General features: G+C 34.0%; 6 protein-coding genes across 11 annotated transcripts; 5 read left to right on the top strand and 1 right to left on the bottom strand.

Annotated features, from left to right (window-relative positions):
* Positions 1–5,180: 5,180 nt before the first annotated feature.
* On the top strand, positions 5,181–6,670 carry LOC129802369 (transmembrane protein 43 homolog). The gene is made up of 3 exons (XM_055848126.1): positions 5,181–5,386; positions 5,471–6,287; positions 6,370–6,670. Exons 1-3 carry the CDS (start codon positions 5,291–5,293, stop codon positions 6,579–6,581), a joined length of 1,125 nt encoding a protein of 374 aa, XP_055704101.1. The 5' UTR covers positions 5,181–5,290; the 3' UTR covers positions 6,582–6,670.
* A 3,533-nt stretch (positions 6,671–10,203) lies between these two features.
* Positions 10,204–95,310, top strand: LOC129802368 (protein ECT2). Of its 6 annotated transcripts, none has more exons than XM_055848120.1 (12): positions 10,204–10,663; positions 42,378–42,597; positions 46,603–46,738; positions 63,687–63,793; positions 63,884–64,133; positions 85,787–85,918; positions 85,998–86,354; positions 87,036–87,438; positions 87,524–87,684; positions 89,877–90,410; positions 90,499–90,630; positions 94,598–95,310. In XM_055848120.1, the coding sequence occupies exons 1-12, from the start codon at positions 10,588–10,590 to the stop codon at positions 94,706–94,708; spliced, it is 2,619 nt and encodes an 872-aa protein (XP_055704095.1). In that variant the 5' UTR covers positions 10,204–10,587; the 3' UTR covers positions 94,709–95,310. The 6 variants fall into 6 exon arrangements, with proteins under 6 accessions (XP_055704095.1, XP_055704097.1, XP_055704096.1 ...); XM_055848122.1 differs by having other exon boundaries at positions 94,549–95,310; XM_055848121.1 differs by having other exon boundaries at positions 94,546–95,310.
* Positions 95,311–100,342: 5,032 nt separating this feature from the next.
* On the top strand, positions 100,343–110,183 carry LOC129802367 (uncharacterized). The gene is made up of 2 exons (XM_055848117.1): positions 100,343–100,605; positions 110,131–110,183. The coding sequence occupies exons 1-2, from the start codon at positions 100,526–100,528 to the stop codon at positions 110,135–110,137; spliced, it is 87 nt and encodes a 28-aa protein (XP_055704092.1). The 5' UTR covers positions 100,343–100,525; the 3' UTR covers positions 110,138–110,183.
* Positions 110,131–142,745, top strand: LOC129802366 (putative sodium-dependent multivitamin transporter). Its single transcript, XM_055848116.1, has 9 exons — positions 110,131–110,723; positions 110,813–110,974; positions 114,536–114,651; positions 114,837–115,000; positions 122,413–122,608; positions 124,705–124,827; positions 131,161–131,308; positions 136,359–136,537; positions 141,750–142,745. Exons 1-9 carry the CDS (start codon positions 110,175–110,177, stop codon positions 142,063–142,065), a joined length of 1,953 nt encoding a protein of 650 aa, XP_055704091.1. The 5' UTR covers positions 110,131–110,174; the 3' UTR covers positions 142,066–142,745.
* Positions 142,746–180,081: 37,336 nt separating this feature from the next.
* Positions 180,082–188,097, top strand: LOC129802365 (uncharacterized). The gene is made up of 3 exons (XM_055848115.1): positions 180,082–180,119; positions 186,094–186,404; positions 187,604–188,097. Exons 1-3 carry the CDS (start codon positions 180,105–180,107, stop codon positions 187,743–187,745), a joined length of 468 nt encoding a protein of 155 aa, XP_055704090.1. The 5' UTR covers positions 180,082–180,104; the 3' UTR covers positions 187,746–188,097.
* A 43,830-nt stretch (positions 188,098–231,927) lies between these two features.
* Positions 231,928–234,774, bottom strand: LOC129802363 (uncharacterized). The gene is made up of 2 exons (XM_055848114.1): positions 234,406–234,774; positions 231,928–234,295 (listed from the first exon to the last, which is right to left on the bottom strand). The coding sequence occupies exon 2, from the start codon at positions 234,250–234,252 to the stop codon at positions 232,579–232,581; it is 1,674 nt and encodes a 557-aa protein (XP_055704089.1). The 5' UTR covers positions 234,253–234,295; positions 234,406–234,774; the 3' UTR covers positions 231,928–232,578.
* Positions 234,775–246,877: the final 12,103 nt, after the last annotated feature.

Below are 246,877 nucleotides of genomic sequence, written 5' to 3'. Positions count from 1 at the left end.
ATGAGACAACCGTCAGCGCTTTGTGGCGATTAGCGAAACTAAATTGGCATGGCTCAGCCTTAACGCTAAGTACTTAATTAAGGCCTTTGTCAAAGTCTTTAATTAAGCACATTGTTGAAAAACATGTTAAATACTTTCCTTTAAGTACTTAATTAAATAGACTTAATTAAGAGCCTTTTCCAAGCTACTTTCTCAGTTGATTTCCCAAAATTATATTTAAACCATTTACTTCTCAGAATGAATCAAATTTTATTTTAAATTTAAATAGAAAAAAATCACAAAAATTTCTGACATGACAATGACATTATTATAACTTATCTTAGAACCTGGGGTGGAATGATAACTATTCGATACTATCGAATCGATAGTATCGATGAATCAGTATTTCTTAAACTTAGTGAATGACAGAAAAATAAAAAAGAAAAATAAATATATCCTTGAGAGTCTCGGTAATTTCTTTGTATGTCTCTGATGTCACTAAGGCTGATTGAATAGCTGCCTTGATCTTTTCAATCAAACTGATCTTGCCAACACTGAGAAAAAACGGGGGTGCGATTAACTTTTTCCCTCATAACTTTAACACTTTTTATATGTAAAAATATTAAAAATATATCAATATTTTTTAATGTTAATTTTACACCTTTTTAAGGGTAAAATTAACATGAAAAAGGGTAACTTTAACCCATAATACACTTAAAAAGCATAATATTTACACCGATTTCGGATCAATACTGCAGGGTAAAATAAACATTTCCGGGATGTTATTTTAAGTTTTTCGGATTTCTCTCATGTCAGTGAAGGTGATAAAGGCAGATTTTTTCTCTTATCCTCCGTAATGTTGTTCAACTTTGTTGTGATTTTAAAAAGTGCCAGCCGTCAGCTGGCGCTGCAACATAACAATTAAAAGGTTTCTAACCACTCTCACCACCATGACACATCAGAATTAGCTTCATTAGACATTTGCCTTGGCTATCCCCATAGCAAAATTCCACTGAAATTCCAGTGGAAAACTTGCGTCCAAATCGCAAAATTCGCCGGAATTTGACGCTAAAATTCCACTAAGTTTTCCTATGGAATTTAAAGCCGGAAATTCCATGGAAATCATAGTGCTCCATGGAATTTATTAGTACGACATGCTGGAATTCCAGCGTTAAATTCCGCGGTATTCCGCGGAAGATTTATATGGAAACTCACACGTGAAACGTCCGCGGGATAAGCTGGAAAAAACATATGGAAATTTCCACTATCTTTCCATAGTGTTTTATATGGATTTTTCCACTAGTTTTCTCAAATGTCAAACAAATAAAATGGTGTTGCGACAACTTTTAGAATTTGTTTCCAAACCTTCCGCAAACATTTCTAGTGATTCATGTGGCAATTATAATATAATTAATTATGCGACACTGCGTTTCGTGTAGATAATAATGAAGTGATTACATTAAATAGGTCGCCAACCTAAAATAATACTGTTTTTATGTTAATTAATAAATATTTTCGAAAAAATTATTTTTTTTTACAAAATATTTTTTTATTGCTTAAAGTGTTAATTCGTTATTGCTGATTTAGTAAAACATATTATAATCCTCGTAATCTTTGCTATTTCTTTAATATTCGGAAGTAAAATCACGAGGTGCATGTGACAGCTTCATTTTTTCTCCATTTTATTTTGGTGGAAAAATCCACATAAATTCCACGAGCATTTCCATGGATGTATTCTATATGAAAAATCCAGCATAAATCCATTAAATTTTCCTTGGAACCTATTATGGAAAATTCCTATGGAATTTTTTAAGGCAAATAGTGGAAAATTCCGAGGATTTTTTCGCATGTTATTCCTATTCCGCTTTCTTTTGCTATGGGGATATGGACCTGATTGAGTCTGACAGCCAAAACATAAAAAGAAGAGAGAGAGAGACATTTGCCTAGAGTTCAATAAAGACGTGAATTACGAGAAAAGGAATTTTACTACAAACTTGAAGAAGGGTCCCATTCCCTCTAAATCTAAATAGTCCTCAAAAGCTTAATCCGATTGCGGGATAAATCTCTCTATGCTGCTAATAGCACCTTCACCTACTAATTCTATAGATTCTTGCTGAGTATCAGGCATTTTCACTAACTTTTCACACGTTCTAACTTAACAGTTAACATGTGTCGCTTACTCGTCGCCAATTTATGAGATCCTTGTTGAATAACTGTCATCGACTGACAATTCACAAATTCCTCATAGCAAAATTCCACGGAAATTCCAGTGGAAAACTAGCGTCCAAATTGCAATAACCAATTTGCAACGTCCGCGGATTCCATTGAAATTTTCCATTGAATATTTCAAAAGTTTTCATATGGATTTTCCATGGATTTTACCACAATACGCCCACGTTTTTGTAGGAAAATTCCTGCTTATTTCCTGGGGAAAATCCAAGAAATAATTCCACGGAAAATTCCACTACCTTTCCATACAGTTTTTTAAGAAAATATTCCACACGTTTGTTTTTTTCGTTTTACTGCTAGAAAATGTTTGTGGCGTTACAAAATTATAGTTGAATTATTTTGTTTGCAAATTTTAATGCAAAGATCTTAGTGATTTCTGTGTTACCTATAATATTAATTATGCGACGCTGCGTTTTGTGTAGATTGTAGATAATAGTGAAGTGATAACATTAACTCTTTCCGGACCACAACATATCCAGCGAACGAATTTCAATAAAACTCACTTTATTGTAAGCCTTAGTGGTCAAGTATGATACTTTTGTAGAGAAAGATTTTTTTCCGCCTCTGGGAAATTGGAAAACTCATGAGTACTCTCGTCCCCAAAAGAACGAAAAGGAGACAAACTTCAATTTTCCAAAAGTCAATAATATAAATTTTGTGAATTATTTTTGCGTGTCAAATGACTCCTTTACAATATTGATCACTAAAACAAGAAGAATTATTGACCAGTATCTTGTGGGATATCCAGGAAGTGGTCAAGAAGACAACAAATTCCTGCTTTCCAACAGATTCCTCAACATATTTCACACAATAACACTTTAAAACACATTTCTTTCAACACGATGTTATTGTAGACACATTAAGCTTTCTCAAAAGCATAAAAGACACTTCCTGGACAAACAGAATTCTCCAAAATCTGGAAGAATAGGAAAAACTTCCCTGAAAGCAATCTCCCTCGCTGCCAAATTATCGGCCATATTGGCAAAAATGTCGCTCCCGCTTGGAATTTTCTTACAAGGTTGGTGTCGAAAAGCAAATGGCGGACATTGGCGGGATAACCTTACATTTGACCTCTAGATTTTTGGGGACGAGAGTACCCATAAAGTTTGAACAAGTTTTTTGAAAATTTAAGAAAAAAATGTTTTTCGAATTTATGCAATCTGTAATTGTTAGTTATCATACTTATTGGCCCCGAGAGGTTTTTCCTTATTCTGGTCTAGAAATATGAAAAAAGTCACAATATATGCAAGGAAGCAGAAAATCGAAAATTCACGATATTTGATCAAAAATATCTAAGCTAAGGAGTTAATTAGAATCCTGCAAAAAATATCCTAGATTTGGACATCCTTATAGTTTGTAATTATCCAGAAGAATCGGATTTTTATCGATTCTAGATAGTCTAAAAAAATTGTTGTTTCCATGGGTACCCAGTGTCCCAAAGGAGACGAAAGAGTCAAAAACAGACCGCGGACCTAAATTATACGTGTTTTTATTTCATGGAATGTATTTTTTTAGGAAAATAATTTTTTTGTACGTTAGCTTTTTCTTATCTAAAGTATAAATTCGTTATCGCTGATTCAATAAAACGAATAAAACATATTAAAATCCTCGTGAAACTATTTTTTAAATAAAAATATGAGATTCATGTGACATTTGTTCTCCATTTTCTTTGGTGGAAAGACCCATATTCAATCCACGTAAATTTCGTGGGAAATATTTCACACAAAAAATCCACTATAAATGCATGGGAATTTCCTTGGAAATATACTATAGAGAACTTCCGTGGAATTTACCAAGGAAAAATACTAGAAAATTCTAAGGAATTTTTCCTTGTGATTCCTTATTCCGCTTTCTTTTGCTATGGGGAACTCACACGTGAAACGCCCACGGGATAAGCGGGAGAAATCGTATGGAAAATTCCACCATCTTTCCACAGGGTTTTCCAAGGTTTTTTCCACTATTTTTCTCAAATGTCAAGGAAATAAAATGGTGTTGCGACAACGTTTCCAAACCTTCCGCAAACATTTTTAGGGATTTATATATGTGGCAATTATAATATTAATTAATTATGCGACACTGTGTTTCGTGTAGATAATAGTGAAGTGATTACATTAAATAGGTCGCCAATCTAAAATAATACTGTTTTTATGTCATTTAATATATATTTTAGGAAAAATTATTATTTTTTTATAAAATATTTTTTTATTGCATTAAGTGTTAATTCGTTATTGCCGGTTTAGTAAGACAGATTATAATCCTCGTAATCTTTGCTATTTCTTTAATATTCGGAAGTAAAATCACGAGGTGCATGTGACAGCTTCATTTTTTCTCCATTTTATTTTGGTGGAAAAAGCCACATAAATTCCACGAGCATATTTCCATGGATTTATTCTATATAAAAAAAATCCAGCATAAATCCATTAAATTATCCTTTTAACGTATTATGGAAAATTCCTATGGAATTTTTTAAGGAAAAATAGTGGAAAATCCCATAGGAATTTTTCGCATGTTATTCCTATTCCGTTTTTTTCTATGGGGTATGCACCAGGATTCGTCAGAGAATCTGCAAAAATTTCTGACGAATTTTGTGCCAAGCCCAAATAAAATTCTTAGGAATATCTACAGATTTTCGGCAGAGGTGTAGATATTTTCTGCAGAAATCTGAAAGATATCTGACGAAATTATTTGACGGGAACCGTTAGTGCCCGTGAGGGAGCCGTTACTTGTTTAAAAAACGCCTGGTTAAATCAGCGCAGAAAAGTTTATTTGATGGGACGGAGAATGTCGCTCAGTTTTAGCAAAGACACATTGAGTGTCGCTCAGTTTTAGCAAAGACACTTCTGATGTCGCTCTGTTGAGTTTGTGACAAAGTTAGGGTTTTCAAAATTTAAAATTTCATTGAAAATTTCAGACATTTATCGTGCTTCTCAAGAAACATTACCGCATTTAAAAACCGGTGATAATTTTCATGAAATCTTCCATCAAGGCTTTGGGACACTCCTCTGAGAGTTTGACTGAAGTTTCTGGAAGACTCCCTGGGCAACAGACAAGTGTGTGAAAATATCCTAAATATGCGAGAACGATGACTCTAATTGAACAATTCCGAGCATGCTGGCTAATAGCCACTTTTGGGATCATCCTCTTCATTGCTGGAGCGAGTATTCTCTTCTGGAATGAGGTGAGATTGAATTTCTAACCTCCCTTCTCCTGACATACAGATAAACCCTGAAAATACTCTTCATCGTATTTTTTTTTACTCCAGGGCCGTGCTGTGCATAAGACCATGTCGCTGGATGAAGCTATGAATGACGCTGTTACTTTAAATCCTGAGAATCCTCTAGAAAGTACTTATGAGGGACGACTTGTTCACATTACCGGCTCTCTGGTGACAGAAGAACCCCTAACAGAGCCAGATTATGGTATCCAGGTGAACAGCGTGAAGCTAAAGAGACGTGTGCAGATGTATCAGTGGATTGAGGAAACAGTTGAGCATAGATATGGAGAGAGTATAGCTTCTGTAGAGACTGAAGATCGCACATATTACTACACAATGGACTGGCGAGACCAGCTGATAGATTCCCGGAATTTCTACATTCGCACTGGCCATCACAATCCTAAAGCATTTCCCATTGAGAGTCGCATTCAAGTTGCTGAACGTGTTCAAATCGGTTATTACGATCTCGGAGCAGCTGTCAAAGATAGAATCTCCACATTTGTGGAGCTTACATCTGACAGCCGGCCTGAAGATCCAGCTGTAAAGCTCCATTCTGGCCTCTACTACCACTGCAATGACGTTTGGAATCCCGAAATTGGGGACATCCGGATACAATTTGCATTTGCCGGGCTCGAAGGGGAAGTTTATACGATTGTCGGACGCTTGGAGAAGGGCTCAGTTGTTCCCTATGAGACCAGCCTCAAGAGTCACGTACTCCTGGTGTACAAGGGCCAACTGAGTCTAGCAGAATCCTTTAGGCAGGAACATCACTCACAGCGAATGACCACTTGGACTATTAGGTTCTTCGGATGGCTCCTGCTCTTCTTTGCAGCAACTGCTACAGCGTCAGTCGTTCATGTTGCTTGTAAGTTTTGTTTTTTTCAGGAAAAGAGCATCGAATTGGATCCCGATTTCCATTCTGATATGACATGTGCCTTTACTTTCAGTGGCCCAAAGTCGTTTTCTGTCTCGAATTGCCCCAGATCCTTCTCATCCAGTATCAGCTAATTTCATCCTCTCCTTCTCATTGGCACTTCTCATCACGTCACTGGCGTGGGCTTTTCACAGGCCCTGGATGGGAGCTGGACTGCTACTTGCAGCAGCCTCTCCCTTTCTTTATTGTGCCAGAGGTGTTGCCCAGTACAACCGAATGAACTGACTGTGCACCAAGAAGCCCCATTGTGTGACTCCCTGAGATTAAATCCTGTAGTTGTGTGATATTTGTCGTGATTAAATGGTTTTAGATGATTTTTTTTTCAAGACCTTCGAATTCAGAGGGAGTTTGTTCTGAACGTTTTCTCCGCAGAGATTTAGGAGAGACAAGAAATGAAAATTCAGCTTTGCTGGAGCCACTTTGTTCACATTGGATCATTCACTTTGATCGGCTGATCGGCATTGATCAATCACAGTGATCAGTTGATCGGTAGCGATATTGAACCGTGATGTAGTATACTGCTCAAGCTCACCTGGAATTTTATCTGGATTAATATTCCATTCACGTCGCTGCAGTAAAACCACGCGGCATCCCGTTCAAGTTCACACTTTATTCATCTTCTTCTTCTGATACAATTCACAATACGGGAAACCTTACAACTACTTGTGAGTAGCTGATCTGTTTTCGCGCTACGAAAAGGATACTGAACCAACAATATTTCAGTATTTTTAAACATTTTACAATTTGCAAGAACCCTACGAACTACGAACATAAGAAAATCAATTTTGGTCAGAAAAAGAATTAAAGAATCTTTTTGAGTGCCTTTGAGAATTGAGACGCTAAGAGCAGAAGTAGTCTCCTTTGTATACATTTCCATATTAAAATAGTTTACTTCTGCTATGAGCGTACTATTTGTACGCATTTGTTAAAGCAGTTCTACTAAATAGTTGAATCTTTTTGTTTTAACTATACTTTTACTCCGCGCGAAATTGTATGCAAATTTACACCATGCATAATGCCATTTTGTGCGTTTTTTTCGATCCCGAAAATGTGCTTAATCCCGAGACTGAGTGTATTCTTTGAGAGATGTTGTATAACGATGTATTTTCCTTATTTCCGCTATTAAATACTCATTGCAGCGATATCACAGAACACTTTTACCTTAAAACTAAGCTTTAATACAGGACATCAACTTTTGTTGAGCGAATATCCATGAAAAATACTTTGCAATCAGAAGCGCATGCTAAACGCAAAATGTCAACAACTTCCCCTAATTTCTCATTAAGTTTTTAATGGGATTTTCCCCTCATTTCCCCTTAAGTTTTGTATAATTTCGTAACATTCCCGTAACATCCTTAAGAATTTACAAATAAGCGTAAAATTCAGTCGAGACAAAATTGGGAAGCATTTCTTCATATACAGATGAGATATTTATATACGGGAAAGAGACGCGCTACAAAACAAAGAAACAATGGAATTACTTAAACGTGTCTAGTTAAAAAGTTAATTTTTTAAATTGTGGTTCTATATGCCGTACTTCGAAAATTCTTCAAGATCATTATAGAGAAGAAAATGCTAGTTGACTTTGCGTACTTTGCGACGGTATCAATACTTTACTTTGATTGTCCCTTTTTTTACGTATGGAGCTGAACTATTTGCACTATTTGTCACTGCAAACACTGAAGGTTTTTTCTATCATAAAGAACAATGGGCAAAACGGTCCAACCTTTCGCCATGAATGAGACCTATACCATCGAATAGGTTTTGGCAAAGGTAAAAACTTTTGTTCCGGGACCAACCCCAAAAGTATGTAGGAAAAGCATTAAAGCATAAAACATATGTATAAGAATTGTATGATTTTTTTTATAAAATTACTTTTGTACAATAATATAGTTTATTTCATCTTGATCGTTTCAAAGAGCAATTTGTAAGGAAGGACTCAAGGAAGATTTTCCTAGAACAAACCATATCTTTATCTCTTCATTTTCTCTGCAATTTTCCAGATCTTCCTTATAAATCTTTTGTCATTTATCATTATCATCTTTTCATTGTATCTAGGGAAATGTCTCTTATGCAGTAATATTCTTCTTGAAAAAAGAGGTCAGCAATCCTAGCTCCTTTTTGAAGGAAAATATTCCTTTAAAGACAACAAAAGGATCCAATCGAGGCAATACTTTTAACGAAATTAAAGAATATTCGAGGATATTTGAGGAAAATCTGGATATAAGAAAAATGGAGGGATAGGGATACAGTTTCCTTTAGGAAAACATTTTTTGAGTTCAATTCTCTTTTAGAAAACGTTCTTTGGCGCCAACAACTTACGATATGCCGTTATTTAAGAAAAGCAAATTTCATAAAAATAGTTTTACCCGTTTTACCCATTTTTTAAGAGCTCTAACTTCAAGATATCTGAAAAAGTTGACTTGATAGACTATAAGTTTCCTCGGGTCATATGTTCAAGATATACCAAGGACTCAAAAAATATACCTGTGATTTGCCATTAAACGAAAAGAGTTTTCGTTTTGTTGCCCTCTATACACTCAACTCTTCGTTATCCGCCACTTCGTTATCCGGGTGACAGCTGCCAAACACTATGGCGGTTGATATATTCAAAATTATTTTCACTAAACATGAAGTTTGTCCAGAGTGAATTAAAGTATTATTAACATTGTATCGAAGTTTTTAATACATAATTGTGATAAAAAATGAAACATAAGCACACCATGAAGAAAATTCTCTTTTTCTTTGTCAGACAGAAAATAAATTCACACTGCACAAAATAGAAAAACCGTTGATCATTCAAAAAACCTAAATGTCATTTGTCCCCCAGTCAGCCGGATAACGAAGAGTCTACTGTAATATGCGATGGTTTTAAAACATGAATAGTTTGTATGAGAGCTACCAGATGGAGTAGTCAGAGGGAAAATCTTAAAATAATTATTTAAAGCTTAAGTCATACATCGACCTTTACCCGAATTTCATTAAGATCGGTTAAACCGTTTTCGGGTAATAAATTGTCAAAGTTGCGAATTGTCAGAAGGATATCGTTAATTTCCCAAGGATTGACAGTCCTTTTTTACTTAGATCTCGGTAATTTTTAAGTCATACACCAATACCTACAAAATGGGCAGTTCCATATCTGGCGAAGGGTTGGACCAGCTCCCATACATTTCTGCCCATTGTACTTTACTTTAAAAAGTTATTTTTTTAAAGATTTTTTTTTAATGATAATAGTGTGTAGGCAGCTTAAGACTTCGGAAATTGCATGCAACTACAGTAGACTCTCTCAAATTCGGGCATATAGGACCGAAATGTCAGCCGAATTAGACAGAAATTCGGGCGACATGTGCATATAGATATTGAGTTTACACACTGATATATATCGTAAATTGCATGAAAATCCCTCAATAATGCAAAATCACATCAAAACTAAGACAAACCATGCCAAATTTGAGCATATTTGATTCATTTGATAATCATAATCAAACTTGAAAAATGTCAACAAACTTTTTTCAAATGTAACCGCTGCCCGAATTTAAAAGTAGCCCGATCTTAAAAGAGCCGAATTTGCGAGAGTCTACTGTACGAGAAAAATTGATACACTTACCCTCCTTATTACCCTATGTTATTTTTATATGAGAATTTTAATAATTTTTAATGCATTTAAGAAACTCAATTTATTCTGAATTATTTCCTTTCATAATAATAAATTGTGCAAATGAAAATTTCAAATGTCGCTGTGAAATTAATGAAATATTTAATTCGAATAACTCTTAACGAATTCGAGCGGCCAATCCGCGAACTTCAATCGCGGCTCATTTTTTCCGCTGAATTTGTCGCTCAAACGTCGCTCTCAACTGTCGCTATCGTTGGCAACTGTTTCAGTTCACTTTTGATCTTCAGTGAGGAAAATGCGTAAATTTTCAAGGATTTCCCCGTGAAAATTGGTGTAAATTCATTGCTAGAGAACTTCAATGCAAAATGGAAGAGGACATGAAAGTGAATAGTAGGCAGTGCTCAATCGCGAAGTGAGTTAAAATTGTGATTTTATTTGTGCGTCCTGTGGCTTGTTTTTTTTTGTTATTTGCAACGAGAGTGAAAGATCCCTTTTGGGACGCAATTTGTGGACATTCCACCGGACTTATCTGGTGTTATCCCATCTCTGGACATCACTTGGAACCTCAGTTATTATTTTAGCTGGCTAGAAGATTCTCAAGAGTGCAGAAAAACCATGGAAAGTGCTTCAGAAAGTGGCGTCACTGGTCCAAATGCCACCAGTTGCGATGAAGAACAGTCCAAATGCGAAGGTAATTGGCACTTTTTCTCACAAATTGGGCAATTGGGGCAGTAATTGGTGTGCTATTTAGCACTGAGAAACATTTTTATGCTCACTGTTGTGTTTAAAAACGATTTTAGAGCTATTTTTGTGTGATTTGCGATCGTTTTTTTTTATCCATTTATTCCAATTGGACTTTGTGTGAGAATGAAAGAGACAGCTATTTGTGCCTCAGCGAAAATCGCTATCTTCCCTCCTGCTTACTCCAATACCAACGGCTGGGCGGAATTTTTTCATTTGAATTTCAAGCAGCTGTTAATTTAACTGTCATTCTTCTACCTGTTTCACATTCGATGGAATTCTTATTCCCGCGTGTATTCTTATTTTTTTTCTGCAAGAAATCCCGCAATATTTGCTCTCAATATCAAAATTATTTCCTGTAGCTTCTCCCAAGCTCCCCATGCTTAAGAATCACTCGTCTCCTGATGCTAGAATTGGCGTCAGAGGATGTTCTTGTGAATCAGAGAGAGAACTTTAAGAAAAAATCTCACACTTCAGCACCTTCCGTAGCACTCTAGCAAAATTCATTGACGCAGATCGAGAATATGAAGCACAATTAAATGAGGTGACTTTATGATAATTTTCTCATTAATCACTTTGTCAGATTGGAAGCTACTCATCCACTTCAAAACTATTTTTACCCAATGAATGAACGAATTTGTGCAATCCTAAAAAAAATCATTATTGGGAAGTGAAACAATCAAAGTCCAATTAGAGAAAATTCCCACCACAAAAATACCTACTTCTATTTGCTAAATATTTACATTCAATGGCACAGAATTAGCTTCGTAGATTCACTGAAAATTTATTAATTATAAATTTTGCAATCTTTAAATAGTTTCACTGAGCGTCAAAATAAACTTTGCTACTTTCAGAAGATTCATCGTTAAAAAATTCTTTTATCGATAGATACTCTGCATTTTATTTAAATCGTTATATCCAACGATTTACAAAAATGCTTATTATTTTGGTACTTTGTAAAACCCAGAATCTAAGGAAAAATCCAATTTGTTGTTTTTGGAACTTAGGCGACCATAGCTCAGATTCCACCCAATCGATATACTTCTTCATTAGGAAATACTAAAGGCCTTTAGATTCGCTACATTTTTTAGGATCAATCAACTTTGTAAAACCATCGCCAGAGGCGCTGTAGTCTCAAATTACTATTAAACAAAAAAAGAGGTTAACGTGAATGCTTATGTGTCCGAAACACTTTTTATTTACCAAACCGGTGATACAATCAATTGCTGATATTGGTCTGACTAATTCAATTAATAATATTAATAATTTCTGAACTGTGAAAATGTCAAAGAAGAATGACAACTATTTGATCTTATACATCCCACTCGCACTTGCCACTTCCTGGTGAACGCTAGCGTACAAATAAGTTGGCAGACATGACAACTACTCGAAAACTGCTCGAAACGCAGTTTGGTACACATGAAAATTGCTTGAATTTCATTTTGAAATGGTTCCAGGGGGGAGTTCTGTAATTCTGTGAGATGATCACCTGTCAGAATTGGTGAACACTTCACTGAAGTGATAGCAAAAGAGATTCTGTAACTTGCGATAAGCTTCACGTGAGAAGATGACTTTGAGGTTATGTGTTTCACGTTTCACTTGTCAATTTTTCGGTGAAGATTATGTAATCACTCGGTGAAGCCAGTGAAAAATCTTTTTCAATTCTACTCAATTCTAGTGTTTTTCATATTTATTTAATTGAAATATTAGGGGACAGTGCGCTACCTTCGGACGATTCAATTTTTTCTCTATGTTCCTTATGGATTTCACCCATAGATATTTTCTCAAAATTGAGGAATTGGACTAGCTATTAAAATATAATATTATAATGGGCTAAATTTATTTCCCTTAATGAAAATCTTGAATTTACTGAAAATTTCAATACACCTTCCCATCTCTTTTCACGCAAAGTTACAGAATAACTTTTCTAGCCAATCATGAAGGGAAGCTCGGTAACCTTTCCCTAGTGAATCGTTCACTATAGTAAAGCGTTTTCAGAGTTAGAGAATTCTTACCCGAAAATGATTAATGCGAACAATAATATCTAACTGATCGTATTATTTCAAGAAGGTGCATCCTACCTAACACACGTAATTTTCATTTATATATTTATTTTCAACCTCTTATCCTTATCGGAGTCGTGGGCTCAGGACTTTCAGGGGGTGGATTTATGCAAGTAAGTGAACCCGGTGAATAATTCACTTGACAGATCAAAGTGAACTTTTCACTAGTGAACCGCTAAAATGCGATTATGAAGGTGGTGAACGATTTACTTCACTCAGTTTTTTTAGGTTAGTTTTTTGACCATCATTTGATGGGGTGAAACTGGAAGCGAATGCAGTTTTTAGGACGAAAAATACATTGCAGAACCGAAAGTAAGGCTTTTTCACAGAACTAGTTTATAATGTGACTCGAAATCATTGAGTTTATAAAGCATTCAACGCAAAAAAATTGCCAAAATATAATTTATCGAAACAGTGTTTTCGTGGCACGTATAAATATTCACTTCCGGACAAATCGAAAAGATTGACAAAATTTCTCACTCACGTTAACAGACGCTGCTCCCGGGTTTGTACACACTTTGTATTATTTCAACACCAATTTCACTCCAGTTTTGCTAAAATATCGCAGAAAACTTAGAAAATTTGTGAAATACTACATGACCACTGAACAAAAACAATGAATTTTTACGTCTTTGAATTCACTCTAGCAGTTTTTCACCGTAACTGATTCACTCATTCATTCATAATCACTTTTCTAGCAGTTGTGAACGTGAGCGGTGCATCGTTCACTTGTGAACGTTTCACCAGTGAACGTTCACGATTTTTACATAATCCACCCCCAGGGGGAGGACTTTTCTAAAAGTTTTCTAGTACTTTTCTAGTACTTTTCTAGTAGTTGTGAACGCGTGAGGTAAATCGTTCACTTGTGAACGTTTCACCGCTAGCGTTCACAACTACTAGAAAAGTGTTTATGAATGAGTGTATCTGCTGTGGACTGTGGTGAAAAACTGCGAGAATGAATTCTGCAACCTCAAAATTCCATTTGTTTACATCTGAAATTTCAAAAATAATGTCAATTTATGGATTATTGGTAATAAGGATCATCCGGGCAAGAGAGAGGCGTCGTGTTGCGAATTTGTGAGTTGTGCGAAGACAATTGCGGGAATCAATAAATTCGCTTGAAGATTACCCTGAAGGCCCTGAAGGGTGTTTCAAAGACGTATTCCGAATGTCGAAGGATATTTGCTGGGCTTTCTATGAAGCTCATAATTTCCTTATATGAGTAATAGGGACAGGTGTACTGGGCTCACGAAGGGGAGCATCCCAGTACCGCTGCAATTCTTTTGCCCTTCTAAATATTCACTGAGTTTTTAATGTGAACTAGTAAGGAGGGAACCCTTTTGTTTCTCTCCCGGATTTCTTGGTCTGCTGTTTTTACTTGCCATCACTTCATCGGTTCACTCACAGAAATGGAAGTGAAGATCATAACCTCAAATAAAGATGTGAAATGAATTGGTCACCCATTCCATAAAATTGCATTTGAAGGGTCCACTGGTGAAACGTTGACTTGAGCAGTCAAGTGAATCATTCACGGGCTTTACTTTACATCCGCCAATTCATAGAAAGGTCTTCGGAATCGGTCCTAAGACGACTCAAGGCAAGATCCTGAATTTGTTTCAAGCACAAAGTCCCGGGTCTGCTCTGAGTTCGCATCCTTTTTGGGATAGCTTGTTTGGGTTTTTTTTCATCCCATGTAGTCATTCTGAATGGCCTTTGTTGTCGTAATAGGTAACCTATGGTCACAGGCCTCCTTAACCAGGCTTCGCAATCGTCTCTCCTCACATACACTCAGTCCCGGCATTATGCACTTCGGGATTATGCACCTGACGGGATTATGCACATACAATTATGCAAGTTTGCCTACCATTTGGAGTCAATTTATGAAATCATTTTTGAAATACGCCTGAATGTATACTAAGTTGCGACCCGGGAAATTTGAGAACACTTTCCTTCTTTTTCAGAATAAAACTTTAATTTCTTTTATTAAGCTAAAATTTTTAAATATTCTAACTATTTATTGAATAACTCTGGCCAAAAAGTACTGATTGTTAATGCATTTCTATTAAAAAGTTGAATCTTTTTGTTTTGACTACTTTTACTCTACGCGAAATTTGTTCTGCGACCGATTTATTCAAAAGAAAGCCCCTGCGAGTATGCAAATTTTCTCAATGCATAATGCCATTTCGCACTTTTTTTTCGGTCCCGAAAATGTGCATAATCCCGGGACTGAGTGTACGGACTCTAAATTCTGTCGTATAATCTTGTGTAATCTTGTATAATCGTATAATTGAAACATACGAGGAAGTCAAAAAATCTCCCTTCTCACATGGGATTTTTATCTATCATTTTCGGTCACTAATGAACAGGCAGAAACGCATTTTTGGTTTTCAGAAACCGTTCGCGAAGTTCTGTTAATATGTTGTCGGATGTGATCGACGACCCAAGGTACACGAATGAACTTACAACCTCGAAACTGTAGTTTCCCATCGGAAACCTTGTTTGACCGATTTATGTAATTTATATAAAATATGCTTCCGGTTCAACTTTTAGATTAGAAAATTTCATGAAATCTAAATTCACATCCCTTTCTTTCTGTAATAAAAGAATAAAAGTTTAATATTATGCGCATATGAGATAAAATTTTTCATCTTTATTTTAAAATTCTTTTAGTGAAAATACTTTCAAATTATTGTCCATTAAACTGCCCAATTTATTCTTCAAACTGCACAAGATCATGGAAATTTGAGGAAGAAAAAAAGTGGCCGAAATTACAAGCTGGCCGAAATTTGGCACACTTACTCTAGCGTTGGTTGTAGGCAAGCGTCTGGCAAGTTGGCCTTTTTATATGGAGCTATTTTGAAGCCAATTCCTAATTTGATCTCGGACTCAGCTCACAGTGTTCCGAGGAAAAAATGTATTGAAACAAAAATTTAGTATATTTATCCCTCCATACGGAAAGATATCTTATAATACGGAAAAACTTCTCACCTTTTAGATATTTAGCGTAACGGTCGCGAGTGCAAAAAAATTCCTATATAAATTTAAATCGAAATATGAGAAAGTGGCTTCAAATTTCAGGCAACTTGCCAGGGGATTGGTTGTAGGTGTTGTATGTGCAATTTCTGTGTGAAACTCCTTCATTCTTCGATATGCTTAAAATTCTTGCAACTATTCTTTAGTTGTAACTTCTACTATTACTCATAAATTTGTCGTTTTATCTTAGTTTTACTTTCGGAAGTTTTCGGAAAGAATCGCATATCTTCGTGGGTCGTTATTGGGCGGTAAAATTCAAAATAATGACATTTACCTAATAGGTATTTTGAGTTCAATAATTGAATGCGGTATAATTGAAATAAGATCGCGTGCATTAGCCAAGATCAATTTTCTCACGAACTTGAACATTTAAATAAAATTGCACTTGCATTGTTGTGCTTGATGATTTAATGTCAGGAAGTAATTTGCACATCAAACGTCTTTCGTTTCTTAGTCATTAGACAATTTTAGGAACTATTTGATAGGAAAATTGCATGAGTTGCAGTTACAATATTGTCTAGTGCGTTTAATGTTTTTTTTTTTTGGAAGCTTTTGGTAAATGTCGCGCGTTTTTTGAAATTACGTCAAATTTAAAAATAACGTTCTCTTGACGTGTCATGTCATCTTGTAACAGTATAATGGCTTATACACCTCTCAATAATTTACGTACCTCGGGAATGTTTTAGCAATTAGCCGACAAAATAAACAGTTAAAATCAATATTTCATTAAATCTCATCTCACCCACAAAGAAGTGAACTAAATGGGGGCCTTCTGTTTCGGTGCTTCTCTGGAATTCTCCGTTAAATTAGCGATTGAAGAAATGAATGTGGGAGAAGTAAAATGCTAAGGCAACAGGTATAAATTTGCAACACTTGAACTCCCATTCACACATGCAGAAAATATCAATAATATATGACGTGGGAATTTCTTGGGAAGTTTAATTTGTATGGGATGCCATTTCCGGAAATGGAGCAAATTTCTGGGTAATTTTTCATTGGGAAATATTTTTAGTTTTTCAGGGAGTTTACTGTAATTACTAATGGATGTTGTTTGTCGTTTGATGAAAATTGAAGTGTTCTTCGGAAAAGGCATCAACTAACAAGGTTTTTTTTTGGTCTCTGATTCTTCAATTTCTTCCCTTGAGAAGCAAGAAGAATTTTTAGAAGCCAGTACACGATGTTTTTGAAAATTCCTTCTTTTATGTACTCTTTTATAAATTGCTGTTACCTGACACTTTTGGGTCTGTCTTGCCTTCGAACATATTGGTCAATTTGGTTTGGCTTTCTTTTGCACTGAAACGAAAGGAGAAGATTTGTAAAAGAGAGAGATGGAAGTCTCAGTAAGATACTTCAGTTTGGGAGGAAAAAAAAATATCTTAGCCATTTTAGTTCACTGCTAACAGTGAATGGTTTAAGATGGAAGTTATTTTGTGTGGTGGTTTGAATTTCCTCAAAAAATGATTCAGTGTGTAACAAGGCCAAGAATACATTGGCCGAGTGTTTAAAATTTTTCGTGAAATATATTCAAGCAAAGAGGATAAAATTGGATTTATCTAGTTATGATTTTCTTATGGTCAATTGAAGTGAAATTGTGCACTTGATATGTGAATACAGGAAAAAGATAAAGAATTATATTTACACGTGCTTGGAACATATTCAAGAATATTATCCCATTTGTGAAGAATGCCGATTGCGAGATATCATTGGGGGATCATTGGACCTCCTTATTCTGGTAAATTGATGATACAGTATATATTTTTTAAAAAAAGATGTGTTTATTCGAGGGCCTCTCAAGGTTCCAAAGTGATCTGAGTCTCTGCCCCAAGGATGTGGGTGCAATGATCTTACTTCGCTCAGCTGTGAAATTTAAACTTTTTCACTCTCTGATTGATTACACTGCCTCAGTGAAGATTGTAATCATATTTCTTGATCATTTATTTTTGTGGTTTCTGTGGTTATTCTTTGTGCCTAAAATTTTCTCTAGATTTTTTTTCTCTCTCTCTTTAAGACTTCAAATTGAGATGCAATTTGCCTGAACCGAAAGCCTTTCAAAGATGTCATTTAATTTTAGCTTATTTTTCCTTAATTATCCCCAGAGATTTTACCAGAGTCAATGATCCTAGGCAGGTTCAAAGTATTCTCTTTGGCTTAGAGTCGGAGAGAGTTGATATATAATGAAGAGACTTTCCTAAAACGTCTTTTCTATTTGGTTTTATCAAAATTATCGATTAAAATTCAGTTTTTTTCTAATGGCTTCTACATACTAGAGAAATTTATGTCCATATTGAAGCAAATTCCGTAGGCTTGTGTAGGAAAAATTTCAATATGGACATAAAATTCTCTAGTGTGTAGAGGCCATAAAGGACTTTAAAGGGCCACAATATGCCTTTGGTCAAAATCCTCAAGAGAATCAATTAAGAATATATTATAAGCTGTAGTTTAAAATCAGGATTAGGGTTCTCGTTAAGGTAAATAAGGGTATTATCTACTCGAAAGCAGGTCAGAATTCAGGGAACAATTTAAAAAACGTTAAAAACTAGTAGATTACCAAAAAGTTGCAATGCACAAATATATTTTAACAATCAATGGCTTGGTGATTTTCTTATTGGAATAAACTTTATATTTATTTTTATAAATCTTTAGAAACTTTTGCAAAATCATTTAAAATCTATGGATTGGGAGCACTTAAATGCTTCAGTAACATTTTATAGTTATCAAAATGTCGTTTTTAATACTAAATAATCCTATTTTTGCAACATTTTTGCAATATTGTAACGCTAAAAAAATTAAGTTTCTGGTGTCTGTTTAATTCGGTCTCAGCTGGTTGGGCAGTTCTTATTTGCATCAGACAATACTATTTCTAACTTCATTGTATAGGATTAAAATTTCAATTAAGCTTAAAAAGGCAGAATCACAGCGAAAAGACTAGGCTTTTCTACATGGTCATTGCTTTTTTACGCCTTCGTTGCTTTTTTACACGTGGAAAAGATATTCAAAATATTGCGGCACGAAACTAATTTTTGCACCAATTTGATGTTTTTTCCATTCTCTGAGACAATATTTAAAAAAAAGATTTATTAGTAAAATTTGTCAAATCTAAACACCTCGAAAAGAGAGCAAAGAGCAATTGTCCGCTCAATTGCTCTTTGAAAAAAAAGAACAGCATTTACGGGAAGTTTGGCTTTACTGTTTTAACTCGAAAAAATGATGCTTATCGTTTACGATAAATCGTTTAAATCGTTATCGTTTAAATGCTTCAGAAACGGATATTTGAACACTAAGGTTAAAAAAACGAAAAACAATAAAGAACACATGTCTTTAAGCGTTATGGACTAAAACCGGATAAAACTATCAATAGACATCGTTACAGATAGCAAAGCAATGAATCAATATGACTCATTAATTGCTCGAGAAATGGAATAGGACAAGATCTGTGAAGACGTCCCGGTCAAAATTCTGAAAACCAGAATCCCAAAAGTCAAAATTCCGAATAGCTAAAATCCCGAACACGAAGATACCGAAAGCTAAAATTTGGAAAGTCAAAGTCCCGAATTCTTAAGTGTCAAAGTTATTCCCACGATTGCATACTTGCTTGTTTGGAGGCAAGGGGAAATTGTCTTGGTTTTAGTAAATTATTCTATACATTATTCTCTGTATAATTTCGTCCCTTTCTGAATTTTCATCATTCGGAACTCTTCCTTTCGGGATTTTTGCTTTTTCGAATTTTGGCTCTTTGAAATCTTGGCTTTTCGAGATTTCGACTTATTCAAGATTTGGCCTCTTCGGCATTTTGGTTTTTGAAAGTTTCGCTTTTTAAGATTTGGCTTTCGGAATTTTTACTTTCGGTATTTTGCTTTTCGAAATCTTGGCTTTTCTGGATTTCGACTTATTCGAGATTTTGTCTCTTCGTGATTTTAATTTGTCGGAATTTTTGCGTTTTTTGATTTTAGCTATCGGCATTTTTGCTTTTAGGATTTTGGCTTTTCGGGATTTTGATTTATTCGCGATTTCAACCTGTTCGGGATTTTGCCTCTTCAGAATCTTGGCTTTTCGGAATTTCAGTGTTTCTGGATTTTTGCTTTTGGGATTTCGAACCATTCGGTATTCTGTTTCTTCGGGATTTTTGCTTTTTAGTATTCTGATCCGTTCCTTAATTAGACCTATTCGGGATTTAAGCACCTTCGGGATTTTGGTTTTCGAGATTTTGGCTTTTCCGGATTTTGTCGTTCAAGGTTTTGACATTCGGGATTTCAGCCTGAAGACTTGCATGCTTCTATTAAGTAGCTATGAACCTTTTGGACATCTCAGATATAGTTTAGATAGATAGTTTAGAAAATGATTTCAGGTTTCGCACATACCTACTCCTTCTTCGAACACTTCATACTTTTCCCATATTCTTTGAACACTAAACCTACCGACCGTTTTTACTCGTTTTTAGGTCAAATGACAAACCGTCGTAAGGTAGGATACTCAACAAATTTGTCTTGGAAAACAGCAAAAAATTAAAATTTAAACACTGAAAAATATATTACATGTATATTTTAAGAAATTCATAAAGTTTGATAGTGACAGTGTACCGTTTAAATATGGGTTAATTTTAAACCGGTCAATTTCACCGGGTCTTGGTAGGTTTAGTGTTCATGAATCTGACCTAATGGCAAACTAAGTTAGACTCATTAAAGGAATATGAGAAAAATATGAAATGTACGAAAGTAGAGAGGGTATGTACGAAGCCTGAAAGCCTTCTCCTATCTTTGATTTAAAATTACTTCAAGTTAACAAAATATTCAAGTCAAAATTTAACAAAATTCTTTGGTTTGCATTTTTTGCAAGATTGCCAATGAGATGTGCTTTAAAACTATGAAGCTTGACCTCGTGCTTTTTTACATTTTAAGTTTTGAATTTTAATAGTAAAACCCGTTAGGTAGATGAATTTTAAAATTTTATAACTTATGAGGGTTGTTTACAACTTTAAACGCAAAAGAGGTTTATGACCCTTTCTTTTAATTGACGATCGCAAACTTATTTATAGGGCTGTTGCAGAAGAATTTAATGTAATATGTAGTTTGTGGGAGACTCCAATGTGAGAATTCTTAACGGGAATAACATTTGTTTTATTGAGTACCAAGGCTGAAGATGTCATTTTGCAATCAGTCAGCCGAAGAAAATAATATCAGAAGGGGCCCAACAAGATAATTTTCTGTTTTATTTAAATCTTCTCACTTGATCTCTTTTTTTGATCTTACTGAAGAACCCATGAGACGTGATAAAATGTAAAGGAAGGAAGAATTTAAAAATAATAATATATAAAAGTTAATTAATTTATTTCACCAGCTGCCATCTTTTCCCATTGCGAGTGTCTTTTGCGCGCTGAACGATAGATCAAGGAAAGAAAATGATTGCGTTTCAATAATATTCAATTCATTACATTTCCCATCTAATATCAACTTTAAGTATCTGGGATTTTTAGTTTAAAATCTATCAGAGCTGAATATCTCATGGTTTCCGTGAAGAATTATAATGAATTTATACAATACTTTTAATTATGTTCATTTATGAGATACGTTAATTGTTCAGTAAGTGTGTAAATTGTTAATTTTTAACACTTCAACTTGTGATTTGCCTTTTGCACATGCTTCACAAACTGATGGCGCAGAAGTGTGATGTTTTGAGAAGAAAAACTTGAGTGACTGAAAATGTTGGAAAAATGAGCAGATGGAGTTAAGTAGAGATAGAGAGAAAAAAAAGAATCTTTTAATTTTCAAGTTGTGTGTCGTTGTATGACGTCATTGGGAAGCTTATGGTTCTTATGGCAAGTTGATTGACAATAAGCCACAAGGAGTAAGTATAGAAAGAGATATCTTTCGATTTTATTTGCTCGAATAGAAAATTTCCCATTTGCCTTGTGTCTTGACATTTCAATTAATTCTTCTCAATCTCTGCTTATCAATTAAATTTGGTGATGAAATGCAGATGTTACGAAGTGAAAAGAGACTTTGCTTTATTGTCTAGATTTAACCAGATTTTTTTGCTCAATGGTGGTCTCTCCATCTAGGAGATCAATTGAGACTTTTCATGCCGGTTCTATCTGCATTTTTCGTGTAAATATAAGATGGGGAGAGTATATATCATTCCTTTTGAGTTTCTAAAGTTGCAAAAAAAAAGGAATTTGAAATAAGAAAAACAGTTGAAGTAATCAAACTTCCGTTTGTACGAATTTGCGCACATTTTTTTTTATTTATTCACCTGCTTCACAGGAGGATTCTTTCCTGTGTTTATTTTTATGTGTTGAATAGGAGGAATTACCATCAAAGGAAAGCTTCGGGAAAAATTGAAAGAAAATGTCTGAGTAACTTCATGAGAAAAAATTCTAAAGTAGTGAGTATTTTTCTAGGGAAATTCAGCTGAAACATCCACTTGAGACAAGTCTCACAATGAAGTTTGTCGTCTGTTTACAATTTCTTCAATGGGTGAAATTTATAAATATTTTTATCGTATTTATTTACTCTAAATATCATTTTGGCGCCAAATTCTTTTTCTTACATTTTCCCAACCTTCTTATGTGAGAAAATCCCAATGAATTAATTGTTATTTCTGTTGTGGGATAAATGTTTCTTGAGGTGAAAGTGAGGTCAAGTTTTTTTTTTCTAAATCCTACAACTTGTACTTTTTATTGTGGTTATTCATAAATGATTTTCACATTTTATCTAAAATAAAATTGACTATAAAATGTTCAAATGTATTGCTCTATCTCATATTAGGACAAAGACATAACTTAAATATAAAATGCTATAAATTTGGATTTAACTGTTATAGTCGTTATAGTGGTATTGTTCTGGCGTGGGGCTTTTGTATTTAATTTCGTTTTTATTTTCCTTGTTACTTGACCATAGACAAAACGGTGAGAGATAACGATTTCCGCTGTTTCGCTTTCTGATACACTCCTCAGAACTATATAGTAACAGGTAAGGGAAGGGCACCAGCAGAATTTTAATGCAAAGTGTTCCATGCTTTGTGAAATGCTCGAACTCGCGCCTTAGAAGGTGCTTAAGATGCTTTAGGTGCTTTAGGATAAAACTTAGTTACCGGTTATGAACCGGTACATTACCGATTCACAACTGATTTGAACCGGTTTACACTTGTCAGGCAATCCAATACCTTTCCAGCGAGACAAAACATGGTACCATTCGGTTGAGGAATGCGTTCTTTAGAGCATTTTTAACCTTTGACTTTGAAAACCCGTTAGCCTGGGTAATCTCTCAAACATATCCAAAATTAAAAAAATCGCACGACGTTTTTTCAAGCAATCAAATTAGGGGCATGGTAATGTCTATAGGGTCAGAGTCGACGTTTGAGGGATCTCTTGAAGTTCTCAAGTCTCTATCTTTTATCGTTTGGTCTCTACAGCTGCCGACAGCCTCGAAGGATTATATACTGTTCTCTTTATAAAGTTCGAGCAGTAAAATTTGTAATTGAAATTTATAATTGGTGTAATTGAAAGGACGCATGCTTCCATGGATCAAAAGGTAGGGGAAAGTACTCTCCCTTCGAGCGTTCATACCTTTGAATAATGTGAATTTCTTTTATTTTTCCTAGAGATTTATACACAATTATCACGTAATTATCAAATTGATGATAAGCTAACTAATATTTAATAGAAATGTGTACGTGTCTTAGGAAAAATAAAGTAAAATTTACATTAGAGGGATGCCTTTTTAGTGATTTTCTCTGAGAAAAACTAACTTTTGTGGCGGTTGGTTCAAAAAAGTCCAAAAATAGTTGAGAAAAGTTCTCCAGAAGGAAAGCCGCCCCACACTAACATCTTTCTGGTGATGATCTGGAACCTCATGAACCACACGATCCCTACGAAAGATTCTGGAAACACAATTTAGTTGACCACTGAAGAAGATTCCCATCAGGATCGAAAGCTCTGGGCAAAATAAAAAAAGTGATTTCAGGGTGACTAGCATTTTAACTGGCAATCACCGGAGACATCCCTCTAAAATCAATTGCTCCAGTTCATCGTTGAGAGAAAATTCACATTATTCGAAGGCTTGAACGTTCGAAGGGAGAGTACTTTCCCCTACTTAATTAGGTAGCCACAGATTTGTAGACGTTTTTGATGAGGATTTCCTAGTCTTCATGGCATCCAACACAATGCACAAGGCTTCATTAACGCATTTTTCTGACATCCTCCAACATTTTATTATTCGAATGAAAACACTCCTTACAATATTAAAATTTAATGAGGTACAGTGCTTTCGTTCTTCTCCTGTCACAAAAGCTTAACCTATATTGGCTGCAAAAGTGACAGTTGAGGGCGCGGGAACGTGCTGAATATGAAATTCTCCACGAAAACAAATATTCCGATCCGAGGAACAGATAGAACAAGACATACTTGTTCACAATTAACAATTTGTTTTCATTATTACCTGCCGGCATAATTAAATAGAAATGTATTGATACTACCCAAAAGAAAAATATTTCGTAAAATTTTTCGTAAATGTTGTGAATTCCCACCGGGGACTTACGAAATGCTCGTAAAAGGTGTAACCCACAAAAAAAGTTTGTTAAAATTTATACTTTGTCTCAAACTTTGTTCGTAGTATGATCAATTGACGAGTAATTTTACTTCTTTTACAAACATTTGTTCGTACATTTTTGTTTTTATGACAAAAATTTACGAACAAATGACAAAGTTTTACTGTAATTTTTTGAGAGTTTGCGAACATTTACGTACAACTATTTGTAAAAGTGCAAAAAATGTTCGTCAAGTGATCATCCTACGTACAATGCTTGTGAGAAAAGTACAAAGTTTTACGAACTTTTTTGTCAGTTATACAATTTACAAGCATTTTGTAAGTCCCCATTAGGAAGTATTATACCGCATATTCTCTTCTTTAAAATTAATTATGCACACAGTGCATTAAGCAAAAACTGTAAGTGATAAGGAGTATAGAATAATTTTCAAAAAATCGATCTCTTATGCCCTGGACACACTTACGACTAAGGTCCAGAGACGACTAAGCTCGTTCATAGCCAAGTCAGTTCCTGACACACTACAAATGAGGCTTAACATTTTCTGGCACTCACAAAACATAACTTTCCTGGACTTTTATGCAGATATTTCAACTGAAATCCACTAGTACACCTTTAAAAATGAAACTACTCTGTAAATTTACTTCACAATTCACGTGTAACAGTAAGAATTATTCGCTAGAATCGCCTAAATTGGCTTAAGTCGCGAGTTAACTTCCACCTCACAAATAATTGTAATTAACAATAATTATTGCACGTGTATTGAGACATGAATTTGCAAATAGTTTCATTTTCAGAGGAGTATTAGTGCATTTCAGTAGAAATATCTGCATAAAAACCCACTAAAGTTATATTTTGTGGATACCAATGAATGCAAAGCCTCGTTTGTAGTGTGTCAGGAACTGACTTGGCTATGAACGAGCTTAGTCGTCTCTGGACTTTAGTCGTAAGTGTGTCCAGGGCATTAGGGTTCTGATACGTGATTCACTCTTTTAGATATGATCCTAGAAATTCGTTTAGTAGAAATGCAGTTCTTCTCACTGAAATTCTGATGACCATGTCACATATTGAGATTAATATTAGGATTAATACTTTCTGAACTGCGAGAATGGCAAAAAAAAAAGATAGCAATTGTTTTATCTTGCCTCTCTCTCTCTCTCTCTCGCATTTCCCTTCTGCGTGCACAGTTGGCGGGAATACAATCGCTCGAAAACTGACCGAATCACAGTTGGCACGCGTGGAAAAGTGCTCGAATTGCCTGTAATACGATTCAGAAAGTAATTAATACGATTCACCGTGGTGTCACATATAAGATTAATATTAATATTAAGAAAAGTCGGAGAGAGAGGTATATAATATGCAAAATTTCAAATGGACTATCACGTGTGTTAGAAAGAGTACACTCTAGTAGAGCAATACGATGAGTAAGGTATTACTGTTCGTATTAATTGCTTTCTGAATCGTATTACAGGCAATTCGACCAATTTTCCATGCGTGCCAACTGTGATTCGGTCAGTTTTCGAGTGAAACACGAGAGAGAGGCAAGATTAAACTCTTGCTATCTTTTTTTGGCATTCTCGCAGTTCAGAAATTATTAATCTTAATATTAATCTTATATGTGACATGGTCATCAGAAAACAATTAATACGAACAATATTATCTTACTCATCGTATTACTCCATTAGAGTATACTCTTTCTAACACAGAACACACGAACTTTTGCATACTATACAACCTCTCTTTCCGTCTTTTCTTACTATTAGTATTAATCTTATATGTGACACCACGGTGAAAAATAGGATAAAAGGTTTTGCCTAAATTACTAGCATAAAAACAATTTTAAATTAAAATAACATGTATTTTCTTAAATAATTGGACAATAAGAAAATCATAAGAACTCGAACACAAAATCACTGTTAATACTGGATGTTTAAAAAAAAAATAAAAATAAAAATTGTTGATTTCTGTGAGTGAATCTGATGACCATGTCACATATAAGATTAATATTAAGATTAATACTTTCTGAACTGCGGGAATGCCAAAAAAATACAGCAAGTGTTTTATATTGCCTCTCTCTCGCGTTTCGCTCGAAAACTGACCGAATCACAGTTGGCACGCATGGAAAATTGTTCGAATTGCCTGTAATAGGATTCAGAAAGCAATTAATACGAACAGTAATATCTTACTTATCGTATTGCTCTACTAGAGTGTACTCTTTCTAACACACAGGATTTTCCATTTGAAATTTTGCGTACTATATACCTCTCTTTCTGGCTTTTCTTAATATTAATATTAATCTTATATGTGACACTACGGTGAATACGAATCAGCTTTCAAAGGTCGATTGTTATGCCTAACGCACAATAACTTATGTTTTGTAAACGTGTTTTCTACATTTTAATTAGAGTGAATGAAATAGAGATCTAGTTATCTCGCTCACTCACATAGGCAATTTCTAAAACATGTTTACAAACAAAATTTATTATAGGGGAAATGCTTCTAATTTTGTCCAGTTTCTTATTTTGGACACTTTGAGGATAAAATTGGACACTAAAAATAAATTGATTAAAATGATGGATTTTTATTCCAATATTTGATGAATAATGAATTCTATCTAAATATTTGTTCTTTTTGGAAGATTTTAACACTAAATACGTTAAAATTTGAATATGATTTGAGTTGAAATTGCTTTGTTGAAAATTCAGTGTGAGCAATTGCTTACGAGAAATATGACAGAACTTCGTGGCTTACTTCAGTCTTATTTAGTTTTGGTGAAGTACTAACAAAGTTTGTTCGCTGTTTTTGAGTGATATTATTGAATATTCATTGAATATTGTGTTGATTCACGTTACTGATGATTTGTACATTTGACCTGAAGTGAGATTTGCCTTGTGAATTATATTTTTCGTGTGAAAAATGGGAAATTTTTTAAGACATCCACCAGTGAGGTGATGATTCTTATTTTGGACAGGTGTTTTTCTCACGAAATTTCGTGAAGTTTTAGCTTTTGTGATGACTAGGTTGGACAAATGCCTGGAGAAATGAAGGAGCATCATCTCTACGAAAGAGATGCAGTGAGAAATGCCTTGAAAGGCTCCCGGAAAGGGCAGGGAATGAGCGAATCCGCACGTACTTGGAGTATCGAAGTCAACTTACTTTAATGAATGATATGGAAAGTTTCTGGGCTTCTTGTGACATTCCACGTTTCCCTTACATGACCAGGAAGAGGACTTGGTAAGATTGGTTCATAAAATGAAGAACAATGGGCATCCTGTTGAGGCGGATTATCTGTCCAAATTTACAGACAAGTTGTAAAAATTAATAACCAAGTTGTCCAAAATAAGAGTCAAATTCACCTCTACATATCAATTCATTTTTAAACGTATTAAAACTAATTTTAGTAAAAATGAGATGATAAATAGCTTGCCAAGTTTCTAAACAATCCTTCTGAAAAGAGAGTAACAAGAAAAGTCAATTAGTATTGAAAATATGGCACTTCAAACTTAGGATATCGATGCTTATATGCAGACTGTCCAAAATTATAAGCACTTCCCCTAAGTTGGGCATGAATCTAAAATCAAACAGACGGTTTTGTTAACAATATAAAGAAAAGTAGTACTATGTTGTTTATAATTTTATGACATTTGTTTGTGTTTGGTTTCACTTTGCAATGTGAGAACTATTTTACTTCTAAACGTGTCGGTCGTAGAAACATCGTCAAAGGTTTTTTTTACATCCTTTTCGTGTTTGACCCTTTTTCCAAGTTTTTTTTTATTATAAAATTGTGATAAATATTTAAAAGTGTTCCTCAGAAAAATGACTAATATTACTTAATAAAAGTATGCCACACTTTCCTGCGATTAATTTTCCATGGATGAAAGATAAGCTTATAGAGAGAATATTGTGTTTTTATTTACAACAACAAAAAAAAGTGACCTAATTTTGAAAATTAAACAAAATTTGAAAGAGAATTGTTTATTTTGTGGCACTCGATGATCTCTTTTATTAAAAGTCATAAGTATAAAAGTGAGAGAAAATATGTCTAATAAATTCTTCCTCGTGTTGGCAAATTAGAGGTGTTTTGAGGTTTATTATATTATTTCTTCTTGTAAATTCACTTTCATTCAAGTGATATTTTAGCTTGATGTCGCGTTGAAATGGAAAGTGAATTTCCATACAATAATTGTGGTTTTCCTGATTGTGTATTTTGCGGGGTTATAATGTGTTTTAGAGAGAAAGGAGTGAGGATAGAATTACATATGATGGTTTCACTTGATTAAATTAGATGTGAGAAGAAGAGTCTTGTGGTTTTTGAGGTTCATTGGCATAGATTGTTTTCATTTTGGGTTGATTCTGCTGAGTGATTTTTCCTCACAACTTTGACGCACTTTGAACCAAGCACAAGACTACGTAAAACTTCTCTCGAGAGCCACATGTCACTGGGTGAGATTTTCTGAAATGGATCCTGTATTATTTAAATAGTCAGCCAAGAGACAACTTAAGTAAACTCGTTGAGAATTTTGCAGAAAAATCCCACAAAATGTTTCTAAAACTAGAAATTGATTTCTGAGAATTTATTGCTTGAAAATAATTTCTAAAACAGACTATATGCAAGTTTTCTAAAAATTGCACAATTTGCGTGGTTTATTTTGCATATAAAATCCATTTTTTTTAATAGTGCGCGAAAAAAACTATTAAACATAGACTAATGGAAGTTCATATAATATTTTTTTATTTGTTGATTTTATAGTTTGTCATGGATATTTTGTACATATTGGTACATTTTATGTGGCAATTGAAAAATGAGGCAAATTGTGAACACAATTTAGTCACATATGAATTAAATAAGTATCTCAACATGAGACGTAAAACAATGTTTTTAACCTAGTTTCATTATTTTACATCTCACTCTCCACTGTGATTCAAATTGAAGCTCTTTTTTGTCGTTTATATTAGGATCTCTATACAAAATCATTAAATTGAAACATTTCGCAAATATAAAATTGAAATGATATACAATGTTTTGTTTGGTGGACGCAATAAAATATGGTTAAGGAGATTTATTAGGATAGACAATTTAGTATAATGTTCGGTAGAGTGATGAGTGTGAATTGAATTTGTATGTTTGTGCCATTTTACGAATTTAGAAAATGAAACGTACGATAATTTATATGGCATTTATTTACGTTTATAATGTTGTATATCAATTATTTCGAGAGATAAAATTTCTTTTTTTCTTAAAAAAAATAGTAAAATATATTTGGTGTATAAAAAATTGAATGTTCTCAACAAAAAATTATATATATCATTAAATTTTGTCAGTAAAATATTAAGTTTTGTTTATTAAAGCCCTAATTTTTGCAAAAATAATTTTATTTTTATGCCTCTGTCACACTTTTTACATTGACAAAATACTATAATGAAATCAAAATTTTAAGACCTTTTTCAAGCTTAAGCCTCATTCAGATGATGAAAAAGTACTTAAGAAAATTTCAGCGAAAATATACATATACCGAAACGGTGCACTCTGATTGGCTGATGCTTATGCATTTTTGTATAGAAGTTTTTCATAAAGCAGATTGCAGTTTTCAATTTAATTCACCTGTTATAACTGCACTTTATATCTGTCAAACAAAAAAAAAGCTTGAGTCGCTCGGGCATCCTTGTCCCAGAGTTCAAAGTTGAAAAATTGACCGGTCTATAACTCCGGTTCCAATTTCCAATTACCATTTTGACCTAAATTTTGGTATGAGTGTTCGTCTCGAAGAGCCACTTCATATGATATTTCAAAACGTAATCACTGGTGGCGCTGCGATAGCGTAAAATGTCAAACTTATTTTTGTCAAAAAATAGTGCATTTTGTTCAAATTTTACGGTGTTGTATTATAGGCCGGAGGCAGCCAAAATCCCGAAAGCCAAAATCCAGAAAAGACCAAAATCTCGAAAGCCAAAATCCAGAAAAAACCAAAATTTCGAAAGCCAAAATCCCGAATGTTCAAAATCCTGAAAAGGACGAAATTATAGAGAATCCTTCCGTACAGAAGTAGATATTGAAAAATTCGAAAACCTATTTGAAGATCCAAAAAGAGCCCAAACACAAGTAGATTTTGATTCTCCAATTGTATCTTGGATAAAAGGTAAATGGAACTCTATTTGCACAAAAAATCGTTGAAGTTTGAAGAATTCGAATTCAATTTCGAATTTTCATACTAAATTTTCGAACAAAGTGGGGAAGATTTATCAAATATCACACTAAAAAGCGGGCAAAAAAGTTACTCAGTGATTAAATATTGGGGCAAGAACAGTAAGCGTGGTTGTTCTCTTTTTTTCCTCAAAAACAATGTGAAGACCGTCACATTTTGACACTTAAGAACTTCGAAATTCGAACAGGATATATCTTCCGCTGCCTTACAAAAGTATTAAGAAGTAAGAAAGTCTATTTTTTGGATCTTCAAATAGATTTTCGAATTTTGTCAAGATCTACTTCTGTACGGAAAGAAAAGAGACTTTCTTACTTCTTAATACTTCCGAAGGGTAGCGGAAGTTACATCATTTTCGAATTTCAAAGTGCTCAGGTGTCAAAATGTGATTTCACATTGTTGTGTGGATAAAAAGAGAATAACGACGTTTACTGTTCTTGCCCCAGTATTTAATTACTCTATAATCACTTAGAGTAACTCCTTTGCCAGCTTTTTAGTGTGATATTTGATGAATTTTTCCCACCTTGTTCGAAAATTTAGTATGAAAATTCGAAATTGAATTTGATTTCTTCGAACTTCAACGACTTTTTGTGCAAATAGAGTTCTATTTACCTTTTATCCAAGACACTATTGGAGAATCAAAACCTATTTCTGTTTGGGTTCATGTGTAGAATAATTTCCCAAGACACACAGAATTTCCCTTTGCTTCCAGCAAGCGCGGATTCAATCGTAAGAGTAAGCTATGATACTTAAAATTTCGGGATTTTGGCTTTGAGAATTTTGGCCAATTCAGGATTTTGGCTTTCGGGATTTTGGCGTTCGGGATTTTGGCATTCATAGTTTTTGGTATAAGTACTAACGAATTTAATTGCTCAATTGAGAAATTTTCTAATAGTGGAAAACCATTATGTATTTTCGTTTTTTTTGCAGGTACCTTTTAATAATAAATACTAGGCTCATATTAAATCTTATAGGGTTCTTATAGGATCGAAGTTTAGTACAGACATGTGCGAAAAATTTAGTACAGTTTTTCTCGTAATAAACTTTCTATTGTTCTATTTTATTTAAAAGCAAATGTTAACAAATCGATTTCACATGAGCTAAATTTATTTTTATTTATGAGAAAATAACCATTTGTCAGGTGTTAATTGTGGGCCCCTGTAATAAATAATTTGATAAGCACATTCAAATTTGTGCGGCTTAATTAATTTATAAATTGAGCATGATGTTGGAAGTATTTTTATGGCCACTCAAATACTTTTTTCTATTCTTTTGCTTGTTGAAAGAGTTTAAGAAAAATTGCTCAAGTTGTTAAGGAGTAAATTTAGATATCAAATTTGTTGGTTCTTTTTTTTTGCATTGAGAATAACTTTTCACTTGGTTGTTTGATGTGAAAAATTGCGAAAAAAATGTGTGAATCAGTGAAAATTCTCTCTCACAACTTGTTAGATTTACGAGTTTTCTCCACCCATTTTGCAACAATATTAGGATTTATCTGACTTTTTTTATCACAAATATTGGTTGTAGCAGGAATATAATTTGCTTGAAATCTTGCTGACTCTCAGTGATGAACTCTCTCATGTTAAAATGTCACAAAAAAAGAGAGGAGTTTTCTTGGCGTTCCTGAGTCATCTATTTTTGGGATAATACAGCACACGCGTGTGATTGGATCAAGAAAAAAAAGATTGTTATGTATAGAACTTCTTAATTTTTTTTTTTAACTTGTTACTCAGCAGTTAAGACAACCTTGCGATTGTCACAACATTTTATCGAGCTCTTTGCTCTGATTCCCACATCAAACAATATGATGTCCACTCACTCTTGGGGATCTGAATCACAAATATTTAAACGTGTGCAACAGAAGAAAATTTCCCAATAGAATTTCCATTGAGAAAATTCTGTTGAATTTTCTTCTTGATTTCACATTGGTGCTATTAATAAAATTATGTACAATAGAAGTTTTCTCTCTGTTTTGCATCTTCGAAGTGCTCTTGGAAGTTATATGCGATTGTAACTATGAAAGGGGGTAGTTAATCATTTATCCATTATCAATCATTGCAATGTGTTTTCCAATGGAAAATTTCAAGACATTAAAATGGTTATATGTATAGTGACGTGAAAGTTGCCAATAATTAGCAAAAATTTTCCATGCAAAAGTCCAATGAGCAAAAGATTTTGAAGAAAATTAAGACAAAAGAAGCAGTTCTCCTGCATTTGTATCGTATTAAAAATATCTTTTCAAAAAAGACTTCCGCACTGATGCTCGTGTTGTTGATATTTTGAGTATTTTGTTCAGGAAAATGGGATAATATTATTTGAAATAAAAAAAAAAGAAGAAAAAAATTGGTTCAGTAGACACACGTTGTCTTTTGACGTACCATATAGGAGTTCTCATGTCGTCATTTCAAATGTGACGAGAATAGAGAGAATTCACATATTGTGCACAGGACTTCTTTTTCTTGCCAAATATACTTTTGTAAGTGTTTAGAGAACAACGATACTACATTGAGATTATTTTTCTTGGCTTTTTTTCTACTATATAATTATTTTTCTAAATTTATTTAAAGATCCCGAAATTTTATTAAATACTTTCACTGTTTTCTGTTTGTTCATGCTATAGGAATATTAAATAATGTGAATTTATTAAAAATGTGTCATTATTGTATGATATAGTCTGAGTTTGATGACACATAATCGAATCGGTAATAATAAAAATGCTGGCACAACATTCCTTGAAGGAACAAGACCTTCCCGCAAGGGGATTTCTAGACATGCATTATTATTATTTTTTCTTGTACGGGATGAGGTTGTCAGTCCCATGCCCGTGAAATCAAGTGCAGTGAAGCTCACTGGATACAATTCGAAGACCTTTAACGCCAGAAAAATTCCTGGTGACCTAAAGGGGATTCGAACCCGGGACACTTGCATCATGGAGCGAGTGCTCTACCACTTGACCCATTGAGTGCCCACTATCGAATCATTTTAGTACATGAATGTTCTTAAGTTCTTCTGCGTTATCGACATTTCTTTGTGTTGGTTTCTGTCATAACTTTGACTGTTTTGAAACGTGAAGATCTGGGGAAACAGTCGTGACAGGAACCAACATAACAAGAAAAAAGCGATAACGCAGAAGCACATGAGACCAGTCATGTACTAAAAAAAGTGTTCAGGAGAAAGTTTTCCCTTTTCATTTCTCATTAGATTAGTATCACTAGCCTAGTTGCTGGTTTCATCGACACAGGCGATATGTCTACAAAACAATGGTACACTAGGTAAACTACGAAGGACGATCATAGATATTTTGTGCGCTACACGTTTTGAGGCGGTCCAGAGCTTTTGACCTTATCATGTCGCCCGTTGTCGAATCACGCCCTGTCCACGTTAGCGAACTGTCACGTCGATCACTTTAGGCTTCCCGTAGATTTTCGAATAGGTTTGTTTTGACTTTAGAGCGGCTTTATGTCTTCGAAAGATTATTACTGAACAGATCTAATTTGGTGTAACCACCTTGTCCTAGGTCTGCCGTGAGGTCGACACCTTCTCACAATGGGTTGCATAGCTTTTCTGGGGAATCTTTCTTCTCAACCTGGTCTTTTACTAACTTATTCACGTTATTAAGAGAAAATATTTATTTATTATTATTATTTTCCTTTTGTATTCGAATATAAAACAATTATTATTATTTTCTCAAGGACATTTTAAAGTACGATTCTTTCACAATCACCTATTAGGGTAACCTATTAGGGTACACCTGTTTAATAAGCAATACTAATAATAGTTTCGGCGAGAATAGAACAATTAATGATGCTTAAAGAATGTAACAGAACCAAGTCAGATACATTTTAATACTCGAGACACTATGAAATTCGAATAAGTACTTCGGCCATCACGCGGACGATACGAGAAGTAAAAAAAGGCTTTTCGAAATCGATGAATCCGATCAATGAAACCGAAAAATGTTTGAATATTCTTTTTAAAACTTATGTAAACATATTTAAATGTTAAGAATTAATAAAACAATTACGACAAGTTGCGTAACTACATAATTTCGGCATAGTTAGTTGCATGCAAGCGCCAAAGTCTTAAGTTGTAAATGTAATATTTTATATATAAAGAGATTTTTTGGTACCTCTTTTTATGGAATATTGCTTGGAACCTTGTAGATAATTTACCGCCTTTGTTTTCTCTGAAATCATTCTTAATACATTTTGAAATTAATAAAAATATAGACATAGCTTTGGGTCCTTTGGGTACTATTTCGGCCACCTTGATTCTCATAGTTTGTTACTCTTCTGGAATTCTTCCAAACTCTTTTTCACATCATATCGATCGTAGAAACGGCATTTCTTTTGCTATTTTTTTTGGCATTGCTATAATCTCTAGAGTATGCAAAAATCAAAAAATCATGGAAATTTCAAGAACAAACGAAGTGCACACAGAGAAGTGATTTTGAGAAAGCGGTGTTGAATTTGGGGTTGAATTTGGTGTTGGTGTTGCTTGAACACCAAACGTAGTAGCATTCACACCAAATTAACACCTAGTTTTGAATCAATGGTATTCTATGAAATGCTTTGGCGGTGTTGTATTAACTCCGCCACAGAAATCTCTGAAATGGTGCAAAAGTAACACCATCAATTTTCTAAACAGTGCTGTTGCAACGCCAAACGGTGTTCGTCGCTCACCATCGACCACACACACAGAAAAATGAAAAATTCTTAAACAGAAACACCCAGGAATTTAATTTCAAATCCCATCCAATGAATGCCAATGCCCTAATTCTAAATCCTTGATCATTTAGTTTTAGTTGCAAATCTGTAATTCTAATTGTAATCTCTAATTTTGGAATATCGTGTGTGCCGATGCAAGGGTTCCCGATATGCTTTGAATACATTATAGGAGTTCGTGGCGCAGCTGGAAGATGCTCGACTGTCATCACAAAGGTCGCGTGTTCAAATCTCGGCGCAGGCTTAAATGTTGGAAAAAGATTTTCACGCACCAAATGGCTTTGAAATACAGAGAATATCATCCAGGGAGGGCCCCAAGCCCTCAAACAATGGTCAAAAATTAATAAAAATCACGCAGAAAAATGGAAAATTCTTAAATAGAAACACCCAGGAATTTAATTTCAAATCCCATCCAATGAATGCCAATGCCCTAATTCTAAATCCTTTGATCATTTAGTTTTAGTTGCAAATCTGTAGACATTTTTCATTTATTGGTGTAAAAGGAACACCTATATTTTCTTGAGATGGTGTGATACAAAATCCACAATGGTGTTCCAACAACGCTAAATTTGGTGTTAATAATTGGTGTAAAATTGGTGTAATCAGAAACCCAAAGCCGGTGTTAGTTACTTTGTGGCACCACTTGGTGTATTCTGAACACCGAATTGGGGTTAGTTGATTTTGGGGTTGAGGTTGGTGTGTCCGACAACACCATTTGGAGTTGTTATGCCACTAAAATTTCTCTGTGTGTGGACGAAATTGCAAGCTGGCCGAATTTTAGCACAGTTACCCTAAACCAATCATTTAAATAAAATCTCTTTTAGATAATTTTTTTGTGGATTCCTTAGAAGTATTAAGGCCGTTTTTGTTGTTCAATTCGCAGAGCAGACATTATACTAACCAAAGAAAATGCGTATAGGGAAAGGCTTTCAGGCTTCGTACATACTCTGGCTTCGAACACTTCAATTTTTTCCATATTTCTTTAAGGAATCTGACATTTTTTTTTCAAGAGATGTCTGGCTGAAAATATAAAGTGTTCGAATCCAGAGTGTGTGCGAAGCTGGGAAGATTTCCCCTACAGCTTTAAAAAATCCCAAAAAGGGTTTATGTCTCCGAAAAAACCAAATTCTATAAATTAAATCAAAAAATTGGTCAGTAGAACAACCTCCAAACATGAAAAATTCCCTGTAATTTCTCTCATGAAAAAACATTCCATATTTCTTTAAACCTTTTAAAAGCAATCTGTTCAAAGAGTATATATATAGGTATCTTGTCAACAGAGTCTCATCACAGTAAATTCACAAAACCTTCAACCTCAATTTCTCACAACAATAAAGTACTCAAAAGAGGTCAAAATCGTAAACATCAAAAAGATGTTCGATAGATAAACTATATTTTTGTTGAAAAGTATCCAGAGAATTTTTCATTATTAAACCCAAAAAGTTCAAGATCATACAAACACAACTCACAGTGAAGAAAACAATTTCCTTTTTGCCATTAAACTTGGCGCTAAAAGTGACGTCGATACAGTCAGAAATCGTTGAAAATCAATCGGGATTCTTTCTTACAATCCAAAAAAAAGCAAACAAATAAAAAAGTGAGAGATCGAGCAATAAAAGAAAATTATAAATAAACACGCCATCGAAGAGATTAATATTCCATCAACAGAAATAGACACAAGAATGTACTTTTTCAATGTAAAAAAAATCGCTTCGGTAGACGTGTTACGGAAAAAAAACAGTTAAAAAGTCTAATTTCCGTTTTTTAACAGCCAACATTTCCACATTATCTTCCCGCTCTAAGATTCTCTTGATTAATGGGAAATTTTGTAATGAAAGAAACATGTATGAAATCAAGGCAAAACATAGTTTTATTGTGGCCTAAATGTCTAATAAACTCTTCTCTTAATTTTTTTTTACTATTCCTCGAAAAGAGAAGGTAATATTTAAGATTATTCTCCTAGAGACCTTTCTCAGAAAGAACTATTTGCACGCGAGAAAGAATTTATGTCAGATATTTGTCATTATTTTTTTTGTGGGAAGAACATTAATGGTTACAAGAATGAAGGACCATAAACATACTTCTGATTGATATAAAAGACAAAAATAGCTTTTCAACAAAATTCCATTCAATCGTATTTTTAAAATAAAATTTACGCACATGAACCATAAATACCATAAACACCAATAATATTTCTGGTAAATAAATAAAATTTACAAATTGAATCACTGAAATGCATAATAATGTACACCATTATTTGTTTAACAAGTAGAATATATGTTTTCAGTAAATACACATTTTGTATATTATTTGAAGGTGCAAAATGAAGAAAGAGACGATATAACAACAAAGTTCAAAGTCGTGCTAAATTTAACTCTAATTATGCAGAACATTTTCCTTCTCTGCAGACAAACAACTTTTCTCACTAAGTTAATCTCTCACAGAAAATTGAAACTTTTCTTCCCACTACAAAAATAGCATTAGTATATTCATTCTTAAATTCAATTTTCACTTTAAGCCTTTTTTTGTGTGGTCTGCATGTCTCAACAAAAGTCCCTCAAATTAATTTCTTTCAGCCACCTTGTAATTTTGTTTGAGATGTTGACTCATGCACCAAAAATGCTCCGGTTCCACCGACATGAGATTTTTTTTTGTTCACGAAAAGAAATAAAGAAAAAAACAGATCATTTTAATCATCTAAAACACACCGCACATACAATACAACCGTCAATTTGCACATTCATTCAATGTTTGAAGTTTAAATTATTGTCAATTCACACCTCTTAAAATTCAACGGGAATATACAAACAAAATTAGCTCATTTTGAGAAAAATTGTACTCAATGTGAAAATTATAATAAATATTGCGGAAAATCTTACTTGAAATTGCAATTTTACTTGATGCAGAGTACTAACAAATAGTCTTCTCTAACTGTGTTAAAATATCTTTCTTTTATTATATATTAAACACGACACTTAGATTTTATTCACCAATTGTTCTTAAAAGATGCAAGATTTATAGCGGCCACCGCCGTCTTAACGTTGATGAGATGAACAGCATTTGCGGTAAAAACAGTAGAAAACACCTTCATGAGTAACGGTAAACATCCATAAGGTGCATAATTTCACAAGCTTTTGATCTTTCGTTTGAGTAGTTTTCGTCAAAAAATTGAAAGTAAGGGAAGTGTACTACGAATCGGAATGAGACATGCTCCATATTTAGCTGAAAATATGAGCCCCAAAACACTATTGGACCCAAACAGAAGTAGATTTTGTTTCACCAATAGTGTCTTGGATAAAAGGTAAATGGAACTCTATTTGCACAAAAAGTCGTTGAAGTTCGAAAAATCAAATTTAATTTCGAATTTTCATACTAAATTTTGGAACAATGTGGGGAAAATTTATGAACTCACACTAAAAAGCTGGCAAAAGAGTTACTCTTTTATGGAGTGATTAAATACTGGGGTAAGCACAGTAAACGTCGTTGACCTGTTTTTCCCTCACAAACGTGAAGACCGTCATATTTTGACACTTGAACACTTCGAAATTCGAACAGGATGTACTTCAGCCACCTTGCAAAAGTATTAAGAAATAAGAAAGTCTCTTTTTTGGACCTTCAAATAGATTTTCGAATTTTTCAAGATCTAATTCTGTACGGAAAGATTTGGTACTTCCCAATAGGTATATTAGAGATCTATTATTTCCGTACAAAATCGACTTTTAGAAAATGTTTCGAAAATTACATTTCTTTCAAGATAGAGGAAAATAGTCTTCTGCAATGTTGTAAAACAGTAAATTTCCTATAAGAAAATGCTCATTATAAAACGTTTAAGTTTTCTCAAATCTCGTGAAAGAATTAAATATGCGTTTTGACAAGTTTTGCCCAAGTCTCCCTTAACTATTAAAAATACATTTTATTTTGGGGTTTCGATACGCGGGACAACCTTCCGATCCGAGGAACACTGACGATCTCTGGTATATTTCCCTTATGTTCTGTTTTAAGCAACTCATATTGGATGATTTTTCATTGATCCCACCAAACGCTCAACACGCACAGCATTGTCTCTTTCCGAATAGATTTGATTGTGCTTTCGATTTTGATGCTTTTACTGCGATTTTAGTGATAGCTACCGGTATTTTGGGTTTGGAATACCCAAGCCATAGGGAAAAGTGCCCATGCCTCGTATGATCCCAAGCTTCTCAAGGCCTAAATTTTCCCTACACCGAAAAAATATTTTATAAAATTTTTTGTAAATGTTTGTGAATTCCTATTGGGGACTTGCGAAATACTCGTAAATTGTATAACCCACAAACAAGTTCGTAAAAGTTTGAACTTTTTCCACAAACATTGTTTGTAACTCGATCACTTGACGAGCATTTTTTTTTGTATTTTTACAAATATTTGTTCGTAAATGTTTGGAAACACTCAAGAAAATTTTTGTAAAATCTTGTCATTTGTTCGTAACTTTTTGCCAGACAAACAAAAGTTCACGAACAAATGACAAAATTTAACGAACAGTTTTTGTGTGCTTCCGAACATTTACGAACAAATGTTTGTAAAAGTACAAAAAATGCTCTTCAAGTGATCATGTTAGGAACAATGTTTGTGAAAAAAGTCCAAACTTTTACAAACTTGTTTGTGGATTATAAGATTTACAAGTATTTTGTAAGTCGCCAATAAGAATTCACAAACAATTACGAATGATTTAATCCAATCCATATTTTTTTCCATCCATATTTTAAGAACTAGATGAAAGTTCCCAGTTTTTAAAATATATTGCGGAATTGCATTTATTCAAAAACATAAAAAAATGTAGTCATTACGAAGCTTCGGATCATACGAAGCATGAGCGAGCACTTTCCCATACGCCATTTTCATCGGTTATATCAATTCGACAAAACTTCAGAAGTTGATTTTTAAATTTTGTATAAAACCGAGGTATAGAAAATATATAAATAGGGGAAGTACTCTCCCTTCGTAAGTTTATGCCTTCGAATAATGTGAATTTTCATTAGGTTTTCCTGAGAGACTTAAACATTTCTATTAAATATTAGTTAGCTTATTATCAATTATTGATAATTCTGTGATGATTTAGGGCAGAATCACATTGACAGTAAAATGCTCACCGTCACCGTCAAAGCCCTCACCGTATTTCGTTGATTTACGCATTTTCATTGCAATTCTTACGCAAATTTTCCATTACGATATTACCTTGTCTCATACTCGGTGGCACTAGGTGAAAATAGTAAGAAAATTGAATAAATAAAGCGAAAATGCGATAAACGGTAAGCAAAACAAAAAACTGTAGGGTTTTTTTGCTACAGTTTTTCTTACAGTTTTATTGCTCACCGTTTATCGCATTTCCGCTTTATTTATTCAATTTTCTTATACTATTTTCACCTAGGGCCACCGAGTATGAGATAAGGCAATACGGTAATTGAGAATTTGCGTAAGAATTGCAATGAAAATGCGTAAATTAACGAAATACGGTGAGGGCTTTGACGGTGACGGTGAGCATTTTACTGTCAATGTGATTCTGCCCTTAGTGTAAATCTCTTACAAAAAATAAAAGAAATTCACATTATTCGAAGGTATGTTCGAAGGGAGAGCACTTTCCCCTATTATAATTTAGTACTGTATTTATCATGAAAATAATGACGTTTCCATTTGGAGTAGCGAAAAACTTCCATTTGGAGCAGATTTTAAATTAGCTTAATTTACCCTATGTGTAATCCCTCGATTTTTTCAGCCCCCAAAATTTCCAGCTTACACCCCCCTGGACCCCAAGGATTGTTAACATACCCTTCAATTTTTCCCTCTACCGGTTCTCTTCCCCTCCAAAACCATGTTTTTTGGGATTGCTCAAGAACGCGTCGTGCGATTTTTTTCATTTTTGGATATGTTTGAGAGATTACCCAGGCGGACATTTCGTCTTGATACGAAAATATCGTTGAATAATTCTTAAGAATGATTTTTCAAGATCAAAGGTTAAAAGGGCTCTTGAGAGCGTATTTATCATCCGAATTACATCATATTTCGGCTCGTTGGAAAGGTCTTGGAATTTACGATAGAACTGAATGTGTTCTGAACCGGTTCATAACCGAAAACAAATTTTTATTCGAAATTCAATTATATTGTTTCTGAAAGTGTATTTTGGACACTGTTTTGAGTGATTTATAAATCGATTCAAAACGGTTCTAAACCGATGACGAACCGGTTATGAACCAATAAGTAATTTTCGCTCGAAAATCAATCATATTACTCTTAGAACTATTTTGGAATTTTTTTTGAGTGATTTATGAATCGGTTTAAAACGGTTGACGAATTGACAACCGATAAACAGTAGATGACGCGCAAGTACTTTTGAGGTGTAGTATCTAAGTCATGAGTTCGAGCACTTTACAAAGCTTGGGACGGTTTGCCTCCCCCCATTTTTTTTTATTCAAACTAAACTGCAAAAGTACCTTTTCCCGCAAATATTCAGAATAAAACTCAAAATCTAAGTCGTAGGACTATTTTTGAGTTGCGATATCTGCTGAAGTTGTGATTGATTATTGTTAAGTTCTTTTATGGATATTCCTGGTTAGTTGATATTTTTATCCTCGTTGATGTCTCTTTGTTGTACTTCTACAGAGAATTCTATAGATATCTCATTGAACAATAAATTTTAATAGTATTCTGCATCATCCTCGAAGATCAATTAGCTTCAAATTCAGATGAATTGTTCAATGAATACATAGGAAATTTATTTGAGAGACACTCTTGGTCATTCTCAAATTGTTTTGTGTATTTCCCGAGAGTTCTGAGAATCACAATATCTGAAGAATTATGGATGGGGAAGTATTGGGAGAATGACAAACATCTGGGAAATTGGGAAGAGGTGCATCACGTTTGAAAGAGAGATCACAGTGAAATCCAAAAATATCCTGTAAATTTGTTGTAGTGACAATAAAAATAGACTCTCATGTTCTCTCTCTGGCCCATTAGGATTTTTCAATTGAAATATTGCATGAAGATGTGTATTGAATATAGAGAAAATTTTCTAGGACTGTGTATGACTCATATGAGGGAGGATATTCAATACAGAGGATTTTCTTTTGTTGCAGAAATGTCCACCCTGGCTGAGGTGGAAAATCGTCGGATATGTCTCGTTGGAACGGTGCTGGATGATGAAGGAACAGTGAAAGCTGCCCAGAACTTTGGTATTCCTGTGATTACCTCAGAGACTGGCTCAGAGTACATTTTGGATGATGATTGGGTCACTTATTTTGTGGTGAACCAATTTGATGGTCCAATGTTTGAGGCGATACACAAGAGTAAACATAGGTGAGATAAATTTTCACATTCATCACGCGTGTTTGTTTCTAGTGGCCCATTCTCATGTGAAATCTCATTTGAGAGAGCCCTGCAAATGGAGATCTATTTTACCCATATTTTCACTGTTTTATTTAATCTATTGTTGCCTTTCTCATTACACTCTATTTGTTTGTAGATCTTTCTTCCTCATGATTTTTTTTTTAATCTTCGAAGTGAGAAGTGCTATTAAGATGTCTTAATCAAATCTATTTCTCTTTTTTTGTGTGCTTTTTTTTCGTGCTAAGGAGAAATTTTCCTGTTTCATTGTAACAATTGGAATTAAAAGTCTCTTAATTGCACAATTTATTTATTTTATTAACATAATTGGGGGGTTAATCTATTTCTTTTTTTTTGTTTCGGTTTGAGCAATGATGACGAAATAGTGTTAATAGAAATTTTAACTTGAAGACTGCTCTACACAGAAAGGGAATATGGACATGGTGTCGGTTGGATCAGCAACTGTGCTAACTATACACGGTGAAAGATTTTGGCACATATTTGTTTCAAAAATTAGCTCGTCCACGGACACCGAAAATTTTTGGAATAAATTTGTATGTTCTAGGAGAAACAAAAAGACACCCAATATTAGTAACGAATTTGTTCGAACAAACAGCTCGTCTAGTATAAAATCGTATCCCTTACTCTGACACTGCCCCATAACAAAATTCAGCGGAAATTCCAGTGGAAAACTAGCGTCCAAATTGCGAAAAACCGCGGAATTTTACACAAAAATTCCACTAAGTTTTCCATGGAATTTGGAGCCAGGGATTCCATTGCAATTACAGCTCTCCATGGAATTTCAAATACGATCCACTGGAATTGCATAGTTGAATTCCGCGGTGTTCCGCGGAAGATTTATCTGTAAACTCACACGTGAAACGTCCGCGGATGGATTTTTTCAAGGAAAAATACTGGAAAATTCCGAAGAATTTTTCGCTTGTTATTCCTATTCTGCTTTCTTTTGCTATGGGGCAATTTTCGTGCTACATGGTTTCACTTTTTTTAATTCGAGATTCACGCGTCTGTATAAAACACTCTTTAATTTGACTCTTATTTAATGTTCCTTATGAACTTTCGCCATCGAAATCCATCTCGACTGAAGTATAGGCCTTAACTGTAAGACGAAATCTATTACACGAATTTGTTCCTGACAGTGGGAACAAAAAAGTTCCCCATATGAGTAACAATTTCATTCCAAAAGTTACTTCGTCCACGGATACCGAAAATTTTTGGAACAAATTTGTTACAGGTGTAGGAATAATATTGTTATAAAGAAAATGTACCAATTTGTGCCTGACAGTGGGAACAAAACAGCCGAGTGCAACAAATTCTATTCCAACTTTCAGGAACAAATTTGTATAAAACGTAATCAACTTAAATTTGTTGACATTCGACCGTATTGAAATGGTTCCTAAAGAAAACTCTAACAAAATTGTAACTATATTTCGTAACAAAACTGTAAAGAAAATTTTTGGAACAAACAAATATCTTCTCTAGGTACAAATTGATTCCAAAAAGATTTGTTCCAAGGAAAACTTGTTGCAATATTTTGGTCAGTTTCCAAAGGTGTACATTTTCGTTGTGTCTGCATTCGTTGCAAACGTCGCGCAGCAATGTGTCGTTAAATATTTAGATAGAAATTGACAAATAAAATATGCCTAAAGTTTTCTCGCCTACCCCTCCTTCTTTGTTTTTCTCCAAAACCACGTTTTTTGTGATTGCTTAAAACGCGTCGTGCAACGTGTTTCATTTTTTTCAAGATAAAGAAAAATTGCCTGGACGAAGTTTTCCTGGATTACCTTAAAAAAAATGTTTTCCAAAATTAACCAGAAAAGTTTGTCAAAAGCGTCAAAAGGATGTAATTCCAAACAAAATACGGAAAAGATTTGTTAAATCAGTGGCCAACTGGATCTTGTTATAAGTTCGTTTAAAGGATGTTTTTCATGTTAAATGAGAGAAAAGTTTCTTCAAATTGGTAAACAACATTCTTCTGATTCTGACAAAATTTTAATACAATCCTTTTGTTCGTCTAACAAAACTTTTCTCACAATAGTTAAGTGGATATTTTTTGTTCAAATACAAGAAGGGGTGATAAAACGTCGTCCTAGTCTTTGCGAGCTGATAGAACTCCCAAGAAGTATGTAGCTCTGCCTTACATTCTTTTTCGCAAAGTTTTTGGATGCATCTAATTAATATTCATTTAAATTTGTCTATAAATCACCATAAAACCATCTTGAGGTTTAAAGTTGTTCAAGAAGAGGGTACTTTAAAGAATTATTAATATTTTAATTAATTAGCTTGAGCTGAACATTCGTCTAAGGACGAATGTTCAGCTGGACCAACTATAACCGAAAATTATTGAAATCGTTTGAACAAATTTTAGAAGATGTTAGAAAAACCTAATTTTTGACGTATTTTTGGGTAATAGGGAACGCATGAAATGGGTGGTATTGGGAGGAAGAGATTAGTTTCGAGAGAATGTCATTTTAGGACATTAATCGATGACCGATAATCGATATCTCTCACCGTTTCAATTATAATATGGGTCAGAACACAGAAAAAAAATGCGAAAATGCGAAAATTTTTAAAATAGTTCTAATGCCGTAACTTTGCCATAACTTTTGATTGTGACCGATGCAGTCGGGTTTGGAATTTTATAACGTTTCAAAAAAACCCAATTTGACCAAATCGGTTAAAAACTCTGGGTCCTTCAAGGTGATTGAACTTTGATCTTGAATAATTCAAGATGGCGATTTTTCCGGTGAAAGGTAGGTGCTTAATGACGCAATGTTTAGCTGAACTCCAAAATATATCCGAAAACTAACGAAATTGCATCGGTCGATTTACAACTTAAATCCTGTCAAATCTACCAATTTTGAGATAAGTAAAAAAGCATATTTTTGGAGGGGAGAAATCAAAATCTTACCGTTTCGAAGCCAGGCGAGAATTTGAAAAGAAATTTGGATCGTGGAAATTGCTCTTGTGAAAAGTGGTCATGCGTAAATTTATTTGAAAGGTCTTGGAATTTCTGACAAGTCTGAACCGCTTTCAATCGGTCATGAACCGATATTGAAATGATTCTAAACCGATAAGATTTTTTTTGACCGAAAGTCAATTGTATTTCTTATAAGCTATTTTAGACGATATTTTTAGTTTTTTTTTGGAGCGATCCAAATCGGTTGTGAATCGGTAAATTACGCGAATGCATTTTTGAGGTACAGCATCTAAAAGTTATGAGTTCGAGAATTTTGCAAAACATGAAACGCTTTGCTATTCTTTTTACTGTTCGAACTCCACGGGATCCACAGTATAATATCTCGATTTTTGCACCCCCCAAAATTCGTTATTTAGACGATTTCTGGGAAATGTCGTCATGTTGTTTGTTCGGGGAACCTCTCGTTAGTTAACCCAAAGATTGTTAAGGCGGACATTTTGTCCATAAACAGAAATATAGTTGAATAATTCCTAGTAACGTTTTTCCAAGGTCAAAGTTTAAAAAGGCCCTAGAGAGCGCATTTCTCATACGAATAGTATCACGTTTGGACTCGTTGGAAAGGTCTTGGATATTTTGACAAGTTTGAATCGGTTCCAATCGGTTCTGAATCGGTTCATAACCGGTAATTAATTTTTTATCAGAAAATCAATTATATTACTCCGCAGGTGTATTTTTGCCAATAATTTTGAGTGATTTATGAATCAGTTCAAATCGTTTGAGAACCGGTAAACGGCAAATATTGCGAAAGTACTTTTGAGGTATAACATCTATAAGTCAAGAGTTCGTGTAATTTGCAAAGCCTGGAACACTTTCCCACTTCTTTTAGTTTTGTAATTCTGAATTTAATAATTTTCTTCACTGATTTCATTTTTTTTAATTAGTTCAGATTTTAAGAAGAAAAATATTTAATTTTTTTTCATAATTTATTAATCAATTTTTACACTTTTTAATTTTAAATTAAACATAAATTTTTTTTACAGGATTTTAGGGCCACCGGCTCTGAAGGAAATATATTTTGCAAAGGAGACTTTGCCAAGTAGTAATCGTCCAATTTACAATTATGCAATGAAAGGTGTTATTACCTGTTTTACGGGTATCCGGAAGAAAGAGGAATTGGTAAGAATATTATTGTTTATGTTTTTTAAAATATTTTTTACAGTCGTTATGGTGTTTTCTATATTTTTCCGTGAAATATGCAAAGAAAAATTTCGATTTTCCCGGAATAATTTACATTTTAATTTTCTGGTGAAAAATCCTATAAATTTTGCTTTATTTGAAATTGCATGCAAACATGGAGAGTTTGTCTGAATAAATTCTTCGAGTTTCTGTTTTTTTTTTCCTCTTTAATTTTTACATTGAACTCTCCCTTTCATTTTTGCTGATTATAAATTTAAGAGTCGTGTTGGATGTTTTGGTCTTCCCTTGTGTATTTTTATCACGATTTTTGTTCCTGCCACCATCGATGGTGAACGTAAAATAAGGCGAGATGGCATTAACGTGAACACTGTCGGACAGGTGTTTGTTTTTATGCTGTCGGTGGAATCTTCATTGGGATATAATTGTGAAGAAACCTGTAAATTTATGCTCTAATGATTTTTCCTCCAGTTTATTGTGAGGTGTCTGGCCAATGTGAGATAGTATAAACGTCAGAGGGGAAATGGACAGTCTCATACAATGGATATTTTTGGTCAGAATAACCAATAATGTTTTCTGGGGGATATAGGAAGGGAGTTTTCGTGTGGAGGAACGTCACCGGGAAATCCCTAAAATTAGATGTGAAGTGGTTGATTTTTTTCGGAAGGTTTATAATAATGTCAGAAAAATGTTACTGATGGAAATCTCTTTCTTCTGAACACATTACACTATTGATAGCAATCAATTGTTGAAACTTCATTTATTAGCACTGATAATCCTCTTTCACCTCATAATTTTAGTGCCATTGACCTGACTGAAAAAGATTGTACTTGTTTTCAAAATCTTTTTCCTTACCTGAATGTTTTTCTTTCACAAATTCATTAGTTTGGGGTTATTTCTTTGAGTAAAGAATCTTCCCTTGAATTTTATTTTTGGCAAAATGAAGTCTGAGTCATCACCATGAGGTCATTAAGGGTGCAATTGCGGTACTTCGTTTACGAGACTCCTTGGAGTTTAAATCCCTTTTCCATGTATACAGAAGGACTCTACCGAAAATATTTTCATATAACAAAGATTGACAGTTTAATTTTTACTGCTCTAAAATCTTAAATAAATAATTTTGCCTCTAATCAAAAAAAAATTTAACTGGAAAATGGATCGGAAAGATGCATTAGAATTTAGTTCGTCTCTGTTTTTGCTTTATCGTCTTTTTATGTAAGTTTTTGGCCTCATTTTCAGCAAAAATATCTGAAAAATTTGTACTAAAGCAGCTCATCAATTGCGATTTTGGCTGCAAGTGCATAGTTTAAATACGATTTAATAATAGTTTAATGGTTTTTTGAAAGATGTTCCTGAAGAACATAAATACCTGTGAATTTCTTTAAAATGTAATAAATAAAATACCTTATGAAGATTCACAATTTACTGGCAACGAAAAGGCTGCTAAAACTGTATGGTAGGCTTTTAGGCTTCGCACAAACTCTGGCTTTGAACACTTGAATTTTTTTTCATATTCTTTTAATGAATCTTGAAAATTTATTAAAAATATGTTAGTTCTTAGATTGATATTTTTTTATATTCTAACTGATCTTTCAACATATCCACAAGATACGTTCTTTAAAAGTTTGTATAGCATTTTCAACAATAGGGGAGACTGGGGCAAAAAGTCACAAATCTAAAAATCCAAAATTCAATATCTTCCAAGGTAAAAAAGATAGCGGCTCATTTTTTTTCTATAGATAGCCTCTATAGACATTATTCAATATCGCAATTTTCTTAGAATTCGAACAAGGAATTTAGAAAATTAAAAATATCAAAATTATTAGCCCTATTTTTGAAATATTTTCCTTGCAGAAGATAACAATTATTACCTACTTATTTTCCAAAATTGATGCATTGGTGAATATTTTCTAAATTTGGATTCTTTGAATACGAATCCACTATCTATTTTAGAATTTCACAACGGTTCTTTTCTCCAGAAATACTTTTATTTAAAATGGCCACTTGGGGTAAAAAGTAACAAAAGGTATAGAGTAAAAAGTAACAAAAAGCGAAGCAAAAAAAAAAAAGAAACGTCATTACCATATCTCGCCGCTTGTTGTTTGCATTGATCAAACGATTTGCAGTCTTTTGTGTTTTTTTTCTAAAATAGCTTGAAAAGCGCTTTTCTCTTTTTCTCGCTATTCTCGCAGAGAAAATGCGGTTTTACAAAGGTGTAGATGAATAAATTTTCTATGAAAATATGTCTTCTAGGTATTTTTTTTAAATTAACGAGAGCCCGGAATAAAGCGAATCTAAATATGATAATACCCCATGTCTGGTACTATTTGCCCCAGCATTTTTGAGAATGGTCAGAAAATAACCTCAAAATTACCTAAAATTATTAGAAATCGGCCCGATAAACGTGTTTCCTTACAAAATAGAGGAAAATTACTTTCACAAAGTTGTAGAGCGATAAATTTCCTATGAAACTGCACTAATTAGAATTTTTTAAAGTACTCGAGTAAGGTAAGCGAAGTAAGTATCGGCCAGTTAAGAAAAATGCTCAATAATTTGCTTAAAATAAAAGCTCTAAACCAATTTTTGGCATTTTAAAATATGTCAATTGGAACTCTAGTATTTCATTTATCTATATCTCTACATTTTATTTCTTAATATTCAGAGAAATTAGTAAAACAATTGGTAAAATTGCAACCATGCACTGTGCATATTGCTACGGTCATATGAAAGCAGATGAGGAAGATATGGGCCGGGAGTGGAGCAGATATCGGCCGAAAAATAAAATCCCTTTAAAAATATTACAAATTTGAATATTTTTCAAATTAATTACGTGGTACTTGAAGAAACACTCTCTGTCAGACACCCCTTATCAGAACCCAACCATCAGGACCAGTTTTTACCACTTTCCTGGGAGATTTTTGGTGAAGGGTGTCTGCATCTTCTCATTTTTCGCCATATTTTTGATCCAATCCTGGAGGTCGTATTTAAGGTCAAGAAATCCAGTTTCGGCTTGATTCACGATACTCCACAAGCTTAAGTTATTTTTTTCCTACTTAGTACAAGCTTACCAGTGATTTTCCGTTTGATTGTCTTCCGGAAAATTTATCATTCAGGGTCATTCTGAGCACTCCTTACTTTGCAGACGTTTTCGAGAGGAATCACCTGCCGTCATAGCATCCAGCACATTTTTCAACCCTTTCTCAGCTTATTGCACATTATAAGACATCTTTCAAGATGTGTAACATTGATAAAATGTAAAATTCACCTGAGGAAATTCTTTTTCACAACAAAAACATAACCTCAACTGCTCGCGAAAATTACATCGAAAGCCATGAAATATGTCAGATGAGTTCTGTGCTTGGAACAAAACGTACTTATTCTCAATTAACAAATTAATACGTATTATGTGTAGCGAGATAATTAAAAAGTGTTCTGATACTAAAAGTGGAATAATTGAGTAATATTTTTTACATTCAGACAGATTCGTAAATCATTTAAATAAGGTATAATTCCTTATTTTGTGTCACTGAAATTCTAGTATAAAATCATAAGATTTTGAGAAATGGATACTTTTTGATTAAGACTCCGATACAGTGATTCAATAAATTAAATGAATAATTATATTTTCTCAAAAAGTCGACGAAAAACTTAATTCAGAAGATTATATATGAACAAACGCAATATATTTTGCATTAGATAACTGGTAAAACGTAGTTAGTAAATTTTTAAATATTCATTTTATCTTGATGGCCGATATCTTATGCAAGCTGACCGATACAAGATGCATGGCCGATATATACTTCCTTTACCTTAGCTTGTAAAAAAATAAAATATCCGTTTTGTGACTTTTTGCCCCAGTCTCCCCTAATGTAAAATTATTATTAGGTGAGATTCTTAACAATCTCACCTACTATAATCCTAACAAAATTTCATGTCGTCCGATCGACCTCAAATTTGGCCAAAATGTGTTTCGCCACTTCCTGATTCCGAATATATATGTGGCTAAGTTACGTTCCCGGCCGGCCGGCCGGCCGGCCGGCCGCTCTTTGGAGCTTAATAGCTCCTAAACTAAAAAAGATATCGACTTGCGGTTTTCGGCAAAGGTTATATATCGGGTGAAAATTGCAACTTGGTGCATTGACCCCCCACCCCCCACCCCTCCTTCCGCCATTTTGAAGACCCCCCTTTTTTTGTTTTCTCAATAGCTCCGCCCCTATGGCATCGAGCGGGCTCAAATTTTAGTATGTTATAGCTGGGCCTTAGAGCTTTCCATCAATACCAAACTTAAGGTTCCCCGACCCCCCTAACCCGAGCTATAAGGGTCCAAAAAAAATTTCTTAAAATGGCCATAACTCCGGTTCTAATTGTCAGAATTTAAAAACTGAGGGCTTTTTGGAAAGCTCTCGTGAAATGCCACTTCCCCTTCTAACATCGCAAGTTCATAAAACCACCGCTAGGGGCGCTTTTTTTAAAAAGAAAATTTTTAAATCTTAAAAGTTAAATAACTCAAAAATTCCATTGTGCATCGGGCTGAAAATTTAGTATGTTGTAGCCGTTGATTATACCTATCAAACAAAAAAAACCTTAAGTCGATCTAAAACCCCTGACCCGAGCTATAAGGGGTCAAAGTTCGAACATTGACCGGCCTCTATCTCCGGTTCTAACTAACATAGCGACCTAAATTTTACCTTTTTGGTTTCGTCTCAATGAGCACTTTCAGATGGAAGTTCAAAAAGTCACCACAGGTGGCGCTGTGATGGCGTCAAAATTCATCGAAATTCAAAGTCACTTTTCTCAAAAACGGCATTGTGCAAGTTAATGAAATTTTAGTATGTTGTAGTCCAGTCTAGGACGTTTCCAAAATGGTGCGTATGTGCGCTGTGGTTTCAATAGAACCGGAGATATGAGGGGTCAAAATTCACGAAATTCAAAAAATCATATCTCCGGTTCTATGTGACCGATTTTGATGAATGAGGGCTTAAACGAAAGATCTCACCAAATGCTACAACTTTCTAGAATATTTGAACTTCGTGGGACCAACACCAGGGGCGCCACAGTCGAAAAACCAATTTCAATATCACATAACCTCAATTATCTCGACTATCGCTGAACCGATTTTGATGATTACTTCGACATAATTGTAGAGCACATTTGTCTCTACATTTCGTCCATACATCATTTTCCGCTTAGACTACGCTATCACTCCGATTTTGCCGTTTAAGTGTGAAAAAATTGATTTTTCCAATAATAACGCTTTGAAATCACTCAGATGCCAATTTGACTGCCTCTACTTCACCGAGACACTTAAAATAGGGGTTTAAATGGAAAGTCCCGCAAAATACAACAATTCTTTGATTTAGTTGAAGTTCAATAAATGAACACTTGGGGCACTCTGGATGAAAAAACGAGTTAAGAAACAAAAAACCTCGCTTATCTTGGCTTCTGAGTAGTCGATGAGTTCAAGTTCTACGGCAAAATTATAGAGAACATTCTGGTCTACATTTCACTCATATAACACTTTTCTGTCAGTTCATCCAAATCCTTGACATTTTGGTTCAAATACAAAACTTGTATAATTTCACGAATTTGATTCAAGATAACTGAATGGCGTCTCCCTACTTCAGCATCAAATCGAATTTGCATGCACTCCGAGTTAGCTCACGTTAAGAATCTCACCTACATAAGCCGGTTAGGATTATCTGTCCCTTTTATTCAGTTTCTCGACATTTTTCAAGTTTTCGAATGAAGCAAATATGGTCAAATTTACCAAGTTTTGTCTTAGTTATGATGTGATTTTGCATTACTAAGGGGTTTTCATGAAATTTACCATAAATATGAGTATGTAAACTTAGCATCAGTATGCAGATGAACAAAATATCGTTGCATTTCAAACAATTTGACGCCAGAATTTCTCTCTAATTCGGGTAACATTTCAGTTCGAATTTGAGAGAGTCTACTGTATAACCCTTTTGACACACGAACTTCATCTGATTTAATCGAATATCTGATTAATCAAAAAATCGATTTTCGATTAATCGATCTCGAAAATTTTAAGAACTAGACCATGGGATAAAGAATCGTGTCGAGTAAACTGTTTTTGTCGGTCTAAATGTATAAAAGTTGGTTCCACACGATTCTTTACTCCCAAAATTCAACTCACAATTGAATTTTCACGCATTCCGGATTGCAAGCACCCCGAGTTGCACGCATTTCGAGGTCACCTGTAAAGAATCTCAGCTACCATAAGCTTATCTTGGGTTTTTTTCATACTAACGTCATAATTATTGCAAACAACACATATTCAAATGAATGATATAGCAGTATATTCAATTCAAAAGTGGAACAACTAACTGAGATTGTTTGTCTGACAGAGGAATGCTCTTCAAGTTTCAAGTTATTATTATTAATCGTATTGAGATAATTGTTACAATGTAATCATTTTCTGGAATCTGCTAAGTCTCCAAGAGCGTCTTCCCCGTAGTGTGGATGCTTCTTCCATGCCCCCGGAGAGTTTTTTTTGGGCAGAGACGGTGCATTTATATTACGTTTTAACGCAGTTAATATGTCTTTTCCTGACATTTAGTTGGTTGCGTTGCACCGGGCGGGTCTTCAAATCACAACTTTACGAGTTAAGATTAAGACAGAGATCTCGTTCGCCCAAGATCCAACGGTCTTGCCTATTGCGCCACTGAGATCCCCGTATTTTAACTTGCCAATTGGCAATTTGCACTGATACTAAATTATTTGTGGATGTTCTTTTTTGTAGGATTTTTTTAAATGAAAAAATTCATGAAATTTTTGGTCAATTTTTAAGAATTTTAAGGATTATTTTTATTTTATGCAAACGGAGATACCACTACGAAATTTATTTCTCTGCGTATTAGGTGAGATTCTTAACAAAATCTCACCTACTATAATCCTAACAAAATTTCATGTCGTCCGATCGACCTCAAATTTGGCCAAAATGTGTTTCGCCACTTCCTGATTCCGAATATATATGTGGCTAAGTTACGTTCCCGGCCGGCCGGCCGGCCGGCCGGCCGGCCGGCCGGCCGGCCGCTCTTTGGAGCTTAATAGCTCCTAAACTAAAAAAGATATCGACTTGCGGTTTTCGGCAAAGGTTATATATCGGGTGAAAATTGCAACTTGGTGCATAGACCCCCCACCCCCCACCCCTCCTTCCGCCATTTTGAAGACCCCCCTTTTTTTGTTTTCTCAATAGCTCCGCCCCTATGGCATCGACCGGGCTCAAATTTTAGTATGTTATAGCTGGGCCTTAGAGCTTTCCATCAATACCAAACTTAAGGTCCCCCGACCCCCCTGACCCGAGCTATAAGGGTCCAAAAAAAATTTCTTAAAATGGCCATAACTCCGGTTCTAATTGTCAGAATTTAAAAAGTGAGGGCTTTTTGGAAAGCTCTCGTGAAATGCCACTTCTCCTTCTAACATCGCAAGTTCATAAAACCACCGCTAGGGGCGCTTTTTTTAAAAAGAAAATTTTTAAATCTTAAAAGTTAAATAACTCAAAAATTCCATTGTGCATCGGGCTGAAAATTTAGTATGTTGTAGCCGTTGATTATACCTATCAAACAAAAAAAACCTTAAGTCGATCCATAACCCCTGACCCGAGCTATAAGGGGTCAAAGTTCGAACATTGACCGGCCTCTATCTCCGGTTCTAATTAACATAGCGACCTAAATTTTACCTTTTTGGTTTCGTCTCGATGAGCACTTTCAGATGGAAGTTCAAAAAGTCACCACAGGTGGCGCTGTGATAGCGTCAAAATTCATCGAAATTCAAAGTCACTTTTCTCAAAAACGGCATTGTGCAAGTTAATGAAATTTTAGTATGTTGTAGTCCAGTCTAGGACGTTTCCAAAATGGTGCGTATGTGCGCTGTGGTTTCAATAGAACCGGAGATATGAGGGGTCAAAGTTCACGAAATTCAAAAAATCATATCTCCGGTTCTATGTGACCGATTTTGATGAATGAGGGCTTAAACGAAAGATCTCACCAAATGCTACAACTTTCTAGAACATTTGAACTTCGTGGGATCAACACCAGGGGCGCCACAGTCGAAAAACCAATTTCAATATCACATAACCTCAATTATCTCGACTATCGCTAAACCGATTTTGATGATTACTTCGACACAATTGTAGAACACATTTGTCTCTACATTTCGTCCATACATCATTTTCCGCTCAGACTACGCTATCACTCCGATTTTGCCGTTTAAGTGTGAAAAAATTGATTTTTCCCATAATAACGCTTTGAAATCACTCAGATGCCAATTTGACTGCCTCTACTCCACCAAGACACTTAAAATAGGGTTTTAAATGGAAAGTCCCACAAAATACAACAATTCTTTGATCTAGTTGAAGTTCAACAAATGACTACTTGGGGAACTCTGGATGAAAAAACGAGTTAAGAAACAAAAAACCTCGATTATCTTGGCTTCTGAGTAATCGATGAGATCATGTTCTATGGGAAAATTATAGAGAACATTCTGGTCTACATTTCACCCATATATCACTTTTCTGCTAGTTCATCCAAATCCTTGATATTTTGGTTTAAATACAAAATTTGCATAATTTCACGAATTTGATTCAAGATAACTGAATGGCGTCTCCCAACTTCAGCTCCAAATCGAATTTGCATGCACTTCGAGCTAGCTCACGTTAAGTTTTCCCATCCGTTCTTCAAAGTTGATGTTTTTTAATTCTTTTTTTTTTTGCTGGAATTGAAATTGTTTAAGGACACCAAAGTGTTTCCCGCCATGCGCAAATAGTCGAAATTTCTTACCAAAAAATGGCCCTTTTTAGGGCCATAACAATTATTCCATAAAGAGTTATTCGATAATCCTAAGAAATTTACAATAATTAAACGCAATTACTAAACCACGCCCATTTTCAACACATTTTGATTTTCTACTATTTTCCGTGTTAAATAAATAAATTCAATATGCAAATACACTAAATTGTTCAGAAATAATATTTGTGAAAGGAATATTTTATTATTAAAACAATAAATCTGTCAAATGGATCAAATGCTATAATAGCCCCGCCCCCATACTTCCATATATAAGGCGTAAAAATGCACCAAATGAGCTATTCTCTTTCAAGCGCTCACGGCGTAAGCATCTTGGTTGCCCGTGCGAGGCAAAAGGCAAACCCCATGAACCGATGGAAGAATGCTTCAGCAGCTACTGACCGGGTCAAGAAGCCCCGTTGCTATTGCCCCGGACAGTGGCTATCCATGAGATCCGTTCTTTCCAGAAGAGCATTGAATGAATGGCTCATCCACAAGCTGCCTTTCCGGCGTTTTGTGCATGAGATTTTTAAAAGATTTCAGTAGGACCCACTTAAGATTCTAGAGTTCTGTCGTAATGACTTTCCAGCAGGTCAGTGAGGTTTCCCTCCAGTTTTTTTTTCATCTATTCTTCTAACTTGAGGTCTTTCTTAATTTTTTGCTGGAATTAAAGCATTCGAATATCTATGACCCGAAATGTTTCGGGTTTTGCAGTTTCTATGTGAAGTTTTTTTCTTAGGTTTTTTCCAAGAATTGAAACATTCGCATCTCTATGACCCGAAATGTTCCGGGTTTTGCAGTTTGGAAAATGAGATTATGAGAAAAATATTTACAATTATTCTTTCAATATTTTTCCACAAAATTATTCAGTTTTTGGGGAAATTGGTTAAATTACTAAGATATAAAAATATTTTTCCATCCGATTCTTCAAAGTTGATGTTTTTTTAATTCATTTTTTTTGCTGGAATTGAAATTGTTTGAAGACACCAAAGTGTTTCCCGCCATGCGCAAATAGTCGAAATTTCTTACCAAAAAATGGCCCTTTTTAGGGCCATAACAATTATTCCATAAAGAGTTATTCGATAATCCTAAGAAATTTACAATAATTAAACGCAATTACTAAACCACGCCCATTTTCAACACATTTTGATTTTCTACTATTTTCCGTGTTAAATAAATAAATTCAATATGCAAATACACTAAATTGTTCAGAAATAATATTTGTGAAAGGAATATTTTATTATTAAAACAATAAATCTGTCAAATGGATCAAATGCTATAATAGCCCCGCCCCCATACTTCCATATATAAGGCTTAAAAATGCACCAAATGAGCTATTCTCTTTCAAGCGCTCACGGCGTAAGCATCTTGGTTGCCCGTACGAGGCAAAAGGCAAACCCCATGAACCGATGGAAGAATGCTTCAGCAGCTACTGACCGGGTCAAGAAGCCCCGTTGCTATTGCCCTGGACAGTGGCTATCCATGAGATCCGTTCTTTCCAGAAGAGCATTGAATGAATGGCTCATCCACAAGCTGCCTTTCCGGCGTTTTGTGCATGAGATTTTTAAAAGATTTCAGTAGGACCCACTTAAGATTCTAGAGTTCTGTCGTAATGACTTTCCAGCAGGTCAGTGAGGTTTCCCTCCAGTTTTTTTTTCATCTATTCTTCTAACTTGAGGTCTTTCTTAATTTTTTGCTGGAATTAAAGCATTCGAATGTCTATGACCCGAAATGTTCCGGGTTTTGCAGTTTGGAAAATGAGATTATGAGAAAAATATTTACAATTATTCTTTCAATATTTTTCCACAAAATTATTCAGTTTTTGGGGAAATTGGTTAAATTACTAAGATATAAAAATATTTTTCCATCCGATTCTTCAAAGTTGATGTTTTTTTAATTCATTTTTTTGCTGGAATTGAAATTGTTTGAAGACACCAAAGTGTTTCCCGCCATGCGCAAATAGTCGAAATTTCTTACCAAAAAATGGCCCTTTTTAGGGCCATAACAATTATTCCATAAAGAGTTATTCGATAATCCTAAGAAATTTACAATAATTAAACGCAATTACTAAACCACGCCCATTTTCAACACATTTTGATTTTCTACTATACTAAAACTGAATAATTTTGTGGAAAAATACTGAAAGAATAATTGTAAATATTTTTCTCATAATCTCATTTTCCAAACTGCAAAACCCGGAACATTTCGGGCCATAGAGATGCGAGTGCTTCAATTCCTGGAAGAAACCTAAGAAAAAAAAACTTCACATAGAAATTGCAAAACCCGAGACATTTCGGGTCATAGACATTCGAATGCTTTAATACCAGCAAATTAAATTATGTGATTCTATTTTTTTTTTTAAATTCAACTCTTTAAATATTGTTTTTTAGCCCTAAAAAGGGCTGTTTTTTTTTATTTTATTTCAATTTTTTGAGCTCCGACATTTGTCCGTTGTACTTCTTGTCAACGCGGCTGTAATCTGAAAAGAAAAGAAAATTAATATTTAAATGGTATTTTTTTTTTTTACTTACAGTCTTTGGAATGGTTCTCCTTAACGTATTTTAGGAATGTGTTGACAGCCTTTTTCGTCTCGTGATACGATCTCTCGTATTTTCGTTTTTCTCTAATTATCTCCCGATAATTAGAGAAAAACGAAAATACGAGAGATCGTATCACGAGACGAAAAAGGCTGTCAACACATTCCTAAAATACGTTAAGGAGAACCATTCCAAAGACTGTAAGTAAAAAAAAAAAATACCATTTAAATATTAATTTTCTTTTCTTTTCAGATTACAGCCGCGTTGACAAGAAGTACAACGGACAAATGTCGGAGCTCAAAAAATTGAAATAAAATAAAAAAAAACAGCCCTTTTTAGGGCTAAAAAACAATATTTAAAGAGTTGAATTAAAAAAAAATAGAATTACATAATTTAATTTGCTGGTATTAAAGCATTCGAATGTCTATGACCCGAAATGTTTCGGGTTTTGCAATTTCTATGTGAAGTTTTTTTTTTCTTAGGTTTTTTCCAAGAATTGAAACATTCGCATCTCTATGACCCGAAATGTTCCGGGTTTTGCAGTTTGGAAAATGAGATTATGAGAAAAATATTTACAATTATTCTTTCAATATTTTTCCATAAAATTATTCAGTTTTTGGGGAAATTGGTTAAATTACTAAGATATAAAAATATTTTTCCATCCGATTCTTCAAAGTTGATGTTTTTTTAATTCATTTTTTTTGCTGGAATTGAAATTGTTTGAAGACACCAAAGTGTTTCCCGCCATGCGCAAATAGTCGAAATTTCTTACCAAAAAATGGCCCTTTTTAGGGCCATAACAATTATTCCATAAAGAGTTATTCGATAATCCTAAGAAATTTACAATAATTAAACGCAATTACTAAACCACGCCCATTTTCAACACATTTTGATTTTCTACTATTTTCCGTGTTAAATAAATAAATTCAATATGCAAATACACTAAATTGTTCAGAAATAATATTTGTGAAAGGAATATTTTATTATTAAAACAATAAATCTGTCAAATGGATCAAATGCTATAATAGCCCCGCCCCCATACTTCCATATATAAGGCGTAAAAATGCACCAAATGAGCTATTCTCTTTCAAGCGCTCACGGCGTAAGCATCTTGGTTGCCCGTACGAGGCAAAAGGCAAACCCCATGAACCGATGGAAGAATGCTTCAGCAGCTACTGACCGGGTCAAGAAGCCCCGTTGCTATTGCCCTGGACAGTGGCTATCCATGAGATCCGTTCTTTCCAGAAGAGCATTGAATGAATGGCTCATCCACAAGCTGCCTTTCCGGCATTTTGTGCATGAGATTTTTAAAAGATTTCAGTAGGACCCACTTAAGATTCTAGAGTTCTGTCGTAATGACTTTCCAGCAGGTCAGTGAGGTTTCCCTCCAGTTTTTTTTTCATCTATTCTTCTAACTTGAGGTCTTTCTTAATTTTTTGCTGGAATTAAAGCATTCGAATGTCTATGACCCGAAATGTTTCGGGTTTTGCAGTTTCTATGTGAAGTTTTTTTTCTTAGGTTTTTTCCAAGAATTGAAACATTCGCATCTCTATGACCCGAAATGTTCCGGGTTTTGCAGTTTGGAAAATGAGATTATGAGAAAAATATTTACAATTATTCTTTCAATATTTTTCCATAAAATTATTCAGTTTTTGGGGAAATTGGTTAAATTACTAAGATATAAAAATATTTTTCCATCCGATTCTTCAAAGTTGATGTTTTTTTTAATTCATTTTTTTTTGCTGGAATTGAAATTGTTTGAAGACACCAAAGTGTTTCCCGCCATGCGCAAATAGTCGAAATTTCTTACCAAAAAATGGCCCTTTTTAGGGCCATAACAATTATTCCATAAAGAGTTATTCGATAATCCTAAGAAATTTACAATAATTAAACGCAATTACTAAACCACGCCCATTTTCAACACATTTTGATTTTCTACTATTTTCCGTGTTAAATAAATAAATTCAATATGCAAATACACTAAATTGTTCAGAAATAATATTTGTGAAAGGAATATTTTATTATTAAAACAATAAATCTGTCAAATGGATCAAATGCTATAATAGCCCCGCCCCCATACTTCCATATATAAGGCGTAAAAATGCACCAAATGAGCTATTCTCTTTCAAGCGCTCACGGCGTAAGCATCTTGGTTGCCCGTACGAGGCAAAAGGCAAACCCCATGAACCGATGGAAGAATGCTTCAGCAGCTACTGACCGGGTCAAGAAGCCCCGTTGCTATTGCCCTGGACAGTGGCTATCCATGAGATCCGTTCTTTCCAGAAGAGCATTGAATGAATGGCTCATCCACAAGCTGCCTTTCCGGCATTTTGTGCATGAGATTTTTAAAAGATTTCAGTAGGACCCACTTAAGATTCTAGAGTTCTGTCGTAATGACTTTCCAGCAGGTCAGTGAGGTTTCCCTCCAGTTTTTTTTTCATCTATTCTTCTAACTTGAGGTCTTTCTTAATTTTTTGCTGGAATTAAAGCATTCGAATGTCTATGACCCGAAATGTTTCGGGTTTTGCAGTTTCTATGTGAAGTTTTTTTTCTTAGGTTTTTTCCAAGAATTGAAACATTCGCATCTCTATGACCCGAAATGTTCCGGGTTTTGCAGTTTGGAAAATGAGATTATGAGAAAAATATTTACAATTATTCTTTCAATATTTTTCCATAAAATTATTCAGTTTTTGGGGAAATTGGTTAAATTACTAAGATATAAAAATATTTTTCCATCCGATTCTTCAAAGTTGATGTTTTTTTAATTCATTTTTTTTGCTGGAATTGAAATTGTTTGAAGACACCAAAGTGTTTCCCGCCATGCGCAAATAGTCGAAATTTCTTACCAAAAAATGGCCCTTTTTAGGGCCATAACAATTATTCCATAAAGAGTTATTCGATAATCCTAAGAAATTTACAATAATTAAACGCAATTACTAAACCACGCCCATTTTCAACACATTTTGATTTTCTACTATTTTCCGTGTTAAATAAATAAATTCAATATGCAAATACACTAAATTGTTCAGAAATAATATTTGTGAAAGGAATATTTTATTATTAAAACAATAAATCTGTCAAATGGATCAAATGCTATAATAGCCCCGCCCCCATACTTCCATATATAAGGCGTAAAAATGCACCAAATGAGCTATTCTCTTTCAAGCGCTCACGGCGTAAGCATCTTGGTTGCCCGTGCGAGGCAAAAGGCAAACCCCATGAACCGATGGAAGAATGCTTCAGCAGCTACTGACCGGGTCAAGAAGCCCCGTTGCTATTGCCCCGGACAGTGGCTATCCATGAGATCCGTTCTTTCCAGAAGAGCATTGAATGAATGGCTCATCCACAAGCTGCCTTTCCGGCGTTTTGTGCATGAGATTTTTAAAAGATTTCAGTAGGACCCACTTAAGATTCTAGAGTTCTGTCGTAATGACTTTCCAGCAGGTCAGTGAGGTTTCCCTCCAGTTTTTTTTTCATCTATTCTTCTAACTTGAGGTCTTTCTTAATTTTTTGCTGGAATTAAAGCATTCGAATATCTATGACCCGAAATGTTTCGGGTTTTGCAGTTTCTATGTGAAGTTTTTTTCTTAGGTTTTTTCCAAGAATTGAAACATTCGCATCTCTATGACCCGAAATGTTCCGGGTTTTGCAGTTTGGAAAATGAGATTATGAGAAAAATATTAGGTGAGATTCTTAACAATCTCACCTACTATAATCCTAACAAAATTTCATGTCGTCTGATCGACCTCAAATTTGGCCAAAATGTGTTTCAGCACTTCCTGATCACGAATATATATGTGGCTAATTTACGTTCCCGGCCGGCCGGCCGGCTGGCCGGCCGCTCTTTGGAGCTTAATAGCTCCTAAACTAAAAAAGATACCGACTTACGGTTTTCGGCAAAGGTTATATATCGGGTGAAAATTGCAACTTGGTGCATTGACCCCCCACCCCCCACCCCTCCTTCCGCCATTTTGAAGACCCCCCTTTTTTTGTTTTCTCAATAGCTCCGCCCCTATGGCATCGAGCGGGTTCAAATTTTAGTATGTTATAGCTGGGCCTTAGAGCTTTCCATCAATACCAAACTTAAGGTCCCCTGACCCCCCAGACCCGAGCTATAAGGGTCCAAAAAAAATTTCTTAAAATGGCCATAACTCCGGTTCTAATTGTCAGAATTTAAAAAGTGAGGGCTTTTTGGAAAGCTCTCGTGAAATGCCACTTTCCCTTCTAACATCGCAAGTTCATAAAACCACCGCTAGGGGCGCTATTATTAAAAAGAAAATTTTTAAATCTTATAAGTTAAATAACTCAAAAATTCCATTGTGCATCGGGCTGAAATTTTAGTATGTTGTAGCCGTTGATTATACCTATCAAACAAAAAAAACCTTAAGTCGATCCATAACCCCTGACCCGAGCTATAAGGGGTCAAAGTTCGAATATTGACCGGCCTCTATCTCCGGTTCTAATTAACATATCGACCTAAATTTTACCTTTTTGGTTTCGTCTCGATGAGCACTTTCAGATGGAAGTTCAAAAAGTCACCACAGGTGGCGCTGTGATAGCGTCAAAATTCATCGAAATTCAAAGTCACTTTTCTCAAAAACGGCATTGTGCAAGTTAATGAAATTTTAGTATGTTGTAGTCCAGTCTAGGACGTTTCCAAAATGGTGCGTATGCGCGCTGTGGTTTCAATAGAACCGGAGATATGAGGGGTCAAAGTTCACGAAATTCAAAAAATCATATCTCCGGTTCTATGTGACCGATTTTGATGAATGAGGGCTTAAACGAAAGATCTCACCAAATGCTACAACTTTCTAGAACATTTGAACTTTGTGGGAGCAACACCAGGGGCGCCACAGTCGAAAAACCAATTTCAATATCACATAACCTCAATTATCTCGACTGTCGCTGAATCGATTTTGATGATTACTTTGACATAATTGTAGAGCACATTTGTCTCTACATTTCGTCCATACATCATTTTCCGCTCAGACTACGCTATCACTTCGATTTTGCCGTTTAAGTGTGAAAAAATTGATTTTTCCCATAATAACGCTTTGAAATCACTCAGATGCCAATTTGACTGCCTCTACTCCACCAAGACACTTAAAATAGGGTTTTAAATGGAAAGTCCCACAAAATACAACAATTCCTTGATATAGTTGAAGTTCAACAAATGACTACTTGGGGAACTCTGGATGAAAAAACGAGTTAAGAAACAAAAAACCTCGCTTATCTTGGCTTCTGAGTAATCGGTGAGATCATGTTCTATGGGAAAATTATAGAGTACATTCTGGTCTACATTTCACCCATATAACACTTTTCTGTCAGTTCATCCAAATCCTTGATATTTTGGTTTAAATACAAAATTTGTATAATTTCACGAATTTGATTCAAGATAACTGAATGGCGTTTCCCAACTTCAGCTCTAAATCGAATTTGCATGCACTCCGAGTTAGCTCACGTTAAGAATCTCACCTACATAAGCCGGTTAGGATTATCTGTCCCTTTTTTTTATTTTATAACTATTTGTCTTATAATGATGTAATTGTTTGCTAAAGAAATATCTTTTCTTTGTTTTTATAGACACATTTGGTGAATTTAATTCATGCAATGGGTGGAAAAATTAGAAAAGATATGAATTCTCGAATAACACATCTTATTTGCAACAATAGTGGTGGAGAAAAATATCAGTGAGTAGTCTATGAATAATTTACAAAAAAGAAAAGAAACATTTTCTCTAGCAATTGTTTATTTTCAATACGAAATAAATTTTTTTGAAGGTATGCAATGACCTTCCGTCTGACCGTTGTACGGCCAGACTGGGTGCTCGATGCATGGAAGCGTCGGGATGAGGTGAATTTCAATGCGAACCAGGAAGATTTCTCAAGGATACACCGAACGAGGGCTTTCGAGGGGCAGAGGATATGCTTCTTTGGGTTTTCCCCGGAAGAACATCAACACATGGTTGATGTTTTGGTGTCTAATGGTGGAGTACCGACAAATCTCGAAGATCCTGACTGTACACATGTGGTAAGTCTACAAGTAAAATCCCTTTTTTTCTAATTTCAATATCCATTGTGACGCACCTTTTTCTGTCAAGGAATTTTGCCGTGAAATTTCCGGGAAGTTTTGTGTTGTGCATTTGTCTGGGAAGTTAAACATATTTAACACTCACTGACAAGTAATATCTATTTTTTTGGGCTTTACAAGACAAATGATAAAGAAGAGAGAAATTTACCTTCTTCTCCCGTGAAATTTCCAAATGAATCCATTTCACAATCGCATCAATTAAAATGCTGGTTCCTTTGTGTGATCTATAAAAAATTAAACACAATCAAATGCAAAATTCATCAACTTAACAAATCATTTTATCAATAAAAACCTATGGTACTTGTTGTAAATGCTCCACAAATTGTTGAAAAAAATTGCACATTTACCCGCCTAGAAGAATTCCTATTTACAACATGGGATGCGGAAGCATTTTTTTATGTTTTTGCACAAAAAATCATGGCATGAATGCATTTGTCTCAGCATTTTAAATTGTTGCATATTTATGGTGTAGTTTGATGGCCAAATACATCTTCTTCGTGCGCTTTTTTGCAAATAGATACATTCTAAAATTCAATAGGATGTAGATTTTTCCTTTTTTCCCTTTTATACAGAAGTGAGAGTCTTTATAGAGCCACAAGAATATCTCTTTATTCTTTTAATGATTTTTAAAATTTATTAAGTACTTAATTGTTTTGTTTCAGGGAATACAGAGAATTTAACGCAAAAATTCCATGATATTTTTAGGATAATTTTTTAAATAATGCCCAGCGCACAATAACTTTTGTTTGTAAACATGTTTTCAAAATTTCCTGTGAGAGAGAGCGAAAAGACTAGATCTAGATCTCACTTACTCTCATCGAAATGTCAAAAACATGTTTACTAAACAAAAGTTATTGTGCGTTGGGCATAAATCACAATATACCTTTTAATTCCAAAATAGAAATACAAAGAATTGGTTTACGATTAATCTAATGATGGTTTATTTTGGGTTTGAAACATTTAATTCACTAAGAAAAAACCTAAAAAGTTAAAACAACTCTATGGCAGAGTTAAATTGACTCTACGAATATCGATATAATTGTTACTCTTTTTTGCTGTAAAATTTAGTAAATAGAGTTGAAACAACTCTTCGTGCAAGTTGAATTAATTCGTCGGATATCGATGTAATTATTACTCTTTTTCAATGTAAAATTTCATCTCGACTGAAGTATATGCTTAAGTGTTTTCGTTTTAAGAATATACTTCAGTCAAGAAGATTTTCGTATGACAAAGTTCATATGGATCATCAATTAGAAACATACCTAGCAGTGTTTCATGAAGACATGTGTGTGCATTATACGTGAAATTTCGCTCGGAAAATAGGGAACTTGAGGTCAAGAAAATATTAATAAAGAAAATTTTAAAATAAAAAAAAACATAAAATTGCAAAACATTCATTTTGGGATTTGAAACAGTTATTTTAACTCTAAAAACGATTTCTTTCAACTCTTGGAACGAGTTATTTTAAATCTTAAAACGAGTTATTTTCAGTCTTAAAAAGAGCTATTTACACTCTTTTGTCATGTAAATTTTAGGAAAAAAAGTTAAAACAACTCTTCCGAATATTACACCTAATTAGAAGTAAAATCAACTCTAAAATATTAGTTAATCGAAAATCGCAACGAAAAAGAGTTAATTCAACATCTTTTCGAGTAAGTTTTATTCTGAGTGTTTACATTAGTAGAGAAATTTTAAGGCACAGTAAATTCATCTGCTCAACGTTATTTATACTAAAATTAAGCTTATTGATCACTTGAAGTAATGTTAAATGTGAATTGAAGAGTAAATAAGTGGCAAAGTGTCCCAGGCTTTGTGAAGTGTTCGAACTCGTGACTTAGATTCTATACTTCAAAAATACTTACTCATTATTTACCATTTATCGGTTCTAAAACGATTTTAACCCAGTGGTAGCCAAAATCCCGAAAGCCAAAATCCCGAAAACCAAAATCCCGAACGCCAAAATCCCGAAAAGGCCAAAATCCCGAAAGCCAAAATCCCGAATTTTATAAATCCTGAAAGGAATGAAATTATATGGAAGAAAATGTTTAGAAGAATTTTAGAAAACACAGAAGAATACGGGATTTTGGCGTTCGGGATTTTGGCTTTCGGGATTTTGGCTTTCGGGATTTTGGCGTTCGGGATTTTGACCGGGACCCAAAACCCGAAAAGGACAAAATACTGAAAGCCAAAATCCCGAATTTTCTAAATCCTGAAAGAGATGAAATTATATGGAGGAAAATGTTTAGAATAATTTTCTAAGACACAGAAGAATTCGGGATTTTGTTAACCGGTTAACCGGTTTTAGACCCTTCCAAAACCGGTCAACCGTATATCCTAAAAACCCGGTTATTTGGAATCACTAATTGACAATAATAATAAAAATTTATAAATTAATTATGAACCAGTAATGGACCGATTATGAACTGATAATGAGTACATAAGTAATTTTCGCCCGAGAACCAATTCTGTTACTCTTCTTAAAACTATGTTGGGGGATCTTTTGAGTGATTTATTAATAGGTTTCATAATCGGTTCATTACTGGTTCATAATTGATTTACAAATTTTTATTATTACTGTCAATTAGTGATTCCAAATAACCAGGTTTTTAGGATATACGGTTAACCGGTTTTGGAAGGGTCTAAAACCGGTTAACCGGTGTAAAACCGGTTTCAAACTTAGGATTAGATTATTGAAATTTGAGCAATTTTTCAGAACTTGAACTTTGATGTAATATTAACACATAAATAAATATATTTCTTTTCTCAGTTAGTTTTAGAATTTATTCATTTTATTGTTTTACTTTGTATTTAAAATAATTCAGGAAATTTCAGAGTGCAGGAAAATTACTGGGAGTTTTTCTAATAATATTGTACCGTGAAAATGCTAATGCAATATAAATTTCCGTAAAAGGACTATTTTTTCATACAATTTATTTTTTTAGAATAAATTTGTTATAAATATTGTCATTTTTGAGAATCCTTAATGAGGAAATACTTGAAAATTTTATTCTATATTTTCGAAAAGGAAAAAAAATTTATAGAGAATGTTTTATAGAGAATACTGTTGGAAAGGTCTTGAAAATTACGATAAAACTGAACCGATTCCAATCGGTCCTGGACCGGTAACGAACCGATTAATAACCTATGAGTAATTTATAAGCGAATTTCGACTCAGTTCGTTCTTCATGGTAGAGGTGTGGCTTATTTTTGGTAGATGGAACTTTAAGCTCTCTTACAAGTAAAATTCTTGTTGATTGGACTACTAGAACTTCACGCGGGTACTGCGAGAACCATTTGAGAAGAAAAGAGAAAAAAACACGACTCCAAAATTCTTGTATTCTGTTCATTTATTGACTATTAATGCACTTTTCGAAAATTTTGCAAAAAACTACTGCTACTTTTCCTTGTTCATTCGATAAAAGAAATGATTTAGGTCGTAGGATAGTCGAAATTACTGGTGGCAAATACGACGGTTTATCAGGCAATTTTTACTTCAATTAATTAAGTTTGGAATTTGCATTTCAACAAGTTTTTGTTGATTTGTTTTTCCAATCAGCTCTCTTGCATAAAGAATTCTAGTAGTCGCACACGGTTCATTCTAAAAGCCACTTATTCATCCCTTGGAATTAAGCTTCTTTAGTCCATCATAGTTCGAAGAAGCGTGAAGTAAGTGTAGCCTCGATTGACCATAGTTTGAAAACTTACAAATCCAAGTTGTACTAAACCAAAAACGTTAATTGCTGGTGAAAATTGGCATTTCCATATGAGCATTTGTACCATAAACTGGGTTTTCTTGGGCATCGTATACCATGGATAATCATAGAGCGAAGTAAGTAGCTTTTCATTCTGAAATAAGAACAGTATATTTTTTTTAATCATTCTTCTGGAGTTGATTAAATGCATCTAAAATAAATTTTACCTCAATGCCCAAGAGTTCTGCGTGGAAATTAAGCAAGAAAGAGAGTGTTAAATTCACTACTACGAATACAACTTGTATTAACATTTCGGCTTTTGTCTCGACTACATTAATATTGAGTAAATTTAAAACCAATGATATCGATAAAAGAAGATATTCAATAGAGAATATTTTGCTGCAGAGGCTTGCCAATAGCGAAACATAATTTAGAACTTTGTAATGTTGAACAAGAATTGTGTTAATTCTCGTTAATACAGCAATTTCGGTGTACCTGTTAATATTCATCAGAGGGAATGATCTGTAAGAATAGCAAAAAGTATTGTTGTATTTTTCTTTGAATTTATAATGGTGTAATGATTAAAAAAAATCCCATGTTTTGCCGGGAAGCTGGCTATCTAAGGACCATTACGGAAAGTATTTTAGGCCACGCCCCTTTTAGGAATTGTAGCAAACTGTGTTGAAACTTGTGATAATTTTGAACGAGACCAGTCTAACAAATTCAATTTTAATAAAGAAATGTCACGCCCCATTGTCAGAGGGACAGCGTAACATTATGAAGGGAAAATACAATCCTCATGCGGAAATAAGCCCCGCCCCCTTTTGCAAATTTTCCTCGTCCAAGTTTTATATGTTCAATTTTCTCAGGATGGTTAAGAATGGGAAGTATGAGACGAGAATTCAACAATTATTATTACAGATTACGCCAATTTGAAAGCCACACCCATTTTTGTGAATTAAATGCACATAAAAATATACCACGCCCCCAAATAAAATTTATGTCAAATACAAAACGATTTGCAATACTTAAAGATTGTTTAAAGATTAGTATAATTTTGCAGGATATCAGATAAAATATGGCACACAACGAATGCACAGAAACGGATGTAGCCACCGCCGTAAGAGTTTTAAAAGGGTATGTCCTTACGTCTTTAGGCATGAGGCAGAAATCACAACCGATTTTGTGCATTATTCATTGTGTACTATATTATTTTATCTGCTGTCCTCCAAAAATTATTCTAAGCTTTGAACAATTTTGGATTGCAAATCTTTTCGTATTTGATAAAAAATGTATAGGGGACGTGGTCTATTTTTTATTAGGTGGGACCTTTCGGGTCACGCTCAAAACGAATTTGTTCAATCTTATGCACTAGACACACTTCCGATTTAAGCCGAGAGGCAGCTTATCGTGCACTGAGTTCCGCTTTAAAAGAAATTCTCGTAACCAAAAAAAAACCCAATTCACTCCAATGACACAGATAAATTGCATACCCACAGGAGAAGTCTTTGTTCAGTGTCACCTGTATTTATTTCAAATTTACCGCGTTAAACATTTTTGCATACATATTGGAGCTTTTCAAAAATTATTTTGAGCTCCCAAGAGTAGGCAATTCACATCAATTTCATTCAGTCCGTTTTCACTTAAGCCGGAACTTCCTGTAATTATAATTATAATAATGATCAGATTACATTTCCATCAGTTTGTGGCTAATTCGTTTCTCGACTTAAGGCAATGAACGGCTTAGTTAATGGGAAAGTGATTTGAATTTAGTCTAATTATCATTTTGATTATAATTACGATAAGCTGTCTCACGACTTAAGTTGTAAGTGTGTCTAGGGTAGTATTTACCCTAACTCATTTAATGGGGCGTGGTCAATATCTAGGCGGTGCTTATTTATCTAACATTATTTCTCTGCAAACTATGGGACAAAAAAATTTTCAAAATTATTGTTATTCTTACCCGTCCTCCTGTCTATTAAGAATATCCTCATATGACTTTTTCATGGATATTCTGATGATTTTAAAGAGAATCGATCCAAAGGACATGAATCGAATCATCAAAGACATTAAAGCCGAGTAAATGAATAAGCAGAGAATTGTTACAAATAACTGATAAAGAAATACCAATTGGTAATTAGGGGTGCTGACTTGATCAAATGGAGCCCATGTATTGTACATTGGCATTCGAGTTTCTCCATTTCCAAAAATAATGGAATATATGGTAAAGAGAAGAGCACCAAGTGAACATAGTACATGATTTAATATGTTGAAAATTTTTCCATATTTTTTCTGCAATAAATATTTAGAATATTATTAATATTTTATGCATAATTAATTGAGATAATTTTATATATACATCACTTTCGAAAATTGCCTTAATGTCAGGATCTGGCGAATTTTCAATTTCATTTGTCATTTCATTAAAGAACACAAAAAATTCTTCAAGTTCTTTGTGATTTATCAATACGATTATAGCCTTCAAAAGTACATTTGCACAGCAACCTGTGTAGAAAATGTCTAACATTATCTCCGGAACCTACGATTGGAAGAATTTTAACACTAAAATTTATTTATTTATTTTTTGACAAGAAAAGAAAATAAGTAACTCACTCTATCTTGCTTGAGGTAGGAAAAATCTTGAATAAATTGCTGAATATTGAGAATAAGAATGCACAATATAAAAATGATACATCTCAATTTTGGTCGCAAAATAATGCCCCATTTCACTAAAATCTTCACATTATAGGATATTTCTTTGTTACTCAACCAAGGTAGTTCTTGGGAATTTTTATCTTGAACCTGTTTCATGGTGAAACTTGCACAGAGTTTAAGGATAAACACAGTAAAACAAGTAGGAAACTTTGTGCTTCTTCAACCAGGAAGTTGATTTTATACATCTATTTCAATATCAAAACTTTCGTGTTGATTGCAACAGTATAAATTATTCATTTAAATCTTTTATTAAAACTCTTAAAGTTTTCTATATAATTACACTTTGGAAAAATCACGCATGCAGGTGTCATGCAATTTTCCTCTTTTCTTCTATATCAGATTACTAGAATTTTTTTATTAATATTTATTTTGTAATAACTGTTGGAAGATTATCGAATAGGGGCACAATTTTCCTTTTAGGATCATCTGTCTGTCAAATGGACAGATGGACATTGGTAAATGGGTAATTTCAACTCGCTTTTTCATGTAAATTCAAGGGTAACTCATGACCCTCATGACCAATCAGAGAGACTCAAGTTCGCGGTTTTCCGAAATAATATATGGATTCTCAGAGTTTTTCGGGTTTCCGAAAAAAAAACATGTGCGGAGTTTCCTGAGGACCCTGAAAAATGTATGGGTTCCCTGTAAGTTCTCGAAGGTCTGCATGAGTTTCCCTGAAAAATAAATTGTTTTTTTATGGATTCACCGTAAGTTGCCTAAAAAAAATATATGGGTTTCCCGAGGACCCTGAAAAACGTATAGGTTTCCTGTGAATTTCTTTAAAAATTTATAGGTTCTCCGGTTTCCCTTAAAAAATTTTTGACTTCCCTGCAAAATACATGGGTTCCTCATGAGTTCATTAAAATATATCTGGTTTCCCCGAGGATCCCGAGGATCCCAAAACTTGTATGGTTTTCCCGTGAGTACCCTGAAAAATATGGTAGGTCCCTTTAGGACCCTGAAAAATATATGGGTCCATGTGAGTTCCTTGAAAAATGTTTCGGATCCCTGGGTCCCTGTGAGTTCCCCGAGTTTTCCGTGAGTTCTCAGTAAAAAGAATGGGTTTACTGTGAGTTTCCGAAGACGCTGGAAAATGTATTGGTCTCCTATGAATTCCCTATGAGATGTGAGGTCTCCGAGTATACCGTGAGTTCTCAGAAAAAAAAATATGGGTTCCCAGTGAGTTTCCAGGAAAAATGTAAGGGCTCCCCATGAAATCCCTAAAAATATAGGTTCATTTAGGACCCTGAAAATGTATGAGTCCCTATGAGTTCCCTGTGAGTTCCTTGAAAAATATATGGGGTCCCTGGATCCCTGTGAGTTCCCCGATTTTTCCATGAGTTCTCAGAAATAAGTATAGGTTCTCCATGAGCTCCCTGCAAAATTGGTAGATTCCCTTAGGACCCTGAAAAGTGTATGGGGCCCCTGTGAGTTCATTGTAAAAATGGAGTCCTTGAGTCCCTATTGAGTTCTCGACTGAGTTCCTCAAGTTTTCCTTGAGTTCTCAGAAAAAGTATGGGTTCCCCGTGAGCTCCCTGCAAAACATAGTAGATTCTATTAGGATCCTGAAAAATGTATGGGGTCCCCGTGAGTTTATTATAAAATATATGGGGTCCCTGAGTCTCAATGAGTTCCCTGTGAGGTCCTTGAAAAATATATGGGGTCCCTGGATCCTTGTGAGTTCCTCGAGTTTTCCGTGAGTTCTCAGAAAAAGTATGGGATTCTATTAGGATCCTGAAAAATGTATGGGGTCCCTGTGAGTTCATTGTAAAATATATGGGGTCCCTATGAGTTCCCTGTGAGGTCCTTGAAAAATGTATGTGGTCCCTGGGTTCCTGTAAGTACCCTGAGTTTCCTGTGAGTTCTCAGATTGTACAGGTTTCCCATGAGTTCCCTAAATTATATGGGAGCTCTAGGACCCTGGAAAGTTTTTCGGTACCTATGAGATCCCTGGCTAGATTGACTCGAGTTTCCTGACATGAGTTACTCCTCAAGAAGGCGTGGCCTATTCTTTAGGATGTGAATAAATCACAATGCACTCAAGAGCTCAATGCATTAAATGGGTGAAGTGTATAGTACTCGTTCTATCATCAAAATGCTGTTCTGGCGTTAAAAATGTTCGATTTGCATTTAGTGAATTTTCACTGCATTTGATTCCACGGTACATGGAACTGACAGCTTCATATCTGTATAAGAAGAAATAATAATGCATGTTTTAGACATCCCTCTAGCAGGAAACCCTAGTTACTCTATGGAATGGTGTGCCAGCATAGTAATAATAATAATAATAATTCTTATTATCCTAAAGAAGGCGTGGTCTATTTTTAGAGCGGGGCTTAACGACAAAGTAACCATATATTTAAAACATTTAGTTAAAGAAAATAGTAAACCAAAAGAGTACCTCGTATTCGTGCTTCATTTTTAGTAACTATTGAAAAGAAAACACAACTGTATTGCGTGTTGTAATTTTAAAGGGGCGTAATAAAAAATGGATTTTTTGCGTTATAAAGAATTCTCTGAAGTTGATTGTAATTTCCTCTGTGGCTCTATAATTCCTCTCTCCAAGTGTAATATTTTTCCAAGTGTACAGCTTACGCAGATGGGATGAAAAACAAAATAACATTTTCAGGTCATGTCAAATACGGGTGACCATTTTCCAGACAATTTAAATCCCTCTCCCGAACTGAGTGTTTTGGAACCGCCACTGCAACAAAGTCAAAATACTGATGGACCACTTTTAACGTCGAGCCCCGTTGGGGCTGGAACTGATATAGATTTGGTTGAAGATGCCAATGAAGAAAGGGAGAATGTTAAGAATGACGTAGATGAGATAAATCCGAAGATATCTCCAATTGTGTCAAGAAGATTGGCAGATGAGTCTTTTGTTGGTACTTCGGCACATTTGCAGCCGATAAATGAAGAAGAGGATGAGTATTCACTCAAAAGGAAGCGAGATAGTTTCGATAATGTATCTCTGGCTTCAATTGACTCCCTGGCTCCGTCTGTTTTGTCAGCCAAGAAGCCTAAATTGATTCGAACGGGATCCATAAGTCGTACATTAAAGCGAAGTATGAGCTTTATGACCCCCATTTCGAGTATTTTCCGACCAAATCGAACTTCAGTTGATCCAAATGCTTCTATTAGTTCTATCACTTCTGTTGATACCACACTCAATGAGAGTATCAGAAGGCCAATGAAGGAGATGTTTAAGGGGATGAAGGAACGGATTACGAGATCGTCGAAGAAGGATTTTTCACAAACACCAAAATCTAGCAAAGAACGATTTGGCCAGAAAGATTCCTGCCAGGATGCCGATGAAACGGTTGATTTTGTGACAAATTCAACAATGATGGAGGCTGATGAGACAACTTGTGGCGGTTTCAAGACACCTATTGCCCCTTCTAAATCCCATTCCACAATTGGCAGACACTCTGTCTGCGGAACACCCACGGACTATTCCACAGCAAGTCGATGTGACATCAACAATGCTCGGAAATCGCTCATTCAAGCAACTTCGAGCGTTGCAACATCGTCCACAATAATGCCGGTATTTCTTTTAACATATTTTTTTTTATTTTGCATTTTGCATACCTTTGCCACATTATTTTTCTAATAAGAAAAAGGTGCAGCATATTAAGAGACATTGATAAAAAAAAATTGATAAAAATATTTGCGGGAGTTTAAGAGATAATATTTTTAACACCTTGTTTACAATCAAAAGGAATATTTTCAAGTTGAAAAAGAAAATTTAGGTGTTTAAAAAAAAGAACTTTAATAAAAAGTTTAATAGCTAAGACACATTGAGTGTCAGAATTTAGCAAGTATTAGCCGAGACACATGCCAGTGAGTTGTAGAAAAAATACATTATTTTTAAAGAGCTTCAGATTAGAGGCTCAATTTCAGTTTTAGTATGTTACATTTTTATAAACAACATGGTAAATTGTTTCTAGCTTTTTAAGTCAAATAATATTTTGAATTTTCGAATTTTGTCTTATGGTGGGTGTCTCGGCTAAACACGAAAATTCTATTTTGCAAGACTTAAGTTTTAGAATTATTTATACAGAAAATCCTTCTATTTTGAGATAAGTTTTCAAAACTTTAACACATTTATTATTATCAATAAATGGCTTTTTTGAAGACTAATGGCCCCTACACAGTAGAGAAATTTTTGTCCATTATTTAGCGTCTATTTTGTAAAATCATTTTTGAAATACGCCCTAATAGTTCTATTCAGTAATAACCTTTCGCAGATACAAAGCCACTCCAAAGTCAAGCTAAACTTATTTGAAAATCTCAAATGAAAGTTCACATATTCGCCGTCTTAGCGCTGGCTGTTCTTCTATTTCGAATTTCCGGTATTTTTAACACTTTAATCGTCAACAACGTCAACAACAGTGCGTAAACATTATTTGCAAAAGGTGATTTTAGTGTAGTTATGCGGAATTTCAAATCAGGAAGGTTATTACGGTAATTACTGAACGTAAGGAATGGAGAGAATGGTCAAATTGTAGGGCATTTTGTAGAAGTTACCTCTGTTTGATTGATAATATTATTTTTGTTAGTATGGGTTTCGGGATTATGCACATTTTTCGGACCGAAAAAAAAGCACGAAATGGCATTATCACATTATGTATAATGATTTTCGGCCAATGAAATAGTTTTTAAGAAGTTGAAACACGGGATTTTGACCTTTGATCTTCTCCTCCGGCAAGGAATAAAGGAGGAGAAGATCAAAGGTCAAAATCCCGTGTTTCAACTTCTTATCACATTATGCTTCGAGAAAATTTGGATACCCACAAACAAGCAAACAATACTTTTGGCCAGAGTTCTTCTATAAATTGGTAGAATTTTCAAAAAATTTACCTTAATAAAAGAAATTGAAGTTTTATTCTGAAAAATAAGCATAGTGTTTTCAAGGTTCCCGCGTCACAAAATATCTTTCGGATTTGAGAGCTCTCTCCGGTTGAGGTTTTTTTTCTGTACCGATTTGAAAGTTTAAACCGACGAAGCCTACAAGTTACTCAAAAGTGATCAAGTTCATGAAAATGATATTTAATTTAATGAAATTGGAATTCAAACTTTCTGCAAGAGTGAAAAAGAAATCAATTTTTAGCAGCAAAGTTTATAAATTTTTGTTGACATTGTTGTCTATTGAAGTGTCAAAAATATCAAAATTCGAAATGGAAGAACAATCAGCGCTAATGCGGCGAGTACGTGAACTTGCACTTTAGGATTCCAGCAGATTTTCGAATAGGTTGGAGTAGGCTTTGGGGTGGTTTTGTGTCTCCGAAAGGTTATTACTGAATAGAACCATTAGGACGTATTTCAAAAACGATTTCACAAATTGACTCGCCATGGTTGGCAAACATGCATTATGCCCAGCGTACAATGACTTTTGTTTTGTAAACATGTTTTTGATTTTTATATGAGAGTGAATAAAGCCTAGATCTAGTCATCTCGCTCACTCTCAGAGAAAATTTCGAAAACATATTTGCAAACAAAAGTCATTGTGCATTGGGAATAATTGTATAAGGGCCAATCCATCTCAAGACGACCGAAAAAATCGCAAATCGCGGGTTCATGGTCTCAGATGTTTCTGAATTTTACATATGTTAAAATACACGATAAAAGGGACAGATAATCCTAACCGGCTTATGTAGGTGAGATTCTTAACGTGAGCTAACTCGGAGTGCATGCAAATTCGATTTAGAGCTGAAGTCGGGAGACGCCATTCAGTTATCTTGAATCAAATTCGTGAAATTATACAAATTTTGTATTTAAACCAAAATATCAAGGATTTGGATGAACTGATAGAAAAGTGATATATGGATGAAATGTAGACCAGAATGTTCTCTATAATTTTCCTATAGAACATGATCTCATCGATTACTCAGAAGCCAAGATAAGCGAGGTTTTTTGTTTCTTAACTCGTTTTTTCATCCAGAGTGCCCCAAGTAGTCATTTGTTGAGTTTCAACTATTTCAAAGAATTGTTGTATTTTGTGGGACTTTCCATTTAAAACCCTATTTTAAGTGTCTTGGTGGAGTAGAGGTAGTCAAATTGGCATCTGAGTTATTTCAAAGCGTTATTATGGGAAAAATCAATTTTTTCACAATTAAACAGCAAAATATGAGTGATAGCGTAGTCTGAGTGGAAAATGATGTATGGACGAAATGTAGAGACAAATGTCCTCTACAATTATGCCGAAGTAATCATCAAAATCGGTTCAGCGACAGTCGAGATAATTGAGGTTATGTGATATTGAAATTGGTTTTTCGACTGTGGCGCCCCTGGTGTTGGTCCCACGAAGTTCAAATATTCTAGAAAGTTGTAGCATTTGGTGAGATCTTTCGTTTAAGCCCTCACTCATCAAAATCGGTCACATAGAACCGGAGATATGATTTTTTGAATTTTGTGAACTTTGACCCCTCATATCTCCGGTTCTGTTTTAACTACAGCGCGCATACGCACCATTTTGGAAACGTCCTAGACTGGACTACAACATACTAAAATTTCATTAACTTGCACAATGCCGTTTTTGAGAAAAGTGACTTTGAATTTCGATGAATTTTGACGCTATCACAGCGCCACCTGTGGTGACTTTTTGAACTTCCATCTGAAAGTACTCATCGAGACGAAACCAAAAAGGTAAAATTTAGGTCGCTATGTTAATTAGAACCGGAGATAGAGGCCGGTCAATGTTCGAACTTTGACCCCTTATAGCTCGGGTCAGGGGTTATGGATCGACTTAAGGTTTTTTTTGTTTGATAGGTATAATCAACGGCTACAACATACTAAATTTTCAGCCCGATGCACAATGGAATTTTTGAGTTATTTAACTTTTAAGATTTAAAAATTTTCTTTTTAAAAAAAGCGCCCCTAGCGGTGGTTTTATGAACTTTCGATGTTAGAAGGGGAAGTGGCATTTCACGAGAGCTTTCCAAAAAGCCCTCACTTTTTAAATTCTGACAATTAGAACCGGAGTTATGGCCATTTTAAGAAATTTTTTTTGGACCCTTATAGCTCGGGTCAGGGGGGTCGGGGGACCTTAAGTTTGGTATTGATGGAAAGCTCTAAGGCCCAGCTATAATATACTAAAATTTGAGTCCGCTGAATGCCATAGGGGCGGAGCTATTGAGAAAACAAAAAAAGGGGGGTCTTCAAAATGGCGGAAGGAGGGGTGGGGGGTGGGGGGTCTATGCACCAAGTTGCAATTTTCACCCGATATATAACCTTTGCCGAAAACCGCAAGTCGATATCTTTTTTAGTTTAGGAGCTATTAAGCTCCAAAGAGCGGCCGGCCGGCCGGCCGGCCGGGAACGTAAAATAGCCACATATATATTCGTGATCAGGAAGTGCTGAAACACATTTTGGCCAAGTTTGAGGTCGATCGGACGACATGAAATTTTGTTAGGATTATAGTAGGTGAGATTGTTAAGAATCTCACCTAATAATACAGTAGAGTCTCGCTATAGGCCATCGCTCTATAGTCCACAATTTATCGACCGTTGATTTCAAATCACTGAGGTTATGTTTTTTAGTACGCGACATGCAATGTTATCATAATTATTTTAATATTTTTGGCAAACTTAATTAAGTAGTTGTGATAATTGCGATCCTTAATGATGAGAGCGAGCACAAGTACCACAATCGCAAAGAAAGTGGAAGCCGTCGAACAATTTCAATACTAAAAGTCGTTGATAATTTTAAAAAATGATATGGACTATAGTGCGACCCAAGTGTCAAATCTGGAACCAAATATGGACTATAGCGAGACTCTACTGTATACCCCTATTCTTTTTTCGCCCAAAAAAAATTCCTGGCCGGAGATACATGGCGCCAAAGATGGCGTCTCGCGCTTCATTTGTCAATTGAGATTTTTGGAAAATAATTTCAAAATTGAAAAAATAATTTTGCCTAGATTACGGTGCAAATGAAAAATTCTGACGAAATTATAAGTTTTTTTTCTAAAATACAGGATCATAGATTAAAAAACAAAAATAGCATATGATACTAACTTAATTAAATATGCTATTGATCCTTATTTTTTTCAATTTGTTGATGCAAAATATTTCACTCCGCATGATACACTGTATAAGCAATATTGAGCTTTTATTTATTGCTTGAATATAGAGGTTAAATTACGGTTTAACGGAGAAAAATCACATTTTTAAATTTTTCCTTTTAAACCTGGGGAAAATCTGAATTAGTGACATATATTATTTTTTATGAGATTCACTAAATATGCTGCATATTGTGAAAAAAAGAGATTCTGGGAATAATGTGGCAAAATCCGGAAATTCATAAGCTCGCGAGGAAATAACCAGCAAAAACGGGTGTTTTCATGCAAAAATGTTTTGGGCAACCAAATTTAAAAAAAAAGCTATTTTTTCCATTTGGCCATCATCAGGCAAAGTGATGTAAAATTCACAAATAGAAGATTCATACGTTAAACTCTATCATTCATCGAAAATAATATTGTTTAAAAAAGAGACGGAAAACTGGTAAATATGGCAGCACATTTTAATGCCGATTTTTATGAGAAATATTTTCAGTTGTTCACTTATTTATCACACCATTAAAGTACTTTCTAATTCATTTGTGTCCAAGAGAGTGAAACTCTTGGTGGAAAAATAACTTGCAATGCTATCAAAATTATCACTGAAATATGTTGGATTGCCTTTTATTTGCTGTCTGTATTTGTTGTAATTTTTCCATTCATGTTTCATAGGTGTGAAATATTTTATTTTTTTTAAACCTTTCTCCCTTTTTTTTAATATGATGACCAGCAAATATTATTTCTTGCATGACTTTCTCGCGCTTATTAATTTTCGGGTTTCTATTTAAAAAAAAATAATCATAATTAAATAAATAAATATGGTGGTGGCTGAATATTGTAACTGTTGCATATATTTTACATATTTGTTGTGTTTTTTTTTTCTTGTTGATTTAAAAAGTTTGTCTTCATTTTAGCACATTTTTCACATTCACACAGCACCCACACTTTTTTTATATGTTTATTAATACATTGCTAAAATAACATACAAATTTTGAACTTAATTAAATTGTGCTGCCATTTTTTCATGAGACACACATTTGTATTTTGGACAGAAGAAAACAAAAAAGAAACTTTGATTGGTGCATAAAGAATTGTGAAATGTTTCATATTTCAGCCACTACTTCTATCTTGTTTATTTTTTATTTAATTTTTTTTTTTGAAAATACAAGAGATACATGAGAAATTTCATTCTAATAAAGTTGTCATTCATTAATTTGGGACAGGAAATTCCCAAAAATGAGACAATGGTATTGTATAAGGTAAAACTTAATTGCTTTATGGTGAGAGTTTTCACTCAAGAAATATTTTGATAAATATTAACATAACGATTTTTTCAGTAAAATTCGTAAAAAAAAACAATATCAAATGAATTTCAGAATTTAATGTGTCTCTCGTATTCAGTTTTAATAAAAAAAAATACTCTGAATAAAAGGTTAAGTTGCAAAGTGAGGTTATGGTGAAATTGACATAACCTCAATAAACGCTGTTTCAATAAACGAAGGGCTTATTTTTTCAATCGGATACTGGTTTTATAGTAAATTTCAGCAAGTTAAAACCTAATAAAAAGATTTGCATAATCATTTTGATTCAGAGATCTTTAAACTCAGGAATCCATCATTCTTGGTTAGGTTTTCACTTTTTACACAATTTTTTCATAACTGAAAATTATTGTTTTTTTTTTTAAATTAAAATGCTTAGAATACGCTGAAATATTGCTATTCAGCTTTTTGTATATTTCATAATTGTAGAATTTAATTAACAAATTCATTTAATTGAAATAATGGCCCTTCGTGTTCCGTTAGAAATGTCCCGCGATTTTTGATGGTCGAAAACTAACCTTAGACAGTCAGCAGACATTTCCAATTTTTAGAAAATTATTAGATGCATATTTTTCTGTAATTTTATAGAAAATACGTAAACAATTTTAGGTTATCTCTAGACATAACCTTATTTTGTAACATAACCTCTTATTTAAGCTGTTTACGAATCTTCAGACTACAAATTAATTTTTAACAAAAGGAAAATGCGCAATTGATAAAATGGTACATTGAGCTTCTTAGTGTGTTATTTCGCCAATAAGTTAGAATTTGAGGTTATATGGACATCATCTCGAAAGCAAAGGAGCAATAATGTGCCAAACAAGCGAGCACCAAATGCTAACCTATTTCAATTCCCCTGAAAATATATGTATTTTCAGCTGGATTCTGCTAACCTTAAAACGACACTTGCAAAGTAATGCCATATCCGTATATTTAGTGAGCACTTTTTGTCCGAGAACTGCTGACCAGTCAGCATATTTTTGCTGATCGATTCTGCAAAAATATGCTGAAACCCAGGCGCATGACGTTTCCTATGTTTCTCATATGTTTCTAGCGAGCCGAAAAAACTTTTGAGTTTATTAGCTGTTCTCTGTCATTGTAGAATGAATTAGCAAATAATACAAATACAAAATAAAAGCCAATTTAATAAAGAATAGGCAACCGAAAGCCTTAAAATGGCAACCTACGTAGTTTTGGAGATATCTCGTGAAATGTGTACGAAAACAGGAAAAAAATTACACTAAAACTGGTTACATTTTTTAGAGCTAATGTCACCCATCTGCTGAAAACGCTGCTTTTTAAGCTAATTCAGCTAGCACAGTTATCTAAAAAAAAAGTAGCATTTTCAGCATATTGTTCTGCTGAGTCGATTAGCGAAAGTTTGCTGACGGGTCAGCAGTTCTCGAACAAAAAGTGCTAATCAAATATATGAAAATTGGACTTCCTTAAATCAAAGAACTTAAGTTCTAGTTGTAAAAATTGTAGGTTATATTGGGCGTGGAGGAAAATGGGACACCACCAAACACGGGTTAGAACTAAACACTGAGATTATTTAATAAGATATTCGAATTCTATAGGCATTATAGGTATGTTTTTTAACTGAAGAAATGGTCGAGATACTAGTTCAAGTAGTTTAGAAGCAAGAATTAGTGTTTGGTGTTACCCCGTGTTTGGTGGTGCCCAGTTTCCCCTAACCTATAAAAATTCCTGCTATGCTTTTATTAGGAATTTTTGGTTGATAATATGGTCATTTCAAAATAAGTGGTTTACAATTTTTTAAATCTTGAATAACTGGAAGTTGAATCCTGAAAACTTTTATAGGTACAGCCCATTTGAAATGTTTCTGGATTGTTCGACTTCATTAGGAATATATTATGTGCAAAGTAGCGTACAAGAATCCGCTAAGGATACTTGTAGTTTTAGTGATAGTCAATAAAATGTAAACATTGGTATTTTTCCAAAAATCTACTCCGTCAAAAAGTTACATGAAAATCTAATTCTAAACGCGGATTCAGAGTAGTAAATAATTATATGAGAATTTAATGTAATATTCTTGAGATGTACAAGATAGCGTCGTTGTCATTTTGATTTGACGTTTCTGTCGTCCATTTTGAATAATTGTCATGACCAAAAACTTGTCCGATTGGGCTGAAATTCTAGTTTCTAGTATGTTGTAGCTGATTTCAAGACCGTTCCAGAACATATAAATACTACGAACTTGGTTCAGAAATTGCCTAGATATAGGGGCTGAAAGTTGATAATTTGACAGTCTCATGAATACAGTACTAAGAGGTGTTTCCTTTATTGGATTGGAAGGACTGAAGGACTGTACTATCGTTAAATAATGAGATCCAAAAAACAAACTAAAAGAAAACTGGGGTGGAATGATAACTTTTCGACACTATCGAATGGATAGTATCGATAAATCTATATCTGTTAGATTAAATGAATGTCGACTTTTTACGCATTGTTGAACTAATAATTGTGACATTCTAAACAAAATGTGACTGTTAATAAATATCTGTATTAGTTACAGGAAGTGCAGCTATCGTTTAAATTTTTCAGAATCGACAGTCGATAATATCGAAAACAAGTTATCATGTCACCCCTGATGTTTTTGCTTATAACAGCATATTGTAGTATCTGAAAATACTACTAACCAGAGCAACCGGATGGTCTTTCTTATACCAACTGGCTCTCCGATTGTTCTGGCTAGTTGTGTCTTTGGATAGTTATTATTAAAAGATCTGAAAAAATGTTGTTACGAACACTTGGTAAAAATTAAAGGATCAAATTGGATCATATTCATTTTCAAAAGGATGGATTATATTTGATCCTTTGAAAGGATCACTAGTGTCTCTTGAAATTTTTTATGTAAATTTATCACGATAAAACGTGTTTAATCGTAAACTTCTTACACACAACATATTCCTTTTATCTGAGCAAACTCCAAATGTGACTTTTTCATTGTTTTTAATCATTTATTCCGGAGTTAAATACGTGTCAAAACAAAGATACTTTTGAAGGATCCTCGGTGATCCTTTCATTTTTACCAGTGAAGATGAAAAAATAAAAAAGTAAATGATTTTTTGTTTAATTTTTCCAAGTTTGTAAGAGTTAATATAAATAAAAAAATAAAATAAAACACTTAACTATTTTGGTGTTAATTATGGCACTTCGTTTAAGCTCCTGGTACTCAAGATTAATTAATAAAGATCGGGGAAATATAATTTCAAAATTCCAAACTTTGAACCTCTGTACCTAAGCAATCGCTTGAACTAGGTCGGATTATGTAAATGTTCGAAAAAGGTCTAGATATCAGTTACAAGATACTAAGATTTCAGCCTAATCGAATGAGTTTTACATTTGACAGTTATTCAAAATGGCGGACAAAAACGTCAATATCAAGATCGTGACCATATTGGATATCTCGAGCATATTACCCTTGGGTATGAAGACCTTAATTGTTGTTTTTTTTAAAGAAATTATTGATTTTTGATATTTCTTTAACGGGGGCAAAGTCACCCATAACGGCTGTTTTTAAAAATGTGAGGTTATATTGAGGTAAACCTCAAAAAAGTTAGTTTTTTTTGTTTAGGTGACCTATTAGCATCGAACAGACTGGGCCATTGCTCTTTTAATCGATTTTCAAAGAAGCAATGGAGAAGTGAATCACATCGAACAGACTGGGCTTTTTTACATGGTCATTGCTTTTTTACTCCTTCATTGCTTTTTTACATGTGGAAAAAATATTCAAAAAATTGCGGCATCAAACCAATTTTTGCATCAATTTGATCTTTTTCCGTTCTCTGAGACAATATTATGTAAAAAGAAAATGATATTTTAGTAAAATTAGCCAAATTTAAATACCTTGAAAAAAAAAGCAAAAAGCAATTACCCGGTCAATTGCTTTTTCTTGACACTTCCATATTACATAGTCCGTTAACATTCTCTATTTGAATTCACTGTTCGAAATTTCATCGACCACCATCGAAATCAGCTGATGCCAGGAAAAATCAAAGCAAAGGAAATTTTATTCATAAAACTCTTGTGAAAACTTTTGAAATACATTTAAAATGAGTCTAGGCTTAGTGAAATTAAAGTTTAGTATAAAATACATGTGAATAATGTGAATTACATTGTTTTGAACAACTGAAAATATTTCCCATTTTACTTACATTTTACTTACACTGGATGGCGCTGTTCTCAGTGAGTTATCTGATCGAAAAAAATGAAGGTGTCATATCACTTCTCCATTGCTTCTTTGAAAATCGATTAAAAGAGCAATGGCCCAGTCTGTTCAATGCTAATATGACACCTTCATTGTTTTTGATTAGAAAACTAACTGAGAACAGCGCCATCCAGTGTAAGTAAAATGTACAAGGCGGGAAATATTTTAAATTGTTCAAAACACATTATTCACATTATTCACATGTATTTTATACTAAACATTAATTTCACTAATGCCTAGACTCATTTTAAATACATTTCAAAAGTTTTTACAAGAGTTTTATGAATAAAATTTCCTTTGTTTTGATTTTTTCTGGCATCAGCTGATTTCGATGGTGGTCGATGAAATTTCGAACAGTGAATTTAAATAGAGAATGTTAACGGACTATGTGATATGGAATTGTCAAGGAAAAGCAATTGACCGGGCAATTGCTTTTTGCTTTTTGTTCAAGGTATTTAAATTTGGCTAAATTTACTAAAATATCATTTTCTTTTTACAGAATATTGTCTCAGAGAACGGAAAAAGATCAAATTGATGCAAAAATTGGTTTGATGACTCAATTTTTTGGATATTTTTTCCACGTGTAAAAAAGCAATGAAGGAGTAAAAAAGCAATGACCATGTAAAAAAGCCCAGTCTGTTCGATGTGATTAAGTAAATTACAGAAAATCTCTGATTTTTATGACATTTCATTTTTCTTTTTAATTAAATATTAATGGACTATTATCTTCCGAGAAAGCTTACAGTTTACACGAATTATTTTCTTATTTAATTTATTTATTGAATCAAATGTAGAATGCAATGTTCTTTTTATATATTATGTGTACCAACATTGATTGTAAGAAAATCTGTGCGTGACAATCAATTGCGAAATAACTCATAAATAATTTGATTCAGTTTAATTTTGTAGTCTGGACGACTCGAACTACAGCAATCTAGTTTGAACATTTATTTATAAATTGATTTATTCGTTTAGCAATTTCGTTTTGACTTAGCCCTCAATTGCCCTTCAGAACAATTAAGATATTTTCTTAGTAGATCAATGTTTTGCATTTGAATGACAATTGAGGACTAAAAGTGCTATTTCAATTAAAAATGAATATTTTTTTTAGGACTTTACTGTTCTCAAGTGCTTCTGCATTATCGGCTTTTTTCGTGTTGATTTCTGTCTAGACTGCTTTCCTCAGTACTTGCCGGGTTTTAAAACCACCAAATAGTCGTGTCAGGAACCAAAACAAAAAAAAATCGATAATGCAGAAGCACTTACGAACAGTAAAATGCTAAAACATGTACATTTGTTTTTCAGTATTTTACTGTTCTTAAGTGCTTCTATATTATCGACTTTTGTTCTCGCTGGTTTTTTTCATGACTGTTTGGTGGTTTTGAAACTGTCGACACACGAACTAACACAAAAAACAGTCGATAATGCAGAAGCACTTGAGAACAGTAAAGTACTAAAAACTTTTCAAGATTTACCCTTTTTATTTTTAATTGGAATAGCACTATAAATCTCTAAAAAAATCTATTTAAAGCATTTTTCTACAAAAGAAAAATAATAAATGAAACTATGATATTTAGATTGTGGATGAACATGCCGTGCATACAAAATTGGATGTAAAAAACTCCAAGACTCACATTCTGAAAGCCGACTGGTTCTGGTATACCATTCAGAATGGATTTGCCGACGAGATGGATTACAGATTTGATGATGTATGTTTGAATTTTCTTTCGAAACAAAAATTCTTTTAGGATATTTGATAAAAAAAAACCCAAAATATTTTGTGTGTAGTATCTGGACAGCATAGCCAATACTCCCTGCAGTGATCGGCGAGATTCTCTGCCGGTGACGTTCAATAAGCGAAAGAGGAAGCGTCTGTCACGGACAATTAAAGAGGAATTGACACCTCTGGGATTGGGTAAGAGGCGATCTTCAGTGTCAGATGCTGGATTGTTGTCCGTTTCGGGAAGTTTCCTGGAATGTACAACGAGTCCGGATAAGAATGATGTGAGCAAGGTGATTCCGGAAACGGAAACACCACCCGAAGTTCCTCCGTCAAATAAGAAACAGTCGATGCGTTTCAATCATTTTCTCGATTTCTGCCAGACAGAGTCGAATTATGTGGGAATCCTGGACACAATTGTTAAGGTAAGATGTGAATTCTTTACACTGAGAAAAAAAATGGGAGTACGATTAACGCTTTTTAGGTGTAAAAATATATCAACATTTTTTAATGTTAATTTTACACCTTTTTTAAGGGTAAAATTAACATGAAAAAGGGTAACTTTAACCCCTAATACACCTAAAAAGCATAATATTTACACTGATTTCGGATCAATACTTCATGGTAAAATAAACATTTCCGGAATGTTATTTTAACTTTTTCGGATTTCTTTCAGTGTAATTATTTTCACGGGAATTTGATTTTTTTTTTAGTTGAGAAATGTCAATGAATTTTAAGTCACGCCCCTTTTCTGAAACTTTGACCTATACTTATTCCTTTGGCTAAGTAAAATTCAGGAACATTACATAAGCTGTACTTTTTATATTTAAAAAATTTGTGTTCTACAATTTGATAAACTTTTTATTTAAATAAGAGACTTATGTGGGCGTGGCTTATAAAGGGACTTCAAGATCGAAAGCCAATCAGGCTTCAGATCTTGCGAATTATTCAATTTGTGGGAGTAATCTTCTTCTAGAATGCCACAAAAAATCTGCAAATTAAAAAAAATAGCTTTACTGGCCTTAATTTCTGAAGTGGGCGTGGCCTAAAATTATTTTTGAACGAGGTTAATTGAGACGTTAGAAAACATGAAATATTCTTTGCAGTTGTTCAAGGAACCATTGGAAAAGATGGCAGACACAAATCCCAGTGATGCTCTGCTCAATAAATCAGAGATTAGAGCGATTTTCAGCAATTTTCAGCCAATTCACGATGTCCACTGGAAAATGCTGAATTCCATCAAGGAGCTTCAGGCCAATTGGGCAGAAGAATGTCTAATTGGTAAAGTTATTCTCGATCATCGGGATGATTTAATAAAGGCTTATCCGCCTTATGTGAATTTCTTCGAACAAATGAAGGATGCCCTTGTTCTTTGTGATAATCAAAAACCCAGATTTCATGCATTTCTCAAAATAAATCAGGCAAAACCTGAATGTGGAAGACAATCCCTCCAGGATCTGATGATTCGCCCAGTACAGAGATTGCCAAGTATTAGTCTTCTAATAAATGGTGGGTTTCTTTCCTTTTTTTTTTTTAGCATTTATCCAAAAAATTTGAATGTGGCATAAATGCTTAATTTTTACCTTTTTGACAGACATTCTCAAACATACACCAAAGAGCAATCCAGACGCGAAAAAATTGGAGGAAGCTCTGAGAGCTATTAAGGAAGTCATGACGTACATCAATGAAGATAAAAGGAAGACGGAGGGTCAATTGGCCATGTTTGATATTTTCAACGATATCGATAATTGCCCAGTAAGTAAAATTCATTATTTTTTCTTCATTTTATTACTTACAGGAATTTTGTGCAATTTTTTTTTATTACTCCACTCTTCACCTCTTTAGTTTGTTATTTTTTCAAATGAAGAATTTTTCTATAAAACTCATTGAGGATTAGAGTGCAAAGCAGTTTCAAACATGATTACATTATATTTTTTTTAATTGAATTTCTTTGAATATCCCAAGTAACAGTTTTTAAGTAATTAAGAATGAAGGCTAGGACAGCGTAATTTTCTAGTTATTACGATTACTTACAATCTAGGTAATTTTACTTAAATATTAGAAACTTAAATAATTTTAATTTTTGTATATACTCCTTAAAGGACTGTAATAAATACTTGGTAATAATTACGTAATTTTTACGAAATTATAAAGTATATTTTACTTAAAGAATCTACCTTAATTCCTCCTCTTTAATTTTTAGTTTTTACAATCTACGATTATTTTCTTGAGATTTTAAGAAACTTTACCTCAACCTCTTTCCTATTTTTCTACAGAAAAAAAATTAGAATACTTTAAAAATTTCCTGTAATATTTAAAAATATAAATCTTAAAAAAAAAAACAATTATAGTAAGGTGGGATAACTGGATCGTTTTCCGTAGAGTGCTACTTAAACGTTTGTTTTTGGACTGCTGAAATTCTTTTTTATTTCTTCTAAATCCATAGAATTATTCACTGTTTCATTCAGAAACATAATATTAAAAAAAATTATCAAAAATAGCGTAAATGTCCTAATTCAAAACCATTTCCAGACGCTTTAACTTTGACACAAGATTCAACATATCAAATTAATTTTTTTTCCGAAGAAAATTACATAAATTTGCTCCTTGACTCTTCTAGAATGTTACTATTTAGTGCAAATTCTTTGAATTGAGTTTGAAAAATACTTTAATACAAGAAAAATAAACAAGTGCAAAATGCTACTATTGGAAACAATTTAATCTAAATGGAGATAAGGGAAATTTTCCAATTGGAGACAAACACTAAGTGATTAAGAAAACAGTTCATTTAATCATTTTTTTAGATGACATTTTTAGTATCCTCATACTCGCCTTTTCTTCTTAAATTCGTAATTTCTCTTCCTTTTTTCCAATCTAATTCTAGTTTTTCACGTATTTCTTCTTTTAATTTTTTTGTAGTTCTCGGTTTCTCTTTGTTCTTTTTTTCCATTTTCCTGATCGCATCCTTTTTTTTTCTCCTCCTGGATGGGTAGAACTTCGTCGCTCGTTAAAATCGGTGACAGTGCTCGTCCCTTTTTCACCTTACTTATATTTCAATCTTTTGGGAAATAAACATGAGTTTTTAGGAAACTTAGTACTGGCTTTTGCTCCTTAGAGGCTTCTTAGCCATCATTGTGGATGTCAGTTGTAGCAGTTGATGTTTCCCCGAGAATTTCTAATGGATCTTTTGTCACACCCTCCCTGAAGTCGATGTTCTTAGTATATTCTAACTGGTATTGTCTCTCGGATGTATCTTCAATCCACACGTCGCGTCGTCAACTTCCAAAAGATTCGCACTACTTAAGTTAAATATGATTAAAGTCATAGAACCGGCATTGCTTCAGCATAAAACGGTTAAGAGTATGTTCAAATCCCGCACAACTTAAGCTTAAAATGATTTCACTTGTGTGTATTACACTCATAGCTTCAACACGAAAGGGTTGAAATTGCAAATAAAGAACGCACAGCTTCAACATAAAACGGTTAATATTGAATATAAAATACTCACAGCTTTCGAATAGATTTTATTAAAAAACGAATTTGAATTGGGATTGCCAGTAAATTTCATCATGCATTTTAGACGACAAGCTTTACAGAAAAAAAGCCGCAAAATATTTTACTGATTACAGCGAAATCTTTGATTGAGTAAATAAAAATTGAACTTTATATTTGATGGGTATCAATCAATTTAACATTTTTTACATTTTAATTTTACATGTTAAAAATGTAGCACATGTTAAAGGATTTTTTTACTATGTAAAAAAAATATGATGTAAAATGTAAAAAATTCCCCTAACCCTAGTAACGACTCACAATGCCGATCTCCTCATTTTCGTTCGCAAAGCAATTTTTTTTATCTTATTATTATTATATTATAGCAATTATTTTATCTTATTTAAGGATATTAAGGTTTTGCTTCAAAATCAAATTTTTTTGTGTTCTTGAAGCCTGATCTTGTTTCGGCTCAACGGAGTCTCGTGTCCAAGTGCGAAGTCACCGAACTCTCAGATCAACTGAGCGGCCGTGGTGATTCCTTGATGCTGTGCCTCTTTACGGACAACATTGAGGTCTGCAAGAAGCGTTCGCGAGGCTTCAACAATGCCAAATCGCCCAGTACAACGATGAATGGTCTCAATGTGACGACCAAAGTCAAATCATACAAACACATTAAACTCATCTCACTCAGTTCCATTCGCTATGTTGTGGATATCAGGGACAGTCCGAGGGCTTTTGCTCTGAGCTGTCGATTGAGCAAGGAGAACAAAGACAAGGAGTACTACTTCAGTATAAATGAGGAAGAGGTGGACAAGACAATGTATCTGCGGAGTTTGTGCAAGCAACTGGCAGAGAATTCCTGCAGGGCCGATGCTGAACAGTTTCTGGCCAGTGTGGACTCTACGGAGCTCAGTATTGACATCAGTGACTTGAACATTGGTACCCTGTCAAAGGCATTTAAATTTGCCACGAGAACGCGACTCAAGGTAAAGATTTTTTTCTTTTGATTAATTTTGAAGAAAAATGATTTCAGGATGATGATTTTTTTTTTAAATTAATTTTTGGGGAAAACAGGTTGGAAGGGCGTTCTCCTTCAATAAGACACCATCGAAGCTGAAGAGGGCTGTTTCCACCATGATGACAAATTCTCTGACTCCTGCTTCGCAGCTGGCGCAGATGAAATTGGCCAGTTGTAACAATATTAACGTAGGTATTGTCACTCTTTCACCTTCATTCTCTTCATTCTTCTGCGAGAGCTCAAATGAAAAATAAAATAGCTAACATAAATATTTATTTTTCAAATAAAAAAGCAGAATTTATCCATAATTTTTTTTAGGAACCGTTTTATTTGAAATTCATTCATTCCATTTAATTTATTTAAAAAGCAATTTCTTCTAAGAATAAACATTAAAAATTTAACCTTCACAAAGGTTTTCCCTCAATTATTAAATCCACTTGGAGCAAAATTAAGATTAATGATAGATTATCAATAATTTATGATTAAATATTATTTCAGTTCTTGATTACTTGTTTTCTCTTTTTTATCCTTTGATTTCAAGTACATTATCAAGATTTCTGCAACATTTTATTGATTTTCTTGGTATTATTTTATAATTGGAACAACTAATTAAAAAAAGGGACAGATAATCCTAACCGGCTTATGTAGGTGAGATTCTTAATGTGAGCTAACTCGGAGTGCATGCAAATTCGATTTGGAGCTGAAGTTGGGAGACGCCATTCAGTTATCTTGAATCAAATTCGTGAAATTATACAAATTTTGTATTTAAACCAAAATATCAAGGATTTGGATGAACTGGCACAAAAGTGATATATGGGTGAAATGTAGACTAGAATGTTCTCTATAATTTTGCCGTAGAACTTGATCTCATCGATTACTCAGAAGCCAAGATAAGCGAGGTTTTTTGTTTCTTAACTCGTTTCTTCATCCAGAGTGCCCCAAGTGTTCATTTGTTGAACTTCAACTATATCAAAGAATTGTTGTATTTTGTGGGACTTTCCATTTAAAACCCTATTTTAAGTGTCTTGGTCGAGAAGAAGTAGTCAAATTGGCATCTGAGTGGATTCAAAGCGTTATTATGGGAAAAATCAATTTTTTCACACTTAAACGGCAAAATCGGAGTGATAGCGTAGTCTGACCGGAAAATGATGTATGGACGAAATGTAGAGACAAATGTCCTCTACAATTATGTCGAAGTAATCATCAAAATTGGTTCAGCGACAGTCGAGATAATTGAGGTTATGTGATATTGAAATAGGGTTTTCAACTGTGGCGCCCCTGGTGTTGGTCCCACGAAGTTCAAATATTTTAGAAAGTTGTAGCATTTGGTGAGATCTTTCGTTTAAGCCCTCATTCATCAAAATCGGTCACATAGAACCGGAGATATGATTTTTTGAATTTCGTGAGCTTTGACCCCTCATATCTCCGGTTCTGTTTTAACCACAGCGCACATTTGCACCATTTTGGAAACGTCCTAGACTGGACTACAACATACTAAAATTTCATTAACTTGCACAATGCCGTTTTTGAGAAAAGTGACTTTGAATTTCGATGAATTTTGGCGCTATCACAGCGCCACCTGTGGTGACTTTTTGAACTTCCATCTGAAAGTGCTCATCGAGACGAAACCAAAAAGGTAAAATTTAGGTCGCTATGTTAATTAGAACCGGAGATAGAGGCCGGTCAATATTCGAACTTTGACCCCTTATAGCTCGGGTCAGGGGTTTTAGATCGACTTAAGTTTTTTTTTTGTTTGATAGGTATAATCAAGGGCTACAACATACTAAAATTTCAGCCCGATGCACAATGGAATTTTTGAGTTATTTAACTTAGGAAGAAAATGAAGAAAATCATACGACGACTTTTCGAGTAATCCCAAAAAAACATGGCTTTAGTATTATTTGAAGAGAAAGCATGAGTGGAAAATGAGTGGCATGGTAATGGTCCTAGGGTCAACTTATAAGGGGTTCCCGGAAATTTCTAAGTTTCTATCTTTAACCGTTTGGGCTCTAGGCGTGGTAACGGCCACGCGGATAGACGCACAGACAGACAAACAGCGTGACGCCATTTCTCAGAAATCGTCTGAAATGCGAGGATATGTTAAGAAAAGTGGTCCCGGGGGTGGAAGGTGGAAAATTTGGGTGGTAAAAAATCGAGAAATTATAACTGCTCTCTGTATAGTTCTAGCAGTAAAAGAATTATCTCGGCTCCATTGCAATCGATAAGGTCAAGTTCTCTGGAAAAATGATAGAGAACATTTTGGTCAATATTTCGGCCAGATCATCTTTCTGTCAGTTCATTTACATCCTACACTGAGAAAAAAAGAGGGTGCGATTGACTTTTTCTCCTCATAACTTTAACACTTTTTAGGTGTAAAAATATATCAACATTTTTTAATGTTAATTTTACCCCTTTTTAAGGGTAAAATTGACATGAAAAAGGGTAACTTTAACCCCTAATACACATAAAAAGGGTAATATTTACACCGATTTCGGATCAATACTGCAGGGTAAAGTAAACATTTCCGGAATGTTATTTTAACTTTTTCGGATTTTTCTTAGTGTAGATATTTTGAATGAAATAAAATGTTTGCAATTTTTCAGAAATTTGTTTCCAGCTGTATAATAATCAGTTTCAGTCCACTGAAATAATTCTTGTATCAATTTAGAATCCGGTAAATGTAGTTACGATGACGGTTGATGAAACTGACGTAATTAGTCTAGGATTTGTCTATATAATAATTACAATCGATGCATAAAACCGAATTTAATGTACTTGAAATGCTCCAAATGAGGCTTGGAAACTTACAATAGAAAACATTTTGGTTGACTTTTTAACACGCGCGGCACGATTTTTTAGTTTTTTTTTTACAAATGATTTTTTTGCAAAACGTGCGATATATATTTTTTCGAGATGCCTATGATAGGGTGGCGGCATTACTTCTGGTCTTGTCGTATTGGTTTGTCAGAAAATGATTTTGAAAACCAAAAAAAAAAGAGATATGCTATCATAACATATCAACTACTTTTCATTTAGAGGTTTTTCGTAATTATTTTGTGCTATAGTAAAGTTTTTTACGAGGAAGCCATAAGTAAAGACAGGAGGCCACAAGTTATGCCGTCACCCTATGAGTAGTTTTACACCTAGTCACATTTGAGTCTGCACGAACAATAACATGGATTTATTAATACAATTTCTGGGCTAGTGTGCATTTTGGACATACAATACATGGATCATGTCTGAGCAATACCGGATATACTGGTATCAAAATACCGTTTAATCATTCTTAATAACGATTTTTCAAGGCAAAAGGTTTTAAAATGCTCTGCAGAGTGTATTTCTCAACCGAATGGAGTATTTTTGGTTCTGTTGGAAAGGTTTTGAAATTGCTAACAATCTTGAACCGGTTCCAATCGGTTTTGAACCGGTAATGAATTGATATCTCCTTTTAATCAGAAAATTAATTGAATTACTACAAAATTGTACCGGGCGATCTTTTAAGTTATTCGATCGGTTTAATAAATCGGTTTAAATCGGTTGTGAATCGGTAAGCAGTAAATGATGAGAAAGTATTTTGGAAATGTAACATCGAAGGAAGTCATAAGTTTAAACGTCTTACAAGGGAAGCCTTGCCAGTTATTTTGAACAAACATTTGAGTGATTCAAGTGATTCAATCAATTTGACAAATCGGTTTAAATCGGTTATGAATCGGTAGACGGTAAAATTCGAAAGTACTTTGGAGGTATAGTATCTAAGTCACGAATTCGAGCCTTGCCAAAAAAATTGGGACAATTTGCAATTCTTTTAATTCGTTAATAAATTGCAAAATTAATCTGAGTTATCAAGTGTAATTTTAACTGCAATTACAGTAATTTTGTGAGAAAAATATTTCTTCCATTTAACATCCCTAACTCATTTATCTAAGTTTTTTTTTTTCGTTTTAAAAATGTTTTAGGAGTATAATTTGATCCATTTTTCAATTGAGCTCTCGTTGACACTGTCTCATATTTTATCACAAATACTTTCTGCACATTTTTATCTCTCAAGTACAATGCACACTATAGTAACACACATCTTTCTTTTCCTTCATTTTCTATCCCAGAAGAAGGCCAAAAAGCATGGCAATATATATGATGCTTTTGCTCTTTGATTAGGAAATTGGTGAGGAGGAGAAAGTGTCAAAGAAGGAGACTTTGGTGGCTCCAATGTCAGTTCAGCCAACAAGAAAGGCAAATGCTATTATGGCGGGATTGCGACGAATTTGATCGCTTTCCAGCAGCAGAAAAAATTCTCTGTTTTCTTGAGTGGGAATTTATCAATTGAATAATTACATAGCGATAGACGTCAAAAAAAAAAAACTAATATTGTATTGATAAATTTACAGAACTATTTGTTCTTTTATTATCTCTTTTTTTTAAGACACACACAGAAAGAAAAAACGTCATAAAACCACAAAAGTAATTTAGGAATATTATGATATGAAGAAAGAAAGAAAAATCGTGATGAGAGTGAAAAAAAAATTGCGATTATATTAATCGACACGTGAAATATTTGCAGAAAATTCAATTTAATAAAAAAACAAACTTTGAAAAAAGAATCCATTTGTAAAGAGTGAATCGATAATGTATTTATAGAACTTTTTTTTTAGTAAGATGAAATATTAGAATTTTTAACATTCTTGTAATGTAAGTGATCTTTTTCTGATTACAAATTTAAGATGATCTTTTTTTTCTACTACATGAATCATCTTTGAGATAAATTGGCACGATTACAATTTTAAGTTTCAGTGGAGAAAATATTGTAAAATGTAAATAATGTAATTTAAATAATAACTAATGCATTAAAATATTCTGAATTTTAGCAAAAAGTCGGAGATTTTGGATTTTTCTTTGTTTCTGCGTGAAATTGAAAGGGCAATGCAGAATTTTCAGTAAGCATCAAGATTTAAAATACTCAAAGAAATCTTAATGACAGCTGAAAAATAAAAGGTTTGTAAAAAAAAACAGACAAAAGTGATTTTTTAATGAAAAATGAAAGAGGGCATTTTTCTTCTGAACATTTTTTTATTACTTTACTGTTCTTAAGTGCTTCTGTATTATCGACTATTCTTTGTTTTTTTGGTTCCTGTCACGACTGTTTTGCCCAGTCTTTGCTGCGGGGATTAAACCGCCAAACAGTCATGACAGAAACTAATACAAAGAAAAGTCGATAATGCAGAAGCACTTGAGAACAATAAAATGTTGAAAAACTGACAAAGTAAAATCTTTCTCCTGTACATTTTTTTAGCACATGACTGTTCTCGAGTGCTTCTGCATTACCGTCGAGTTACGGGTGACTGCAATTTTTTTCGCTGTTTTTCAACTTTACCCTCTAAAAGGGGATAGTTAAAGTAAAGGGAGGGGGGTGAATGGGTAAAAATAATTTGTATTCAGTTGTTTGTTAATGAATAGATTTTGTGCCACTACTGGCAATAATTTTATAAAATTTTACTATGTTAAAAAAAATCAAGAAAAAAAGGGTTGCACTTAAATACTAAAAAATCAACAATTTCTTCAACAAGATCTTCAACTATTTGAAGATCTTCACATCTAAGGGTAAGATGCACAGATCTACAGGATGATATGGTCGCTATCTTGATTTGACGTTTCTGTCCGCCATTTTGAATAATTGTCAAAATCTAAAACTCATCCGATTGGGTTGAAATTTTAGTATGTTGTAGCTGATGTCAAGACCTTTTCAGAACGTATCTATGTTTCAGTCTACATCAAGCATTTACCTAGGTACAGAGGCTCAAAGTTTATAATTTTGAAATATTCATATTTGTGCAATCTTTATTTTCTAATCCTGAATCTTGAAACCTAAACGAAATGCCTCAGTAACCATTAAAAATGGTTGAGGCTTTTATTTTATATATTTATTTACTCTTACATAATTTAAAAAATAAACGAAAAGTGCATTTATTTATTTATTTATTTATTTTTTCATATTTGCAAAAAACAGTTTTTCAGATATTCAAATAATATGCTGTTATAAACAAAAACATTACTTTTCTTTTTGTTCGTATGTTAGATCTCATAGCCTAACGATAGCACTGTCTTTTGTGTGATGATTTCGATAAAAAAGGCTCTCCGTAGTTCTGTTTTCATGAAAGTGTCAAAATTTTGAACTTAGAGCCCCTATATCTAGAGAACCACTTGACCTAAGTCGGATTTTATATATGTTCTTAAAAGGACTTGATATCAGCTACAACATACTAAAATTTTAGCTCAATCGGATGAGATTTTTGTTTTGACTTTTATTCAAAATGGCGGACAGAAATGTCAAATCAAGATGGCGACTATACCATATTGTAGATCTCGGTCATTTTATCCTACATCCCAAAAAAAAAACGAATAATTTTTAGTCAAATACTCCTATAATAAAGCTTTATAACATAAATCATGCGTTCTTACGAAGATAATAGGGGAAAAAAAGTATTTTTAAAGTACGCTTGAATGTATACTATTTTGTGACGCGGGAAATTAAAAAAATATTTTGCTACTTTTTCAGAATAAAAATTTTATTTCTTCTATTAAGGTAAAAATTTTAAATATTCTAACCATTTATTGAAGAACTCTGAAAAAGAGTACTGTTTGTTGATGAATTTCTTTTAAACAGTTGAATATGTTTGCTCTGACTACTTTTACTCCGCGGGAAGGCCGATTCATTCAAAAGAAATCACCTGCGGGTATGCAAATATTCTGGATGCATAATGCCATTTCGCGCGTTTTTACGGTCCCGAAAATGTGCATAATCCCGGGACTGAGTGTATTAGCATTTCATTGACTTTTACTGAAACTACAAGTATCCTTTTGAGGATCATTGTTCCTGACTTGGTACATACCATATCCCTATATACTTTGACATGGTAGACCGGATCGACGAAGATTATCAATAAGTGCTAGAATTAATAAAAGTTTCACGAACAGCAGAGTGCGAAGTCACCCGCAACAACGATTCTGACTTTTCTTTGTGTTGGTTCCTGTCACGATTGTTTTACCCAAAATCACCAAATAATCGTGAGAGGAACTAAAACACAGAAAATTGATTATGTAGAAGCACTTGAAAACAATAAAGTGCTAGATGTGCTCATTTATCATTGGATTACCATCATTATGGTTTTAAACCACGATATGGACTGGGGAATACAGTCGAGACAGGAATCAGTAGAAGTAATGTCGATAATGTAGAAGCACTTGAGTACAATGAAGCGCTAAAAATTTAATTTTTCACTGGAATGGCAGAACTATAGCCCAATTCTGGAATTGTCGTCCTTTATACAAACTTTCACGATGTTTAAGTCCATGGAACCTCAGTCGATTTTATTCGTCTACTTTTGTCAGTCTTACTTTTTCGGGTGCCCAGTCCTTCGATTTTCTTGAGTAGACCTGCATCTGTTTCCTAATTGCACCCAAGTAGAGAGTGACTATTCACAGTTAGGATCGTTAGGATCATATCCCCTGCACACAGATCAGCCCGTGCGACTGTTGAACCACACTAACACATGCTGTTGAACAAATTGATGTGTGATGTGTGTTATTGATAGTACTAATAACACGCTGGTACTATGGCCCTTTGAGAGAAAAGGCTTTCGCCATCATACCTCACCATTCTTGGCGGTCCGCAGCCGTCCGCCAGCAGCAAAGCACACCCAGTTCTTTAAGGACATCATCCACTACGTCTTTCTATCTCTTTCTGGTATGACCCCCCCTCAGGCTCCAGATTCGATCCCGGCTAACACATTAAGTACTTAATAAGTTCTTAACTCAATGATTTAATTTTAAGGAGTCCCATTTTTTGCCATCAGATGTCACTACTGTCGCCCAAGAAGTATCTTAATTAAGGACTTAATAACTACTTATTAAGGACTTATTTTATGCACCTGAACAAAGCTATTTTTAAAGAGTTTGGACAATGCTTTTAATTATAGCATTGCGTTAGTAACGGCTTACCTTGTGTTAACCGGGTAGCTGTGGGAGGTTTGTGTCATCCGGTGCACATGACACAAGCTCATTCTTGTCGTCTAGATAGGGGCCACAGTATTGGGTTCTCCTTACAGGTCCTCCAGTTTATGGTTAATTCTGATTCTGAATTCCCCCGTTGCAGCATCTTTCATGGGACCAAAATCCTACATAGGGTGCGTTTCTCGAAAACCAGTAGAGGAAAATGCCCATAATTCGTTTCTGAATAACTGGGCATTTTTCCGTGTTTTTTAAAATGTGGGTGCGATTAGTCACATTTATTGAGAAACATAGGAAAAATTTAGTCATTACAAAGCTCGGGGTCGTACACTGAAAGGAATTCGAAAAAGTTAAAATAACATTCCGGAAATGTTTATTTTACCCTGAAGTATTGATCCGAAATCAGTGTAAATATTATGCTTTTTAGGTGTATTAGGGGTTAAAGTTACCCTTTTTCATGTTAATTTTACCCTTCAAAAAGGTGTAAAATTAACATTAAAAAATGTTGATATATTTTTTACACCAAAAAAGTGTTAAAGTTATGAGGGAAAAAAGTTAATCGCATCCCAGTTTTTTTTCTCAGTGTCCCTAGTGACCTCTCTTCTGTGTGGGTCATCGGTGCCACTTCAAGACCGTCATTTTGATTATTTTTAAGGTTACAATTCACTGTAGAACGTCTAGTTCTTATCGGATTTGATAAAGAATTGAATTATTTGAAAGGTCTTGGAATCCCAAACGCGATTGCACCAATCTCAATTTTAGGATGATCTTTAGATGATTTTTAAGTTTAATACAATATATAACCGGTATCAATACAAAAATAATGCGAAGTAATCATTTAGTGCTCCATCTCGTGAGATCGACCACTTCTTTTTCTGCTTTGTAATTATAAACTTCGTCTTGGAAAAGCGTCAAGCTAGGTTTAGTAATATAAATTCTGCGGATATGATTCTTCAACTCATTTTATGTTCTTTTTTGATCGAGTTTCTCTGTATACTGGTCTCTGGCACTCAAACTAACGGCTCAAACTGGACAAAGCTGTGCAATAAAATTTCTGTACACGTGATAATGGGAGCCCTCGTGCACGACACGTGACGAAATTTAATTACCAATTGCGATCAATTGCACAGTTTTTGAACAAAATGTGCAAATTGGGAAATTAATTGATTTGCTGAAAAATTGGCCAGGAATGCGAGGAACATTAGCTTGTGGGCGACTTGAAGAGCAAGTGAGTGGGATTTTTTTATTTATCCACAACTGCCCCGGACAATTCCAGACAGTCCATAGAGGTATTCCACTAACAATAATGTGTTCTGCTTTTTACCAGATCCAACTGAAAAGTTTCTTGAAATGCGGGAGACATGGAAAGTTTTTTCGGGAAGGTTCGATGCCATCAGGGTTTGGTTTTTCTTTTTTGATTTTGGCAATTGCTGGGCAATTTTAGCCATCCTTCACCTCTGTTAGTCCTTCAGTTGATTGCGGTGAGAAACCACAAATTGATGCTGTGTTTTTCTTTAAATGATAAACTATTTGCCGGAGATATGATCGTGAATTTTCTGTTAGATTGCGACATTTCGCGATAAGGATCTTCCGCCCTGATAGTCTTGAACTTGAATTAAAAGCACTGCTGGAATTGGCAGTCTTGAGACTTGGTGTTTTTGAGGAAAATTGCCGACAACATTGAGGGCTTTTCATACCACGTTTTTCACTTCATTTCCAGATCAAACTTCTTCGAACTAATTCAATGGAGTACAATCGACTTGGAACCTTATTCCGCGGTTTTCTCTCTGTCGACACTCTGTTTTGCGGGAATTTCTTCCCCCACTCGCTTGGGAGCTCCGTGGCTATCTTATATAAAGTCCTCACTCTACCAGAATTTTATCCAATTTATCATGTGCCTTCGATCATTTATAAACTCTTTGTGACAATTTTTCTCTCACTCAAGATCAAAGTGTAACGAATTTATTGTGTTCTTGAGGTGTTTTAGTTCTTTAAAGTATCAATTGAAGTGATAAGTGCTCAAAAGTGAAAGAAATACTCAAAAATTCGGAATCTCAAAGAACTTTCCCACCAATTTTCCGAATGAAATACCGTAATAGTCAAGGGAATATCCTACAAATCCAGTTTCGTACATTCCTTGGTGATTTTGAGCCAGAAATTCGGTAAGTCTACCAACTCTTTATCATTTATCACCTGTACAAATCATTTGATCGAGATGCCTCAATGCTCTTCTCATTGGAAAATAATTAGTACAATTTCACGCAAACTTTCAACCGTTGCAATCCAGTAAAAACCAAATTTGAGCAGAAACTGAAAGCCACATAGCGACAATTTTTCGATCATGATCAATGCTTTTTTACGCAAGACTCTATACACGAACAATTTAAATGCGATCTTTTTTAAATTCTTATAAACTATAATTGAAAATTTATTTCAAGAATTGATCACTGGACTTATCTGAGATTCTTTAAGTGAATCATGTTCGCAGATTCCGTTTATTTATTGCGAAATTGGACAACTGAAGAAATAAATTTATTACTAAACTAATGACGATCACAAATTAATTTAAAAATCACGATGATATTTCAATGGTGTTGCTGTGTTAAGTAAAACATAAATTTTATGCAAAAAGTAGCCAGATTTCTCACAAACATAGCAGTATGAACTAGATTAACTGAACGTTGTCTTGGTATGAGTTTTTATTGTATTTCAACATTTTTTTGCGATTTAAGTTAATTTATAAAACATACAATTGCTGAGGGCAGTTTTAAACGACAAAATATCAACAAAAAAAATCTGTTTTATCGCGCTTCAAGATTTGGCAGAGCTTTGTAAGTTTCGAAAGCTTTCAAGCACTAAGAAATCAGTAAAACATCAACGATGAAGTACAGTAGACTCTCTCAAATTTGGGCATTTGGGACAGAAATGTCACCCGAATTAGAGAGAAATTTGGGCGTTAAACATGTTTGACATGCAACGATTTTTTATTCATCTGCATACTCATACTAAGTTTACATAATCATATTTATGATAAATTTCATGGAAACCTTTTAATAATGTAAAATCACATCAAAACTAAGACAAAACATGGCAAATTTGAGAATATTTGCTTCATTTGATAATTGAATTTGAATTGAATTGAATTTTATTGTCATCTCTGTTTTTTCCCACCCTCCATACGGCCATCGCCGTCTTAGCGTTGATTCTAAGCTCCGGGATGAAAACGATGGAAAATACCTTCATTGGTTGTATATTTCGGGACCGTACATATGCACGTAGGTCACTTATATGGGAAGATGGGTATGCTCACAGAAAAAGGTTTGAAAACCTAGCCAATAAGGCTGTTATAAATGTTATAATGATAATCAATCTTGAAAAATCACAACAAACTTTTTTTTTTAAATGTAACTGCTGCCCGAATTAAAAAGTAGCCCGATATTAAAAGAGCTGAATTAGCGAGAGTCTACTGTACATTCAGCCTCAAACTTTAATAGTAGTAAAATATAGATGCAGGTTTCGTAAAGAAAAATAAATAGTTTTCCCATACTTGAGTGCTTATGTTTCTAGTATACCTTTTAGATCAGGAAAATTTCATGAAACCAAAATTCACATCCTTTTCTTTCTCAAACATTTTGAATATGTTTATCCTAGTCTTTCGCACCTTAAATTAGATCGAACTAAGTTCAATTTGCTGTGATGTTAAAAAGGAGAAGAAGAGTACTAAAGAGTGAGAGAGACTTATGAAAAATGAACGAGAAAGAAAAGGACGTGAATTTTGATTTCATGAAGTTTTCCTGATCAAGAAGGTGTGCTGTAGCTGTAACTGTTTCAGATTTCTTTCAATTTTCAATTTGAAGTTTATTTCATTCCTAAAGGATACAGAGTTCCTAAACTCAATGCTATACATAACTTTCAATATTTTTTTTAGGTTGTCAAAATTAATTAATCAAAATTAATTAAATATTTTACTGAACAAAAATTAAAAGTCAACTAACCATCTTCTTGACCTTGAAATAATCTCAAAGGTTTAATTATTATTAATCGTATCGAGATTGTAATACAAGGTAATCATGTCTTACAACAGAGGTGTGCAAGAAACCGTTGAAACCGAATTAACGTCAAAATAAGTCACTTATAAAAATTGAAAATTTTTTTGAGATTTTCTTTCTCAGACAAGAATTACGACTTGAACATTTCCCGCCAATTAGGGAGTGCTGCGATGAAGCGCTCCATTAGACTACTCATTAGTCCACCAATTAGTAATATTTTGTTTTCGAAAAAAAATATTTAAGCACTTGTAATATATATAAACGTATGCCGAAAATTTCATTAAGTTTCGTTTTATCATAAAAACCTAAATCTAAAAAAATCTCGAAAAACTGCTAAGTTTTGGCTTTTTAATTCAGGCTTCCCCCTTAAGTCTTTAAGTTGTTTTAAAATTGTATCCTGCGATAAAGGTATTTATTTTTAATTTCGCCACGAATAAGATCTGCCTATTATTATCTAAAACATTGAATAATAAGAGCAGTAAAAATATTCTCGTAAAATCATTATTCTGAATCCTTTGTTAAAAACTTCTTAATAACTGTGCCTTGTTCGACCCTATCTGTGATCCGACTTTTTTTAAGAAAAATACTTTTATAAATATGACATGTTTTTTATATAACATGTTGCACACAATCCTTTCCCAGCGATTTAATTATATTAACGAATATTTAAGGACAATCTAGAAAATTATAAGGAAAATTGTGTGATAAGGATATGGTTTGTTCTTGGAAAATGTTACTTAAGTTCTTCTCTATAAATCGTTCTTTAGCACCATATGATTTATGAAACGGTTCAAATCGGTTGTAAACCGATCGATGGCAGCCAAAATGCCGAAAGCCAAAATAACGAATGTTCAAAATCCTGAAAGGGATGAAATTGTATGGAGGAAAGTGTTTAGAATAATTTCCCTAGACATAGAAGATTTCCCTTTGCCTCCCAGCAAGCGCGGCTACAATTGTGGGAGCACCTATGACACTTTTAACAATTCGGAGTTTTGGCTTTCGGAATTTTGACCGGGGACCCACTAAGCACTCCGAAAATACCGATGGTTTCCCATAATACGGAAAAGGTTTTTGTTTTAATAGACTGTAAAGCTTTATGGCTCTCAAAGGTGATAAGTTCATATGGGAGCAGACAGAAGTGATATCAGGTTAAAAGCTCATGTCTTATATCGACTTTGATGAGAGTTTCATTTAAGCGGCCTTTAGATTATAGAAATATAGCCTAGTTCCCAAAGTGTTTCAAATCCAAATTAGTACACACAGAAAAATGGAAAATTCTTAAACAGAAATACCCAGGAATTTAATTTCAAATCCCTTCCAATCAATGCCAATGTCCTAATCCAAAATTCTTGATCATTTAGTTTTAATTGTAATTTTCAAATCTCAAGACATTTTTCATTTTTCAGCAAATGCTGAACTTGAACTCCTGATCTCTTATCGTCAAAGTGATAGGGATTCTATCCCATTTCATTGGCAAAGAGCTTCTGAATTAAAACGCCTCGGGGATTCACGTCCAATTTAAGTTCCCGGAGTCTTATATTATATATTCTTAAATTTAGAGTCAAAATTTTTCTGTAAGTAATTTATTTAATTAATTTTTCGGAATCTAATGGACAATTTTCCCTTAACACTAAACCTACCGACCATCTTTGATCGTTTTTGGGTCAAATTACAAGCCGCGGTGGGGTAGGATACTCAACAAATTTGTCTTGGAAAAGAGCAAAATATTAAAATTTAAACACTGAAAAATATATTACGAGCATATTTTAAGAAATTCATAAAGTTCGACAGCAACATTGTATCGCTTAAATATGCGTTAGTTTTAAACCGGTCAATTTGACCGGGTCTTGGTGGGTTTAGTGTTAATATCCTACCCTAAATCACAATTTTACAAAAAAATTTGGCTGTTAAGAATTCATAGAAGTTAAGTTCTATGACTAAGACTTCGGTCTGAAGCCCGTGTTTTAACGCTTAGGCTATTTTCGAGAAATAAAAACTCGAAGTCATGAATTTTTAGGAGGATATTAGCTAACGACTATAATCAGGGGAGTGACATTAGCTCTAAAAAATGCGACCAGTTTTAGTGTACATTTTTTCCCGTTTTCGTACAAATTTCACGAAATATCTCCGAAACTATGTAGATTGCCAATTTGGAGTTTTCGGTTGCCTATTCTATATTAAATTGGCTTTTATTTTGTATTTGTATTATTTGCTAACTCATTCTACAATGACAGAAAATAGCTAATAAACTCTAAAGTTTTTTTTCTAAAGAAACATAGGAAACGTCATGCCCCTGACTATAATAATTAGCTATACGATAATTAGCTGACAAGTGATTGCCCGTTTTGGCATAGGTTTCGTAAGGACTAATTTTTCCTATTTTTCTGAATAAATGTGACTCCGTAGTACTCATTCACTAGTTAAAAAAAGGATCAAATTCATTCATATTTGATCCTTTTGCAACTGATGGATCAAATTTCAAACTTTGAATGCACATTTATCATAATAGAACATATTAATTTGATACATCTTTTGCAAAAGGATCAAATTTGGATCAAAAACTTTATTATTTTAAAAACTGGGCACTTTCCCCTAGTTTTTAAAATATGGGTGCGATGAGTCACATTTATTGAAAAACATAGGAAAAATTTAGTCATTACGAAGCCGAGGATCGTACGAAGCATGGGGTACTCTCTCTTTACCATCTCTGTCGAAAGGTTAGACTAAATCCTATACTTTGTTGCCCATCTTACAAAACATCGATAAATGATCAATATTTTCCTTTATCTACTTCTGTTCACATAGAACCTCCTAAAAATTTAATTTATTTATAATCAATTAAAAATGCTGTAAATATAGATTAATGTTGTAAGGTACAAATAACTTTTAACTCCTGACCCCCAATTTTATTGATGTGGGTTGTATATGAACTAGGTACTATATAGGTATCTTAAAAAATATCCCAGGTATAAGTATTCAAGAAATATTTATGTTTAAATAGAAGAATTTCTTTAAGAGGGTGTTCTCTAAGAAGAAAGAACCTTATAGAAGTAGGTGACTATCTTTAAGGGGTGTTTTGACAAGGAGGAAATCTTGCAGAAAGAGACGTTTTCTTCAATTACCGTATAACTAATTCATGCAAAAACCTACAAACAATTCCCTGGAATTTTAGTTACATTTTCAGATGAAATGTAAATAACAGAATAAAGAAAATGTTTTTCTGCAGATAATGTCATTAAATTTCCGTGTTATTTCCTCTATAAATAAAATTTGAAACAGGAAATAACAAATGTACTACAAAACAGAAAATCTTCTTAGGATGCAAAATTTCTATGACAATTTACTAGATTTCCTAGAAACATTGATTAATAACCTTTGCGATGTGAAGAAAATTGTTCTTGGTAGAGAATACATAATATGAAATCAAGAACAATCTACGAAAATATATCACTATGCCGCAGTTTTTTGTATTTCGGTTGGCAAATTAAAAATTGAATAGCATACATTATTATTTTATCAAAATATTTCTATATTAATTGTGTCAAAAATTGCAAAAATAAAATAAAATTAGGACGATTCTATTCTGCACTCTTGTATTCAACAAAGATATTGTTTTTAGTAATTAGTATAGAGAGTAAAACCCTCAGAAATAGCTGAATTATTGAAATTGCACACTCAGGTGCATAATTGCAAATGCTCTTCAAACATTTCCACTTAAAATAATTTTCTAATCATGAGCATTTTTGCAATTTCAACAATTTGCAGTATTTGTACCAATTGATATTTCAATAAATTCTGATACATTCATTAGAATTCTTTCTAAATAAAAAATTTCCGAACAAATTTAATTCAATAAAATAGCCATAAATGATAATATTCCAATCATTCCAATACAGCTGCTTGAGTTAATCAATAACTTTGTTGCATTTGAAGGACTTAAAGATTGCATGAGAATAAAACAGCTCATTAAATGAGAAAGCAAATTCTAGAGAAAAAAATATTCATTTCCTAAAGAAAAGTGAGTTTTTGTGGATTTTATGAGTTTCGTTTTCCTCTTTTCCACCGGTTGCATCAGTTTGGGCGATAGTAGAGCTAAAGATAAGACGTGATTCTAGATCAGTTAAATTTACCTCAAGTTCAGTAAAGTGACAATTGTTATGGTTTTAAGTATTTGAATTGCTAACAAAATATTCTTGAAACACTTGGATTGACATTAACAAAATTAGTTACTCTTCATGGAATTGTGTGGAAAATAAAATGAATTAAGTGAGTGTTTAACATGCCAAACATGTCAAACATATCAATCAAATTTTAAAACCTAATTTAGAAGAACCTAGCGAACACCAAAAATTGATAAACGTATTTTTAGCTTAATTTTATTGAACTATTTTAAACTAAAAACAGTTCTACAAAATTCAAATACTGCAAATACAAAAAATAAATAAATATTTAAATTCTTGTTTAAATTTTTTAAAACCAAGTTTAGAATGGGTACTTGCAGTTTATTAAAATTTACCTCTATAAAAACTCATACAGATGTAATTCATGGTGCTGAATGTTCTATTTAATTCTTAAATTTTGAATACCCTCAATGAATTAATTTCAATTCATTCAGTTTTATTTGAACTTATTGACAATAATTTGGAATTAGTAATTTTCAATGAATAGATTTTGGCTTTTGACTCTCTATTCTATAAACTTGGTCTGTGTTGAAACTTATATTCCCGGTTATAGCCTTATAGCCTTTAGCTATTTTTGAATATTTTTATCGCTTTTTTTTAAATTTTTTAATGCCTTTGAGGTAGTCCTCTTGAATGGTTGAAATGGTTGTGTAGTAGTGGCCACCGCCGTCTTAGCGTTGGCAACCAATCTCCAGAGTATAAAGGTGGAAAACTCTCGCAGGTTCCATGAGCCATTAAGTAATTTGATCAAGTTTTAGTTTAGTTAAAACCAAGACAATTTTAAATTTATTTAAATTTAATTTGTGTTTGAAAGGTGTTTTTTAATTTCATGAAATTTTCTTAATTTGACCGGTATTTCGGAGGCAGTAAAAACAAACGGTAAGAGATATCAACTTCCAGTCTTCGGTGACCCTCCCCTGCCATAAGTCAACATTATCTCGGACGGTCTTTCTTTATTTTTCCATAACTCCCCTCCATCTCCTCCAAAACTATGTTTTTTGGTTTGGCCCAAGCTTTTTCAATGACTAACTATTTCGTCCAAACATACTTATGACCGGAAAATTCGCCATTTTCAAATATTAAAGTCAAGGGTTAATCACTTTGAAGGGCTCATTTTTTTTAACGATTTGGTTAAATATGGATTTTTTTGGAAACATCTGGACTTTTCTTATCAATTCAATTTCTTATCAATTCTTTCTAATTGGTCAAGTAATCGTAATTAATGTATTTTTCTCTATTATCCCGTTTTATTTGCCCGTAAGTACATTACTTATTAGCCAATTTTCTAGTTCAAAATTGTTTCTTGTTACTTTTTACTTCTTGTTCTCTTTTCTTCGTTCTTTCTTCTTGTTCTTGTTACTCCTTGTTACTAAATTTCTTGTTACTTGTTTTTCAGGAGGGTTCTTTTGGAACCTTGAAAAATAGTTTATTGTCGGAAATTTAATAACACGGATTATGACCAGGATTAGAATTTATTCCTTCTATAGCTTCACACTACGTTTCGGGGATGTTTGTCCCCTTCTTCAGGTCTACAAATTTAACATCAAAACATCCCCGAAACGTAGTGTGAAGCAAGGAATAAATTCTAATCCAGGTCATAATCCGTGTTATTAAATTTCCATCAAGTATAACTGACCGAACACTTTCCAATAGTTTATTGTCCTTGTTTTCTTTAAATCAATTCCTAAAATATTGAAAAAAAATTGAAAAATATAGATATTCCTTCACGTGCTATTTCGGCTACTTTGAATGAAACTTCGGTCACCTACTTTGTGACTACCTTGTGTGAAACAATCGATAGAAAATTTATAAACTTTCTTATATGATTCATAAACCCTAAGATCTTCCGTATAATTTATCCTGAAGACCTAAAGAGTTGACCTTGGCCCCCCAAATTTATGTGCAGATTCCCGTATCGACTTGCTCTTCCTGAACTCTTCCAAGCTCTCTTCCACATCATCTCTTGTAAAGAGACGATGCTTTTTTCTTTCTATGGGCATTTTACAACGTAGAAATTGAAAAAGAACTAAAATAAATAAGAATTTTGAGGAAACGAAAGATGTGGCCGAAATAGTAAACAGCAAATTCCTAGAGAGACGCTTATAAAATGTCTATTATTTTAGCTGGGTTTATGCTTGTAGCTGATTTTGAGGCTGGTTTATTATTTTAGCTGGGAACTTTAACTTGGAATCTGAAAAACGATTCACTATTAACATAAACAAAAATAATCTTGAATGAACTCTAATCAATTTTAATGAAAAACCTCGAAGGAAAATTATTTACACTTCACCGCAAACTACTAGACTGGTAGCAATACAAGCGGTTTGTCATGTTTTTTGTAGGATCCTTTAGACACCGATGTTTCTATAACAAGATATTAATTTAAATTATACGCAAAACGAAATGATTAAAAAGAATAAATAATATATTTAAAAAAAAAACATTTATTGTTCTAAGATTAAATCCACAATTTTAATTAATTTAGTTACTTTGTGGAAGTTACACTTAAAATGGCCGAAATTGAATGCTGGCCGAAATTTGGCACACTTACCTTAAATTTGTTGTTCTTTAGAATCCTGGGGATTTTAAGAACTAGCCTAAATCTCTTCTAATAAAATCGATTTAGGGTTTGGCAATTTAGCAATTACTTTCCACTATTTAAAAATACCTCAACAGTGATATTAAGCTCGTATGTCCTTACGGTCCTGACTGTCCTCAAAGAATTTTTTATTGAAATATTACTTTTTTGTCGATTTTGTAATTGTTCGGGGCGTTGGTAAAATTTATTATTTTAGTATATATTTTTATTTTAGCACAGAAGAAAGAAGTGTAGGGTAAGTGTGCCAAATTTCGTCATAGTTGTATGCAATTGTCAAGGTATCAAGTTTGGAATGTAATATTTTTAATACAAATTGATTTTTTTTATTATTTCTTCTTAAAGAGTGTTCCTTTGAACCTTTTAGACCGTTTATCGTCTTTATTTCCTCTAAAGTCATTCTTAATACATTTTAAAATAAATAAAAATGTAGACATAGCTTTGGTGGCCTATTTCGACCACCTTCATTCTCATAGTTTTTTGCGTTCTTTGCCCTTCCGGAATTCTTCTAATGCCTTCTTCACATAATTTCGTTTGCCGAAGCGACATTTCTTGTTAGTTTTTGCATTATAATCTCTCTAGAGTATGCAGAAACAAAAAGAAATCCAGAAAATTCAAGAAACAAAAACAATGGCCGGAATTGCAAGCTGGCCGAAATTTGGTACACTTACCACTCTTTTACTTGACTTTTTAATTAATTATTTCATAGCTTAAAAATTTGTTTAGATATTGCTAGGATACTGTCAATTCTCATCTTATCGATTATCTTTATTTAAAAGATCTTTAAGATATATTCTGCAGAATTTGCAGAAATAATAAGTTAGTTTGATAAGTACTTTTTTTTATTCAATATGCATGTAGGAGGTGAAGGAATAGCTGATAAATAAAGTGAATTAAAATTCAAAATGAGGCAGTTTCTTCTGGCTTTGTTGAGCCTTCTCCTGGCTGTGGCAGTTGCTGCAGATGGAAAGATCTCATCCACAGAAGCCTCTCCTAATGAAGCATCCACAGGCACGTTAGAGCCTTGGCCAGAGTGTGGATCTGAGGACATGCTGAGGCATGAGGAATTCACTCTTTGGGATTATTCTGTGGTGGTTGGGATGCTTGTGGTATCCCTGGGAATTGGGGTTTTTTACGGGTTCTGCGTCAAAGCCAAAAATGAATCTTCTGAGGATTTTTTGCTCGGATCTGGCATGGAATTATTCCCCGTGACCCTGAGTCTCTGCACCAGTTTTATCACAGCCATCGAATTGCTGGGAAATCCTGCCGAGATGTTCTTCAATGGCACGCAGTACTCCTTAATTGTCCTATCCATGGTTCTAGTAATCCCAATGGCTGTAAAAGTCTTCTATCCCATTTACTTCAAAATGCAACTAACCAGCTGCTATGAGTACTTAGGGATTCGATTTGGGAAGCGCTTGAGGATTTTTGGAGCTATTCTCTACATCATTCAGGTGAGTGATGGAAAATTCTCCTGGATTTTCCTCAAATTTATTCGTTTTTGTTCAAAATACTCCAAACTTGCGCCACCTTCATTCTGCAGATGTCTTTCTACACTTCCGTGGCGGTTCTAGCGCCGGCTATTGCTCTTTCAAAAGCCACCGGTTTGAATACTCGCCTTGCCGTTGGTCTCATCTACCTCGTGTGCGTCTTCTATGCTTCCCAGGGTGGTATGAAAGCTGTTGTGATTGCCGACACATTCCAGGTTAGTATAATTTATCCACCGCCCCCCAAGTTTCAGCTCAAATGGCCAAATACTTCCTATTGTTGGCATTAAATTAAAATTGAAGATTTGGCCTCTCCTGCCCTTATTCTCATTTTGGGACCAAGAGCGAAGCCACCGGAGATTCATAAAAACTCCCTTTTTATTGTCTCGCCTGGGGATTAGGGTGGCTGAATTTCCATGGAAATTTATGGGTATTCTCACCGAGATTCCCTCTAATTGGGTCACCGAGAAGTATACAACGGAAAAATTGGGCATATCCAATGATAGCCTAATGCGGCGATAACTTGAGCAAATTATTGATGGTGCTCCATAAAATAACTCAATGGGCATCCAATCTGTTTAATCTACAAGGAAAATTCGCAAGTTTTTCTTTGGGAAAAATTAAAAAAAGGAGCTAAAGTGTTATTAAAATTAATTACTGGTTGAAGAAATTGAGCCAAGGCAATTTCTTTTCCGTGTATTTCATTCCCCTGTACCCTGTGCGTTATAGCCCATTCGCAATATTTATTTTGATATCTCTATTTTTTTTAATGCCTAAAGTATCCAAAGTTTATTGCTTTAATAATGCTAGAAGCCTATAAATAGATAGATATAGATAGATAGATAATTTATTTCATCAACAATATCTTAATAGCGCGTTACAATAGGATTTCTGTGAGATGTTTGTGACTTTGCGTCCACCGCCGTCTTAGCGTTGGTGCCCAACCTCCAGAGCAAAACGCTGGAAAAGCTCTTTCGTAGATTGTTTATGCCATGGTAAATTATTCATCAAATTTATGATAAAAAAACACCCCGTAACAAAATATTTTCACATAAAATCGTAAAGAAAAAGTAAAAAAAATCCAGTAAATCAGCACAAAACCATTAGAATCAGTAAAAACTTGTAAAGAGTTCGAAGACCTTTCACACGAGGCTATACTTGTCCCAATCGGATAAAAAAAACGTGCACTTTAGAGTCCTTTTAACTTCTGATTTAAAAAAAAAATTAAAGTTAAAAACGTGGTATATAATTTAACTAATAAAACGTAGCTTACTAATTAAGCTTTACAAAAATTCTAAAAAAAATTATAAAAATTCTTTCTAAAAATTCTTTATGGAAATTTTTACAATTTCATAAATTTTGCTTGTAACATGATCACTTAACGAACATTTTTTGTTCCTTTACGAACTATTGTTCGTAGAAGTTTGTAAATACACTAGAAATATTCCTAAAATTTGGCAAATGTTCGTAAATTTTTGTCAGTCAAAAATGTACGTATAAATATTTATGAAAAAAAACATGTTCGTCAAACGCTCATGTTATCAACAATCTTTGTGGAAAAGTACAAACTTTTTTGTATGTTATACGATAAAGCGTTTTGTAAGTCCTCAGTAGGAATTTATAAATGTTCACGAACAATTTTATGAAATATTACTGCTCGAAGTCAAAGAGAGAGCGGCTATATAATCGACAATAAGTTAAAAAAACGATATCTCTAAACGATTTTTTTCTTTTCCCCCATCCCTCGCGAACTCGATCCCGTCCAAAACCATGTGTTTTGGTTTTTTCGGAAACGAGTCCTATAATTTCCTTTATTTTTGGATTTGTTTTAGAGGTAGTCAAAACGTACCTATGACCTAAATAAATAACCATCTTGAATTTTTGAAGAAAAAAGTTTTTACTACTTTTGAGGGTCTATTTTTCAACCGATTTGGATAAATTTGGATTTTCTGGAAAGGTCTTGAAATTTCCTATACGATTACAACGGTTATGTATCGGTTAGGTACCTGTAAATGAACAATCTCTTAAATATTCTTTTTTTTTATGTCCGTAAACTTATTAGCCATCTAGAGGCGAAACTGTAAGAGATACGAACTCCCGATCTTCGATCCCAAAAGCCGATCAAAGAACATGATTATGATTTTATTTCCCCCACCCCCTTCTATCCCCTCCAAAACCATGTTTTTTGGTTTTTATCGGAAACGGCTCCTACGAGTTCTTTTATTTTTGGATAAATTTTGGTGGTGATCCAGGCGCATATTTCGCGGGGCGCGATTTTTTTCGCGGATTTTCTCGGGGCTCGTCTTTTTCTCGGATTTTCGCGGGTCGCATATTTTTTCGCGTATTTTCGTGGAGCGCGAATTATTTCGCGGATTTTCGCAGGGCGCAAAATTTTTCTCGGATTTTCGCGGATCGCGTATTTTTTCTCTGATTTTCGCTGGTCGCGTATTTTCGCGGGGCGCCTATTTTTTGCGCGGAATTTAGCGGGAAGCGATTTTTTTCGCGGTTTTTAGCGGGGCGCAAAAGTTTTCTCGGATTTTCGCGGGTCGCCAATTTTTTCGCAGATTTTCGCGGGGCGCGTATTTTTCGTGGATAATGAATATCTTCGCAGATTCTCACGGGTTGCTGACAGAGGTTCTAGACGGATGTAAAGTTTGAGGCCTCTATCTCCCATAGTTTCCGAGATAATCGATTTTAAAGATTTTTAAACACTTTTATGCATTTCTCATCCAATTTTTTTCATTTTCAAGTGAAATTTTGCACATATCAAGCATGAAGGAGGCTCTAATGTTATGTCAAATTTGAAGCCTCTATCTCTCATAGTTTCCGAGGAAATCTACTTTGAAGATTTTCAGATACTTTTATGTATTTCTCATCCAATTTTTTCATTAATAACGATAATATATTACATACAGTTTAAGAATTATTAAACGAAATTTACATTATTTATGTATAAATATCGTTCGAGTGTTCCACAATCCAAATTTGCAATGAAGGAATCACACCTCTATAAGCTGATCTAGGCTTATCACTGGTTTTTACTCTCTGTCTAATTGCAATATATCGTCGATTGCATCTACTGTTGTCGTATCTGCATTTCATGCAAGTTGCCATACAGATGCCGCCTCTTACGTGAAGTTCTGACACAAAAGAAATGCTATAGCCCAACTTCAGCTGACCTACAATAAGCTGAGCTGGGCACATAATTAATTTTGATTTTCCTGTCAGTCCATCCAAGTCCTAGACGTATTAGTTTAAATACAAAATTTACACTAATTTTACAAATTTGACTGGAAATTAGTGCTTTACGTGTCTGAACTATAGTTCCAAATCGAATTTGCATGCAATCCGAGTTTGCTCACGTTAATAATCTCATGTTCCTCTGCAGTCTGCAATAAAGAAATCTAGATTAGGTTTTTAACATGATAACAAAATTAAAATATTTCTATTTTAATCAAGATCTATATTAAATATTTTCCCTTGTTTTAATTTAGAGATGCTGAAAGATAAAAATAACAATAAATTGCCTTAATTGGGAAACAAATTGCTTGAGTACTGTAGGATACTTTCGGGACTGATGGTTCCCTTGGAATTTCTTTTTAAAAAAATATTTTTTCTCATATCTCTCCCTTACTCCTCTTTAAGCTCCTCTTGCTCGTAAATTGAGAATATGATTTCCTAAATTAAGTCACTGGGAGAGAAAGACAAATGAAAGCACAACAATGTTAATAATGTTTTTGCGTCTCTCATAATTTCATCTGTTTCTGGACATCTTTTAGGCATGTGTCTTGGCATTGTCTCTGATCCTCGTCGTGGTCCTTGGATACTTTTATTCTGGTTCCTTTAGTGATGTCTTCCAGGAAGCCTCAACGGGCGGGAGGTTGGAATTTAGCAAGTAAGTCCCTATTTCCGTTTATACGCTAAATTACTCTCAGGTTTGAAAGGTGTTTCATTAAAATTTAATGCTCTTATGCTTATATTTAATGCAAATATGTCATTTTATATTTAAAATGACATATTTAAAAAAAATTAAATTGTCCAAGATCCGTGATGATTTTTATTAAAAGAAAACTTTAACAGTTTCAGCATAGATCCAACAACTAGGCATAGTGTTTTTAGCGTTGTCATCGGAGGATTCTTCTACTGGTCATCTATGTTTTGCACAAATCAAGCTTCTGTCCAGAAATGCATGTCATTGAAGAAGCTCAAGAGGGCAAAGGTTGCCATATATCTGGCTGTAATTGGTGAGTTTCCTTTCTCTAATTGAGTGGCTTTTGGCCTGTGAGAGAAGTTTACGATGAATTGGCAGGTGCTTTCTGTGGTAGGTGGTTTTGTGGCAAGCCCTTCTGAGATGCCTCTGTGTTCTGTGGACGATCCGAATTGCTCAATTATTCCCCAAAAGGTTCTATTCTCAATGCGTACCACTGGGAGATTATCTCAAACAATACTATCTCTGACTGTGAGGCATCTGTAAAGGATATCTCTGGTCGAGTTGGTCAACATCTCAAATTCACTTGTCCAATTGTTACAATTAATCAATGAGGACGAGTTACAAGAGCTTTCCCTGAAAGATATTTTTATTCATTTGTTGCTACTTAAAACAAAATCATTTTATCAGAATTACCAATAAATAAATTATTGATTTTCCATAATTTCGATAAAATGCCTTGCATTAAAAGCTTTTAAAAATTCATATGGAAAAATTAAAATTAATAATGGTGCATTATACTTGAAAAAAATCCATTACGTTTTTTTTGGAGTATAAAACTGTATTTGTTTTAAATTTTTTATAGCTAAACATAAAGTTCTATATTTCTGAGTTAAGAGGACCGATCCTAATAATTTCATTCTAAATTTTGTTTTAGTCCTCCTATGAAATATTTATGATAAATTTTTTGATACATCGATTTTTTATATCACTGCCTTTGAGCCTTCTTAAAAAGGATTGACTATTCTTTGGAATTTTTTGTCCCCAAGGTTCGTTTTGGAATGGATTTTCGGACAAAAAACATTTTCGGTTCGTTACCGGTTTATAACCGAATGGATTCGGTTTAGGCTTGTCAGGAACTTCAAGACCTTTCCAACGAGCCCAAACACCATAACATTCAGAAATACGCTCTCTAGACTCTAGACACTTTTTTTTTTGAACATTTGACCCTGAAAAACCGAAAACCGAAAAACAGATTTCCAAAATTTTAATAAAACATGACCTCTTAAGGGATTAGGAGTCAAATACAAAAATTTATATATAACTCAAAATCGAGAGAATATGTATACTCTGTGGAGTTCGAACAGTAACACTTGTAATATTCTTCAGGTAAAGGAACCAGCATTATGGATTTCGACCCGTTCAGCATTTTGTTTTTCCGGATTTTAGCTTTTCGTGATTTTGACTTTTGGAATTTTTACATTATAGAAATTTTGGTTTTAGAGATTTTCCGAAAATCGACCAAAAACGGTCGGTAGGTTTAGTATTACTACAATTCTAAATCAAAATTTTATGAAAAGTTTGATTGATAAGGAGTTAGAGAAGTTAACTCTTTCGCATCCCACTTTTATTCAGCAGATGAATTCATGTAAAATTTAATTTTTCCTAATGCTTTATGATCAAATATAATAGTTCAGAGAGGAAAAAAATTTTCCATTGCGTGAAAACTCGGAAAAACCCCGGGTCATATATGACCCTATTGTCCTCAAGGGAAGTGTACAGACCATTTTCAAAATCTATATCGCGGGCTTTTTAAGTTTTTTTTTGCTTGAAATTATTAATTTGGCCAAAACCATGGTAAACTGGATTGTTTTGATTGACACTGTACTCCTGGTGTTCAAGGAATCTTCCTGGTAATCCCTTGAACAGTCACTGTCACAATATTTTGAGTGGTATTTGGCAGAAATAAACTTATCCACATATTTATTCACACACAATACAATTGCACAATATGAGACGCTTACAGAATACTCTAAAATATTGCAAAATATGTAATAATTCATCAGATATAAGATGAAATGTCCAGGAGCAAGATGTCCCAACTACATTTCGCTATAGGTTTGGGACGAAAACACTGTTACCCTTGCCAACAATAGGGACATATATCACCCGGAAAATTCTGCACGCTTTTCTAGAAAATTGAGAGTAGTTTATTATATCAAAATATGCAATATACAATCTTTGGATATTCTATTTTGTGTTTCTAAAGAACTTTTTGCTGAAAAACATGAATTAATATAAAAAATTTTGAAAAAGAAAAGTCATTTCACAAAGTTCGAAATTAATTTTTTGATCTCAAATATTTTCTTTTCCTGAATATCTGGAGTCTTGAGAAAATTAGCCACGAATCTTACATCCTTCTATTATGATGTTGTGCACAAACCGATAGATTTCAATTAATGTAAATAGTCAAAAAAATTGTTTTTTCCCCGGGTCATATATGACCCTAATGACGCGAAATAGTTAAGCCATATGGCTAAAGATCTGAAGCTAGTATAACGAACGAAATATATTTTAACAGTAATACTTCTGGAAATAGACGGTACGAAGTACGAATACAAGGAATCCTGAAATCCCTGGAATGAAATGTTGCAATCCGAATGTTCCTATTAATATTATTCATTTAGCTTTTGTATTCTCTAATTTGTTAATTGTGTTGAATGTGACTTTTCGATCTGTTAAATAATAAAATCGAGAAGATTTTGTGCCCTCTAATGGATAGACTTTATGTTAGCAACATTCCCAGAAAATCATTTAAATAGCTCATCACTCCCCATTGTGCGTCGTATGAAATAGTAAATGGTGAGATGCAAGAGAATACCATGTCTTTTAGGCAAAGAGGACACACAGAGAGAGGATTGAACTAGCAGAGTTGCGTGATCCACCGCAGAATGAAATAAATCCCAGTCACTAAATCCCCTTTTCCGGGAGAACGAAACGTATTAAATCCCATTCCATTTACCAACATTCCCAACACCAAAACCAATTGAGGTGATGTCGGGGAAAAGCACTTGGCGAAATATTCGTCGTGCCGAATTTTCATCTCTCTCTGGAATCCATTGTTTAATATAATTGCTGCACTAGTTTATTGTCACAGTTTTCAAAAGGTTTTGGGCATGTATTTGCGGTTGGGATATTCCACTGGATCTTTTGTGAATTTCTCCAACTAATATTCAATACGTTCCAATCGTTCCAATGAAGTGATCAGCATGGAGAGAAATGTTTATATATTTCGATTGGTCAGAATATAAGTCGAGTAAGTCAATTTTTTGCAAAATTCGTTTTTTTTCGCTTTTCGGGTTCTCCTTGACACCCTCTACCTTCCCTGTAAATATTATACCGAAAAGTCAATTAAGGCAAAGTGGTACAAGATGGAACATGGTACAAGTTGGACAGGCTTTTTTTCTTGATAAATTTCGTACTTAATTTTTATTTGTATATTTTTAACGCTTTAGCTTTATAATTTGATTCCTTGTGCTTATAAAAAAATTTAGTACTGTATTTATCAAGAAAAAATCCCTATTCAATTTGTACCGGCGAATTGTCCAACTTGTAACACCATGTCCAAATTGTATCATTTTACCCTATTCCCAAAGTTATAGGGGTTTTGAATCTTAATTCTTTAAGGACGATTGGAACACCGGTGTCCCATAAAGAAAATAATTTTTCCTGACTACCTGAAATTATGGAAATTTTTATAACATGGATTATGACCTGGATTAAAATTTATTCCTTCTTAGCTTCACAGTGTGAAGCTATAGAAGGAATAAATTCTAATTCAGGTCATAATCCGTGTTATTAAAATTTCCATCAAGTATAACAAACCGGACACTTTCCAATACCTGAAATTATTTTTTCTCATGTTTGTACGTAATTACAAAGTATAAAGTTGAAGGAATCGAGGATATTTTTTGCAAGTCTCTAGCTATTTGTTATATAGTAAATACTTAAGCTTAAAAATGGCGAATTTTTAAATTCTCATATTGAAAAATTATTTTAATTATTTTTTATATTTCAAATTTTTTTTATGCAAAACCGTTTTAGAAAAAGAAACTACAATGCTCAAACATAATATTTTTCATTAGACTGAAAATTATTATTTATTGATATTGTCAGGAATATTACTTAAATTTTTGGGCTATATTTGTCCCTATCGCTCGTAGAGGTAAAAAATGCATCGAATCAGAATCTGTGAGATTTGCCAAAGTCAAATGTACAGTAGAACCTCGCTATAAGCCATCGCTCTATAATCCACAATTTATCGACCATTTTCAAAACACTGATTTTAAGTTACGTTATGTTTTTACTACGCAACATGCAATGTTATGTTGTTATAATTATTTTAATATTTTTGGTAAACTTTATTGAGTAGTTGTGATAATTGTGATCCATAAGGAAGAGAGCGAGGACAAGTACCACAATCGCAAAAAAAGTGGAAGTCGTCAAACAATTTCAATATTAAAAGTCGTTGATAATTTGAAAAAATCATATGGACTATAGTGCGACCCAAGTGTCAAATCTGGAACCAAAAATGGCCTCTAGCGAGGCTCTACTGTAAGACGTTTTATTGATTTTGTTTATCGGTTAAGTTTTTATTGTTTATTTTCGGTCCGTGTAAAGTGTTTCGTCGTTAAAGGGTTAAAAATCCTATACTGAGCATGTTATATCTTACTTTGAAAACGCTCTCCTGTAAAATTGGCCATTCGCGAGTTATTAGCTTTACATTTTGAGTTGTCGATTTTATACAATTCAAAATGTATTGAATAATCTAATTTATCATATTTTTAATTTTTTTTAACCATTGAATGGCACTTTTTTTAATTAATTTTTATGAGGAAACGTATTAATATTTTAAGGCGTTGTAGAACCTTTAACCAATACTTAAAAAATATAAGAAAATGAGGCAAACTTCAGCACTTAGTGGCAAATAGGGATACTAATGTAGTATGACTTAGCCTTAATACTAAGTACATAATTAGGGCTTTGTGCAGGTCTTTAATTAAGTAGTTTGTATTAAGGAAATAAAAAATATTATCACTAAGTACTTAATTAAGCACTTTTGGGTAAGCAGTTTTTAAGTAGTTACAGTAGACTCTCACTCAATCGGCTCTTTCTCAATCGGGCGTCAAATTTTGTTGATAATTTTCACGTTTAATTATGAAGCTAATTTGCTGAAATTCGCTGTAGTTCTTCCTATTTTATCGTTATTCTTTATAATTGAGCGCTTTTTGTGGAATTTACAAATGCTTTGACGCCAAAATCTATCGCTAAACCGGATGACATTTCGCCCCATATTGCCGATTGAGAGAGAGTCTACTGTACCATAATGCCAATGAAACATATTTTTAATTCCTCAAGTTTTTTTTATCAAATGAGACCGAAAATCACTTTTATCTTGTGAATATATTACTACCAGCTCTGTTATGCCCAACGCACAACAACTTTTGTTTAGTAAACATGTTTTTGACATTTCAATGAGAGTGAGTGAGATCTAGATCTAGTCTTCTCGCTCATTCTCATGAGAAATTTTGAAAACATGTTTTCAAACAAAAGTTATTGTACGCTGGTCATAATATTGTCCAATGTAAACAAGAATGTTATTATATTTACTACTTCACTTATTTCACTGAACTATGTCTCTATTTAGTAGTAATAAATTTACTACTAAAATAGAGATGAGCAAGAACTGCATGCAAACCGAACAAACGTCAAATGCTAATTATAAATCAATGGTCAAAACTTCTTCTTCTTCTTCGCTTTATAGTTTTAGGCCGGACGTTCTGACAACATCCACACAGCCTAAAAAATGGTCAAAACGTTACCTGGGACAAACTTATATTGACGTTTATTCGCTTTCAAAGGGTTCGTGCTCAGCCCTGCACTAAAAGAAGAAAATATCATGAAAGTATTTCGCGTACTTAACAGCAACATTTTGTGGTTATGCTTTCCTGAAACGTCAAATTCTTCCGTCTCTTTTTATCCAACAGTAACATATTTCTATCGCACTATCTATTCTAGTTGCCACTTTTTTCCACCAGATATCGCTGATGTCGCCCAAAAATGCCTTAAGGGCTTATTAAGTCCTTATTTAGGCCTTATTTTACGCATTTGGATAAAGTTCTTCTTTGAGAGCATGGACAAAGTCCAATTAGGGGAAGTGCTCATAATTTTGGACAGTCTGCATATAAGCATCGATATCCCAAGTTTGAAGTGCGATATTTTTAATACTAATTGACTTTTTTTGCTACTCTCTTTTCAGAAGGATTGTTTAGAAACTTGGCAAGCTATTTATCATCTCATTTTTACTAAAATTAGTTTTAATACGTTTAAAAATGAATTGATATGTAGAGGTGAATTTGACTCTTATTTTGGACAACTTGGTTATTAATTTTTACAACTTGTCTGTAAATTTGGACAGATAATCCGCCTCAACAGGATGCCCATTGTTCTTCATTTGATGAACCAATCTTACCAAGTCCTCTTCCTGGTCATGTAAGGGAAACGTGGAATGTCACAAGAAGCCCAGAAACTTTCCATATCATTCATTAAAGTGAGTTGACTTCGGTACTCCAAGTACGTGCGGATTCGCTCATTCCCTGCCCTTTCCGGGAGCCTTTCAAGGCATTTCTCACTGCATCTCTTTCGTAGAGATGATGCTCCTTTGTTTCTCCAGGCATTTGTCCAACCTAGTCATCACAAAAGCTAAAACTTCACGAAATTTCGTGAGAAAAACACCTGTCCAAAATAAGAATCATCACCTCACTGGTGAATGTCTTAAAAAATTTCCCATTTTTCACACGAAAAATATAATTCACAAGGCAAATCTCACTTCAGGTCAAATGTGCAAATCATCAGTAACGTGAATCAACACAATACAAAGTTGAATTACAACACAATACAAAGTTGAAATTGCTTTCAACAAAGCAATTTCAACTCAAATCATATTCAAATTTTAACGTATTTAGTGTTAAAATCTTCCAAAAAGAACAAATATTTAGATAGAATTCATTATTCATCAAATATTGGAATAAAAATCCATAATTTTAATCAACTTATTTTTAGTGTCCAATGTTATCCTCAAAGTGTCCAAAATAAGAAACTGGACAAAATTATGAGCATTTCCCCTATAGCATTTAATATGACATGGTACTGAAAGAGTGTCAATAGATGTTTCTTTGACCCTATATTTCGTAGATTCCAAAATGAAGTTGATGAACTTGCTTTCTCCGCCCCATAGAAATATTCAAGGAAACTTTCATTGTTATTTTACTCCTAAATCCCAATTCAATTCCTCAAGTACGATAAATTTCTTGCATCTTCAAGTTGAGTAAATTATGGGTGAGATTTCTTTTTATCTGTTCCGAAGTGTGACCATCATTAATCTTCGGTACTATCGAGGACTTTAAAATGCAGTGAATGAACTTTTTCCCTCCTTCATTGTGTCAACAAGGGATGAAATTGAGTAATTCACCAAAAGCCATCATTAAGAATCAACCCACAATTCCCAATTCTCTTTGGTGCCGGAGTAAAATCTCTCCCCAAGGAGATGGAAGGAATGTCCCTGAGCCACAGTGTACTCAATTGTCCGGAAAGTGATTTCCAACAATGACTGCATCCCCCATTTTCAAGAATTGTGCTCCATTGACGGTGTTCTCTCTATTTCTGCAGGACTGATTGTGGTCTTTGTCATCAACTTCTACACTGGCTTAATGGTCTACACCCACTACTCGAAGTGTGATCCTCTGAGGGCAGGCGAAATCACAGCAAGGGATCAGCTTCTGCCCCACTACATAATGGACGTGTACAAAGGAGTCAAATTCATGAGTGGTATTTTCGTGGCGGGCATTTTTGCAGCGAGTCTTGGGTGAGTTTCTCATTGCTCACAATTTAATTTATTATCCAATAAGATTGTGAGAAAAGTTTTCCCAAAGAGCCATGTGAAAGATGGTCAAATTTTCAAGTAGGGGAAGGTGGGACAGTTTTAGACGGATGAACTAGCATTCAAAATTCATTTATCTCTTTCCTCTCTTTATTCCTTTCCTGGGCCCAAAGAAATGCATAAATTTCTCTTGAAAAACATTTATTGATTTATTGTCGCATCTTTTTGACAATGATGGGAAATTTAAGTCTTTCTCCCTGGTAATGGCGATCCTTAACTGTATTCTAATTCTCTCCAGAAGCGGAATACTATAGCAGTATGACAATGTCATGTGACAAATTTGAACATTTTTATTGGGTAATATTTGGAAACTTAGAAAATACACTTTGTGCACCCAAGCAGTGTTTCAGAGATCATAATAACGGCACCGACTTTAGCCGCGGAACCGATTCGTCTTATGCCGAAAATAGACACAGGCTGATCCTAGAGAATGCTCAGCTCGAAAAATTTGGCGGTAAAGGATCAGCTCAAACTATCATATACTGAGGATTTAGGATCAAGGATTAGCGTTTTCAGCGTGAACTTCTATTAAATCTCCACACTTTGATTGCTGAAGGAATTCTTAAGTGCATTATCAATTCGTTCAAACTGTAGATAATACTTTTCAAACAAGTATTCAAAATTTCAGAAAGACAAGTTCAGTAGACTCTGAGTAATCTTGACTACTATTTAAGTAATCTTGTAAAACGGTGTTTTGAGAAAATTAATATATAAAACTGCTCCACGTCCGAGAGTTTTACACCGATTGACTTAAAATTTTCAGAAAATATTTCTGAAATGTTATACTATAAAAAAAAAATAAAAATGATTTTTTTGATTTGAGAGATCCATGTAACCCCTTAAGATGACGTTGGAGTTGACCTTATCAAAGGCCCCTTCAATAGCTAAAAAGGTACAACGAGTGTCAGTTCCTTATCGTTAATCAATTTTTCTAGTCGGCTTGCCAGCTGAGTGGATTAAGAACCGACTCGGTAGACTTGCTCTTTTGATAGACATGCTGCACTGGACCTAGGCTGTTATTATTAAGAACTTGACATCTGTAATACCTATCTCATAACTTCTAAATTTTTTTTTATCGATTCTAAATAGTAAAAAGAATGTTTTCCGTTACATTATATTGAAATCAATTAAAACCCAGCTTCCTTTAGAAATATCCGAAAAACATCGTAAATCGTAATCACAATGTAGTCCCAGTTCAATATAGCCCGACCTTCCCCTATTCAGAGTCCCAAAAGATGTGAATGTGTTAAGCAGATCTCAGAGACCTTTTAAACTTTAAAAATAGAAAACTATGATGTTATCTCGTAATGTACGAAGCCACTATTATTCTTTTAGTCAGAATAAGAAATTTTTAATCTTGATATAAAATATTTAATTTAAATCTTCAAGGTTTATTTATCTCAGAATTAAGGGGTCAAGTTTATAAAGATTAAAAACTTAAAGCTTTAAGCTTTAAGGTCTACCTATTTGTATCTCAGAATTGTGGAGTAAATGAACAAGTGGCGCTTAAATTTTTTAAAGGGAAATTATTGGATTTTTTAACACAGATGTCTTGATATTCAGACGAGAGGATTTGCTTAGTCTTTTCACAAAGATTGTGTGAATTAGATAAAAATATTTCTCTTTAACACTAAACTTACCAAGATCCGGGCAAATTGACCGGTATAAAAACCTTTCAAAATTAACACAATATTTAAACGGTACAATGTCGATATCAAAATTTAAGATTTTCTTAAAATATGAATGTATATTTTTCAATATTTTTTTCTCTTTTCGATATAAAAATTGTTGAGTATCCTGTGATCAATTATTTGACCGAACTAAGAAAAAACGAAGAAAAACAGTCGGTAGGTTTAGTGTTAAACAAAAACGAGCTTTGAATGTTAGTACTCCACAGGAAAAAAGAATTTTTTTCAGTGCAATTGATAAAATGTTCTATTGATTGTGAACTTTGTACATCCTAAAGTTCAAAGAGCCAATTTATAGCAATATTGTGTGATGGTTTTCCACTCTCTTTCCAGAACCGTGGCAGCTGCTCTTAGTTCCCTTGCGACTGTTACATGCGAAGATATTCTGGTGGCAGGAATGAATGTAAAAATCAGCGCTGACAAAGGAGCTCTGTATGCCAAATGGCTTTCATTGGGGTGAGTAATTCACTTTAGAATCCCTTCTATAGAAGAAAGTGGCGATTATGAAGACATCCCGCATGATGCATGAACAATATCCTCATGGAAATGCAAACAGCTCAAGGAAAAGGAAATCGGGCAAATTAATTTGATTGGCGCAAAAGTGAATTTTTCCTTTGATTTTGTTCCACAGAATTTTCTTGAGTACACTTCGAAGGGGGATTCCTTGAACAGCAATACCGTATAGATAATCCGTGTGGATTAGGCCCACATAATTTACTTTGAATAATGATTTTTCTCTTACTGTGTTCTTTGCCATTGGCAGCGTGTGTTTCCCTTTTTTTTCTTTTGGTGGAACTTATATGTAGATAGCGATATTAAGGTTGAGTGGGTGTTCTCTACTATTGAGATTTTGTCAGTGGATCTTTTGTCTTTGGCAATTCCGACTGTGAAATGAACTCAAATGATTCCACGCGCATTGCCACCACCCCCATGTAAGCGTCGACTACATCGTGGATGTCGAGAATATAGCAACAAAGTTGTTAGAATTTATTCTGATTTCTTGCAGATTATAATTAAGTTTGAGAACTTAATTCGTCAACTTTTAGAATACTCATTCTAACATGCAAGTTCGCGTTCAAATTCTTTTTAGGTAGCAAGATGTTTGAATTGCACCCGTCAGTGAGCGTTACTGCACATTGATTTCAGGGGGCATGGGACTGATAACCCCATCTCTAAATAAGAAAATTTAAGACACTACTGAGAGAAATCCGAAAAAGTTAAAATAACATTCCGGAAATGCTAATTTTACCCTGCATTATTGATCCGAAATCGGTGTAAATATTATGCTTTTTAGGTGTATTATGGGTTAAAGTTACCCTTTTTCATGTTTCATTAAAAAATGTTGATATATAATATTTTTACACCTAAAAAGTGTTAAAGTTACAAGGAAAAAAAGTTCATCGCACCCCCTTCTTTTCTCAGTGGATATAGCCTGTTTCAATTTTCTCTAGAAGAAAAGGAAAGATCTAGATCTAGGAAGATCTAGATCCTCAATGGTAGGTGTAGGAGGTGGGATTACTGTGAACTGTGGGGCTAATTTGGTATACGATTTTATCGCATATTTCTAAAGGAATATGGATTTTAAAGTGATGTAATGTATCTCTACAAAACAATTGTGTAACTAAATAAAATAATTACAAGACCTAACTTCTTTTAGAAACATGCGAAAAATTCGTATATCAATGTAGTCCTACAGCTCAAAGTAGCCCCGCATCCCCCTATGTTGTGTCCGTATTCTTATAATTAATTTAATTTACTCTTATTTGATTGATTTTAAGTAGTTTTAACGTTAAATTGACTAAAACTGTAAGCTGTTGACTGTCAGTTTAATCGAATCGGATCACTACAGCTTTCAAACAAACGTGAAAATAAGAAATTCACTTTCAAGATTAAAATAACTAACTAGTTTAATATCGATAATACCATCTCTTAAATGTTTTTAACAGGTAAAGTTAGAATAGAAGAAAAAAGGAAAAAACTAATCTAGATAATGTTATTGTAGAAGGGGTCATCGAAGACCGAAAGTTGGTATCTCATACAGTTTGTCCTCTTGAAATTGAAACATATATACGACCGATTAATAAAAACATTCAAACAAAATATACTATTTAAGAGTACTTTACCGATTATTACCAATTGAAACCAATGCAGCCAAGTTAGAAACTTCAAGACCTTTTCAAAATATACAAATTCAAGCATATCCATTGAAAAATAGACCATCCAGCGCGATTTAATTTTGACCTTCAAAAATTCAAAATGGCGAATTTTCTGGTAATAGCCTAATAAGCAAAATAGCTGCCTTATAGAACAAAGTATTAGACAAGTCTTTTAGTGCACTTTTAAAAGACTTAAAGTGAAAAGTTTCTGTGGAAATTCCTACAGCAGCTTTTAAGATCCTTAAAAGTGCGCCACTTATAGTAATCTCAGTGATGGAAGCAAGAGCATTATAAGTAAATAAATAGGTTTTTGGTTCTATAGTGCCTTACTTAGGGAATTCTACAAGACTATTTTAAGAAAAAATTGCTGCTTGGGAGATGTGTACTAGGGCGTTTCAAGTAGGAATAAAATTTTTTGGCACTATTCTGAGGGTGCTCTACATGATGAGACAAGAAATTTTTTCTCTACGACCATATGATCAGACGCTGTTTAGAGGTGGCTGAACGACCCTCTCTGTAGTGTAAAATCCGGTAAAATCAGAAATTTGTTCTACAGGGAGGGTCGTTCAGCCACCTCTAAACAGCGTCTGATCATATGGTCGTAGAGAAAAAATTTCTTGTCTCATCATGTAGAGCACCCTCAGAATAGTGCCAAAAAAATTTTTCCCTAGTTTCACAGGTTAAATATTGTAGAGAATCAGTCTGAGTATATTTGGGTTCTTACTTTCGCGGTATTAGGAACTTACTACATACTTAGGGGGCTGCAACATCTCTTTAAGGGATCGGGCCAATCGCACTAACCTCCTCCAGTCCTAGTAAATTTCCGCACGTGCCCTTCAACAGCTCAGAACCCCCAGCTGTTTAAGGGCATTGTCCACTACTTATTTCCATCGTTTTCTGGGGCGCCCTCTCAACCTTGTTACCAATTTTAAATTTGTCATGTGACATTGTCATACTCGTCATACTGTTACACAATGCCACAGGATAGACCTGTAGTTTCTCGAAAAAGGAAAAATAATGCGGGAGGTCTTTAACCTGGCATTGCTCCATAATGGTTTAGGAGTTGCCTATATTGGTAAAAATGAAAAGATCATTAAGGATCCTTTGAAATTGTCACTGTTTTGACACTTAGGGTCGAATGAATACCTTTTCGACAGGGAACCCCTATTGACACTTTTGTCAAAATTTGAAATTTATTTAATGTTTCTAATAAATGTAAGTAATATAGCGTTTTTTAATTAATCTGTTTTTCGATAAGGATAAGTGTTCAAATTTTGTATTCCAAATGGTACAGAGTAGAGTTAGATCCTCCTGACACGAGTTCTTAAAGCGTCAATAAGTATTCCTTTCACTCTACTTAAGTCCGGAATAAACGATTAAAAACAATGAAAATTAAAATCTAAATGGTATCACGGTAAGGTCCAGTTCTATTTAAAAATATGAGAAAAATGCCTAATTTCAACGCTGCCCCAATCCAAAGATGCCCCAATTCAAAGATGCCCCACTTCCTCCGACTGCCAGATTTCTCCAATTTTTCTGCATTAAATTTTTGAACTCTTTTATCTAGAAAATTCGTACAGCAAAGCTTTGTGTACAAGTGAAGAATGCTCAATATTAAGAGATGGGACGAGGCAGAAATGGGAAGGATGACACTGGGAAATTGTGGAACTGGAACTGCAATTTCCCAAGCTTCCTCTTTCTCTATTTCTTCATTTAGTTTTTTCCTCTTGTACTTTTTCCCAGCATCCCATACTCTATTTTTCTCTTCGTATTGACACACAAATAAATTGCCAACACGAGCTGAAAATTTCTGCATTTGAATTACAAAAAAAAGGAATGTAAAAATGTTTGGAATAGAGATATTTAAAGTTTCTCAAATACGATGGGTGTTAATTTTTAAAAAAATTAAGAACATTTTTGTACCCCTAATATTAAACAAATTAGGAATTTTACCTAATTTGTTTGTGATTTTCTAAATTTATTATTATAAAATGTTTTTATAAACTTGGAAGAATGGATAAATTAAATAAAAAATTTACACGGCTCATAAAAACATTAAATTAACATAAATTTATTAAGAGATTGATAACAAGTATGCTATATTTTTTAGTTCAGTGCATATTCCCTCTGAAATAGATCGCACATTTTTTCATTATAAATATTTTAGCAAACATACCATTTTTTTGGAACAGAAGGAATAAAATATAACTTAATTAAATATATACTAAAATATACAATAAAATGTTAATATAATAAAATCCCCTTGAGCTTGTTAAATCACTTCAGAAATTTGGAATTCATTGCATTGTTTGTAGTACTTTTAGGAAGTATTTCTTAATTTTCAGCTCAGTAATAGTTGGTTAGACGGAATTTCATTAAGGTGTGGTGTGTGTTAAAATCTCATATGAAGTTTTCACACAGGATGACGAAAGAGAAATTTTAATCTGTTGCTTTCATTTGAAACTTGTCAAATTTAATTTACTTTCAAATAACTTTAAGTGTAAGCTGAGAGACACAATGTGCAGGTGCCAATTTAGATGTTTATTAAATTTCATTAGAGCGAAACACAGAAATGCTAAGGTGCGGTTCCAATTTTAATTGAAAGTTGATTTTTTAAGAAACTTATCACTTCATTGTTCTAATTGGAAAAAAAAATACTTTTTTGATATATTTTTTCAAGTTTTTACTGAGGTATAATAAGCCTCTGTATTGTGATTATAAAAGCAAATTTAAAAGGCTGCAGGTCGCCACTTTGCTGTTAATCAAAAATTTTAAACCGTTTTAAATGTCGTTAAACCTGTTACTGTTTTTTACGGAATCTGTACATGAAATTCAACAATGCTTCTACTCGTAATGTAAGATTTTAGATTAGAAAAAAATCTAAGCTTAAATTATTTAGGCGAATTGAATATTCAACTATTTCTAGAATTTCTGGAATTTTTGAATTCTGAAAATTTTCAAAAAATAAATCGCTATGCATGTCGTTCTGGTTAGAATAAGCCAAAAGGTTTAAGATAACAACTGGGGTTGTCAGAGAATATGACCACAAATATATTTTCATGTCTAATTATTCCTAAGCAACCAAAATAAGATTCTTAGTTTATCTAAAAAATGTGTCTTATGTTTATTCCCAAGAAGCGTTTTCTCCTATCTTTAAGTGAGACGTTCAAGAACCAAAATTCTTATAATTTGCTCATACCGCTTTTGAACCCGTCACTTAAATTACAAAAAGTAAAGCATCACACTCATAAGGGGCTTAAGAGCTTCTCTATGAATTTCAACATAAAATTTTTGTTATAAACTTTTAAAGATGCATTAAAAGACTTGTCAAAGTCTTGGTTCTATAAGATAGCTATTTTTGTTCTTGGCTTTGTTTAAAGATCGATATTGTCCGTGCGAATATTTTCTCAACTTTCGTAATTCGGTTTGAGTCCTTTTTCTCAAAAGCTTTGAAAGGATAAATGGTCAAACAGATCTATGGAACCTGTTTCTTGGCTAATTTGGGGCTATATTAAATCTATCAGAAAAAAATTTCCTTGGTAGGGGTAACCAAGGTTAAAAATTTTTGTCAGCATTCCGATGTTATTTCAATGTAGTCTTAATTGGTGATTCTTTTATTGATTCAACGGGGTAGTGCGTAATTTTAGTTATTCCATTTGCGATTCTGCTTAGTACTGTGTTCGAGTTTTTCGAATTTTATATTTTGCGTTACACAGTCGAATCAGAACATTCGACCATCGATAACTGATCGATCTTAGGCAATTCGAGTTTCTATCTATTAGACCATCTTTAAGTGGTATTATGGTCTTTAGACTATCCTTAAATGCTAGAATTAAAGAAAAGCTTGCGAAAAGCAGGGATTCAAAGACACCCGCATCTACGACATTCTATTATTCTACTTGATTTTAAGGATTCTACAATTTTTTCGAGTAATTCCATGGATTTTGACAGAAAAAATGTGACCGTACCATCTTGGATAACCCATTATGCTTACTGAATTGATTATCGAATACGAATTGATTATCGGTTGCAAACGGTTATAAGTAAAAGTTAAACCCAGGGGCATGACATTTCGTATGTTCCCCATATGTTTCTAGCGAGCCGAAAATTTTTTTTGAGTCTATTAGCTGTTTTCTGTCATTGTAGAATGAATTAGTAAAAAATACTAATACAAAATAAAAGCCAATTTAATAACGAAGAGGCAACCGAAAACCCGAAATTGGGAATCTACGTAGTTTTGGAAATATCTCGTGAAATATGTACGAAAACAGGGAAAAAATTACACTAAAACTGGTGTCATTTTTCAGAGTTAATGTCACCCCCCTGGTTAAACCAGTAATTATTTTGTTATGAAAAGTTAATTTTGTTATTGCTCCGTTCAACCATTTCCGATTTAAATCCGTTTTCGATTGGAAAATGTTAAAAAACTCAAGTAAAAAAAACACACATTAGAAATATTCTAACTTGTGAGAATGATGCTTTGCGGTGTGAGTTCTACTGATTTACGATCTTGTTTTTTTAAATCAATGAATCGAAATCGTGAGCTTGATTTAAATATCCGCAAAGAATTCTTAATCTTCCGAACCTAATACCAATGATAGAAAAGTTTCAAATGAAGAATTTTTTTTTTCAGATTCGGTGTACTTTCATTCGTGTTGGTGTTTGTTGTTGAAAAATTGGGTGGAATACTACAAGCTACACTCACTCTCAATGGACTTATTGGTGGTATCACTTTGGGACTCTTCCTGTTGGGAATAGTTTTCAAGAGAGCCAATTGTACGGTGAGTTTTTCAAAAGCAATTCCTACTTTTTTTTGTTTTTGTCCCTGTTGGATACATCACATACATCATATATCACTCTCCCAAGGGAGATGAAAGTGGCGAAAATTTCAATTTATCCATAAGAATAGATCTTGCCAAGTTGGCTGCATCCTAAACTAGATGGGGGAATGATTTTGCTAAAATTTTCGTCCAATTTTTTTGTACCACCATTCTACAGCATTTCTGGGGATAATATACGAAGTCAAGCAGTGAAAAATGACTGCACTGGAGTGGCTTTAATTTTGAATGTGATGCAAGAACACATGCAGAGGTGGAAAGTTTAGGCAAAAGTGCAATTTCCACCATGTGATAAATTCGAATTAAAATATTAACTTCATGAGCTCAAAAGTCAGAAATTTTTGGCTCTGGAGCTTCACGTTAATTTTCCTTATTTTGGAACTACTCAGCTCTTTCGTGTCTAGCCACTTTTTTCCCTGTCCCTCCCTATACTTGGTTACTGCCCAACATTCTCAATGGAGTTAGACCCAGCGGGAAGATACTGCTGGGCAATTCAGACAACATTGTTTTTGGCTGGAGATGAGAACCGAATAGGCTATTAATGAATCATTCAGGCAATGTTTAATGATTTTGATGTAAAGTATTGTTCATATGCAATTATATATTTAATTCTGTAAAATAATTTAGTCACATCGCGTCCTTTCATTGTCTAGAGCTTGAATAGCTCACTTGGATACTTGAAAAACTTAGCTAGAAAACGCGATGCGAACAATTTAATTGTAAGCCAAAGTCCGGAACGCCAATATTTCGATGAGATAAAATTCGGAAAGCAAAAATCCGAAATAGGTCAAAATAACGGAAGGCCAAAAACCCGAAATACCAAAATTCAGAAAATCTAAAATCCCGAATGAGTCGAAAATCCGTTAAAATCTTGAATGAGTCGAAATTCCGAACAGTATAAAAACCTGAAAGGCCAAAGTCCCGAATGGTCAAAATCCCGAATGAGTCGAAATCCCGAATGGTCCAAAAAAACCCGAAAAGCCAAAATCCCGAATGGTTCAAGATCCTGAATCAATTGAAATCCTGAATGATCCAAAAACCTGAACCAAAGTCCCGAATGGTTCAAAATTTCGAATGAGTCGAAATCCCGAATAGTTTAAAATCTCGAAAAGCCAAAGTACCGAATAGGTCAAAATCCTGTCTGAGTCGAAATCGCGAATGGTCCAAAATCCCGAATGGTTCGAAATCTCGATTGAGTCGAAATCCCAAATGGGTTAAAAAATATCGAATTGTCAAAGTTCCAAAGAGCCAAAATATGGTCAAAATACCGAAGCAAAATAATTAGGGGAAAGTGACCATGCTTGATACTGTAAAATGATGTCCAAGGTTTGTGATTTTTTTCTGATTAACACACAAACCGAAGCGATTCTTCCACTATGACAAAAAAATGTCTCACTTATTAGGTTCATAGTCCTACCTCACATAGTTCCTGGAAATCCTTAGATTTTCCTCAAGAAGAAAATGAAAATTCAGTGGCGACTTTTATACAAGTCGGGTCCGGGGCCTTCCTGTATAATAATTGATTCGACAAATCGGAGGCCTATTTTCACTGCAAAAATTTCACCGGATACAAAAAATTGCACATCAATATTTAGACGGAACTCTAATCTATCTGCTTAAATCGTTTGTACGACTGGTTATTAGTTTTAAAATGACTTTTATGTAATTTTTTTAAGTAGTGTTTTTGTGACATTAGGGCACTAGCGAAAACCATTTTTTCACTTAGAGTCCATGAAAATGTCACTCTGCAACCTTAAAATTCAGGCAACGGGGTTGAAGGCTATGTCAATTGTCGATAAAATTAGAGGATTACAATGGGTGTAATTATGAAAGAATCACATCTAATGATAGAGTTGCCACAATTAAATTATCATTCATGGACCCTTCTTAGAATATAGGATGGACACAAGGAGAATTTATGAATTTGTCACCACCCACAAAAACAGTGTCCCCAAGTAAAAATATTTTTACATAAATATTAATACTGATGAACCCTCTATGTGCCTATGATAGCAGTTTTCCTGAACAGCGACATTAATTAAGAAATACTTATAAAATATCATGTATCAAAATTACAGTTTTGGACCCATTTTTGATTTTTGCTTCCTGAAACTAGGAAAAAAGAGCTAGGATCCTAATTTTTTTTTAGGAAATGTGAGGCTTAGCACCAGCTATTGAAATATATTGCGATAAGTCGTAACTATTGATTAACATAGAAAATAAATAGTTATTATTAAGCTTGGATCGTATCAAGCATGGTCACTTTCCCCTACATTGTTGTATTTATTTTTAAATTTAAAAGCTGTTATTAAAATAAGGAAAAAGGAATAATTTGAGAAAAAATTTATTGATCACGATAACATAACTCTTATTTAGAGATTGTCCAAAAAATACCATATACGAAAAAATACCGTTCAGTCATTCTTAAGAACGATTTTTCAAGGTCAAAGTTCAAAATGGTTGTAGAGAACATATTTCTAAACCTAAGGGGTTAATGTGAGAACTTTTTGGAAAGGTTTTGGAATTTCTGACAAAACTGTACCTGCTTTAATCGGTTTGGAACGAGTATTAAGCCAGTTATGAACCTACAAGTAGTTTTCATCCGAAAACCAATTGTGTATTATTATATAATAATGCTGGCACAACATTCCATGGAGAAACTAGTCCTTCCCACAAAAGGATTTCTAGACATGCATTATTATTTTTTCTTCTACGGGATGAGATTGTCAGTCCCATGCCCGTGGAATCAAGTGCAGTGAAGCTCACTGGATGCAATCCGAACACCTTTACCGCCAGAAAAATTCCTGGTGACCTAAAGGGGATTCGAACTCAGGACACTTGCATCATAGAGCGAGTGCTCTACCACTAGACCCATTGAGTGCCCTTGATTGTATATTATTACTTCTAGATTATTTTCAGCGACCTTTGGAGTGATTTATTTATCGGTTCAGATTAGTTGTAAACCGATAAACGGTAAATGATGCGAAAATGTATTTGAGTTACGTTTTGTATCGAACCTGATGTCACTCCAGAGGATCTTTTCTTATGGCCTCTATGCACTAGAGAAATTTGTGTCCATATTGAAGCAAATTCCCTACGCTTGTGTAAGAAAAACTCTTCAATATGGATGTAAATTTCTGTAGTGTGTAGAGGCCATTACTCTGGTGGCCATCAACCTCGGGACCAACGGTTGAAGCAACAGCCCTGTGTCCGTTGTTTCGCGTAGGTCGTTTCCGGTGCAATCCGTCTGTTATCCGGGGCTCCTTGTTTTGTTGTTTTTCGAGTAGAGTACTGTAAAACTAAGTGCAAGCCTGAAGTCATAGGTTTCCTTACTCAGGATTAGCAGATATGGGTCTTAGGGTTCGGTTCGCGGTTTAGTATTCACTAAGGATATTTCATAGCCACAAAGATGCCGATAGCGCTTACGGCTTTTCCCAAAAAAAAACTATAGCCGGTTCCTGAACCAACTACAGTCATTTCCTATCCGTTACTTGGGACGCGCCCGATGGGTACCCTAACCACACACGATGGTCATGTTTAGCGCATGAATTAAGAAAGGTTCCCCAGGAAAGCTATACAGGATATACAAGCCATTATGAGGAGACATCGACCTCGGGGCAGACCTAGGACAAGGTGGTCGAGGATGAATCAAATTCAGGATCTCGTCTTGAGATCGAACCCGTATGTCTTGGGCCCTATTAGGGCGACTACTCAATAGAGATAAGCGGTTGAAAATGATGATGATGATGTATAGCTTCGAAATCACGAGTTTGACTATTTCGCAAAGATTGGGACGCTTTGCCACCCCTTTAATTAACCCATTCAGTCAATGCACTAGAAATATCTGAGATAAAATGTTCATATTTTGGAATTATATTCCTACAGATTAATAGATGATTTTTTTTGAAAAGAAATTTTTTTATATATATTATGGGGGCGTGGGGAGCCTCTCTCAAACATGCGTCTTAACGGTCGCTGAATTTAAATTCTGTACATTAATTCATTACAAACTCTATTGATTTAGGTAGAGTAACTATCCAAGAAAACAGGCAACTAGAATTCAAATGAGGAAAGAGGCTGAAGACCAATTTTAACAAATTCGACGGGATGTCGTATTTTCGGTCCAGCATTTTGAGCAAAAATTTTGCATGACTTTCCGCGAAGCAAAAAAAGAACAACAAAATGTATTCCCAGCGGTGTCGCACTATTTTTCCCAAGTAATTGAAGGACTAAAGTAATTCAAGATCCATTTCCGACAGCAATTCGAATATCAATTGCCCAGAAATAAATTATCTAAAATCACTCAATTTGCGTATTGGCACCTTTGAATTGGGGCAGCTTTAAATTTTTTTTTCTTTTATTTTTAAATGAAACTGAACCTTAACATATTATGTATCTTTGCTCGATAAGGCTTGATGAGGTAAAGTCATATTAGGGTAGGGTCCAGTTCCATATAAAAGTAAGAGAAAAAGCCCTTCAAAAGTGTCCCAATTCGAAGGTGCCCCATTTACATCTAGAAATTTTCAGCAAGAGCAGGAAATATTTAATGTTTTATTGATTTTAGAAATTCTTTTGTTAGAAGAGTGAGGGACTTTTAGGAAAAATTGGAAGTTTGGTTTCTTTTGTCTGTGTTTATTTTGGCTATTCATAACACCAACAGCCTCGTTGACTCCCAGATTTTTGGCCAAACAATAAGCTGTGGAATGGTGGATTTTTTATGCCACTCTGGGGGGCTGGAAAAATCCAATGTTGGGAACTGTGAGTTGGCCTGCGAGGTCACTAATTGAATATAAACATAAATAAATGATTCGTTTGTGCACTTTTCTGCCTGGGATGTGTTCCCTGAACGAGTCTGTGGGGGGTGGTAGTAGGGGCAAAAGTCCTGCCTGGAATTGCCATTTGCAAGACATTTCTCGCCTGTGGATGTGCGAGAGGAGAGGATATTAAATAGTTTATTTTTTCCATGTTGGGCTGATCATGCTGGTGGGTGCAGGGTGCCTTCTACGGGGGTCTGCTGTCGCTCCTGGTCATTCTCTATGTGGGCATTATGGCACAACTGACTAACCAGGATGTGGAGTCATTGCCCACATCCATAGAAGTATGCGAGTGTTCTCTCAATACCACAGCGGACGCACTGTCCAGCAGCATTGGTGGACAGGAAATGGACTTGGGGTGAGTTTATTCTGCATTCTCCATCAGATTCTCATCCTATCCACCTCTTTTGGCACCAAAGACCATTGTATTTTGAGGAATTTTCGGGGAAAATACGCCTGAAACTTTTCAAACTCATTTTCAAAACTTCCAACCCATCGCGTAAATGCTGAGAAATATGCTTTCGAAAATTTCATTTGCTTGTATTTTCATCCAATATTTTTCTTTTTTCCTCAAATTTGCTTAAAACTTTATTTAATTTTGTCTTTCTCTTTGAAACATGTCTGGACTAAATTTAATCTAAATCAACTCTGGGTACAAACTCAAGACAAATTCCCCACTTTATTATTGTAGCATCCCAAAATTCTAATTGGGGATGATGGTCTAAATTAATTTATTGGACAGAGAGGGAACATGCTTAAAAATGCACAGAATTCCAATTTATTTCTTTAATTTTCAAGGCACATGGACTTATTTGTCCATGGCAATTTTAAATTCAATTAGAGCCTTGTCTATCTCCAATTTCAGGGATAAAATGATAATGAGCATTGTGTTTATTTAATAAGTAATACATGCTAATCATAAATTATAATCATCTGCTAATTGTATTAAATGATTTATAATTCAAAGTGAATCATTTAATTTGCCTCTAAGCGGTTTATTGTTTCATTGGTTATGCAATTTAAGTTCGATGTCACGCAACTTTAATTATTTAAATCTATTTTATAAATTGTTTGAATTTTTAGTTTTCGTGGATAAGTGTTTCTTTCGAAGGTTTATTATCTTTGTTTTCTTGAAATCAATTCCTAAAATACTGAAAAACTTATAAAAATATTAACATTGCTTTGGGTAGTATTCCGGCCACTTGAGTGGAATTTCGGACACCTTGCTTGTGACCATCTTATGTGAAATAACGGATACAATATTTTAAAACGTAAAACGGGACGATTTTAGCACACTGATCCCTTAGAGCCCTTAGATCTACTGAACCCAAACAGAAGTAGATTATGATTCTCTAATAGTGTCTTGGATAAAAGGTAAATGGAACTCTATTTGCACAAAAAGTCGTTGAAGTTCGAAGAATTCAAATTCAATTTCGAATTTTCATATTAAATTTTCGAGCAAGGTGGGGAAAATTTATCAAATATCACACTATAAAGCTGGCAAAAGAGTTGCTCAGTGATTATTCAGTGATTAAATAATGAGGCAAGAATAGTAAACATCGTTATTCAGTTTTTTTCCTCACAACAATGTGAAGACCGTCACATTGTGACACTTGAGTACTTTGAAATTCGAACAGGATGTAACTTCCGCTACCTTGCGAAAGTATTAAGAAATTCGAAAGTTTCTTTTCTGGATCTTCAAATAGATTTTCGAATTTTTCAAGATCTACTTCTGTACGGAAAGACTGTGTCATTCGTCCTGAAGTTTTAATGTGACTTGTGATTTTTGAACTCTTCCGAGGCCTTTATACATTATCTTTTCATAAAAGCGACGCTTTTTCCTACTTTGTGCATTTTAGAAATTTAGAAATTGAAAAAAAAAAAAACAAAAATAAATAAGAAATTTAGAATAAGTAACAGATATGGCCGAAATAGTAAACATTACTTTACTGGAGAGACGTTTACAAAATCTAAAGAATTATTCAATATTGTCATAAACAAGAGCAACCTTTGATAAACAGTAATCAATTTTAATGAAAAACTTTGAAGTAAAATAATTTGTATGGGAGACTGGGGCAAAACTTGTCAAAATGCATATTTAATTCGATGATGATTTAAAACACGGATTATGACCTATGTTTGGATTTATTCACTTTTTACTTCATACGACGCTTCGGAGATGTTTGTCTCCTTCTTCAGGTATCCTTTCATAAGGTATCATTCCAGGAGGTATCATTCCCATATTTAATGCTTTCACGAGCTCTGAGAAAACTTAAATATGTTTTATAATGAGCATATTCTTATAGGAAATTTACTGCTTTACAACATTGCAGAAGACTATTTTCCTCTATCTGGAAAGAAATGTGATTTTCGAATTATTTTCTAAAAGTCGATTTTGTGGAGATTCACAAAATTGCTGGGGCAAATTTTGTCAGTTTTCGGATAATTTGTGAAATTTCACTCTCGCAAACGTTAAAAATATCAAATAGACATATTTTTATTGGAAATTTATTCCTCTACAAACTTTGTCGAAGATAATTTTTCTCTATCTTAACGAGAAATGTGTTTAAATTGAGCTAATCAGTATTGACATTTTCTGTAAGCCACATATTCCAAAAATAGGGCTCGAAATTTCATTATTTTTTTATTTTACATAATTCTTCCTCGAATCCCTTGAAACATTGTAAGTTTAAGAAGGTTCATGAAGGCTATCTTATAATAAAAATTTCAAGCCTCGATCTCTTTTATTTTAGAAAATAGTGAATATTGAAATTTTCGTTTTGACAAATTTTGCCCCAGTCTCCCCTATACAAAAACTAAAAATTAATGGAAATTTGAGAACAAAAAAAGTGGCCGAAATTGCAAACTGGTCGGAATTACGTACAATTTCCCTACTTAAAAATATTAGAAAAAATACCTTATTTATTTCTAATTGTGAAACTTCGATTAAAAAAAAACTATATGAAATACTTAAACCTAATTTGAATGAAAATTAAGGTTATTTGGTTCTAAACCCAATTTCTTCAAGTTTAATTAATTAACTTTAACGTTGACGTAACTCTAATTACACTTGAATAATAATCACTATTTGAGGAAGGTTTACAATGATCAGTTGAAGAAATTAAAGTAGAAACTTTTGATTTTTTTCTGTAGAATCACTCTATTAGTGAAAACTAAATTTGCGGTAATTCAATTTAAAACAGAAAAGTTAGTTGCTTTGATGAAGCTAAAATTTTACTTTAATTTTTTATTTAATAAATAGAATTTATAGTTTATGCAGAATTGACTTGAAATTGGGTTATGGTCAATTAATTCTCATTCTACCATTTATAGTACTATATGGAATGTTAGCTGAGATTTGTGGAAACAATTTTAGCGAACAGCAGATAATGCTCAGGCTATTAATTAAATTAAAACATTTTCAAGGAAACCTTTTAAGTCAAATGTCCTGTTATATGGCCAAGGGGAAACCTTTATGGCAGTTTTGTCATTTAATGTATTCCATAAAGTGCAAGTATTTAATTTCTTGCATATTTATGTCTTAATCACAGCGAACAGAATGGGATTTTCTACATGGCCATTGCTTTTCTACGCCTTTATTTCTCAAGCACTTATTTGATGTTTTTCACGTGGTATGAGACGTATGCGACAATATTTTTTAAAAAGAAAATGATAGGGCAAGTGTGCCAAATTTCGGCATAGTTGCATATAAGCACCGACGTATTAAGTTTGAAATGAAATATTTTTAATTCATATTGATTTTTTTTGTTACTTCCTTTTTGGGAGGGTTGTGTGGAACCTTGAAGACTAGTTTATCATCTTTGTTTTCTTTAAATCACTTCCTAAAATATTGAAAAATTAATAAAAATATAGACATTGCTTTGGGTGGTATTCCGGCCACTTTTTGTGAAATACCGGCCACCTTTTTTCTGACGACCTTTTGTAACGCAACGGATAGAAAATTTTAAAACGTCAAACGGAACGAGTTTAATATTTAGTTTGATACGTTTATATGATCCACAAGCCCTGAGATCTTCCGTGTAATTTGTCCTGAAGACCTGAAGAGTAGCATTTCAAATTTACGCGCAGATTCCCGTAGCAATTTGCCCTTCCTGAACTCTTCCAAAGAATTTTTCCACATCATCTTTTTCATAGAAGCGATGGTTTTTTCTCTGGATATTGTAGAACTCTGAAATTAAAAAAAAAAAACATAAAATGAATAAGAAATTTAGGAAAGCAAAAGATGTTGCCGTAATAGGCAACACTACCTCACCGGAGAGACGCTCGCAAAGTATATACTTTTTACGGGAAATACAGGATCCAGCTGGGAAATTTTACCCGAAATTTAAAGATTGATTCACTATTAACATAAACAGAAACAATCTTTAATGATAACTAATCAATTTTCATGAAAAACACCGAAGGAAAACCTTCTGCACTTCACCACAAATCACAAGACTGCTAGAAACACAATCGATCTGTTACATTTTTTGTAAGACTCTTTCTACAATGAGTTTTTACAACGCAATTTAAATTCAAATTATACCTAAAACTTAACGGTCTTTGTGATAATACATCCTAAAATAAATAAATATTTTAAAGGAAAATGATTTCGTTGACTATTCGAAGATTATATACATAATTTTAATTAATTTATTTGCATGGCCGAAATTACACTCAAACTGGACGAAATTAGAAGCTGACCGAATTTTGGCACACTTCCCCTATAGTATCTAAGTATGAGTTCGAGCATTTTGGAAAACCTGGAAAAGTTTGACATTACTTTTACTTAGAAAATATCACAATACATATCGACAGCTCAGAATATAAAACGAATAACTCGGAAATGGCCAACTTTAGAGGAGAGCAATTTCAAGCTGAAATTTTACATGCTGAGTATAAGATTTTAGGATTTCAAACCCCTATAACTTTAAGAATAATTAACTGTTCGGTGTAATATTTACAGGGGAAGTAGAGGGTGTCAAAGAGTACCCGAAGAGCAAAAAAAAAAGAATTTAGCAGAAAATCGACCTAATAGACTGATATTCTGACAAGTCGATATAATATTGTTAGTTCAATAATAAAAGAAGAGTTGATATTATTGGAGATTAACACTACCATGAATTGCACTGCTTTATTCACACTGTATTGTTTCAATCAAGAAAATAAAGATACCCTGATATTTTTAGTGCATTTTTATGTGTACTCGTATCTATGTTATTTATTTGATACTAACGAATGGTATTTTCAAGCAATTGATTGAATCAATCGTTTTTGTCTTCGATTAAGGGTTTATCAATTTTAATTTTTTTCCATCAGTTAATTGAGTTCATTAAATGAGAGTTTATCTTGAATTCAATCAAAAGATGTTTTTTTTTTAAATACATTTATAAAAATCATAATAATTTACGACATTCATCAATTTTACGAGTATAATTTGAATAAATTTAGAGAAAATATCTTTCATTCCATCATGTTGCATGACAATTTAAGGGTTATCACATACATCGTAGCTTTTGATGGGTGAGAAGAAAAATGTGCAGATGCTAAAATGAATTTTTACGGTGCAGATTTCCACTGTTTCGCATCAGCTACATGTGGTATTCATTCCTGGGAATGGCACTGACACTGGTGCTCAGTGTTCTATTGTCGTGGCTCAGTGATACTGTGCAGAGAAGGCGCATCCTCAAAATCACCAAGTCATCTCAACTGGCAAATGACTCGCATGGCCTCGGAAGCATATCCATTGCTGTCCTCCATCCACCCACCGTGATTGATAGTGGCAATCATGAGCCGATGAAGACAGCCACCCACAGCAATCCACAATTCTCTCTGCGATTGGTAGGCATTGACAATAAGGCGCTAAAGTTGGATGGCGATGGGTAAATCCGGTAAATCAGTGGAAAATGCCAAGTTTTTCACATATCAATGTCTCTTGCAAAAAAAAAGAGAACTACCAGCCTGAATTAAATTCGCAACGTCATAAAATATGAATGAAGGAGAAAGTTAGTGGAATGAAGTAGTGCTATTAATTTTAAATTAAGTTTTAAGTCTGATAACGAGATAAAGCTTTTATACTGTGGTTTTTAGTGCAGTTGCGATAAAGTCGACGATATAAGGTGGGAGAAAAAAAATATGAAGAGGAAAATCTATTTTATAAAGATGATGATGAGAACAGGTAGAAAAACTTCTAGAGGTATGTAAATGCTACTATTCATGGTTTTATCATACAAAATTTAATATTTTTTCTTATTTAGTTCCGAACTGCTAGAATACGTTATCAAACTCTCTTAGGTTTGAGAAAATCTTGCAGTTTTCTAACAGTTTAAGGATCCTTCAATGTCGGTCATTGTTAAATGATTTCTTTAAAAAGAATTCTAGCAGTTTTGATTATTTCGGATCTATTTTGATCGATAATTACAAAATAAATGACAAAATTTTATAAATTTGTGTCAAACTGTTAAGACTTAATTTGTCATTTAAATTACCTATTTCCCTATCTTCTTACAGTTTCTATCTTCTTGCAGTATTTTTCTAAAATCCTGCAATTTCCCAACAGTTTTTAAGGGTTGTCCAAATCAGTTGATATTGTTAGACTATTTCTTTAAAAATTGTAGCAGTTTTAATTATTTCTTGCAGAGAAGCAATTTTTTAATTGCTTTCCTTTTCTTGTGAAAAGATATAGACATTTTATAGTCGGTAATTATAAAATAGATGACAAACTTTTATTAAAATTCTTATTTAACTGTTAATATTATATCTTGTCATTTAAATTGTGTATATTCCTATATTCTACTTTAAACTTTTATACATCAGTTGGAGCAGTTGGTGATTTAGGCAACATTGTTTTTTTAATTAGTCAAACATTTTTTAGTATTTCCACTCTTATAAGTTGATACGTACAAAGTTTTATATATACATTTATTTTTAAACTTTTTTAGAAGCCTCTCAGAATTTTTTCAAAGCTAGCACATGTATGCTGAAAATTTCTTAAAATATCGGGATATCCAGGCGATGAAAGATAACAAGCAGTATAAAATGTTACTTTAAAATTCTAGCAAACTACTAGAATTTTCTCCAGCACAAATTTGCATCTCGTTTACATTAGAGTATTTTGATATTTTTTAATACAGCATATGGTCTTAGCATGCAAAACCTGGTTTCAAATCCATAATGAAATTTTCAAAACTAAAAAAATTATTGCAGTTTGGATAAACTATAATTATTCAGTATTGCAACATTTTGCAAAAGTGAATTGCAATCTTTTCTATATGCTTCTTGTCTTTCTTGTAGTGCGATAAAATTTCTGAGTTTAGTCTCTATTATAAATTCTTTATATTTCGGAATTTCGTAAAACCACTGAAAGTTTTTCAGATAACTCAAAGAGCATCGGGCTCACATTTTTGTATGCTGAGAATTTTTGTATGCCGCAGATTATACCTATCAAATAAAAAACCCTTAAGTCGATCGATAATCCCTGATCCGAGCTATAAGGCGTCAAAGTTAGAAAATTGACCGGTCTATATCTCCGGTTTTAATGAATATTTTGCCCTAAATTTGGGGTTATTGGTTTCGTCTCGAGGAGCACTTTCAGATGAAAATTCAAAAAGTCACTACAGGTAGCGCAGCGGTAAGGTAGAATCACCACTTCTCGCCAGTGCCCCATTTTTCGACTATTTGTATTTATTTTTATTATTAAATGAGACTAGTTATTTGTATTTTTACTGCTGTTACGTATAGACTCGAAAAATAATAATTATTTGTTTTGTATTTACGATTTTGAACATTTTTTAGAGTAATATTTTAAGTAAGTGCATCGAACCTAATATTTCTTACCAACACCGAGAAAAATTTGGATGGTATTTTCTACAAATCGTGTCTTTAAATTCTACTGTCTCAAAAGATAGTAGAAAATACCATCCTCCATAGAAACTTTCCTTTAGAATCTACCATCTTGACATTTTAAATTTTACTATTCTATGGATAGTAAATTCTAATAGCCGGATGGTAAAATCTACTATCCTCCTTTAGATTTTACCTTGGCCTCTCTTAGATTCTAATATCTGGATAGTAAATTTTACTGGCCGCATATTAGATGTTAGAATTTAACTGGAAGACAGTAAATTTTAACGGAGGATAGTAATTTGGATTGAAATTACTATCCAAGCCAGTAAAATTTGCCATCCTGCTGTTAGAATGTCATTTTGGAATATCGTGTGTGCCGATGCAACGGTTCCCGATATGCTTTGAATACATTATAGGAGTTCGTGGCGCAGCTAGAAGATGATCGACTGTCATCACATAGGTCGCGTGTTCAAATCTCGGCGTAGTCATCAATGTTGGAAAAAGATTTTCACGCATCAAAATGGCTTGAAATACAGAGATTGTCATCCAAGAAAGGGCCCCAATCTCTTAAATAATGGCTAAAAATTAATGGAAATATGGAAAAATAAATTTTTCCGACATTTTTCGTTCTAATATCCGGCTAGTAAAATTTACTATCCTGCCAGTAAAATTTACCATCCGGATAGTAAAATCTAATATCCGGGGATATTAGAATTTACCATCCGGCTATTAGAATTTACTATCCATGCAATAGATTCTACAATTTTTGACAGTCCGATTTAAATCGCGTTTGCTGGGTGACTTTTTTACTATCCGGCCATTAGAATTTTGTATGGAGGATGGTAAATTTTACCATCCACATTTTTCTCGGTGAAGTGTTATCAAATTTTCATCAAGGAAAATATACCTTTTTGGATAAATAGTTTGTCTATTGAATATTTGATTACACTTGTGGAATACATAAAATTTGTAAATAGTTAATAAATATTACATATTATATTATTTTTATATAAAAATGAAGCATGGCGAAAAGTGGTAATATTCTGGAATTGATTTTACCACCTGTTGCCATCTCTTTTCAATAGACGACGCTAAGAACACTTCGTAGATTCCCAGTTGTTAAATCAGCATTGTTTACTTTCTGCTTTAGTCATAAAATTTGATTTCTCAAAGAAAATAGAAGAAAATCGTTTAAAGTGAGTAGGAGAGACAAAGGTAAAATTGTCAAAACGTATATTTAATTCTTTCACGTGCTCTGAGAAAACTTAAACATTTTATAATGAGCATTTTCTTATAGGAAATTTACTGCTCTACAACATTGCAAAAGACTATTTTCCTCTATCTCGAAAGAAATGTGATTTTCGAATTATTTTCTAAAAGTCGATTTTGTGGAGATTCTCAAAATTGCTGGGGCAAATTTTGTCAATCTTCGGATAATTTGTCACGTTTTACTCTCGCAAACGTTAAAAATATCAAATAGACATATTTTTATAGGAAATTTATTCCTCTACAACTTTGTTGAAGATAATTTTTCTCTATCTTGACGAGAAATGTGCTTAAATTGAGCTAATCAGTATTTATATTTTCTGTAAGCCAAATATTTCAAAAATAGGGCTTAAAATTTCATTATTTTTATTTTACATAATCCTTCCTCGAATCCCTTGAAACTTTATAAGTTTAAGAAGATTCATGAAGACTATCTATAATAAAAATTTTAAGCCTGAGTCTCTTTTATTTTAGAAAATAGTAAATATTGAAATTTTCGTTTTGACAAATTTTGCCCCAGTCTCCCCTAATAATAAGGCGATCACGAGGAAAAAGAAATGCTAAATGTATTCTTTTTATAACATTGCCTAAAAAAATCGAGTTTGAACCTTTCCAAGTGAGTGGCAAGAAGTGATTACAGAACTGGCGAAATGTGGTGAAAAGTGGCGACGAAGTGGTTATTTTTGCATTGTTAATAAAAATCAGTTTTTTAAACATTCCAGCGTTAAATTCTAGGACTATTGTTTTCACGAGTCTAGAGCCAATACATCTAAGTAGTTTTGTGTCAAATTTGAGTTATCTTGTAATATTTAAGAGTTCAAAAGTTATAATAAAATTAATTCCTCTTTTTCCTAAACATGGCGTAAGTAGTTACTCCACCCTATCACTATTTTTAATTTTGGCCATTGAAATACATTAAATTTATCAGGAAATAGAAAAAGCGCGCTATTTTCGGAGCACTCAAGCTTTGGACAACTCATTTTTTTTTAATGTTCTTAATGGATTTGACCTGTAGTTCTGTTCAAGATATTTGAAGAATTGTACTAGCTGTTAAAATATAATATTATAATGGATCACATTCCTTAAAAACATGATAAAAAGAATGAATTGTTCAAAGCTTGAGTCGTCCGAAGGTATGGTACCTGCTTTATTTTGATTAAGATGTCAAGCTTATTGATAACTTCTTAATTTCCTCTTTGCCAACAATAGTTCACTATTTTGTAACACGGAAAATGCATTATGCAACATTTATAAATTAGTAACTATTTTTCAATCAATTTTACCAATGCACTGCTAATCTGCTGCAGCTGCAGTCAACATTTTATGGGATTAAATATTCTATTTTATGTGAATAATACTTCAAAGTGAACGAGATGCAAATGCAAATATCCGGTGGCAAAATAAAATGATAGACCTTTGATGAATTGCAATGAATTTATTTGAAAATAGTAACTAACCAATAATATTGAATAATAAACGCTGTTAATTTACAACTTAGACACCCCTTGGTAAACTTTAGCAGTTCGTTGTACAGGAGCACAATTTAAAATCACATTTTCACCTGAAATCACCTCAAATGTATTGTGATGTGGAAAATCTTGGAGAAATTTCTTGATATTCCATCCACCAGTCACTATTTAGAATTATTTACATCAGAGGTGTGCAAGAAACCGTTGAAACCGAATTAACGTCAAATGAAACATGTACGTCAATGGTCAAAACGCTACTATAACAAACTTATTTTGACTTTAATTCGGTTTCAACGGTTTCTTGCACACCTCTGATTTACATAAAGACCACCTTCCTATTACCTACCCCAATTCTCACAAATTTATGCACTTTGTGAGTATAGAAAACAATGCATTATGAATGGTGGGTAAACACAATGAAAGCAGTATTATTAAAGTTTAATTCTTGTGCTGAAAGGCGTATGAGGCATTCCTCCTCATCGTCGCAGACATCAAAGTTATAAATCTCTGAGACAGATGGTCGGAAGATTTTCCACAGACACCCTTCCTCTGGGATCCGAGCAATGGGGAACTTTTGGGTTTGGACGCGGGGAAACGGACAAAGAAATTAAATTAAATTTCATTGCTGAGGAAGTGTGATGATAGTTGTTGTTTAACTTGATAGTTTTATTGAGGAAATTGTACAAGTTTTGCTCTTTCTTTCATCGCTCGTGCAGAATTTTCATTGCTAAATTTGTGACTATGTGTGCTCCTTTTCACACAATATACAACCCTTGTACTCAAGTTTTCGCACGCTTTTATCTAGAAATTGTTCTCAATAGTATATTCTATACTACATGCTGATGTGAAAGACAAAAGTGAATTTCGTAATATTATTTAGACTATGTAAACAAATATTTATTGCTCTCTAGGAGTTCACGTAGTTCTATCTACAATAACGCTTCAACAGTTCTTTAGAATTATTTAAAGATTCAGTACAATATCATTTAGAGTATTTCTTGCTAGCCATACAGTAAGATGGGGTTTATTGCAAATTCTCTAATGTTTTGTAATAATAAAATGTCCTTTCTGCAAGAAAAGTTTTTTGAAAAAAGAAACATTGAATTGTGAGTAGTTGTTGCATTATTTTCCTACACGTAGCATAACTACATTTACTTTATTTATTAGAAGTAGAAAGAGTATTCATCAGCCATTCTCTTGCATTTTCATTCCATCGAAATGAAAGTGTGACAATGAAATAATTATAAGAAAATATTTTATCATGTTTCTCTTGTCTAAAATACCACAAACAGGGATACAAAGAACTCAACGAACTTTTATGGACCAAAAACTAGTGATTAAATCAGTAGGGGAGACCGGGGTAGAATTAGCCACCAAATGAAATTTTTCATTGCGTTAAACTTGTAGAAAAAATGTTTGTATGAGGCTTATAAATATTTCAATGAAAAGGAAGGGAAGTATATATTTAGTATAAAGAGTGATTTTCTCAATATTCCTTCGCGGGCAAACTGTAAGATACCACTATCTAATACTATACGTGGCTAAATCTGCCCCGGTCTCCCCTACACTGTTTTAGTGTAGAGTTTAAATGTATCTATTATTATATTTGAAAATGATTAGTAGAAATGCTGGAATCTCAAAACTCAATTTATTTATAAATTTATATCAATAAAGTCACATTTTTAATACTGATTGTTTTTTGAATTCTACGAAGTGGAAAACTCTTTGACTCTCTAAGACGTTTACCTTCTTTTCATGGGTTGTTTTTTATTTGACCACGCAGATGATATATGGATGAATGTGTTGCTCGCATGAAGTTTATTTTCTAGCGTAAATGTTTTATTTGGTGTATGTCTATCAAAGTTTTGATAACGAATCTTCTGTATCCGAATAAGAAGGTTCTGCGAAAACTTCGCGATATAATAATTCTTCCCAATTACGGCAAAATCTGGAAAGTCGGATACTTAAGAAAAAAATTGAACTTCAAATCCGTGTTCTTGGTATTATAAGGTATCTTAAGAAATATTTCAACAGTTTCTTTACAGTTTCTATTAAAAATTTCAAATAAATAACAAAAAAGAAACTGACAGTATTTAAAAAAAAAAAAACAGCACATTCTCAAAAGTCGGACAAAAGCAGATGGAAAGGCGGACATAGTGATAATGGCAAATTGTCTATACAAAATACCTTGGATCGTTACTTTAGATGACGTAGTGTCTTGCATCACCGGGTAACGCTTGAAGAATCTTAAGTTGCTGAAGACCTCCTAGATGTCGCAGCAAGAAAAGCTTCTTCAATTTCACACAGAAGCTGTGCACTGTTCAGCAATTATACGTTCGTAGAGAACGTAATATTCAGCACATTTTAACGCCCAATCTGCCAGCTACCATTCCATCTGTTTCGGGGGGGGGGGACCCAAGGTTTTTCTGTTTTTTTTCTAGATGTTTTTAACAATGACACTGTGACAAATATAGTAATCGTCAGAATCTGTAAGGTTTTAAAAACTTTTCTCAAAGGAACCCTTTTTCATCAATTACTAGAGGAGACTGGGGCAAAAAGTCACAAAACGGATATTTAATTTTTTACAAGATACCTGACTACCCCAGAAATTTCTAATTAGCGTAGTTTTAGAGGAAATTTACCGCTCTATAATTTTGTGAAAGTCCTTTTCCTTTATTTTGTAAGGAAGTATATGTATCGAGCCGTTTTCTAAAAGGTAATTTTGTGACTATTCTAAAAAATGATGGGGCAAATAGTATCAGGCATGGGGTAAAATTATAGGCTCCCTTAAATTAAAAAAAAAAAACCTAAATAACATATTTGCATGGAAAATTGATTCCTCTATAATACCTTTATAAAACAGCGTTTTCTCTCTCTGAACGAGAAAAGCGCTTTGAAAGTTGTTTTCCAAAGGCTATTTCTAGCAAGAAAATTCTATTTAACCATTCTGATAAGGCGAAAATAGCGATCTAAGTAAGATGAATTTAACGAAATCTGCAGAAGGGATGCCGAGTGAGTCTCATTTAAGTGTAGAATAAAAACAAAACAAAAAATAATGGAAAGAAAAGTTTTCTATTCTTTTTGAATCTCAGTTTCAGTAAAACACGATAGAATTTCTATCCTCCTGTATTGGGCTGTGCGTATTATTTTATTTTTTCGGATCTTCATCACCATCACTGTCTATACAACAACATGTGGCGACATATGGCAATGACGTTTCTTTTCGCCGTGAGACACCAGAATAGCTTCATTTTTTGTAACTTTTTGCCCCAGACCTTTTATTACTTTTTACCCCAAGTGGTCATTTTTAATAAAATGATTTCTAGAGAAAATAATATTCGGAAAATTCTAAAACGGATAGCGGCTGCGTATTCAAAGAATCCAAATCATTTGGATAAAAATCACTAGTGTACCAATTTTGGATAATAAATAGGTGAAAATTAATATCTGCTGAAAGAAAAACATTTCAAAAACAGGGCTAAAAATTTCAAGCCTTTTTATTTTGTAAATTCCTTGTTTGAATTCTAAGAAACCTACGACATTGAAGTAGGTCAATGGAAGCTATCTATGAAAAAAAAATTAATCCTCTATATTTTTTTATCAGGGAAGATATTGAATTTTGAAATTTTCGATTTGTGACTTTTTGCCCCAGTCTGCCCTATTTGGATCTAAATTAAATTAAGGTAAAGCGTAACTTTCTTTAGAAATCAACGAAAAATCGTATTTCAATGCAACCCCTGCATATAGTAGTCCCAGTTCTATGTTATCCTAGTATTTACCTGACGAAATATATTTTGTTACTACCCATTTGCTTTTCTGCCAACTTTGAATGATATGTCGGGGCCTAAAATCAAGTAAAGTATATTAAGATAATCGACAATCGGCATTATACAGTCAAGTGTGCTAATCCGGGCGCTTCGTTATCTGGATCGTTTATGACTAATCCACTTAAAATAATATTTTTATTTTTATTTCCGTAATATAGTCACTACAGTAACATAATATTGGATAAGTTCATATATTCTGTCAGTAGAAGAGGTCGAAAGTTGGGAGTGGTATATCTCAGCTCCTGATGAACATAATTGGGTGGGTGAACTATTGTTGGAAAGCTTGGCTCATTAGCTTTTAGAATTTGGTATATGTAGTCTGCTATGAGTAAACCATGGTCATCCTGAACCATTTATGTCGAAGAAGACACCTTTTGCAACGTCATTTTTGACCATCTACTGCTGGGACCAGGAGTGACCCACGATTATCGCACAAGGACTATTTGTTAGAGGAACTCAAAGGGTATAATTCGTAGCAGAAACTTTTTTTTTGGACATCTTACTTTTTTTTATTCATCGACTTTTGCAAGAATTTTAACATTTTACACGCATAGAAAAAAATGACAGAAATCCTTCTATCTCATTTTCTGGACAAACTAATGAAGATATCGACTTGGAATGTTCTAAGTACTCCCCCATAAGTTGATCCAAGGAATCCAAATATCACATCAATTTCATCCCCACGTCTATCCTTCCCCTCCAGAAACCACTCTTTTAGGATTTCAGTAATTTTTTCCTTGCGTTTAACACTTCAAAATTCTTGCAAAAGTCGATGAATAAAAAGTAAGATGTCCAAAAAAAAGTTTCTTCCACAAATTATACCCTTTGAGTTCCTCTAACAAATAGTCCTTGTGCGATAATCGTGGGTCACTCCTGGTCCCAGCAGTGGATGGTCAAAAAAGACGTTGCAAAAAGTGTCTTCTTCGACATAAATGGTTCTGGATGACCATGGTTTACTAATAGAAGATTATATATACCAGATTCTGAAAGCTAATGAACCAAGCTTTCTAACAATAGTTCACCCATCCAATTATATTCATCAGGAGCTGAAATATACCACTCCAAACTTTCGACCTCTTCTACTGACAGAATATATGAACTCATCTAATATAACTATTCAAGTTTGAGAAAAAGTAAAAATAGTATTTTTTCCATTAAATAAGTGAGTGTAATCGACTCATTCCAATCTTGTGCCAGCTCGGTTCTTCAATAAAATTTTTCTAGCAGTGATATTTTCGCTAATGACAGCTGGTTGATTAAAAATATTTATTGTTTTTTCCTTTGTGAAAAAAGTATCTTAAATCCAAAGATTTAATTAAAAGTGAATTAGCGAAAAGGCGACCCACTTAGTGCATGCTGACTTATTTCAGTATTATCATTATTTTATAAATTTTCTTTAATATTTTTGATATTTTTTTATATTAGGTTTTTGAATGAAACAGTATTCAATATCTTCCCTGATAATTCTATAATAATTCTATGGATTTAGAAGAAGTAAAAAAGAATATCATCAGTCCAAAAACAAGCGTCTAAGTAGCACTCTTCGGAAAACGATCCCGTTACCCCACTTTACTATAGGTAACTTTTTTCGGAATTATAACCAACATATCTATAAAACCCTTAAGTTGTTTTTTTGCAAATTTTATATTGTGCGAAAGCTTATGCCCAACTCACAATAACTTTTGTTTAGTAAACATGTTTTTGACATTTCAATGAGTGTGAGTGAGATCTAGATCTAGTCATCTCGCTCACTCACACAGACAATTTTAAAAACATGTTTACAAACAAAAATTATTGTGGGTTTGAGCATTACATTGCCTGAGCTAAAGTTGATACTAATCAGTTAGAGATAACGATTTGGGGTCTCCGGGTGACTTTCCAAAAAGTCGCCCTCCCTGTCGTTAATATGATCTTCATTTGTCTCACACACTTCCACATCCTTTCCAAAACCATTTAAAATCTCATTTTATATGTTACGCATTTAAATGCGGTCGTCTTGGAAAGGATATCCCAAACACACGTGTCCTGAAACTTTGAGAGCAATCCTTTCTTCTTCCCGGCTCACAGGAATGAATTCGAAAGGGTTTAAGCGCTAATTGTTTGCGAAAGTTTCCAACTGAAGGGTTTTTACCAGTTAAAATTATATGACAAGCATTTTTACCCTTCTAGCTGAGAATTTTTATAATCTCAGCTTCTGTGGTCCATGCTGAAATCTATCTTCATTAGATCGGGCTCAAATTTTTTTGTGTACATGTTTTGACATTCATAGTCTCGTTCCATCCGTCGTATTACCAATTCGGGAGAGAGAACGAAAAGAGATATCGACAGTGTTGAATGTCGATAGGTTATCGATAGGATGTCGGAAAGTTGATGATGTCATATCAACCCCCAATCACTCCTTCTACAATTTGCACAATTCGCGTCGAGCCAATTTTATCTATTTAGATCGCTGAGAAGGGTTTATTCGACGCATTCCATTGCAAGCATTTCGAATAGTCCTGTAAAGAATCCCAGTTACCGCATCAGCTTATCAGGGTTTATCATTGGTTTAAATGTGTCGGATTTATTTTCATTTGTTTGTACGATCGATAGAAGCACGTGCAAAAATGATATTTCATGATGACTTTTTTCCACAAAGTTAAATAATTTAAATACATGGAGCTTTAATGTAACCCAACTTGTTGAAATAGATTTAATTTTATTGATTATTTTTTAAAGACAGTAATCACGGGGAAAGGGAAATTTCGTATATTGGCCTATTAGCTAAATTGATAGTGGAATGTTCGGAGAATCCAAGAGGGGGATATTAAAACAATTAGGATGACATTAATGATACCCTCACGTGATGCTGATTGCTCCGACGCGTTTTGTGGTGCGTCTGATCCTTTCCATTTGGATTGACGACCGGAGTTTTCGAGAGTGATTAAACATTTGCTGTGTGCAGAAATTGTTTTTGCCAGTCAATTGAGATTTGGGTGCGAGAAGAGGATCTAGAAGACTTTTTGCTGCATCCAATCGATGGCCCCAAGAGACGGAGCTTTAGGGTTCGGGGAATGGTGCTGAGAATATCCATTTAAGGGTGTGAGTGGCAAGATTAATGTCAGGGATTAGATAAAGTGACTAATTTGCCACTTTGGAGAAAAGAATCAAATTGCAGAGAGTAAATTTCCTAAGGCGCTGAAAAAGTCCGCTTGCAGGCAAAAAGGACATGTTAAAGTGTTTCCTTGTAGCTCAGTGGATCGAATGGCAAGACACGCAAAGATAAGAGCCATTAATAAAATGGATTAAAATTGAAAGCTGCAGGAGGTATTATACCTATTATGGGCATTAGTCCACCACCACCTCTAACATCCAATCTTTGGCATAGTGCCGATGAATCTCTTGGCATGAAGATGCAACATTTTAATCCAGACACCTCTGACCCCATAATGGATATTTAAGTGCGCACTAAACCATGTGGAAGAATATACATTAGAAGGTGACTGAAAATCTTCTCTGTGCTTATTTGGTGCGATCTGAGCCAAATAAAAACGCTTAGGTTCATTAATTTTATCTTGAGATACAATCTCCGAAGTGTTTTTGATAAGCCTTATAAAATTTTGCAATAAAAATCCAAAATCCAGATTTTTTTCTCATTTTATATTGTATGGATTAAAATTAGATCTCTGTGTTAACCATTTAAGACGCATTTAAAGGAGGGAATTTTATTTAAAAATTGAGCTATAAATCTGCTTCGTTTTTGTGTACCTCATGGCTCGGAAAATTTCCAAAGCAAAGTTTTGTATTCTAAATATATGGAAAATATTCTTATCAGAATCAACTGTTTTGTGTTTTAAAGCAGGTGTTGCAAAATTAAGTTATTTATAAATATTAGATAGCAATTTTTAAGCCTTGGAGTACATTTAAATAAGAATATTGCAAAATGTACTGTACTGTGCCATGCATCGATGCATGGCACAGTACAGTACATTTTGCAATATTCTTATTTAAATGTACTCCAAGGCTTAAAAATTGCGCCGATCGGCGGTCCTGGAAAACTTCTCCTAGTGGTTCTTTTATGCCTTTTATGCGATAAAATCTTTCCGTTCGTTTATTATCTTTTTAACTGTATCTAAAATCTATACAGAAAGACCTTATCTTTGCTTTGAAAATGTTGTGATGAGTATGCCGATGAATGATGAAGAAAAGAAATATTTTATTAACATAAATTAAAATTAAAAATTTTGCTAAATGAATGATGAAAAATTGAAAAGAAAGAAGTAATTTACGAAAGAATTAAGAAATGGCAATTCAGTTATAGGCGGATGGAAAAGGATTAGCCCAGAATAAAAGTTTTTTTCTCCCAGACCTTTCGCTGTAGAGCAAGGCTTTCAGGTTTCGCACACACTCTGCCTTTGAAGATTTCATATTTTTAATGAGTATGATCTAATCTTTTCAGAAAATGTGCGCCTGGCGATTAAAATATTTTGCCACTTGGTTAAATTTATTAAAGGAATATGGGAAAAATTTGAAGTGTTAAGTGGTATTCAGACTAGAGGTTTAGCACAGTTCCCGAAGGTCTCAAAATCCTAAAGAGCAACCAATTTTATTGCTTTTTGAGAACCTAATATGTCAATTATCTTTAATAATTCAATTCTAAGTTAATTTTTTCCAAAAAATGATGATTGGTAAGAAATTAGAGCAGCAAAATCATATAGATAAGCCTAAGGTCCCTTTTTACTGCTCGAACTCCACGGAGAGAGCAGTATAATCCCTCGATTTTGAGTTATATATATACAGTGGCGGCCAAAATAATAGAATCAGTTTAAAAAGCTTTTGGAAAACTGTTATTTATGGTTTCTAAATATGGCTTTATTTAAACTTATCCGATTTATAGACCACATTCTTTTATTTAAATGAAAGTGGTCCTATCGTGTTTTTCAAACCTAATTTCACTATTGATCTATTCTATGAAAAATAGAGACCTCTAGCGGCCAAAACAATACTTATTTGACGTAAGGCAATTATTTAAACATTTTTATATCAAAATTATTTAAACGAATTGGAATAAACAATAATGTTTAAGGTAAAATCGTGGTCTTTACGGAGGTGATTCCATTATTTTGGCCGCCACTGATTTCGACTCCTTACCCCCCAAGGGGACGTATTTTGGTAGAATTTTGGAAATCTGAAGTTTCGAGTTTTTTGGCGTCACGCTGTTTGTCCGTCTGTCCGTCCGACATCGGCAGCTCTAGAGACCACACGGTTAGAGATAGCGGCTTGAAACCTTCTGAGGACTCCCCCCATAAGTCGATGCAAGGATCGGTAACATACCCTTTATTCCCCCCGCCTCTCCTTCTCCTCCAAAGCCATGTTTTTTGGGATTTCTGGAAAACGCGTAGTGCGATTTTTTTCACGTTTGAGTATGTTTTAGAGATTATCCAGGCGGACATATCGTTCTTAGACGAAAATACCATTGAATCATTCCTAATAACGGTTTTTCAAGGTCAAAGGTTAAAATGACACCGGAGAGCGCAATTATCAAACGATTGGGGTCATGTTTGGGCTCGTTGGAGAGGTCTTGGAATTTTTTTTGTAAAACTGAACCGGTTCTAATCGGTTCTAAATCAGTGATGAACCGATTCATAACCGATAACTAAGTTTTTTATCTGAAAATGAGTTCTATTACTTATAAAACTATTCTGGGGATCATTTGAGTGATGGATCGGTTTAAATCGGTTCAAATCCTTTGAAAACCGGTAAATGATGCGAAAATACTTTTGAGGTATAGCATCTAAATCTCGAGTTCGAGCATTTAGCAAAACCTAAGACGCTTTGCCATCCCTTTTTCGTTTAGGATTGCACCAGGAGTGCACTCAGCTATAGGAGAAAGTGCCCATGCTTGATACCATTTGAAGCTTTATAATGACTAAATTTTTCCTGTGTTTCTCAATAAATGTGACTCAGCAATATATAATATTTTAAAAACTGGACACTTTCCCATAGCTTTTAAAATATGGTTTCGATGAGTCACATATATAATGTGAAACAAAGAAAATTTAGTCATTACGAAGCTTCCAATGGTTTCAAGCATGGGCACTTTCCCTTATTACCCTATTGCATGTATACTAGGGCGTTTCAACTAGGAAAAATTTTTTTGGCACTATTCTCACGGTGCTGTATTTAATGAGACAAGAAAGTTTTTCTTCAACGACCATATGATCAGACGCTGTTTAGAGGTGGCTGAACGACCCTCTCTGTAGTGTAAAATCCGGTAAAATCAGAAATTTGTTCTACAGAGAGGGTCGTTCAGCCACCTCTAAACAGCGTCTGATCATATGGTCGTAGAAGAAAAACTTTCTTGTCTCATCAAATACAACACCGTGAGAATAGTGCCAAAAAAATTTTTTCCTAGTTGAAACGCCCTAATCACAGCGAACAGACTGGGCTTTTCTACATGATCATTGCTTTTTTACGCCTTCATTGATTTTTTACACGTGAAAAAGAAAAAAAAATTTGCATCAATTTGATGTTTTTTCCGTTCTCTGAGACAATATTCTTTAGAAAGAAAATGATGTATTAGTAAAATTTGCGAAATCTAAACACCTCGAAGAAAGAACAAAGAGCAATTGACCGGTCAATTGCTTTTTGCTCTTTGCTCAAGGTACTTATAATCGAAAAATTTTACTAATATATCATATTCTTCTTAAAGAATATTGTCTCATAAAGCGTAATAAATATCAAATTAGTGCAAAAATTGGTTTGGTGCCGCAATTTTTTGATTATTTTTTTTCACGTGTAAAAAAGTAATCAAGGCGTAAAAAAGCAATTATCATGTAGAAAAGCCCAGTCTGTTCGCTGTGAATGTATACCATCATCTACTTCACAAAATAAATCCTGATGTTTCGCATCAGGTTTTCTGTTCTATATTTCCTCCATGGAAACATTCTTTTGAGGTGGTTCATCTTCCGGAGGTTTTAAAGCTGGCGAACAAGCAGAGGCTCAGAGTGAATCTCCATTGAAAGTGCTAGGATTTACTGGTAGCTCTTCATTTCATCAGAAATATTTGTAGCGTTGAATGAATGTCTCCCGAATCCTTCAACCTCTCTGCTTGGCCATATGATTGGGAATAATAATCCAGCTATTTTGCGTAGGAGTTTCTGAATTTGAAAAATTCATGCCCTTGCAGTGGAAAATTGGTTGTATAGGGTGGTCAACCTTTTGATATGAGCAAAGCAATGTGGGCGAGCAATTTGGGATTATATAGTGTATCAGAAGTAGGTCACTAAAACATTTCAATTCCAGACTTGAATTTTCATTATAAGCCCTTGTACCTTATTGCCACAGGAATAGTAGGACCAGGAATTTTCATTGGGTCACAGGTGATCCATAGGGAAAATATATTTTGTGATCTGATTTTTTCTATTGGTAATGTACCGGTTCATAATCGATAACAAATTTTTGGCCGATATGCAATTATATGTATTATTCCTAAGGTATTTTGGGCAACCTTTTGAGTGATTTGTAAATCGGTTCAAATTGGTTGAGAATCGGTAAATGATGTGTCCTTACTTTTCAAGGTATATCATCAAAGTTACGAATTCGAGCACTTTGTAAAGCCTAGGACGCTTAATGAAATATGTGATCGAATCTTAGATTTTATTAAAATTAACTAATTAAATTATAATGGATCGTTTTGCTAAGTACACCTTAAACATTTAGAATTGTGATGAACGATAAAAAACTTTTACCAAGAATTCTAATTCATTTATTGAAATATAAAATTTTAACTGAATTTGCTTCACAGATCTGCCCAATTTTCCGCAGAGGTTAATTCATAGGTTAACAATTCATCTCATCAGGGATATAAATGACGCAAGATCAGGGGTTAAGTTGAAAAATGGAGCTAAAATTGCAATAACTCGAATGAGGTTGGCAATGTAAAAAAAAATCCCATGGGAAAATGTTCATTAAGAAAGTTTCTATTTAAATTAAATTGAAACAATTGTTGCAGATTGTGATTAAGTTTTTATGAATGTCACCTTTTCAGTTTGTTCTTTTTTGTGCTTTAACTTTGCTCATTTCTGTTCTGCCTCAAAATGTGAACATGAAACTTTTGACACAATGAATTTCTGAGAAAATAGAGCCACCTTTTGCAGGAAAATTCATGAAAGAATGTTCCTGGTAAAACCATTTTCATCGGTAATCTTGATAATAGGAATTCCATTTGACAATGAATTGTCCACTTTTCGAGCTGCAGAGTTCAGGAAAGTCAACTTGAGTAGCTATAGGAGAGCTTAAGGGTGAAAATAGAGAAATTAAGTTAGAAGAAGCCCTCAAATCTATTGTGAATGATTTAAGAATGAGATTATTTTGGTATTTATGGGAATAACTGCGAATTTCTTGAGAGTGTGCCAAGCAAAGATATTTCACGTAGCCACAATGCCACCCCCAGAGAACAAAGGTAAACACGGAAATTTCGTCATTCTTGACTTTTGACCTAAAACCAGAAACCCAGCCTTTTTATGTCACCGAGTATACTGGCACAGACTTTGGATAAATAAAATACAAATATACTAAGTGGTATTACTTTTGTCTTGTTTGCACTCCTAATTGAATTGCTTATAACGAAAGAATAATTGCCCTTTTAAGCTTACTTACGAGTTTCTTCCATGTTCTTTTTCTTAAAAAGGAAAATAACCTTTAATAGTTTAAAATATTTCCACTCGTAAATTTCGTTGCAGCAAATACATATTCTAGGAATAAAAAGGAAGAGAGGTGAAGAAAAATTCGCCGAGTAGGGGAAAGTGACCATGCTTGATACTGTAAAATGATGTCCAAGGTTTATGATTCTTTTTCTGATTAACACACAAACCGAAGCGATTCTTCCACTGTGACAAAAAAATGCCTCACTTATTAGGTTCAAAATTCCACCTCAAATTGTTCCTGGAAATCCTTAGATTTTCCTCAAAAAGAAAATGAAAATTCAGAGACGACTTTTATACAGGTCGGGTAATGGGCCTTCCTGTATAATTATTGTTTCGACGATTCGGAGGCCCATTTTCACTGTAAAAATTTCACCGGATAAAAAAAATTGCACATCAATATTTAGACAGAACTCTAATCTGTCTGCTAAAATTGATTGCACGACTAGTTATTAGTTTTGAAACCATTTTTATGTAATTTTTCTAAGCCGTGTTTTTATAACATTAGAGCACTAGCGAAAGCCATTTTTTCACTTCGAGTCCATGAAAATGTCACTCTGGCAATCCTAAAATTCTGGCAACAGGAATTAAAGGTTATGTTAATTGACATAGGAAAACAAAAACATCTGGTGAATAACTTCGCGGAAATTTCTGATTTCGCCAAATTTTCCCGAGTTATAAAGTTTTTAAGTTAATATGTGACTGGAAACAAATGGAATAGGTAGACCACATCAGCTCCGCGTTCCGCCGTTCCTCAGCAAAACCGGTAATCCTCGAGGTCCTCGAGAAACTTCTTTAGAGACACACCACTGAAAATTTCCCATCCGGACAGATTAAGGTCTATCACATATGAACAGGATCCCGAGTAAGGATGTTGTGCGATCATGAGGGGCAGTTAAGCGTCTTAATTGCTTTTCAATTGGTCTAGAAGAAATCGTGTCTGCTAAGACATCCGAACATTGTGGGTTTCAGGAGGGCATATAAAAGAGCCCAGATGAGCAAAATATCCTTGCCCTGGAGATCTGTGATTCTTCTATAGGTGACTTTCTGGAGAAAAGAGATTGTAGATTAGATGGAACACGTGCTATCTTGAAAGAAATCAACAGAACCCTGAAACCATTGAGCTCTCCGTGGAATATAATGACTACGTTGGAATTTCCTGCATGCACTGTTGACCCTCTGTAAGATCACCCAACAACACAGTTTATCCAAAAAAATGCATTATAGTACATTTTTTTTAGTTTATTGAATTATTAAAACAATTCTAATTAATGCACTTATTTTCTTCCATGTGGTTATTTCCTCTCCATATCTTCCTTCCTGTGAAATTCTGGGGTCCTGTGCCTAGTGTCGATTCCAAACTTCTGCTCTGTTTTGAGGAACTTGGCGGGCTCGGTACCAGTTTGAGGATTCTTTGAATCTGAATATGAATAAATTTGTCGAGAAACCGATAAGTCAAGAACTTCATCAGCATCTCTATTATCTTCATCCTTGTCTCCTGTGACACCTCATCTTCTTCATTGCTCTCTTGGACCACTACATCTTGTCGACAAACCATGACATAGCATCATTTTGGGATTGGTTTTCGAATCATCGCATCTTGCGGAACGATTTTTGGTGCTATGATCCCTTGTGAAATAGCGGCTGTGGAATTCACTGTCATTGAAAGTAGTCGAGGCAACTGGTGGTTCCGGGTAATCCCCCAACGCCTTCAACACTGTGGAAGAAACTGACGAGGAAGCGGTATTCCAAAGGCTGAAGCGTCCTTAATTCTCAGCCTGCCTTGGAGAATTTTCTAGAGCTGCCTGCATGGCTGCCTCATCGGTAGTGCTGCGTCTTCTGCCTTTTATTTGTTTTTCTCCATTTCTGCATAAATAAATGAAATAGAATGTTTTTTTTATCTCGTAAACTAATTACAATAAACTTACCTCACTTTGTAGCACTATATTTTACAACTTTTTACGGACAATCTTTTTTCTTTGACGCGAAAAACAATAACATAAAAGTGAGGTTATGTAGACAATACTCAAAAATCAGTTGTATGCTGTAGGAGTTTATGAACGATGTGATTCTTTCAGTGCATATGCGGTTTGTACACACAAAAGAATTGTTTTTATGCAAAAATTATGCGAATTTGCTTTCATAATTACTCAACTGATGTCTAATAGAATCAGATTACTTTTGTTAATCGACTTTAAGTGTTTTACTTAGTAATTTCTAGTTGTCGATAAAATTGAAGAATTACAATAGATGTGATTATTAAAGAATCACATCTAATGATAGAGTTGCCACATATAAATTATCATTCATGGACCATTCTTAAAATACAGGATGGACACAGATAGAATTTATGAATTTGACATCACCCACAAAACAGTGTCCACCAAGTAAAAATATTTTTACATAAATATCAATACTGATGAACCCTCTATGTGCCTATGATAGTAGATTTCCTGAACAGCGACATTAATTAAGAAAAAACTTATGAAATATCATGTATCGAAATTACAGTTTTGGGCCTATTTTTGATTTTTGTTTCCTGAAGCTAGAAAAAAAGAGCTAGGATCCTAATTTTTTAAGGAAATGTGTGGCTTAGGACCAGCTACTCAAATATATTGCCATAAGTCACAATTATTGATTAACGTAGGAAAGAATTAGTTATTATCAAGCTTGGATCGTATCAAGCATGGTCACTTTCCCCTACTTGAAATCTTTAATAATGTGTAATGACTTAATCATCTCAAGTTTAGTTACTAACAGTGTAGCAGAAAAAGGTTAGTGTCCGATTTATTAAACATATGGAAACATTAGGAATCTCAAGACCTTTTAAATCAAATAAAATTCAGCCCAAACCATTCCGAAGTAAATTCTTCAGAGCTTTTAAAATTGTTGATTTTGTTGCCATTAAAAGGAGTGATTCCTGATCAGTGACTTATATGTATGGGCGAAAGGTCCATTAGGCTTACGAACTTTTCCATTAAACCTCATAAGAAAGTTAATCATATAAAGCTCACAGATTATTTTGGACAAAACAATTGATTATTCAATTACACTATGCAACACACGGATCTCACATGGTACGTTTGGTAGAGTCGAGTCCCCTGATCAAGAATCTGTTCTTGGTTTTTCTCCTACACAGAAAAAAATATTTTTTAAAAATGTTCGTAAATGTTTGGGAATTCCTATGGAGGAGTTACAAAATTCTCGTGAATAGTATAACCCACAAACAAATTCGTAAAAGTTTGTACTTTTTTCACAAACATTGTTCGTAACATGATCATTTTACGAACATTTTTTGTACTTTTACAAACATTTGTTCGTAAATGTGCGTAAAATTTTGTCATTTGTTCGTAAAAACAAAATTCCCTGCAGCGTTGTAGGTAGAAACGTCAATTTTCTGTCAAAAACGCAATTTTTGACGAAAATTGCTCCTAATGTGTAGACGCCTTTACGAACAATGTTTGTGGAAAAAGTACAAACTTTTACGAACTTGTTTGTTGGTTATACGATTCACGAGAATTTTGTAACTCCCCCATAGGAATTCACAAACATTTACGAATATTTTTACAAAATATTTTTTTCTGTGTAATACGTCACAATTTTCTTTAATTATTTTTCTTTGTTTTTGCTGTTTTGTCACATATTATCAATTATTCCTCCGGTTCTAGTGTACAGAACTTAATAAATGGGCATCCGTTGGAAAGGTAAGTAGTTGTGCTTCATCTTGAAAATTATATGATATTTTTTCAAAAAATCCTTGGGGGCGGAAAAACAAAATCAAACTAAAATTTCTCAAAAATGACCTAAGAAAGCAACTTTTGAAAAATCATACAAATTTAACTAAACTAAATATTAATGTACTCTCTACAACACATAATAGATTTCACTTAGGACTACATTTTTGCCATAGAAGACATTCAGCTCCGATACCTTAAATGCTTTATTTTTTGATTTTTCAAAGGGCTAACCTTAGAGACAAACCACATTGTGTATCCAATCAGTTTATAGGGATTCAAAATAACGGTACACTGAGAAAAAAACGGGGGTGCGATTAACTTTTTTTTCCTCATAACTTTAACACTTTTTAGGTGTAAAAATATATCAACATTTTTTAATGTTAATTTTACCCCTTTTTAAGGGTAAAATTAACAAGAAAAAATGTACCTTTAATCCCTAATACACTTAAAAAGCATAATATTTACACCGATTTCGGATCAATACTGCAGGGTAAAATAAACATTTCCGGAATGTTATTTTAACTTATTCGGATTTCTGTCAATGTAGGAACTTTAGCCGCGGAACCGTTATACGTCTTACAATTTGATAAGTTCGGTAACGAGTTAACGCTGAATTAATCCTGGGAAACAATTGCGACGAATTTAGATAAATAAAGCTAATAAAATCTATTTATCTATCTATCTATCTATCTACGATATCTACCACAATAGTAATATGAATAAAACGTCAAGGGGCTCCTTATCAGCAATATTCACATGATTTCTCACTGTTGTTGAATAAATTGAAAAAAATGAAAGCTCAAAATAATCACCGAATGAATATGTCATGATGTGAATAAATTATTTTTTAACGATTATTCGAATTAAATTCATTATCTGCTTGTATGCATAACCATCAAGAAGTACTCTTCAAAAAATCTGAATGGAATTCAAAATTTACAAAAGATACAACATTCTGATGTACAATGAAAAATCCATCAATCAGTACAGCGATATTTTGATGTATTCATTTTCTCATTATAAAAACGATTTTCGCCATATTGATGCAGCTTTATTACATTCATATACCATGTTCTATAGTTATATCTTTTCATTCAATTAATTGCCTGTTTTTTATTACCTCCAACCACTGACAAGTGTCAAAGCATGAAATAATTTTAATTATTTTTTTTATTTCATTCTCGAAATCGCATTTATAATATCTGTGAATAGCATTTTTTTGTTATTGTAACTAGAATGAGTATAATTTGACAATTTTCACCCGAAACACCCTTTCCACTTAAAATATCTGGAAAAGTCAATGAAAAAGCTTGATCAGCTAAAAGTAGGAGAGATTCTTAATGTGGGCAAACTTCAAGCTTGAAATTGATTACGATCCCAAGCTTCGTAATGACTAATTTTTTGTGTTTCTGAATAAATGTGACTTTGCATATTTAGAAAATTGGACACTTTTCCCTGGTTTTTAAAATATGGGTGCGATATGAGTCAAATTTTTTGACAAACATTTGAAATATGTAGTCGTTACAAAGCTTGGGATCGTACGAAGCATGAGCACTTTCCCCATATTGCAATATGTTTGTATTTATTCAGTAAATTATAAATACTTTGGCAAACTTTAAGCCCAATTTGGACAACGTTCCACATTGTAACGATCACAATTAAGGGAATTTACTAAGAATCTCAGCTAGTAACATTAATGGGACATTTTATAGAGTTGTGCATATGACATCAAATATTTTATGTTGAAAATTGCTGCATCATTTACATTTCCAATTTGCGAATGGCTGAGGAATGAACTTCCAAAACCAATTGCATATGCAATGTGAAGGTATGTGTTATTTGCAGAATGGCAAAATGTGGAGAAAGGCAAAAAATGCATGAGATTGGCGAAGGAAAAAGAGAGAGCAGACGATGCAACTTTTGCCAAAGCTTTTAAGCTGATTAAGTAACAAAAATTGCATATAATTCATTTTGCGTTTCCTGAACTCATTCCTCCTTCCAGGAAGATTTTTGGGTAGGATGATGCTAAAATTCCATCGTGTTTTTTTTTAAGATCTGAATTTTTATTTCAAAAAAAGATAGATGTGGCTTGACTGCAAATCCAATGACTTTTGTGACTCATTCTCATGTTGGGGGTATTAAGGGAATCCTGCAGCAAGAGCTATCAAAGTCAATAGATTGTTGCATTTATCGGGTGGTTGGAAAATTGCTTGAGAGTGGTCTGAGAAATATCCATTAAAAGTTGTTTGATTTCATTCTCGACACTTTACTACGATTTTATGGGATTTTTCCTTCTTGCTTCCACCAGTATGCGAAAGTGCCCACAATTTCTCCACTTGCTAACTTATCATTTTCACAGCTTCACAATTGATCTTCAAGCATTTTTCATGGAAACTCTTTCCCATAAATCCTCCCACCAACAAACACATAAAATGGACAAAGGGAGACTCTTCTGGTCATCAAACTCATCCTTACTCAGTAGTATATTTTACACCTTTTCTCTTATTATTTTACTAAAACGTAACTGAAGCTTTATATCTTATAGAAATAAAAAAAAGATGAACAAGAGAGAATGGATATACATAAATTAAGCAAAAATTTTAGAATTTTCTTAAGAAAGTGCTGTGATTAAAGTGGCAAAATTTCTTAGAAACATTCAAGTTCTTTGCGAAAAGATATAAATTTTTATTATAATCTCAGAGGATCTCAGTGACACAATAGGCAAAAGCGTTGGGTTTTGGGCGGACGAGATATCTGACTCGACTCTCACAGTTGTGAGTTCGAGTTCCGCCCAGTATGTCAGAAATGACATTTTCACTGTGACCCAGCAGCGAAAAGATGCTTTACATAAGTCTTACATGATAGTGCATGTAAGCCTTACTAATCACTATCACTTATGGAGGTTTAACATAGTATAACCACACTTTTGTCACCTACATAAGCCTTATGACCAGCGCACAATAACTTTTGTTTGTAAACATGTTTTCACAATTTCGCATGAGAATGAGCGAGATGACTACATTTAGATCTCACTCACTCACATTGAAATGTCAAAAACATGTTTACTAAATACAAACTATTGTGCGCTGGCCATTACTTGTAAATTTATTTATTTATTTTTATGTATTTATTTTTCTTTCTTTCAATACTCTGTAAATTTCGTGCTTAGTATTTTAATGATTTCGCGGAAAACTTTGTCCAGACTTGTCAATTTTTCCATTCAAGATTAGTGTTCATCTCGCATTTCTTTTTATCATGGAACCTTGTCGCAAATGGTTTACAGCTCAGTAAGAGCTAGCCATTTTTAACCTCTCACAATGCTGCAAAGCAGTACAGTTTCAACAGAGCAAAATCTTCTGTTTTTGTTTTTTTTTCTTTTTTCATTGGAATTTTGTGTATTCAAAAAAAAGTTCAAACATGTTTTTTTACATGACTGGCATATGCAACCTGAGAAAGAGCTTTTCCACCGTTTTGCCCTGGAGGTTGGTCACCAAAGCTAAGATGACGGTGGACGCTGAAAACTACACGGGATCTCAGTTAAACGAAGCTGTACTTCGAAAGCATTGTTGATAAATAAATTTATCTATCTATCTATCTACAGTCGAGTTCCTCAAGTTTGAACTCCTCAAATTTGAACGACGGTTGAGTTCAAAATGCAAAATTTGAGGTTATGTGAAGAAAGTTTTGCGTGAAGTCTGAATTAGAACTATTTTTCTCTACTGTTTCCTCAAGATTATCGTATTATATTAACTTCCGTAACAAATTCCATTTCTTTAGCAATAAATTACATTGATATATTCTCTAAAATTATCTTTCTTGAATTTGGGAAAGTGCATTTCACGTGAATTCCGTTACGTTTTTGAAAATAATGTTCAAATTTGAGGAGTGAGAAATTGTCATCTATACCCCCGAAATGTTCAAATTTGAGGAACTCTACTGTAAGTATCTATCTATCATAAGAAAGCTATTGGATGCATTTTTATAGTTTTTAAGGATACCTTACATTAATACACAATTAAAGCATGTGTAAGCAAATTCTCTAAAACTATAGTAATAAATACATATATAAAACCATATGAATTGCATTCATGCAAAGCATTTCAGAAGGCAAAAAACACTCTAGGTAAGCTTTAAAAAGGACAAACCTGTAAACTATACGTTAAACTATCTCTAATGGATGTTTAACATTGTATAACTACTTTTTTGTCACCTACGTATGCCTTAAATGTAAGGGCGACGAGCGTTTTTCATGAAAAGCATTCGTATCAAAACTTGAAGTGATTAGAGAAGTCACCTAAGAACATGATCATATGAATCATATTCATAATTATTCATCTTAATTAGTAGGTTTTCGTAAAAACTAAACACCACTGATGAATAGAAATAAAATATTTCACCTGAACCTTTGTAGGAGGACTCCGGTGTAGCTCGCATGAATTATAGCCTTAAAGTGAAAATGTCCAGTAAGCCATTCTTAAGGCATACTTATGTCTTACATGATAACGTATCCTTTACAAAACTTACATGATGATTAATATGCGAAGAATACATAGTAAAACCTTCATAATGATTTATTGTCGAAGAAGAGAAAGACTTATACCATGCTGTGCTTATGCCTTACATGACAGTATAAAATTTCATATACCTTAGTTCTAAATTTTATGAAAGAAAAACATGGTAAAGCTTTAGGATAGTTTACGTGTTGATTAAAAGAAAGCTTTACACCTGACTTTACTTTAGTCTTAAGGTGTCTACACATTATAAGAAATTTCTATCAAAAATGAGCTTCAAGAAGTGTTCTTCAAGAAAATTGCCTACACATTGGTGAGAATTTTTGACAAAAAGATGGATTCTTGAAGAAAATTTGTCTAATGTGTAGACAAATTTCTTCAAAAATCATATCCCATTGAAGGAAATTTCCATCAAGAATTTTTGAAAGAAATTATCGGCTACACATTGGAATAAAATTCATCAAAGTCATTCTTGACAGAATTCTTGAAGGAAACCATCACGATTCAAGATTGTTTTTCACGAAAATTTGTTATTTTCTGCTGGAAAAAGTGAGAAAAGCGTTTGGTGAAGTTTCTTGGGATAGTATTTAGTGAATTTGTGAAGAAAATCTTCTAAATATGCAAGAGAATAGTGTTTTTCTTGAGATGTCGTTCCTGGTGGAATCCATCCCAGCCTTGAAGGAACATTTCCTGTGATTTTCCTCCAGAAATTGCCGGAAGTTAATCCATCTGTGTATTCTTGAGGTGTTCCACAGTACAGTGGCCTCGTACTCCATGGATTGCAAGATGGATGGAAAGGAGAAAATGTACGGGCACTTTGGAATCTCTGCCTTGGTTACCAATCAAAACAAGAGCTAACCAGAGCCACCGAGGAGATCTCAATGCAAACGAGAGCTGTCCGGAGCTACCAGAAGCCATCACTTGAACCCCCAGAAGAACATCAGAATGATCTTTTATATCATTCACTTTCTCAACCACTAGGAACTCTGTGGGATTGCTTCCTTTCGAGAACATCAGAGCTGGATAGCCACATGCCTTCAATTTCTCATGTCAATGGAACATGGAACCCAGTAAATAAATCAGTAGTGGAATTATTTTGGAACATCCATGGAATTTTCACAGGAATATTCTTCTATTATATTAATTTAAAAAAAACTACATTTTTTACATAATAGAGATCCTTTATGTATTTTTTATTTATTTATTAAGGGGTCCATCTGGAAGATGTTTGCCCCGCCATTATGTAATTTCTAATGATTATTTATTAAAAATTCCTACTTTTAATAACATAATGAAATGTAAAGGACTAGATTCAAAACTAGATTTTTTGGGAGTCTTAATGTGTAATTTTTGGAAAATACTCTTAAGATCTCATAAAAAAGTCCTCCTGATATTGATAAAATCCTTTCAACAAGCGTTAAAAACTTGAATGAAACTTAATTAATATAATAGAAGAATATTCCTGTGAAAATTCCATGGATGTTCCAAAATAATTCCACTACTGATTTATTTACTGGGTTCCATGTTCCATTGACATGAGGATTTGAAGGCATGTGGCTATCCAGTTCTGATGTTCTCGAAAGGAAGCAATCCCACAGAGTTCCTAGTGGTTGAGAAAGTGAATGATATAAAAGATCATTCTGATGTTCTTCTGGGGGTTCAAGTGATGGCTTCTGGTAGCTCCGGACAGCTCTCGTTTGCATTGAGATCTCCTCGGTGGCTCTGGTTAGCTCTTGTTTTGATTGGTAACCAAGGCAGAGATTCCAAAGTGCCCGTACATTTTCTCCTTTCCATCCATCTTGCAATCCATGGAGTACGAGGCCACTGTACTGTGGAACACCTCAAGAATACACAGATGGATTAACTTCCGGCAATTTCTGGAGGAAAATCACAGGAAATGTTCCTTCAAGGCTGGGTTGGATTCCACCAGGAACGACATCTCAAGAAAAACACTATTCCCTTGAATATTTAGAAGATTTTCTTCACAAATTCACTAAATACTATCCCAAGGAACTTCACCAAACGCTTTTCTCACTTTTTCCAGTAGTGAAACAACAAATTTTCGTGAAAAACAGTCAGAAGAGGTAGAGACTTGGAAATGATGGCAATCTGTCAAAAAAATTTTTGATGGAAAATAAAAAACCCAATGTGGAGGCATTTTTCTTCAAAAATTCCTTCAAAAATATGAATTTTTCTTTAAAAAATTCTTGAAATAATTCTTGATGAAATCAGCTCCAATGTGTAGACACCTTTACATGATGGTGTATTCTTTCAAATACCTTACATGTTAATATTACGAAAGCAATACACGGTAAAGCCTTTGTATCGTTTGCATGTTCATTATTGTTATTATTATTAATCGTGTCGAGACTTTAAAAAAATCAAGTATGTCTTGCCCAGAAACGGGCCACGTCAATGGGAAGCGAACTTGCCGACATCAAATCTTCTGCTTCACAAGGGGCAGGGGACAACGAACAAACACACATATGGGGGGTGGTTTGGATCACCCCACAGTCACAAAGGACGTCATAATTGGAGAAACCCCATCGCTGCCTGTTGTCTCTCGAACGCGCTACGCCGCTTCTCAAACGATTGAGAGACTTCCATGTCTTCCAGGCTTGGTCACCACCGGAAGGAAGGCCTTTCTTTAATTCGACAAACTCTGGTGGAAAGATTTCCTTCCAAAGATTGAGTCTAGCCTCCTCTGGAGATTGGTCAAGTGGTTTGACAGAGTGGCAAAAGCTCCTGCGAGACTTTAGCCTTGTCCTTGAGTTTTTGCGACCATGGAGAAGATGCTCTACCACTGAGCTATGGGGACACACGCTCTGACTGAGTATCCTGCTTGACTTTTGCCAATTGTGCTTGCAGTTCGAATCAGAGTGGAGGCCTTGCTCTTACTTCAGCCGTGCTCTTGGTTTTTTGTGACCGTGGAGAAGATGCCTTGGTTCGGAAAGAACCTTGGACATCTCTCTACTGGAGATGATTTGTCTCCTCACCCGTGGTGGAGCAATTCCTGCTAAGGGATAGAGTTTGTCCACTGCAGTGCCGTTTAGGCACCCTGTTACTATACGGGCGGTATTGTTAAGAGCGACGTCAACTTTAAAAGAAAGCCTTACACTGTGACTTACTTATTCCTTACATGACAGTGTATGCATTCATATACCATACATGTTAGTTATTTTGAAAGCAATACATTTGTAAAGCTTTCGTATGCCTTGCATGACTTAAGAAGAAATTGCCTAGTGGAGAAAACTCTGAGAATTTTATGATCTTGCAAACCCTACTCTTTTTCTCATGAATTGCATTAAAGAATTGAATTAAATTGAATTAAAGAACTTTAATAAATATTTAGGTAATTGATAAGAAAGTTCTTTTGAGGTATAGCATTTAATTTTGAAATGCTCGAGGTTCGAGCATTTCACAAATACCGCTACGCTGTTTATATTCCATATTTTTTGTATTTTTTGTATTCCATAACATTATTAAAATATTTTCTATTTGTTAAATCAGATTTGATTATGATTCTGAGCAAGCCACCTTAAGAATCACTGCAAAATTTCATTATATGCTTAATTTCTGAGAATTAATTAAATTTTTATGGTGTAGTGTAGCAATGGATAAAGAGAAAAAGATTGTTACTCAGAACTACAAGTCACATGGAATTTATGTGAAATATTTTTGCGCATTCACATTTTTGTGTGGCATTCGATATAGGTCAGAAAGTTTCAACTGAGACCAGAAAAAGAGCTTTTCTCGAAAGCGCTCTATATCTACATCATGTTCATTTTATTGCGTAACGATGAAGTCAGTTTACAAATTGATATGAAACATTTTATGTCCTTTTGCAACACAACACTAGAATATTATTAAATATTGGTATATGCACAACAAGTTACCTTTCAATTCTCTACTTTACGAAGTTACCATTAGTGCCATGAAGAACTAAACACGCTTCACATTGTAAACTATCCTTCCGACTACTATTCTTTTGGAATTCATGACGAAGATTTTGTTCAGAAAACTTTTCTCGAAAAAATATCTTATAGCTTGCAATATTTCATAAGAAAATTTATTATTATTCCCCTTGGAGAAAAAAAAACTGTTTGCTGACGAAACTGATGAATAAAATGTCTCATTAGAATTCATTGGAGAAGTTCTAGAAGTAAAAAAATTCAATTGACCCCTGAAAGATTCAACTTTTCCAAAAGATTTAACTTTTGTTAACATTTTCAGGAGCCTCTCTGCGGAATTCGTTATTGGAATTTACGGCAATATGAATTTTTGTGTGGTCTTCGGAATACAAAATGACGTATCTTTATATGCTGAATGGAAACATGATATTAATGTAAAACTTCGAAAGTTTGTTATAATGGGGATATTATGGATATAATAGTTGAGTATTTAAATAGTGTTTAATTTATCCTTTTTTTCTTATCAAATGGTGTTAAACACTTCTCTTATACAGTGAACTCTCGCTTAACTGTGTATGGGAAAGCTTTCAAGCTTCGCACATACTCTGGCTTCGAATAGGATACAACTTGCTAAGTTTTCCATAAATTAGTCTTAAAATAATCCTGTTAATTTAAAGTTTAATAAGAAGCGCGTATCGATAGTTATTCATTCATTAAAATATTAGGTCAGGTAAAAAGTTCTGAGGTCTTTTAAGCTTAATTTTGAAGATAAAATTAACATAGTTAGAATTATTTGAATGAAATCAAATATGTGTTCTATATGCACCGTTTTGTTCGATAACTTTCATCAACTTTGATGGCAAATTCATAATTCCACGATTGCAGTTTATACCTACTGGCAAATTCAACTACACAGTAAAAAAAATTAACACTATTATAGTGTGTAATCTTTCACACCACTATTATAAGTGTTAAATTTGGAAAAAGTGTTTAATTTAAAATTGTTTAATTTAAAGTTGTTAATTTTCAAGATGTTGAATTTGGAATTGTTGAATTTTTATGTGTAAATTCAAAAATTGTTGAATTCTCTTTATTGTTGAATTTTCTATTCATTTCGAAGATTTTGATTTTTTTGCCTTTTTATACATTTTTATTGGTTTTTCCTGTACTCGAGATCCCCTCTAATGCGAAATGATTATATCTGATGCTCGAATTTTCACGATATACTTATTATGCATATAAATATTTGATGTTTCATATGACTTTTGCCCAATGAAAAGCATCTCGACTGAAGTATAAGTCTTAATTGAAAATTCAACAATTTTTACACAACCTTTGTTTTAAAGTTCAACAAATTTGGTTGAAATACAAAATGTTTCACACTATAAAATATTGTTAAAAAATTATGACCAAACTATAATAGTGTTAATTTTTGATCATGTGACAAAAAATACCATAAGGGCAGAATCAGATTGACAGTAAAATGCTCACCGTCACCGTCAAAGTCCTCACCGTATTTCATTGATTTACGCATTTTCATTGTAATTTTTATGCAAATTCTCAATTACCCTGTTACATTATCTCATACTCGGTGGCACTAGGTGCAAATAATATAAGAAAATTGAAGAAATAAAACGAAAATGCGATAAACGGTGAGCAAAAAAAAACTGTACGAAAAACTGTAGCAAAAAAAATCCTACAGTTTTTTTGCTCACTGTTTATCGCATTTTCGCTTTTTTTATTCAATTTTCTTATACTACTTTCACCTAGTGCCACCGAGTATGAGAAAAGGTAATATCGTAATGGAAAATTTGCTTAAGAATTGCAATGAAAATGCGTAAATCAACGAAATACGGTGAGAGCATTGACGGTGACGGTGAGCATTTTACTGTCAATGTGATTCTGCCCTAAAGTTGTGTATTTTTTCACACTGTAATAATGTGAAAAACTGTAATCATACTATAATAGTGGTATTTTTAGAATTTGTCAAACAGTTTTAAATCTTGAAACATTGCTGAAAAATTTTTATGATTATAACAGTGAGAAATTTTACACAGATCGCAATTAAATAATTAATTTATCCGATTTCACACTATTATAGTGTTGAAATTTTATACATTTTCAAATTAAACAACATTCAACTACAATAGTGGTAATTTTCAATCACGTGACAATAAATTACCAAAATGTTGTCCATTTTTTAAACATTTTTATATTAAACAACTAAAATGGTCGTATTTGCACTATTATAGTAGTAAAATTTTACACATTTTTTTACTGTGTAGTTCATTTTAACAAGCCACTCTTGAGGACAGTTTTGTACCATCAGGACAATTTTGCAAGTGTTTGAAAAGACGATATAATCAGTTTTGAACTATCCGGAAGATAGCATTAAAGCTCTCGAAGCTTCTGGAGCATCGCTTCAGGCGACACGCCTGATATTGGCTTGATGGAACATAATACCCTTCCTTATTAACTACCTTATGTAGGTGGCACTACATCCCTTTTAGGGACAAGGCTTCCATTACCATACCTATCTATTGATTGCAATCCGCAGCCTTCGTCCGCCAGCATCAAAGCACATCCAATTCTTTAAGAACCACTACGTCTTTCTATCTTCTTCTGGGCAGGAATATCGACCACCCTCTCCCGGTTGCATTCCATGGCTTTCTGGGCATTTTCTCTTCAGACACTTGATGCAGATGACGCAGTTGACCAAGCCAGCTCATTCTTCTCGCCTGGATAGAGGCCACAATGTTGGATTCTCCGTACAGCTCCCCCAATTCATGATTCATCCTGATCCCGAACTCTCCCGTTGCGGGCGTTGCGGCATTTTTCACGGGCCTAAAAATCCTACGAAATATCCGTTTCTCGAAAACTAGAACTGACCTCTCTTGCGTGCGGGTCATCGGTGCTAATTTAAGATCGTATGTGACAATGGGTTTCACAATGGTCTTGGTTTTTGATGGCCTATAGATAAGACCCTTGAGCGGAACATTTCATTGGTCGCAGTGAAAACCGAACAGAGGTATTTGAACGAAGTGTTTTACTACCTCAAAGTTTCATTCATCCATGGTAATGTTCTGCCGGTTAAGTGCTATGCTGCTGGTGATCGTTTTTTGACGTTATTGTCAGTCCAACGAAAGTCTCCTTCACTGCTCACGTCGAGCAGATCGATTTTGATGTCGTTCGCGTTGGCAAACATCTGGGAGAGCTTGTAGTATACGCACGATCTATAGCATTATACCCGGAAATTATAACAGCATATCCCAGTGGAAGATTGGAATGTCACACCTGAGTCCAATTTGAAAATCCCTGACCTCCCAACTGCTGCTTTAACCTGGCACATCGAGTTGGAATTACTGATTCTCATCAAACTGATTAGCTTTCAAACACTGAGACATGACTCCTCTGTGGTCCGACGTAGATCTCCCAGACCAGAAATCTTCCTGGTACTCTCTTCTTTTCAATGTAGGACCTCAACCGATCAAGAGTTAACTTCGACAGTACTTTATACGCACTAATCCAGGGGTGTGATTCCTCTGCAGTTTTTAAAGTCCAAACGGTCACCTGCTCATGCATTACCAGTTCTGCAAGGATGTTATTTTCCCTGAGGCCTTGTAATTCTTCAGGGATTGATGCTTAGGAATTGGTCAAGAGTTAAACTTTGGTTCAGGAGAACACGGGTTTGGAACTGATCTTATCCTCCTTTATAACTTCACAATGACGTTTCGGAGCATTAATGGCTTCTTCTTTAGGTATGCAAGTAACTAGGGGATAAGATCAGGCCAAAATCTGTGTTTTCTTTATCCAAACTTCTGGGATCGTATCGCACTCGCCACATCCGTCCAGGAGGGTACGTCCTTATCAAGATCATCCAGAAGCCGGTATTTTCTCGAACCGTGTCGATGTATCAACGAACGCGCACAACAGATCATGGAAATATTCCTACTCTTCCTACCCATTTTGCAACAACATCTTTGTTTGTATCAAAAGGTTTCCCTGTTTGTTTCTGAATATGTGCAGGAAATATTGCACCCTTTCTCTTGGCCAATTCGGGGAGCTTCTGGTCGATCACTCTCTTTAATCTGGTTAGTTCTTGATAATATAAGTTCGAATTGAGCATTTGGTCATTGGGCAGCAGCTCATAGTAGTAAATGATTCCCTTTCCTGGAAAACCTTTTTGGTCGTTAACCTGGACTTTGAAAACGCTTGGGCCGGTTCGTCACGCTTGAACTACGATTTTTTCGACTGTTGTTCTTGTATGTAACCCATTTTTCATCAATATAATAATAATAATTTTTCATCTCTAGTCACCATCACGTTTCAGAAATAGATTGATTTTGTTATGTTTCAGCAGAGTAGCTGACATCCATCGGTTAGAAAGGTTCATTTTCTACAATTCGTGTGGTACTCATACTTCTAGCTTTGTCCTAAGATCAATCTGACGCAAATGATTCCAACTCTTTTCGGGTTAATTTACAGCTCTTTGATATTAGGATGAGTGCTCACATGCCGGTACATTTCGTCGATTTCCATGATTATATCGTCATTTTCGACAATCGGTCTACCAGAGCGTGCCTTATCTTTGTCATCCTTTTTCCCAGAACGGAATCGTTTGAACCACCGATTTGGCGTATCATCAGATACTGGGCAAAATGTCACAAAACGGATATTTTATTTTTTTTACAAACTACTCGAACGCCCCAGAAATTTCTAATTGGTTCAGTTTGTAAGGAAATATATTTATCGAGCCGTTTTTTACAAGGTAATTCTGTAACCATTCTCAAAAATGATGGGGTAAATAGTATCAAGGATATCAGGGATATTATCACATTTTGATTTGCTTTGTTACGGGATTCCGTAAATTTAAAAAAATACCTAGATAATATATTTTCATAGGAAATTTATTCCTCTACACCTTTGTAAAACACCGTTTTCTCTATCTGAACGATAAAAACGCTTTTCAAGATATTTTAGAAAAAAAAACACACACACAAAAGACTGCAAATCGTTTGACCAATGTAAACAACAAGCGGCGACACATGACATTGAGGTTTTTTGCCGTGAGTCATCAGAAATTGCTTCGTTTTTTCTTACTTTTTGCTCTACATCTTTTGTTACTTTTTACCCCAAGTGGTCATTTTTAATAAAAGGATTTCTGGAGAAAAGAACTTTTGTGAAATTCTAAAATAGATAGAGGATTCGTATTCGAAAAATTCAAATTACTTAGAAAATATTCACCAGTGCATTAATTTTGTAAGATAAGTAGGTAATAATTGATATATTCTTCAAGGAAAATATTTTAAAAATAGGGCTAAAAATTTTAATATTTTTATTTTCTATATTCCTTGTTCGAATTTTAAGAAACTTACGAAATTGAAGAAGGTCTATGGCGGCTATCTATAGAAAAAATTTAAGCCGCTATCTTATTTATCTTAGAAGATATTGAATTTTGAAATTTTTGATTTGTGAATTTTTGCCCCAGAATTTGATTTTGAATTTGGTCAAATTCGTTGTAATTTGTCTTGTTTTATCGTGATTCTTTACAATTAAGCGCTTTTTGTGGAATTTACAAAGGTTTTGACGCCCAAATCTATCGATAAACCAGATGAAATGTTGCCCCAAATGCCCAATTGAGAGAGAGTCTACTGTATTTGTTACATTTTTAATTCTTATGCTGATTTGCTGATTTAAAACCGTATCTAAACTTATTCCTTAATGTTATTTGAAGTATATCTTTGTGATTCAATCCAGTTGACGTTATACTGAAATGTAGGTATGTCAATAAGAAATGAATCCTTGGCAAAAGGAGTGGCTTTGATGAGCTCGTCGTGCACGTGTTGTTGAGAAAATTGAAGTAAATGATGAATGTGTATTAAAATGAATTTTGCTGAAGAGCTGCGGCTGCTGCTTTTGAGATGAAATATCTCATAAGTCCCATCATCACTGCACAGTGGGGCCGTGACGGCCAAAACCTATTTTTTTCGATATTTTTAATCGGTCCAAAAGTATTTTTATTTGATTTGGCACTAATTGAAGATCATTTTCCCAAATTTTCACTAAGATCGGTTGGAAATTGTGGCCTATAGAGATTCTTAAAGTCACCACTTTCATGAATTTTTTCGTCATTTTTGGCTCCCTGGAGATGTATGCATACACGGAAAATGATACAGATAATTGTATCTTCCTATAGGACTTATGCCATTTAGCATGTCTTTTTATATAGAAGAAAGACTCCCAAATGCAATAGTCATAATTTAAATTATCCTCGTAGTCCTCCTCTAGGACATTCTTTAATTTAGTCTTAACATTAGCCAAAAAAAACGTAATTCTCGGGATTCATCAAAGGTTCTACTTATGAAGCCGCAGAATGCCGGTATTCTGAATAGCATAGTTTGTCTCTAAATTTAATCTACTTTAAGGAGATACTAAGCTCATTTTGCGATTTTTTGCGATAAGGACCTTCCCAAGCAATTTTCTGAGACCATGCACACCTAAAGAACACTTTTTTCACGTAAATCAGTAGTCTTATTTTATTATGCATTTCACAGATTTGCCTTCTTTTGTAAAAACACATCTAATTTATATATACATACATATATATATATACATATATATATATATATACATATATACATATATACATATATATATGGATATAGCTATGGACACGAATGAATTCGTTGAAACTATTTGAGTCCAAAAAAATCTATTAAAATGGGAAATTCACGAGAGAATTAATATATTATTTGATGTTTGTAATAAAGCTACACTACTAGAATAATTCATTTAATTAACCTGTAAATGTAAATACTATTAAGGATTAATGAAAATCGAACATTTTTTATATTTATTTTATTTGAATTTTCATTTTATTTTAGTTCAAAATTTTATGGAGTTCTACAAATAAGAAATATAAAATTAAATCTGATGAGCAGAATATCATATTTAATTATTACTCAATTTAATTTAATTTAATTATTACTAAAGAGTTCTTTATGAATTTCCAAGTAAGATAGCTAAAGTTTCTTTGTTTTTTCAAGAAATCTATGAGCCTATGCGTTGGTATTCTTCTTCTGTTACAATTTTTCCTTTTTTTCGTGTAGGTATGTCATAATACGATTCACTTTCGAATTAGAAAAACTTAGGAAAAATCCCTTAACCTCCGAAAAATCACTAAAAACTTATTAATATATCTCAAAACACTTAATAGACTACAATTCTAGCTGAACTTTTTTTATAAGGAAAAGATATTTGTGGAACTATAAATCTCAAAATGAAATTTTTTTTCCTGTTCACAACATAAAATGATTTTACAAATTTATAGAATTCTTCACAGAAAAATATGAGAAAAAATAATATAAAAATGCCTCAATTAACACTTTAAAAAATGAAAGAAACTTCAAGAAACTAAATTTTATTGGAAGCTAAATTTAAGAGATACTCTTTATTTCTCTACTTTTTTCCGTAATAACCTTTTTCGAGTTGTTTCGAGACATTTTTAGTATTTCAATTGAATTTATTAATTTATTAATGGTATAAGAATAGAAAAAAGAATTCTAATTGATTGAAGAAATAAAATTATTTTTTACTAAAACAATTAAATTGTTAATATCCGAATTTTATCATAATATTGCTATATCTTTACATACACAATTTTTTATGTTAAAAATATAACGTTGGTTATTGGTATAAAAAAGACCATTTATCTTCGAAAATACTGTAAAACCATACAATGTTAGTTCAACAATAAAGAAATGATTACATTATTGGAGTTATTGGAGACATCACAGAAGTTTATAGTGTAAATAAAATTACTATTGATACTATTGGAGATTAACACTACTTTATAATTATATATTAATTAACCTAATATTATAGGTATATTAATATACCTCGCGAGTTTTTCTTCGCTATTTTCTTCAGTGCATATGGCAAAAATGACCTATCTACTATCTAGAGAGAGTCGTCAATCAGAGCAAATGACACTCAAATCATCCAATTTCTTCTCAGGAGAGACTAGAAAAAATTCCTGCAGTTAACGAGAGATCTCCAGTTCGATTCTGGGTAGAACAGGAATTTTTTCCTGAGAAGAAATTGGATGATTTGAGTGTCATTTGCTCTGATTGACGACTCTCGTAATAAATTCTCACTATTTACTATCTATTTCAAATTTTCAACTAATAATCTAAAAATTGCTACTAAATCGCAATAGGTTTAGAAAATTATTTAATGCTCTTAAGTCATTTTTTTGTTTCTTGAGGTGTATTCTTCAACAGTTGATAAAGTGGTTTGTTTTATGTGATTCTTTGAAGTGTTTTCAATGAATATGGAGACAAAAGGTAAAGGTAATGTTTATCCTTTTATAGCCTTCTCTTAACAAATTTCCTTTCACTGTGAAAAAATAGACTTTGAATTGAAGATTGAGGATATTTTTGAGGCTGTCGCGAGCATCCCATTCAAGAACAAGAAGTATGAAATTGAAAAATTTGTGAGCACCATGTTAAATGGAGAATTAAAGGATGATAATAAGAAGCTAGTGGGACGTTTGTGGAAGCAATTTGAGAGGAGGTGGGCTGCCGCTCACAGGCACCCGGAAATTTTTAAGAGGGACAACGCCGTTTGGTTGCAATCAACTATAAAGTTCTGTTCTTCAGAGGAGATTGACAGTAATGTCGTTGACAAAGGTAAAAAAAAATTATTGCATATAGTACTTTATAAAATTATTTTGTAGTTTCCTGACCTGACTCAAAATGCTACAATTTTAATTGCTCGAACTCGACGAGAAAGCAGTTTTTGTTATCCGATTTTTTTCAACCCTTAACTATTCTGGCTTCATTTATATTTAAGGCTAATATTTCTTAAAAAATACTTTCTAATTGATAGATTTTCAATTTTAGGCTGTTGTTATAATAATATATAGACAAATTTAAATCGATATTAAACTGATATGCACCAAATAAATTTTCTAAAAAGAATATTAGACAGAGAAAAGAAGTGTCCAATCGTCTTGAAATTGTATTGCCTAAATTTAAAGACAGAGCAGTTTAGGGGAGTCTAAGGTAAAATTTGTCAAAATGCTTGAGCACACAGAAAACTTATTCGATTTATAATAAGAATATTCTTATAAGATTATTCCAAATATTTCTGAATATTTTTCTGAAAACTATTTTTCTATATTTTGAAAAAATATGGTTTTTAAGCCATTTTCTAAAAAGTAAATTTTGTAGAAATTTTTCAAAACTTCTTGAAAAAATTTTGTCAGATATTGGATAATTTGTAATATACTGCTCTCACAAATGAAAAAAACCAAACTGACATATTCTAATAGGACATTTACTCCTCTAAAACTTTGTCGAAGGACATTTTTTCCAACAAGAAATAGGCTTTAGTTAAGTATATCAATATTGAGTTTTTCTATATGGAATACATTCCAATAATAAGACTGAAGATTTCAATTTTTTCCTATATTCCTTACTTGAATTACTTATAAATCGTAAGATTAAGAAGGTTATTGGTAAAAATTTAAAGCCTGCGTCTCTCCTATTTTGGAAAGTATCGAGTTGTTTTTTAATTTTAAATTTGATAAATTTTGTCACTATCTCTCCTATATTTCAACTTGTCACCATTTTGAAGCCTAAACCTAAAGGGAAATCGATTTCAGGTCTTTAATGACCCTATCTAAAAGAAAAGGGACAGATAATCCTAACCGGCTTATGTAGGTGAGATTCTTAACGTGAGCTAACTCGGAGTGCATGCAAATTCGATTTGATGCTGAAGTAGGGAGACGCCATTCAGTTATCTTGAATCAAATTCGTGAAATTATACAAATTTTGTATTTAAACCAAAATATCAAGGATTTGGATGAACTGACAGAAAAGTGTTATATGGGTGAAATGTAGACCAGAATGTTCTCTATAATTTTGCCGTAGAACTTGAACTCATCGATTACTCAGAAGCCAAGATAAGCGAGATTTTTTGTTTCTTAACTCGTTTTTTCATCCAGAGTGCCCCAAGTAGTCATTTGTTGAACTTCAACTATATCAAAGAATTGTTGTATTTTGTGGGACTTTCCATTTAAACCCCTATTTTAAGTGTCTTGGTGGAGTAGAGGCAGTCAAATTGGCATCTGAGTGATTTCAATTTCAAAGCGTTATTATGGGAAAAATCAATTTTTTCACACTTAAACGGCAAAATCGGAGTGATAGCGTAGTCTGAGTGGAAAATGATGTATGGATGAAATGTAGAGACAAATGTGCTCTACAATTATGTCGAAGTAATAATCAAAATCGGTTCAGCGACAGTCGAGATAATTGAGGTTATGTGATATTGAAATTGGTTTTTCGACTGTGGCGCCCCTGGTGTTGGTCCCACGAAGTTCAAATATTCTAGAAAGTTGTAGCATTTGGTGAGATCTTTCGTTTAAGCCCTCATTCATCAAAATCGGTCAAATAGAACCGGAGATATGATTTTTTGAATTTCGTGAACTTTGACCCCTCATATCTCCGGTTCTATTGAAACCACAGCGCACTTACGCACCATTTTGGAAACGTCCTAGACTGGACTACAACATACTAAAATTTCATTAACTTGCACAATGCCGTTTTTGAGAAAAGTGACTTTGAATTTCGATGAATTTTGACGCTATCACAGCGCCACCTGTGGTGACCTTTTGAACTTCCATCTGAAAGTGCTCATCGAGACGAAACCAAAAAGGTAAAATTTAGGTCGCTATGTTAGTTAGAACCGTAGATAGAGGCCGGTCAATGTTCGAACTTTGACCCCTTATAGCTCGGGTCAGGGGCTTTAGATCGACTTAAGGTTTTTTTTGTTTGATAGGTATAATCAACGGCTACAACATACTAAAATTTCAGCCCGATGCACAATGGAATTTTTAAGTTATTCAACTTATAAGATTTAAAAATTTTCTTTTTAATAATAGCGCCCCTAGCGGTGGTTTTATGAACTTGCAATGTTAGAAAGGGAAGTGGCATTTCACGAGAGCTTTCCAAAAAGCCCTCACTTTTTAAATTCTGACAATTAGAACCGGAGTTATGGCCATTTCAATAAATTTTTTTTGGACCCTTATAGCTTGGGTCAGAGGGGTCGGGGGACCTTAAGTTTGGTATTGATGGAAAGCACTAAGGCCCAGCTATAACATACTAAAATTTGAGCCCGCTCGATGCCATAGGGGCGGAGCTATTGAGAAAACAAAAAAAGGGTGGTCTTCAAAATGGCGGAGGGAGGGGTGGGGGGTGGGGGGTCAATGCACCAAGTTGCAATTTTCACCCGATATATAACCTTTGCCGAAAACCGCAAGTCGATATCTCTTTTAGTTTAGGAGCTATTAAGCTCCAAAGAGCGGCCGGCCGGCCGGGAACGTAAATTAGCCACATATATATTCGTGATCAGGAAGTGCTGAAACACATTTTGGCCAAGTTTGAGGTCGATCGGACGACATGAAATTTTGTTAGGATTATAGTAGGTGAGATTGTTAAGAATCTCACCTAATATTTAAGCTCAAAAATGACGATTTTTTTAAAATTCTCAAATTCATAATTGATTTTATTTATTTTTTATACTTCTAATTTTTTTTAAGCAAAACCGTTTCGGAAAAAGAAACTACAAGCCTCACACGTAATATTTTTCATTAAAGTGAAAATTATTATTGATTAGTATTGTTATATAAATGATTTAAATTTTTGGGCTATTTTTGTGCTTATCGCTCGTAGGTGCAAAAAATACACCGATTCAGACTCTATTGGACATTCCTAGGTTAGATGTAAGACTTATCATTGATTATGTACACCAGTTTCATTTTTATTGTTGATTTTAGGTCCGTAAAAAGTGTCTCGTCCTTGAAGGGTTAAAGTCTTCGATGTTCGATCAAGGGTTTGTAAACCTACTCGGCACTACTTTGCTTCCATCTCTGTATCTTAGAAAGTACTTCGAATTGGGTTTTAAAATTCTTCTTCGTATATTCTTACAGATTAGTTTATCTATCAATTTAAGCAAACCGATTTTTTCAGTCTTTTGACCCATATAAAATTCAAACGGTAAGAGATATCAACTTCCGGTCTTCGGTGACTCCACCTCAAATGACATTATCTCAAAAGTATTTTTTTTTGTTTTTACCCTCTCCCGTTTCATGCGCTCCCTCTCCCCCAAATTTAACCCTACAATGCAGGGAACATCTTTACTTAATAAAAATGTATAAATATTTATAATTCTGCAGGAGGCCGGCCATCAGTGCCATTTGAAGAATCCTCCCTCCGAAGCAAAAGGAGGAAAACACAAGAGTTGAGAATAAACTACAGTTCAGAAGAATTGCAGTTCTCAGCAAATATGCGTGCACGAGTAGAGGGGAAATTGACAAAACAGTCGGGGTTTGAGGCCAGGCCACTCTCTAAAAGTGAGGCCTTGGCCAGATATGTAGAAGCGAAGATGACGAGGCACTCTTACAACATCTTTTACGAACCTGCCAAGTCGATCTATCCACCATACAAAAAAATTCAAGAAGCTAAAAAGCTGTGCTATCTTCCACAAAGCAGCAGTAGTGTTTCGGAGACCGAGTGTCTCTTGGACTTACAAATGCTATTGGATCACACTGCCAGAAGAATTGTGGAAGTTAGTGATATAAGTGGACTAGGCCAACACGACCTCCAATTATTTTGGAAGTGGGGATGCGATGGAGCAACAGGAATGAGTGAATACAAGCAGAAGTTTTTAGATCCAACTTCAAGCGACTCCGCAATATTCATGACCTCTGCTGTACCGTTAAAGATGTCAGCGTGCAGTGATGGCCCAGAGATCTGGCAGAACCCCCTGCCTGCGTCCCCAAAGTGGTGTCGACCTATACGCATCCAGTATGTCAAAGAAAATTCAACGGTGGTCCAACAAGAGTATGAGCGAATGATGGTGGCAATAGAAAACTTACAGCCAACTTCACTTGATGCTCAAAATTTTCACATCACTATTAAGCATCGGATGATGTTTACAATGGCTGATGTGAAAGTTTTGAACATAATAACATCTACTCCGTCCAATAAACACTGCTATGTGTGTGGGGCCAGTACGGCTCAATTCCACAAGTTCAGGGACATCCAAAACCTCACCCCGATTGATTCACATTTGAACTTTGGCCTTAGTCCACTTCACTGCTGGATACGAACATTCGAAGCCATTTTACATGTCGCCTACAGGCTCTCCTTTAAAAAATACTTCAAAAGACATCATGAGGATGAGTTTAAAGCAACAAAACTTCGCATCCAGCAGGAATTTTTTGAACAGTTGGGGCTGCATGTGGATAAGCCAAGACCAGGATCGGCCAATTCTAATAATGGAAATACCGCTAGGCGGTTCTTTGCTAATCCACAGGTAAAAAGAAAGCATAATACTTGTGAGATTTCATTAATGATCTTCCGTTTCAAATACCGCATGTACAGCATCACCTTTATGCTGATGATCTTCAGATTTATTATTCTGGTGATCCTCAAGCTCCTGCTTCAGCTTTTGCTGCTATTAATAACAGTTTGTCCTTGGTAAATAACTAGGCTGTTGCTAATTGATTGGTTCTTAATCCCAAAAAGTTCCTCTTCCTGTTAATTGGAAACAGACAAACTAAGCCCTCCCCCAGCCCTGTTTTACTCTCCGACGAGCCTATTCCTGTATTAAATCATACTCGTAATCTTGATGTCATTTTTAAGGACACTACTGTTACTTGGCATGATCATGTCTCAGAAATTTGCCGCAAGTTTAATTTCGCTCCTTACACCCTTCGTAGAGTCGCTTTTCTCTTGGTCCACTATCCGCTATTCAGATATTCGCTTGCTCTTGGTCCGCTCCCTTCTTGTGCCACACTTCCTCTATGCTTCAGGGCTTTTCTATTTCTGTGATACTGACTCAAATCAATTTTGTCGTTTTAGTGTAAAAACAATGATTTTTTCAATCCAAATCCTTGATATTTCGGTTTAAATACGAAATTTCTAAAATTTTACGAAAACTTGATTCAAGATCACTGAATGGCGTCCCCTATCTTCAGCTCTAAATCGAATTTGTAAGCATTCCGAGTTAGCTCACGTTAAGAATCTCACCACATAAGCCGGTTAGGATTATCACTCGCTTTCTATTTTCTTGTTTCATTACAGTAAACTCTCGCCGATTCGGCTCTTGTAAAATCAGAATACTTTTTAATTCGGGCAGTAGTTAAAATTTAAAAAATGCTTATCGACATTTATCAAGTTTTCGAATGAAGCAAATTCACTTAAATTTGCCATGTTTTGTCTCAGTTATGATGTGATTTTGCATTATTAAGTGGTTTTCATGAAATTTACTATGAATATGAGTACGGAAACATAATATGAGTTTGCAGAAGAACAAAAAAACGTTGCATTTCATACAATTTGACGCCCAAATTTCTCTTTAATTCGGGTGACAGTTCAGTCCCAAATACTAGAATTTGAGGGAGTCTACTGTTTTTTAAACAAGTGAATTATTGACATTGAAGACCTGTTGTAGTTTCAAAACTCTTGTATTAATCTTATATCTTAAATCGACAATCTCGTAGATTGTTGGAGAATAATATAAAAAATATATTTTTTAAATAAATAAATCATCTGTAGAAGTATTTTTCACATTCATGTTTAAAACACCAATCCTCAGGTTTCTTCTGAGATCACTGGCATCAAAGAAGAGCTCATTACACGATTGCGGAATTTGCTCTTGGCAATATCCAGTGGGAAACTTCTGGACCCAGGAAAATTCGAAAGATATGCCATGAAAACCGCAGAAATATATGTGAAAGAGTATGGATGGTATAAAATGCCTCCTACTCTTCACAAAGTCCTGTTTCATGGACACCAGGTCATTGCGAAGAGCCAATTTCCTATCGGGCATTTGTCTGAAGAACCGCAGGAAGCTCTCAACAAAGAAGTGTACCGGATTAGAAGAAATAATACTCGCAAATATTCGAGGTATATGAATAAAATCATTTTAATCCAATAGTAAAAAATATGTTTATATTTGTTAGTTTATTTTTATAATATTAATGTAGTTGTAAAGTTATAAAAAAATATAGTTAAGAAAAACGCATGGTCTATAAAAAGCACATGGTTACTCAAAATTGATTTTTTTTGTAATATTCCATTAAACAAAGAGATCCTTAGTTTATACTATTTAAGATTCAACGTAGTATTCTCCAGTTGTAGTTATCCTCAATGATTTCATTTTCGATCCTGATTCATTTATAAAGTCAAATCTCACACTTTTCACTTTTTACGATTTACTTTTGATAGTAGTGAGAAAAAGACATTTTTTAGAGACTAGCATCCAACTATAAAAGATAAATTAATAGGAAGGATCATTATGTAGCCGAAAAATTATGAAGCATACATAGAGCCTTCAATCTTAGAACGTTTCGCCAATAATTAAACAATTAATAGTATATTTAACCCTCTAATGATTAAGAGTCACTGCAGGGTAGCATCACAAAAATTACATTTACAACGACAATAAAGTTTTTATTTATTTAAAAGTGCAATAATATTCTCGGTAATAGTCTTCCTAACATCTTCTGAAGGTTTGAACTCATTTTGACTCTTCGTTTTGTTGCTATTCCCAGTTTTGTGTGACAAGTCAGAGAAAAAGAGGGAAAATTTTTTTGTGCAGAAAATCTCATTTCTAAATTCAAAAAAATAAAGATTTAAAGTAATCTGACTAAAATAAGTTAATTTTTTACTGAAAGATATGTCATTCTACTTTGTAAATTATAATTTAGGAAATTGAAAAAAATTAAAATGTGAATTTTAGAAATTTCTGAATATTTTATTAAAGTTTTAAAACGAAAAAATGAACTTAGAAAAAAAATAGAAGAATGAAGGCCGCAGAAAAAAAATTATTCGTTCACAAAGAAAATGAAGCATGAGCCATTTAAATTTTCACGGATCGACAAAATTTAAACTTGCTTTTATCACTACCTGACACCCATTTTTTGTATCATTGAAAATGTTTTATCATAAATAAATCAAATTCAAGTTTCTTTTTATTGATTAAGTTCCAAAAAATCGAAAAGTTGTGTCAAGCAGTACTAACTTTAAAAATTTTTATGTTTCTGTGATTCTCATCTTTTTAAAATTATATTTATTGCATAATAAAATACCATTTTATATTGTAGGACGGCCGCAAACCAGGATCTGATTAATGGTTTAATTGTTGGGTCAGATCCTGTAATCTCCCACTATCGCTATCACCAAATGGAGAAGAAAAAGACAGAAAATGTACTCCCAGAAGACGTGCAAGATTTAATAAGAACCTAAATCAAAAAATATATTGAAAAGGAAAATCAAAAATTAATTTCTTTGTTTTTAGTATTTATTCACTCTTTCACACACATGTGACGTAGAAAACTACCACACATGGATAAATGGTTTAATTGTACTATGGATATTCTAAAAGCAGACTCTTGAGGAGAAGAAACAGAACAAAAGAGGTGGCAATACGTTACAGCTTTGAATTTGAATTTGAATTTGAAGTTATTTATGCCCAAAAAATACAAAGAACTTACATAGCGTAATTTTCAAACCCCATGACATAAAACCTTATAACGTGGGACTTTCACACATATTTTACATATTTTACTCCGGATTCCTTATTCACACATAAATTGTTTATAAACACCTTTTTAACGTCAAAATTAAAAATGCACTTTTTGACGAAAATTGCTTCTAGTGTGTAGACGCCATAAGACTTCAACTTATGGCTAAAATCATCGTACTATAGTATTCGAGCATATAAAATAAAATATGTATTTCTTAGAGTTTTTATTTATATCTTCAAAGTGTTTTCAATTTTTACTGGATTACAATCGATTTGAACTGGTTCATAAATCACTCAAAAGATCCCACAAAATAGTTTTTGGAGTAATGTAATTGAATTTCGTATAAAAATTAGTTATCGGTTATGAACCGGTTCATTACCGGTTTAAAACCGATTGGAACCGGTTCAGTTTTGTCGGAAATTTCGAGACCTTTCCAACGACCCCAAACATGACTCCATTCGCTTGATAAATGCGCTTTCTAGATCCTTTATAACTTTTGACCTTGAAAATCCGTTATCAGGAATGATTCAACGGGATGTTCGTATATGGAGAAGATGTCCGCCTGTTTAATCTCTAAAACATATCCAAAAATGAAGACAATCGCACTGCACGTTTTCGAGATATCATAAAAAACATAATTTTGGTGGGTGGGGGAGGGGTGGGGGTTAAATGAGGAGCATATTAATAATCCCAGAGTAGACTTATGGGGGGGTGCCCGGAAGGTCCCAAATCTCTATCTCTAACCGTATGCCTTACAAAATATATTTTGTTGGTGTTTACTGGTTCTATGTAAGTTTACCCGCCTTTCCCCTAAGATTTTTCAATTTTTGGTATCAGAATTGGAATCAGGGACCCCAAATTAGCTATATATGACCTTTTCACCACAGAGCTGGGGTTTTGGCCACTTTTTGTATGGAGCGGCCCCACTGTGCACTGTCAAAATTGAAATTCTCCAACACTGTGTCATATTTAATGTACAATTCCAAGGGGAATAGGAATTTCTTGTTTAATAGTCACAGAGCATTAACATGGGTGCCAATTAGATGCTGACACCACATAGTCTCTCTTCTTCGTGAAATTGGGCATGAAGGAGAGGCCTCCGGGATGGAATTTTAGGGGATGGTAGAGCAGTTCCATTTTAAGACCTGCGGCCTCCACTGTGAACACGTACGAGCGTAAAACCTTTGAGCCCCAGAAGCTACAATTCTCAGAGTGGAAATAGCATGTCAATTTCATTATTTTGGGCCAAGTGTGTCCTCGAGAACTGTACAATCCCGACCCTTATTGACCCACTTTATGCATGAGCCTCTAGCTAGAGGGTGACAGTAGAGATTTCACAGGAATTCTGCAGGAAACGCGCAACAAACATCGTTAAAGTGTCGTAAATTTTGCTTAAGAATTGCCCAGCTTGTGAAAAAAATTAAAAATATACCAAGCGAGTTGTACCCTCATCTGAATGGAAGCTACAAACAAAATCAACAACCTTATTGCAAAGTTATGTGGAATAAAAGAGATTTAAATAGAAAAGAGAAATATAAATATTGACCTACATTTAAAGTTGAAACATAATTAATTTAACTTACATAGGAAAGCAGGGTTGTTACTGACCCATTTTTTGAAGATTTGAAGAGCAGTTTAAATTCTTCTTCCCTCTAGTACCCTCGAACAAATGGTTCAACAACCTTACCAAATACGCTAAATACGTTGAATTCGCAAAGCTCCAGCTTCGAAAGACACAAAATCCGCGACGTGAAATAATCCATAAAGATAAATGGTTTCATCCTAAACATGGTACCAGGAATGCCTGAAGAATGGGAGTGATACTGTCAGCATGTAAGTCAATGAAGTATACACACTCTAAATAAATTGACAGTATTATCTCTTCTCGTTTTTTCCAATCAGCCAATTTCAAAATCAGCCTTTCAAATTAGCTCTTGCTAGACATTTAAATAAATTCACCATGTCTTACAACTCGGATTTTTCCGATACATTTCCATTTCTTTTGGTTCTTGTTGAGCTGCCAAGAATAGAAGCTCTATAAATAAGACAAAAAAAAAAAGGAAAATGTATATAATACAGGGTAGAACGATACCAGAGTGAATATGTATTACCAAAGAGAGACGGTTATTGTATCGTTTGATATGGATTCAAGTGGAGAGCTTTGAGGATTCCTTTTTTTCTTTCACAGTTTTCTGACCCAAACAAATTTCGCAAGGAAATGGAGGAAATTCATTGATTTGTGAAATCAAATGCCGATTGATTTCTTTGCAGATTTTTTCTTGTTTTTTTTTTCGGGTGCGTTTCAAAGGGCGCAAAGGCAGCGATTATTTTTCATATCAGCACCATTATATCAACTCCTCTATATACTAAATTCACTCAATTGGATAAACTTCTTCTGTGATTTTTTTCTATAATCACAGCTATTGAGATGCTGCGGTTTAATCTATTTTTACTGATTACAATTAATCGTAGATTAAGATTATAATTTATGAATATCCTGAATTTCGATAGTAACAGCCGTTTAAATTAATCCAGTGATCAATTGGCTGTAATGTACGATAGGGTAAATTAAGCTAATTTAAAACCTGCTCCAAATGGAAATTTTTCGCTACTCCAAATGGAAACGTCATTCTTTTCATGATAAATACAGTACTAATTATCTCAAAAACTAAAACTGTCCTTAACAATCTCTGTTGAGGTTCAAACGAAAACACTGTGCAACTAAATGAAAACTTTTTCCGCGTGATTTCAAATAACCGGTATTTTCGGGTTCCTTAGTGTCCCCGAGTACCCAGATGCTTCACAGATCTCCGGAGGGACTAATAAAAACGGTTTGGTATAGCAAACCATGTTCTTCTCAACGTATGTTAAATTATCACAGTCTGCATCCGATGAATATGATACTGAACGTAGCCAAGAACTTCATAAATAGGGTGAAAAAGCTCACTTCGAAAGAAGATGATAATCCGGATGTTGTAATGAAGCAAACACTCAGAAAAAACGGTTTTCCGGAACACATCATTCGGTCCCTGCTGAGGCCAGAACGTGAGCACAGGAGAGCTGAAAGCACCAGTGAAGTAGAAGCGAGACCGAATGAGCCCATGGAATTTCACTCTATGAGCTACGTGAGGGGGTTGTCGGAACGATTAAAGAGTATCATCGATAAGGGACCTGGTAACAAGAAAATTGCACTGAGACCAACAATACGGGTGAAGGATTATTTCACAAAAATAAAAGATCCCATACCATTGGAATATAGGTCAGACATTGTATATGAGATCTCGTGTGGTGGATGTGATCGAATATACATCGGGACCACGGGACAACATCTCCGGAATCGCCTACCGCAGCATCGAAGAGATTGCCGGCCACCAATAACAAATGAACAGGCTTCAGCATTGTGTACACACACGGCTAATACGGGTCACAAGTTTCGGTTTGAGAGTACCACAATAATCGACACCCATAAGCATTACTCCAAGAGATTATTCCTGGATATGCTACACATAAAGAAAAACATAAACAGAGTGGTAAATAAAAGGCAAGACATCGAAAAGCTCTCAACAGTATATGCAGCTTTGATTGGAGCTGATGACGTCATGGATGATCGATGATTTTTTAAAACAGACACCAGAAAACCGAGAAACAAATTCAAAAATAGCCAACGGACAAAATTAAAATCAGAAACCGTTCCTCAACTTCTGGACTGCCAAAGAGTTTAGTGCGAACAAAGAAGAGATCCCAGAAGCCTGTAACATTTCTATTAATTGTAAAATTGTTGACGAAATAGTGAAAAAGTTTTGTAGAATTGTAAAAACGTGCCCCCACTTTGTCCATATGCCCTGTACCCATAATTTGACGTTAAATATCTTGAACGAATCTCAGGAGAGTAATATTAGACTTGAGTAAGTTTGGAAAAAATATTTATGAAAAGTATGAATAAGGAATGGCTCTCTCTTTTGCTCCAGTCACTGATGAAGGCTCGGAGCCTGAGCCGAAAGCTTTGAGAAAAGTTGATGAGTTTTCCTTGAGAGATTCCATTTCCCGACGATTTCCGGTTTCCCCATCAATATAGACAAGATGTAAGGTTCATCTCTCTACACAAAGATTTCATATTTTCCCCAGTTCTCGTCGTGTTTCAAAATCACCACAAAAATGAAAAGTTCAACCGAAATCCGAATTCGAATATTCCCTCCAAGCAAGCTTTCACCCGATCAAAATGTCATCTGACATTCAGTCAGTGTGGGAGTAACCTGTCATGTCAGCCATGTCAGCTTGGTGGCGTGATGCAGTTGGATGGCCGTGAGTTGGCAACTTTAGCCTCAACCGCGGGTTTTCCCAGATTTTCCATTAGTTTCCTCGTGAATTCTCAGGTGCGAAAAGTCGGCGAGCAGCATTAATATACTCTACTCTTTATTTTCCTTGAAATGACGTTTGGGAACAGACATGATCTTTTTTAGTACTTGAGAACAGTAATGTGCTACACTGAGAAAAAAAGAGGGTGCAATTAACATTTTTCCTCATAAATTTAACACTTTTTGGGTGTAAAAATATATCAACATTTTTTAATTAAGGGTAAAATTAATATGAAAAAGGGTACCTTTTACCCCTAATACACCTAAAAAGGCTAATATTTACATCGATTTCTGATCAATACTGCAGGGTAAAATGAACATTTCCGGAATGTTATTTTAACTTTTTCGGATTTCTCTCAGTGTAACAAAAACATGGTGATTTTTTCATTGGAATAGCACCATAAATCCAAAATTTGGGCCCGATTTGACGAGGTCGGATTTCAACTCTGACTACAAAAGCTTAGATTGTAAAGAATCCGAGCTAAAATGGGTTAATAGATGACAGAATCACAACTTCCATAAACTGAGACAACCTTATCAGTTTTTACCCGTTTAACCTTTTTTATCAGACTTTCTGGAGGGTCAGCAATATGAGCCAGTATCATTGGAAAATGTTTGCTAAATTAATTGTTTAATCAATGTGTAAGCAAATACCTTCAAAATCCTTGAATGAAAAGAGAAGGAGTTCAAAATAATTTCCATTTATTTGATAAATTTCAGTGGGTTATCTTTCATTCAAGAAATCAAGAATTAATGTGATAAGTACAGATATAATATAGTAGATATATTAATGGAAAAGCAGAGCATGGAGTTCCATTTCAAAATAACTTTGGGATGAGAGTTGCTGATGGAATTAGTCATTCTTTTCTGTTTGATTGTATGAAGCAATTCTAGCGTGAGCAAATAATGTGTTCCCATTGTGTTTTATGCAAATAAACAAGCGAAAAAGCGCCGACAAGCCAATAAATTCGAGCCAAACAATTTCCTCCAACACAAAACCATCAACGACTTGTCGAGGGGAGAGGCTGGTTGGGTGGTTTGTAGATGGAGCTTGTGGAGGCGAGACAGGCTTCCTTATTCTTCCACATCATACTCAACACATCGTACCCCTTGGCATCCACTTCGGTATTCCATATTGTATCCATCAGCTTCTTTTATATATGAGCACATCGAATCAACACCGAATTCACCTCGAAAGGGGTGGGATTGTGAGACACCCTCTTGTAAAATATTGAATATTTCCTCGAGAATATTCTATTCATTTTAAGTATTGTACTTGCGGATCCTTCAGCTCAATTGTGCACGTTTTTGGAGAACGCGACAAGGTGAAAAAGGCCCCATCCTATCGTTCTCATATACTCTCCCGGAAATGTCGAATTGGTACAATCAATAAACTCACAAATGATTGCCGGAAATGGAAATAGTAGTTTTATTCGTGCGGCTGTCGTAAACGAATGGATTTTGTGGCTTGGAAAATTTTTGGCAAGTGATTTTGGGAATAATACTTGTAGCTATTTGGTTGGTTTGAATTGTTTTGGCTAGGATTCTTCTAGGACTTTTTTGCTTTTTCGTTGTTCGTTGTAGCATATTAGATTTATGCATTTGATCTACATTTAATCGTACCATCAGATTTGGTAGTAGCCGACTATTTTCGCAAAGTTTATGTATTCACAATTTTTGAAAATTTTTAGGAATATAGCCATGTTTGACAATTTCACTACTCCATATAGTAAGGTGTGGTAAGTGGATCGTTTTCCGAAGAGTGCTACTTAAACGCTTGTTTTTGGACTGATGAAATTCTCTTTTACTTCTTCAAAATCTATAGAATTATTCACTGTTTCATTCAGAAACATAATATAAAAAAAATTTTAAAAATAATTAAGAAAATTTATAAAATAATGATAATACTGAAATAAGTCAGCATGCACTAAGTGGGTCGCCTTTTCGCTAATTCACTTTTAATTAAACCTTTGGATTTAAAATACTTTTTTCATAAGGAAAAAACAATAAATGTTTTCAATCAACGAGCTGTCATTAGCGAAAATATCACTGCTAGAAAATTTTTAGTGAAGAACCCAACTGGCACAAGATTGAAATGAGTCGACTACACTCACTTATTCAATGGATAAAAATATTATTTTTGCTTTTTCTCAAACTTGAATAGTTATATTATGTTACTGTAGTGACTATATTACGGAAATATATATTTTTAAATATTATTTTAAGTGTATTAGTCATAAACGATCCAGATAGCGAAGCGCCCGGATTAGCACACTTGACTATAGAAATGTCTAGAAAAGTTCAAACTATTACAGACAATCGGACAAGATTGGGGTCTTTGGAGACTTGCCCCCCCACATAAGTCGATCCAGGGACCATTAACATGTTCTTCATTTAAACTTCAACCCTGTTCTTCCTCTCCAGAACCTTGTTTTTTGGGGATTGTTCGAAAACGCGTCATCAATTTTAATATTTCTTGTTTAATTGATCAATTCTGAAATAGTCTCGATACCAATCTTCTACCTAATGTTCTCCCGCTAAATATCAGACGGCTTGGCCTCAAACTTCGCTCTTCAGTTGCACCTGACCCTGATGCTGATTAACTAAATTGTACTTCACTTCTACTGTGGTAGCTGTGTCTGTAACCTGCCCACCATTGCACCATGAGCCTTGAGCTCCATGACCCTTAATTTTTAGTGTGTGTCGCTCTAAGAAATAGTTTTTGCCATTTCACGTTTTAACTAAGGGATATGATGAGGTCCCTTGGCTTTTGTTCGGCTGATTCTCCCAGTTATTCTACCAATCCTATGTAGCACATTTAACTTCATTATCACTTCCTCTTCCTATCCAAGTCTGTGGAACTAACCTTTGGAAATACCTATTCCCAAAATCAGTAACTCAGTCAGTCTGTCGGACTATAAACCAATAAGTATATTGCCTGTCCTTTCTAAAGTCTTTGAAGTATTACTTCTTGAGCAGATCACTCCTCATTTAGACTTTGAGCATCTTCTTGCTGCATTTCAGTCAGGATTTCACGCTGGACCCAGTACTACTTTTGTGCTACTTCGTAACATGATATTACTAAAGGAGAATGGTCAAAAACTATATGGGCGCTGGTCCCGGAATCGGCACAAACGAGAGTAGGAGCATTTTGTAGGTACTGATATAAGATTGAAAAATTGCCGGGATCCAGGACCATAAACGCTGGGAGTCCTTGTAAAAAAGCGCTTATCCTTCCGAAATATCGCTTTTTTGACAACGAATTACTCAAGAACGACTAAAGCGATCTTGATGAAATTCGGTATAGGGCCAGTGTATTACTTAAACTTTTTATTCATGCATACCACCCCCTCCCTTGACCCTCCATTCTTGTAGCCCCATACAAAATGGGGCTATTTTATCTTATGACTTCTTTCTGAGAAGAGGTACAATGCTGAAATACGGCATGCGAACAAGGCTTAAAGGAAACTTTTCGACCATACATACCGAACCCTTCTTCCATCATCCCTTCTGGTAGCCCCCATACAAAATGAGAGCATTTTACCCTATAATTCCTTTCTGAGAGAAGGTCAAAAGCTGAAATTTGATATGGGAACAAAGCTTAAGGAAGACCATTGAACTAGCATATCACCCCAACACCCACTTGCCTGATAGTCCCAATATAGAAAGAATTCCTTCCCACAAATTGTTATTAATCCACTGAATTGCATATTAGTACAACTTCTGTAGACAATAAATCGAGAAGCAACTCCAAAACCTTGATTACAATATCAAAAAAATCACCACTAGTGCCAATTAGATTATATGAGGATATGTTTCTATCTTTTACGTATCAACAGATCTTAATGAGGCGAAAAATGAAATATAAAAAATCTGGAAAAATGATTGTTAACGTTATTACTTATTCATTTTTTTTCATTCAATCAAGCTGGGTCCCGAGAATTTTTTTAATCTTATACCAGTATCTGCAAAATGCGCCTACTCTCATCTCTGGATAAAGGTGAACCGGTGCCCATATATACTTTTGACCATTCTTCCTTCTAAGGAATAGTTTTTATGCTCTAGAATTTTTCCTCCATAGTTTAGAACATTGGTCCCAGAACAAAAGTTGTTTCCTATACCAATGTCTATGCATTGTCATAGGTCCCGTTCGTGGCGATTCCGGGACTGGATTTGACCATTCTCCTTTCTGGTTAATCGTAAATTTGTCGTGCTACTTCTTTTAGATTTTTCAAAGCCTTCGATAGCATCCCTCATGACCTCCTCTGCTTCAAACAGTGCGATAAAAACGATTTCTCTTCTTCCGCCGTGTTTGTGATTAGGTATTACCTCGGTGGACACATTCAGAGAGTCAGAGCGGGTGGTCGCCTGGCTGAGGCTGCAAGTTTGCTTTGTGGCGTGGCTCAGGGTCGCTATTAGTTCAACTTCTCTTCTGGTTTTCTGGTGGTGAGCCAGGTAATCCAACAGAGACCTTTAACCACCTAAACCCTAAAAATTCACAGGCCCTTGTAATAGCTAAAAGACTGTTATGTGGTTCGATTACACCTCTCACAATTTACGGGTGACCTTCCACGGCTGTGTCAGGTACGTTTGTGGCCTCGGCTCCCTTGATCACATCTCCGAGCAATCGTAACATCCTGGTGGGTTGTGATCTCTCATCACTTTTCCGTCTGAGAGCGCTGTCATTCCATTTCCGTTTCATAAACTATGGGAGGCTGCAAAGCTTAACCACACTCCTGATTGTTGGGACCACTGCCAGGGTCCATGTACTCTTACGTGGAGCCTGGCAGTTCGTAGTTCCTAGAGCTAGCTCGAATCGCACGCTATTTGTCAAAGGGATAGTTTTATATACAGTGCCCGCTCTCTAATCCGGATCGGCGTAATCCGGACGAGTTCTCGACGGTTACCTGTAAAATAATTTTGAGATTATGTATGCATGTCTGTTTACCAATGAAAATGAATTATCTTGTAAAGTTTTTGTTTAATATATGAAGTATAATAGCATTTTCACTAATTATGTCTTTTTAATCTTCTTTAAAACTTTTATTACTAATTCTACATAAAAAATCTTGTATTATATTTTCGAGACGTTGAACAAATTCAAAAAATCCATCCGGATAACGAAGCGGATATTCAATTCAATATTCAATTCAATTTATTCATCTTATTTTCATCTTTATATCTGTCTGTGGGATATCTGTCAGATTGTCTCCCAATCATCCGGATTACAAAGCGGGCACTGTAATTCTTTACCCCAAAATGTCAGACTATTTGTTGACTAATAATAGGCTACTATAATTGCATTTGCCTTATATCCACTAACTTTAATTTTAATAATACATTTTTTCATTTATTCTTTTACCAAACATTGTAAGATGGGCGAACCCTATTTGTTTGAGAATTAAGTAATAATAAATAATAGTATTAATAAATCTTTAAGTGTTAAATACGTTAAATATTTAAATTGACCTTTAAAGTCTGATTCATATGCAATCAAAGAATCTTTAATTTAATGTGTTAAAATTTAAGCTGATACGGAAATTGTCAAACTTTTTCAAAAAATTATTTAAAGTTTTTATTTGAATATAGAAAACTTCGAGACAAGATTGGTGTATAGGGGAGGTCAGGGAGATATGGGATACTTTTTCGTGTTTTAATTTTAAGGCATTATTTCAAAGAGCCATGAACCTGTTCAGATTTTTTATGTCACAAATGCTCACATATACTCACAGGTATTGACTTCAAACACCTCTCAGACTTCCCCAATTTCCCCTAGACGAAGCGTATCATTTACCTATAAATCATAATTGAAAAACTTTAATTTTAACCATTTAGACACACATTTACATTTAAAAATTCCAATGAAATCATTAACTGCTTTTTTGAACTTAGAGATCTGTATAACCTTTCATAAATTACAGGAAGAATGAATAATACTTTGGAAACATAACACGTACTGTACATTCAATATCCTCTATACAAAAGAATTCTTTAAAATTTCCATGATTGATAAGGCTTCTTGCATGTGATTGAAAAATATATTTGATAAGACATTGTTCTGCTTTTTTGTGCGAAAGTTGAGTGAAAAGTTATAAAGAATATTTTTCAATTTAAGATTAGTCGAGAATGTGCTTTGGTATGAGAGCAAAAAGGATTTTGGTATGAGTAAATTTATCCTTGAAGAGTCTTTCAAAAGGTATTTCAATCAAATACATACAACGTGAAAAATATGTGAAATACCTTCAGAAGTTTCACATTGTGGCTTGTCGGTGGAATGTTCAATGGGAAAGTGGCTCGAAAGCCTTTATGGATTCTTAATACACTCAAAAATCTATTATCCAATTTGTTCGGAATACACAAGAGGAGTTTATTTTCCTTCGCTAGAACACCCCTTAAGAATGTATCTCACATGAGAGAAATTCACAGACACTGGTAAAAATGAAAGGTTCATTTTGATCCTTTCGCGATCCTTTTGGGGGATCAAATATGATCCATCTTTTTAAAAGGTTCATTTCGAACCTTCGTTAAAAAATCACTTTGATCCTTCCTGAAAGTATCAAATTTTAATGCTTTGAAAGGTTCATTTTGAGGAACTTTTTAATGGATCATCGGATGAACCTTTGAAATGGTTCACTGTGAACCTTTCAATATATCCGTTTTTGAATTTTATTCGTCCCATACAATCGATCAATACACAGTAAAAACAAATTAAAGCCTTTTTAAATTCTACTTTATTACAAAGACAATTTTATTTTATTTTCATACATTGCTCAGTCGAATTAATCTTTTAACCCTTTAAGGTCGATTTTAACACCGGTGTTCTATAAAGAAAATAGTTTTTCCTGACTACCTTAAGTTACATTTTCTTATGTTTGTACACTATTGTAAAGTAAAAGGTTGAAGGAATCTGGAATATTTTTTGTAAGTCTTTAGCTATTTGCTATATAATAAATATTTGAGCTCAAAAATGACGATTTGTAAATTCTCATATTGAAAATTGATTTTAATTATTTTTATACTTCCAATTATTTTTAAGCAAAACCATTTTGGGAATAAAAACTACAATACTCAAACGTAATATTTTTCATTAGAACGACAATTGATCTATCATTGGTATGGTCAGAAAAATTTCTTAAAATATTTGAATATTTTTGTACCTATCGTTCATAGAGGTGAAAAATACACCAAATAATGCTCTGTTGGACTTTCCAAGGTTAGAGGTAAGAGGTTTACCGATTTCATTTTTATTGACGATTTTCGGTCCGTAAAAAATGTCTCGTCCTTAAAGGGTTAAGAACGAGAAGTTTTGGGTGACTTAATCGAACTTAGATGGTTAAGATTTTTAGTTACATTATTGCATTATCCATTGATTTTTTCAGTTTAGATTACAACGGGCTGCTAGCTGCCACAGATTTTAAAGAAACTGGTATCTTTTGGAGAGAAATTCCATAAACGTAATGCTGAATAAACTTACAGAAATTGGAGTGGCATTTTTTAAAATCATTGTTGAGAGCGAAATGAGCTTTAAAAATGAAATTAAATGCATCAATAAAATCTGTAGCTTTGATCTTCAAGATGAGGTCGTCCACCTTCAAGTAGAAGTTTGAAAGGGCCTTTTTGTTGGAACCATCCACGAAGAATTGTATTCCTTCACCTCTTTTGTTAATATCGTACATTATTTCCGAAGGTGGAGTGCCCAGTGGAAAGAATATCATAAAAGACGACAAGGAGTCCTTAACAGTTGCTTTTTGCTTGTTCGCATCAGTGTTCACAGGTGGGAAAAACGAAAGGACTTTCAAAAATCCCTGGACCAATGTCGTCCACTCTAAAAAAAATATACATAAGAAAAATATCGACTTCATTTATAAATATCTTTACCATCAATGATTTCGTTGTTCCTTTTCTGTCTAGCATCGGGTAACAAAAGGTATTCCTTGTCAATTTTCTGAAGAAGTGACGTCAGTTTAACACGAACATTTTTTGGACCATATTGTGACTCAAAATCAAAGAGTAGCTGAAATTAGTTATATAAAATGAAAATAAGTACTACAAAAAAGCAAAATTATCATTACCAGCTCTGTCATTAATTTTAACACCACCCTAATAGTCGACCAAAATTACCTGCCAAAAGGAAATTTTATCATAACTAAATTTAAAATTTTTAAATTGTAAACAGTACTGTAATTCGAATTATTTTACGAGGTCTGAAAAATATACTTTTCTTTGAATAAATAGGCAAATACAGAAGAGAAATCCGATGTTAATTTGTATCAACTTATGGTATCTGATTCTTTATTTGGAAAGAACTGAAGATTTCCATTTAAATTAGCGTTCACAGCTAAATATTAAGGGCAGAATCACATTGACAGTAAAATGCTTACCGTCACCGCCAAAGCCTCACCGTATTTCGTCAATTTATGCATTTTCATTGCAATTCATACGCAAATTCTGAATTACCGTATTACCTTATCTCATACTCGGTGGCACTAAGTGAGAATAATATAAGAAAATTGAAGAAATAAAACGAAAATGCGATAAACGGTGAGCAAAAGAAGTGTACGAAAACCTGTAGCAAAAAAGGTCCAACAGTTTTTTTGCTCACCGTTTTTGGTATTATCGTTTTATTTTCTTTTTAATTTTCAGATATTATTTTTACCTAGTGCCACCAATTATGTGATAGATAACGTAATACGGTAATTGAAAATTTGCCTAAGAATTTCAATAAAATTTTGTAAATTAACGAAATACGGTGAGCATTTACTGTCAATGTGATTCTGCCCTAAAATCGAAAAAAAAAACAAAAATCTTACCCTGAGATTCTTCTGTTGAAGACTGATGGGATGGTGAGAATTAGGTGGTTTGATGGGAGAATTCAGTGAAGATACAAATCAGAGTTTTTTGGGTTTTCCAGTACTTCCCACTCCACAGTGACGGACAGGATACTGTCCACCTTGTCTCCAAAACGTTCAACAATCAGTGTCTCACTTTTCTTCACACTGACTCCGAAAAAACAATCACAAACTTTCAGAGATATCCAGAAGAATCTAAAAAAAGAAAAAAAATTAGGGCAAAAAAGCCCCCATAAATATTTTGTTTGGCGTCCGGCTGATACAAAACATTTTTTGGGAATTTTTATTTTGCACTTCTGATTATTTCATCGCTTTTATCAACCAATATCGAATATTTCGTATCAAACTACGATATCTTCGAGATAGATTGGTAAAAGCGATGATTTTTCCAAGAATAAACCACTTCAATTTTTTCACAACACCATGACGGCCATGATGGCCATGACGCCATTTCATTTTGGATATTGCACAATCGAGACATTGCACTCCACTGCGTATTCTTTTACAATTTTCACTAAAATTCTATGCACATATGCACTAGAACAATGTCACTTACCATTAGATGAATATCTTAAGAAAGATAAATACAAAAAAACGCACTGATTTGGGAACACGACTTGACACGTCACGGGTCGCGATGTCACCTTTCCTCTCTCGCTCGCGTCACACTCGGCACTGGCCGGGTTGAAAGGTGGCGTGATCTTTTTTGACAGCGTCGATTGTGCGCATGCGCACTGGCAAAATTTAGTGATCCTTTCAAAAGGTTCGCTTCGTTCGCTTTGATTTTTTTGCAAAAATATTATGTAAATAATATAAAATATACATTTTTTCAATTTGAAACATTATTTTATCATCGGAGTATATAGTTTACGCGCATTTTTGACTAATTATCTTCTTTAATTTTGTTAATTATTCTTGAGGAACAGGGATCTTTTTAAAATGATCGATTTGATGAATCTTTTAAAGGGTCATTTTGTTTGATCCTTTATTTGGATCATTTTAGTGATTCTTTAAAGAAAGATCGTTTTCATACTAGCATTTTGATGAAAATGAACCTTTCAGGCCATGATTCTATTGAAAGGTTCCCCAGTGAACCTTTCATTTTTACCAGTGGAAGAAAATTCTGTTGATCTTATTGGAATTTCTATTTGGAATTTCTCAGTGAATTTTTCAATCAATTAATTTGAAGAGGAATATTTCTCAATTAATGCCAACTATCAGATTGAGACACAATGTTCATGACTTTCTCTATAATTTGTTGTAAAACATAATTTTGTTTAATTTTTCCACTGAAAATTTTTCAGCCTGGTATTTCCGGTAAAAATCGTGATATTTAAAATTAATTTATTTCTCTTCCAGTTAAATACACTATGATAATAATCAAAATTTAATGGGATTTTTCAGGAAATTTTACAAATATTGATACAATTTCAATAGTAGTACTGAAATGTGGTTCATTTAATTTATTAAAATTGCAAATATTGTTTTAACATTATGGTAATTATAATTTTTTAAAACTTTTTTTTAAACATTTTTAATTGTCCAGTTTTAATTGAAAGAAATTTGCAGTAAAAAAATTAAATTTAGTAGGAAAATATCAAATTTACCATGTAGTAAATTTAAAATTCAAATGAGTAGAATTTAATGAAAGTTTTGCAAAGAGAACAAAAATTTTATTTAATTTTATTTCCAACCATTCTTGATGAATATTGTAAAATCAATTCATTTTGTTTTTAAATTAAAATTTTGCTCACCAAATAAAAATTTTCCTGCCTCGGTTTTGGAGAAGTGGGGCACCTTAGAATTGGGGCTCCTATAAAATAGGTATTTTTCTTCTTTTTTAATATAATTGAACCTTAAACTTAATTGTACTTGTAACTAAATTAACTTAATAGTACTTGTACTTGTAAACTTAATTGTAATAGTAGTATAAATAAACTGTGACTGAAAGGAAAAAGAAATTCATTTTACATTGCCCAAAAAATGTCGGATTGAAACAGATTTTTCTAAAGATTTAGTGAACGGTTAGAAGAGCTCATATAGCAAAGAATAGTAAGATTACTTTTAAATGTTATATTTACAGTAAATTTTATTTAGTTTCTGCCCTACTTTTTCATTTTTTTTCTGTAGTAATTGGTGATTTGTATTGCAAACAACACTTAAGTTCAAGTAAAAAAAATAATTGCTGAAAAAATGAATCAATTACAGAAACCTAAAGGACTCATTACCACTTAGGACTGATACACTCAGATTGGAAATTTCAAGACATTGCCAAAATATCCTAAGTCAAGCAAATCGGTTGAAAAATGAGCCCTCGAAAGTGGTTGAACTTTGATTTTCATTAATTCAAAATGGTGAATTTTCCGGTCAAAGGTATGTTCGTCTGGGGTACCTCCAAAACATATCCGATAATGAAAGAAAATTAAAAAAAAAAACATGATTCTGGAAGAGTTGGAGGCGCGAGGGAGTTAGGGGATAAAAGAAAAAATGTCTGAAGATAATATCGATCCGATCGCTCAGAATAAGAAACGAATAACTCGCAGTAGTCAAATTTTACAGGAGAGCGTTTAGAAGCTGAGATTTTGCATGCAGAGTATAACATTTTTGAAATCTAAAATGTCTATAACTTTGAAAATAATCATATTTCAAGTATAATATTCACAGGGAAAGTAGAGGATATAAAAAAGTATCCAAAAAGCGAATTTTGTAAAAAATCGAGTTGTTCGACTGATAATCTGAGTCATCGATATTCACTTATAGCAAGGTCATTGAAGACCGAAAGTTAATATATTTTACAATTTAATCCCCAGAACGGTGGCAAGTTGAAAGAAGCGGATTGTATAAGTACTCTGTCTTTGAGTTTAGGCAGTAAAACGAATGCACATCTCCTTATACGGGCTTCAGACATAAGGCTTAGCCATATGACTTAACTTCTCTTCTTTTTTTAGCACTCAAGATTTTTGGAAAATTTTGATTCAGAAATGGCCTCAGTGGATCAGTGGATAGAGCAGTGCCTTTTTGACTGTGAGGTCTCGGCTTCAAGACTAGGCAGCTGCAGATTTTTCAGCTGTTTTATTAGTCTCGAATTCGTCCAGTGAATGAATGGAAAAGTAATGCCAATGCATTTATAATGAACCACCTAAAAAGAGAGGTTGGTATAGGAAATAAGTTTCGACACGCATATTTCTGTTGAATACAAATACACATTCACTGCCTGGATCCAAAACCAAGGTTGGTTTACCGTGATATAAAGCGGTACTGTGTGTATCAGAACACACACAGAGCACTGTGATATACAGCATGTTTACCCGCCTTGGAGATTAAGATAGAACAGGAGAATAGGGAGTGCATAATGGGCCCAAATAAGTGGCCTGGGTGCAGCGGGTCCGAAAGAATTATAACCGACCATAAGTGATACATTAGAATCTGAAAATCCTGGGTTATCTGATTTACTTAACAGACCTTTCGCGAAGCCATTTTCTCTGTTTGTGCAAGGGTTTTCTGACATTGTCTTTTGTTTTCTGATTAATTTTTTAAGCCTAACAAATAGTTTCTGTCCACAACATGATCATTTTAATTTAAAGAAAATTTTAAATTTTTGTGTTATTTTTGACCCTATTGGCTTTAGAGGTGAAAAATCTACCGCATCCGACGCTCTGGGATTTTTCAAGGTTTGAAGTTTGTTTATTAGTTTCATTTTTACTGTTGATTTTCGGTTAGCGAAAAGCATATGTTCCTTGAAAAGGTTATAATTACGTAGAGGTTTCTCGCGATTTAAGTCACAGGTCAGTTCAGCGCTTTAGACAAAGTTTAAATTTATCCGAAAGTGGGGTCCATCATCATTATTTTCAACTACTTATCCTTATTAGGGTCTTAGGCCTAGGACATCCAAGTTAAAAGCCCATGCCTGTCGATCTTTCGCCACTTCAGGAAGATGTTCGCGTTCAATCTCAAAGGGCTCCAAGGCAAGATCCTGAATTTGATTCAGCTACCTTGTGCTAAGTTTGCCCCGAGGTCGATGCGTCCTCAAAAGGCTTGGATAGCTTTTCTGGGGAATCATATTGGAGTACATATCAAGTCTAAGTCTAAATGGCCTTTATTCGATTATGAACAAAGAACTAATTTTGAACCGGAAAGGTAATTTGTTAATGTCTTCTGTGATTTATGAACTGTTTCAAATGGGTTATTTTTGAAGATGAGTTAAATGAGTAATGAACTTTATTAATTCTGGTCAACGATGAGAATCTATTTGGGTACACCACGAGCATTCTGTACAGATACGATGCTTTGGTGACTTTTTTGAAAATAGACATTAAGTTGACAGTCAAATTTTTAGATAATAATACATTTCTGTACTATTTTTTACAATTTTATTTCAAGTATTGTTATATTTTCAAAAATAGACTCTATAATATCATACAGAAATGATGTAAAAAACGGGATATCTAAAAGTATGGACAATAAATATTTCCAAGCGATAATCGCAGCTTTTGTTTCCATGTAAAGTTTTCCTAATACTGACATACACTTACGTTTTCGGGACAAGAAATTGTTTTCTCATCAGAATCTCGTCGGTGAGAAAATATTTATGAAAATCCCCATAGGAAACAGAAAGTTTCATTGAATTTGGCACAAAAGAAAATATTCCGCAACAACATTTGCTTTGGAAAGTTTCAAATATCCAGGATGTGTGAAAAGAAAGTGCAAAAGCCAAAAAGAGAATTTTCAGTAGTATCTAACTGTAATAGTTTGGTGAAAGCATCCAAAAGCAAGTTTCTTCGCCATGTACCCCTATTGTACTCCAGCATCCTGGCATCAAAATCCATCCTGCCAAAAAAAAAGGAAAAGAGAGTTGAATGGGTTTGGTGTTTGCATGAATTTTTCCTTGGCACCATTTGTGTAGATGAAAAGTATCGCTTCAGCTATGTCCTTCCATTCTTTTCCACTCGAATATTCAATAATGCAAATTTGTCTCACAAACCATCCGGCTCAGTTTTCCCAACATCAAATATGGTGGCAGAACCTAATACCGGTATACACCACAGGAGATGAACACCAAATGGAGGATCAGTATTGCCCCTAAATTTACAATTCACTCGTGACTTGTAAATCCACTGCGTCATCATAGATAAAAGCTAGTAAATAATTCAACTTTATTGTCGTACATAAAATGCACATGAGGATGAATTTGGTGGGCTATAAACGCTGAAAGTACATGATTTTCAGTGGTCCAAGCATCAAACTAAAGCTTCAATCACTTTGACACGCTTCAAAGTATGCAAATAAATAAGTTTTAGTCGTGAATTTGTGTCCAGGAGAATAATGACTACTTTATCAGAATGACAGTTTTTTGCCTCATTTAAAGAACTTAATGCTAATCGAGTTGATTAATATATATACTTTATTGAGATTTTAACAATTTAAATTTAACTGAGAGAAATTAGAAGAATCCCTGTAGCAGAAAGCACGATTCTTTCGGAGCTTTGAAAAACTTAGTTTTTCAATTTGTTTTAATGAATTGGATTCAATATCAAATTACAGTAGACTCTCCCTCAAATGGGCATTTGGGGCAAAATGTCATCCGGTTTAGCGATAGAATTGGGCTTCAAAGCCTTTGTAAATTCCACAAAAAGCGCTCAATTATAAAGAATCACGATAAAATAGGAAGAACTACAGCGAATTTGAGCTAATGAGCTTCATAATTAAGTGTGAAAATTGTAAACAAAAATTTTCGCCCAATTGAAAAAGAGCCGATTGAGCGAGAGTCTACTGTATAAATTAATAGCTAGTACAATTTCTCAAATTTCCTGAAAACAGAGCTATAGGTTAAATCCATTAAGAACATGGAAAAATGAGTTATCCGAAGCTTTAATCGTTTAAAGCTAATAGGGGAAACTGGGGCACCACCAAACACGGGGTAGAACCAAACACTAATTTTTATTTCTAAACTATTTGGACTATTTCGACTATTTCTTCAGTGGACAAGCATCCCTGATGCCTAAAAATATCTATAATTTTTGTCCTCTGAAGTCGAATAACCTATTAAAAAATTGCAGTGTTTGGTCCTACCCCGTGATTGGTGTTTCCCCAGCTTCCCCTATATTAAGAATTTGTCAATTTCTACATGAAAATTGTAAATTAATTTCCTTCTTTCCTTAATGTCATACAAAAATTTTAAGCTAATTTAATCTAGAAACTTGGTACGGTTTTTACTGGTTCCATTTGTACGCCCAGTCTGCCCACTCCGCCCGTACCGCAAGATCCGCCTGGATGGGCCATCTCGTCCGCCCGTCCGGCCCTTCCATCCCGTCCGTCACATCCGTCCTGTCCGTTCCACCAGTCCCGTTCGTAGCGGCTGTACCTCCCGTACCGCCCGTCCCGACCTTTCCTCCCGTTCCACCAGTCCGGTCCGTACCGACCGTCCAGTCTGTCCCGTCAGTCGTATAACCACTTCTGTACACATAAAATGGTGATGTTTTGGTAGTCGTCAAATCGAGTGAACTGTATTACTGCTCGAACTCCACGGAGAGAGCAGTACATAATCCCTCGATTTTTTCACCCCCTCCCCCCCAAAATTTCCACCTTCCACCCCCGGAGACCAATTTTATCAACAAATCTTCACGTTTCAGACGATTTCTGAAAAATGTCGTCACGCTGTTTGTCCGTCTGTTCGTCTGTCCGTCCGACTGTCCGTCCGACTGTCGCCAGCTCTAGAGGCCAAACGGTAAGAGATAGCGACTTGGGACCTTCGGAGGACCCCCCATAAGTCGACCCAAGGATCGTTAACATGCCCCTCGTTTTTCCCCCATCCCTCCCCTTCCCCTCCAAAACCATGTTTTTTGGGATTGCTCGAAAACGCGTCGTGCGATTTTTTTTTTCATTTTTGGATATATCTTAGAGATTACCCAGGCGGACATTTCGTCCTTATACGAAAACATCGTTGAATCATTCCTAATAACAATAACGGTTTTTCAAGGTCAAATGTTAAAAAGTTCCTATAGAGCGCATTTATGAAGCGAATGGGGTCATTTTTGGGCTCGTTGAAAAGGTCTTGAAATGTCCGACAAAACTGAATCGGTTCCAATCGGTTTTGAACCGGTAATGAACCGGTTCATAACCGATAACTAATTTGTGTACGAAAATCAATCCTAGTACTTTTAAAACTATTTTGGGGGATCTTTTGAGAGATTTATGAATCGGTTCAAATCGGTTGAGAACCGGTAAACGGTAAATCATGCTAAAGTACTTTCGAGGTATAGCATCTTAGTCACAAGTTCGAGCATTTCGCAAAGCCTGGGACGCTTTGCCACCCCTTTTTTTAAATTCTCTTTATTTTGTCGTCGTCTTACAGCTGGCGAGACACGGCCAATTCTCAAATAGATCTAGTAGAGCTAATAAGACAATTGATTAAAAGTCGTCCTAATTACTATATAAATCGTCTTTGTCTTTACCTAATAAGACTGCAATCTTGTTCTGGATATCGCTTAATATCTAAAGCCGTCTGTCTATTTAATCAACCTATCGCGAAGAAATGAAATACCCTCTTACATTCAATAGATAACATAATTTTTCACCATTTTCACAACTTACTCGAGAAAATAACCAAAATTCTATAGTCGTCGTCGTCACGCTTGTCTCGCCATTGAAGTCACAAAATGAAAAGACAAAATGCCGGAAAGGCCTAAATTAAGGTAAATTGCCCTCGAGTCGACTTTTAATAAACATTCAAATATTGACCCACCGGTCGAGTCGAGGAATAGGTCGACTCGAGGGCACTTTACCTTACAATGCCAGAAAATATTAATTCATCGAATTTCCGTCAGATGGCGATCTGTCCAAAAACAAGTGAAATATTGACAAGACGTTTTCGGCAAAGATTAAATATGTCGGTTGATACATCTTCTTTGGTTAAAACCAATAGGGCTTATCAATGTAATTCAGAATCGTTTTGGGTGTAAGATCTTGCCTTTCATGAGATGCTGTTATATGTGCATATGTGCAGGGAAGAGTATTCCCATAAGAGGTGTTCAACTGTGTCTAGGGCAACTCCACAACCTCCACAAGATGCTGATTGCGCTAGCCCTATCCTGAACAGGTGAAAGCTTAGACGACTCCTGAAATAACACCTACACTGAGAGAGAAATCCGAAAAAGTTAAAATAACATTCCGGAAATGTTCATTTTACCCTGCAGTATTGATCCGAAATCGGTGTAAATATGATGCTTTTTAGGTGTATTAGGGTTTAAAGTTACTCTTTTTCATGTTATTTTTACCCTTAAAAGGTGTGAAATTAACATAAAAAAATGTTGATATATTTTTTTAAGTGTCAAAGTTATGAGGAAAAAAGTTAATCGCACCCCCGTTTTTTCCTCAGTGTATGATATTTTGCAAATCCTGTTCTTCTCAAATTCAGCAGAAAGTTGTTCCATGTCGTTGAAGGGACCCCGACCAACAACATCGGCTGCCTGCAGCCTTAACCGCTATGTCAATATTTATCAGGATACCCAAAAAACTCCGGGAGCATGGAAGAAGCATCCACATTGCGGGAAAGGCACTCCTGAGCGATCTACGATCAACAGATACTTCCAATACGGGATATACGATAAAATGATTGAATTGCAACAAATATATTCCGATACGATTAATAATAATAATAGAAAGTATTTATGTTTAGCTATTTTTCATGTTCAGAATCTCGTAAAATATATTGCCATTAAAGTAACACGGAAAAAATGAAGTATTCGACGTATTTGAGGCCAGAATGCGTGCAAAGCCTAAAAGGCTTCCCCTATTTCTTTGAGAAAGAATAGTGATATTTAAAAAAGAAGGATTTTTTCTCAGGAGTGTTCTACCAACAATAAAACACTTTTATTGCCATTATACATCCATACCATACATTTGACCTTTTTTTCACTTAGCCAAATGACGTCAATCCTTCATCAACTTTAATTTGGTGTAATGGCTATTGTTTTATTATCTCTGAAATGATGCAGTGCGCAAAATTTTCACTTGAATGAATATTACTTTTCGTTTATTTTTTTTTCACTCAAAACCTTCTGCGTGGGTCTTTTCAAACACGTGGCAGGTGAATAGCTCTTAAAATAAGACTGTTTCCATGGGGTAAAAAAGAGCTCCAGGTGAGAGTAAACGTGGAGATGTTGAGGGTGTTGAAATAATCATGCGGCAACATGAGTGTTTGCAATCAAATGGGAGCTTTGGATGCTTGCTATTCCTGGTGCTGATAAATTGAATTGCCAGAGATGCTATTAAGATTAAATTAAATGAACAACTTTTAATTGCTTGAATTTAGCGCTATTCTTGGAGAATCAATTAAAGTTACATATTTGAAAGTGTCAGGTGGATGCACAATGATGTATTCGGGTATTTGTTAGCTTGGGGTATTGGTGAAAGTGGGAGAATTATCTCAAGTTGTTTTGTGAGAGAGATTTTCATGTTTCTTCCACGGAGTATTTTCAACAATAATGTCCTTTCACTCACCTTTTCCATGCACTCTAGCTCTCTCAACAAACATCCACCGTGAACTCTCACCTCTGTCTCCCCAAGAGTCAATATTGACTCTCCATTCTTAGGGTTAGGATTTTGTGCAGGGAAAATCTACCACTGCAGACTGAGTAAATTGCTTTAGTGATTCTTCTATAAGATGTTCTCTTTGCGAAACACTCACTCTTCCCCTGGGGATTCACAACAAATGACTTGTGCTTTTAACCGTCGCAAACTAAAAGCACAATCTCATAGTCCAAGTCAATTCTAAAATCTTAAAATCTTATCACTGACAGGTAAAGTACTTGATTCCATTAGTTTACATTGACTGTAAGCAGGATTATTTGAAGTTTGTTGAAAAACATCGTTTATTAAATGCAATAACACATTGAATTAATGAAAAAAATAATAAAATGAGATTGTAAAGAATCTCAGCAAAATTACGAACAATATTGAAAATATCATTATTTATAAAATTTTTAAAGTCATATAAATTTTATTAATCTTATTAAACTTTGTTCTAAAATCTGTCTAATAAAAAAATAGCGATTTATTCACTGAGAAAAAAAGAGGCTGCGATTAACTTTTTCTCCTCATAACTTTAACACTTTTTAGCTGTAAAAATATATCAACATTTTTTAATGTTAATTTTACACCTTTTAAGGGTAAAATCAACATGACAGAAGGGTAACTTTAACCCATAATACACCTAAAAAGGGTAATATTTACACTGTTTTCGGATCAATACTGCAGGGTAAAATTAACATTTCCGGAATGTTATTTTAACTTTTTCGGATTTTTCTCAGTGTTAAGTAAAGTGTGTTAGGTTCGTTAGGTTAGTCGCCCTAGATATATTTCTTGTGCCTCATTTACGCTCTTGGAAAAATAGTGATAGTGATAGTGATTAATTAATTAGGCCACCATCTTATTTTGACCACGAAATCCTAGAGGTTTATGAAGGAACATAAAATGTAGATCGAACACATTTTTGTTTAGCTTTTTCTTACTTATCCTCTGCACCGATCTTTTTCAAGGTCATCCTTTCTCCATCTCGTGCGCGATAAATAGTAGGTATTAGCACTACTTTTTATTACAATTTAATCACGAATAAATTGGTGAAAAAATTGTGGCGCAGAAACTACAAGAATGACTGCAATACCTGATGAAAATTTAATGAGCAAATTTTGCTCATAAATTTGCTCACTTCTCATTAATTTGCTCATTAATTATCAATCGTATTTATGCTATTTTAATCTATTTAAACCAATTTTTGTGACTCGAGTCCACTTTTTTTATCACTAAATGAATCGATTTCTAAAAGCTCTTGACGAAAATTGCACATTAGGACACATATCAGCAACAATTAATGTGTTTCACATCAAAATTTTAATTTGAAATTCTCTAGTGTGATACCACGGTCAGTTAAGGAGATATTAAGCTCCCAAAAGCAGCCGGACAGACTGACGGACGGACGCATGGTTGGACGGACGGACTGACGAACGGGCGGACGGACGGATGGGAAAAGTTTTCAGCCATCCATATATTTGTGACCAGGAAGTAGCCAAACACATTTTGGCAAAGTTTATTGCCGATCGGAGAACATGAGATTTTGTTAACATTATAGTAGGTGAGATTGTTAAGAATCTCACCTAATAGGGTAAAGTGGTACAAGTTGGACAATAATGGTACAATTTGGACAGGGCTTTTTTCTTGATAAATTGAGTACTTCATTTTTATTTGTATATTTTTAAAGCTTTAGCTTTATAATTTGATTAATTGTTCTTAAAAACAAATTTGTACAAATGTATTTTCCAATAAAAAAGCCTTGTCCAACTTGTACCGGCGAATTGTCCGACTTGAAACACTATGTCCAACTTATATCACTTTACCCTATCTATAGCAGAACATTGATTTTTTATTCTGTAAGGAAAAATATGCTATTATCTGCATAATTACATTTTTATGCCTTACCTTAATCTTTTCATTTAAGCTTCATAAAACCAGAGATTTTTTCAATGTGATAAAAATGAAATTGAGCAAAAAATAAGAGGTTTCAGGTGAATTAACTGCCAATGGGGACAGGAAAAATGTTCAGAATTCTACTGATTTATGGTTCAATTACCACTTAGTTTCGGAGACGGAGGCAATAGTTTCCGATAATGAGCCTAATGATGAGGTGATTTACTGAGGCGCCTTTCGAGCTTTTTTTTCTGTGAAATCTCGAAAGCTTTCAGATTTTCCTGCATCAGCTTTGAGTTCATATTCTTCAGGCTGAAATGTGATTCAAATTACATGATTATTGCCCTCTTTTCTCACTCTTCATGCCAATTATCCAGTTGGTGAATGGTAAAATCGATAGAAAATCCAACTTGGCAGTTTTTCCCACTCAATGTATTTAGCATTTATTTGCTTTAATACTGGCTGTTAAAAAAGACTTTAAGTGCAACATTGTATTTCTCTCTCCCATTTGTGCTTTTCTTCACCCAACCAAATCATGGGGAAATGAACTTTTATAGCGACAATCTCTATCCACATAATAATCAAATAACTTTTTATATTTTTCCCCTCTATATAATACGGAAAATAAACAGAAAATTCGTTGCTCCAGCAGAAAGCTGTATTTTTTTGCTGAAAAGAACATATCCTTTGGTGGTAAGAACATTTCAGAAGAATGGGAAATGTGAGTGACTTGAAAATTTTCAAGAGGGGATTCTCATTTCCCTACTTAATGCATCAAATTTCATAGGGGTCCATTTTTTTGCAGAACATAAAATCAGCAAGTGAATAAAAAAAAAAATCACGATTTTCCAATCCACTTTTCAAATCCAATTTTATACTGTGGACAATAAAATAAATCTGTTGGCATTTGGATGTGATTAAAATACTCAATCACATCTCACAACTATGAATAAATTAATTAATTCAATTTACAGGCTTTTATTGCAGGGAAAAGAGTAGAAATTTATTTGTTGCATGCCAAAATGTCTAGCTGAACCTTTGGCAGATTGTCAACCATTTGCATCCATTAACTCACAGATATAATTATCATTTGATAAAAATTTTACAAATTTTCATCATATATTCTTCCTGCCAATTTTTATTTTGAATTGTAAATCAATCATGATGTAATTCAACATTTCTTGGAACATTAATCATGAATTGTCGGAATTGTCAGTTCCGTCAATAGAGATTGAATGATGTAAGATTTTCGCCTAATCATTTGCCCCAGACTATCTTTCATGGCATAAAATCACAATGATATGCCATATACTGCATTGAATGTACGGTTGACTTGAGAAATGATCATACAAAATTGCTGTACATGGCGAAATGTTATTCAAATTTTTTTTTTCATCTCTCGAACATTGAAAATTCTTCTCATTGAATAAAAGACAAAATTTTTCCCATCTCTCCCAAAAACATTTTCATGGAGAATTGCCTGTGGGAATAACCTCATTTGACTCATGAATTTATGCAGCTTTTCGGAGCCATTGGAATAATTTGATTGTGTAGTCAGTGGCAGAATCATCGAGGAAGATTGCCAATAAATGGGAGAATATAGTCAAATTCTTTTTACCAGTATAACTCTGGAAAAATATTCTACCCAATACATGTCCTAATACCGTCGAATGTAGACATAAAGTATTTCTACCCTCAGGGATGTGATATTGAATTACTTGAAGTTTTCTATGTTACTTAATATTTATGTATGGAAACAAGATTCCATTGAAAATAAATAAGAACGAAATTTAAACAATTCAACAATTTTATTTCCGTAAACATTAAAAATAGTTCTTTGTTAGACATACACGGTAAAAACTTTTGGACACTGACTAAAATATTGGAATAAGTTTTCCTTGGCACAAATTTTTCTGGAATCAATTTGTACCTAGAAGATATTTGTTTGTTCCAAAAGGTCTTCTTTACAGTTTTGTTACGAAATATAGTTACAAAATTTTGTTAGAGTTTTCTTTTGAAATCGTTTTGATAAGAAATGTCTACAAATTTGATATCCTTTCGTTTTATGCAATTATACAAATTTGTTCCTGGAAGTTGGAATAGAATTTGTTGCACTCGGCTGTTTTGTTCCCATTGTCAGGAACAAATTCGTGTAAAAGATTTCGTCTTACAATTAAGGCTTGTACTTCAGTCGAGATGGATTTCGATGGCGAAAGTTCATAAAGAACATCAAATAAGAATCAACTTAAGAAAGTTTTATACAGACGCGTGCAGGCTAAAAACTTTTGGACACTGACCGAAATATTGGAACAAGTTTTCTTTGGAACAAATTTTTTTAGAATCAATTTGTACCTAAAGAAGATATTTATTTGTTCCAAAAGGTCTTCTTTACAGTTTTGTTACGAAAGATAGTTACATTTTGTTAGAGTTTTCTTTTGAAACCGTTTTGATAAGGAATGTCTACAAATTTGATTTGATTTCGTTTTATACAAATTTGTTCCTGAAATTTGGAACAGAATTTGTTGCACTCGGCTCTTTTGTTCCCACTGTTAGGAACAAATTGGTACACTTTTTTATAACAATATTATTCCTACATCTGTAACATATTTGTTCCAAAAATTTTCGATGTACGTGAACGAGGTAATTTTTGGAACGAAATAGTTACTCATATGGGAAACCTTTTTGCTTCCATTGTCAGGAACAAATTCGTGTAAAGGATTTCGTTTTACAGTTAAGGCTTATACTTCAGACGAGATGGATTTCAGTGGCGACAGTTCATAAGGAACATCAAATAAGAATCAACGTAAGAGTGTTTTATATAGACGCGTGTATGACGAAATCATATGCGGGTGCCTGCAGCAGAAGGGGAAGAGAATCTCGAATTAAAAAAGTAAAACCATGTAGCACGAAAATTGCCATAGATTTGGCGTCCTCCTCGCTTTGGTGACGGGTGACTGAGTGTGAGAGGAGGGATACGATTTTATACTAGACGAACTATTTTCTGTAACAAATTTGTTACTAATATTGGGTATCTTTTTGTTTTTCCTAGAAGCAACAAATTTATTCCAAAATTTTCGGTGTCCGTGGACGAGCTACGTTTTGGAACAAATTCATTTCTAATATAGATTATCATTTTGAGTCTCATAAAATAAACAAGATTGTGCCACAAATAATGGTGTCCGTGGACGACCTATTTTTTGGAACAAATATGTGCCGAAATTTTTTACCGTGTAGAGTTGCGACGGCTTGTCCATATTTACTTTTGACCTCCATACAGAAATTTCAAATTGTTGTCACAAAATTACTTCTAAGAATTACAAAATTAAGAATGTTTGGTATTTAATTAAATTTGACCTATTAAAACTAAATGGAATCAATAACGGGTAGAAAAACCTTTATATGCATGAATCACCATTAGGCATCGACTCTATTAAATGCTCACGCATTGTTTCAAATGAATAGAAAACCACATTTTTTGAACTATTGCACCGACCTCCCCCATAATTAACGTTTGTTTAATGGTCGATGTTTCTAGTCTCAATTTTAAGATCATTCCATATTGTAGAAGATTTTCCGCCAGACAACGGAAAGTAGTAATAGTGTCGTTACTTTAGTCGCCCTTGGCCATCCTTCTCGTGAGCGGTATGACACATGGAAAGATGTCATGGAAAGGTTCAGAGTGCGAATGCTAAACCTCAGATTCCTAAAAAGAGGGTCACAACCTGTTGAGTCTACGTGTCAGTAGTCCGGAAGAGCTACAACAAGCTCTCAATTAGCTTTAAATTCGGACTTTGAGATGATTAGTCGAAAACTTCAGTTTTATTGTCCTGGAACCAAGCCTTTGCTGTTTGTGCAGTTTGTGCCACATACTTGGGATCATTGTCCTGCTAAAAATATCAGTATAATGCCAGATTATTCTTAGCACATGGCAACATGGCGTCCTGGACTATATCTGCATAAGATGAAGTGCCCTCAGGACGACCGGTTTCTCAACTCGTACAGTTGTACTTAAACAATTTTGTTAACGTTTTATAGTCACGTTTTGGAGTTGTAGCAGATAAGGTAAAGTACCCTCACTCGACCGGTGTCCTCGAATCAACCGATGGGTCAATTTTTAAGTGTTTGGTGGTCAATTTCTATGAAATTTTCACTGATTCGAATTATAAATAAATTAAATAAATAATTCAACCGATCGAGTCCAGGAACCGGTCGAGCGAGGGCACTTTATCGGACGGAAAAATAGACCATTCTTGATTTTTTTCTCTATAATTCTTCACGACGTTTCGAGGATTGATGTTCTCTTCATCAGGTCTACAAAGCATTTTTAATCTTTTTTAGATTTTTTTTTTTTTGATAATTTTGTTACATTTAATTTTTCATTCATACTTCGAATGTGAAGGAAAAATCACGTACAGGTGGGAAAATCTGATGCTGCACTGCACTTGGACGTTTTTACAATTCTTCACTTTAAAGTTCACCATCCAATGGGCTGATGCAGAATGACACAGAATGTCAGCACACTGGCACATTGATTTCTAGAGCATTATGGTATTGCTTTTAATAGACTGAGTGAATTTATTTTAGAGCATTGTGGCATCAAATTTGATAGAGCATTTTGATATTGATCTCAAAATGCTCAAAAATCATACTACAAAGCTCTTAAATTGATGCCAAAATACTCTTTAATTGTTATCAGCGAATTCTCTAAAACTGATATCACATTGCTTTAAAAATTAATGCCAGAATACTCCAAAATTGATGCCACAATGCTCCAAAATGAATACCAAAATGCTCTAAAATTGATGTCACAATGTTCTAAAGTTGATTGGTTCTAAAGTTGATGTCACAATTATCTTGATTGATACCATAATAATCTACTATTAGAATTTACAAAGTAGTACTTCTTGCACTCACATGCACATCTCATACTTAGGAATTAATAATTTATTTAATAATTATGAAAAATCTAATTAGGAAAACGATATTTTAATATTATCTGTGTTTTACGACCAACAGAATTTCTTTCTATGGATTTTCTAAGACACTAGTGGAGCTACTTTTGGAAGTGAGAGTCTTTAAAAAGAATGTATTGTTGTTTCTAATTTATTGAAACTATCTTGGAGAAACTTTCTGGTTTTAGACAGCTTTCAAGAGGTCCATACTTTTTTGGTAACCGCAAATTATTTTCTAGAGATTGACGCAAATGATAGTCTGAAGGGTCCTGAAAGATATTCTAAGTTCTGGAGAATTTTCCATTGCAACTTCTGAAATTTTGGCAGTGTCTATTGTTCGACGCATGATTTAGTGTTTTCGCCATGCAAGCCTATGCCCTTTCATCCAAAATCGGACGTTCTTCATTAAAAAAAATAAGCGCATTGAATCTAATGAATTTGCATCAACACTAGCTATTTTTTCAAGACCTTTTCCGCTATTGTTGTATTAGATCATTTCTCAACAGCATCTGTCACAAATCGATCCGGAAAAGTTCTTTATCGCAAACATATCTATCAGGAGGGAAATCGCTACCACTGCATAATTTGATTTTGGATTTTATTCTTTCTTCTGTGTCGAGTTAGATTTATTTCTTGGAAGAAATTGTTGGTCTAGTTCCAGTTGCATCACCAATACTAATTTTGCTATCATTCATCAATCAGAGATCAAACATCTGTTTTTTGGTACAAGGCTCCAGCTAAACGTTCTAATCTTAATTATTGCAATACTTATTCGATTCACCAGATTGGCATAAGGTTTTTCGCAGTTGGGTATCGACCAATCTAGACCTTAAACAGCTCTTTTTCGTCATTTTAAGTTCGGACCAGCATATTATCGCAACCACCAAAATCAAAAAAATGGAATTTCTCAATTTTTATATCATCAATAAGAGTATTAATTTAGTATCTACTATATCATCAAAACCGACAACTCAGCCAATTCCTTTCTCAATATTGGCTTCTAAAGGTAGGGACCATTAGGGAACCCATCCCGGCTTACCAGTTTAGCCTGGACTGGCCACAGGTCAGGGTGTACTTCGAACCTGTCCAAAAGGCCGATAATCCCAAGACAAGCTCTTTCATGCTTCCCTACATCTACCTACAGTTTCCGAAGCTTCAAGCCCGTTGTCCAAAATGGCGGTAGCCTCACTACAATATCTGTCTAGGTTTCCCAGTCATTTCATTATTATAACCGAACTTGTAAAATGTCAAAAAACTTTTTTTTCAAATAATACTGCTGCTCGAATTAAAAATCTGAGCCAAAATTAGCGTATAGTGTGCAAAATTTGGAATTAAACAAAGAAGACTTTATTTTCGGACACTTCCACTTCTAAAAGACTTCCAAGCACTTCATTTTCAGCTGTACACCACTTCCGACCCTAATATCTCCCCCTTGCTAAACTCTGAAAATAGTAAAAAGAACATTTTTTCTATAGCTCTATATGCCAATAACCTAATTTTTTTCCATTAACCGATTTTGTAATGTCAAATTTTTAAGTTTCCTACTCACCCAATCTATCAAAATTCATCAACATTCTTCGCACAAGCAACAGTTATATTCAATAAATAAATATAATAAGACCTATCGTCTTACGTCTTGGAGTGAAATAATTAATTATGCTACCGTTCTGTATTTATCTCGAATATGGAAGAGCCGTGGTTAATTTATTTGGGAGAAATATAGGCTGGTTTTTTGGGGGCGAGAACTTCAGGCCCATAAACAGAACAAACAATGCATAAATTGTTGACGGTATTGAGTATGGAAGGAAAGCCAAATATTGTGTTGATTTACGTGTTGAGCATCATTCTAATAGCACCAATACTCTGGATTAACATAAATTGTGTTTGTCAACATTACCCTCGATACATACAGTGAATCTCTGATGCTGCGTACTGAATTAATGCTTTTCGGAATTTTCATTGAAACTCCCCCGCATGCATTCAATTGAGACTCAACGGCATTTGGAGCATCCATTAAGTTGGAGGCTTGATGAATGAAGAATTTCCTTCCTGTTAGGGGTCTTAATGCAATACACTATTGTTACTGGCAGAGCTGTAGAGAAAAGGCATGAGGCATCAAAAGGCACGAAGGGCGTTTCACTCATAACTTCTCCTCAAAATTTCTATTTAGGAGAAGCAAATTAATGTTCGTATGTGGTGCAATTTGTAATTTCTGAATTGCAGACATTCTTCATGTCATTTACAGCTCTTATGTAATATACATACATATACTTCTTGATATCTCCAAAGTGAAACAAAATACATCGCAATTTGACTATCACTGGAAAATTTATACGAAAAGCTAGGATGAAATATTACCTCAAACTTGGACGACTAGCAAATTTTCCATTGGTAACATATCTTCTGGGGAAAATCGGCAATGAAACCTGTACGAAATCAAACACTATTGAAGCAAGCAATTTAAATTAATACAACAATCATTGTTGTTTATCATATTCACATCTTCTTCCCAACAGCACTCGAACTTAATAAGTTTGTTTAAGTTTTCCGTACTCTATTCAAATAGGGTAGGGTAAGTGTGCCAAATTTCGGCATAGTTGCATGCAAGCGTCAAAGTCTCAAGTTTGAAATGTAATATTTTAAATATAAATTGATTTTTTTTTATTCTTTCTTCTGAAAGAGTGTTGCTTGGAACCTTGTAAAGAGTTTACCGTCTTTATTTACTCTAATCATTCTTAATACATTTTAAAATGAATAAAAATATAGACATAGCTTTGGTGCCCTATTTCGGCCACCTTCATTCTCATAGTTTCTTGCCCTTCGAGAATTCTTCCAATATCTTTTTCAAGTCATCTCGTTTGTCGAAGCTACATTTTTTTGTTATTCTTTTGCATTGTAATAATCTCTAGAGTACGTAAAATCTAAAAGTTCATGGAAATTCGAGGAATGAAAAAGGTGGCCGAAATTGCAAGCTGGTCGGAATTTGGCACACTTACCCTATATACTTCAAAGTTGGAACATTAATTATGAGAAATTTGAAACGATCACTTGTATGATACCAAAACCAAAAACCATTAAGTGAATGTAAAATTAGTTTATTCCTTATATGATCGCTTATTAGTAATTAGCTATTAAACTAGGTTGTAGCATTACAGCTGAAATTCCATTATAATGTAATATGAAACTGTATTATTACTGAAGCATACGCTTTGAAGTGTTGAGTAGGAGAATTCTATAGCAGTCTGACAATGCCGTACGACAAATTTAAGTTTTTATTGTGATAAATTCGGAGGAACTAATTACAAATCCGACATCAGTTACTTAAAGCTACATGTTGCATACAATGGACAGATACTCACTGGGCTTTAATTTTGTCCTACTCTAGAATTTACCATGAAAATTTGTCATATGACATTGTCATACTGTTCCAGAATTCCCCTACAGGACTTATAATTATTTCAAATAAAATAAACCACACCCTCATCATTACGAAAATGAATGAAAACCATCAAGTTCCATAATATAGACCCAATACACTAGGACCTTTTACCAGAAGAACGATTTGATTAAATACAATTTATCATTATGACTGCTCATGTGCATAGATGCGTACATAAACGGCATGGTGCAAACAAAACATAATTAATAATATTTAAATATTATTAATTTTAAAATTAAATATTTTGCCAATTTTTTATCCAACTTTTCTAATGGAGAGACCCCAATTTCTTGCTGAAGATAGTTCGTGTAGGACCTGTTCTAATTTTCTATGATGACACTGATACTGATCATTTTCTATTTCGGCTCTTGGGCAGTGTGATCTCCGTGACGACTTTCATGGTTGGGAGTCCGAGTCCCGCCCGGTGCAAATGACTAAAGCGTCTGAAGGAGCGTATTTCTCATACAAACTGTAAATCAGATAAAAAATTGTAAACTGAACAATGTATAAAATGGCAATAAAACCCCGGTACATCGAAATAAGTGAAATAATAATTGTTATCAAAAACTTTAGGTTCCACGTCACTGCAACTCTGAAATGGTATGTGCTACCGTTACCGCTGCATTGACTAGACTTAGCCCTGTCCGATAATCGCTAGTTTCTGTCGATTGCACATGGCTTGACTAGCAAGAACTTTGCCACTTGCCAGATTTAAAGAAATGGAAAATGGGGTGTTTGAATGGTTTTGATTCAAGAATGTGTCAGTTTATCTTCGGGGTATTCATATATTACCAATGCGATGGTAAAAATGTGTAACTAGTGAAACCGATATTTTAAATAAAAATGTAGTAAATCATTTTTGTATTTTCTTCTAAAATTTTGCATATTTATTTGATTAAAATACGGCAAGTTTGAAGTTGCACACCCAGTGCGAGGGAAAGTTAATCAGAAGTAGGGGAAGACTTTCAGGCCAGCTTCGAACCCTTGTAATTTTTCCCATATTCCTTTAATGAATCTGACCAACTTATGTAATTATATTTTAATAACTGGTCTTAAGTCTCAGATTTCCGGGAACAGTTAGGTCAGATTCATTAAAAGAATATGGGAAAATATCAAGCCAAAATATGTCCGAAACCTTAATAAGTCTAGGGCTTTGATATTTTTTTTAAAATACTGAATGATTTGGGATTGTGTTCTAACACAGAGAAAAATTTTGAGTTAGAAAAAATTAAGAAACGTGGTTTTGAATCAAGAGTACAAGAATTTCAAACTATTTTCCCCTATAATTGAGATATTTTGCGCTTGAATTTCTCTAAAAGAGTATGATAGTTTAAAAAATAGAATAAATTGTGCTTAATAATAGGAGAACAGTGGGTTTGATTTTAGAGAATCGTAGTTTTGAACACTGATAGAGCATACAGAAGTTTTAAAGTTAAAAGGTCATGGTTTTGATTTTAGAGTATAGAGGTTTCGAGTTAAGACCATTTTGGTTTTGATCTTAGCGAAATCATCGTTTCGAAATAAGAGTATAGTGGTTTTGAATTCTATTATACTATTATGGTCTTGATTTTAGAGTATTGTGGTTTTGATTTTAGAAACTTATGGGTTTGATTTTAGAGTATCGTGGTTTTGATTTTAGAGTATCGTGGTTTCGATTTTAGAGCATTGTGGTTTTGATTTTAGAAATTTATGGTTTTGATTTTAGAGTATTATGGTTTTGATTTTAGAGTATGATGGTTTTGATTTTAGAGTATCATGGTTTTGATTTTAGAGTCTCATGGTTTTGATTTTAGAGTCTCATGGTTTTGATTTTAGAGTATCGTGGTTTTGATTTTAGAAACTTATGGTTTTGATTTTAGAAACTTATGGTTTTGATTTTAGAGTATCATGGTTTTGATTTTAGAAACTTATGGTTTTGATTTTAGAAACTTATGGGTTTGATTTTAGAGTCTCATGGTTTTGATTTTAGAGTATCATGGTTTTGATTTTAGAAACTTACGGTTTTGATTTTAGAAACTTATGGGTTTGATTTTAGAGTCTCATGGTTTTGATTTTAGAGTATCGTGGTTTTGATTTTAGAGCATTGTGGTTTTGATTTTAGAAACTTATGGGTTTGATTTTAGAAACTTATGGGTTTGATTTTAGAGTATTACGGTTTTGATTTTAGAGTATTGTGGTTTTGATTTTAGAAACTTATGGTTTTGATTTTAGAAACTTATGGGTTTGATTTTAGAAACTTATGGGTTTGATTTTAGAAACTTATGGGTTTGATTTTAGAGTCTCATGGTTTTGATTTTAGAGTATCGTGGTTTTGATTTTAGAGCATTGTAGTTTTGATTTTAAAAACTTATGGTTTTGTTTTTAGAAACTTATGGTTTTGATTTTAGAAACTTATGGTTTTGATTTTAGAGTATCATGGTTTTGACTTTAGAAACTTATGGTTTTGATTTTAGAGCATTGTGGTTTTGATTTTAGAAACTTATGGGTTTGATTTTAGAGTATCATGGTTTTGATTTTAGAGTATCATGGTTTTGATTTTAGAAACTTATGGGTTTGATTTTAGAAACTTATGGGTTTGATTTTAGAAATTTATGGTTTTGATTTCAGAGAATTGTGGTTTTGATTTTAGAAACTTATGGTTTTGATTTTAGAAACTTATGGGTTTGATTTTAGAGTCTCATGGTTTTGATTTTAGAGTATCGTGGTTTTGATTTTAGAGCATTGTGGTTTTGATTTTAGAGTATCGTCGTTTTGATTTTAGAGCATTGTGATTTTGATTTTAGAGTATTATGGTTTTGTTTTTAGAAACTTATGGTTTTGATTTTAGAAACTTATGGTTTTGATTTTAGAGTATCATGGTTTTGACTTTAGAAACTTATGGTTTTGATTTTAGAGCATTGTGGTTTTGATTTTAGAAACTTATGGGTTTGATTTTAGAGTATCATGGTTTTGATTTTAGAGTATCATGGTTTTGATTTTAGAAACTTATGGGTTTGATTTTAGAAACTTATGGGTTTGATTTTAGAAATTTATGGTTTTGATTTCAGAGAATTGTGGTTTTGATTTTAGAAACTTATGGTTTTGATTTTAGAAACTTATGGGTTTGATTTTAGAGTCTCATGGTTTTGATTTTAGAGTATCGTGGTTTTGATTTTAGAGCATTGTGGTTTTGATTTTAGAGTATCGTCGTTTTGATTTTAGAGCATTGTGATTTTGATTTTAGAGTATTATGGTTTTGATTTTAGAAAATTATGGTTTTGATTTTAGAGTGTTGTGGTTTTGATTTTAGAGTATCGTGGTTTTGATTTTAGAGTACCATGGTTCTGATTTTAGAAACTTATGGATTTGATTTTAGAAACTCATGGTTTTGATTTTAGAGTATCGTGGTTTTGATTTTAGAGTACCATGGTTCTGATTTTAGAAACTTATGGATTTGATTTTAGAAACTCATGGTTTTGATTTTAGAGTATCATGGTTTTGATTTTAGAGCATTGTGGTTTTGATTTGAGAAACTTGTGGTTGTGATTTTAGAAACTTATGGGTTTGATTTTAGAAACTTATGGTTTTGATTTTAGAGTATCATGGTTTTGATTTTAGAGTCTCGTGGTTTTGATTTTAGAGTATCAGGGTTTTGATTTTAGAGTCTTATGGTTTTGATTTTAGAGTATCGTGGTTTTGATTTTAGAGCATTGTGGTTTTGATTTTAGAAACTTATGGTTTTGATTTTAGAGTATCGTGGTTTTGATTTTAGAGCATTGTGGTTTTGATTTGAGAAACTTGTGGTTGTGATTTTAGAAACTTATGGGTTTGATTTTAGAAACTTATGGTTTTGATTTTAGAGTATCATGGTTTTGATTTTAGAGTCTCGTGGTTTTGATTTTAGAGTATCAGGGTTTTGATTTTAGAGTCTCATGGTTTTGATTTTAGAGTATCGTGGTTTTGATTTTAGAGCGTTGTGGTTTTGATTTTAGAAACTTATGGTTTTGATTTTAGAAACTTACGGTTTTGATTTTAGAAACTTATGGTTTTGATTTTAGAGTATCATGGTTTTGATTTTAGAGTATCGTGGTTTTGATTTTAGAGCATTGTGGTTTTGATTTGAGAAACTTGTGGTTGTGATTTTAGAAACTTATGGGTTTGATTTTAGAAACTTATGGTTTTGATTTTAGAGTATCATGGTTTTGATTTTAGAGTCTCATGGTTTTGATTTTAGAGTATCAGGGTTTTGATTTTAGAGTCTCATGGTTTTGATTTTACAGTATCGTGGTTTTGATTTTAGAGCATTGTGGTTTTGATTTTAGAAACTTATGGTTTTGATTTTAGAAACTTACGGTTTTGATTTTAGAAACTTATGGTTTTGATTTTAGAGTATCATGGTTTTGATTTTAGAGTATTATGGTTTTGATTTTAGAGTATCAGGGTTTTGATTTTAGAGTATCAGGGTTTTGATTTTAGAGTCTCATGGTTTTAATTTTAGAGTATCGTGGTTTTGATTTTAGAGTATCATGGTTTTGATTTTAGAGCATTGTGGTTTTGATTTTAGAAACTTATGGTTTTGATTTTTGAAACTTACGGTTTTGATTTTAGAAACTTATGGGTTTGATTTTAGAAAAACCATAATACTCTAAAATCAAAACCATAAGTTTCTAAAATCAAAACCTTGATACTCTAAAATCGAAACCATCATACTCTAAAATCAAAACCATAAGTTTCTAAAATCAAAACCATGATACTCTAAAATCAAAACCATAATACTCTAAAATCAAAGTCACGTTACTCTAAAATCAAAACCATGATACTCTAAAATCAAAACCATAATACTCTAAAATCAAAACCACGATACTCTAAAATCAAAACCATGATACTCTAAAATCAAAACCACGATACTCTAAAATCAAAACCATAATACTCTAAAATCAAAACAACGATACTCTAAAATCAAAACCATAATACTCTAAAATCAAAACCATAATACTCTAAAATCAAACCCATGAGTTTCTAAAATCAAAACCATGATACTCTAAAATCAGAACCATGGTACTCTAAAATAAAAACCACGATACTCTAAAATCAAAACCATAATACTCTAAAATCAAAACCATAATTTTCTAAAATCAAACCCATAAGTTTCTAAAATCAAAACCATGATACCCTAAAATAAACACCACAATGCTCTAAAATCAAAACCACGATACTCTAAAATCAAAACCATAATGCTCTAAAATCAAAACCACGATACTCTAAAATCAAAACAATGAGACTCTAAAATCAAACCCATAAGTTTCTAAAATCAAAACCATAAGTTTCTAGAATCAAACCCATAAGTTTCTAAAATCAAACCCATAAGTTTCTAAAATCAAACCCATAAGTTTCTAAAATCAAAACTATGAGACTCTAAAATCAAAACCGTAATACTCTAAAATCAAACCCATAAGTTTCTAAAATCAAACCCATAAGTTTCTAAAATCAAACCCATAAGTTTCTAAAATCAAAACCATAAGTTTCTAAAATCAAACCATAAGTTTCTAAAAACAAAACCATAAGTTTCTAAAATCAAAACCATGATACTCTAAAATCAAAACCACGATACTCTAAAATCAAAACCATAATACTCTAAAATCAAAACCATGATACTCTAAAATCAAAACCACAATACTCTAAAATCAAAACCATGATACTCTAAAATCAAAACCACAATACTCTAAAATCAAAACCACAATACTCTAAAATCAAAACCACAATACTCTAAAATCAAAACCACAATATTCTAAAATCAAAACCATGATACTCTAAAATCAAAACCACGATACTCTAAAATCAAAACCATAATACTCTAAAATCAAAACCATGATACTCTAAAATCAAAACCATGATACTCTAAAATCAAAACCACAATACTCTAAAATCAAAACCATGATACTCTAAAATCAAAACCACGATACTCTAAAATCAAAACCATAATACACTAAAATCAAAACCATGATACTCTAAAATCAAAACCATGATACTCTAAAATCAAAACCACAATACTCTAAAATCAAAACCATGATACTCTAAAATCAAAACCAAGATACTCTGAAATCAAAGCCATGATACTCTAAAATCAAAACCATAATACTCTAAAATTAAAACCATGAGTTTCTAAAATCAAAATCATGATACTCTAAAATCAAAACCATGATACTCTAAAATCAAAACCACAATACTCTAAAATCAAAACCCTGATACTCTAAAATCAAAACCATAAGTTTCTAAAATCAAAACCACAATACACTAAAATCAAAACCATGATACTCTAAAATCAAAACCACAATACTCTAAAATCAAAACCACAATACTCTAAAATCAAAACCACAATACTCTAAAATCAAAACCACAGTACTCTAAAATCAAAACCACGATACTCTAAAATCAAAACCACGATACTCTAAAATCAAAACCATAATACTCTAAAATCAAAACCATGAGTTTCCAAAATAAAAACCATGATACTCTAAAATCAAAACCATAAGTTTCTAAAATCAAAACCATAGGTTTCTAAAATCAAAACCACAATACTCTAAAATCAAAACCATGAGACTCTAAAATCAAAACCACAATACTCTAAAATCAAAACCACAATACTCTAAAATCAAAACCATGATACTCTAAAATCAAAACCATAATACTCTAAAATCAAAACCATAAGTTTCTAAAATCAAAACCACAATGCTCTAAAATCAAAACTATAATACTCTAAAATCAAAACCACGATACTCTAAAATCAAAACGACAATGCTGTAGAATCATCACCACAATAATCTAAAATCAAATCCCCAATACTCTAAAAGAATTCAAAACCACAATAGACCAACATCAAAACCAAAGTACTCTAAAAGCAAGACAATAATATTCTAAAATCAAAACCATATTAGTCTTAAATATTTCAGATTAAGCAACATACTTCAGTGGAGATGAATTCCGATTGGAAAAGTTTATATAAAACTATCGAAATAAGACAGACTATGAGAGGTTCTAAGCCTTGATACTCTAAAATCAAAACCATTATACTCTTAAATATTTCAGATTAAGCAACATACTTCAGTGGAGGTAAATTCCGATTGGCAAAGTTCATATAGAAAATTGAAATGAAAGATGCATATGAGAGTTTCATGGAAGTGAATACGCGCGCATCATATGCATCACGTGGAAAAAGGTAAAGAATGAAATATATAACATTCACAAAAAAAACCCTCAAATTGCCTTGATTCAAAACCTCAGAATACTCTACTTTCAGAACCAGCAATACTCGACAATCAACACAGCAAACACTCCAAAATCAAAACCATGGTACTCTAAAATCAAAACCATGGTACTCTAAAATCAAAACCATGGTACTCTAGAATCAAAACCATGGTACTCTAAAATCAAAACCATGGTACTCTAAAATCAAAACCATGATACTCTAAAATCAAAACCACAATACTCTAAAATCAAAACCATGGTACTCTAAAATCAAAACCACGATACTCTAAAATCAAAACCATAAGTTTCTAAAATCAAAACCACAATACTCTAAAATCAAAACCATAAGTTTCTAAAATCAAACCCATAAGTCTCTAAAATCAAACCCATAAGTTTCTAAAATCAAAACCATAAGTTTCTAAAATCAAAACCACAATTCTCTGAAATCAAAACCATGATACTCTAAAATCAAAACCACAATACTCTAAAATCAAAACCATGATACTCTAAAATCAAAACCACAATACTCTAAAATCAAAACCATGATACTCTAAAATCAAAACCATGGTACTCTAAAATCAAAACCATAAGTTTCTAAAATCAAACCCATAAGTTTCTAAAATCAAACCCATAAGTTTCTAAAATCAAAACCATAAGTTTCTAAAATCAAAACCATGATACTCTAAAATCAAAACCACAATACTCTAATATCAAAACCATGATACTTTAAAATCAAAACCATAAGTTTCTAAAATCAAAACCATGATACTCTAAAATCAAAACCATTTTTGCTACAAATTCAAAACTATTTTTCTCTAAATTTAAGAGTAAAAAAGTCTAAACTCAAAGCTACTGAATTTCAAAACCATCGTACTCTAAAATTTAAGAAAATGCTCTTATAGAAATTTTTTTCTTAATTTAAGCGAAATTTAAGAAAAAAATTGCTTGGAGCAAAATCGAACCCTTAGTTAGAGTATTTTTTTCTTGAATTTAGAGGGTAATTTTTCTCTGTGAAATTAATGTTTTGAGTTCAACACTCTTCTCATTTTCATCTTAGTTGTTCCTATTTTAGCCACTTTTCCTGTACTAACATGAAGAAATTTAATCACTTTTTCTTAACTGAAACGAATCAGGCTTGCAATAATAGATGAATTTGAATAATTGAGGCACATAGAAGAATGATGGAAAAGGCTGAAAAAGTTCCACATTGCAAATTACAATTAGATACAATATACAAATTGTGCATCAGTGACTTGAAAAGTCCATTAGTGCATTTCTTTGGGTAACTTTAAGAAAGTAGTTGGGGAAGGTATGTTGAACCTTGTTCCTGGGAACCAATGTAGATTGTGAACTTCCTCTTTTAGGAGAGAAGAAGTCTCGCTGTCTAATGTCGTTTCACTCTAAAGAAAATGGGCTTCATGGGAAAGCCAAAAAGGGGAGTCTCTTTGGGTGAAAGAGCGCAAAAAGGAAAATGGGAAGCAGGAATGGATAGAGGAGGGACACAGAAAATAGTCATACCATAAACGTGATGACTGTAATTATGAGATAAGAGCAGGAAAAGTCTGGAAATGCTTTAGCGAACATTTTTAGGTGCTTTATTAAGGAGGGATCATGAGGATGGGGTAGACCAGAAAAAAACTTTTAATCGATTTCAACCCCTCCTCCTTGAATATTTTGGTGAGATTTGGAGACGTTCTGGCGGACAATGGCAAAACGGAGAACAGCCAAAGGGAACCTGGGTGAAGAATTTTAAAATGACACCGCACGTGAAAGTTCTCTGTGGTTAATTTAGTGTAAAACTAATCTGAAAGTTTCAGCTCGATTTAGGGCGGTTTTCTAGCTTTTTTTTTAGTCATGCTTTCAGCCAAACCAACACTTGTGAAGCCTAATATTCTTACGATAATTGAGATTTCTTAAAGGAACGATATAAATAACGAGAGTAAATGAATTTTAAATTGCCGTAGATGCAGGTGACTTTGCCCCTCGGAGGGGATTTTCGCCCCTATTTATTCATAAGCTTTTATTTAATTTTAGCAACTAAGGATCAGCAGGACCAGGTCTTATAGATGATCCTACGTTACCGCTGATGTGGGTGACTTACACCCTTGCTTTTCATAAGCTTTGCTTTAATTCTATCACTTAAGGATGGTCTATAAATCATCCTTAAAGGTTAGAATTAAAGTAAAGAATACGAGAAGCAGGAGTGTAAAGTCACTCTCTGAGTACACACAGAAAAATTTTGACTCTAAATTTAAGAATATATAAAATCCTGGGAACTTAAATTGGACGTGAATCCCCGAGGCGTTTAAGTTTAGAAGCTCTGAGCGAAAGAAATGGGCTAGAATCCCTAGCTCTTTCAAATTAAGAGATCGGGAACTTAAGTTCTGCATTAGCTGGAAAATGCAAAATGTCTACGGAGTTCCAAATTGCAACTAAAACTAAATGTTCAAGGATTTAGAATTAGGGCATTGGCATTTATTGGATAGGATTTGAAATTAAATTCCTGGGTGTTTCTGTTTAAGAATTTTCCATTTTTCTATGTGTACAGTCGCCCGAATCTACGGTACAGAAAAAGTAAACCAAAAATCACAAAATGGTTATTTTTAATACTTATTTTGCTACAAATAATCAAGTATGACAGCAATAGCCGTGACTTAGAGTAAATTATATAGAAAAGTTTTGCAAAAAAGCTCAATATATTACTTGCTCATCTCCTGGGATAAAAATATGTCTCCATGCTAAATGGAAAAAATTCCTTCTGTTCGTGTGACGATGAGGAGGGAAAAAAGCACGACGAGATTTAACTGGATTTTTTGGTATAATTAAATTTTCCAAATTAAATTCATCTCCGGTGTGTGATGAGATTTTCCTACGTATATCACCATGTGAAAAGCTTCAATGGTAACACTGTGTGACATTTGGGCGTTGACTCATGAAATTGGTGACAAAGTTTGATTGGAAGACGGAAAGTTTCCTCATCCTTTTCTTCCATCATCAGGCATTTTCTCGCATTTTTCCAGGCCTTTTGCCATATATACCATCCGTGATAGAATTTCCACTGATCAAGCATCTTTTTTCGGCTTCTGGAACGTGCTTGTCGTGTAAAGGCCCATTTTTGGTTGTAGGATGGCAGAGGTTGAGGAGGTAAATTAACAGCCCAGCAAAGCGAGGGTGATTAGTGTAGTCAAAAGGAATTTATAGAATTAATAGAAAGGGAGGATTAGACATCAGGAAAAGTCTTACATGCTCACAAAAAAAAATCTAAAGCTGAACTGTTTTATTTTAAAAAACTCATTTTACAGCTAAATTTTTATGATACAGATAATAATAGGGGAAACCCTTGTAGTTTCGCACAGTTGTAGCTTCATAAAATGGCCATATATTTCAATGGATATTCCATCACTTCGCATTTTCTGAAAAACATTGGGAGCCTATGTATTTTACCTAGGTTTAAGAAGTGAAAATAAATAACTGTGATCCCTTAAGAATCACACCTAAGAATGAGCAGAAAACTATAATTTTGATGTGTACTGAGGTAAAGTGCCCTCGAGTCCACCGGTTCCTCAGTTCGACCGGTAGAGTAATTTATTAAATTTATTTATATTTGCAGTAATATTTCGTCGGTTGCCTCAGCAACTGTGCTAACTGCATTTTGACAACTTTTCAGGAGACAATTTTTTCTTTTTATTAATGTTTCAATGAAAAACAAACCCCGAATGAATTATTTTATATAACAAATATTGAAAGAATAATAAATAATCTGACAGTTACTACAAAGAAATTAGAGAAAAGTAGATTTGTTATACTAAAATTTAAACATTTTCTGAAAGAATGCACAATATGCAATTGTTCTAACTGACATCGTTGATAAAAAGTCTATCTGCAATGTATGGAATTTTTGCAGATAGCACAATTTGTTTATTATATTCAAAATATAATAAAAAAAAATTATTATTTTTTTGCTTTATTAACTACGAAGATACCAGAAATTTTTTTTTTATTTATTTTAATATACCCCAGAATTTATATTTTATGTGTGTTTTTATCACCGCTGTTTTGTTTATAGGATCTCTGCAAACGATTCCTTCTGAAAGTGTGTTAAATTAATCAGAAAATAAATAATTTATAGGAAACGAACGATCTGTGATATGAAGAGGTACTTCTACAATGATTTACAATTCCTAGAGGAGTTAATAAAATTGCCCGAATTAAAAAATATGAAAATAAAAATTTTCTAAATGATTGTATTAAAATAATATCAATGATATCAATTTTATTCCTGATTATTTACAATTTTTAGAGTTTTATCAATTTTTAATTTTTGTACATAGTATTTGGAATCTTCTTCTGACAAAAAATGTAGAATGCTTGAGATATCATTCTTTTTTTCTTTCGGTACCTCATATGAAAATTTCATTTTTTTAATCTGTTGAGTGAACACATCTGGAGGTGTTGATGAATTTCGCTTTCGTTTACGAATCACGGCTTCATGCCAGTTGTTGGATGCATCCACAATGAAGTTCAACTTAAAAGCTGATAGGGCATCTGAAGAATACTTTATTCTGCGCACTTTTGAGAATGGTACTTTGTCCCAGGAGAACAAAGTTGCCTTCAATGAAAATTGAAGAAAATCATTTTCTTCCATCTCAAATATCTTAAGCTTCACATTTGGGAAATTGAGTGTACGCATAAGATGGAGAAGTTTGGTCGGGCTGGGAATTTCGTGATGCTTAAGGCTACGCTCAAGAACACTATGAACTGCATCTACTTCTTGGATTCTTGAGTGTCCTGGTTCCGAGAACTTTTGTTCAATACTTTGGAGTTTTGGATTGTCATGTAGAACTTGTAGCAGTGTAGTAGACATTATTCTGTTGCGATTTTGAGGAATGCATGAGTCACTCCATAATATAATTTTATTTACATCTGGATGATCTTGAAGAACGCCCTGGATAATTTTGTAAAGGGCGCTTGCCAAATCATCACCCGTCCTTCCGCTCACAGCCTCGTTCCAAATGGAACAGTAAGTTACTCCATTGAGATTACATCGTCCAGTTAAATTATACACGTTAAACTTCCTCTTGTAGTAAAAAGTGCTGACAAAACTCTTAGGTAGTGGAATAGTATTTTGCAGGTCAAATGAGATAACAGCAGTCTGCGGATCAATTTTTCTGTCACGGTTTCGCTCCTCCTTTGCTTGCGCATTATTGCTAAGATGCTTTTGCGAATCCTCAGCTGATATCCTTCCCAATTGTGACAAATTACATGTAGGACACATGTCCTTCTTGGGCTTGTGGAATGAAAGGTTGAAATTAAATTGAAACACGTTTCTATAAACTTTCTCTGTAATTTTGGAATCGGGATACTTCTGCCTGAAGAGTCGGTACATCTTAGAAACATTGAGATGTGACTCCAAGTATTTTTTCGAAGAATCCGCTCTGCAATAGTGTGATTCTATGCAGGGGAAACTTGCAATGTGTTCACGCACACAAGCCAGATCTGTTTCTAAGTAATTGGGGCCACGATTCCTCCTTCTTTTGACATTGTCAGGGACACCCTCTGGAGTTTGAGTGTTCTCGAAGTAATAATACACCTTAGTGCTGCTAATGTTTAAGGTGTTTAGAAAAAACTTCTTACACACTTGTTGTGTGATGTTATTTCTGTCCAGGTAATATAGGTAAGTGAACGTGCGTCGAGAGGGACCCTCAATTTTTCTTTTGGCCTGGAATCTTTTTACAGATTTTGAAATGAAGATTTTCTTTTCAGCCTCTGAGAGATTCCAAAACCTCTGAAAATTTGTAATTCTGTCGTCCTCACTGAACATTTTACATGATCTTCGGCATGTTGTACCACAGCTCTCCCTCATTTTTTTCGCTGGCACAAGTTTTCCTGCTCTGTTAATATACTCCATTCCAGCGTCCTTGCACTTTTGCGGCGATTTTGGACCCATGAATCTGGATCAGATTTCTTCTTGCAAGTTGTCTCAGAATTGTCTAAAAAAAATACAGCACAAGATCAGAAACAACAGAACAGAATTAGGTTAGAAATGAAGAAACGCTTATTTTATTGAAAGTTTAGTAAAAAGTCAAAGTTATATTCTCACATTCAGTTGGCAAAACATCTCCAATGGAAATTTCGGCTCCAGCGGGACCAATCAGGGAATCTTGTGACAAAGTAATCATAACATTATCCGAAAGATTTGGCTCATTTTCTTCGGCATCAGGCTGGGCAGAAGGACCTGGTTCACTCATTAACATCACTTCTGAATCATCAATTACATTGATGAGAGTATGAGTTGAATCTTGATCAGATTCACTATGTACAAATTCGTCAATCTCTGCTTGTACCGCACCTGCATTCTTTTGAGGTGGAGCTGACGCTGGATGATTTTCTTTTCTGTGTGGCATTTTCTTTGCTCTTTCTTATAAAATCCTAATTTAACAATTAAAACCATAAGTATTTTCATTTAAAAACAAATAAATCACAAACTTACAGTTCTGAAATCACAAATTTGCTTTCACCTGCTTAATTATTGAGGAAAAACTTTATCACAATTGCAAAGCGTCTGTTTTGTTTTGATAGACTCGCGAAGAATAGAAATGTCAAACTGCAAATAGTACAGTTGCTGACGAAAAAAAATAGCGCCATTTTTCGGTGTCTTTTTGTGCTAACTGCAGGAAATTTGGTAGATAGCGCAGTTGTTGATGAAATTTTGTTACTATCGTACAGTTAGAACATTTTCACGGAAAAATATCTATATATAGAGAAAATTTCAAACTTTTTATATAACGTAGTTTAATAGAGAAAATTCAATAATATCAAAATATGCAAAAAGCTGAAAATCGCAAAAATGCAGTTAGCACAGTTGCTGAGGCAACCGACGATTTGGCGTATGATCTAACATTAATAGGTCAATTATTCCATAAATAAATACGATTCAGTGACAATTTTATAGAAATGCACCATTAAAACATTCAAATATTGACCACCGGTCAAGTCGAGGAACCGGTCGACTCGAGGGCACTTTACCTTATTTATAATATTTTAAGAATATTATCGGAAAAACATCCATAACAAGTTACAGAGGATTTATCAGAGTTAATATTTACGTAAAAATACTCAAAGAGGCGTGTTTTTGTGGAAAATTCACAAACATTAGTGTCACTTGGCAGCTTGGGAAATTCGAACTTATGCATCTTTGTAAAAGTATCAGTCAAAACTACTGATCACCGGCTTTAGGGATATCACATTGTTTTTAGTTCATCCAGGGATTTCTTAAAATAGCTCACAAAACTTAGTGAGATATTCAACATATTTAACGAAAAATTAAAAGAAAAACACGTATTCCTACAGCAAATTGAGACTTCATCAGATGTTTTTGCTTTAGGGTAATTATCCTAATTCAAAACCATTTCCAGACGCTTTAACTTTGATAGAAGATTCAACACATTAAGTTCATATTTTTCTGAAGAGAATTACATAAATTTGCTCCCTGAGTCTTCTAGAATGTTACTGTTTAGTGAATTTTTTTTTTAGAGATAATTTGACAACTTCTCAAATACAAGAAAAATACGCGAGCATAAAATGCTTCTATTGGCAACACATTAATCCAAATGGCGACAAAGGAAAGTCTCTAAATGGAGACAAACGGTGTAAGTGAAACATTGTAATTGGAGACAAACAGTTGAGTTGCTCCTGAGTGCAGGATTTGTTCTTATTCCTGGTCTTTTCTCCTTTCTCAACTAAAGCAATAAGAAAATCTCTCCAAAAAAATATATTTCCGGGGTTTCCTATTGAAGAAATTGCAGACACTTCAGAAAACCCTTTTTGTTCACGAAATAGGTAATTATTTCATTTGAAACCTTCACGTACGGTTAAAAACAATTATTAGTACTTAATTTAATAAAAATTAGCCAGAAATATGACATAAATGTTAAACAAAACGAATAAACAACAGTCACCTTATTGTGTTTTTCATTGGAAAACATGGTCGATCGATGAAGAATTCGAAAAAAAGATATACTTTAAAATTTTCTAAGAAATAACCAAATTAAAATTTGTGAATATGAATGGATTTTCGCATTATTTGGAGCAATATTAACTAAATAATAAAACTGTGGTATAGAAAATATATAAATATAATAATTTAGTACTGTATTTATCATGAAAACAGTGACGTTTCCATATGGAGTAGCGAAAAATTTCCATTTGGAGAAGGTTTTTAATTAGCTTATTTAGCTAAATCTGATTATGGCAGCAGATGGTAATTTGACTTAATCTTAAATGGAATTTCCTACATTTTACATTAAATTTGTGGCTGGTCATTTTTGAAATCAGTTAAGCTTAAAACATGTTCTGTAATACACCGATTTCAGATGGTTAAGAAAATCAGATGAATACAATTGGTGTAATTCTTTCACAATCACATAATGACTACATTATCAGTAAAAACAAGGGGTAACTCATTTCGGGGAACTCGAGACAATCTAACCAGGGAACTCGGGGAACTCGAGGAACCCATACATTTTTTCAGGGAGCTCACGGGGAACCCGGAAAACCCATGCATTTTTTTTTTAGAGAACCCGGGGAACCCATACAATTTTTAGGGAACTCGGGGAACACATACATTTTTTCAGGGAACCCGGGGAACTCATACATTTTTTCAGGGAACTCACAGGGAACCTATGTATTTCCACAGGGAACCCGGAAACTCAAGCCACTCTATTTGCATATGAATAACCCCTTGAGAAAAATAGTTAGGGTGAAAGGAACGTCTATTGACACTTTAAGAACTCGTGTCAGCACCTACTGGCACCAAACTCTGTACCATTTGGGATACGAAATTTGAACATCTCTGTTTATAGTAAAAGGTATATGACAGAAAAAAACGTTATATTACTTATATTTTATTAGATACATTTAATAATTTTCAACATTTTGACAAAAGTGTCAATAGGGATTCCCTGTCGAACAGACGTTCCTCCGACCCTATGTAGTTCGTATTTGTGAATTGTTTGAGCGCTTGTTTTTCGTTCTTAGAAGTAAGTAAATTTTAATTGAAACAGTTAAAATAGGCCCTCCAGAGCGGCTAAACTTTAACTTTGGAGATGTTTTCAGGAAACCTAATTGGGAAATATGGTTTTATAGGGGTATAGCGGAGTGACGAAAAGATGAAGAAACGTATCTATGGAATGGTTTTTTTTAATATGGGGTTAGCTGAGACCGGAAGTTGATATCTCTTTCGGTTTTATCTCTAGCGCGGTAACATAATGAAGAGTGGTTTATAATATTCTGCCCTATCTTTCAGTTCGAACAGTAAAATCTCATTGGTCAGTAGAAAACTGGAAAATGACCATAAAGTCCCTTTAAACTAAGCTGGAAATGTTAAGATTAATCAGACTTCTTAATTTTCCCAAACATATTTCAGTATTTTTGGGCGTTTAAAAATTATATATTTCCGGTACCAAATTTGATTTTGACCTTGCATTTTCACCAAAGTACTTTTCATTTTGCTGTAATGTTAGAATAAGTTTGAAATGAATTATTCCGTAAATCTGCGTAAATCCGTGGATTATCTCGCTAAACATTTACATCCAGGTTTACATCACCTCTCAGGTATATATTATTTATAAGCATATTTCACATAACGATATCCTGTTGTTTTTTCTTTAAATTTCAACATTTTTAAAATATAGATTTACTGTATAATTTAAACTTCTATGTACAGCACAACAAACACTCCTAAGAATCTGAATGCATGAAACTTTGAAATTGTTTATTCTGTATTGAATTCCGCAATACAGGAAAGGAAAACTAAAATATTCTACAAATTTGATTCGGAAGGAACATTATTCGTGTTAAAGAAATTTCAACTCCTCCGTTGAGTTTCATGTTAACAAAATTAGAAGGTGGATATGAGCAATTTGCTGTGGTTTGTTTCATCGTCTAGAACTTTGTTCAATATTTAAAATCATGCAACATGCATTTGGAAAACCCTTCAGTTAATTGGAAAACTCCTTATTATCCATCTTGCATGGACATGCAAAAGAGTTATTCTTTGGCTAAGTCTAAAAAAAAAAAAGAAAATCATAAAATAGTAAAGGAGGTTGCGGAAAAGCATACCCATGTGGCATATGCGATAGAGGTGAAAGAAAGGACTTTTGCCATAGATCCAGGAGGCAGAGGGGTAACATGGTTGAGAAGACAAATAAAGGACACTCTTAACAATATATTTTGCAGGACGAGAAGCAAAAGTGAGAGATAAAATAAATAAAGAGTATGAGGAAAAAGTTTTGCCGTCCCATGTAGGGGGTACTTTGTCTTCTTCAGTTTTTGGGGAAAAAGAGCAGACCCAAGTGCTCTTGCTGTCCTATGTGCGGTTCATTTTATGTGAGCTTTATGGCCTTTAAAATGGATGGCCACACCACATTCTCTGCAGCCTCTCTCTCTCTCGGTCTCTGCATCCCGTCCTAAAGGAGTGTAGTCGGGAATGCCGATAAACAGTGACATGTACTGCGGGATCAGGTACTCAGAGGAGGTAAGAGAACCAGGTGGGAAAATGAAAAGTGACGACATTCACAGTGAAAAGGAACGTGCGAATGGGTGAAAGGGAAAAGTCGACACGCGTAACATGAAAGCGCAATTTGTGAAATTATTTTTATGGACCAAAAATATCCTGACATTGTGGAAAGCCTGTCCCATCTTGCTCGTAAATATGGGAATCATAAATGCCCTAAACATTCACCAAGCGCTATCGGTGGCATCTAGCAAATTGATTCCCTATTCAACAGCCATAAATTCTGTCACTAGGACCGCGATGGGGGGCATGATTTACAGGCAGCATGCGGAATATTCATCACAACGAAATTCCTCAGATCAACAGGGTGATTTGAAGGACTCCCAGGGAGATGAATTGACTTGTAGAGGATTGCTTCTTGAATACATCATCCAAATGTTCCTATAAAGAATATTTATTACAAAATCGAGATCAATCATAGAATAACTATATAGATGTCAGCATTCTGATGTATTATTCTATAATTAATTTATTACTTGCTCTTCAGAAAACTAATTATTGATGCAAATCAATTTTGAGGTTTTTAATGAAATTATAGTTTAAAGCCATATTGAAACCTTATACGCTTAATACTAATAGAAGTATGAAAATCGTTGGGACCAAAATCCATTCGGGGATGTGGACGACTCAGGATATTGGTTTTTCGAGATTACGGCACATTTGGGATTAAGACCCATTTGAGCTTTTGGTTCGACCCATTCGGGATTTTGACTATTCGAGACTTCGAGCAATTCTGGACTTTGGCTATTTGGGCTTCTCGACCCATTTGGGATCTTGACTTTTCGAGATTTCGATCCACTCGGCACTTTAGTTCTCTGGGATTTTGACACATTCGGGATTTTGGCTCTTCTGGTTTTCGACACATTTGTTATTTGACTGTTCAAGATGTCAAACCATTAAGAACTTTGACTCTTCCGGATTTCGAACAATTCGGGACTTTGGGCCTCGACAGACCTGAGGATTAGCCGAGAGAGGTCTTAGCGTAATTTTATTAGAAATAGTCTTCAAACTACATTTCTATCATTTTCCACTAAGTCGTCTCTCGGCTTTAGTCGTAAGTGTGTCTAGGGCATTTGGCTCTTCGGGATTTCGACTCCTTCCGGATTTTGGCTCTTCTGGATTTCAACCTATTCGGGACTTTGGTTCTTCGGGTTTTCGACCCATTTGGAATCTTGAGTCTTCGGGATTTTGAAGCATTCGGGATTTAAAACCATTCGGGATTTTGGCTTATCGACATTTTAGAGTCTTATGGTGTCTATACATTAGAAGCAATTTTCGTCACAAATTGCCTTTTTAAAAAATTCTGACGTTTCTGCTTACAAGGATAGGGGAAATTTTTTTTAAAAAGGCATTTTTTAAAGAAATTTCTCATAGTGCATAGAGGCCACTAGAGATTCCAACCTATTCAGGATTTTAGCTCTTCATGATAGGCCTTTTGAGAATTTCGACACATTTGGGAATTTTGCATATTCGGAATTTTGGCTCTTTCGGATTTCAACTTTTTCGGGACCTTGGCTCTTCAGGATTTCGACCCATTTGGAATAATGGCTTTTCCGGGTTTTAACCCATTTGGGATTTTGACTATTCAGGATTTTGCACCATTCGGGATTTTGGCTCTTCGGGATTCCAACCGGATCGGGATTTTCGGTCTTCAGGATTTTGCCTCTTCTGAATTTCGACGCATTTAGGATTTAATTATATTCGGGATTGTGGCTCTTCCGGATTTTGGTTTTTTTTGGATTTCGACTAATTCGGGACTTTAGGTCTAAAGAATTCCAATCCATTAGAGATTCTGGCTTTGCAGGATTTTGCTTCTTCGGCATTTTGACACATTTGGGATTTTTGCATATCTGAGATTTTAGCTAATCGGGATTTAGATCCATGCGGTATTTTGGCATTTGAGATTTCAGCTCATCGAGATTTTCAGTTTTCAGAACATTGTCTCTTCAGGAATTCGACACATTTGAGATCTTGATTTTTTGGATTTTGACTCATTTGGGATTTTTTGTTTTTTGGAATTTCGACCTACTCGACACTTTCACTCTCCCGGATTTCGATCCATTCGAGATTTTGGCTATTTGCGATAATAACACATTTAGTATTTTGGCTTAATCGAAATTTTGGTTCTTCAGGACATCGACTTATTCGATATTTTCGTTGTTTAGGGTTTTGGCTTTTCGGAATTTTGACCAATTCAATATTTTTCTCTTCCAGATTACAACCCATTAAGGATTTTTGGTCCTTTGAATTTTGAAAATTTTGAATCTGAATTAAAAATAGTGAACTAATCTTGAAAAAGAAAACTTTAAGAAGATATGAAGCACTATGTCAACGTAAATATGGTTTGGTGTGAGTTCTTATCAAATTTACGTTATTAATAGATTAAAATATAATATTTCAAATTAAGAAGATATTTAAATAGAGTCTGCAAATTCAAATAGAGCTCCGCATCTGCAACTTAAAATGACCAGTATTGACCTAAACTTAATATATTTCCTGTACATTTGAGAAAGAAAATGCAAAAGTTGCATATTTTAAAATCACAAATTCCACAAAGGGGAAACATTTTGTTGCAATTTATTTTTCTTTGGAAATACAATAGTACCCAGTCATCTTAATTGGAATCTTTCCCTACGTTTTAACGATCTTTCTGCTTTGAACTTAGGGATTGAAAATACATTCAGGAAGCTCTTTTGCAAGTCGGATTATAACGCTTGACGTGAGCTTTCTCATATTGTTGTAGAGTTACAAAAGTTATGTGAAAATTTGAATTTTGCCACAATCCTTTGCCAAGTCTTTGCAGAGAATAATTTCATGCGATTCAAGTCCTGGAAGCTTGAGACAAACTTAGCTTTATTAATTTCCATGAAATACTCTTTGCGGGAAAACTTACCAACAAAGGATGTTCCTGGGTGCTAATTCATGGAAGACATAGCAAATACTTCAAACTTCGTATCTACCTTTTGAGGTGATTTCCATTTACCGCCTAATCCCTCCGTTAAGTAGTGTACAAAATTCATTAGTTTCTGTCGCTATTCCCTGCCAAAAGCAACCTAGCAGAACCACTGGATGACAGAATGAATGGTGTTTCAGTATAATCTAGTGATTCTCTGTGTCTCAATGCCTAACCATTTTCAGCCCCTATAGACACTCATCGCGAATATTTCCGAGGACTTTTGCTGGGTATAGAACATCTACCCATCAGATATGATGAATTTCATGTTTATTTCCCTCGTGATAATCCACGAGGAATATTTGAATATTTCATGTGCGATGTGGTAAATCATCGTCATCGTGAACTTGGTCTCTGTGTTGATGTGTAATTTGCATGCCAATAGTCGGGAAACAGCGCAAAAGATCAACAAATCATCAAGCAAAATACTCCAAACAGAATGACTATGCAGCCCACCCTCAAACAACTTTTTTTGAGGGTTGGAAATTGAAGGTTTGGGCAAAATTTTCTGATATTTACTTTCAGCCGTTCAGTCCAATTTTGCACCCGAAAAAATTTCACAGCAGGTACCCTCCCCTGAAAACCATATCCTCAATCCCCAACCATTAATATGCAAATTATGGCAATTAGAGCTGATAGTGAAGTGGAAAGAGGGAAAAAAGTAAATTAATGTTCTGTGCAAAAAAGCAGTACGGAAGGAATAGGTCGATTTGACCACCACGATATTCAAATGTTTTCACCAGAAGTGTTTTGGTGCAATGTTGCTCAAAAAGAAAGATCATATGTCAACCAAAAAAGCTTCCGTGGAGACTCAAAAAAGCTCTCTGATTTATTGAGTCATGATGGTAAAATTATATTTTGAGTACTTCCGCTTCAAATTTTACACCAACTCATTTCCATTAATTCTGTAGCTGGATACCGTGCCGTGTAGAGAAGGAAATTTGATGACTGAGGTTTGACAAATGGTCGTTCAGATTAATGAGATAGAACGTTAAATTCCAAACGATTCATTACTAAATTAAATCTATTGTACACAGAAAAAATAACTTATCGGGTTTGTCAAGAGATTTATAAAGGACAATGGGCAAAAATATATGGGAGTTGGTTTATGTGGCGACTACAGATGGAACTAGGCGCATTTTATAGGTAATGGTGTAGGATGAAAAACTACCAAGACCCGATATTCGCCGGGAGTCCTTGTAAAAACGCTTTTATTCTTTCGAAAAAATACTATTTTGACATCGAATTACTCAAGACCGGCTGAATCGATTATGATGAAATTCGGTACGGAGTTAATATACGACTTAAACTATTTATCCATGGATAATACCATTTTCTCCCATCCCTCCTTCCAGTAGCCCCCATACAAAATGTGGACTTTTTTTCATTATAACTGTCCTCTGAGAAGAAGTAGAAATCTGAAACTTGCTATGGGATCAAGGTTTACGAAAGGTTCCTTAACCATGTATACAGTATCCTGTCCCATCCACTCCTTCTTGTAGCCCCCATACAAAATAATGTCTTTTTCTACTATAACTCCCCTGTGAAAAGAAGTAGAAATCAGAAACTTGGCATAGGATCAAGGGGAATGGAAGGTTCTTTAACCGTGTGCATATACGTTTCCTCCTGCCACTCCTTCCAGCAGTCCCCATACAAAATGAGGACTTTTTCCACTATTATAACTCCTCTCTAAGAAAAGGTAGAAAGCTGAAACTCGGCATGGGAACAAGGTTTATGGAAGGCTATTCAGTCATTTAAAGTCTGATTACGATTTCAAAAGAAAATACATAAATAAACCACAGTTTGAAAAATAAGTCAAAATATATAATGATTCTACTGAAATCGATGAATACAGTGAGGCTATATCTCTCTGTGTAACACATTTAAATTATCACACATACATAATATATAATATAAAATATTTTGAATAATCTTGAAACTTAACAATTTTCTTATATGAAACCATTGATAACCTGAAGCCCCTTTGCGGTCTACTTGTGAACTTATCTTTTTCGTCATTTCGCAAGATTTTTCGAGACCTTTCGATTGAGTATCCATTGATCAAATTCGGTTGATAAATCTCTGAGATATAAGATTCAAAGTTTTGACTTTGAGCTCTTATGTTTTAATGTCCTCATACGCATATTATGCATTGTAAAGACATACGCTTTTATGCCCATTTGGAGAATATGCAGTAATTTAATACATTATATGTTACAATTTATTCTTTCCCTTAAAAAAAGACAATATAAATGCGAACATTTTAAATAAAAGATTATTTTTCTTCTAAAAAAATAGATTTTTTGCTCTAGAACTTTTCCCCCATGGTTTAGAACTTTGGTCCCGGAACAAAAGTTGTTACCTATACCATGGCCTATTCAAAGATATAGGTCTCATTGGTGGTCGCACCATGGACCACTTTTGCCCATTATCCTTTGTCGCTGAATTTCTTATAAGCTTTATAAAGTAACAAATTTCTCACAGACGCTACAATTTATTGTTTCCTAAATAAATTTATAATTTAACTGATTTAAACCGATACTGACTTATATATCACTCAAAATATCCCCCAGAATAGTTATAGGAGTAACAGAATTGATTTTCAAACCAAAAATTACTTATCGGTTTATAATTGATGCACTACCAATTCATTTCCGGTTCAAGACCGATTTTAACAAATTCATAAATCACACTAAACGTTTTCCAAAATACTTTAGATGTATAATACAACTGAATTTGGAATGAAAATTAGTTATCGGTTTTAAACCGACAATAAACCGGTTTTGAGTTCACGGACATGGAAAAATATTGTTGGAAGAGAGGAAATTCAGAAATTGTTGTCTATTTTGGCGTTCCAGATATGGTTTAAAAAATTATATAAGATGTATCCGTCCCCTACTTTTATTACAGGGTTACAGGTCAAACGCCAAACGGTAAGACATATCGATTTCTAATCTTTTTGGTGAACCCCTTATAAATTTGTATTATCTAGAGGTATTTTTTATTCTTTTCCTCCCCCTAAGCTTGTAAAGCTTTTTATGTTTAAATTTAAACTGTTCTTAGTTAAAATATTAAAAAGAATTTGACTATTAATAGATAACCCTATACAGGAATACGAATAAAGTTTTAAAAATTTATTTTAAGATTTAAGACCTGAAGACTTATTTTGCAAATGAAAGAGGAGCACTTTTGAAATACAGCTTTTTTCTCATATTTATAAATGGAATAGAATCTTACCATGATATAATATAGCTCTGCAAACCAATTGCGAAGCTAAATTAAATTATGATAAGGCTCAATTTCATTTTAAAATAGAATAAAGCCGTTTTTTAACATCAAACCTATAGACCGTTCTTGATTGCGCTCAGTCAAATGACAGACTGTGGTAGGTATGATAATATTCAACAAATTTTCCTTGAAAAGAAGAAAAAATAGAATCTAAATACTGCAAAATATATTACATGCATATTTTAGGAAATTCATAAAATTTGATAGCGAATTGTACCGTCTAAATATGTGTTAATTTTAAAAAGTTTATAAACCGGTCAATATGAGCGGTCTTGGTAGGTTTGGTGTTAAAGATACCCCAATACCCTACTAAATTTTAATTGATTATCTTAATTTAGTCCCCTAATGTTAGTAAGGGATTAGGAATGTTGACGTCCTGGGGCTTGGGATAAACAATTATCCGATTTAGGTGCCTAGAAAACCGAATCTGGATGCTTTCTATACTCCTTTTTCCTCAGGCAAACCCAGCCTGACTGTTTCGTCTCATTACATTCCCTCAGAAAGGAAATGTCATGCGATTTCTTTTGAATAACGACTGTTAGATTTCTTGTTTAACAACCGACTTTTAAAATGTTACATGATATAACTTAATATGATTACGTGATTATGAGTTCCAATTTTTCTCATTTCTTTTAAAGAGACTTTTTCTTAATAGAAATTAAACACTTAAAGAAATTAAAATTTTAACCTGGTTAAGATTTATTCATTATTGCTCTTTATATGACGTTTCTGGAAAAAAAGAGTCAAGAGCAGAAAGAAACTAACCATAAACCTAGATTAGGTTATTGTAGGTGAGATTCTTAAAGTGAAAAAACTCGAATTGAATGCAAATGCAATTTGGAACTGAAGCGGGGAAATAGCAGCAATTTGGAATCAAATTTCTGAAGCAATTGCACATTTTTCATTTGAATCAGAATATCTCCTAGAGTTTGGATGAAATTGCAGATGAAAGATATAAAGGTCAAATATAGTTGAGAGGTCGTCTATAATTTTGCCAAAGTACTTGGTCTTATCGATTGCTCTGGAATCGAGGTAATTCTTTTTTCTTGAGCCACTGGTTTAGGCACGTGGTCTGAACTCATGTGATAGTGATCAGTTTTTACACTTAAACGACCAAATTGGACATATTCTCGACTAAATACCGGAAGTTGAGACAATTGAGGTTATGTGTCATGAGAATTGAGTTTTCGACTGCGGCGCCCTATTACTACCCCTATGGAGTTTAAATGTATTAAATAGTCGTTGTGTTGCGCTTTATTAATCAAATTCGGTCAAAAAACCGGAGATTCTGCGTTTTGAATTTCGTGAATTTTGACCTCTTGTATCTCCGGTTCTATTGAAGCTAAAAGTTTTAATTTTTGAACTATCATATGGAAGTGCTTATCAAAACGCTCAATTAAAAAAAAAGTCAAAATGTTAATTAGAACTGGACATATTGACCGGCCTATTTTAGGTTTTGACGCCATACAGCTCGCGTTGAAGGTATCCAAATGGTTTAAGTTCTTTGTTTGTTAGATATTATAAAGTATTACAATGGAACGGTGGAGGGTACTTATTCCATGATGCAAGTGTTCCGTGTTCAAATGCCCTTTAGGTCACCAGGAATTTTTCAGGCGTTAAAGGTGTTCGAAGTTCGAACTGCATTCAGTAAGCTGTACTATACCTGATTACACGGGGCATGGGACTGACAACCCTGTCTCTGTATAAGACGAAATAATAATGGTTGTCCCGAACTCCTCTTGCGGAAAAGCCTAAATT

This window comes from Phlebotomus papatasi, chromosome 2, assembly GCF_024763615.1.
Source record: "Phlebotomus papatasi isolate M1 chromosome 2, Ppap_2.1, whole genome shotgun sequence".
NCBI classification, from domain to species: Eukaryota; Metazoa; Arthropoda; class Insecta; order Diptera; family Psychodidae; genus Phlebotomus; species Phlebotomus papatasi.
The sequence above is the reverse complement of the archived record's forward strand: the minus strand, read 5'-3'. Positions and strand labels throughout refer to the sequence as shown.

Excerpts from the sequence above, each read along its gene's own strand:
- LOC129802367 (XM_055848117.1), top strand. The coding sequence starts at position 100,526 with ATGAAATACCGTAATAGTCAAGGGAATATCCTACAAATCCAGTTTCGT.
- LOC129802369 (XM_055848126.1), top strand. The coding sequence starts at position 5,291 with ATGACTCTAATTGAACAATTCCGAGCATGCTGGCTAATAGCCACTTTT. Across the intron at positions 5,387-5,470 it reads GTATTCTCTTCTGGAATGAG|GGCCGTGCTGTGCATAAGAC; the intron begins GTGAGATTGAAT and ends TTTTTACTCCAG. Across the intron at positions 6,288-6,369 it reads GTCAGTCGTTCATGTTGCTT|TGGCCCAAAGTCGTTTTCTG; the intron begins GTAAGTTTTGTT and ends CTTTACTTTCAG.
- LOC129802365 (XM_055848115.1), top strand. Across the intron at positions 186,405-187,603 it reads AATACTCGCAAATATTCGAG|GACGGCCGCAAACCAGGATC; the intron begins GTATATGAATAA and ends TTTATATTGTAG.
- LOC129802368 (XM_055848120.1), top strand. The coding sequence starts at position 10,588 with ATGGAAAGTGCTTCAGAAAGTGGCGTCACTGGTCCAAATGCCACCAGT. Across the intron at positions 63,794-63,883 it reads AGTGGTGGAGAAAAATATCA|GTATGCAATGACCTTCCGTC; the intron begins GTGAGTAGTCTA and ends ATTTTTTTGAAG. Across the intron at positions 90,631-94,597 it reads CCAGTTGTAACAATATTAAC|GAAATTGGTGAGGAGGAGAA; the intron begins GTAGGTATTGTC and ends CTCTTTGATTAG.
- LOC129802366 (XM_055848116.1), top strand. The coding sequence starts at position 110,175 with ATGAGGCAGTTTCTTCTGGCTTTGTTGAGCCTTCTCCTGGCTGTGGCA. Across the intron at positions 115,001-122,412 it reads CATATATCTGGCTGTAATTG|GACTGATTGTGGTCTTTGTC; the intron begins GTGAGTTTCCTT and ends CTATTTCTGCAG. Across the intron at positions 122,609-124,704 it reads ATTTTTGCAGCGAGTCTTGG|AACCGTGGCAGCTGCTCTTA; the intron begins GTGAGTTTCTCA and ends CTCTCTTTCCAG.
- LOC129802363 (XM_055848114.1), bottom strand. The coding sequence starts at position 234,252 with ATGGGTCCAAAATCGCCGCAAAAGTGCAAGGACGCTGGAATGGAGTAT.